The 288,358-nt window shown below is 45.8% G+C and overlaps 2 protein-coding genes across 3 annotated transcripts; one reads left to right on the forward strand and one right to left on the reverse strand.

Moving 5' to 3' along the window:
* Positions 1-7,323: 7,323 nt before the first annotated feature.
* On the forward strand, positions 7,324-70,386 carry LOC144753776 (uncharacterized). 2 transcript variants are annotated; one of them, XR_013594523.1, is made up of 2 exons: positions 7,324-7,478; positions 70,199-70,386. XR_013594523.1 is itself a non-coding variant. In XM_078641352.1 (2 exons), the coding sequence occupies exon 2, from the start codon at positions 43,626-43,628 to the stop codon at positions 44,547-44,549; it is 924 nt and encodes a 307-aa protein (XP_078497478.1). In that variant the 5' UTR covers positions 7,324-7,478; positions 43,519-43,625; the 3' UTR covers positions 44,550-45,326. The 2 variants fall into 2 exon arrangements, 1 of the variants encoding a protein (XP_078497478.1); XM_078641352.1 differs by lacking the exon at positions 70,199-70,386 and adding an exon at positions 43,519-45,326.
* Positions 70,387-104,692: 34,306 nt separating this feature from the next.
* LOC144755725 (myosin-6) lies at positions 104,693-213,811 on the reverse strand. Its single transcript, XM_078644917.1, has 39 exons — positions 213,706-213,811; positions 208,784-208,832; positions 207,642-207,850; positions 207,345-207,488; positions 196,617-196,773; positions 190,537-190,564; positions 176,444-176,546; positions 176,037-176,129; positions 175,496-175,559; positions 174,920-175,018; positions 174,288-174,391; positions 170,658-170,796; positions 168,072-168,190; positions 167,802-167,951; positions 162,284-162,454; positions 159,533-159,842; positions 158,724-158,791; positions 156,051-156,138; positions 153,892-154,009; positions 153,587-153,710; positions 153,191-153,327; positions 152,293-152,548; positions 151,685-151,927; positions 148,414-148,590; positions 145,966-146,111; positions 145,483-145,573; positions 143,714-144,103; positions 143,312-143,557; positions 142,532-142,728; positions 134,667-134,850; positions 134,190-134,355; positions 132,940-133,064; positions 130,717-131,025; positions 125,963-126,166; positions 125,176-125,301; positions 124,759-125,034; positions 120,547-120,642; positions 105,613-105,747; positions 104,693-104,844 (listed from the first exon to the last, which is right to left on the reverse strand). The coding sequence occupies exons 3-39, from the start codon at positions 207,840-207,842 to the stop codon at positions 104,824-104,826; spliced, it is 5,805 nt and encodes a 1,934-aa protein (XP_078501043.1). The 5' UTR covers positions 207,843-207,850; positions 208,784-208,832; positions 213,706-213,811; the 3' UTR covers positions 104,693-104,823.
* Positions 213,812-288,358: the final 74,547 nt, after the last annotated feature.

Here is a 288,358-nt window from a genome sequence, read left to right on the forward strand (position 1 = left end):
CACATGCTACACAGGCATTCAACACAAAAGGTACTCCCAAGGCAAGGGATACTCCCAAGTCCATGGACAGTCACTTGGACAAGGACAGTCAAAAGACAAAGGCACCTCAAAAGAGCAGGGAGAGTCCCAAGGGCAGGCCCACAACAGAGGAAAGGGCCACTCCCAAGGACAGGGACAAGGACAGTCAAAAGACAAAGGCACCTCCTAAGAGCAGGGAGTGTCCCAAGGGCAGGACCACAACAGAGGAAGGGGACACTCCCAAGGACAGGGACAAGGACAGTCAAAAGACAAAGGCACCTCCTAAGAGCAGGGAGTGTCCCAAGGGCAGGCCCACAACAGAGAAAAGGGCCACTCCCAAAGACAGGGACAAGGACAGTCTAAAGACGAAGGCACCTCCTATGAGCAGGGAGAGTCCTAAGGGCAGGCCCACAACAGAGGAAAGGGCCACTCCCAAGGACAGGGACAAGGACAGTCAAAAGACAAAGGCACCTCAAAAGAGCAGGGAGAGTCCCAAGGGCAGGCCCACAACAGAGGAAGGGGCCACTCCCAAGGACAGGGACAAGGACAGTCAAAAGACAAAGGCACCTCAAAAGAGCAGGGAGAGTCCCAAGGGCAGGCCCACAACAGAGGACGGGGCCACTCCCAAGGACAGGGACAAGGACAGTCAAAAGACAAAGGCACCTCCTAAGAGCAGGGAGTGTACCAAGGGCAGGCACACAACCGATAATCACCTCAAACTAAATGCTCTGAAAACTGAGTTCCTTCTCATCTCACCCCGGCGAAAATTTCAACCACCCAAACATGGCTCAACAACCTAACAGCACTCAATGTCCAACCCACCATCGTGGACTCAGCGAAATCCCTAGGCATTACACTGGACGCCAAGCTCAACATGCAGCAGCACGTCAGCAAAGCCACAAAAGCAACTAATTTCCATATCAACACACTGAGGAAAATTAAACCCTTCCTCCCTGCTGAAGACTTCCAAACTGCTGTACAAGCGTTAGTCATCCCTCGAATAGACTACGGAATTGTGGCCCTCAGCGGACTCCCGCTATCCACAACAGCACCCTTAAGAGCCTCCCTGAACGCTGCCGCAAGACTCATTACTGGCTCAAGAAAACATTCACATATTTCCCCAGACTTAAAGTCCCTAAAATGGCTGCCTTTTGAAGCCAGAATACAACTAAAAATTGCAGTTATGACACACGCGGCCGTGCACCACAATGCACCCAACTACCTCGCTCAAAAGTTGTCTATATCAGGAGGTTCGAGATCCAATAGAAGCTCAAAAAATCTACTCCTGAAACCCCGTAGATTCCGGAAAGAGAAAACTTACAAGCGCTCCTTCTCAGGTATGGCACCCAGGATCTGGAATGCGCTCCCTCCTGAAACCAGGCGTATCTCCTCCACTGCACTCTTCAAGAAAGAGGTGAAAACCATCCTTCTGGCCAAGATCTCCTGAACGTTATAGGTGTTGGATCAGAGACTCTGCATTGCCTTGTGTCAATGCTCACCTTGTCCTTTGGCACTATACCTCTACTTGAGGGAGACACTACTACGCTACTTTCTTGGTACCTGAACACCTCTGGAGTGGGATCAATGACTTGTGCCGTTTTATATTACTTGTTTACCTGACAGTATATTGATATGTTTTATGTATGTTATTATTATCCATTCATGTTAGTGACTACTACATTGCTCCCATTACCTCTGTTCATTCCTACTGCCTCTACCCTGTCATTGTGAAGCGCTCTGATATCTGTAAGGATCTTGTTCGCGCTATATAAAACTTTGAATAAATAAATAATAAATAAACAGAGCAAGGGCCATCTCCCAAGGGCAGGGACACACACAGTCAGCAGGTGTCTTCTGGAGACAGGTACACCACAGACGACAAGTCTGCTGGCAGGAACAGGGCACCGTCCAGGGCACAGGCAAAGTCCAGAGACAACACTCCACCTACGGATAAAGCACATCCTAGGGACATGGCTTCTCCCATGGACAATGGCGCACTCAAGGAGAGGCATACGTCACCCCTGGCTGCACTGCGGCTGATGTTTTCGAATGAACGGCAAACAGATGTCTCCGCGGCGGAGTCCCCCCATACCTCCACTCCCATCCAGGCCAGTCAGAAGCAGAGGAGGGAGTCCCCTGTTGTTGCTTCCCCCATTACACATGATTCTGAGCCCAGGCGGCAGGCACACAGCAAACGACAAGCAGGCTCCAGCACATCCCCAGAAAGCCGATCCCTGGCAGCAGATGCTCCACCTATGGTGGGTGATATTTGTTTTGAGTCCCCACCACTTGCCAGTCCTGTCCTGTCCAGGGTGCACTCACATATCCCTAAGAAACGCAGACACACACCATTGACACCTGCCAACCCTGATGTCGCTCAAGTACAGCTATCCCCAGCTCCCAGGGCCACCCTGCCTCCTGGCCCATACAGCCCGGTGGCTCATCATTTAAGTGGTCCCAGTGGCGCAGGTGCAGTTGACTCTCATGTATCAGATAGTGGCACTGTGTCTGTTGTTTGCTGTCATGCATCATGTAGTAGCACAGTCTCAGTTGTGCCCTCTCCTGTTTCAGGTGCTGGCAGTGTATCTGGGTCTATGGCTCATGTGTCAGTGAGTAGATCTGTGGCTGTGTCTCACACTCCTGTTTCTGGTGCTGGCAGTGTGTCTGGGTCTGTGGCTCACGTGTCAGTCACTACATCTGTGGCTGTGTCTCACATTCCTGTTTCTGGTGCTGGCAGTGTGTCTGGGTCTGTGGCCCATGTGTCTGTCACTCGGGCTGTGGCTGTGTCTCACACTCCTGTTTCTGGTGCTGGCAGTGTGTCTGGGTCTGTGGCCCATGTGTGTGTCACTCGGGCTGTGGCTGTGTCTCACATTCCTGTTTCTGGTGCTGGCAGTGTGTCTGGGTCTGTGGCCCATATGTCTGTCACTCGGGCTGTGGCTGTGTCTCACACTCCTGTTTCTGGTGCTGGCAGTGTGTCTGGGTCTGTGGCCCATGTGTGTGTCACTCGGGCTGTGGCTGTGTCTCACACTCCTGTTTCTGGTGCTGGCAGTGTGTCCGAGGCAGGTAGTTCACGCAGTCCACCTGATTCTGTGATGTGAGGTGCTGTTCACTTCACTCACATGTTATTTCACATGGTGTGTCCATTGTCCATTGTGAACAGCCTTGCACTGTTGTGGTCCCTGGGACGGGTTGGTTGGAACACGTACTTGTGCTGCCTTTGATGTACCTGCTCTGTTGTCCACAATGCCCTGTTGATGCTGTGATACTGCACGTGCTGCCTCTGATGGACATGTTCAGTGCTATGGACTGTTGATGCACTTAGCCCCTCTCACGTGCTGCCTCTGATGGACATGTTCAGTGCTATGGACTGTTGATGCACTTAGCCCCTCTCATGTGCTGCCTGTGATGGACATGTTCAGTGCTATGGACTGTTGATGCACTTAGCCCCTCTCACGTGCTGCCTCTGATGGACATGTTCAGTGCTATGGACTGTTGATGCACTTAGCTCCTCTCACGTGCTGCCTCTGATGGACATGTTCAGTGCTATGGACTGTTGATGCACTTAGCCCCTCTCACGTGCTGCCTCTGATGTACCTGCTCTGTTGGGCACAATGCCCTGTTGATGCTGTGATACTGCATTCTGCCTTCCCACGTGCTGCCTCTGATGTACCTGCTCTGTTGGGCACAATGCCCTGTTGATGCTGTGATACTGCATTCTGCCCTCTCAGGTGCTACCTCTGATGTACCTGCTCTGTTGGGCACAATGCCCTGTTGATGCTGTGATACTGCATTCTGCCCTCTCATGTGCTGCCAATGATGTACCTGCTGTGTTGTCCACAATGCCCTGTTGATGCTGTGATACTGCATTCTGCCCTCTCACGTGCTGCCTCTGATGTACCTGCTCTGTTGTCCACAATGCCCTGTTGATGCTGTGATACTGCATTCTGCCCTCTGATGTGCTGCCTCTGATGTACCTGCTCTGTTGGGCACAATGCCCTGTTGATGCTGTGATACTGCATTCTGCCCTCTCACGTGCTGCCTCTGATGTTCATGCTCTGGTGCCCACTTTGCCCATGTTCACGCATACACTGTGATTATACCCCTATTATGTGTAATAAAGGTAGTGAATCATGTCTCGTGGTTTGTCGTTGTCATTCCTGCTTGCGTACTACACATGTGTATTTCAATTTGCTTCTAATCAGTGGTTTCGGTAACATGACACTCCCCCTCCCTACGTCACGACCCTTGCAGGTATTCCCCTCCAGACAGCCAATGGTTTGTGCCTTACCTGCGTCGGCGTCGATGGTGGGCCAAGACTAGGACGTGGTGGATCGCGAAGAGCATCGGGAAAGCGTGTAGCGCTGGGTCCATGGTGGCGAACAGCTTGTGGTGGGTATATCTGCTATGTATCTTATCTTCGCTGTGGGGAATCCGCCGTGTTCAGACAGGTTGTTTTTCCGCAGCGGTTTTATGTGTATTTTCCGCCATCTTGATTTGGGGGACGGTCTTAGACGTCAGTACGTACGGCGGAGTCTCGGGATTCGTTCCGTCCGCCGCGTGGTCGGGTGTAGTTGGGCGGCGGTGCGTGCTTTTCCGTCGCGGATGGAATTTTGACACTATTTCCTATCCTGATATGGCGGACGGAGTGTCCGCGGCTGGCGGACACGGAAAAGGCATTTTCCACGTACTCCAGGGCTGCGGTCGCTCTTCCGTCCGCCATCCTAATGAGCCCCTTAGTGTCAAAGAGGATACCCAATTATGAAAAACTTGTGGCGTCACCGACCCTACGATTGTTGATGCGAAATATAGGGCGCTTCTTTGTTCGACTACCACAGGTCAAAATGAAAGATTTATGCTCATTCAGCTGTAGGTCAAGCTCCTTCATAAAAATGGTATAGTCCTCTATTAGACACTGCAGCTCTCATCCAGTCCTTGCCATGAGCGCAGCATCGTCCACATAGAGGAGTATTGGAAGGGGGCGCGTGCCGATGTAGGGAACATCTCTGGTTCTTCCCACAAGGGCTGCTTCTACACTGTTGATATACAGGGAAAAGAGAAAGGGGTGATAATGCACCCTTGCCACAACCCTATTTAATCTTAAATGGCTTTGTGCGCCCTCCCTCTCGGCCATAGCTCACACAAGCACTCGCCTTCGAGAACAGCTGTCTGATGAAGGTAATAATAGCAACTTCTATACCCATCTAAGGTATGAGAGCCGAAAGCTTGGGGTGCAAACCACAATCAAACGCAGTCCTTAGATCCAAGAACGCCAGGAACATAGAACCATTCTTGGCAATGGCATATTTGCCTAATAACATACTCCGGTTTAGGCTTGATCGACAGTGCCTAGCCCCTTTTTAAACCCATGCTGCGTGTCTACTAAAATGTTGTTGGCCTCAGTCCAGTCCTCAAGTCTGTGTAACAGAACACAACCCATTACCTTGGCGGTGGAATCAAGTTGTGATATGGGTCTGTAGTTCTTTGGGTGTGACTTGTTTCCCTTTTTTGGTCGAGCCTGGGCAGCGCATGCGCTGCTCTGCGGCATGCTGTATTGCAGCATGGAATAGAAGCACCAACCACTCCCCCTCAATATTTGTCATTGGCTTGTGTCATTGTCCTTCGTAAAATACTGGCTTCTGATTTGTTAATAAGTTTGTTAGTCCCTCCTTAGTACCGCCTTGTCTTCATTCGTAACCTCCCACGAGGACTGGCCCTTTTACTTCGGTTGTTACACAGTATGTCTTTTTTAGTCTCTAAGCACTATTTTCTTTAATGAGTTTCTCCTACTGCAGGCACTACGTGCTTTCCTGCTACATTCAGTCTGCCATTTTTAATAGGTCTCGCAATTACAAGAGTTTGAGCTATTGGCATTGTAAATTATAATGCCTTTTATTTATGTGTTAATTAATTATCAAAAGAGTTAAAGAAAAGGCATTGTCATTTAAAATGCCAATAGCTTAAACTCTCGCAAATGAGAGACCAATTGCATTGCAAATGCTTGTTATAAATTGGAACAATGATGTATTTTTTCCACGTCACCAGTGGACCCACCCTTGCGGTGGCGTTAAACACGTTCACAAGCAAAGGCACCTATACAACCTTACAGTCCATGAAAACATCAGCTGGTATCCAGGCCGAGCCGGGAGCCTTACCACTGCTACATTAGCCCAGGGTCCGCTGTACTTCTGCTAAATCAAATAGCAAATGCATGTATGCCTTGGTCATTGGTATCACCGACTTCATTCGACTCATCAGAGCTTGAATATATCATAGAAAAATGTTCTATCCACCTTGATAATCAATGGGTACCGGGTGATCCACCTTGATTCCAGTGTATGTACATCTGTGGATGGGGCAGTAAGGTCGCTGAAATAGTGATCTGGATAAAAAGGCATTAAAGAGCTGAAATTAGATCATACATTCAATAATGCTTTGAATAGGGGCCCTCAAAATAGGTTTGGCCCAGGGCCCCCAAAATCCTTAAGATGTCTCTGTGTGTTACAGAGCATGGGACCATAGAGAAGGTTTGTTTCTGTGCCTTTTCTTTGTGTCCTTTATGCATGTCTATCCTTGCCAGATTAATGCTGTATGTGGTGTGGAGGTGACTGGAAGCAAAGAGTTTGTCTATAAAGAATTCTTGGTGTTTATAGCATTGCATTGCATTGTTTTATTACCTCTGTGCTACAAAGAGGCCGAGTGTCATGTATAACAAGTACAACCAAACCTGGCATTTTACCTCTGGCGTTGCAGTTTCACTTTTCGCATTGTCCCAGCAAGCACGGTGCCATTGTTAAAACAGTCAGAAATGTCGTGTCGTGCATTTCCTTGAGCCTCCTCACAGTATGGAAAACTCCATGCTCCTCATTTTATCAGTATCGGGTAATTAAACGCCGAGCTGGCCATTTGGAGTCAGACTCAGTTAACGATTCCTGCAATAAGGACAGCAGCCTCCTGGACTGTATATGATTGGGAGTGCGACCTCAAGTTATAAACAGATTTCTTCTGCAGGGCCGGACCGGCCGTGTTGGTCAAAAAAGACCTCTAATTAGATTAAGGAAAGCCAATACCGCAATAAATGGAAAAACATCGACACGTTAGAAGCCTAGTCGGACAGCCAAGGTGGTTGTGCGCATGCGCGATGCAGTCCGGATCATCTCGAAATGCAGAGTCTCACGCACCAGAGGATGAAAACATTGTAGCGCGCGCCGTGTCACCGCTTCCAACGAGCCCTAATTCTGTTTGTGACGGCCCCACCACGCCCCTCCCCCAGTAATCTGACAACGTACACAACGTAGTTGCCGTGACAAGAATCATTTTCCCTTTTATCGTTCCTCCTCGTCCTTGAGCAAGGTGCCAGTTAAAGCCGAATAAGAAGCTCTCATTCTAAAATAAGACGAAGGGGGATGGCGCATTTTGGGGAAATGGAAGATGGCTCGCGCTCCTTTCTTTGGGAAAACCAGGTAAGGATTCGTTTCTTCGTCCGCTATCGGAGCCTCCCTCCCCCCCCCCCCCCAACAAAAAATAGGGGAGCAGATGTATATGCATCAGTCTCAGAGGACCAATGAAGCTGAAGCCACTCTGACGCGTCTCACACCGCGGCCCCCACACGGGCAGTAGCCCCGCCCACCCACCTGTCACAGAATTTACCCATACCTACTTCTGCGCATTTGTCCCAAGACGGGGGGGCTTCTCCCGTCCACCACGTACACTACATTCTGCACCCAGACAGGTGTACAATCTAGAAACTGTTCTGATTACTTATTGGTAATCCCTCTCTCCAGTCCTTACTTTTGTGAGCTTCCTCCACAGAATTGTTCTCATAATCTTTCTACTATCTCTTATCTGTAAGAGAAAGCCCCCTATGTGTGTATAGGGCTCCTCCCCCTCTCAGGAAATCTGTAATACCCAAGTTTACTCACCCAGAAACCCATTTAGTAATAACTGGAGCGAGGGAGGACAACTCGCAGTAATGTGATTATTGGTAAGTAATCAGTGCATTACTTCTTTGTCTCCCTCCCTTACTCTCGAGGAATAGCAAAGCTTAGATTTCACAAACACCAATGATTTACAAATAAATTTAATCAACGCACTTCAGGCACCAGATGCAGTTACAACGTCACTGCTGCTAAAAGTTCTTTTGCTCAAAAAACATCTGTAGTGTCTGTGTTACAAAACAATCTGTAGTGATACACAAATGTACAGGCTAAAGCCCATAAAACCGCCCTACAAACTTCTAATGCCGAAGCTCCTGAACCTCTGCCCCTGTGTCCATGAGCTCATAGACGAGATAGTCTCCTTGTCAAAAGCAAGACTTGCCACATGTCTGACGGAGTCCAGGAATGCATTAAGGTAGAACTGTACAGGATTGGACCTGGGAGTGATAAAGTGGTATATTTGTCCTTAGGCCAGCCCAGTGGTGTTGGTGCCCAAACAAAGTATTTTAGACTTGCGTTTTTGTGTGAACTACAGGGTCCTTATTGAAGCCACGAGGACAGATGCACATTCGATCTCCAGAGTCAATGAGCTTGTGGATTGGCTGGGTGTTGCAAAGTACTTGAGCACCTTTGTTCAAGTCAGTTGCTCTAGTTTCAAGAAGACCACATTTCTATACCAGAAGCCCTTCTCCAGTTTACAGTAATGTTGTTTGGATTGAAAAATGCTCCTGACAATTTCCAGATCCTGGTGAACTATATTCTATCAGGGGTAGAGGAGTTCTGCATTGCCTACCTGGATGACATTGCAATGTTGAGCAATTCATGGGAGGGCCATCTGAAGCACATAGACCAGTTGTTGATCAGGATAGCTGTGAAACTAATCATAAAAGCAACCAAGTGCCTGGTGGGGCAGTCCATTGTAGTCTACCTTGGACATCAAGTGGGTAACAGGAAGATTTGTCTATTGGATGCCAAGCATCTCAAGTTGAGTACACTACCCAGACACAAGTGAGAGCTTTTTCAGGACTCACTGGTTACTAAAGGAATTATGTCTCCAACTGTGGTATCATAGTGACAGCGCGGCTATCCAAGAAGGACAGAGGAGTGTTAGAAAGCTTTTGATGGTCCTGAAGGGAGCACAATACAGTGGATCTGGGCTAAAGGCTCCTGATTATGTACATCCCTTCTTAGTGCAGACAGATGCTTCAGTAAAGAGAATTGGAACAGTACTGGCTCAACTTGATGACAAAGAAAGTTAACATCCGATGGCCTTTATTAGTTGAGGTTACTAACGAGGGAACAGAAATGGGCAGTCATTAAGAAGGAGTGCTTTAGTATAGTGTAGGTTTTGATAAAGTTGTGGCCATGTCTGTTTGATACCAAGCTTGTGGTCCAAACAGATCACGTACCACTCGTGTGGTTGATGGCAGTTAATTTGCTGGGATGACCTTGCTCACTGCCAGTACTACGTTTCACAGTAGAGCATAAACCCACAATGAACCACAGAAATGCTCATGGACTTTCCCTGCCCATGTTGCCGATCTGATGACTGGACTTCTCCAATGGTAGAGAAAGCTTCTGGGTAGTCTAATCTATGAGGGGCATCTGTTAAAATAGTAATGTCCCATGCCTTACATACAGTTGTGTTCTCCTGCCATGAGCACTTGATTGCATGTATCTGGTTTCCTGATTTTTAAAATTTATTTTGGCCACATCCTCGAGCTAATCTAGTGTGTGCAAAGGCCCAGGCCTCTCCTTTCACTTGAGTCATTTTTGTGAACAGGAAACCACGCCAAGCATGCCCTCGTTTGACTTGCAGTGGACTACCGCCGCTATCCTGGGTGAGGCATGTAGAGTGGTGGTGGTAGCATGCAGTGTTTTGTGAATGAGTAGTTGTGACTAGAGCTTTTTACCTGTGTTGCTGGAGTGAAGGCCTATGTCTGCTTCCAAGTGCTATTCTAGATCCTGGTGCTAACACTCAAATGTGTGTTATGTATGTGTTTTGCCTTTGTCCTGCATACAGAGCATTTATGAATGAGCCAGAGGGAATGGGAATGAGGCCTCTAGGTTCTATTTTGAAAGGCCCTGGCCTGTTCCAATGGAGGTGAGGTTCTTTTCCAAGACAGTGGTAGGTGTATTACTGACATCACTGTAGCTGAAGGGAGGAGACAAGACTGCTTAAAAAATTCGATTAGGTAATTTTGCTAACTATCTTCTGATTAGTCTTCTTGTAGTATTGCCATCAGTTAGATGGTGCACATGAAGGGTGAGACTGCAGTTTCTGTTGTTCTGGATGAGTTGTGTGTCTCTTTCCGCCTCATCACTGTCAGTGTGGTTGTTGATGAGCTAGTTGCGGAAAGCTCACACCGCTGTGTGCCTCTGTTGTGAGTACTCCAGACTGGACTCTGCTCTGCTGTGAGGACCATCACTCTGCATACAGCCTGCATCTATCTCGAGAACATCCTGGAAAGGGCAAACAATAAGAAAACCAACCTGTCTTGGTTCTGAAAGTGCATACTGAGGCAAATGACACTAGCTTCCCCAGCTGAGACACAGTAGCCCTTTTTTTCCATGTGCTGAAGCTGAGACTCTGACCTTGCAGTTGATTCCCCAGAAGGCTCAGGCAGAAGAAAAGGAGAAGGCTATGGAGTTTGACAGGGGGAATCTGAGGTTAGCTCTCCAAGAGCAAGAGGGAAGGAGGAGAGAGGGATAGGACAAAATGGACCCTTGAGGAGAAAAAGAGGTAACGCAAGAAGGAGATAACAGAAAGGCAGGAAAAGGAGAGAGATTTGGAGTGAGAGAACATAGCTTTAGGGATAGAGAAGCGAAGGATGGTATTTCTGAATCCACTTCCAACTTTCAGGAGTACCTGGGTTCCAAAGGAGCTTGTGCACAATGGTGGCCAGTTGTACTAGGGGAACCACCCACCCGCTGTTAAAAGTCCAGAAGTCTGTATAGACAGTAAGCTGTCTTTTTACCAACAGATTAAGACTGTGATGGCTTGCTGCTTTGGCCTGCTCAGGAAATCAAAAAAATGGTTTCCTTCCTTGTGCCAGTGGACCATCATCCAGACCCTCATCATATCACTCCTAGACTATTGCAATATCCTCTACGTAGGCACGACAAAGGCCTTGAGAAGGAGGCTACAACTCATTCAAAATGCAACCGTTAGACTACTGGAGCATTTACCTAAATTTCATGCAGTCTCCAAGCAGTTGAGGAGCCTTGCACTGGTTAACGGTTGAAAAACAAGTCTCGTTCAAGGCAGTATGTGTGACCCATCGTATCATGAATAATACTGGTCCTCAGTTTCCCAACCACCTCCTTCAGGTGTACACTCCGAACAGATCTTTCAGACCTCCCAGTCCTAACCTGGCCATGATTCTGGACAATAATTGTTCGAGAGAAGGATTCCACTCTTTTTGCCTCCTGGCCCCTTACTCTTTGAAACAGCCTCCTTTTGCATCTTTGCTCTAACTCCAATCTGCAAGGAGTTTTTTTAACAATTTGAAAGCCCTGCTATTTTAATTAGTTTAGGTATTCCGTCTTGATTCTTTTTTTTTAATTCAAATAATTTTTATTGAAAAAATATAAATAAAAGAAAGTACATATATAAATAACGGAAACAATGGAAATGAAATAAAAGGAAATGAAATAAAATGAAAGGAAAGGAAATGAAAAACAATAGAAATGGGTCCGACTCAAATAATACGTACAAGTTAGTTGTTACATACGTGTTGGTGTACTCAAGTACCTATTGATTACACCCAGTGTCTACATAATAATCATAAAATGTGAACACATCATTGAACGATGATAACTATTACAAATGACCATGCAAACAAGCAGTGTGGTTACATTCAGTACACTGAAGTTACAATAAAGTTACGTATATTACTTTAATAGGAAAAGATTCAATGAGGATCAAATGAGAATGAAGAAGCGTCTAGGGACTTCCAGAGTTTCCTGTGAGTTTTACGCCAAGGAGAGGTATGGAGAGCCGGATTGTCCGCCCCTCTTAGGAAGGACAGCCACTCTTGCCAAATTCTAAAGGACACATCTTTAGCATTCTTCCATTTGCATAATATGACTTTGCAAGCTAAGGTGAGCAAGAGATCCATAAGCTGCCGGTCATTATCGCTGACTAGTGTTGGGTCTAGGACATCTAATAGGATGTATAATATTTCTCTATGGGGAATGATATTGAATATGTGTTCTATACACTTATACATTTTATCCTAGTACAATTGTAAGGAGGGGCAGGTGAAGAGCATGTGGGTGAGATCTCCGACAGCAGAGTTACAGTTCCAGCATGTCGGATTATCTTTTAAAAATAGTTTTAAAAGTTTTTTAGGAGTCCAGTATGACCTATTGAGTATCATATACTTGGTTTGAGACAGGATAGGGGATATTTTATTCGAAAAGGCTATGCTATATAATGTATCCCAGTCAAACATGAGATTGGTAAAATTGGGTTCTGATTCCCAATTGGCCTCATTACGTTTGTGTGATTTTCTAGGTATGGGTAGAAGGAGTTTATATATTCTTGATACAATATGGCCTGCTTTCAAGATTCGTGATATTTGAGAGGTGAGCCATGGGGCTTAATGGGGCGTGCTGAAAGGAGAGCTTTCAATTTCAAAAAGTCGTAAGAATCCATGGGAGTTAAATTGTGTTGGCTCTGAAGTGTTGAGAAAGGTAATGGGTGGGGGCCTGCATAGAGGTCTTTTACTAAGTTTATGTCTTTCTGAGACCAGAGCTCCCAGTAAAGCATGTTACTGTAAATCTTTAGCGAGGGATTCCGCCATAGAGAAACTATATTAGACTTATTTAATCTTAATTTTGATTTATGTAGTTGGTCTATTCTCAGGAGTGCTCATCTAGTATTGAGGAGAACATATCTAAAATGAGGCAGATGGGAGAGATCCATGGTGAGGAGGGCAGATAAAGGCATATTGTCGATGATTGACTTCTCTATATCTAGCCAAACTGGTGTGTAGTCCGGTTTTACAGTCAGCCAGTTGGCTCCTTGCTTGCATAGAAATGCTGTCTGATAATTCCTGAAGTTAGGGAGACCCCGACTGCCTTTTTCTTTAGATAGCTGCAGCTTAGTCAGTGATATTCTGGGTTTCTTCCCCTGCCAGAGGAAGGTATTAAAGAGCTTATCTATCTTGTTCAAAAAGTCAGAGGAGAAAGTCATCGGTAACATGCTCGCAAGATAATTCACTAAGGGAGTCACCATCATTTTCAGCGTTTCAGCCCTACCCCACCATGAAAGATATTTAGGAGACCACCCTTCCAGTAGATTGGACATTTTTTTGAACACTAGTTTTTCGTTGGTGTGTAGGGTAGAGATCAAATCCTTGTCAAAATCCAGGCCCAGATACTTAAAGCATTTTGGTTGCCAGGTCAGGTCTGAGTCCCCCATAATCTCTTTGTTACCTCGGTTATTCAGGAGTTTTGCTTCAGTTTTATCTTTGTTTAGTTTGTACCCTGACACACGAGAAAAGTTTTCAATTGAGGACATAAGAGCATGAATGGCCTGCTCAGCCTCTTCCGAGACCACTAAAACGTCATCAGCGTAAGCGGTAATCTTGACCGTACAGTCGTTAAAGTGGATCCCTGAGATACGATCATTGTTCCTAATGTGGTATAAGAGTTGCTCAATTGTGAGTAAAAATAATGAAGGGGAAAGGGGCAACCCTGTCTGGTTCCTTGTTGTAACTGGAAGGATGATGAGATCGAACCTCCCACCCGGACCCTAGCCGTAGGGCTGAAATATAGAGACATTACCATCTTCGTGACATTTTCTCCCAGCCCAAACTTATTCAGCGTTGCTTCTAGGTACGTCCAATCAACTTTATCAAAAGCCTGTTCGGCATCAAGCGTTATTGCTACTGTGTGAGATGTAGTTTAGCCTTCTCCAAAACATGAGCTAAGATCCTGGTGTTGTCGCTGGAAAGCCTGTTCTTTAAAAAACCAACCTGTGAGGGGTGAATGTGTTTGGGCATGAATTTTTGAAGACGGTTAGCTAGGATCATAGCAAAAAGCTTACAATCTATATTGATAAGGGAAATCGATCTGTAATTTTTGGGGAGTGTTGGGTCTTTCCCTTCCTTAGGCAGCACTGCAATGATGGCTTCAGCCCGTGTACCTGTGATTTTACCTGCTTCACTGAATTCGTTGAACAAGTGTAGTAGTGGCGGAGATAAGAGAGAGGGGAAACACTTATAGAATTTTGCGCTAAACCCATCGGGGCCAGGTGCCTTCCCACATTTAAGTGATTTAATTGAATTTTCAGTTTCCAGGGCAGTTATTGGTCTATTAAGTTCCGATTGCTCCATGTCTGAGAGAGTCGGCAGGTCATAGTCGTTAAGGTACTCCTGAATTTTAGCGTTATCTACATCTTTGTTTTTGGAGTATAAGGTGTTATAAAAGTCTTTGAAGATTTCCGCAATCTTTTCTGGGTCAGAATATGTTGCGCCATTGTGATCTTTTATACTATTAATCGTTTTCTTTTGTACTTAAAATTTTAAGTATGCAGCTAAACTCTTACCCGCCTTATTCAATTTGCAGAGCTTGAACCTCTTTTGTCTGTTTACCCAGACCCCTGCTCTATTGCTTATTATTTTATTATATTCGTATTTTTTATTCACCAATGTATTCAGTATTAATTCATATCTAGATGTAATGTGCTTACTTTCTAGGGCTGAGATCTCCTTCTCTATCTCTTCAAGGGCTTTGTTGTATTCCTTATTTACGGCAGATCTGATTTTAATAATTTCACCCCTGATAGTGCCTTTCAGAGCCTCCCAGCGATTTAGGTCAGAAGTGTCATTCCTCTTATTGTGCATCAGGTAAGACTGGATTACATTTTCTATGAGTTTCCTATGTTGTTCCTTTCACAACACTTCATCATTTAGTCTCCAGATGGACTGACGACTGGTCGGTTTTACGTTGGAGATGGAGAGTGAGATGCAGGAATGGTCTGATACTACCCTGGGTTCTATCGACGTCTCCACGACCCTAGAAGTGGCGTTACTTGTGATAAATAGGTAGTCAATACTAGTGTAGGAATCGTGAGGTGGTGAATAAAAGGTGTATTCCCTACCTGTGGGATTTTGTAATCTCCAAGAGTCCAGCAAATTAAAACGAGCGCAGAGGTTAGAAAAGGCTTTATCGGACTTGTTGCTGCAATAAGCGCACCTTGAATCTCTGTCTAAAGCCGGATCTAAAGGCAGATTAAAGTCTCCCGCCAGGATATGCATGGCCGAATTAGGAATAGTGTCAATCTGTTTAGTTAGGTCAACCCAAAAGTCTAGTTCGCTAGTGTTGGGGGCGTAGATATTTGTGATATAGAACTCCGTGTTGTTCTTAATCAATCTAGTTGCGACTCACCTCCCATTAGTGTCAGCCGTGTATGATCCAATCTCAATGTTCGATTTTTTCGCTATCAGGGTCAGAACACCGTTTTTCTTACCGACTGCTTCAGAACCCACCACTTCATTGTACAATCTATTCCTAATTGTATTGAATTGTTTGGCATCGATTTTTGTTTCTTGTAAAAGAACAACATCCCTTTTTGTTTCTGGAGATAATCCAGGGTCTTCTTCCGTTTAACCGGGTGGTTAAGACCTTTAACGTTAAGCGAAAGTATTTTCAGGTTATCCACTATAGAAGTTCCCAGTGGGTTTTTCATCTTGGTGTGTGACATCATGGGTGTAACAAAAGTTTGATCCAAGCTAGATCAGTGGTACTACCGCTGTTGAGGACACTGGCTTCTCGTCTCCTATTGGTTATAAGTGTATACAAGACGTGTGTAGGGGTATAGAGTTGTGGAATATCAAATACACAGTTGTTTTGGGCCTTATTAGAGGACCTTGAGTAGCAACTTAACCATATATGCCACATGTACTGCTTTTACCAAAGCGGCCAGCTCACTTGGCCTAAACAATTATGTCTCGATACACATTGGACCATATTAGAAGACAAATGAGTGCTGGAGCATCCTATCGAAAAGAGACATGTGGCCCTAGTTGTACAGTGGACATCGGTACTTGAGCAGCGAAAATAATAACATACAGACAAAAGTAAGCACAATGTAACAGTAACACAAAAGAAAAACCAAGTTGAAGTCGGACCCATACCCCACCCAACCCTCCACCGAACCCTCCCCCAACCCCACCCACCCCACCCTGAAAGAAACTAGTAGACATGGTGACAAGGGGAAAACAGCTCCCCTCCCATGGCGATGAACAAAAACCATGGTGGATTGTTGAGACTAGGCCAACATTCAGAACAGTGGGTGCTTAATGTGTAACCAACAGTACCAAGAAACTAAAATTACCGAGATGTGAGTCAGACAATAACATGGACTGAAGGCGGTACCCAGTGCATCACTTTCATTTCTCTGTCTGTTAGACAGACCGTCATGGAATATATAGCCCTGACAGTCGTAAAAGTGTAGGTACTATGAGCCTTACAAGGATATACAGAAGACTCGATTGTATCTGAACTCTGAGGGTAAGCAACAGTGTGCTCGCATAAATCTAGCGCTATGATGACGTACACGTATAGGTGAGAGATTGTCTAATTACACCTGAGTAGGAAACCAGTGACTGACAAAGTCTCTAACTAATGTTATTCTTACCTTAAGAACATTATCTGCAAAAATATTACAAGCAGTAGTGAAACAGCTTCGACCAACCATAACCATAACACAGTATTGGGCCTCAGCCCTGTAGCGAAGTAGACTTAGATATAAAGGCACTTAGTATAAAGGCACAGGTAGTAAGACACATCAGGCAAATGTGAAGCAATTCAGGCAGTTGTGAGATAGCCACACTGAACAGAAGTAAGAATACAGTGTGAAGTAGTGAAATACAGTGTGAAGTAGTGAAGTCACATCCATGTAGTCCATGATTAAAGACATTTTAGAAGGATTCTCATGTGTTGGCTGCGGAAGGGCCAGGTGTTGTCGTGTCCATAGAAAGTTTATCCGGGCCATTCAAGGAATCTTTTGAGTTTCTGGGGATCCGTAAAGACCTGGGGAACTCCTTGGATGACCAAACGGAACCGTGCTGGGCCTGCAAAACCAAATTGGTAACTTAATGAGCATAATCTTGGTCGGAGAGCAAGAAAGCCTTTTCTTATGTCAAACGTCTCCTTGCTGTAGTCCTGAGAAGTAAAGATTTTACTGGATTTCCATAGGATATGGTTGTTTTTACGCAAAAAGGACAGGATCTGTTCAACATGCTGGTAACGCAGGGGCTTGCACACGATTGGTCTAGGGCCTTTTTAGTTCGGAGTGATTTTGGCAGGAACCCTGTGAGCCCTGTCAAGTTCAAGTGGTTGGTGGAAGGGTAGATTAGTTGCTTGTGAGAACCAGAATTCTAAGAAGGGGATACATGAGCTAAAGGCATCCTCCGAACCCTCCGGAATTCCAAAAATGCGTAAGTTTCCTTCGATTTCTGTCTTCAAGCTCAGACAGCCTCCTTGTCATGGAGTCTGTAGCAAAAGATAAATGCTTGAGGGATTTGAAAACTTTCGATTCAGAATCTTCTAGGCGGCTTATCCTGGCTTCTGTTTCAGTTACATAAACAAAGAGATTCTATCAATGTGTGAACATATATTTAATTGGGTTTTCAGTGATGAGACTGTAGTGAAAGTACTCTCTCTTAGGGTGGTAAAGATGAGAGCGCTATGTGCTTTTTAAAATACCCCTCACACACTAAAAAAATCCAATAGTGTCATGCTTCATCATTGGGGTCTTCCCGTCCCTCTACGGGGCGGGGCGTGCTACGACCTGACCGACTGCGCGGGAGCACTTATGAGGTGACAGGACTATGTGATAGTGCAAGTGTCAGTGAAAGTGTAGGGACCTAACAAAGTGTGTGAGTACAAAAAGTTAAAAATCCTCTGGCTAGTAGAAAAAAACGATTTATTAGCTTCTCTAGCTGGGGACGTTAAGAAGGGGGTTTTGGGGTTGAGCCGATCGCTGCAACCTGGTCAAAACCATTCTGTTTCAGTTAGCCTGGAATTGGTGTCTCTAATGTCCTGTCTGATCGCTGAAATTTCTTCTTTCGTAGACTTCGCCAGGTCATGCACTTCTGCTAATTTATTCAGTATTGTGTCCATTGTAGCATTAATGTCTTTTTTACCTTTCGTTGGAGAATCAGGGTTTAGTGGATCTGCTTTAAGTCTTTTAAGATTTTTGGCCTCCTTTTCACCCATGATGCTCAAGCTGTGTGGGCCGGATTATGTTGCACGCAGTGTACTGTAGGTAGGAGCTGTTTTACGTCTGAAAGTTGGTCGTTTGAGGGTTCCACGTTGGCACCTGAAAGTATGTTGATGGCACTTGAGAGTTAAGCAGCTACTCCTTGAGATCAGATATTGAAGTTAGTCGCCGGGAAGGAGAACACCACCCAAACGGAAAACAGCACTAACAAGAGCTACACACCCAGGCAGCCATCTTAGGCTCAGGCAAGGTCAGTGATAGAAATAGGCATTTTAGTTGGCAGCCATTGTAGGATCAGGCAGCATGAGAGAAGGTGTAAAAGTGAGTCACTTCACATGCAACTGACAATAGCCGCTGTACACATCAGGAGGGCATCGGTAACTAGCACAGAACAGCCTGAAGCCGAATTACTTTTGACAGATCTACTTGAACAAACCCCAGAAACACAGTCCACATTTACAGTCATGTGTTATTATATTAATGATCCAGCATTAAGTTTGATGCGACCCCAGAAGTAGAACAAAAGGCATAAGTAGCGCTTTAGTGGCTGTGTAACTCAGTTCCAAACTTCCGGCAGAGACCTCCTGTTGCTCAGATTGTTAGACCCCTGTTGTTGACCATCAGCATGAACCTTAGCATCGTTGTGATTGGGTGGCCTTGGGGCGTTGGAGCGCCAAACTCATGGAGCAGGGTACCCGAGGGCGTTTTTTTCTATATCTCTAAAAGAGCGCTATGCAGGAGAATGTTGCAGTCAACATCTCTGAGGCTTGCTGAATGCGTCTGCCATGTTGTGCTTCCCTGCGTGTTCGTGTGGCCCAGATTACCTAATTACCATGGAGTGCCACCACTATGAAAATAGAGCATTTAGGTGCAGCATAGGGTGCTCTATTAACATGCAGACATCAATTATTGCATCAAACATTGCAGAAGTGCCAGTAATTTGTGGATGGTGCCAGTAAGCATTATAGCCGGGACCTCAGTTAAACAAAGGAAGCCCCCCCCCATTTTGTGTACAGCGCGCTGCCCTGGCAGGCCGATCACACCAAAATTCCTCAATGGAGCCGCAGATGTGAAATTAACAGCTTGGGTGCACGCGCCTCTATACAGTGTAATTTGCAGCTGCCAGCGATACCTTACGATGCGCAAGAAAGCCTCAGCCGGGATCTCCGCTGGGCGGCGGCTGAGCCCGCCAGTTTAGGCTCGCGCACAGACTACGGAGCCGTTAGATCAGAGCCGGTAGTTGATGAGCCCACTTACTTTTCTGCTGATAGTCGATGAGCCGGCTTAGTTAGTTGTTTCGAATTGCCTCAGCCACCGCCGTAGCGATTCTCCGTTTTTCCGTTTTTCTCCTAACGGTGGGCGGATTCCAGCTCGGGCGGCAGGGGCTCGGTGAGTAGGCTGAGTCACCCCTTAAGCTTATCGTCGTCTCGATACGTCTTGAGGTACTTCAAAAATCAAATTGACGTAGAGCTCACATTCCCCTCGCGAAATCCAGTGTTGGAAACGATTCTATCTCGGGATTACACATTAAAATGAAAAAGGAAAGTGGCGCCACAGGAGGAGGTAGGAACTTACACCGCCATCTTCTCTGGCATCCAACCCACGCCCCCTTCCGTCTTGATTCTTAACAGGTTCTTTGCATTCGAATTGGGAAGCCTCATGAGGCAGCTATGCACTTTATAAATCCCCTGCATAAATATGTGTGTGTGGAATGACAAGATATCTTGGAATGTTATATTAGTTTTGAGCTTGCTTGTAGAGCTTAGGCTTTAAATGATGTATCTGAAGCAGCAACTCTCATCAAACGTTTTCCCACAGAAGGTTAATCCGTCATTGGAATGATGCATGTAGCTCAGGAACTGAAATATGAGTTGGTTAAGGAAGCTGTAATCAGAAAGTTTAGGCACAAGCCCTCTCAGTACCTCCAAAGGTTAAAGGATAGCAAGAGAATAGATGGTGGTTCATTTGAGACCTGGATTCATGGTGTGTTGCATGATTGGAATGAGTGGGTGAGGGGGATAGAGCCCAAGGCTTCTCATTCCATTAACTAGCTAATGGTGACAGAGAGACTCAAGGAGGCATGCTTATCCCCACTTAAGCAATTTGTGTCAGATCTGACAGCGAAGGATCCAAAGAAATGTATAGCGTTGACTGACAAGTGGTTAGCTAACGGGTAACAAAGGGCTGCAGAAGCAGCCGAGAGAGGTATGGGATCTGCCAACCGTGCAGAGGTGTGACAGACCAGAAGCACCAGAGCAGCTTGACCCCATGTACTATGTGGGTATTCCAGCCAAAGGAAGTCTGAAGAGAGTGATCAACATGCCCTGTGGCCTATTGGCAGCTGTCTCTCTGCGAAAGCGGCTCTACGAGGGAACTGCGATCAGCGGTCGCCGATGCTGCTATCAAGAAGTGTGTGCACAAGGCGGAGCCTGCTGCCACCGAGACGTTTTGTTAAGCCTTAATATATTTGAGGGACACTCATCCCAGGGGGAGACCAATCTAGACCTACCCAAAAGTGTTGGGGACACTAGAGAGAGGGACGAAGTGGGGCAGAATACAAGGCACAGTGGCCCAAGCGAAGTGCTAAAATTGTGACTGTTTTATGTGCTGTGAAGTATGAAGTTTTTGTGCATGGATTATAGTACTGTCCTTTTACAAAAATAATGCGCTGGGCTGGGCATCCTGCTTTTGTGCACCTGAGTGTTTGTTTAGTTGTGAGTTTGGGCACCTCCCTGAGAAGCCTGTGACTACTCTGTCACTCGAAGTTAAGTGCTGAAGAGAATGTACTGCAGAGCCATGTAGGTCCGTGCCAGGGATATCAGTGTCAAAGAACTCTGGTTCCCGTGGTTGAGCCCAGTACCCCTTGCTTGCCACTTGACCTCCCGAATGGGGTCTGACGGTTACAGTCGATGCCATACATCCACATAGTGTGCCCAAACGTGTGTCCCCTGCTCACTGTGCCACAGGACTCAAGCTGTACTTCACTGGCGTGCCCTTAGCAGGTCAAAATCGGTCTGGGGTTACATGTGTTCCCATCTAGATGAGGCCTGACCTAGCATTTTGGTCTGTACTGTTGCTATTGAAGAAGGGTCCAGATTGGTTTCGATGTGGCTAGTCTGTGTCTGAATGGGCCGAGTGGATGAAAACAGATGGATAAGAATACAGTTGGGGCAATCACCAGTGGCTGAGATTAATTCAAGCATTCCTTCCATCACTTTGTTTTTCACAGAACAGCAGATGTGTCTGGTAGTGCTCGCTCATGCCATGTCGGTGCATCTGCTCACCTTCTGGCTGATCCCTTGTCTGCGTTGTTACTTGCTGACTTTGCATCTGGTCCAAGGAGCTAAGAATAGAGTGCTCTGCTGCAGATTTTTCATTGGAATACACAGTCTCAGCACCCTCCCAAGCCATCGGGAACCATAGCTGGCTTGTGTGCTGTGTGTGCTATGGTGCTGCAGCAGAGCTTCCGCTCCTGTTGCTTGGCATTAATGCATGGTGGAATGGGGCTGCAATGTGGTAGTCCAGCACAGAATAATGTGAGCAGTCTGGTTTGGCAACTGTAGCCCACGATGCGGCTTGTGGTTGTGGCCCTAGCAGTCAGTCATCAGTCAGTCAGTCATAGCTTTTATTCGATATGCAAGATATCTTATAAGCACATATACAAAACAATCATTACAAAATACAAAAAGACATAGCTTTAAGAAGTCAGTATAAGAACTCATTTAAAAAGGATAAAAGGACATAAAGCGCCCATAAATAACTTAGCTAAAAAAGAATTAAACCGCTACTGACAATCTCTTACATCGAATAAGCCAAAACTGTTTTAAAAATTTAGCAATTCCGCACACAATGGGGGGGGAAGTGTCCGTGGTTAGGATCCGCAAGGCGACTAGGTGGCTACGTGTACCCAAGATTTGGAAGAGGGGTTTCAACCAATACCTCCGGGGCCTGGCATAGTCCGGACATTCAAATAGTACATGCACAATAGACTCAACCCTGTTCGGGCAACATGCACAATTCGGGGAGGCACGGGCCACTGATGTCCAATTTGATACCACAGCTCCTAGCGGGAGGGATCCAACTCTAAATTTAAAATAAAGGGCTCGGTCAAAAGGGAGTGTGATCAGGTCCAGATAGGGTTCAAAGGCCACAATATCTTTAGTTTGTAAAAAAGAGACCGTGGACTTGCAGTGCTTCGAGTTTGTGATTAAGCGCTCCGCCGTCCATTTCCAAAAGAGCGCTTTAACAACTTCTTTTGGAGGGGCTGTGCGTGAAGTCCAACAATCCCCAAGACCAATCTTCTCCAGGAGCTTCTTGGTTTCACTCAGCCATCTGATCTTGGCCCAACCCCCCAAACTCATTATTTCCCCCAAACCATCGGCGTAAGATTTTAAGTCCTCACCCCTCCAAATTCGCGTCCACAGTAGGAGAGGGCGAAGCTGAGCCTGATCTTGGATGCTCTTACAGCCCGTGTCCAACAGCACTGGTACAGATGGCGTGCTCAGTGGAATGGAAATAATAGATTTTAGAAGTTTGGTCTCCGCTGTCGCTAGGGCATCCAATCGGCAGTGGCCCCACAGCTCAGCCCCATACAAGGCTGATGTCACTACTTTAGCCTTGTAGATGTCAATTACTGGGGAAAGCGATCTCCTAGATGAGGCCCAAAACTCCCTCACAAGTGCTCCTCCTACTCTTCTGTGGTTTAGGACCATTTTCTCAATGTGATTTGCCCAGGACATCCTATCCGTAATCCGAATACCGAGGTAATCGAATTCGGCTACTTTCTCTAAGGCCACCGAATTGAGTGTAGGTGGGCGGCCAAGTTTCCTGGGAGGATTTAGGACTAGGTATTTTGTTTTGTCCACGTTTATAATTAAGCCTTTAGCAGCGCAAAATTCCTGGAAACGCGTTAGCAATTTCTGCAGGCCTTGGGGGGTCTTGGAGATCAGAAGCGTGTCGTCCGCAAAAAGCAATGTGGGGATGCGGACTCCTCCGAGACAGGGGGCGTCGGCTGGTTCTTTTTGCAGATGTTTTACCACCCCATTCACATAAAGTGAGAATAGGGTGGGCGCCAAGACGCATCCCTGTCTAACACCCCTTGACACTGGGATCCTCTCAGTGAGTTCTCCGTCTTTGCCCCAGCGGACCTGCGCAAAGGTATGGTCATGGAGGCTAATGAGAAGGGACAAGATGTAAGGAGGTAGTCCCAACTCATTGAGTACCCTCCAGAGCTCTTCCCGGGGGACTAGGTCAAAGGCAGTCTTCAAGTCTATAAAGGCCAAATAAAGACTGCCCTTGCCCAGATCCACGACCTTCCACCCCAGGAGTGCCAACCTAAACACCTGCTCAATAGTCCCCATACCAGCCCGAAAACCTGCCTGGAAGTCCGATAGGATTTTGTTTTCCTCCACCCAATGTAAGATCCTTCCAAGGACAGCTTTACCAGCTATCTTTTGGGTGGAGTCTATCAGACTTATGGGGCGGTAGTTCCCCGGGGTTTCCCTACACCCTTTTTTGTAAATCGGGACCACCACCGCCCCTTTCCAGGATTCAGGCACTGCCCCTCCCATCATGATGTCATTTAAGAGGGCGGCAATGATCCTACCCCATTTTACTGGGTAAGCCTTCATAAGATCCCCTGGGAGACCATCTGGGCCCGGTGCCTTGCGAGGCGCCACCCATCCTATGACCCCCTCAATCTCTAAGGGAGTGAAGAAATCATATGCATGGGGTTCAATCGCTAATCTAAGTTCCCTCCCAACATTTAGTTCCCCATCTGGGGGGAGGTAAAGGGACCCGAAGTGATTTACCCAATGTTGCGGGGGGATATTGCAGGGTCTCACAGATGCATCTGGTTTGTTCCGTGTGCCTATGAGATTCCAAAAGGCCCTAGAATCCCTACCCTTACTAGCCTGAAGTAGGTCCTCCCAGAATTTGTCTTCCCACTCCTGCCTAGCAATCTTAAGGGATTTATTATAGGCCTTCCTTGTTTCCTGTATCTCACTTCGGGATTTGCGTTTAACTGCCTCAACTAGTTTGGCCTTATGAAAACTACATGTTTTGGTATACCAACCCTCAGCAGGTTTTCTAAATGTTTTTTTGCCCAAGTTAATAGGATGGGATGAAAACACACTAGATAAGGCTTCAACCAAGGAGGGAAAAAGTCCACTCGCTCTACCCACCCCCTCTGAAGAGGTTCTAAGGTCTATTACCGCTTGATTTAAAAGGGTTTGGATTTCCCCTACCTTTCCCTCAGAGAGAATCAATTTTGCCCATTTTATTCGTCTACCACAGTGGGAGACTTCGGACACGTCCGGGGGTACGGCGACCGGGTAAATGTTATCCTTCATTAGGGGGCGCCACCACGGATCCATACTCAGGGAGAGTGAGTTGTGATCACTCTCCGTCGTATGGGCCACCTGCATGTCCTTTACAAAAGACCATAGACACACATCTATTAGGATGTAATCCAACCTAGAAGTGTGTCCTGGCCTATTATACGTGTGAGCACCCCCCCTATCTGAGGTTGTCCTCCCATTTGCTGCCCTTAGATTAAATTCCAGGCTCAGGGAGTATATCTGGAGCGCCACTTCAGTCCACCTTCTGATCGGTGGGATGTCCAAAACCGGAATCCCCAACCTAACATCATCCTCATCCTGTTCGGCGGCAACGTCCGAGCCCAAGGGCTCGAACGTACAGTTCATGTCACCCGCCACCATTATACGCGTCTTATGAGGGGTGTTTTTTAACAAGGACTCGAGGAGAGATATTACAGAAGACTTCCTCCCACCCTTGGTTCCCCGGGCATAAATGTTATAAATATTTAAAACAATTCTTCCCCTTGGATCTATTAGGGTAATGTTTTGAATGTCCGGGCAGCCTGTGGGGAACTCCACTACTCTACAATCTAAAGAGGCTGCAACCCATATGAGAAGGCCGCCCGAGGGTCGCCCTCTCCCTGATGCCGAAGCCTGAGCAGGGGAAAAATAGGAGGAAAAACCCACCCTATGAACCGGGACCAAGCTCCATGTCTCTTGGAAGAGACACAGGGAGTGATCGTCAACACATGCAATGAATTCCGGTATATCCAGTTTTCTTGCGATCCCTGCGACATTCCAACTGCAAACCTTAAAGGCTAGGTCCGTCGCAGCTGAAGCGTCGCTAGGCGCAAGAGTGTCCCTGTCGGTGGTCCTACTCATGTATGTCTGAGGTATGCCGGGTTCTTGGGGAATTGTCAGCGGGTCTGCCATCCCCCCTGCGCAACTTGCATGGGTGGGTGACACTCCCGATGGCTCCACTCTACTCTCGGCTTCCAGTCAGTTAGGCTCTAGTCGCCGCAATTGATTCTCCCTTGGGCCTCCTGTAACCCCAGCCCAATTTTGTGCAGAAGCAGGGGAAGTTAAGCTTCCTCCAGTTAAGACAATACTTTGACTAGGGTAAAAATAAGAGAGATCCACTACTTTAACCCCTGGAGCTCCCATGCATGTATTAGGGGTACAAATCGAGGGCACTACTCTTGGATCTTGGAAGTTTATAATTATACAATCCCCCTCCTGGGTCTTTTTCCCCTGGCCTACCCACCCCACTCTGCGAACACCTAGAATAATACCGTCCACACCTGGCGGGATTGGCCTATTTGCCTTTAACCAGTGGATACACTTGTTCTTGAGTGATTGATGGTTTTCCAACTGGCCCTCTTTTAGAGGGGGCACATTAACCAAGACAACAACAAAAGGTTGACAGTCAGGTGGGAGGTTTACTGGGGGGATCCTCCGTACTAGTTTTCTAGGGACCTGTAACGTAGTGGATGGGGCCATAGATTGAAGTGCAGATCTAGGGGTTTCCCCTAACACCGCCCCATTAAGTTTCTTTCGTGCACCCATTTTTAGGGGACCTTCCATTTGGCCACTGCCTGTCTGTGGCTGTTTTAATGGAAGAGGGATTGGTTTATTTTTAACAGGCTCCTGATGTTTGGGCAAGCCCTTGTCTTTTTGGCCTGCTTTGGGACGGGGGGGAGATTTAGGAGCTGGGATTAGTGGATTGATAGAAACAACTTTATGTGTACCTAATGGGGATTTGGGATCTCTCTGGGATGGCAACTCATTCCCCTTTATGTCCATGTCCTTGTTTTCACTCATTCTAGCTAGCTGTTTAATTGTAGTTTTGAGTGAATGGAACCCATCAAGAGTTGATTGTTCTAGTTTATCTATCCGATTCCCTAGACCCTTAACCTGTGCTACTAGAGGTTTCAAGAGGCTGTATATCTTCTCAAGGATATGATCGGCTGCTGCTGGGTCAGTGAGATTAGAAGCTTTAGCAGTACTATCGCCAGTGTGTAGCCCCTTGGGAGAGGTCAAAAGATCCCTTTCTATGTCAGCTTCATTTGCTACGGGCCTATCCCTTAAGTTTCTCATCCCAGATCCAGGTGACTTTCTTGCTCTTTGATAGAGAGCAGCCTGTCTTACTAGCCTACCCTTTTTACGCTTTCGTGATTTTTTACTTGGGGGCCTGGGTCCCTGGCTAATGTCAGGAGATTGGGAGTTGGTGAGTACCCTAACTGGCTCCCCTACTGGGGTATCTAATGAGGAGGTGAGCGATTTTGATGAGAAAGTATCATTGGTGGCTTCGTGCGGACAGTTTAGGGGTGAAGGTGAAGGAGAAGGCAGCCTGCTAAGACCACCGTCTTCCTCGGTAACCATAGGTATGTGCTCAACCAGGAGGTTTTCCAGCCTATCTATATGTTGTTCTATACCAGCCAGCAGGGGGGGGTCTATGGAGATGCTAGGCCCACTAGATGGGGATACAGGTTGTGACCGGGCATTTGCCGGTGTAAGCGACTGGGCAGCAACCCCCAAGGATGAGCGTCTTGAGGGGAGGTATACCTCTGATAGACGCCGCTCTGACATAGCTATCTCCTTATCAATCACCGCCGCCACCCTGGTGATAAAGCGGTCCATAGTTCCTATAACAGGGCTAGCGACATTTAACCCCCTTTCACCTTCACTCCTGATGGGCTTTCCAGAGCGGGTAGGCATACTGCGGGGAACAGGACGTGGGCTCCACTAGGCAGGTGTGCTTGCTGATGGTAGAGAGAAAAGGGACGTGGCCCAGCCCAGCCTTGACAGCCCCTGACTGCCACAGACTGCCCGCCCTTTGCTCGGGCTTCGCTCGGCGTCCCGCTCGCGTCCCGCTGAGCGACTGGCAGTTGTTTTTATAATGGGCGTCTGCAGGCGGTGGGCGTGTCTCAAGGTGGGCGCGCCCGCTCTCAGGGCTGGGGAAGCAGGGACTCCTGGTCTTCTGAGTCCCTGCAAGCGCCGGCGAGTTTGTTCCTTCCTGGCGCCTCCCCGCAGAAATTGCTGCCTTCACCTCTCCCTCCTCCAAGCCTCCCAGCCGCGAAGCGGCACCCGCGGAGCGGGTGCGGCGAGAGGTAGCGGCAGAACAAGCAGGGCAGGCACAGCCCAGCAACAGGTCAGGGACCGAACACAAAGCCGACAGCAACCTTCCCGCAAAGTCCAGGTGGGTCCCCAGCAGTCACTTGCCCAGCTATCTGCCAAAGGAAGGAGAGAAAAGGGGACATGCAGAGGACTAGAGGTACAGAAGGGAAGGAGGCTGGGCACATGCCATATACAGTCCACTGCCAGATTTCTATTGTTTAATGTTCATCCTATTATCCCTCGTGCCTGATGAGTCTGTGAAAAGTGCCTGCGGTAGATAACAGCTTCTTGTGGATATCTGAGAGATTGCTAGCTGCCATCATTTCACCAAATTCTTGCTAAAGAGACAAGTGTGTTTGGTAGTTATTAGCAGTTATTTAGTTCACAGTGGCTAGTAATCTGCCAGACAGTATTTAGTTTTCCAGTTATTTAGCTATTTAGGTTGGACAAGGCGCATACATGATATGCCCCTTTGATGGTCTTTAAGGCCTACTAAGCACCTGTGAAAATCGCAAATTGCACCGCTTGGACATTCTGAGCAATCGTCCTGTTCCTTTTACATTAGTGCTAATAGGCCGGTTCATGCTTACACTTCAGTGAATTCCTCTCAGCTAGGGCTGTGGTAAGAGCTATTTAGCTTAAGGAAGCTTATCCTTATGTTGTTGAATCCCCAAGTCAGTTAACTGAAAAATGATTTACCTTAGGAGCAAACACAGCGAATGGGCAAAGGTGGCACAGAGGAGCATAAGGCGGCAACTTGCTATTTAGTAGGAAACTCTGACAGTAGAGAGGAGACCTCATTGCCACTCCACACTTCAGCCTGTTCGACTTCTGCAGTCCTCCTCACCAACAAGAACAACCATCAGGAAGGGGAAATTAGAGGAAGGGAGAAGCAGGAGGCCCGGCCAGATGGCAGTAAGCGCAATAGGCTGCAGCACCTTGGGTCGCACGGAAGTGGCCTGGATTAGGACGTTGCAGCTTATGCCTGTTTGAGGAGTTTGCACTCCCTCTGCCGCATCTAGGTGCCCACCCCCCAAGGATCCCTACTCTGTGCTTTGGGATTAGTCCAGTTTAGACACATGCCTCCCCCTTCCGCTGGCTCTCCTGTTAGCTGTGAGGTACAGCCGCCTGTGTTTCCTGCATTTTCTGTCCTCTCTTGATGTGGTGATTCTTGCAGCCCTAGTGTGGTCAGTCTAGGCACCAGCGCTACATTCACGCAGCACCTGGTCCTTTTTGGTGTACTTACTTCCTGGTGGCCCCCGCTCTCCTACGGCTTGGTTCCCGCACCACTGAAATGAAATGAAACCATCAGAGAAATCAGGGCAACGTGGAACCCCACATGTCCACCATGTATTACTGTTGGAGACACGGCTTCACAGCAGGGTTTAGAGCTAGGACCAGTCTCCATTGGAAACCCTCAGAAATTGTTAGTGAAACTTAAGGCCCACTGGATCACTCGATAAGGGGTCGGCAAACAGTCAGGGGGTAAAACCCTCCTGGAAGCAAATCATTCAATCTGCTAACTGCTGGTGCTGGAATACAAAACCATCGAACTCGGAATACTGCAGGAAACAGTCAGGCTCTTTCAATCCTCAGCTTCTTCAGGCCATTTGCCACAATTCGCACCAACATCGTCACAGAAAAGGCAAATAAATCTAATGACACCCTCAAGAAAACCAAAAAAGATAAATACAGGCAATCAATCAGTCACAGGCTGCCCCTCACAAGATTGAGAGCAAAGCAAATGGCACAAGCTGAACATGATGACCCTGCAGATGGACATAACGCTGCCCTCTACCCTTTGGGCACAATGAGCATGACCAACATCTCCCACAAATCCACCAGTTGCACGACCGATGATTGTTGACTGACATGGTTGACTATGCTCCATTCCATGAATAACATTTCACTCGGAATAACTAGAAGTCCAGATAGACCTCTTAAATACCCTGCAGTCTTTGTATCAGGGAAAGACGACAAGCTTGATGCGCTTAACACCCTTATAGTGCGGCCCAGGGTTCGCCCTCAGCAAAATTTAACCCGGAGTAACCAGAGTTTGGAAAGTGACCTTGTTCACCAATTCTTTAAAAACTTTCCACTCTGACGGATGTTTTAGCATCTATTGTTACATATCTAAAAATTACAACAATTACCTCATCCCTGTGCAGTAGTAGACATGGAAGAAAGTCAGTGGAAGGGCCTATAAAATAGAACTATACACCTCTCCCCCACCAGGTGCTATTGCAACCTGTCATGCAAATTCGCAAAGTACCAAGGCTGAAGGGTACCCCAAGGCACTAATCACACCAAATGATTTCTAAAGCTTTGAATCACAGAGAGCGTCTCAATCAATGCTGGGCATCTATACGATGTTCTGTACAGCTGAAATACACGCACAACCAGATCCTGGGTACATAGCCGGTAGTAACAAGAGTACAAACAGCAATTCAAGTTGTGAGCATTGAGCTTGACTTACAATGCAGCCCTTCTGGAGAATTCCTCCTAACACCCGAAAAGGCAAGTGTCGCTCAATGGAGACCACCAACAAAATGAGAGCGTAAAAGAATGCAGAAAGCAAGAAAAAACAGATTAGGCAACCAACTGCAGCTGATCACAGATTATCTAATAACATATGTCCAATCTTTGAAAATCAAGTTTCAGGCAAAACAGTTGAAGCTATTTAACAGATACAAAGCCCCCCTCCTCCCCCCCCCCCCCCCTGGAATTGAAACCCAGCCACTACAGGAGGCCCAGGTCTAGACTAATACAGATTGTCAGTCTAGAATAGCTGCACCCACCTTAACAAACAGTTATCAATCAATTAAATGAGCGGCTGTATATTGCAACTATTCATCCACAGCCAAAGGCGGAGGCCAGTGCTGCCTGAATGGGCGGGGAGGATAATGTCACATTATTTGTTAGGAAAGATAACCCTTTCTGACTAGGAGGCTTTAAAAAGACTCTGAATCAAAAGAAGAACTGGCAGCTTTAACTGAAAATCAGCACTGGTGAAAAATTACAGTATATGGCGAGAACCTTTTGAAAAGCATAGGGAATCTATGGTCTACAGTAAAAAATAATCACTCCAAGCCACCTGCAGAATCCCCATCTGCACAACCCTTCTTACCAGTAAGCCCACAATGTTCAGACAAACGGCCGCAAATATCCAGCCAAGAATTTCCACATCACACGCAGAGGAGTTCAGGTGTGGACGCGCAACTCCTAACTTCAGAGGTACTCCTCAATCCATCCCTGGGTGTTGCTTCATTCCAAAGCCCAAGCATTGGCCACCAATCAGGAAACAAGATTTTAATCTATCCAGAATAGGTATCAGAGGTCCTCACGATATATTAAATAGGGGAAATATTTTGAAGCTTCTCAGAGGCCATGCGGCACTGGCACATTTAACCAGCGCAGACATACAATCCATTGCGTTCCACCCGCCTAGAGGTACACAATCAAAGGAACCAACTCCAATAACATGGTCAACGGCTCAACAGGCAAGACAAATGTGGCAAGAAAAGGATCACTTCAGGAACTGAAGCATAAAACTAACAAGATACTCAACTAAAGTGTACCCAGCTCAGCTCTGTATTATAACCGTGACAGCTATTCACAACAGAAGTCGCTCAAATGAGACCATCTTAATTTTGAGAAACGCAATAGGTAACAATAACCCTTTCAAAAATACAACAGTAAGGCTGGACGGTACATTAAAAAGCAACACAGGCCGAGTCACATCAGCAACATGGAGACAGACTGGTTATGGCTCACAATTTCCTTAGCTAATCAATCAGGAAACTTATTATCTGTCACGTATATACTCAGTTCCTGTATTGATCGGAGTACATGCTCATGGACCGTAAGAGGTTTGAGCAATTTGGTTAATGAACTGGAAGCGGTCACGTACTGGCAGCAACAATGTTGTAAATGATCACGGGAAACAGGAGGGTCGTTTGAGGAGCTAGCTTTATTAGTAAGCTACAACGTAGAAGAAACCCGACCAACAGTGTCAGGACACGAACTGCCTCTAACGGCTATTCACAGACGCTCGAGCCTTGGTCTCGGAGCCTGGCAACCAAGGGCAGGCACGAGCTCAGCGCACAAGATGAATATAACACATCTCCTTTCCTTTGGCAGAGAACAATAAAGTTAACATAAAAAATGCACAAAATAAAGAAATACTTCATCTAATCTTGTGAGTTAACACAGTTAACACAACAAAAAAGAAAACAGAGTAATTGATGTTATACCGTTGTAACAATATATAATAACCCACTCCTTTCCTAAACATTTACACAAAGTCCTTTAGGTAAGCAGGTGAAACTCTCTTACGAACAGGTCTTTGCTCTTTAGGTACAACCACCTTCTTGACACTTGGTTGTGACAAACCCAAACTCTGTTGGCTATCCTTCTTTTGATAAAGAGCAACCCTGCGGAGATTTCAAGTTTGCCCATTTTGTAGCTTAACATAGTTATCGCACACCGATTTCACCTGAAATGGTCCCCTAAATTTGTTGAACATTCTCTGATTACCACCAGGCTTTACTTTAACCAGATCACCTACAGATATGTTGGTCTTATTACATTTACCCCTGACCTGACCCATCTCCTTAGTAGGTTTCTGCAGCCAAGTAGGAACTAACTTGGTACCTGCTGACCTGCCCCTCATAAGTTCAAACGGTGTCTCGTCATATTCTGATGTAAAGCGGTCCGATATGCCCAGAGCATTTCTTTAATTTCCCCTTGTACAGGGCGATTGGAAGCTAATGCAAGTTGCATAGTGCCTTTGACCAACCTGTTCACCCTCTCGCACAAGCCATTGCTTTGCGGGTTGTATAGTGAGGTGCGTAAATGTTTTAACCCCACATGAGCAAAGTATTCTTCCATTTCCTTAGAGGTTAGCTGCGTGCCATTGTCTGACAGAAGCACTGAAGGGATGCCTTCTCGCCTAAAAATCTCACTAAGCACCTTAATGGTAGCCTGTGAACTAATGTTCCTCAAAAAAGCAACTTCTACCCACCTTGAAGCTGAATCCACTAAAACCATGGCAAATCTTTCGCTGTCCTGTAGCTCATAAAAAGGACCAATAAAGTCAATGCAAACCTTTTTCCATACACCATCATCAGACACCACTCTACCTAGTGAAGGACTTCCTGCAGTTCCCACCTGTAATCTTTTTTCTGATTCCCTGCAAAGTTCACATTGCTCCACCCAAGATTTGACTAAAGAGTCTATCCCAGGCCACCAGAATTTTTCTTTAACACGTTTCGCAGTGAGCGTTTGGCCCAAATGGCCTTCATGGGCCAAAGCAACTATGCGGGTTCTGAGTGATTCAGGAGGTATGTAATTTTCACCTCTAACTAAGACAAAATCCCCCTGCATAGAAATCTCATCTTGTAGTTGGACATACGGTCTCAATGAAGATGTTACAGTGCTCACCCTGGACACTCCCTCTTTGCACATCTTAATTAGACCCTGCATGACTTGATCCTTCTTCATGGCTTCCACCCACTCTTCCTTTGATATTGAAGAATGAAGGTCCACAGATAAATCTTCCAGAAATGCTACCACATTTTCCGTTACCAATTCCCTTGATTCTGCCTTGGTGTCAGGTAACCTTGATAAGCAATATGCCACATTGTTGCGCCAGCCCGGTACATACTCTACATTACACAAAAAATCCTGGACACAGACAGCAAGTCTAGCTAACCTTCCCGAACAATTCTTAGTTCCCCCAGGGGCTAGCACTCTCAGGAGTGGTTTATGGTCAGTTCTTAGTACAAAAGTGATTCCCCACAAATAAATCCGAAAATATCTGGTAGCCCATGCAGCCGCCAGTGCCTCCCGCTCGATGACAGAATAATTCCTTTCACTTTCTGTCAACGAACGGGATGCAAACGCAATAGTATTCAACTGCCCACCATTTTTTTGCATTAAAACTGCCCCAATTCCAATTGAACTTGCATCAACAGTAAGTATAGTGGGTAAGGTTTGCACAAAACTTGAAAGGACATTTGCACTCAAAATATCATTCTTAATTAACTCAAATGCATTTTTCTGTTCACTCCCCCAAACAAAGCCCTTCCCCTTCCTCAAGATATTCCTTAAAGGTTCGACTTTCCCTGCAAAATTTTCCACAAATTTCGCATAATATTCTACCATGCCCATGAATGAGCGCAATTTGTCCTTGTCGTCTGGCTCAGATACATTGCATATAGCACTAACCAGATCTTGCTTCGGTTGGATGCCACGCCCACTAACATGGTATCCCAGGTAGTCCACTTCGTTCACTGCAAAGACACATTTTTCTTTTCTTAAAGTTAACCCAGCTTTTGTAATGCATGTCAGCACCTTGTCCAAAATTAAATTATGTTCATTTAAATCCAAGCCATGTATCAAAATGTCATCCTGGAAAAATACAACACGTTCAATTCCTTTTAAGACGTCTGTAATTATTCTTTGAAAAGCACTTGCTGCTGAACATAATCCAAAAGGAAGTCTCTTGAATTGGTAGGTGCCCTCAGGAGTAATGAACGCCGTGTATTCCTTTGAACTAGGATGAAGCTTAATTTGGTGGTATGCACTTCTTAGGTCGAGTTTTGAAAATACCTTACCACCACTCAGAGTTGACACAATTTCATTAATGTTAGGAAGTGGAAAACTGTCCATAATTACAGCTTTATTCACACTTCTCAAGTCCACACAGAAACGCAACGATTTGTCCGGTTTCTGTGTGATAACCACAGGACTTAACCATTGTGTTGCTTCAACCGGTTCAATTATATCATCATCTAGTAATTGTTTGATTATTTTCCTTACTTCCTCCCTAGCTGATAAGGGTATTTTACGTGCCACATGTTTTATAGCTGTAAAACATTTCCTAGTTTTAATGACATGTTGATAACCTATAGCTTCCCCCAGTTTTTCACTGAACACCTTTGAATGACTGCTCAAAATACTCTCCATACCCTCTGCCAAGTTTGGTATTTTATCTGGTATTTTATCATCAGCAACACACAATACCGGCGGGTCAGCTCTAGGGTCCACCCTGATGTGTAAGTCGTATTGGTGTAACCATCCTAGAATTGCTGGTCCATGAGGGGATACATAAATTTTGCCCTGTGTGACTCTCCCTTTGAATGTGATGCATGCCTCAAAGAAACCAAGTACCTCAATGCTCACACCCTGATATCCTTTCAAAATCACATCGGAAGCAATTAACTTAACCTTTGCACAGGATGTTTCAAAAAGCAACTTCGGAATTATAGTATAAAGTGAACCTGTGTCTACCATGAGTGTCAAGATTTCCCCATTTATACCAAATTCTGCTTTTGGTCTCGCTAACACAATGTTCTCAACACTATTGATATCTCCTTCTGACATGATCATCATGACTTCTGCTTCCTCTTCATTCCCCTCACACTCTACCATGGCAACCTTGTTGAAGGTGCCAGTTCTGCACATGCGTGCAAAGTGTCCCCTTTTCCCACATTTCAGGCAATCCCTGGTTAAAGCCCCACAATTCTTCGAATCAGCTAGGTGGAAAGGACTACCACACCTATTACAGGCACGTGTATTTTGTTTGTATTTGTTTTGTGTGACCGGCTTATTGTATGAAGTGGTTGCTTTGCTTCCTTTAGCAACTAACCCATGCTTAACATTTATTGCATTAACAGATCCACTCGTTTCACTTTGCAAGGTGGCAATCTCTTGGTTACCCATCTGTTGAATTGCTTTTAATTCTCTCATACACCTATCGCTTTCTTCCACTACCTTAGCTATAGTGATAGCTTCTGTTAGGGTTGGGTTCCTTGCCGCCCATAACTTCTCTTGTGTTTTTTTACTAAAACATTGCACTATCAACTGATCTCTAATTATCTCTTCCTGTATGTTGCCAAACTGACACTTTATAGATAACTCTCGTAACCTTGAGACAAATTCATCTATAGTTTCATTTTGTTTCTGGGGAGCAGTGTAAAATTTGTGTCTGCGCATAACTACATTCTCCTGTTTTGCAAATCTAGTGTACAATCTGAATAGCGCATCTTTATAAACGTCATCAATGTCAACTGGTGGATTCGGTAAATATTTATAAATTCTCTGCCCCTCTTTTCCTAGTGCCCCTAACAACAATGCCTTCTTTCTAACTGCAGAAAATTTTGTTCCGTCTAAAGCTATGATGTAATTTTCAAATGCTTCACACCAGTCATCCCACTCCATGGAGGGTTCCCCAGGAATGCTTAGAAACGGAGTTGGAGCTTGGATTGAATTGCTCACACTCATTTTTATCATGAAATACTCCCCCTTTACTATTAATTATTACTTTCACAAATACACTTGATTCAGTATGTTCCTATAATAGTGTGAGTGTATCACAGTTGTTGAAGGTATTTCAATATCACAGTGTGTGTGTATCACAGTTGACAATGTGACACACTTCAGCTCTTCACCACAATGTGTGCGTGTCACAGCTGTTAATATTGTCCCCTTTTTCTTTAAATGTCAAAACAGACTTCTCAGTTTTGTAAATCCAAAGGGTTAAATGCTCGTTTTCACTGTTCATGCAGGAGCGGGCCCACAGACTGTGTTTTGCCCTTTTAAGCGGTATTTCCCTTTTAAATGCTTGAGAGATCGCTCTTGCTTCACTAACGAGCATGCGCAGAGTTACTTCAGCAGTTCCCTTAATCACCGGTGTCAACGTTGACTCATGCGGTGAGTTTCTTTCCTTTCTCTTAAGTTAAAATTTCAAATTAAATGTACTGCACGTACCTCCTCCGAGAAAAATGTTCAGTAACAGTGTGGCTTACTGTACTGTTGTCTTGCACTCGAAACAGCTTGTTTTCCGCTTTCCGCTTTTCATCTAAATTCAGTCGGGTTTCCTCCTCGCTTCATTCCCCGTCTTCGAAGTCGCCATAAAATGTTGTAAATGATCACGGGAAACAGGAGGGTCGTTTGAGGAGATAGCTTTATTAGTAAGCTACAACGTAGAAGAAACCCGACCAACAGTGTCAGGACACGAACTGCCTCTAACGGCTATTCACAGACGCTCGAGCATTGGTCTCGGAGCCTGGCAACCAAGGGCAGGCACGAGCTCAGCGCACAAGATGAATATAACAGTTAATGAACTGGAAGCGGTCACGTACTGGCAGCAACGTGATAATGCTGCTGGAAACATGAAGTATAACTTCAACTCCCCTGGTCGGGTACTGGGAGTATCGATTCCTGACCATAAAAACAAAGTCAAAAGGCAGACTCAAAGGTGGCCTAGCTATTTGCATTGCCTCAGATTTGGATGTTAATATTGAGGAAATTGCATTACATGAATCCTGGATCATGGCTGTATTGGTTACAAATTGGGTGTGTGATCTTAAGGCGCCTCTCGTATTACTTAATATTTACCTCCACCCCTGCCTCCAGCTAAAACGTGAGATTATACAGAAATTGGAGTAAAAAATAACTGACCTAAGCCAAAAGTACATCAGGGCATACGTGATCTTAACTGGCGACTTTAACTCAAATCTATTCTCTATGGAGATGAATTTATATTGTTACAAGATGACCTTTGGAACATCCCACATCAAATGATACTATTGATTTAAAGACGTGATCACATTGGAGAGAAGATATTGGGTATATGCTTGCATGCCAGTCTCAGATCAGTGAATGGAAGAGTAAGAGAGAATCAGTCTCCGGCACCATCTCACACTGCTCCGAAATCCTGTTCCATTATAGACTACAACTTTATGAGCCTTCTCTTGTCTGGATACCTGGAGTCCGCAATTTGGGTATATGCTTGCATGCCAGTCTCAGATCAGTGAATGGAAGAGTAAGAGAGAATCAGTCTCCGGCACCATCTCACACTGCTCCGAAATCCTGTTCCATTATAGACTACAACTTTATGAGCCTTCTCTTGTCTGGATACCTGGAGTCCGCAATTTGCAAACCTTGCAGCTAAACTATAAAAGACTGTTACTGGTGAAAGGTCTAGACTCTGACTCATCAATGATGTGCCCCCGGCCTAAATAGATTCAATTGGAAAGGTGCTATAGCAAAGGATTTAAGGAGTGTTGCCAATTGATCATGGAAAATCAACACCCTCTGGAAGGAGCTTGGACCCCCTGCCCCCCACTGACCCAAAGGCCATGCTCACAACTTTGACATCATACTGTGCAACAAACTCACTATGAAACACCTGATAAACACAGTAGCATAGTCATGCTTCCATACGATCTGCCTACTCCACAAGATCTTCAGATGGCTACCCGCAAGCACAAGGAAAACAGTCACTTAAGCTCTCATCACCAGTAGACTTGACTACTGCAATGCACTCTATGCAAGCACCTCCTCCAAGCTCATGCAAATACTCCACACTATCCAAAACACAGCGGCCAGACTCATCCTGGACCTTCCCAAAAGATCACACAGACGTGTATGCCTTAAAATTTCTCCGGGCTATGGTCCTCACATGCCTTGAATTGCAGTTTTCCTTCTGCTTGGCCAATAATATTCAGGCATGCTTCCTGTATTGGACAGTCCTAGATTATTATTTAGCTTCCATTCAGATGTTCCAGGTTATTCATGGGTTTGCAATAAAGCTAAGAGTTGAAAGCGATTTCCATCCCCAATTGTTTTCGATATGTATGCCAGATACTGAGCAGTCAAAATGTCAGGAGTTAGGTGTGTGTGGAGGATATATACAGTTGGTTAGAATTAAATGAGATTATTACGATACCACCAAAGTATTGATGTGGCTCTTTATTCCCAATTGCAAAAGGGTTAAAATACAACTTGGAAACTAATAAGGGGAAATGTTCGTGTGCCCAAAACTGATCTGAGATCACAAAGAATTTGTGGCAACACCCTCCCATACCATGTAATTGAGGCAGGGGCTTAAAATAAACAACATAGGTATAAAGATAAAGTTGAAATAAATTAATTTAGTGTGAGGTTTAAAAAATATATATAAATTGTATTTAATGTAACATTTATATACACGTATAAATAAAAAGTAAATGTAATTTTATGCTACAATATTTGAACAACCTTTTGTAATTTATAAAAAAATATATATTTTAATAAAAATGTCAATTAATTTAAATGAATTCTATACAAAACGTAAATACATAATATACACACATAACTATTTCACTTTAGGTGTTTTTTTCATCAAATCTTCGAATATTTGTAGATTTATTTTAATATTTAAATTAATGAAATATTTAGTTCAAAATTAAGTCAATAGTGTAGCATTTTTTATTACGTTCTATATTTAAAATAAATATATATAAAACTAGTTTACAATAATATTTAACATGAAAACATTTTTACTGATTTATTTTAAAGTTTAATAAACTTTTATATGTCACGATAGGGAGACCTCTGGCCTGGTGGCAGAGAACCAGTACTAGTAGTAACTTTACACTTATACATTTGGCTCCACTTCCAGTTTCAGGGGTGGACATATACATCTACACACTTTGGGGCCTATTCCGACTCAGGTCCGTCCGACATCAGCCAGGAGCCGTAACCGATGGCCTGCTGTCGTCGGTTACGGCCCTGCTAATACGTTGCGACCGAACAGGGTTCGGTCACACTCGTATACTTCATAATGCAGGCATACATTTCGAGCGGAATGCATTCCTGCATTAAGAAAAGCAGAGGTGCAGTTCATCCCTGCACCTTGTGGCTGGCATCCCAAGGTGCCTGCCACCGGATGCAGGGATCCACAGAGGGGCACCACAGGTGCCCCCAGGCCGCCATTCGGCAGCCTTGCACCCATGGGGGCCCTGCTGGAGGCCCCCTGAGACAGTTTCCGACTGCCTTTTCGTGCCGGACACACCGGCATGAAAAGGCAGTGAAAAACTGCCATCGTACTCCCTCGGTCATAAAGAGGCGACCGGGGGAGTACTGAAGGATTTCCGGATGGCAGACGGGCTCTCTGAGCCCGTCGTTAGCCATCCGGAAATCCGAGTCGGATTCCATTCCGACCGAGCCCATCTTAATGGCTCGGTCGGAAAGGAATCCAGCCGGCACTGACCGATTCAGTCGGAAGGGCTCCGAACATGGTTTGGAGCCCTTCCGACCGGAATCAGAATCAGCCCCTTTGTTGTAAATTTACACTCAGAAATGATGAGCAGCCAAGAACAGTACATTTACAGTGAATTTACAAATTTTGATTTACTCTTGTGTAAATTTACATTTGTGAATATTCCTCTATGTTTTTAACCGCATCCGCGCTAAGCGTTTTACCGCTGTGCGCTGAAGATTGCGGAATCCCGCGGTTCATGACGAGCTCAGCTCGTCATGAGCGTACGAGAGGTGTACCTCATGACGAGCTGAGCTCGTCATGAGCGTGGAAGGGGTTAATTTGTATTTTCCACTTTGTATCCTATGCTGACTGCAGTCTTATGGCTGACTATGAAGGGTCTTGTGGATCTGGGAAGGATCTGTGCATATGGAGAGAGGGGGAGAAAAAGAGAGAGACTGCGATCTGTCAAGATAGACTGTTTTGGTGTTATCCATTGTGATAATGAGATGTCTTAGATTAATAAAGGACAATTGCGGCTGACTCCTGCAAAGAGGGCCCATTTTAGAGTCCTCTGAGGTGCAAGCTGCAAGCAGCTAATCTCTTCACCCATAGCTGCTTATCTGAATTCTGGTATTTAATGCTTAAGTAAATTGCTTTGATTGAGAGTTTATTTGCTGTAGCATGCCTTACAGAATTCCTGGACTGCTGTGGATGTTTTATCAGCGTCTGCAGATTGTAAGGGTGTTTAATAGCCCATAATGAGTACAGTTGGATGTGTACCTTCCAGCAGAGACAGCAGAGACAATTCTTTTTGCAGGTTGTGTACTTCGGATTTCTAACCTACTCTGAGTAACAGTTAATAGTTTAGTGATCTGAGGCTTGTGACAACCTGAATTTATGACAGTCAGACACTCGAGGCTTACAACGTGTTTTTCAAAGAAAGGGTCATTCTTGTGAATCACTGACTAAATATCGAGGGACAAAATATAGACTACCCAAAATATAGATTCCAAAATATCGACAGACAAAATATCGAATTCCTATCTACAAACAGGTAAGTACCAAAATATCGACCCCAAAATATCGTTTATATATATATACATTATAAAAATATCGAATTTCTTAAAATTAATGTAAAATTAAAAAAATATTAAAAATAAATAGCTAAAATATACTTAAAAATACTTAAATTACCTTAAAATTATTAAATAACTAATTTAACTTTAAAAAAATAAAAATACAATCATATCTGTTAAAACATATATATATATATTAACATAATATTAATAAAAAATACACAATATTATTACCGTAGGATGGCGGAGGTGTAAAAATTACTATTCCTACTCCTGGAAGTGCAACAGTGGGGAAAGCGTTGGATAGCGTAGGGGTAAAAATTACTACTCCCACTCCAGAGAGTGCAACAGCAGGGAAAGCGTTGGATAGCGTAGGAGTAAAAATTACTATTCCCACTCCAGAGAGTGCAACAGTAGGGAAAGCGTTGGATAGCGTAGGGGTAAAAATTACTATTCCCACTCCAGCGAGTGCAACAGTAGGGAAAACGTTGGATAGCGTAGGGGTAAAAATGACTATTCCCACTCCAGAGAGTGCAACAGTAGGGAAAGCGTTGGATAGCGTAGGGGTAAAAATGACTATTCCCACTCCAGAGTGCAACAGTAGGGAAAACGTTGGATAGCGTAGGGGTAAAAATTACTATTCCTACTCCATAGAGTGCAACAGTAGGGAAAGCACTGGATAGCATAGGGGTACATATTACTATTCCCACTCTAGTGAAAATTAATTAATATAATTCACATAATTATCAATTAATCAATTAATAAAAATTAATTATCAATTAAGAATTAATTAATTATCAATTAAAACTTAATTAACAATTTGTTCAAGATAAATACCAATACATTAATTAACATATTTAATTAATTATAATTAAGTTCCTTCCCACCCTATTCCCCTATAAACCTACAACCCGCTACAGAAAATAAATTAATATTATTCACATAATTATCAATTAATCAATTAATAAAAATAACCATTTAAGAATTAATTAATTACCAATTAAAATTAATTAACAATGTAATCAAAATAAATACCAAATAATTAATTAACATATTTAATTAATTATAATTAAATTACTTCCCACCCTATTCCCCTATAAACCCACAACCCGCTACAGAAAATAAATTAATTTAATTCACATAATTATCAATTAATCAATTAATAAAAAATAATTATCAATTAAGAATTAATTAATTACCAATTAAAAATTAATTAACAATTTATTCTAAATAAATACCAAATAATTAATTAACATATTTAATTAATTATAATTAAATTACTTCCCACCCTATTCCCCTATAACCCCACAACCCGCTACAGAATTAAATGACACAATAATTAAATAACATAAAATTAATTACTTAAAATAAATTACAAAAATATATACACTTTTCACACATATACTAACATAAAAAACACTTTAAAAAATTCGATAATATTAAAAATTCGATATTTTTAATAAACTATATTATGTACTTCGATATTTTGACTGTCTATATTTTTAAAATCGATATTACATTACTTACCTTCAAAACGATATTTTTGATGTCTATATTCTGTCCATTCAATATTTTGTCCATTCTATATTTTGGACTCGATATTTTGGTTTGTCTATATTTTGGAATCGATATTTTGACCATTTACCCATTCTTGTCACTCTTAGGCAGTGTGCTTGTATTTTGAGTTGGTCATGGCTGATGAGATTGGTAAGGGGCATTATCTCGGAAATAGCCAAGTTTTCACATCCTTACTGAATTTAAGGTGATTTTGTATGTTTTGTAACTTGCCACGTAAGGAATTCGAATGTTTCGCTGCTTGCATGGAGAATGTGCTCTTCCAATGGATTTTTAGGTCCCACCTACAGACCGCTTCAGCTCTTTCTTGGAGAGCTATTACCAATACATAGGGTTTACTAAGAGTGGGCTTTGAGTGAGCCCCTTGCTTATGAGTGGATGGCATCTTTGTGTTTCTCTCTTTACTGTTCCCGATTCACTGTCTTTCCTCCCTAATCCTGTGTTTGTCCGACCCAGGAGGATTTTCGCCTCATAATGTTTGGTCGAGGTATCCTTCCTCTGGTGACATCAGACCTTACATTTCAGTGCTGGAGAAGGAATATTTTCGTCTCTCCCTCCATGCTCCCTCACCACCCTGAGCTCTTTCTCTTTTCACACCATTCTCTTTCACATCCCCACCCTGCTACTTTTGGAGTACACAGCCCTACCTCTCCTGGACTTTTATTCACTTATGATGGGGATAGCTTTTATAGAGATGCTTATTTGATTTGAGGGGAACTGTAGTCTGGAAGGAATAGTATATATTTACATTCAAACTGAGATTCTGTTAATTCTCCAGTAGGAACTCTGAACCTTCTCCAGCAAACCAGACTCCTCATCCTCTCATATTATCACCATGGGGACCGCATCCTTGACACCCTCCTCTTTCCCTCTTAGATCAGATGGATGCATTGAAGTGTGTAAAACTCCACTGAAACATGTAAACCTATTCAAGTCTACATCAGTGAGAGTGAATCACTGACAAGTGTTTTTGAGCCATAGTAAATTATAACCTTATTTAATCATATTCATACTTTCTTTTCTCTCTAAGAGTTAGTCTCCAGTTGAAAACAGTGCATACATATATATGATGTACTGAATAAATATATAAATATAAATAAAAGGATTGGGCATCAAGAGCAGGTGGATACTCTAATCAATGTTCTCACCATAATCCCACTGGCTTCTGACTGTATCTCACCAGATGTTCCTTCTATTTTACTATTCTCCACAGATTCCAAGAGTGTGCTAAGGGTCTGATCCCTGTGGAGCGCGGACTGAAAGCCTGTCCGTTTTCAAGCATGAACTGAGGACCTGATCATTCTTGGCTCAGTTGGGGCCATGGAGGAAAAGGAAGAATCCAGCATCTTGAAAGTGACTATAAGGGAGGGACGGCCAAAGGCTAGCTACTCCTGCAAGAGCTGCAGCGCTGACTTCTCTAGACTCTGGGACCTGCGCCACCATATGCGCTCACATCCGGAGGGCCGCGGCTACTCCTGTGCACACTGCAGCAAGGCCTCCTTCCGCTCGTCGGCCCTCTTACGGCATGAAATGACACACAGTGATACCAAGCCTTTCAAGTGTCCAAAATGCGTCAAGAGCTTCGCTCAGTCGGTGCAGCTGGCGAATCATGCTCGTGCACATAGCGGGGAAAGGCCTTTCACCTGCCAGTTGTGTTCCAAGGCCTTTATGTCCTCCTCACACCTGGCACAGCACCGCCGCATCCATTGGGCCCAACGTATGCATTCATGCCCGCTATGTGATAAGCGTTTCTTGCGGCCATGGGACGTAGTGCAGCACCAGCGCTTTCACACTGGCGAGCGCCACTTCCGCTGCAACCACTGCAATAAGAACTTCTTTCGTTCCTCAGACCTGCAGCGGCACCAGCGTACTCACACAGGTGAACGTCCCTTCCGCTGCACCCAGTGCCCCAAGACTTTCTCACGCTCCTCTGTGCTTGCCAAGCATATGCGCACTCACACTGGCGAGCGACCCTATCGATGTGAAGTGTGCGGCAAAGCCTACATCACCTCATCGCAGCTGACCGAGCACCGGCGCGTGCACACTGGTGAAAAGCCCTACCTGTGCTCTGAGTGTGGCAAGACTTTCACTTACTCCTTCCTGCTGAGGCGCCATATCAAGATTCACAGTAGTGATCGGCCCTACTCTTGTGCAGACTGCAGCAAGGCTTTCAAAACCTCTGGCCACCTACACAAGCACCAGCTAACCCACACTAACAAAAAGGGAGACTGCAAGGATGCTTAGCACACAAACACCAGTGTTCAGCAGCCACCACACTACCTCTGGCCCAAGCAGCCACGCAAGATGACCAAGGTGTCAAAGAGAGCAGCAGAGGGGAGCTCAGGGATCTGTGGAGCTGATGGGGCGATTGCGGATCTCTGCTCTTCTCAGTTCAAGTCACAGGATATCACATGCATGTGCTGCTGGTGGATCTTCGTGGCTTCCTAGTGTTTGTAAGAGATCAATGGTGATTCTCAATGGATCCCTTTGGCTCTGAAGCCTTGCTTGCTTTGCTGGATGGTCTGGTTTTGGAGCATTATGTGTTTTTCCCTTTTTTGAGGTCATACTACAGGCAGAAATCATTGTAACAATGCTTAACCATATCCTTAGTGAGGGTTTAGCATTTGACTCTGGCTTATAATTGGAAAGATTTAGTGTATGTCTTAATCGCCTGTTAATAATTCTATTGACTTTATCTCCATATTTATATTTCTTTCACCGATGCAGCATTTAGGTTTCACTCTGCTTTTTGATTGGTTCAGCAGGGATGGGGAATGCTTCTAGCATGAAGGCCAAGATATGTGGTTTGGGGCCAAGGCCAACATGAGTCTGGATGTTTATTATGTGCACTGGATAAGTTGGCTCAAGTCCCAGCAGAACAAACCCTTTCACTGCCACTTTACAGTGTCACAGTATCGTTGTGGGAAAGGGCATGGTCTGCTGTACTGGCAGCACATGTATCCACAAGAATAGGATGTTTATATTGTATATATGATTCATTCTTTCAAGGCCTTCGTGGATAGTGTGTGCACTCTTAGGATGTACAGGGAGCCGAAGGCCCAGCTCGGATTAGTAACAGCAGTTCCAAAATAAAACCATTTATACGTTAGCAAAATGTTGAAATGTGTGGCTATTTATAATCATCGTAGAACGCTTCTTGATTATGTGCAAAATACGTTCGGGAAAATAGAAGCAAGATTATTGGTTATCAGCTTTCAAAATAAAATATATCCAAAAATGATTGCAACTTGAAATAACATGGGTAACATTTGCAGTGTGCTAAATTAACGTGCACTTTGTTTGCTTAAACATATAATATACCAAAAATATTTACAACTTGAGAAAAGTAGACAAAAGTTAGAGACCGTTTCTCTAAATTTTAATGCAATATTTAAGGACAACTTTAAACACAATTTCTCCAAGTTCTGATTAAATGAAACCTGTTTGATTGAGCAGTAGAGTAAAACTATTCCGGCGGGAAATATTAAGGGCCTCCTTCCTTTGTTTTTTTATTTCCGTAATTTTTTATTGTGTATAAAAATATATATTTACATGGAGCATGGAATATACATGAGTGGAGGAAGAGGGAAGAGAAAGAGGAAAAAGAAAGAAAGAAGGCGCCGGGGGAGGTGGGGGTAGGGGGGGGGGGGGGGGGTTTGGCCGCCGGCCTTCCGTGTCTAGCGGTAGTTCGATAGTTCGAATAGTTCGGATGTCAGTTTTCCAAGTCCTGCTTGTCGTTATTTCCTGCTGCCCCCCTTCTCGATGCTTGGTTGGTATCTTGTCCCACGCCCCGGACGATAGAGAGGATAGAGAAGGATAGAAGTCGAAAATGAAAGAGGAGAGGAGCCTTGCAAACTGGTTTCCTTTTGTTAGTGCGCCCATCGCTGGTCGTCTAGATTCTGCGCCTATGGGGGTTTATGCGATGATAGGTAGTGGTCTAGGGGCCCCCACATGTTCGACTGCCTGTGAGTTTTTGGAGAGTGTTTCGCTGTGATGTTGTCTGCCCCCCTTAGGAACGTGACCCAGTTGAGCCATGCCTGGGGCGCGGCTTTCGAAGTGTCCTTCCAATTACTTAGGACTATTTTGACTGCAGCCGTCAGCAATAGGTCAATGAGGTCACGATCTTCTGTCGTTGTGATGGACGGGGATGCAAAACCTAGGACTAGGCTCGGGAAATCTATGTGTATGGCTACTCCTGTGATCTCATTGATAAGTGTTCCAATTCTATCCCAGAATTCCCTGATCTTAGGACAACTGAGCAGAAGGTGTTCTAAGTCTCCCTTCCCTTTGTCACAATTCCAGCATGCATCACTCTCTCGGATCCCCAAGGAGGCCAGGCGGGCCGGTGTCCAGTATGCCTTGTGCACTAGCCAAAATTTGGTCTGGTTTAGCGTTGCCGTTATCTTTTTCCTAGAGGACGATCTCCATAGCTCTGCTTTCTCGGCCTCACTTAGTTCCCTTCCTGCTAAATCCCCCCAGAAATTTGTGACCTTATCGTTGAGTTTGGTTTTTTTGGGTCGGAGGGCTTTGTATAGGTGTGCTACTTGGTGTCCTAGTGTGTTGAGACTGGCTGCAAGTTGTATGAGTGATGGTGTCCGGCTGTTGAGGTTTGCCTTCCTGATTGCTACTTTGATTTTCAGGAAGTTGTAGAGTTCTATGCTTTGTAGGTTGTGAGCTTCCTTTAGGGTGTCAAAGGTTGTGTACGCGCCCTGTTCGATACGCTAAAGGAGGATGGGGGCAAAGAGCTGCTAGGAAACATAACCACACCCACACTATCAGACCGAGAACGTGACATCCTAGAGCTGACCATAACTGAGGATGAGATAGAGAAAGCCACGGCAAGCCTCAAAGACAATAAGGCACCGGGCCAGATGGCTTCACAGCTGGCTTCTACAAGCAGTACCTTCACACTCTCAAACCCACAATGAAACAGGTATTCGAGGAGTGTGTTCACATTGGACGCATGACACCCTCAATGGCTGAGGCAAACATAATTGTCATACCAAAGGAAGGGAAGGATACAACTGAGGCGAAGAATTTTAGACCGATCTCCCTCATAAATGTAGACTGCAAGATCTACGCAAAAATACTTGCTAATAGACTCAACGCATACCTACCCAAACTTATACACAACTCCCAAGTAGGCTACCTCAAAAACCGTATGTCCCACGACAATACGAGACTACTATGCCACATAATTAACCACTCCTCCCGAAGCAGCAATGCAGCAGTCATGATAGCCCTGGACGCTGAGAAAGCCTTCGGCAGGGTTTCATGGCCATTTTTAGATCAATTAAGGACCTACTTTCTAAAGTCACAAAAGTGTACCCTGAGGTCCGAGCCTACATGAGTGCCGGTTTACAACTTTCAGGAATCCATTCGAGTTTACTGAAGTAGACCTGGAAACCTGTAGCAATTGCAGTTTGCAGCCGCAGGCATACTCCTGCGTTTGTGAGACTCATTTTTCGCCTGAGCAAATATACAAGCACGTATTTCCTAATGTAAAAATCTGCGGAGTGCAAATTGACTTGTTAAAACTTTTGTACTTGTTAAAACGTTTGTATTTTTCTCCTTTCCCAACAGCCCCACCTTTTATTGTGAGGGTGATCCTTTCCACCCTGGAAATCGTTTTTCTTCTTTCCTTTTCATAAGTACATTTCTGACATTTTCCAGGGAGATAATGGATTAGAGAAAAGTTGGCGAATACCCTTAATCATGTAAATTTGTGGTTGTACAAAAATTAAGAAGGGCTTTCATCCCCTGTGAATAGATGTGCTCCTATGAAAATCTTCATGTGAGTAAATTCTTTCATGAGTGCAAAACAAACTTTCACACAGGTAATCCAAATTTAGACAGGTCAGTAGCCTTAAAAATCGGGGCCATAACAGTTTGACTCCTACCAATCCTTACAGATTTAATCTACGTATAAAGTGTAAAAGTCTGGTTACTGATATAGCGCTTGGTATATGCTTAGTTATGGCAAACAGGGGAACTCATAGACAGTGAATTCAAGTGAAATGCCCACAAAATAACACAATGTGGTCAAGTGGAGAAGGTCACACTGGGGATGGTCCCTTTGATTCTCATTTGACAAATCAGGCACAGTACAGCAAGTATAATCTTGGTTTACATTCAGTAACATTTTGTGAAATTGATTGAATGCATAAAAGTGTATTCGCCAGAGCAATTCACAAGATACTGCCTCAGAGACCAAAGTAAGAAAGAGAGAAATGGTTCACTGAGGAAAATGATAGATACAGTACTCTGCTGTCATCAGAAGTATAAAATAGTTGAAACAAAAAAGATTTGCCTACCCTTAATATATTTAGTTTTTGCAGTTACTGAAAGCAGAAATGATAAACACGTTTCTTCTGTTTACCATGAAAATTTAATTGTCAATCCATTCATTATTTTCATTTTTTTTGGACATGTGTTCATATGTGAAAAAAGATTACCGTTGGCTTTTCAACTTTTACCCACATACCAACATACTGTGATTAAAAAAACCAAATTATATCAATAACAGACATAAATCGAAATCATAAACAATTTTCATACAAAAATGAAGTGATAATTGTCAAAACACATATGCAAGTTGATAGAAAGTAAATTCAACATTACATGAAAACTTTTTAAAGCATCATTTGTAGCATCAATACATTTTCAACAATAAAGTTTTTTTCAAACAAGGGAAGACCAGTTTGTCGGTTTCATTTATTTATTTATTTATTTATGTAGTTTGTAGAGCGCACAGCTACCCCCGGAGGGGTGTCCCGGCGCTAGAACCTGAACCTCGAGGGGAGAAAAGAGGGGGGATATCAGCAGTGTGAGGATCAGAGTCCGGAAAATAGCCAAGTTTTAAGTCTGGCCCGAAAGATGGATTCAGAAGGGCAGAATCTGAGATCGATTGGTAGACCGTTCCACAGTTTGGCAGAGATAACACTGAACCCTCTGCCGCCCATTCTAGCGAGTCTAAAGCGGGGAGAGATCAGGAGGCGGAGGTTGTTGGATCTCAAGGATCTGATGGAGTGAGATATTGACACTCGCTTTTTAAGGTAATTGGGTCCAAGGTCGTTGATAGCTCGATAGGCAAGGGTGAGGATCTTGAACTGGATGCGGCTGGCAATGGGAAGCCAGTGAAGCTCTTTACGATATGCGGTGACTGACTGACGGTAGGGGATGTTTCCAATCAGTCTGGCAGCCGCGTTCTGGACAATCTGAAGCCGGTCGATCAGGTACTGAGGAGCACCAGCGTATAGGCTGTTGGCGTAGTCCAGGTGAGACGTAATGAGAGCCTGGGTTACTGTTCGGCGGGAGTCTAGGGGGAGATAGGGAAGTACCTTTTTGATCATGCGCAGCTTCAAGAAGCAGGCAGATGTAACTTTGTTAACTTGGGCTTTGCATGAGAGAGAGTCATCGAACTGGAATGCCAGGTTGCGGGCAGAGTGGACGGGGGAGGGAGCGGGATCAAGTGCCGTGGGCCACCACCGTGAGGGGGGGATGGGATTTTTCTGGTTAAAAAACAGCACCTCTGTCTTATCCACATTAAGTCTTAGATGGTTGTTGGTCATCCAGACACTGATGCTGTCAAGACACTGGCGGAAGTTGGCGAACGTGGAGTCCGAGTGGTCTCTGAAGGAAAACATCAGCTGAGTGTCATCAGCATAAGAGACCACTCTGACTCGGCAGGACTCCACAACAGCGGCCAGTGGGGCGAGATAGACGTTGAAAAATAGAGGGCTGAGGGCAGAGCCCTGTGGCACACCACATAACAAGGGTTTATCCTCAGATTTGAACGGCCTCAGCAAGACCCTCTGACTTCTTCCAGTAAGGAAGGACTCGATCCAGCTGATGGCAGTGCCGCCAATGCCTGTCTGTCTGAGTCGGTCAAGGAGGATGGGGTGGGAGACCGTATCAAAAGCAGCGGACAGGTCGAGGAGGACAAGCATGGCCTCCTCGCCCTTATCCACACACTCACGGATAGTCTCCGACACCTCCAACAGAGCCGTCTCAGTGCTGAATCCCGCTCGAAATCCAGATTGTGAGTCGGGCAGCAGAGAGTTGTTCTCCAAGTACTCCGTAAGTTGCAGCTGCACGGCTTTTTCTAGGACTTTAGCGGGTTTGGGGAGAAGGGAGATGGGGCGGTAGTTGGCGAAGATTGTGGGGTCGGCATCGGACGTTTTCAGAATGGGAACCACCACAGCCTCCTTCCAAGTGGTTGGGAAGAAGCCGTGGTGGAGGGAGGCATTCCAGATGGAGAGGAAGGAGCTGGCTAGTGAAGGAGCCAGATCACCCATAAGTTTAGCAGGGACAGGGTCGGAGGGGGCACCAGATTTGCATTGGGTGAGTAGCCTGATAGCAGTGTCAATGGTCAATTTATTGAAGGATAATAGAGACGAGGATACTGGGGGCCTAGTGTGGGGGGGCAGGGGAGATATCCCATTAGGGAATGAGACACAAAGATTGTTTATTTTTTCGAGGAAATAGTCAGAGAGTCCATCGCATAGGGCCTGACTAGCAGAGGTCTGTGTGGCCCTAGCGGGGGGGTTAATGAAGTCTTTGACAATGGTGAAAAGGATTTTTGACGAGTTTTTGGCATTAGCAATTTGGAGAGAGAAGTGGTCTCTCATAGTGGTTTTTTTTTGTTTGAGGAAGTTTTTCAGAGCAGATTTATAAGTAATTTTGGCTTCAGGGTTGTAGTTCTGTCTCCACTTACGTTCGAGTGCCTTGCATCTGCTTTTTTCCTCACGGAGGGAGGTAGAGAACCAAGGGGCGGATGGGCGGGATCTGGCGGAGGAAATGGGTTTTAGGGGGGCGATGGAGTCGATAGCTTGGAGTAGGGCGGTATTGAGCCTAGAGACATTTCCATCAATGTCAGTGGAGAGATGTGCCGCCTGGAAGTGGAATACTGGGTCTAAAGTGGCACAGGTGACCTTCAGTGGCGGCTCGTCCATTGGGGGCGTTGGGGCGTTGCCCCACTAATGCAGGGCCCAAAATTCTTGTTCTACTTCCCCGACGCTATCAGACTCCAGGAATTAGTGTCGGAGAAGTAGAACGAGACGAGAGACGCTGGGGTGGAGGCGGGGCTCTGGCAGCACTCAGGGAGTTGAGTGACAGGCCAGCAGCGCTGCACACTAGAGACAGTTACAGTCCCTGCAATAGTGCGCACAGCGCATGTTCATTTTTGGGCTGATCATTTTCATGGTCAGCCCGAACATGCGCATTCTAGGCTGCACGTAAGGAGACCGAGGGTTTGATGCCGCAGCCCCCGGTCTCCTAATGGGCAGGAAGTATCCCTGCCCTTCTACCAATCCTGGCACGCTGCAGCGTAAGAGAGGGGTTGGCACTGACTGCCGTGACGTCGCCGCTGTTCCTGTTTGCGCCTCCTGGTCCGGTGTCCCACGCTCTTCAAGGGTCCTGCAGTGGAGGCGGCGCGGACCGGTAGGTTTTCTCTTCTTAGTTTATTGTAATCTTCCCCGGCCCCGTGCGATTTGTCGTCGTCCCCCCCCACCCCCACCCCCCTCCGCGCCAGTATATGTTAAATAATAATAGCGCCATAAATTACTGAGGCAGGCGGTACACACCTCAAGCCTCTCCCGTGAAAGCAGCGTAGGTTACTGTGGCATGGCGGTACACAGTGCTCATGGAGGGAACACAACCGGCGAAGTCCTTGCTGACGGAAATTACTGGAACTTATAAAACAGGGCCTCGGACAGGCATCGTGTTTTGTTTCGCAGCCTTGAATAAATGAAACTTGAGATGAGTTTGTGATACGGGGACTTGGAAAGGGTAAAGTTTTCTAGTACCTCATAAATCATTTTGTGAATGAGCATTTCCAAGGCGGACGTTATTTTTACTTTTAAGATGCTTTAAGGGACATTAGAAAAGACCCATTATGTTCAAACTTTATTTTCTCTGAACAAATCAATTTGGGCTATGTCCGTGATACTTTATAAGTGTCTTTGGTTTTCAATTGAAGTACTTATTTTTCGAGGAAGTACGAAATATCTAATCTGGAAAAGAACTGATGAGGATTTCCTCATCACGGCGTGGAGTCCAGTGAAAGACAGCTGCTAAGGTGAAAAACTGATCCCGTCCTTTCGCAGTATAACTTAATTCGGAGTGCCTTTCGCAGTATACGTGCATTCACTCCTAGTTAACTCTCAAAAAGAACGTGGGGGATTCAATGAAAAAGCTGTCTAAATAAGAAATCAACGTTCAGAGTAGTACTTACCGAGACAGCTCGACTTTTAAAGATATGTTAGTCTTTTCCGATCTAATTTGCGCCTGTTATACTAAAATTATACAACTTCCGTGCTTCACATCATGGTATTGTTTTCTTCCAATCACGCTAAAACTAATTGTTTCTTTCATTCTGCATTTCATTTAACAATGTGTTTTATTGGACTTAATGATTAGGGGATTTTTGGGCTACTGAACATTGTGATTTCCAAGCAACATTTTAGAATTTTTGCAGGTTGTTCAACCCAAATTTAAAACCATTCACGACTTACACCTAGACAAACCAGACACACAGATTGTACTGCTGCCTTTTGTACTGGTACCCGGAAGAGGCTTCTTGTGATTTTTATCCGTCACACCAATGGTATTGATTTCTGCAAGCTGGTGTGCTGAGGTCAGAGTCTGTATTTCCACATCTGCCTCGAACATTTTAACCTCACCAGAGCAGTCGTGATTCTTTAACTTAAAAGCAACACTTCATAATAGGCAGTCTGCCTTATGAGGGCATTTAACAAATGTCTTGTTCCAGGGTCTGTGAAATATTTGCTAAAGTATTGACAAGGTTTTTTGCTGTGCTCATACAAAGTAAGTGTGCTATTTGCAATGCTAACAAGTTGTACATCAACACCATCTCAGTTCCCCATTGATGCAAGGTGTGATCCTGATACAATCACATAATGTTTAATATTTGCCATTGTTTGTGGAGTGATTTGGTAGTACCCAGTAGCAGAGAATGGGCAGGAAGTAGGCAGACTTAAGGGGTTGTACCTGTATTGACTGTTTAACAGTGCACCATTTTATAAAACGTGCAGTATGTTGATGGAAAAGTAATGGTAGCATTTATTTAAACATATTTTAATGCCTCATACCCCTAACTACTTCCTGGCTTTTGGAATGCAGCGTGTTGTTTCAGAGGTACAAGCTTGAACATTTGAGAATGAAGGGGGGAGGAGGCTGAGTGTCTGACTATTTGTCTGCATTATAATTCCTATTATAAGATCAGTGTAGGTGTCTCTGCTTTACAGTTTCAAGAATGAGATGTGTCTGCTTGTTAGTTGTGTATTTGGCTGTCTACTTGGCAATCCCCACTAGAGAAGTGTGTGTACACCTGTGAGTAAGCATGGGTCTCTGAAGCTGGGTGAGGGTACAAGAGCAAAGCTGTGTGAAGTGAGGGGATGGGAGGTGCAGTGACCGATCTATGTTTATTAAGCCCAGCACAAATTGCTTTATTAACCTTCTTGCTTCCTCAAATTTGCTTAAAAATGCACTGTTTGTCCACTCTTTTTTCAAAATTTTCGTTGGGGGAGATCCTGTTCCCGAACCCCATAGGTTTTTCGAGCTCGCACGCTACGCTCACTCGCCGCAGTGCAGTATCACAATGTTACGCCCACCACTTTCAAATGTCACCAGCCGCCACTGGTGACCTTATGCCACTTTCTTCCCAGTTCTTTTCTGGGGACCGTAGGGGCAGGTTTCAAGCCCAAGGCAAGGATAAAGGGGATAAGATAGTGGTCAGACCAGGTGAGGGGAAGGGGGGGGGAGGACTGTGATATTCGAGAAGTTGGCGAAGATAAGGTCCAAAGTGTGACCCGCCACGTGAGTGGGGCCAGTGACTTGTTGTATGAGATTCAGACTTTTCATGGTTTCCAACAGGTTGTTGGCTTTCACGCAGAGAGGATTGTCTACGTGGAGGTTGAAATCACCTAGCACTAGAAAGTGTTGGTGTTTCATGTGAATGTAAATCAATGCGCCTCGGTGTACTACGAGGCGCATTGATTTACATTCACATGAAACCAACAAACTGGTCTTTCCTTGGTTGAAAAAAACTTTATTGTTGAAAATGTATTGATGCTACAAATGATGCTTTAAAAAGTTTTCATGTAATGTTGAATTTACTTTCTATCAACTTGCATATGTGTTTTGACAATTATCACTTCATTTTCGTATGAAAATTGTTTATGATTTCGATTTATGTCTGTTATTGATATAATTTGGTTTTTTTAATCACAGTATGTTGGTATGTGGGTAAAAGTTGAAAAGCCAACGGTAATCTTTTTTCACATATGAACACATGTAAAAAAAAAATGAAAATAATGAATGGATTGACAATTAAATTTTCATGGTAAACAGAAGAAACGTGTTTATCATTTCTGCTTTCAGTAACTGCAAAAACTAAATATATTAAGGGTAGGCAAATCTTTTTTGTTTCAACTATAATCGGCCCTGCTTACCCTTGGTCCCTTGGGCCTATCTCCTTCTTTTGCTAGTCATCAGAAGTATGGCTTAATGAAAGTGCTTGCACATGCAGTTCCCTATGTGATCAATAAGCTGGCCTTTACAGAACCCATACATAAACAGAGCCTTTCATATGTAAAGCCTGTGTATATTCAAAGATTTTATTAAAAGATTTCACCAAAATAGAGTACTGGTATCTTCAGAGTTTTATTTAATCAGATAGCTGGTATAATCGGAGCATTGGTTGAATCCAACCCCTTACATTTTACGAGCCCTGGCGTAATCAGAGAAGATATTATAAGATCTGTGTTATATAAGCATGCTAGCAACTGGTCTGGGTAGGAGTATCCTGGTCTGAAGAATGTGCACACTTCTTACAGGGAACGTTATTTGTTCCTTATCAATACTTGAAATTCTTCAAAATAACCATCAAAAATTCTTGATAATAAGTTTAATCTTCTTTATTATCGTAATTGTCATAAATTCTTTATGTGTTCAAATCATTATATACATTTCACGTGAATCATCGCCCAATGCATTTCGGGTCACTGCCTGGACCCTTCTTCAGGGGTCTATATAAATCACAAACAAGAAGCTAATTAATCATCAATCTCAGATTGTGTTATAAAACATAAATCAATATCATACTGTGTTCAACCAATTCCTGAATCATGTCTGATCCTAATGCACAAACACATTAAATCAATGGTACACGAAAAAAACATCAAATCTTTAAGGTAAATGATATAAAAATATGATGCTAGGCATTCTGATTGGACCACTTAATCACCGTCAGTACGTGCGTTATGATGCCTGGAGTTGAACAGACTCTAATGCTAGTGAGTCCTATGCGATCTTTTCTTAACAGATAGTGTATTCACGATGTTACATAAAGAAACAGTATCGTTAAACCTGTATGTAACGTAATGTCGCAAAGAAACCTGCTGGACATGTTCTTAGGTAGTGATCTCATATTTCTACGCGCTAAACGCTGAAACATTCTAAACAAATTAAGAGCGACCTGTTATGTTACTGTCCTCGTGAAGCGGAACTATAGTTATAGCCTATTTAGAACTTACTTGAGATTCATGAGCGGGTTGCTCCGAATCCTCTGGATGCACGCAATTCATTGCGAGGAGTTCCAAACATTCTCTTCCCTGCCACTACGTAAGTCATGCGTCGTGACGTAGTCATGTGACTATCTCCCTCACTGGTTTTAAAGCAACATTGTCCGTGAAATGAATGCGTGCAATAAAGTTTTGCTTGAAATGTGTAAGAAAGTTACTGATACTGTTTTACTGATAACCAAATATAGGAGGCATCAAACTGATTTTCAGGGGAGCGATTAACTGTATGCAATATACGACGTGAACATATTATGCAAAATTAATTAATGTGAATGAGGAAAACATATGAATGAATAGCAATTATAAAAAACATGATAATTCAATACGGTCATTCAACCCTAATGGCTGTAACGTGTTAACAAATAACGTTCCCTGTAAGAAGTGCGCACATTCTTCAGGGCAGTATACTCCTAACCAGACCAGTTGCTATAATGATTTCGAGGCACTTTGACCAACGAATGGATCAGCACTAAATGAAAGTTGTTACATTTGATTGAACTCGATTAAATAAGTGTGCACGGAGCATCGTCAATAATAATTATATAAACATGCTAACATAATGTGGCACATCATTACGTGATACAAGATTAGGCAAGTGGATATTTGTGATTAGCCAAGTACATTTCTGAAGCATTTCATCCATTGAACAACCACTGGGTGAGTGTAATCTTCCACTGTTGATTTCAGCGAATTATTCATCTTTTTTTGCATGTTTCTCTGGAATGTCATCTTTATCACTCGATTTTAGTGCATGCTGTTCCTTCTTATGTCTGTTGCTCTCTTGCCATGTTACACCAAGACACAAGATGGTGGCCATCTTGGAAGTATACAAACAAATGTTCCAAGATAGCCGCCTGCCACTATTAGGCTTTGTCAGTGCTTGTTAGATTGGGTTGCAGCAATTGGTAAGGTCAAAAGGCAGAAGGCAGCCTCCTAGGAATGGACTAACAATATTATTTTGTATATTTATTGTTATACTTTTCCAAGATGACCGCCATATTGCAATGTGATGACTGTTTTGGAGGTATGTAAAATTACAATCCAAGATGAGCATCTGTTGTTATTGGCTTTGCCAATACTTGCACTTCATTTCTACAAGTATTGGTAAAGCCAAAAGCAGCCGAGACAAGCTATTATCAAATGTAGCTTACCAATTCGCCTTACAGCACGACTTGATTTTCACAAATTTGAGGTTTTGGGAGCAAAAACCTAAATATGGATTTGAAAGCTAAGGCGTGTTCTCTCTATCATGTGAATAGTAGTTTTAGGGGACATCTCGTGTGTGACACCAATAATAGGCTTGCGCACAGTATGCTTGCAAATTGCCAGATAGTTGGACTTGGGTGTAGTCTCAAAACGAACAAGGGGCGCTTGATATAGGAAGGTGCAATGCATTAGCGTTAGTGTATTACCCCAAAGTCTCCTTTGTCCTCATCCCATTTGTCACTAACGAGGAGATCCCACCTCGCAAGACAGAAAAAACACAAGAAGAATGCTAAGTATAAGCCATTCCCATAAGGCTAGAGCCTACAAAGCTATACTTACCCAGCATTCCTCTTGCTTTTTTCTGTCTTGTAGGACGGGATGAGGAGAAGGCGGACTCTGCTGGGCTTGGTCCACCAATCAGTGCAGTAGATTTCTTTGCTCCAGGTCAGTTTGGCGGACCTCGAAGGAGTCAAGTGCCTCTCCTGAGCTGCTGAGCTCGGCAGAAGAAGCAAAGACGGTTTTCTGCTGCAATCTGGGGAAGCCAGGCGTCCTTTGGATTGGCTTTTTATGATGCAGTGGCAAGCTTCTTCCAGGTTTCTGCACCGCGCATGCATGGAGGTCAGAGGTTTGCACATGTGCAATGGGGAGTTCGTCTTGGCTCTGAGTTGAGGGAAGGAGTCTTAAGGCAGTGATAACAGGTAAGCCCGCACAGCGGCTTATTTCCTATAGAATTGTGGATTCTGGAAGAATTATCGTTTGGAGTGTCTGTCATGCATTAGCACTCTTATATGTGGAAGCATGATGTATCCTCTTCTTCCTCTCCTGCGAAGCGTCTCTATGGGGTATCTAAGGAGCATTTGAAACGCTTGATTAGAAAGCCTTTGTTGGAGTTGTCTATTGGAGCCCGTTCTCCTGTGTCCTCTGGTCCTTCGGAGGGTATGTTCCTGGGCCGGAGGAACACAAAGGCAAATATATAGGGAAAGAGGTTTTGCCTGAATTATTGGGTCATGTCAAAGACAACATGAGTTTCCAGGAAGAGGTGGTGCCTGAGACCTCATCTTCTGTACCATTGCATCAATTCCAGTGTCTCAGAGTTGGAATTTCCTGTACATCCATTCATTTTAGATGTCCTATAATGCGATTAAAAATATCCAGACAAAATAATTTTGACCCGCTTCATGGCTAAATTGTATCCTCTTAAAGACATGCATATAAATTTGCCTGATTCCTTCACTATTGAATCCTTTGTAGCAAGCGTTGTGGGCAGAACCTCCCTGACAGAGGATGTTATTATCAAAGACATGGCTAATAAAAAAATGGATTATGCCCTCAGAACGTTTTTTCCCGGATCTCACTTGGCTTTGAGGGCAGGGATTTATGGCTCTTATGTTTCTCAGTCCTTGCTGTCTGACATAAAGAAGTTGTTCAATGCACTGGATGACTTCTCTGACTGTTCCTCTTTACTGGATCACATTGAGAAAGAAGTAGAATTTGTGTTGGACATTGTTTTTGATGTGGTACATGCTTCAACTTTGACTATGAGTGCTTGTATATCAGCTAGGTGTAACCTTGTTTTGAAAGACTGGTGCAATGATGCTGCCCAAAACTTCTCTGCTTTGAGACTACCTTGCCAGTGTTCGCAGCCAGGGCCGGACTGGGAACCAAAACCGGCCCTGGCAAAGTGCTCGGCCGCCCCCCCCCCCCCCCCCCTCCCCCCCCCGGGCGGGAGGGGGGCAAGCACTTTGCCAGGGCCGCTTTTCAGCCGATTTTGTTACAGGGCCGTTTTTGCAGCTATGCTGCAAAAACGGCTCTGCAACAAAAACGGCCTCCAGGGCCCAAAACCGGCCCCCATCCTTGCGGCCGACCGGGGGATTGCCCGGTGCCCATAACGGCCAGTCCGGGCCTGTTCGCAGCTGTTTGGATTTAAGTTGGAGGAAAAGATTTATACATTATTCAAAGAGAAAAAGCACTCCTCATTTTTGAAGCAGTTTGGCTCAGACAAGTTGAATATCCAAAAGTGCCCCTTCTTTCATCAACCCTCTCGTCAACAACAGCCACAATGTACCCCTCAAAGAAAGCTCTATCCTAAGAAGAGGGGACAGAAGAAGCCACAGTCTCCCCCCCTCCCCCCCCAAGCGTTCCTGACTATAATAACGTCCCTTGTAGAGGAAGCTCTCCCGCCTAGGGAGAGAACAACCCAACGCACTACTTTCAAAAGACCAGAGGTCTAATTCACTACTTCAATTGTAAAACCACTCGTGATCCAGATGAAAGAATATTCAAATGTATGGTTTATTCATATCCATATCAGGATTTAGATAGTACACATCAGTCTTTTTTGTACTCCACAAGTATATTCATGCTAGTACCCTCATCCGGTACCATCGTGTGCAACGGATCCCCCGTGGCCTACGGGTCCCCCTAAAACCTCTTCTCTGTAAAAACAATACTAAGTTTGTGGAACGTTGGTATTCGATCCTAAATAAATGTTCCCTCGATCTTATTTTATTGATCGTGGAGGAGCTATCCAAGACTTTGGAGGAACTCACACTAGAAATCACAAACGTGAGAAAGGAACTAGACGACACCATGACCGCAGAAGAATTAAAGAAATCCTTGGAGGATATCAACATTCAATTGGACAAACATGTACGTGAGACACAGGAGCGGAAACTCAGGAAATTTAAAAGGGACACTATAGACTACAAACTCGGCGAGGTCTATTCCTGGGCCGAGGCATACGCCCGCCGGCGTCCCAACAAGCCATATAATCCATTCTCGGCCAATGAAACCTCATCCTCAGAGGAGGATCAAAGAACAAGACCTGCACAGACCCGAACAGATACTGATGTCCAAACCCCCAGCACCTCAAACAACGCTGCGGTTCCTTTTTTAGAGCCTGGCACCACCCGACAAAAAGAACCCGGGGGAGAAAAACCCGCCGAGGAACCCGAAAAAACACCTCCTGCGAAAAACAAAAAAGTAAAAGGAAGACGCTGAACATGGAAGAGAATCTAGTGATCAACATTTCCTCAACGATCTTGTCCGACGAAGAAACACGCATCCTTCAGAAAGGACAATCATTTGTTCCTACCACGGGCACGAATACATTGGAACTCGAAGTGAGCGCGTTCAAATTGATACGCAATATGCGTTTGAAACACTACTTTCTCAATATCTGCCCCATTACCACACAGGAGGAAGACATGCTCAGAGGTCTACGACCACACAGCACGTTTTTGGCACCATCAAGCCATAAAATCATCGATGCTTTCGAGAACTTAGTCAGACAAGACATCCTGAAACTTCCATTTATACAGCCAGCGAAGCGGGGGAATCTTACCCGCAAAGAGAGAAACATACTGCAGAAAATCGCGGACAACCCCAACATCACCTGTCAAAATGCAGACAAAGGAGGGGCTCTGGTAGTCATGGACACCAACTTCTATATGGACAAAATCACAGCTCATGTTGGAGATACTGACACATATGACATTCTCCCTGGAGATCCCACTAAGGAATATACCAATGATTTAATGATCATAATCAACAAGGCGTTTGACAATGGCACGATTAACGACAAAACTAAAAGATATCTCACGCCTACCAATCCTAGACCTCCTGTCTTGTACTTACTACCAAAACTACATAAACACCCGTCAAATCCTCCATGTAGACCCATTGTGTCTACGAGAAACAGCATCCACGAAAACGTAGGAAAATTCTTGGATAAATACCTCCAACCATTTGTCATCTCAGCTGATTCTTTTGTTAAAGACACGACGGATTTCATCTTGAAACTGGAACCAGTCATGAATACCCTTAAAGACGACCATCTTATCATGTGCACCGTGGACGTCAGTTCCCTTTATACTTCAATCCCCCACGATGGGGGAATTGATGCCATTGAAAGTACTTTGGCCCAATCTGACATTGACCATGATCTGAAAATATTCCTTATGGAACTGACATTGTTTACGCTATATCATAGCTATTTCACCGTCTCTGACAAATGGTTCTTACAGCTTAACGGTACGGCCATGGGAAATTCGGCTGCTCCTTGCTACGCCAATATCTTCATGCGAAACTTCGAAGAGAATCACATTCTCTCTCAAGACCTTTGGCAAGAAAATGGTCGATTATACCTGAGGTACATCGACGACATTTTTTTACTTTGGGCAGGTTCCAATGAGTCTCTCATTACCTTCCTTAATACTTGGAATCAAGTCACACAGCGAATTCAATTTACTTGGGAACTCAGTACATCCTGCGTCCACTTTTTGGACGTGAAAATACTGAGAGAAGTGGGAGACTGGTCCACCACTGTCTTCCGTAAGCCTACTGACAGAAACTCTACCTTACATTATCACAGCTTCCACCGGATGGGACTTAAAAACAACTTGCCATACGCTCAGATACTGAGGGTGAAAAGAATCGTTTCCAGGCCTGACGAGAGCAGGACACAGATCAAAACGGTCCTTGATCGTTTACGAGCACGAGGATACCCTACTCCTATTTTGGATTTGGCGATCCAGAGAAGTGAGAAACACAGTAGAGCTTCCTTGCTACAACCGAAACGCAAGGCCCCCACCGAACGTTTGGTGGTGGTCTCCAAGTTTTCGAAAGCCTCTTCACAATTTCAAAGGATCATCCGAAAACACTGGTCTATCTTGAAACAGGAGTCTGATTTTAATGGTTTATTTTCAGAACCCCCCATCTTTGCCTTCACCAGGGGCAAAAATTTGAAAGAGATTCTGAACAACACCAGCAGTCCTAAATCCGCAGTAATGTATAGTGGCTTCAAACCATGCTACAACTGCAGCAACTGCCATAACAGCATCCAAGGCAATACTATGAACCACCCGATGAAAGGTTTCCCTATCAAATTGAATGTAAACGCAACATGTAGCAGCAAGAATGTGATCTACGTTCTAAAATGCCCATGTGGCAAATGCTATGTGGGCCACACTGAGAGAATGATTCGCACGAGAATCTTGGAACACAAGAGTAACATTCGCACTGAAAATCAGAAGTCTAGTGTGGCTACCCATTTTCTGGAGAACAGACATACAGTGGCGCAGCCTAAATTCCAAATATTGGAACAAGTTCCCATCACAAGCAATAACAAGAACCTTCTACTGAAGAGAGAGAACTTTTGGATCCGGTATCTTTCCACGATGGCCCCGTTGGGTCTCAATGATCGCATTGAATTTTTGTGCTATTTGTGATTTACCTGTTATCCTGCATGTTCAATAACCTCATATTGGTTCATTTAACCTTCTTTTCATTTTTGTTTTACGGATTTGCACTTTCCAAGATGGCGCTCACACATTATTCACCACTCGGTGTTCTAGTCCTACCTCTATTTTCACCGTTGTGTATATCTTGATTTCCTGTTCTTTCACTGCGCGTTCACCTCGTGGAACTCTCCGGAGTCCCGCTGTTACATCCACACTAGTAAGTACCCACGACCGGGGACTCGTCTTCTTACTGCATGAATGGTGGAGGATATTGGATTATTGAGGATTCATCCGTCCTAGTGCACCCGTTTGATTGAACTAATCTCTTATCATTGAGTTTGACTATTGTTTAGTGTTTGGTTTCTATGGCACCAGGAGTTGCGACTTTTGGGCTAATGGCTGTATTTTTCTTCACAGTGTCACGCACATTCGTTTCCTTGCCGCAGTGCCGGCGCACACTAAGTTGAGCACTTTCATTTTTATTTTTAAACACACATTCACTGGGATTGTACTCAAGTTTGGTTGTTGCTGACATATTTACGTGTATATTACATTTAGTCCTTTCATGTTTTTTTGTAGAGTAATTCCCCTGACGACGGGCCATGCCCGAAATGCATTGGGTTGTGTGATGTGATAACACACCTGAATATACTTGTGGAGTACAAAAAAGACTGATGTGTACTATCTAAATCCTGATATGGATATGAATAAACCATACATTTGAATATTCTTTCATCTGGATCACGAGTGGTTTTACAATTGAAGTAGTGAATTAGACCTCTGGTCTTTTGAAAGTAGTGCGTTGGGTTGTTCTCTCCCTAGGCGGGAGAGCTTCCTCTACAATGTTCATCGATACACTGTAAGGCTAGACAGTGTTTTCCACCCTTCTGCACACGAAAACCCGTCACAATTCTTTACGATTAGGATTACCTCTGCTGTGCGAGAACCACTCTCTTCTACATTTCTATAATAACGTCCCATCAGAATTTGCGGCTGGAGGCAGATCTCCATTTCAGTGCAACATGGGAAGCATCTACTTCCAATGATGAATGGAAGGTTACAGGAGCTAGTTTGTGACCTCTCGGCCAGAGATTCCAGAGTGAGGCCAACTCTGTGGCCCAAGTTAAAGTAGAAACAACGGCATCGGATTCCAGAGGGAGAGTCTCTTCTATAGAAACATGCAATAGTGCAGGTACCTCTTGCCAAAAGTGGTCAATTGTAATAATCGTTTTTCTGGTGGAGAAATCATCGGGAGGACTTTGGGTGATCCTGAACCTGAAATCTCTGAATATATTTTTACAGACATTGACCTTCAAAATGGAGACTTTACAGTAGGTGATTCCTCTACTCGTCAGGGACCTATTCATGCATACTCTTAATCTCCAGGACGCTTATTGCCATGTGCCCATTCATCCCCTCGATCAGAAGTTCTTGTATTTTAGTATACAGCATTTTCAGTTTTGAGTTCTGCCATTCGGATGACTCCCGACTATTCACGAAGGTGGTGACTCCCCTCATTGCCTTGTTCCACCTTCAGGGGATTTGCATCTACCCATATCTGAACTGCATGCTCCATTCCAGTCTCAGTAATTTCAGCATCTCAGGGTAGCTTGTGAGGGTGTCCAAAATCATGGCTTCCGCCTCAGTGTGATAAAATGCAGGATGGTGCCTTCACATGATTTGATCTTCATTGGGGACAGGTTTTGAACCCATCTCAACAAGCCTTTCTTCCAGAGTCCAGGATGATGGTCTTGCAGTCCCTGCCTCTCCAGGTGTTTAACCGTTAGTACCTTCCGGTGTAGTGTTGGTTGAAACTCATGGGTCACATGGCAGCGGCTGTGTTCACGTACCATGAGCCAGGTTCCATCTGCAGCCCTTTTGGACCCATCTGCATGCTTGGTGGTGACCTGCTTCGGGGGACTTCAAGGCGCAGGTCCCAGTGACACAAGACATTCAGCAGGATCTTCTTTGGTGGATGGATTCCTCCTGGCTGGCAAAGGGAGTTTGACTTCAACCAGAATCCCTAAGGTGTTGACAATGGATGCCAGCTCGTTTGTTTTGGGGGGGCTACTTTAGATGGGCTATCTCTTCAAGCCAGGTGAACCTTCCCAGACAGCAGACGGTCCTCCAACTGGAATAAGCTCATGAATGTGTTTCATGCTTTCTTGGGCTTTCTACAGGTTCTGGAAGGTTGCAATCTGGTGGTCCAGACGGACAATACGGTGGAAATTGCATAGCTCAACAACTAGGGGCGAACCAAGTCTTTGAAACAGGTGCAGTCCAGATGTTCCATTTGGTGGAGGGTTACCTGGTTCCCCTTCGTGCAGTAAACATCAAGGGGGTGGAGCATGTAGGGGTAGATTCATTCAGCTGAGCTTTTTCTTCTTCAGAGGAAGTGTCCCTAACCAAGAGAGTTTTTCTCCAGGTTTGTGCCAAATTTGAGAAGTGAAGTCTGGATCTATTTGCCTCCTACCACAGCGCTCAAGTTCCCTGTTTTTGTGCCTGTGTTCCTCAGGAAGGTGCCTGGGGAGTGTATGCTTTCTTAACCCCCTGGCCTCAGTCTCTTCTGTATGCTTTCCCCCCTTCCAATTCTGCTGATTCCCAAACTGCAAGCTAGAATGTTGTGGGAACACAGGGAATTAAGCTTGGTGGTCCACTTTTGGCCTTGTCAGTCATCGTTTCCTTTTCTATAGTCCATGGCTGTTCAGGGTACTTCTTTTTCCCCTCACTGCCCCTCTCCTTTGTGGGTGTCTCCTGTACGCTCACTCCAGAGGCTCCGCCTCTCGGCATAGAAGTTGAAAGGAGAGGGTTACAAATCAAGGGACTTCCCAGACATTTAGATATTGCAATTCAGCAGTCTAGGGTCGACACTGGGGCAGTTTTCAGAGGTGGTGATCGTCCTTCAATCTTTCTCCTTTGGACTACCGTTTGAACTACATTCTTCAGTTATTTTGGGATGGTTTTAAGAAGAAGCTTTCTGTATCCACTCTGAGTGCTCAATTGGTTGCTATTTGGGCTCTCTGAGCTTGAGCTGACTTATTTGCTCGTCTGTTGAAAAAGTTCTCCCATTTCCAAGCCTTTTGTCCATCCTTTGTGCCCTTTGTGGGACTTGCCATTGGTCCTAAAGGCTCTGGTTTCCCTTCCTTTTGAACCCCTAGTGTGGATGTTAAGTTTCTGACAATGAAGGTGGGCTTTCTTGTCGCCATCACTTCCGCTAGACACCTGGGGGAATTAGGTGTATTGTTTGTAAGACAATCCATTTTTCCTTAGATGATGATGGTGTTGTATTACGCCTGGGCCCTTCTTTTTTTGCCAAAGGTTTCCTCTCAATTTCACAGGAGATTATATCACCTGCTGTAGTTGGGGTGAATGATTCTGTGGGAGATTTTCAGTGGCAGCTACTGGATGTGAAGAGGGCTCTTTGGGTGTATGTGAATAGATCCAAATTCTTTTTTTGTTCTGACTCTCTGTTTCCTTTGGTTCCTCTGGTAGAGGGGAAAAGGCTTTCTTGTTGTCCATCAGTCGCTGGATTAAACAGGTGATTTCCTTGGCTTGTGCTTTATCAGGTTCTCCAACTCCCGAAGGGGTTCAGGGGTTTTCCATGATAGGGTTGTTGACATCTTGGGCAGAAATCCATGGGGTTTCCATTTCTGAGATTTATCGTGCAGCCACTTGAGCTACACTAAATAATGTTGTGCATTATTATCGTTTACATATTGTATTGTCTGATGGTACCAATTTTGGTATGCTGTCTGTGTTATCTTGAGTTTTTCTTGTAAACTATTTTGAAATAAATCACTATTAGGCTTTGCAAGCAGAGGTAGTTCATGTAATATTTTACTATTTCTGCTGCGCTTGATAGCCGGCCTGAGGTGGCTTTGGTATGGTATGGATAGGGCCAGAAACTGCTATATTTGAGAAGGTAGTAATGAAACGCTTAGAACAAGCAGTTCGTTTTGTTCCAAAACCTAAATATAACATTACAAGAGAAGAATATATGTCTATAAATGAACTCAAGGACAATGAATCAGTTGTTGTTAAAAGCAGCGATAAAGGTGGTGGTATCGTTCTTCTATATTCTTCAAAGTATGAAACTAAAATGACTGATATGCTGAATGATTCCACTTTCTATAAGAAAATCAGACTGAACCCGACAGAAAGGATTGTGAAAACTATACAGAAAATAACCACAAAAGCCCAGACAGCAGGCATTATAAATGACAAAGAATACGTGTTTCTTAATAAATCTGAGAATAAGGTGTCCTGTATCTATGGATTACCTAAGATTCATAAGAATGAGCAAGATCCCCCCTTTAGACCCATCGTGTCTACAATAGGAACTCCCCTTGAAGCTGTTTCTAAATACCTTGATAAGATTCTCCGTCCTTATATCCCCTCTATACCATCGTATATTAAAGATACAGGAGATATCATTCGAAAAGTAGAAGGCCTTCCTTTTAACATGAACACGGATGTCTTGGTCACCCTCGACATCGAAAGTTTGTATAGTTATTTCCACAAACCGAAGCCATTGAAGCCACAATGTGGTTCATTGATGAACATCATATACCGTGCTCGAAACCTTTCATCAAGGAATGCCTTCTACTTACTTTAAAAGAAAACTTTTTTGAATTTGGAGAAAATCTTTACTTACAGGTGAAGGGAGTGAGCATGGGGGCATCTATGGCCCCTTCAATAGCGAATATATATATGTCTTTATTCGAATCCAGATTTATTCACAATGAAATCGCCCCTTTCTTCGAGTCTGTTTCCCATTGGTACCGTTACATTGATGACATCTTTTTTGTATGGACCGATGGGGAACAGACTCTGAAGGAATTTCTATCATGGCTGAATCTGGCTGACGCCAATTTGCGTTTTACTGCCCATATAGATGGATCACAGGTAGAATTTCTGGACATATGCATTTGAGAGAATAAAGGTTTTTTGGAAACCGATTTGCACACAAAACCAACAGCAAGGAATACTTTATTGCATTTTAAAAGTTACCATCCCAGATGCCAAAGAGACAGTATTCCCTTCTCACAATTTCTCAGGGTGAGACGAAATTGTACAAACATAAAAGATTACGACACCCAATCTGTAATAATAAAACAAAAGTTTCTAGAGCGAGGCTACCCTCATCGGCTGATGAGGGAAGCCTACAAAAGGGCCCGGTTTTATGACCGCGACTTCCTTTTTAACACACAGAAACAGAATCAAGAACAGAAACTAGAATGTATAACCAGACACTCTACTTTGGATGCGGTTGTCAGGCAGGTGATCAATTCCAACTGGCATCTTCTGAATGTGAATCAAACAGGCAGCAAACTCTCAAAACATATGTTTGCTCACCGAAGAAACAAAAATCTTAAAGATCTGATAGTGCGATCACGTTTCTCAAAACCAAAGACCAATCCCCCATTCTTACAGAAATCCATCAATGGCACTAATGGCATTAAGGGCACTTCTCGTTGTGGGTCGTGCCAATCTTGCGATCAGATAATCACGGGCAGCACAGTAACAATAAATGACAGTACTGTGCAAATGAAGGACTTTTACACTTGTAACACGCAGAATGTAATATATCTGATTGTATGCCCTTGCAACGTGGGCTACATGGGTGAAACGTCACGCACAATAAGAACCCGCATGACGGAACACAGATCTGCGATCAAGACAATGAGAACTACAGCACCTTTAGTAAGCCATTTTTTGGAATTTAAGCATTCACCAGCTGATGTGAAATGGTGTGTACTGGAAAAAATTCGCACACCGAATGGGAAAGGAGGAGACAAAATAAGAAAAAAGAGGGAAGTATACTGGATTTGTACTCTTGGCACCTTTGACAAGGGGCTGAACAATGAACTCCCTTGGGAGAACGCTATCATTTAATTGCGCAGAGCTCTCTAGAAAATAGGATTCTATCTCCTTTCCTTTAAAACCCTTGAAAGTTAACAGTTGCAAGTTTTACTTTCTTCGTAGTAGTATTTGAGAGTCTCTCATAGAGAGCTTCATTATTAATATCTCACCGTTTGCGAACCCTAAATAGATTTTCCGAGCACTTGGGTCTGTAAGTAAATACAAACAATCAAGTAGGGAGTAAGTCCGTCCTCTAGGATTAGGTAGGCGTATAGAACAGCCTCTTTAATCTCAGACAGCATCGTGAGCGGGATACTATGTTTCCCTCTCTCTTTAAGAGAGGGAGGGGCCTGATTAAATCACCGGTATATATAACCCTATTGAATTCGCGCTTCTAAACTTTTTGAAACAGACGCAATAACGGAAGCCACTTGTGACACCGGTCTCCAGAGAGAAAGTAAGTTCTATGTGTAGCCGTGTCAAACTGAGGATTCTTGCAAGAGATTAAGAAGTTCCAGTAATTTCAGTAATTTTTTATATATACGGTCTTTCTTGACCCTTTAACAGCTTCGCTAAGGAGACATGCAAGAGGGTATGGCGATAATTTCGAACGTCATCTGATATAAGACCGAAGGCAGTCGTCCCTGTTGTTTGACCCGCCTTAATTTTCAGGTAATCAAACCGTTTGGGGCTTTTTCCAAAACGCCATACTAACCTTTATTGTCAACGCCGCTATATATAAAAAAAACACTTATTTATTTCTTTGGTGAATAGCGGAATCACGCCCCATACAGAGGACACGGTTTGTCGGTTGCGGAAATGAGATATTGAAACTGGAGTTTGATAATCGTTACTTCAGGGAATCATCTGAGACGCTGCTAGTAAAATATCGAGCAAGGTATGTGGTTAGCCATACTAGATTAAAAATTACGTTAAGATAGCAGACCATCATAGCGTTTCTATATCAAGCTGTGTTCTATATTTCATTTGACAGCGCAATTAATGAAGAACGTATGTGGCTGTAACCCCTTTTATCACCGATTAGTTTCTAACGGGAAGTGGAAAGTAGATATCCTCCTTCGATCTGCTCCCCTTATCAGGTAACAGAGTGTGCGGGGCAATGATTAAAACGTCTATCTTTTGCTTTCCGTTATTGGGCTAAAACAAGATATGTTTACGTTATGTATTCTGTCTTAGAACTGCAGATTGAGGATCTTCTTGGCCTGTTTCCTTTCCGTCTGACATACCCTAATTGACGTCTTAGAGAGCCTACTCAATCAAGGTACTTGGTCCTTATATATAACCTGTTCAAATAATGGGTTGATAAAATTAGGATAGAACGTCTTCATTTTGACCCCGAAATAACCTGTGGCCTCTCAGTGTAATACGCAGAATAGCAATAATTTCATCTATAGTGCCGTGTTGCTTTTCTGTTTTCGTAGGTCGTGGCGATCATGAAGCACTTCTAATACTAATATATCGTCGTATAGGTTATCTGTTTCCCCTGAATTCGAGCATAAAAAGCCTTGCCTTCAAGTTCAAAGGTAAGATAAATTGAACTTTTCAAGCTGAGAATATTATAAATAGGGTCCTAGATCCACCTAGACCCACCTGGAATATGACATTTAATGAAGAGAAGAGACCTTATTAAATAAACATCTAGCATTTATATCAGAAACTAAAAGGGTTTCCTAGCACCAGTCCTTGTTTTCATCTATTTTTCTTTCTGAAACTGTCATTGTTATGTATCCTGAATTTTCTCGTGGATGATTATGATGCAGTAGGATTGTAAATATTGTATATATATATGTTTATATGTAAATATTATAGTAGGTAACTTTCTTAAACGGTATCAATAGTCTGAATCAATAACCGTCTGGCATCAAGAATAGAACATGACTATGTTAACCAGCTATCAGATTACGTATTAATTGTACATGAAAGAGAGCACTTTTTAAATTACTGTTTTTTTAAATTTTAGAAATCATTTGAAATTGTCCTGATGAAGACACACTGTATGTGTCGAAACGCGTCGACAGTCTTCTATATCTCCAATTAATCCTGGGAACCATCAAAAATTCTTTATTGCCCAGTATTGTACATTATGATTGAGAAATTTATGTTAGTTGGATAATGTTTTTAAACAATATTTGCTTTTCATGTAATACCGAACATGTCTATATAAAAAATATTTATATGATTACATTTTATACGTTGTTATAATTTTTTGTCTATATTGCTCTTTTTTTGTGTTTCTTATACGTACTAATTAAAAATTGATTTGTTTAAGACTTATTTTGCCAGATTGTTGTTTTTTATTTTGCCTGGGTATTTTACCTTGCTTTCAACTGCTCTACCCTGACCCAGGAAATCTATCCAATTCAGGGGGTCCCTGTTTTAACTCCAAGGGTGGCTTTGGTATTCCCCATTAGTGGCGAATGGGACGAGGTCCTGATGGTAATTTCATATTACTTACCGGTAATCTTCATTACTCCTGGTCCTGTTGTCCTCGTCCCATTCATCACGCCCCTCTCTTCCAGTCAGCCCTGGCCTTTCCAGTCGGTGGAAACTTGGGACTTCAGGAGGGGTAAGTATAGCCTTTATAGGCTTCAGCATTATGGGAGGGGCTTATACTTCCGTTCTCAAGCATTTTTCACACGGGTAGAAGTTAAAAGTTGTGAAATCATTATCACACTGTTGCATTTTTCCCCTGATAAATTCCAGCAGGTCAAACCTGCCAAACTTTATCAGGGAAAAGGGCTGGAAAAAGGTAAACCATGTGTTATTGGTGTGGTGAAAACCAATTCCACGCGTTCTGCCTCATTTTCCTGTCCGGAATAGGAGTATTTGCCGCAAGTGCTAAATACCTCAATCTGGGGTAATGGTATTTATCATAAATGGCAATAAAAACATGTTTAACTGGGATTCGAGATGTAGCCCTTTACTCGTAATGAGGGCCTAAATTGGGTAGATTAGGTGGAAAGTGCACGTATCCACTGCAAGGGGTACCAGTACCAGTTTCAATAAATGTTTTTGTAGCAAAAAACGTACTGTCGTGAAAAAAAGGAAATGCTACATTTTTTCCAGCTTGAGTCATGCATAATGTATATTTTGCATACACACAGCACACGTTGGTTTAGGGAAATAGGTGTGATTTAGTAATTTACTTGAATTTAATGACCAGAAATGCACATTATGGCATGTATAAATTCTGCATGAGTCTCGAGGCGTGCACTTAGATGCCTGGCCCATTCAGCCATTAAATTCAACTGGCTGGTGTGGCATAGGGACCCCCGATTAAGATTAAGGGCCTTGTGCAATACAAAGTGGAATCCTCAAATCAACTCATAGCCACCAAGTAACCTATCAAGTCTATTTTTCATTGAATTGTGTTACTTGTTAATACTAGGCTGAAAAAAAGAATACCATGAAAAGTGACACAGGACAACTGCTCACACCACACACTGAACAACGGGGGATCGACCAGTCTCTGCGTAAAGTAGGTATGCTGCTTATGCGAAACAAATTCCAAAATGCATCTATTTGTGTTTCGACAGTGCTATGTCCTAGTGAAGAATTAGAAGAGTACTAAACCTAGCTATAGGGCTGACGTCGATACTACGTCAGCGGAAGGGGCTGAAGTAGGAATGGTATATGCCCTTTCAAGCACCCTGAAGTTACTAAGAGGACGTGTTAGAGAGAATAAAAGCCAGCGTGGAGAAATGTAAATAAACAAGCATTGGCATAGCCAATAGGTCTCGCTTTTGGGACCTTATAAGTATTTAGTTATGCAGCAGAATATCCTTGGTGCAACAACACCAACTGTTGCATGGCTAAACGCTTATAAGGTCCCAAATGCGAGACCTATTGGCTATGCCAATGCTTGTTTCATTCTGTCTCTCCTCCATGTTCACTGTAAATGCACCTTGACACTCCCAATTTAACAAAAAATGATCGGAGCTGGGACGCAAATCCGGACAGAGATTTACTGCTAGCATGTCAGTCATACATCATGAGTGGGGCTGGGCAGGCTCGATGGTAGCACCCAGCAGATAAGTGGGCGCTGTGTTGATTAAAAAAAATACGGCACAAGCCTGCTGAAGCGGCCAGCATGTTACACGGCATTTCTTCCCCGCAACCTCTTAGGAGGTGCTGTGAAATACAGGCAGCGGGAAGGAGAAATGGAGAATGTGGGTAGAAAACAAGGAGAAAATATTAGCTATGGAGGAAAGCACCATAAGGGAGAATTAGAGGAGGAAGGAAAAGGGGGGAAATGAAAATTTCAAAGTGAGCAGGAAGCAAGAAAAGAAGAGAAACCATGGAAGAACACGAAAAGGAACAGGGAGGGGTGTGGGGGGAGAGGGCAGAAGTTAAGGAGCCAAAGAGGACGTTGGGGGGGGGGGCGGGGAGGGAAGCCTGTGGGAGGCTGATGCCTTTGATGTGAGACCAGTGAAGTGTGAACCAGTGGGCGGGGAGGCAGGAGCAAATGGAACCCTTTGAAGTCACGGCCTGCGGCCGTGATGGCAAATGCTGCTGGCAGGGGAAGCCTGTAGGGGGAGGAGAAATCCAAGTAAGGCTGTGTGCGGGGAGAGGGATGGAGGCTGATGCGCGTGCTTGTTTGTCCACGTGATTCACCTGAACTCAAAGAAAACCGCACGAAAAAAACCCGTGGTTTCACGAGTATTTTGAGCACTTGAATTCTCGCTCTGCTCGGTCGCGGGACCTAACAAAAAGTTAATTCCCTAAAACCTGTGAAATGTTGTTGTTTTGTTAATAGCCTCATGTTAGACCCCCCTCTTCCTTCAAACTCAGAGTCACAAACATATTAGGGAATTGGGACCATAGGAAAGGGCAGCCTCTACGCATTAAAAGCGATGGCGTTACCCATGTACTGCGTTTCGTATGGATGCATTAATTCGGTGTACGTCAGCCCCTGTGTGTATGTTCACGAGCGTTGTGTCCTGGATCCAGTTTTCGTTTGACTCAGGGCGCTGTGTAATTCCCTAGATGCACAAAGAGTGCTCGGAGTACCGTTAGGGCTGCAGGAATCATGTGGCAGCGACAAGAAAATGCCAATAATGGGGGACATTTTGTGATAGTATCAGGTCGCTTTTTTGTCATTTTAACACGTGTTAACACTGTCTGGACAAAGGTTTCAATTTATCAGTCCTAGCTGAGCACTCCAATATAGCAATATGTAACCAAACGGTGAACTGTCAACCTTTTGCGAAGTGCTTTCCGGGGCACAGCAACATGTGCCGCTGCATTTTTAATAACTTTTAATGCATTTGAGCTAGAAACAATTGTTGTTGTTAAAATCTGCAAACTATGCAGCAGATGAAAAATTGTGTGGTAAATGTGCCAAATCGATAATTATGTGAAAAACGCCGCGGCCGCAGAATCACATAACTCCAGTGGCCCTGAGTACAGTGCTGAGAGGCCAGGGGCCGGTGAACGAGTAAACAAGCACAATAGGAACCAGTCCTGTGGTAAGGTCAGTGGCTGGGAAGGCCATCTTTTTGATGACAGTAGAAATACTTAAATTGTATTTTTTACGTGGCGTTTTCTTATCATGGGCAGTAGGATGGTGTTCAGCCAGGGCCCCGCGAGACAGCCCCGTTGAGTTATATGGAGACGCGTTGGTGGCTACCGAAGGGGGGGCCGGGGGTGGGGAGGGGCTCATGATGCAGAATGTGCGACTGACTTCAAGCTTGACTTACAAAATAAGCCATATAAATGCATGGAAGGAGCGCTGCCAGAGGCTAATGGTTTGCAGATGTGTTGTGCGTCGCAGCGGGCCCCGGGCCAGGAGACGGGTTGTGGCGTGTGTCCCCTCGGAGGATGGTAAATACAACACGCTGAGGCACCGCGGTGTGCGTGTCTGTGCCATTAAAAGGGGACCGGGTTACAGCACGCGTTGCATAAACACTTCTGCTGATTTTTACACATGAATACGGAAGAAAAACAGCCAATTTCCTTGCATTTATTTTCAAACACAGAAGCAATGTCTTCTTTCTCCTGGCTGTCTATCAATCATGGCTGTCAGCCGAACAGCTGTGCAGACTGAGACCTGGGGAATTAATACAAAGGGCGGGGGCGACGCGGCCTAATGAACCTTAAAGAGCTGTAGCGCTTGCTTGTGCTAAATTACTGGTGTTTTCAGATTCATCTGTTATTCTATTGCGTGTGGCGAATGATAGCATTACAAGGCAACAGTGATCCGCGTGACATTGTGCATGTGTTACACTACTTCGAAACCAAAATACACGTGGATAGATATAAACGCAATGAAATAAGCACCAGAATACCAATACCTCTTCGTGTTGGAGGTCAGAGGGTAAGGTGTGTTTTTTTTCACGTAAAGTGAGGCTATAAAAATCGTTTACTTGCGGCAAGAATTTCATTCATCTTTTGCCAATTGAGGAAAGTTGATAGGACCAACGGAACCGGCTGTCTTGCGTGTGGCGGGTTCCTTTCTCTAATGGTACAATAAGCAACACAACGATGTTGTAGAATGCTACGCAGAATAAAGTCTGTTGTTATGATTAATTCAAGCATCCCGTACATCAGCACTGCATCGCCCACTTAGGTGTATTACTTGTGCAAGAGCGCCACCTGGTGGTGTACTGGTGTCCGCGCTTGCGTTGGACCATCACCCTTCACACAGACATGATTAGACCTACATACCTATATGTGTGTGTGTGTGTGTGAAAAAAACATAGGTTTCAACAACTTTATAGTTAGGAATTAGCATTTAAAAAACCTTAGAAATTCACTGCAGGAGCCGGCCCTGGGGGGTGGCGGTCCCCAGGGCCACCACAAGGCTCTAGGAGGGGGGCCGCATGTCCCCCCTCCCAACAGTTAAAAGCCCTGGGGGTGGTGGTCCCCGGGGCTGGGGGGTCCGTCATGGACGCCCCTATTTTGAATACTAGAGCCCCGGGGAGGTGGCGGTCACCGGGGCATGTGGGGGGGGCTTGAGCCCCCCCACACAGGTTTAAAAAAGAAGCCCCAGGGGGTGGCAGTCCACGGGGCTGCGGGGGGGCCGTGAGCACCCCGCATCCACTATTTGTAAGCCACGGGGGGTGGCGGTCACCGGGGCTGGGGGGCCCCTCTGGGCCCTCCATTATAATGAACTATATTGCCCCCGGGATTTGGCCCCCGCGGGGCTAATTAAAAAAAATGTAGACTTTTTTTTTTTTTTCGTGGGATAAGCGTATCCCGCAATTTAAAAAAAAAAATGTTGGGGCCTTGGGGGTCCTTGTGGGACTCCCTAAGCAGGCCTAGGGGGTCAGGGTGTTTCTACCCTGCCCCCTTTGTGTGTTTTGCGTGGTTTCTTTCACTGCTTTCTTGTGCCTCGGTTCTACCGAGGCACAAGATGGCTGCCAACACTTCCTGGTTTGGAGTGTTGACAGCCAATTAGCATAAAGCTCGTGCTTGGGTGGGTACGCATACGGTACTTCGTCTATAGATATATCTATGATTTTACTTTTGATTTTCTCAGGAACTACTGAACGGATTTACATTTAACAAAAAGCGTAATCTGCGAACCAAACTCTACCTTTCTGCCAAATTTGGTGTAATTCCATTCAGCAATTCAGGCTGTAGCCGTGTCTAAAGGTCCCTATGGAAAATTGCATGGGGAAAACACGTTTTGGGACCCCCTTTTTTCTCGGCCCCTGCTTGACGAATCACCCCCAAACTTTCAGGGAAGGAGCGGAGCAGGCCATCTTCTTGGAGAATTTCGCGAAGATTCATCGACCGGCGCCAAAGTTATTCCAAATAGAATATTGCGGATATCCGATGGAAACTAGGTCCTAATTATAACTACCTACTGGCAACCGCCAGTAGGTAATATATATATATATATATATATATATAAAGATATATGTTTATGGTTTTTTTTGTCAACTCTTTTTATTGGCATTTTGTAACAAACAATTCCAAAAATCACAATGGGCACTCCTATAGGCCGTGTTTACACTAATAGTTACAAGCATCCCAGTGCTCCATTATCAGTATACTGGCGACATCTAAAGATATATGTTTATGTTAATGAACATATGTATTTAAATCCTGCCTAATGGTGGCGCCGGCCTCTATTGATAAAGGCGGTAGCCGAAACGCGTCTGGAAAGTGTGTGTTAAAGCCCAATAAAGATCTGTTGGGCACGCTCCTGCGAGTGCTGTGTACTTTGTACTTCATGTACTTTGTAAATGGAGCTAAGGTCTGGGAGACCAGCGTGGTGTCCGTCACCCCGCCCACAAGCACCCGGTCGAGAGTGAAGGAAGTTGACGGAAAGTGAGCCTGCAATTTGATTTTCTCTTCACCGCCGAGCGCTGATCAACAGCGACACCGTAAGCTACATTGTTTCATACTATTGTTTCATACCTTTGACGGAGCCGGCATCTGAAGTGGTGCGGTTGCCGATGAACACGAACATCGCTTTTTTCTGAATTGCAGAAAAACGAAGTGCGAAAGGTATTTGAACCACGCCGGGAACGACGTTGGAAGTATTAAAAGCTTGGCAGACCGAAGGGGCGTTACACACGTTTAAGGAGCATCCGCTCAAAGGAAGCAATGTTTGACGAAGAGGCACGGCTTGAGGCGCTTCTCAAATGTTTAAAGGCACAGGTGCACAGGCACGTGGAGATAAAAGCGGCACAAGCAGCAAACGGAACACTGGTGGCGATTCACTTAAAGAGCTTTTTTCAAGATTGGAGAGACTCTGTGAGCGAGAGACCGGGAAGTGGTGGGAGGCGACCTCCCTCCAGAAGTATGTGGAATGTGATCGAATGCCACGGGGTCTCAGGATTTATACAATCCCTGCTTACGAGAACCCCAATCCACAACTATTAAAGGAATGGGCAGAGCACTCGGCTCACTCATCTAAGGGAATGCTGATGCTGCTCATTAAATTTGTGTGGTGTGATAGAGATGAAACACTACGGGAAATAGCGGAACTGGAAGCTGAAATCGCCAAAGATTCTGACAAACAGAGACAAATTGAGCTACGGGAGGCAATGAAAAAACGCCTCCAAGCCTATGAGCAAAAAATTAAACAGCATAAGCAGGATAAATTCGAGAGAGACGAGAGGGATTATTTACAAGGTCGCATCCTAACATTCGCAAAAAAATATGATCAGCCAAGGAAGAGGATCTTAAGCAACAAAAGTATGGAAACTACACAATGTAAAGAGACCTCGGAATCTGAGGTTGCGGAGAATGAATTAAGTGAAGAAGAAAGGGATGGTGGAGCTTCTGGAATGACGAGGAGTGTGGCATCTGTACCTGTACCGGCCCCGTTTTTTAGACGAGTTTCAAGTGATTTTATTTATTTATTTATTTATTTAAAGAGTTTTATATAGCGCTGACTAGACCCGGAGGTATCAGAGCGCTTTACATGAGAATCAACAATGCAACATAAAAAGTTCAACAATTACACAATAAATCCCAAAAAATAGGCAATACAATTAGGAGAGGAGAGAAAGGAGAGAGAAAAAGTAGTGGAGGGGCAGGGGAGGTGAGAAAGGGAGGAAAAGGGAAGAGACAATACAGAGAGACGGAAAGAAGTCTGTCTAAAGACCGACTGGGTAGGTGAAGACCAAGGTGGGAATCCATGGCCCATCTCACCTATATCTAAAGCAGGTAGCTCCATCGGGCATCAGACAAAGAAGTTCGGTCTCAGGTGTCTGGGGAAGAGGTTTGCAGAAAAACAGGATGGGAGGGAGATACGGCAGAAAGACGAAGGAAAGTCTGCCCAAAGACCGGCTGGGTAGGTGACGGTCGAGGGGGAAGTCCCAAAACCCATCTCCTCTATAGCTATCAGGTAGCTCCACCGGGCTTTGGCCAAATAGCTAGGTCTCAATGGGAAACACTCAGAGAAACGAGAGGCACTGGGGGGAGAGGAAAATCGGTAGGGGCAATGCCACAAAGAAAGAAGAAAGTAAACGCAGGACAAGGCGGGGCGGATGGAACAAACGCCAGCAACACCACGCCCAGGATGACAAGAAGCAAGAAGGTTTGGAACCGGCGATAAGCGCCGAAGTCCTAACAGTTGTAAATCTTACCCCAAGAATATTGACCAAAACTGGGGAGGAGGTATTACAACTGGGACTTAGTTTTTGCCCTAACAAGAACTCAGAATATACGCAACTCAGAATCAACCTCTTTAAATTTTGTAGAAAAATAAATTGCTCAAGTTCTTCAAAGGTAAAGCACGCTCGGAGGTAAAAAAATCTATAGGCGAGGGACATGTCAACCTCACTGCTGGTGACATAGAAGCACTGGCTGTCATAACGGATCTGGCAGAAGAGGGCGACCCTATGAAACTGATTCCGCTGTCAGCTCATAATAGAAACTGGGCTGGAGTGGCACAAACAAGACCGGGGAGCCCATTTAAACCGAAATCGCGGTTCTGCCCTATGATGCCTGCCGATGCGATTGACACATTTACGGATGTTATGGTCCAAGACCTTTCAAATTATTGCAAGTCCAGTAGGAAGAAGAAATTTTGGGACAATATTACGACACAACAGAGGAAAGCAATTATGGATTTGAAAAATGACATGAAAATTGTCTGCAAACCGTCGGATAAAGGCGGAAATGTTGTCCTGATGACTAAGGAATTTTATGTAAATGAAGCCCTCACGCAATTGAACAACCAAAAGAATTATATGAAAGTTATGAAAAGAGTATTTGAGGATAGTGTTCTTGCGTATCGTTCTCTGTTGAACAAATGGTACCATAAGGGAATGCTGAGCAAGGAGGAATTTGCCTTTTTGGAATGCAAGCAACCAAAGATACCGACATTTTACCACCTGCCGAAGCTGCACAAACATGCAACTTGTCCACCAGGACGTCCAATTGTTTCGTCCATGGGAAGCCTGACTAAACAGATGTCCAGGTTTGTGGACTATTTTCTCTTTGACTTTGTAAAATTGTTGAAATCGTACGTAAAGGACACCAAAGACTTTCTGCTGAAAATTGATAACCTAAATTGGAATGATGATATGGTAATGATGACACTTGACATTTCAAGCCTCTATACGAGCATAGACCATCTCCAAGGGGTGGAAGCGTTGAGATGGTATCTGGAGACTCGGCCAATAAACTTAGGTGCTCATAATGAAATGATACTAGAATTTGTAACATTTTGTCTTAGCGACAATATATTTCTGTTCCAGGATCAATTATTCAAACAACTATGTGGTACGGCTATGGGCACCTGCTTCGCCCCCAGTTTCGCGAATCTTTTCGTGGGCTGGTGGGAGGAGCAGGTGGCCTGGGCGGAAGGGAATGCGGAATGGACACAGAAAGTGGTATCTTGGAACAGGTACATAGATGATTTATTTAACATCTATCAGGGCACAGAGGAGCCTGCTAGGGCATATGTTGAGGTACTCAATAAGAATGATCTCAATCTCAGGTTTACAGGTGAAGTAAGCACTACGACAGTCAATATTTTGGACCTTAGAGTATTCACTGCTGAGGGAAGAGTGTGCACGGCATTGCATAGGAAACCCACAGCGGGGAATTCTGTGCTACACGCCAGGAGTTGCCATCCGGGGAAAACAATATCTAGTATCCCATATGGCGAATTCTTAAGAATTAAAAGAAACTGCACACGCCAATGTGATTATGAAACAGCAGCTATGGAGAGCATGAAAAGATTTGAAATCAGAGGCTATAGTAAAACAGTGCTCACAGAGGCAAAATTAAAAGCTGACATGAAACCAAGATCAGAATTGGTGTCTGGAGACAGCATAGGGAAATCAAAGAAGAATGAGGTGGAGCAGAACAGTCTGAGAATGATCATTGATTACTCCAGTGATGCCCAAGAAATTCGGAGAAAATGTGTAAAGAACTGGCACATACTTAGATCCAATCCTGTTATTGGAAAGGATCTTCCTAAATCTCCCCTCATCACATATAGGAGAGCCAGATCGTTGAGATCTAGCATAGTTCAAAGTCACTGTGAGAAGGAGGACAAAATGTCGCCTTTTGGAAAATTGGCAAAGCCTGTAAGAATCGCAGAAAAGTGTCAGATTACCAAGTGCCAGGAATGAAGGAACCTAAGAAAATCAAAAGTTTAATGAACTGCAACACAAGCCACACGGTGTACTGTCTTGTATGTCTGTGTGGCCTGCGTTACATTGGGAGCACTACACATCCCACGAAGATCAGGATTCTGGAACATCTCAGGTACTTTGTGTTTGCCCATCCAGGGCGTAATGGGATACGGGGAATCACGAACTGTATTTACCACATACAAATGGTGGCATACCTGACTGATGGTTTATGTCCTTTTTTTATGTTAAAGAACATATGTATTTAAATCCTGCCTAATGGTGGCGCCGGCCTCTATTGATAAAGGCGGTAGCCGAGACGCGTCTGGAAAGTGTGTGTTAAAGCCCAATAAAGATCTATTGGGCACGCTCCTGCGAGTGCTGTGTACTTTGTACTTCATGTACTTTGTAAATTGAGCTAAGGTCTGGGAGACCAGCGTGGTGTCCGTCACCCCGCCCACAAGCACCCGGTCAAGAGTGAAGGAAGTTGACGGAAAGTGAGCCTGCAATATATATAAAGATATATAATATATATATATATATACATTATATATACATATATATATATATATATATGTATATATATATATATATATATATATATATATATATATATACATATATATATTATTTTTTTTTTTGACACAAAGAATGCGGCACAACAAAGTTCCAAGTTGATTTCATGAGGGTTTATTGCTCCAGCTCAGACCAACGCGTTTCAGCCTAGGAACAGGCTTTGTTCACGGTAAGTGAGCACTCAACTATGTTTACTATTTATCCCACTTGGCTGTTATGGTGCATTATGGGATTTGTGGTTCATTTAATAAAAGGTGTTATTTTACATGATTTCGACATTAGCAATTTAAGCACTTAATTATCAACATTAGGTACTTTGACATTGTGTTAGTCATGAATATTCTGTTGTGACACTTTACAACACAGTTATCTAGTTCTTGAGAGTCACAGTTTGGAACTAATAATTTCAATTGTGGTATAGTACCATAATCAACAGTATTCCATTCTATGTTTTTGACATACTTGATATTACAACAAAAATCAATGAAATTGAAGATAAAATTAAACAACACCCTGACAAAGGAGAGACAGCAAAACTAAGGAAAGAAATGGACGACAGACTAGAAAAATACGAAACTGAGATAGAAGAGCGTAAGGAACGCAAATTCAAAAGAGATGAGAACATTTGCCCGCAGGTTTGACCATCTGAAAAAGAACTTCCCAAAGGGAACTACACCACCAAGTACCATTGGATCACAATCAAGTGATGGATTTGAGAGCGAAACAAGTGACACTGGTTACGATTTTTTAGAGGACGTGCGGCTCTGGAATCTGGACAAATCGTTGTCCCGAGGAGGGAGCCGCGGAAGAGGAACATCTCGCGGCAGAGGAAGGGGGTCAAACACCGCTGCCGGAAAACAAGGAAAGCCCGAAGAGCTAAAAGAAAGAAAAACCTACCCTTTGCGAAATCGGAAATAGAGAATTTAATAATAAATCTATCAAAACATGAACTTACTGAAGAAGAAACCTCTCTATTAAATAAAGGACTCTCCTTTTGTCCGGAGAAACATTTCAACCCTGTTGAAACAAGAATTGATTTCTACAAATATGTCCGTAAATTAAAACTAGCAAAGATACATGCACGGCGACCAAAACAATCTGAAAATATTGAAGTTCTAACAATCCCCGAGGATGAATCACCGTGGCAGATCCAAGAGGTCCCGGATCTACAAAATATTTTTGGACTATTATATGAAGAGGACACATCACTAATATCGGGATCTCAACTGATGGAAGACTTAGACATAAGAACCGATCGGAGGATCAACAGTGGATTGAAAAACAAATCAAAATTCTGTCCTACATTATCACCTGGTAACAGAATTGACATGTTTTCTGAAGCGGTAGTGGAAGAAATAGATAAACTTTCAAAGATTCGGAAGAAAAATAACAGAGAGAATCTAACTAACAAAGAAAGAAATGCCATAAAAACATTAAATGATGACCCATGCCTATCAATAAAGCCAGCGGACAAAGGCGGCAATATTGTCTTAATGGAAACCGAAAATTACATTAAAGAGGCAAATAGACAATTAAATAACCCAACCAACTACAGCAAACTGGAAAAAAATCCTATGAATGAGATGGTGTTACATCTAAACGGATTACTAGAGAATTGGCAAAAAGAAGGATTATTGACTGAAGATGAAAAAAAGTTCCTTACAAATGAATTTCCGATAATCCCAACGATCTACTTTTTGCCGAAAGTACATAAGACATTGACCGATCCACCAGGGAGACCTATTGTCTCATCATGCTCTAGTCTATACGAAAATATCTCACAATATGTAGACCTATTCCTAGCTCCAATTGCGAAAAGTCAAAGTTCGTACATTAAAGACACTGGAGACTTTTTGCGAATATTAGAGAATATCTCTTGGAATGAAAACTACTTGATGGTTACAATTGATGCAGTCTCTCTATATACTTTCATAAAACACGAGGGAGGATTAAATGTGTGTCACTACTTTCTGAAACAAAGAAATATCAGCAATCTTAAACACACAGAAATGCTAATGTCAATGATCAAATTATGTCTCACCAATAATGTATTCTTGTTTAATCAACAACGTTTTCAACAAGAATGTGGAACCTCTATGGGCATATCATTTTCACCCAATTATGCTAATACCACAATGGGCTGGTGGGAAAAAACTATAGCATGGGACCCCTCAAACCAAACTGACCTGGAGAAATTGATCTTATGGGTCCGTTACATCGATGATTTGTTTTTAATTTGGAATGGTACTAAAACTGAATTTGACTCTTACTATTCCAAACTTTGTAACAACAGCATTGGGTTAGACTTCACATATAAAACCAGTGAAACAGAAATTGACTTCCTAGACTTGAAAGTATATGTAGAAGATGAGCAGATACATACGACTCTATTCCGCAAAGAAACAGCAACCAATAGTATCCTACATGGGACCAGCTTTCACCCTCAACCATTACTGGCAAGCATCTCATATGGCGAATTCATTCGCATGAAAAGAAATTGTTCAAAAAAGGAAGATGCAGAAATCAAAATTGAGGAAACTGCTGAAAGACTGAGAACACGGGGATACAGTCAACAAACTTTGGAAAAGTGCAAAAAGAAAGCTGCCAAACAAAACAGAACAACAATACTCAATCCAAAATTGAAAACCAATGATCCCAAAGGACCACCACGCTTTGTAACAACCTACAATAAAGAAAGTGGAATCATAAAAAGCAAAATAAAAAATACTGGCACTTGATATCAGGGGATCCTGATATTGGGAAGATAGTAGGAACTGAACCAACGATAACATACAAAAAAACTTCCTCGCTTAAAGATAAATTGGTACATAGCCATTTCAAAGAGAAAAAACCCAAAAAACAAAGTGACTGGCTAACAGACCAAAGAAAAGGATTTAAAAGATGTAACGCTTGCAAGGCATGCAAAATTGGCCTCAACAAAACTACTTTCGAAGAAACTGATGGAAAAAGTTTCCCAATCACTGAGAAAATAAACTGTTCATCCACCCACGTAATCTACATTATACAATGCAAATGTGGATCCAAATATATAGGAAGCACCACCTGTGCTCTAAAAAAACGCATTCTGGAGCACATAAGAGCAGTTAAAAACAAAGACATGTCTTATGCCACTGCCAAACATATGGCAAGCTGTCAGAAAAGTGACTGGAGAGCCATGTCCTATTATGGGATACATATGATTGACATAGATGAACGTGGGGGCAATAGAAAACGCAAACTACGACAAACTGAATCAAAGTTCATTATCAGACTTAAAACGAAAATGCCCAGAGGGATGAACTTTGTCGAGGAACTTTATGTACATTTAGAATAAACATCAGTGACTAACCTAACGTATTGCGATGGTGAACTGTGAAAACATGAATTATCTAAATCGGGTACTATACCGAGTAATGTGTCAAAAACATAGAATGGAATACTGTTGATTATGGTACTATACCACAATTGAAATTATTAGTTCCAAACTGTGACTCTCAAGAACTAGATAACTGTGTTGTAAAGTGTCACAACAGAATATTCATGACTAACACAATGTCAAAGTACCTAATGTTGATAATTAAGTGCTTAAATTGCTAATGTCGAAATCATGTAAAATAACTCCTTTTATTAAATGAACCACAAATCCCATAATGCACCATAACAGCCAAGTGGGATAAATAGTAAACATAGTTGAGTGCTCACTTACCGTGAACAAAGCCTGTTCCTAGGCTGAAACGCGTTGGTCTGAGCTGGAGCAATAAACCCTCATGAAATCAACTTGGAACTTTGTTGTGCCGCATTCTTTGTGTCAAAATTAAATGTCGGGCCAGGATCCGGCCCCCATGCAGAGCACCCACAACAGAGCGCTCGGAGTCGTGTGGATCACTTTGGAGGACTATATATATATATATATGTATATATATATATATATATATACTCCTTTCGTTGCAGGTCTCACCATATTACAGCCAATTGCTTCATGTATTCAGGGCATCTGTGAAATAATTTAATTTGTAATATTTCAGCATGCTTTTGGTATGTAAAATGGCCCCTCTTGCATTGTAGTTCAAGCATTCAACAGCAGACAGAATGCTACACCCAACAACCAAAAGCATGAGCTGAGAGGGGAATTCTCTGAGTACAGCCAAGGGCTGTTCCATGTATATTTTAAACAATGCATACTGCTGTGCTTTCAAGCCAAAACTTAAGGAACAAGTTACTTACCTTCTGTTACGATGTATCTGTAAGATACATATATTAGTTACAGATTCATTGCCTTAGAATTACCTCAAGGCGTCAGGCTGGATCCGGAAAGATTTTTTCTTAGCAGTACCCCTGGGTGTTGGTAGGTGGCGTCGGTCGACTCAGCGTCTGTCGTCTGCGTCATGGTCGACCGGTATGACGTCGTGGTGTTTACATAGACACCCCCATGCGCATTGACTTCAGTTCTGACACGACTTTCCACACCAGAAGTGCAGAGCCATGCAAGACACTGACCACCGGTGCACAAAACTAGGGCCCTGCAAGGGAGTCCCTATCCCTAGAAGTCAGTTCGCAGAATGGGGAGGATGGGTGGGGCAGTAAGGAATGTATAACTAATATATGTCTCTTACAGATACATTGTTACCGAAGGTAAGTAACTTGTTAATATGAAAGAGACTATTAGTTATAGATTCCTTACCTTAGAATAGATACCCCAGCAATACCAACCCCGGGGGTGGAGCTGTGCACTAAGTTCACACCAGGAAGTCCTGGAGAACAGAACTACCAAAAAAGCCATCTCTTTGGACTTGGCTGTCCAGGCTATAATGCTTAGTAAACGTGTGCAGGATGCCTGGCACATGTCAACCAGCGGAACTCCACATCCCAAAGAAGTTTTAGCTGCCATCGCCCTGGTAGAGTGGGTGAGCAGTCCTACTGGAGATTCCTTTTTAGGCAAAGAACAACATATCTTAATGCATAGGACGACCCATCGAGTGATGGCACGTTTGTGCGCTGCCATACCTTTCTTGGCACCTATATTACTCTCAAAGAGTTGATCGTCCATCCAGAAGTCTTTAGTGCGATCAAGGTAGAAAGACAGTGCAAGTTTTGGGTCCAGACGGTGGAGTCTCTCCTCCTCTTTGGAAGGGTGCAGAGGTGGGAAGAAGGTGGGCAATGTGATGGTCTGACCTATGTGGAGAGAGGTAACCACTTTGGGCAGAAAGAGGGCCTAGTACAGAGGACTACTTTGTCCGGATGGACAGCAAGAAAGGGAGGTCTGGAAGATGAGGCTTGAAGCTCACTCATCCTGTGAGCTGAGGTGATGGCAAGCAAGAAAGCTGTCTTCAAAGTAAGGAGGAGAAGAGGACAATTATGTAGTGGCTCAAAGGGAGCACACAAAGATAATTGAGGACAAGATTCAAGTCCCACTGGGGTATTATGAAAGGAGAAGGAGGAAAGAGATGAGTAATGCTCTTCGGAAAACTGTTAACAATAGGGGACTTGAAAAGAGAAGGCTGATCAGGAAGGCAAAGAAAGGCCAACATGGCCGAAAGATAGCCTTTAAGAGTGCCCAGAGCAGAGCCCTGCTGGGCCAAAGAAAGAATGAAGAGGAGAACCTCTGAAAGAGGGCCAGAAAGGGGATCTACAGCCTTTGCTGTGCACCATGCCACAAATTTGTTTAATCTACAGGTGAATACTGTTTTAGTGGAGGGACGCCTGGCTGTCAAGATGACATTAGAGACTTTGGAGGAAGGTCGAAAGCTGTCAACTGTCACCACTCAATCTCTGCGCAAAGAGGTGGAGACTGGACAGGTTCGGGTGGAGGACCGTCCACTGCTGCTGCGAGAGAAGATCCTCCCGAAGAGGCAGTCTGATCGGAGGATCGATGGCCATGCTCAAGAGCTCGGGGTACCAGACTCTTTGTGTCCAGTCCGGAGCCACAAGAATGACTGGGGCCCAGTCGCGCTTGATCTTCTTCAGCACTCTGGGGAAAAGTGGTACAGGCGGAACGGCATGCAGGAGGTCGCACTCCACTCGTGAAGAAAAGCGTCGCCGAGCGACAGCCGCCTTGGAAACTCCGACGCGCAGAACTGCTGACGTTGCGTGTTCTCTTCGGTGGTGAATAGATCTAACCAAGGCTCTCCCCACTGCTGAAAGAGACCTTGCACCTCTTGAGTGAAGACGCCATTCGTGATCCATCATGCTCCGGCGGATGAGTTTGTTCGCCCTGGCGTTACGAGAACCTGCCAGGTGTTGAACCACTAGAGATATACCCTGATGTTCCAGCCATGTCCAATGGCAAATACGCTCTTGACATAGGGTCCACGACCCCACCCTTCCCTGTTTGTTGCAGTACCACATGGCGGTGGTGTTGTCCGTAAACACCTGCATTACTCTTCTTTTGACAGAAGGAAGGAATGCCTTCGGTGCAAGACAAATTGCCCGTAGCTCTAAAAGGTTGATGTGGAGCCCGGACTCCGCCAGAGACCAGAGGCCTCTGATCTCCGCTTCTCTCATATGGCCGCCCCATTCCAGGAGTGACGCATTCGCCACTAATGTGAACTCTGGTTGGGGAAGGGAGATGGATCTGCCGTTGACCTAATCCTGGTTTGTGAGCCACCACTGCAAGTCCCCTCCGAGATCGGAACAACGTCGGAAAGATTCCCCTGGTGCTGCGTCCACTGGAACTTCAGGTCCCACTGCAGAGCACGCATATGCCATCTGGCATGATCCACCAGCAGGTTGCTGGAGGCCATGAGGCACAGCAGCCTCAGGTTCATTCTCACCAAAATCCGGGATAGAAGCTGAAACATCAGTATCTTAGCCCAAATAACCCGGGCCCGCTGCTCGGGAGGATAGACCCAAAACGGCGCTGTGTCCAGAACCGCTACGTTGAAAAGGAGCTTCTGGGAGGGAATCAGGTGCAACTTCGGCACGTTGACTGTGAACCCCAGCGAATGCAGGAGGTCCGCTGTAGTCTGGAGGTGGAAGACGACAGCCTAGGGTGAGCCCGCCTTCAACAGCCAGTCGTCGAGCTAGGGGAAGAGTGGAACCCCTGATCTGCGCAGATGAGCTGCGACCACCGCCATTTCTTTCGTGAACACCCGAGGGTGCCAGAGGGGAGCACGGTAAACTGAAAATACTCGTGGCCTACTGTGACCCATAGGTAACGCCGAAGGGCAGGCAAGACGGGGATGTGAAAGTAAGCGTCCTGCAAGTCCAACACTACCATCCAGTCTCCAGGGTCGAGGGCAGACAAGACCTGAACCAAGGTTAACATATTGACCTTCTCCTTCTGGAGGAAGTGGTTGACGTCCCTGACATCTAAGATAGGATGCAGGCCTTTGTCCTTCTTAGGTACCAAGAAGTAGTGTGAGTGGCAACCATGCCCTACTTCTAGCACAGGGACGCGTTCAATAGCTCCCTTGGCCAAGAGAGCTGTAACTTCCTGGAGGAGAAGGGCCAAATGATCCTCCGATATGCGATGGGAATTTAGGTGGCATGGAGGGAGGTGTAGACTCGAAGGGGAAGGAGTAGCCCCTTGGGACTATCTGCAAAACCCACCTGTATAACGTGATGTTGTGCCAGTGGGGGAGGTGATGGCAGATCCTGCTGCCCACTGGCAACTGGTGGCCCTGAAAGGTCGGACTAGGAAGGTTTGGAGGTTGCCGCAGGGGGGTTTTGGTGGACTGGCCCGCCCGCTGGCCCCCAGACCCACGATGCTGGGTCCCACGTTCCCGCCAACGCAGAGACTGGGTAGCTTGGCAGCCCCGTTGCTCTAGGTGGAACATTGTGGGGCACACCCCTTCCATAGCCACGAAAGGGGTGGAAGGCAGACTGCGTGGGGTGAGAAGTTGCTGCGAGGCCCAAGGATCTGGCCGTAGCCCTAGAGTCCTTGAAACGCTCCAGTGCGTTGTCCGACTTGTCACCAAACAGGCGACGGCCATCAAAGGGCATGTCCAAAAGGCAGACGTCATCAGCCACGCGTAGCGCCTCAGGGCTACCAACGTGGAAACCGTTCCACCCAGTGGGTCGGCGGTATCCAGTCCACACCGGATGGTGAACTTTGCTATGTCTCGACCCTCAGCAACAGTGCGGGTGAGCACGTCCCGGGACCCATCCGGGCACTGCGGCAGCACTTACACAACCGTATCCCACACCGTGTGTGTAACGGCCCGAGACATGCAGTGTTCACCGACTGCAGTCCTAAGCTGACGGAAGAAAACGTCTTCTTCCCAGGATGGTCCAGCTTCTCGGATCCCATATCTGGGGGAGCAGTTGGGAATGCACCCTTTGATGTTGGACCACCAAGCTCTCAGGGGTAGGGTGTTGGGAGAGGAAAAGTTGGTCACCCGGAGCCGGGTGGTGGCCTCGGGCAAGGAACCTGTCCACACGAGCCCTATGTGCTGGGCTTGGACCAAGTGCCCAGAAGGATGTCAGTGAGGGCCTCGTTAAAAGGCAGCAAGGCCTCCCAAGAGGCTGCTGCCGGCTGAAGCACCTCAGTCAGTAGGTTAGTCCTGACAGCCACCGTAGAAAGCTAAAAGCCCTAGGCCTCAGACGCCCTATGCAACAACACAGCGTAGGAGGCTCCCTCCTCCTTAGGCACGGTAGGGGGAGAAAGCATACCAATATCTGGGGAGGTATGAAGACCACTGGCATCTCCAACTCCTCTCGCCAGTCCGGCTCCTCAAGCTGGTCTGCTAGAGGGTCAATAGACCCCGCCCAGTCCTCCTCACCCTCCTCTGGCTGCCACTCAGGACGGTAGGGAACGCCAGGGATGAACAGCGGTACAAAAGTAGCCTCAGGTGCCGGTACTGACGTCGGTCCGGCACGTGTGCACGTCGGGGGTGAGGCTGGGGTTGACGCAGATTGGGAGGTGCCGGGGAAGGTACCGTGAGGTTGACCGCCACCAATCCGGATACAGGACTGAATCCTTGGGCCCCCCCGTGCATCGGGCCAGAGCCGCCGGCATCGAAGGCCAAGGGCCCCCAGCCAAGTCTGTGGGGCCCAAAGGCGAGCCTGCAGAGTCGGGCTGCCCAAAGATGCTGTGCTGCTTCATAAAATTGACGAAGCTGGGAGGGGACACTCCGGCTCCGGGAAAGGAAGGGAAGCGGAGCCATCCCAGCGGGCTCCGAGGAAGGAGCCGAAGAGCGACGACGCTCCAGGTCCCTCGTCTCGTAGGCCGACGGATGGGGAGAAGGCGAAGAGCGGCGATGCTTCTTCGCCTTCTTCTTGTGCTTCGGGACTTACTCGAGGAGTGCGTAGACTTTGATGACGAGTGGTGATGGCTCCGCGACTGGTCCCGCAACCTTCCCCTCGACCGGGACCTTGAGCGGTGCAGGGAGAGTGCCGGGCCTACACAAGCTTTCAGGACCGCTCTGCAAAGACTTCGGGTTCAGGGCCCGGCAGTCGGAGCACGGCTTCGGGTCCTGGTTGCGGTGCAGGCACCAAAGGCACACGAGGTGCAGATCGGTAACCGACATCAACTTGTGACAGGAGTCACAGGGCTTGAAACTGGGCCGACGGCTGGACATCCCTCGTGCACCAGGAGTCAAAGACTCAAAAGACGTTGTCAAAAAACGTTAGTCAAAAAGCGACTAAGGGGTAAGCTCTCTCTGGATCAGTGCTGGCTGGTGCAGAAAAAGGAAGAACAGAACAGAGCGCAGGGGCAGCGTCTAAGTAGACACTGCGTCGTCATCCCCGCAACCACAAAGGCGATGACGGACACGGAGTCGACTCACGCAACCTACCGACGCGCAGGGGTACTGCTAAGAAAACATTTCTCCGTATCCAGTCTGACGCCTGGTGGTAATTCTAAGGTAAGAATCTATAACTAATAGTCTCTTTCATGTAGGCCTGTTTTGTTTAGTAAATGAATAGACGAGATAAAGAAATTAAGGGGCATATTTGCTACTTAAGTGGTGCAGGGCAACGCAGCAAGTCACCTTGCTGCACTTTCCTGCATCACAGAAAAAAGGGCAGGAATGTGCCGTATTTATCCAATATGCTACAGCAACAAATGATGGATGGAATGCTGAGTAAATCAAACATTTACCTCCAACCAAGAGATCTGGGTTAAATCCATCGTTCTTTTGCTCGCTACACCAACCCAGTTTGGACCCAGCCATATGCAAATCAGTCTTGACCCTGCTCCTCATGGGAACAGTCCAGCCCGAACTGCCAAGCCAGGTCCTCACTGGACCAGAAACAAGCATCTTTGGACCAGTTTCGGGGGTTCACCCCTCATCAGCCAGGTTAACTTGAATCTTTTTGCATTTGTGACCGAGTGGGTTGGGTGTGCCCAGACATGGGTCCTGTGCTCTCCATACCACTGGAGTTAAGCTAGCCTGGCTGATAAGGGGTCCCAGGATGCTGGTTTCCGGTCCAAGGAGGATCTGTCCTGGCAGTTTGGACTGGACTGTTCCCATATGTAGCAGGGTCAAGACTGATTTTCATATGCTGGGTTTAAAATGGAATAACATGGGGTGCAAAAAAAACCTATGGATTTAGGCCCATATCTCTATACTGGGGTGAATGTTTGACATTGTTCAACATTCTGTCCAAGGGGCCCCTTCCTGCACAAAACAATCCTGAGAGGCTTTTTCCTCTTTGTGTGCTGCAGAATGCAACACAGATAGAGGAAAAAACGAGGAGAAAAAACATATTACTCCTTGATATGCCTCCAGTGTATCTTTTAGCACATTCCCAGGTTCACAAGTTCTTGTAAATCTGGGAAAGCGTCAAAAACCATGGGAGTTGCATGGGAACACCCACGCAATGCCCATGGAAAACCTATCCAGGGCAAAGTAACGCAATGCAGCGATTTACACTGTTTTGCACTACTCCATATTTTTGGAGCCACGCTAAGTGGCTGTGTGTGGCTCCAAAAATATAACTTATGGTTTAAACCGGCTCATAAATTTGCCCCTAAATGTGAGATGATAGATTGCACTTTTCTGCTGTATAACAGAGGCCCGTGCGTTGAGATGCAGGGGAAAGTGTACTCTACAGCAACCAGTAGGAAGGAGTTGAGACTGAAATACTCTTGCTGGTCCAAGATACGATTTTGAATATGTCAAGCCAGTAGCTGTGTGGTCCAGATTCATAGAAGCCCAGGGCTGAAGGAGAATGACCCCAAGCCCTTTATAGTATGTACAGAATACAGTATTTTCATTATGAATGGCAGAAGCACCATTACACGTCAAACCTAAAAGCTACTCACCTACATGCCCAGGACACCAGATTCAATCATATGAACTACCTCCATTTCTGTCCCACATTCTCTGTACTGCAGCTAAACTGGATAGGAAGTGAAGGCCCATGCCCAGCAACCTACTGGGGAGTGATAGAATGGGCAGCCCAGCCCTAAACTTTGCAAGCCTGTATCCTAGACTTTGGACTTTTGGACAATGATCTGGCCCAAGGTTTCTCTTATTCTGGAAACCTACTCTACCACTGGGTTCTTGACTAGTAGTAAGAGGGGAGGCGATCCTTTCCTGTTGTGATGAGAAGTCAGGAACGTTGCCTAGCTTGTGTGAATATGAGCCACAAGGGCCTGCATGCAATGCACAGATTGTGTGTTTACCGTTTTGAGACAGTATCTTTTCTGGGCTAGTTCAGAGGAACACAGTCTGTAAATATGTAATGCTGCTTATGCACTGCTGCAAAAAGTGATGGTCTGGAGTGGTGTATAAACTCTTGAGTATGCCACCACACTATTTCTATTTGTCATTATGAGTGCCTTTAGCAGGTCAATAGGCATTGAAAAAGGCCTAGGATAGGTTGGACTCTGCAGAACCTCTCCCACTTGCCAATTGAGTGATACACCAGGCGGTAAGACAGAGGTAGAGTCTGTGCCACTAGTAGACATTCCATTCAAGCGGATTGGCATTAAAATTGTTGGCGCATATGACCACCCACCCTCCTCAGCATCAGGTAACAAGCAACAGTTGGGGCACTCCTACGGATTTTTTTTAGGCTGAATTTCGAAAGGCAGTAATTTCAAATTGTGGAAAAAACTATATACTGATCTTTTTCTTGCAACTACTCCCCTGTGCTGATAGGTGGCGCTATTGTATTGTACTTCATTGCAGTCTTGTTCCAGCTCCGGAAAGGATGGGCTGGAATGTGTATAGGCCCCACCCCTGCGTGATGATGTCAGATTAAATGTTAACTCTTTCACGTCCATAGACGCGGAGCATAAAGAACTGTTTCAAAACAGCAACAGCGGGCAAATCCTATCATGGAACCTTATTAGCACCCAGAAGAACCCTCTAAACAATGGGGAGGATGGTGAGGAATACGTATTGACCTGAAAGTGCATTAGTGAAGATAAATTGTTCTTGTGATAGGTACTTTTAACCACAGATTCCTCACCTTTCGAACAGACCTCCCAAAAGGAGGATGGCCTGAGGAGCAGACTTCATACCAGAAAATTCTGCAGTACTGAGCAGGTAAAATGGCTCCACCGGTGGACTTTCGAGAATCAAGGCAGTAATGCCTATCAAGGTGTGGATGGATACTCCAGTAGTGACCTGACAGATGTCCAGTGCCCAAACACCCCTGGCCAAGGCCCTGTAATGGCTTTGCTCTATTTGAACGCGGTAAAAATAATTCTCCCCTTGTGAAAACCGATCAAACATATATGGTTCTTCAGAACCACAGACAACTTTCTTCTCTCGTACCCCAAAAACTTGCAGTCATCATGAATCGGTACTACAAGGCAGCTGCTGGAGTGGGTAGGTGCAGAGGCTCGAGCACCCATCAAAAACCTAACACTGATGCGTGCACAACCAGCGCAGCGTAGCCTGAGGAGCAAGAACTTGAACTTATTGGGCACCACATGAAAAATCTACTTTCAGAGATCGTCTGACTACTCTAGGGACTATTTACTAGGGTACACCACGAGCCTGAAAGGGTTATCATCCTGAAACCCTTTTCCTTACCTCCTCTTCACTGACGTGCACTTTTCATACTCCTTATTTCTTGGTTCTGAAGAAACGCTACTGATCATTAGGACTTACCAAGCGTGAAACATGTCGACCTTGTGATTAGTTACACTGGCACATTGAGCCCCACGTAACTCACTAACCTGTTGGTTTTTTAGCATACCAAGGACACCACGAGAATAAATAATCCTAGAGCGGATGCCCTTAGGTATTTTTAACTTCCCTTGCATGCACCACATCACTATTTCTCACAGAATCCTTTCCCTTACCCGTCCCGCCCCCACACTTGCACGCACCATACGGCGTGTTTTCTCTTTTAAAAGATCTCCGCCAAAGAGACCCTTCGCGGGCCCGTCAGACATTGCAGCGCCGGTCCGACGAGGAGCACTAAAAGCCCGTAGATGAAGCATGACATCCTTCTGGGTGTGTGAGGGTAAATAAGAGGCAAGACTTGCTCTTCCCCATTCGGGATTGGATCCTTGAAACTGGGGATATACATCTGCCTCTTTTCTCTTCTCTCACTACTTCTCTCCTCTTATTTCTCCTCTACTCTACTCTTTCTCTCCCCTTCTAATTTGGGTGACATATATGCGCCCATTACCACGGAACAGTGTCCTCATTGATCTAGCCATTAATAGAGGAGCACGGACACTGGACCTTAACAAGCTCCTGGTCCCCCCTCTCTCCTTTTTGTTGACTCGGTACGACATCGACATAAAGTTTGCACAGAGGTTTAATTATGTAAACGGTAGCACACAGTAATCCGTTATTATAAAATGCTTATATCCATTACTGTACAATGATATTAACACACGTAAAAAACATATGATATTAAAAGGGAGGTTTCACAATCCAAAGTATCATTTATACATAAATCAACCCCTACTCCACAATACGGCGCACAAAATTATTAGTCTAACAAAACTCTTTTTCAAATACACAAATACATTTAAAATGAGAGAGAACACAAGACAGACCACATGCATCTATGCCAATGTTGCTGGCCTGTTATAAAAATGAAAAGTAATATGTCGTGTTTTGCTGGGATACTCATCTACCATATTACAATGTGTAACAGATCCTGCATATACAAAACACGTTGATGCGTTTGAGTAGCTCTGGTGATATATTGCCACCTGCAGGACAAGAAATGAAAAATACAGCATCTCCCTAAAAAATTCACAACAAGACTGAAAACCTGCATAATAACAATTACTCCACTGTGCATTTCTAATAGTATAACATTCTCAGTGCAAACGATATTTCAGTGGTACACAAATCACACTCCCAAAACATCACTCATTCATTCCGCATTACCTGGGAACTACCTCCCTAGAGCCATATCACATCATTCTGAATTATGGAGATGGTACTGTACACCAACTCGATCACAACCATACTCCTGGATCCATGGGTTTTGGGAGTGTGATTTGTGTACCATTGAGACATCGTTTCCACTGATACCTTTATACTATTGGAAATATACAGTGGAATCATTGTTATTACTTTTAATGCAGGTTTTTAATCGTCTTGCTGTCAATTTTTGTGGGAGATTGAGTATTTTTCGTTTCTTGTCCTGAAAAAGGTGGCAATATATCACAAGATCCACCGAAATGCGTCAACGTGTTTTGTAATGGCAGGATCCGCTACACATAGGAATATGCTAAACTCAACATATTACTTTTCGTGTTTATAGCGGGCCAGCAACATTGGCATAGATTCATGTGTACCGTCTTGTGTTCTCTCCCTTCTCAAATTTATTTGTGTTTTTGAAAAATAGTTTTATTGTTAGACTATTTTTTTGCGCCGTATTGTGGGGTGGGGATTGATTCATGTATAACTGATACTCTGGGTTGTGAAACCTCTTTTTTAATATTGTATGTTTTAAGTAATATCGCTGTACAATTATGGACATGAGTATTTTATAATAATGGATTATTGTAGGCCACCCTTTATATAATTAAAGCTCTGTGCAAACTTAATGCGCATGTGGTACTGAGTCATCATTGCACATTTTTGGGGTATGAAAGAAGTGAGCCCACGGGGGTGTCCTGTGTCCAGCGATGATGTTACGAAGCTAGAATCCCTGCTCGTGAGCAGCGACCTCGGAGGCCCCGGGGCTGTGGTTTGTCTGGCTGCCTGGTGAGTGAGGTCCCAACCTGCTGCTTTGGGCCCTTGTTACATTTGCAGAGTGGCTGCACTGTGCACACCTGGGATGCGGGACTCTGGTGCAGCCTCTTGTGGGGGTGTGTAGGAGGGCTGGACTCGTCCCCCCCTCGATCTTCTTCATCGCCTAGAGCACACAACTTAGACTGCTACTCAGAAGTGGCCCCTATGAGCGGTCTTGCTCCATGCATTAATCTGGCCCCTTGTTCTTGCGGATTGAGGTCAGTGATGTTCTATGGATGCTAAAAGTTGATTAGGCCCTGAGAAGCGACGGGCCCTTTGCCTGCTCTCGCTTATATCTTTGCTACAGGTTCTGCAACCAGCGCTTAGTAGGGTAGTAGCCTCGCCCCTCACGCCTACCCAGCCACTACTTCTATTTGGAGGCGTCTTCTGCTCATCCTGGTGGTGTTATTTATTCTTCTTGTGAGTGGCTCGCTTTTGTGCTCTTGGGCACGCAGGGTCTTGGTTGGATTCCTCTACTATAACTCCTCTCTGGGAGCGCTGCTGCCTGGAGGACCATGCCACGCAACAAGGCAAGCAAAGAGGCTATACTGTCCCTAAAAGAGGATCCTGTCACCTCGTTGTGGAGAAAAGCTGGTCCCATTGCCTCTGCATCTATGGCGTCCTCATCAGAAAGCCCTGACGATCCTCTCACCCAACCTATTATGACGCAACTTCTGCAGGAAATTAAAACTGAAATTGGATCTCTTAAATCTGACAGCCAGACTTTTATTAAGGGAATCAGAAATGAGGTAACAGACATTGAGGAGAGGGCAGATGACCTTAAAAAAACAGTGGACACCCATACCGAAGACCAGGAACAGCTCTCGCAGTTGCCCAGCCCAGATCCCCATCCTGAAAGCGGAGTCCGAGCACTATGTCTGTTGCCCGGCTGCTCTGTTCAGCTATTGAGGAGATCGGCCTTGGTTCATCCCCTGACTGTCACCTACCCAGCTGGACATTGGGCACAGTTTTTCTCCCCATCTCCCTGTCGTGCCCACCCCCCCCCATCGTATTTCTATGACTCTGCTTTTTCCTTGTCTCCTATCTATCTGTTCCTATTCAGCATTCTTTCGTTCTTTGTCTACTTCCTTGCTACTATCCCCTCTCACCTGAATCTTTCCCCTTGCCGCTTCACCCCCTAGCCCCCTGTCCTTTTGTGCCCTTTGACTAAGCACTCCTTCTCCCCTTTTTGGGGAAAGATCCAAGATATATACGCTGGAGTCTCAGCATACCGGCTGAGAGAGTCCACAGCGCCAAGGGAGCCACTCACAATTGAGGTATTGTATGGCACCCCTTGCCAAAGCACTCCCTCTCCCCTTTTTGGGGAAGGATCCAGTAAAGTAGGTCTTGGAGTTTCAGAGACCCCTCTGAGAGAGTCCACTGCGCGTAGGGAGCATCTCGCAACAGAGATGGGGAAATGATACCACTCCCCCTGGGTACACAGCTTACTGGACTTTGGGTGCAGCTTTGACTCGCCTACCGGTTTGTGTCCCTGTCACCCTCCCCCTCCTCTTGCCTTGCCGTGTCTCTAACCCTCCCCTCCTCTTTTCCTCCACTCTTTGTCAACGTCCCCTACTTTTACCCCCCCACTCCTCGGAATATCTACCCTTACCAGCTTTTTCCCCTACCTATATGTTCCTTTTTGTTTGTCTCAACCTTACTTGTAACTAAAATTGCCATGCTCTAATAACTGTAACCTTTGTAAAGCTGTAACCTGCAATTTATTGTCTGATACCCATGTAAAGCGCTCTGATACCTCCGGGCCTAGCCAGCGCTATACAAAACCTTTAAAAAAAAAAATACTGTTGATACGGTGCTCTGTCTCCTTGGTCTGTGAAGCCCCTCTCTCTTGTCTAGTAGAATGCGGCCTTTGGGTGGTATCTTCAGTTTGTATAAAAAAAGGGGCCCACACGACCGCGTCTTTAAATGCGTGTGTCCCCTTACATTTGAAACAATGGTTTTATTTACGGCATTTGAAAAGACCTGTGGGCAGTGGGTTTTGAAATGTGTGCTCTCCTCTCTACTAGGGTGACAACTGCATGGGTCCAAATTCAGGACGGTAAGTGTGAAAATTCAGGACAAAGGGTCAAAATTCAGGACACAAATTCAGGACAGAAGGTCAAAATTCAGGACAAAAATTTGCAACAAAAGGTACATTTTACAGACACATCGGAGGAGGTTGCGCAATAGTATATAAGTAAGAAAATAGATAACTGACATAAGTACAATTCAAAATCAGTTTATATTAATTTGAGACAGTCATGCACTTCACGTTTTTTCAGTATGCGCACAGTTTTGAGCAATTGTGCAGGTCTTTTTGTGATATTTCATAGGATTATACTTTATATGGTTACTGAACTGGGTTGTCCAGTCTGATATTTTGTTTACAGTTCATGGTCCTGAGCAGGCATGTTTCGTGACTGACAGGTCAATAGGTCAATCCACCAGGGGCTGCATGTCCTAAAGGTTTTGAGGTTGAGCCTGGCGTACGCAGCGCGAAGCGCTGTCACCAGCGAGGCTTATTGTTGTGTACTTGCCTCGAAAGTGGGACAGGAGAAGGGCAAGAGCCGGGCTTTTGGCGATTTGCACGGGTGTACGCGCTTGTGAAGACGTGCTTGCATGTAATGTATGAGATGTGCACATGTACGCTGGTGCTTGGCGCCGCGATAATTAGGCTCGAGGCGAGCGTTAACTTATACGCGCACACACACACGTAGCAGCCACCCCCAGCCAGTGCACGCGTATGCAATCACTAAAAAACAACCCACAGCCAGTGCACGTGTATGAAATTAATAAAAAACAAACACACGCACCAACCCCCATGGTACAACTAAGCCCCTCTCACCGGGCTCTTTTGTCGCTGCTACAGGCTCCATCAGCCTCAGGACTCCCCTGGTCTCATCTCCTACGCTTTGCATGACCTGGCACATGCAGGGCTTCCCTCACTCATGGGAGCCCCGCACTTGCATCGGCGGCCTCAGCCGCCACTTCTGACCCTCCTTACTTCTGCAGCCACCGTGGGCGCGGGCTTCCCGCAGAAGGTGGAAGTCCCGCCCCACGACAGGGGTGACGCTCCCGAACTTCCGGTTTTCGCGTCGGATCGGGCCGGTGGCGGTGATACCTTCACTGCTCTTGTTTTTAATTAAAGTAGGTTTTAGATAAAGGTTTAAAGAAGCCATCTGTAGTAGAGCGGTGCAGGTGTTACTCCTGATCATCAGAGGCGTATCTCCTTGCGGGGTTCCCAGGGTGGCGCACCCCTTTGATGTTAGTTTCTAGGTAGGTCACCTGCTCCAAAGACGCTCTCTGTGTCCAGCCGTCCTCTGAGATCGGCAGCATTTAGGGTATTGGTGTTCATGGTGCCCACACTCAGTGCAGGAGGCATGACGTGTATTCTGACCTTGCTGCAGGTGTTATCACTCCATGACGTGCTTAGTGGGGGTGTCTTCATCTACACTAAGTGAGCATTCGAGGCTGTTATTACTACAGCTGTCTAAGGCATGGAAGGTTGATAGAAATGCGGCTGGTCTTTAATCCTGTGAGCTCTACATCATTGTATGATTTGTATAACTTTAGATGTTTCCACCCTACAATAACATTTGACTGATTAGCTACCCAGAAGAGACATGTTGGGGGAAAAAGTCGAAGAACAAGGCTGAATACCTTTTGAAAAATTACAGGATTTAGAGGCATTTTTTCTTGGAAGGTAAATTTCCTCTTCGGAACCTCTGGATGTTTAGGTAATTGTGTTGTCAAATATAGCATTGGGACCTATTTTCCCCAAACGTTTGTGGGGAGTACTCCTCTGGCCCCTCTGAGTCCTGAAAGTTGGGCTTGGTTGCTTGTCTAGAGGAAAGCTGAAGCTTCTATTATACGTCCCCACTTTCAAAGTCCCCTGCCTTGCTTATGGCTCGGTAATGACAAAGTCCTACTGCAGAGCAATAGCTGCAGATGTGAGAAGAACCAGAGAGGTTTACAAATGTTTAGTTGTTACACAGAGAAGCCGTCTTAAAATGTCTCTGCCGGGACGGAAGTGATGGAGCAAGAGGACAAACAAGCATTTGCAATGCAAATGGTCTCACATTTACTAGAGTTTGAGCTATTGGCATTGTAAATGACAATGCCTTTTATTTACTTGTTGATTTTTAAAACATAAATAAAAAGCATTGTTATTTACAATGCCAATAGCTTAAACTCTCACAAATGCGAGACCTATTGCATTGCAAATGCTTGTTATTTTAGTTGTTAAGTCTTTGAATCATGCTTCCGATAGCAAAACACCATTTTACAATGCACAGAACCTGTTTTGAGCGTGAGGAAAATGTTTTTGACCTGGCAAAGAGGTTTAGCAACACCTTCCAACTTGTAAATGAGACGGCATGAAAGAGGTATTCGCATCCTTTTAGTGAGTCGCAATGTAATGTAATAGTGGTTGGTGACCTCAGGTGTAGTTTCAAAGCACACTCTAACAATACCGCAGGAAAAGAAGAAATCTTTCACTTCAGGCAGCTTAATGTGAACTCTAGCAATGAACACCTATTTATTTTGCATTCAAGCAGCCTTTACATGTGCAGATTAATCAGTTACCCACGTTTACATTTCTTTGAAGCATCCCAGCAGCCTGGCACCCTGGCTGCCCCTCCCCCTGAATCACTGCACAGAGTTTATCCATTTGTATCTCTTCCTTGAGTGACTTTACAACTTATACATTTGCAATTTTTCTGTTTGTATCTCTTCCTTGTGTGACTTTACAACTTGTACATTTGCAATTGTTCTGTTTGTATCTCTTCCTTGTGTGACTTTACAACTTGTACATTTGCAATTGTTCTATTTGTATCTCTTCCTTGTGTGACTTTACAACTTGTACATTTGCAATTGTTCTGTTTGTATCTTTTATGTAACTCATGTAATCCTAAATCCTTATGTATCGCAACTGGTTCTTATGTAAAGCGCTCTGACACCTTCGGGTAATGTTCGCGCTATATAAAATCGCAATAAATAAATAAAAAGAACCCCTCCCTTCTGCTTTCAGCTGAGCCATTTCAACTGCTGAACATTTGTCCTTTAGCACCACGGCTAAAATGAGGGACAAATGCCGTCCGTGGTAACTTCCTTCACGGACAACGGACATGGCAGTAAATCCACGGAGAGTCTGTGAAAATTACGGATGGTTGGTCACCCTACTCCACATTCTTTTCGTGAAGAGCTGGAATGTGAAGGCCAGGAGGCCATAAGGACGCTGTGCCCTTGCTGTGTCGTATCCCTGGTGATGGCCCAATCAACAAACAACAACAAACAAGCTCTTGGCTTGGTAGTTAAACTACGGTGCCTGTCTGGGGACACAATACGTCCTGTCAGCTACATCCTGGGGCCTCAATAGGTCCTGACAGTGTCATCTGGGGGCAAGGTGTGTAGCTTTCCAGGAGGAGTGGTGATGGAAATAAAATAAGTACAACTTTACGAGAGGAGTGCAACTGCTAATCCTGGCAAGCGTGCAGAGCTCTCACGCTGATGTTCACTGCTTTGACAGCAGCATTTCAAGGGACTTGGTACTTGTCCTTATTTTTTATGCCACTTCATTTTGCTGCACCTACTTGGAATCACAATTCGTTTCTACCTGTGACTGTGAATATGCTGTGAAGTTCCTCCTAGTGTCTTACACTACAAAACATTTTCGGGTGAGAGTTCGCTCATCAGGAACATTTATTGTTATTGCTGGATATAGCTCTGTGCCATCTGGAGATCGTTTTAATGCCTTGTTAGCTTATTTGTTTAGTGCTATTCTTGCTTACTATGCATACTATTATTATCATGCCATGAGTACTGTTTGTGATTTCTGCCTATTTCTCTAAACTGTGCTTAATTTTCTGTCTTTTAATTATACTTATACTTAGGCAGTATATGGTGTGTGTTGCACCATATGCAAATGTTAGATTTGTTGCTTGTTGTGAGGGTTAAGTTATGTACCCATATATTACTTACTTTTACTTGAGCTGGGGCAGGTTTATTGCATCCCAATCAATTCTTAAAGTTCCTGGCGATGGGGCAGAGATTATGCAACCCAAACCTTACTTACATTTACGTTGCTGGTGATGGGCATTTGCATTTTGCCCAAACATCACTTGCTTTTACTTGTACTGGGTTCCACCCAGAAATTACTTACTGTTATTGGTGATGAGGCACCTGCGTTGCGCCCAAACCATACTAATTTTTTGCGTGTCTGGGGGCATAGTAAATGCACCCAGACGCTATTTTCTTTCACTGGTGTAGCACATTTGCGTTTCAGCCCAAACAGTTGTTGCATTTACATATTATGGGGCATATCTCATGCACCCAAATGTTGCTTTGTATTGGGGCTGGTTAGTTTCTACCCCAAAAAATACTTACAACTACTTTTAGTTGTTGGTGATGGGGTATTTACTTTACACTCAAACCTTTTCTTTGAGGCACATGTGTTGCACCAGCAGGGACATACGTTTTGCTTGTGCAGGTGTATAGCATCCATTTATGCACATGTATGGCACCCTTGTGTTATGGTGTGGTGATGGGGCATTTGTTTTGCACTCAAACCTTTTCATTGGGGCATATGTGTTTCACCCACATATGTTTTGCACTTTATTATTGGGCAGGTGTATGGCACTCGGGGCACACGCATTGCACCCTAGTGAAAGGGGCATATGTTTTCCACTTTATTATTGGGTAAGTTTATGGGCACTTGTATTACACTCTTGTACTAGACTTCAGAGTTGGGGACTCTAATATGAAGTGTTACTTTTGTTGCTCCTCCATATTTTATTGTCTGCAGAGAGTGTGCGTGTTTCTCCCGAGTGATGTATGTATGTGTTATTCTTAACCTTGTATCATTATTTCTTCTCTGGTCCTTTCACTTTTATGTATTGCTTGATTGAATATGTATTCCCTTGCTTTGTTCTAATTTTTATGGATGTTACCTATTACTATCTTATTTGGATTTATATTTTCTATTTTTTCCATAAAGAAAGGAGGTGTGTGCTATCTTCCTTTCTATACCATGCATTATCCCAGGCCCGGACTGGCCGTTGCGGGCACCGGGCAATCCCCCGGTGCCCTGCATGGGTGGGGGCCGGTATGGGGCCCCTGGGTGCCGTTTTTGTTACAGGGCCGTAATTGCAGCATAGCTGCAAAATCGACCCTGTAACAAAATCGCAACGAGCTCAGCCAGCACCCCCGAACCTCCCCCCTCCTACGGGAGGGGGAGGGGGGCCGGCCGAGCACTTTGCCAGGGCCGGTTTTGATTCCCAGTCCGGCCCTGCATTATCCCCCCATTGCTATGTCCCCTGCTGCTCAGCCACGGTGACTGTGATATCATTAGAATACTGATGTGTGCCTAGTAGAGTGAATGTCCGTTGGAGTGTGTGGGCTGAGCAGCAACAATGCTGCTCTTAATGGGGCTTCCTTATTACCAACTTTTCCTGTAACCTTGATCCTGTTTCACCTAAACTTCTGGCTACCCTGCATCCTCTTTTACCACACCAGGTCGTCAGGAGTTATTGCGCCGAGGCAGAGCCCCCCAAGAACCCTCCGGTTAAGGTCCATTTCTGCCCATTCCTTCTTAGCACTGATGAACTACATAAATAGTTGATCATACACCCTTAGTCTGATCAATGTAGAAGCTCTCTTGGGATCTAGCCAATTACGCTTCTCCTCCTCCCCGGTAGAGGGGTGTGGCGGAGAGAAGAAAGTGGGAATTTGATGGACTGCCCCACATGGAAAGGTGACATCACTTTCGAGATAAAGGACACCTAAGTCCGAAGGACCAGTTATTCCCGGAAAGAAGGTGGTGGTTGCACTGAGAGCACATACAGTTCACTGACACGGCCCGCAGAGGCAATAGCAATGAGGAAAATGTCTTAAGCGCTAGTAACCTCAAAGAACAACTGTGCACAGGCTGAAAAGACATGCACATCGAGAATGTAAAGCCTCCATTAAGAACCCAGTGGTAAGTATAACAAAAGGTGCAGTAGGAAACACCAATATAAGACTTTAAGACCTTTCATACAACAGATCACAACAGGTGACTCAAATAAAGAGGGATAACGTTTTAATGGTGCCCACGGCATGAACTTGCTGGGTTAAAGACAGAACAAACAGTAGAACACCAGAAAGGTTCACCTGAAGAACATCAATCCAATGGTTCTAGCTCAAGCTACACTATTACTTGTTTTCAGAATTATGGCCTCTAAATTCCGGGCATGATCCTTTCTTTACATCAATAACCTGGCCCCAAAAACCTCCTCCAGTATCCATAATGCTCCACCTGCCTCAAGATGTATGAACTTTTTCTGCAAACTTGAAGACAGAAGAAGCACTTGAAGACCCCCACCAGACCCTCCAGTGAGTGCCGGGACTACAGTCCTCAATCCTCAGCATCCATCTCTACCGGAAGTGACATCATTGCGGTCTCCAGCATGATCCCCCAGCAACAGGAGTGAAGCTGTGTGAAGACTACTGAAAGACTATTGCCCTGTTTCTCGGTCTGTTGCTGTACCTGAGGTGCTGCTTAAGGAGGGGAGGTGTATACTGTTTCCTAGCCACTCGCTGTTGCATCCTGGTTATACCTCAATAAGAACTTCGAGTCCACCCTCAACGCAGTGCAGAAACAGTTCGGTGATAGAATACCTTGGTTGTTACCCTCGCCCTGTAGCTGCACCTCCATCATTCTCAAGAGGTAAGAAAAGAAGGCCAGAACAGCTCACGCATTGTGCTACAGAGATTTTTATTTATCAACATATTTCTACAGGATATACAGGACGAGTCAGGCGAACAGAGAAGCCACCTCCATCGCCGAAGGACCCTCGTGGCTCTTTGCTGCAGTGAGGAAGAGGGTGTCACTCTTCATCTTGGAGTTTCTAGAGCGGCAAGAGAGAGACATGGGAAACAATGAGTGTGACACCAAATTAGCTACAAAGAGAGGATCTGGAATATTATGCAGGGCATGTAAGGCTGTGGTATTGTTGGATAGAGGTGGTTCTGGGCTGGTACCTGGCAGCGAGAGGCAGAACATTTTCGGGGACATTTCCCTTTCTCCCCCAGTTTCTCGGACAGAGTATTTGTTAAGGACTGAGATAGTAGTGGGATGTTTGTTCTAATGGTGCTCAGAGTGGGTTATTGGACACTTGCTACACACGAGCACGGAGAATTCTGGGACATAGATTTTCAGCGCAGGTCAAACCACATTCTGAAGTGATAAGCTGTAGTTAAACTGAGAAAACTGGGTCTAATATGCAGCTGTTGGACAGAGGGGAGTCTAGAATAGAATATGACATCATAGAGTAGTGGGTAGACTCAGGAGTGAGATCATTAGTGTGCCCATTAACACAATGCTTCCCTCCACAACATGTCCCATCATTTAATTAACATTTATTTCAGGGTGGGGCAAAGAGGACTCTGCCCAATGAGGTGCTGGAGCAGATGAGGGCTGTGTAACAGCACACAACAGTGTAGTACAGAGGGGATTCTGGGATATTCCACTACCAGAGTAGGAAAGGGAGATTATGGGAAAGGTCTGTGTGGGAGAGGACAGACCAGTGTAGACTACAAAGGATTCTGGGATAGCAATGCCAATGGACAATACTGAAGTAAATAAATTGGCCTCTTGGTAGGGCCCTAGTACCCACCTTTCCTCCAATGTCCCGGCTCTTGGCGCGCAGCTTGTTGACCTGGGATTCAGCAATGTCTGCCCGCTCCTCTGCCTCATCCAGCTCATGCTGCAGCTTGCGGAATTTGGCCAGGTTGACATTGGCTACTTCCTCCTGGGGAGGGAACATCAACATATGGAATGACGTGGACGGAAGAGATAAAGGACATTGCAGAGGACATTGCAGAGGTGCTGGACAGCTGAAATAGGGAGGCACAAGGGAGGGGAGTAGAGAGCTCTGGAGATGGCGGTGGATGTGCGGGGTGAGGGAGGAGCAAACTCACTGAACCAGTGATATGGAAAAGAAACACGGCCATGTGGAGAAGGGACAAGGTAATCAGAATAAGAGGGACTGGTAGGGGGAGTAATGTGATTGGGCACGAGGAAGCAAGGGCAATGGCTTCCCTGGCGGTTTGTTAGGATAGAAAATAACGACAATAAAAAGGGGTCAATGGGTCGCTCAATCAACTGGGCACGGTGCCACTGCACCTGCCGCACCATTGATAGTTATGTGACTGACTGCCAGTGCAGTTGTGTGTGAGCCATGTTGGTGGAGGGACGGGGGCCTCCTGATGTCAGCATGCCCAGCCCTTCTAGCCACCTGTGCTGTACATTTTCCTAGATGTTTGTGAGGGCCCATTAACAAAGGGGCGGGAATGGACATCTTTACACCATGATCTTTGGTGTAATTAGCAAGACTGCAGGCAGAGGACACGTGTCTTCGCCTGCGGGTACGGAGGCCGCAGGACAGCTCAGAGCCTGGCACATGTCTGGTAAATAAGGGGTGCACCTGCTGTAGCAGGTTAGCGGTCCTGCTGTCCGTGAACCACCCAGATGTGTATGCACCACATCTTCAGGCCAGGCATGGGCAGAGGCTTTAAATAAATGGGAGTGGGGTCTCACTCTGACACATACACCTTGTGCGCCGGAGTAGTGTGTTATGGGGACCCAGGGAGTGGGGTCTGCCAGACATGGGACTCTATTAGGGTAAGTCTTGCACACGTCACCACACTCGCAATGAGGATGGGCCAAGCCTCGCACCCTCAAATACTGCAAACCAGCTGGCGGTATTCAATAACCTTGAAGACCTGACCCGACGGTCTCTCGTCTCCACAAGAGAAGCCGTGGTAGCCAGGGAAACACCGAGGCCTTCATGGGGCAAGAGCAACTTACCTGCGGCTGGCGTCCCCCTCCCTACCGCCCAAGTGGAGGTGGAGCACCATGGCTGCACCGCTCTATGCGCCTACAAGGGCAAACACTGCAGTGAGTAACGGGCCGATCTGCGCCCCTCCCATCTCGCAAGGTCACATGTGCTCTTAAGCTGTTTCTAGGCCTTGGAGAGGCCCATGCAAGGCCCGGCCGATCCCAAGTGACCCACACGCCGGCTCAGTTATCCAACAGTGGACTAACTGCACAAACAAGCAGTGGAACCTACAAGGAGCCAAGTAGAAAGCAAAATATATATATATTAATAATGGGGAGAGGGGTTGGCCTAACGGCTAAGGCGCTCGACCTTGGACCTGGGGATCTGGGTTCGAGTCTCGGTAACGACGCCAAAAACCTCCTGTGATTCTGGGCAAATCACTTAATCTCCCCATGCCTAAAAAAAATGAAAGTGTGTCCTCATGTAACGTAACTGGTGCTCTGATACCTGATTCGGTTCGGGTCTAGTTCGCGCTATATAAAACTCTGCTAAATAAAAAATAAATTGAGAACTAAACTGCTATCACAGAGGGAAGGCAAATAATCCAGAAGGGACCAGAACATTCCCATGGGCGGTGATAACAAAAGCACCAAGGGCCCATTAACTGCACTTTAGACCCCAAGTTGCAGAATCAATACCTGCAAACCCTCCATTTGGCCACAGGACCTGTCTAGAATGGCAGATGACATCGAGCTTCAGCAGCCACACCTCATGCAACATGCGCTCACGGGGGTGCTGCCACCGTTTTGCGAACTGGAGGACCCAGCAACCACATCCCCATGATGGAAAATATGGATCTGGCTACTTGAGAACTACTTCATTGCCACGAGGGAGACAGATGGTGCTGTCAAGAAGTCACTACTTCTCCACCATGCTGGAGTAAAAATGTACAACTATTCAAATACCTGCCAGACACAGGGTTAAACCCAGACTATAATGCAGCAGTAAAAGCACTCAATGCTCACTTTGATCCTCAGTTGAACCCAGACTTTGAAAGGTTCAAATTACACCAGGCCATTCAACGGGAAGGGAAATCCATTGAAACCTTCTATGTGAGACTACGCAAGCTGGCAAGCACCTGCAAAGCAGACGGCCAACTCAAAGAAATCCGGGCTCAACTCTTACAAGGATGGAGAATTTAAACACTGCGAAGCCTAATCCTACACCAACCAAACATCAGCCTCAATGATGTACGGATCCTAGTGCGGTCGCACAACCGGTGGCCCCGAAGAACACCCAATCAGTGAGTGCCCGGAACAAGGCCTCACCTGCTTCAATTGCGGAATCCATTACCATTTTGCATCAGTGTGCAGGAAGAACTCAAAAGCAAGGGCCCTAGAGACATCAGATAACCGTCAAAGATGGTGCACCAGCTATCTCTCACAAACTTGGCATGTCAAAATGACATGAGAGCCCCAGCAAAACAAAGCCACCTACTAGAAGGCTCCTCTCCAGAACAGGACGAGTAAGAAAAAGAAGAAATGTCCCTCACCTCATTCACGAGGGAATTAATATGCTACAGAAGGCAACAACCCAGTGCATAGTTCAAGCAGTCGCGGCTGGTGCGGGTAAGCATGGTAGGCCTGCAGGACGGGTTTGGTGGGGGAGTCGACAGACAACAGAATCCTTTTTTTTTTACCTGCTCCATCGTCTGTCGACTTAAGCACCTCCCATCCTGCCCCGCCCCCACCGTGCTTACTTGCACACCCACCGCTTCGTCCAAGGAGTAGGTTTGGAGGTCAAAGCAATCATTGACACCGGAGCATCAGTTAACGTAATGGGGGTACAACAGTACAACCGATTGTGGCCCAAGCTGCAGTTAGGACCATCTCACACCAACATGTTTACATATGGGAACCAGACACCCCTGCCCCTCCGCATAGGGATGTCGGTGTCAGAGGGCCACGAGGTAACGACGACATTTCACATCATTGACTGGCAGCCACACAGCAGAGGGTCTCGGCCTCGTGTCCTTTGCCAAGAGAGTGAGATCGCACCAAATTGATGATCTGCTAGATCTTTTTCCCAAACTGTTCCACGGCCTCGGTTGCCTTAAGTATCCCCCAGTGAGACTGCATATCGACTCCTCAGTCACAACAGTGGCACCCCAACACAGCTGCATCCCTTTCCACTTACGCTTGTTGGTGGAGAATGACCACAAGAGACTTGAAGAACAAGGCATGATAGAGAAAGTTTTGGGACACACCCCCTGGCTCGCCACAATGGCGATTGGAGAAAAACCCAAGCAACCCGGGAAAATCCGCCTATGTATTGACATGCGACTCCCCAGCCATGCCATCAAAAGGAAGCGACACATCACCCCCACAATGGACGAGACTGTAGCGGACATCAACGTTTTCCACTGGTTTTCAAAGTTGGACCTCAACGCCGGGTACCACCAGCTGCTACTGGCAGAAGAGAGCTAGTACATCACCACCTTCAGCACACACCTGGGCTTACGCTGGTATAAGCACCTGAATTTCTGCAGCTCATCGGTCGCTGGAGTATTTCAGAAGGCAATCCGCAAGACTCTGTTCGGTTTACCCGGCGTCTTGAATATCAATGATGATATACTGATCCACTTGCCGAAGGTTGCCTCACACCACAAACAACTTAAGGCCACCCTCAAATGCCTCAAAGACCACGGTGTGACACCGCATGGGGGTGATGCTTCTTTCAGCCGTCCATTGAGTTCTTTGGATACGTCTTTAACCAAGATGGGATACAAGTCGACCCCTGCAAATCTCAAACAATTAAGCGTGCACCAGCACCCACCTCCGTCCTGGAAATAAGGTGTTTCCTAGGAATGGCCACCTATTGTGGGAGATTTATTCTTGATCTGGTGACCCTTGCTGAACCCCTGAGGCCCCTCACGAAGACAGATGCGAAGTGGAAATGGGGCCATTGAGAAGAAGCGGTTTTCCAGGATATCAGAGATGCCCTTCTTGACAACACCACACATGTATATTTCGACCTTGAGAAATGCAACTTGCTGTTGATCGATGCCTGTCCTGTTGGAGCTAGCATTCCATAGTAAAGGGTTAATGCCAAGCGAGAGGCCTAGCGATCATGTGGATCTGTGGGCACTTCCACCAGTCCTTAAGTGGCCAGCAATTCAAAGTTTTAATGGACCATCGGCCTTTCACCCCACTGTTCCGAGGGTCGGCACCTCACCCACCCTGCGAATTGAGAAGTGGGCCATCCAACTACAACACTACAGGATGGAGGTGGTCTATCGTCCCGGGTCGAAGAGCCCCGCAGACTTTCTTTCTCGCCATCCAGTGGCTTCCAACACCCAAGACGGCCACGGCGAAGTCGAAGACTATGTCAGCCTGGTTTTTGATGCTGCCTGCCCTCTAGTGTTATGGCTAGGGGACATCAAGGAAGCTGCTGAAACAGATCCCATCATCACTCGAGTACGAACAGCCGTTCTAAGTGGCATGTGGTGAGACTTCCTTTGGGACAACAATGACTGGCCAAGCGAAGAGAAAGAGAGTCTGTTGAAGATGTGAAGAGTGTGAGTTCAGCACCACCTAAGACAGAATCCTCCTGCGCGGATCTCGCCTCGTGATCCTAAAGGCATTGAGATACCAGGTCACGATGCTAGTGCATTAAGGACACTTGGGCACCACAAAAATGAAGGCACAAATTGATGAGAACGTATGGTTCCTCAGGCCTGGAGAAATTGCCTTTTTTTTTAAATCCCCTGAATGCCAGCTAACAGGCGTATCGGAGAGGCCAGCACAGGTGAACGCAGAAGAGTCATGCACGAATCTGTGGTCCAAGCTAAGTATGAATTTCGGGAGATTCGCATATGGGCAGGCGTTAGACTTGGCCCTTTTTGCAGGGTCATCCCAGAACTTTTTGCCTTCCTCCTAGTATTTGTTCTTGACCTGGTGTTGTTGGTTTTAGGACTCTGGGCACTTTATCACTGCTGTCCAGTGTTAAAGTGCATGTGCTCTCTGTGGTAAACTTGGTAAGATCGGTCTACCCATCTTTGGCATATTTAATTTACCTATCAGTCCCTTGTAAAGTGGTATCTCATATACCCGGGCCAGTAAATTAAATGCTACTGGTGGACTTGCAGGCCTGCTTGCGCCACCCACCAAAGTAGCCTTTCAAACCTGCCTCAGGCCTCTGCCATTGCACAGCCTGCGCGCGCAGTTTACTGCTGCTGTGACTTGGCACATAAAGTGGTTGCCACGTCTGTGACTCCCCTTTTACTACATATCAGTCTCCCCTAAGGTAGGCCCTAGCTAGCCCTATTGGCAGGGTGCGGTGTAGGTAAAAGGTAGGACATGTGTCTTAACTGTGTGGCATGGCCTGGTAGTGACAAACAGCCTATTTAGTTTCTCACTGCTGTGAGGCTGCCATCTCATAGGGTTGCATTGTGGATTCCCTGGTATGTGTTTCAGTGGTAATTCCTGATATGAGAGGGGTGGCGTGATCAAGTTTGGTATGTTTGAAATAGTGGTACTAAATTATGTGTAATGATTTATTATCACTATTTTAGAAATGCCACTTTTAGAAGTGGGCATTTCTGTGTGCAATGTCTCTGTGCCTGCCTGTAGTGTATTGCATGTCTGACTCTGGATAACGGGCTGGGGAGGTGCAGTGGCTCCAGAGGGGCTGGGTGAGTCAGTGCTGGGCTGATTAGGCCTGATCTGCATTCAGAGTAGTGGGGGGAGTAGCACCTGAACCTGAATAGGACTGTGCCTGCCTTACACAATGCTGGCTCCTCCCCCCTCGGATGTGTCTGGGGCCAGAGCCTACAATAACAATGAAGGTGTTGTGCAAGTGAAAAGATGTATGTAAGTACCCCCAGAACTGGTTTGGACTGGGCACAGAGCCATGTGCCAGGGGGGAGAACAAAGACACTTACGATATAAGTATTGGGGCTGTGACCCCATGAAAGGTGTGCTGGACTGGAGCTTGCTTGGAACTTGAGCCAGAAGGACTGGCATTCTGGCAGAAGGAACCGCCACTTGGACTGGCCTAGTATGCTGATCTGGAGCCTGCTCGGCTCCCAGGAGGACTGCAGCTTTGCTGAAGGTCCCTGATGTGCTGGGCTGCCTGTCCCCTACGCCCTGGGAGCATTCCAAAGTCAGCTCATGGTGAAGTGCTGCTTAATTCAGGGCTGGTCAAGTTGTTCCCTTGGAAGCGCTTCGCTCTAGTTATTGGAACCAGAGGTGAGGGCTCATTCCGCGATGAGTTGCTTTTGGAACGCTTCGGCTACTCCCTGTTGATGAATGTGGTTCGGGCGGTGCGAGCATTGTGGTTTTGCCTGCCATCCCCCGTATAGTGGGTGTGGAGCGCTGGGGATTTAAAAGGCTTTGCCCAGCAACCTGACTGAAGCTGGGAACAGGAGCTGTGGCTCGCTGCAACCCAGCAGGAAGCCCCGGCCGCAGACGGAAGCCACGCAGGACAGTCGGGCCGCCTGGCCAAGCCAGGTTGTGGGCAGGGCCAGCGGGACAGTATATCAGGAGGGCAACTGCAAGAGAACAGAGTTGTCGCTTGGTGCTTACTGGGCAGGAGAGGGCCGAACTGAGAACTTCTTGTGGCTGGCCAACCACTCAGCCCTCGCAGAGGTGAGTCGGGGTGCCACTGCGACTGCGTCACCACTTTTTGTTTTCGTGGGCAGCCGCCGAGTGCGGTTCTAGTCTCTGTGGGGTGAGGGCATTGCCCATTTTGAGCCGGTGCAGCGGTAGGCAAGCAAGGTGCTAGCTTCACCCCCCCAGTTAATGTCCGAGATCAGGGGAGGTCTCCCATTGGTGAACCTGCTGGGGCCCACAGTTGTCCCCACCGATAGGGGACTGACGAAATTGTGTCGACCTCCACACCGCATGTCTGTGGGGCTGCCAGAGGCCATTTGCCAGGTGGAAGGGTACGGAGTGTGGTCTCTCCCCCTTTGCCTTTGGGGGCATTACTTTATTTTCAAGTGTGGGGTACAAGGAGTGCAGAAGCGCGGCCCTAAGTGGATAGTGTGCCTCACCCGCCTTGACTAAGGCTACCATAGGTGTTGTCTTGCCTTATAGTAACAGGGTACCATCCATTAAGTCGGGAATTGGCCTGTAAGTGTAGAGATGGTGTTATGCCTATGGAGGGCATGATGTGATTATAACATGTGCACACTAATAATGTTTGCTATGTGCCCTGCTGATGGTGTCTATACATAATGTTTTTTTACGCTGTCGTGGTAATGTGTGCACCCTATGTGCCAGTATGTTTATGCCTAAGAGGGGCCCGATTTGTTATGGAATGTGCGCTGCTGCAGATGTTTAGGCATGAAGTGTTGTGCTAAGTGCAGTCCTAGCGAGTAGTTACTGATTATCCTTATTGTAATGTGTTTTTAGAGTGGCTCAATAGGCCAATGTGATTTGTGTAATATGTAATGTTATGGCAGGGGCCCAATTGGCCCTGTGGTGTATATACTCCCTGTAAAATCATACCAAGGGCCAGGTGTATATTTGATTACATTCTAATGTGTTTTATGGATAATACAAAGGCTATTCTTTTATATAACCTTGTGTGGAGTTTCTTTTGTGGTGTGCCTAGTTTTTCGCTGATGCCTGAGTGTGTTGTGCAAACTCTTTACATATTGCCTCTGGGATAAGCCTGACTGCTCTGCCAAGCTACCAAGGGGGTGAGCAGGGGTTATCCTTGGTGTGTAACTCTCTTGCCCTGACTAGAGTGGTGGTTTCTGCCTGGCTTAGGCGCATGTCCTTTTCAACCAGAAATCCCATTTCTAACAGAAGGCCACCCTGGTTCAGGTGTACGCCTATGCAAAATATCCTGTTGTGGAGGTAATCGACTCTCCAGCTTTCGTACACGTCGCTCTGTCTTCGAGAAAACATTTGCCATATTTGGCCTACCCACAGAGATCAAGAGTGATAACAGACCGCCATTCCATGTTGCGGAATTTGAGGAATACCTCTACCAACTTGGAATACATCACCATTGCATCACGCCCCAATGGCTACAAGCTAACAGAGAAGTGGAAAGGTTCATGCGTATATTGAACAAATCACTTTGCATAACAATACATTAGCAAACGCACCCTGAACGCCATCTACAATCATTTCTGAGTGGATATCAGAGTACTCCTCACTGCACAACCCAACACGCACCCTGGATCTCGTCAAGACACCATTACCATGTGTCCTGGATGGACGCCACCACCTCACGACATTCCAGGAACTCAAACACGTCACAAGCAATGCAAAGCCCTCGCCAGCCAGAACAGACAGGCAAATGCACGCTCCCTTTTACCCGACCGAAAGCCTGGGTTGAAGTTTAGGACGCCATTGAGCCAGGAGTTTGGACCTTTGTCAGGAGCGATGGGACCATGGTGATGGCCAGAAAGGGACAAGAATTAGTATCAGGAAATATCTCATGGTTCAAAAGGATTGAAACCTCATCCACAACAATCTCCTGAACATCACCATTGAGAAAACGCTGACTGGCCTGAATATGGAGAAGATGACACAGTAGGAAGTGGCCCAAGGATCAGGGCCCAGTGTGTCACCAAGAGAGCCTGCACAAGGACATGCACATAGGCTCTTTTGCCTGTGATCCATCTGCTCGTAGTCAATCCTATCCAAGTAACTTTCGACCCAATTCTCAGCCCAGCCAGCGGCTCAAGGACTTTGAACGCCTAGTAAAATGAACTTTGTTTTTCAAGACCAAGTTGGGGAGGGATGTAGCAGGTAAGCGGTTCTGCTCTCCGTGAACCACCCTGAAGTGTATGCACCACATCCTCTGGCCAGGCGTGGCCAAAGGCTTTAAATAAATAGGAGTGGACTCACTCTGACCTGTACACCTTGTGTGCCGGAGTAGTGTGTTCTGGGGACCCAGAGAGTGGGGCCTGCCAGACATGGTACTTTGCTAGGACAGACCCTGCACACTTCACCACACCTGCCACCCCTCCGGGCCTTCCCCCCAGTACACATTTTGTACAGGGGCTAATGGATGTGTGTTTTCAAACTGTGATCCCTCTGTGCATTTTGCTCAAAGCACGCATTTTGCCCGTGCTCACATGTAGCATGGTGTCCTCATATAGCATATAGGTCAGATCACTCAATCAATAAACGCCAGAGTAGAAAAAACGTGAAAAATACCTGTGCAGAAGAAACAGTAAGACTCTCAAAGGCACCATTAACATATATTTACTGTATAACTGATTGCACGCACCTCTGCATGTGCCAAAAGATTTAAAAATAATATCAGGGTCTCTGTTTCTCCTGCCTTCTGTCTGCACTGGTGCGGTCAAAGGCCGTGGCGTTCCGGGCAGCACTCCATGCAAATCCATGAAGCTAAAATTGGTGTAATTGTCAAACTGTAATATGTTTACTGTAAATATAACTTAGCTACACTCTGTGCAGTGTTACCATAGGACACATGCATGGAACTTGATGTATAAGTGGATTTTCCTGAAATCAAATCAGCACATTTGCAGGTTTTCAGCTATTGAGATAGAAAGTGGCTCAGTAAACCTTTTGGACCATCAGTTGAGACTGTTCTTCATCGCTGTCTCATCTCCCTCAGGGATCACCTGGAGGTTGACTGCGGTGATTCCCAGGAGCTGCTTTACTTTCACAGCTCCTAAAACGTCACTGACAGCAGAGTGCACATTTCTATAGCCAGAGGAGAGGTATACCCCATCCAAACACTCTGACTTTGCTAGCGCCTACGTCCACCTGAACAGCACCCCTCGCACTTCCCAGGCCATTGAAGTGGCACTGTCCCCTCATCTAACGACCAGGGATGCTGTTAGTACAGGGCCCTCGACCACCCTAGCTCAGCACTTTGCTGGTCACTGATAGAAGTCCGGCCTAGTTTGTCTCATGGAAGCCCTATCAGGAGGCTGATCACACTTTAGATGTAATATTTTTATGTAATATTTGACCCTCCTGGGGCTTTTGTGCCTTGGCCTTCCACTGGTGTGCTCAGACCATTATTCTAACATTGCTTTTGATAATGCTTTTTGTAAACTTCCTAGGTGCAAATGCATGAAAGTCAGTCTGGAACCATTTGGCTTTCCAGTTGGGGACTGTTGGGTGTGGTTTTTTTTGCAGGGTCATCCCTGAACTTTTTGCCTTCCTCCTGTATTTTGTCTGACCTGTTATTGTTGGTTTTATAACTCTGGGCAATTTTTCACTGCTGATCAGTGCTAAAGTGCATATGCTCTCCCTATTGTAAATTGATGTATGGATTAGTGATTCCATGATTGGCTGGTTTGGTTTACTTGTCAGACCCTAGTACAGTGCACTGAGAGTGCCCAGGGCTTGTAAATCAAATGCTGCTCGGGGGCTTGTAGCACTGGTTGTGCCACCCACAGACGCAGCCTATAAAATTGTGTCTAAGGTCTGCCATCGCAGAGCCTGTGCGCAGTCTGGTACTGCCATGTTGACTGGGTAGTGCAGCCACTTGCCAGTCCCTAAACCTTCACTTTTCTGCACATTAGTCAGCACTATGGAAGGCCCAAGGGCAGGGTGCATTGTATGTAAAAGGTAGGACATGCCCTGGGGTGTGCGGCATGTCCTAATAGTGAATTACAGCAATTTTCGTTTTTCACTATTGCAAGGCTACCTGTTCTCCATAGGTCAGAATGGGCAGTTTGATTATTACATCTTTTAATCCTAACTGACTCAGGGAACTAGGTAGAAATTCGAGTTTAGTATGCCTGAACTCAGAATGATAAAGTACATCTTTTAGTGAAGTTGATTTTTAACATTCTGTGTTTGAAAATACCTATTTTAGAAAGTAGGTATTTTCTTGTTTAACCATCCAAGCCTGCCTCTGCTAGGCTGTGTATTCCTTGTCTGAGGTTTGAGTGACAGGGGCTGGGGGATTCCAGGAGACGGGGTGAGTCAGCACAGGGCTGAATAGAGCTATCAGCATGTAGATGGGTGGGAGGAGTTGCACCTTGGACCTGAATAGGGCTGTTCCTGCTTTCCACAATGCTGGCTCCAACGTCTGTTGTCCATGGCCCACACTGTCAAAAGAAAGAAGGAGTCTTGTCGACAAGGTGCTCCAGGACAGCACAGAACTGGTTTGGACTAGGCCCAGACACTCTCTGCCTGAAGAGACAAAGGAGTTGCTAGTATAAATATTGGGACCCAGACCCAAGAACTTTAGATCACTTTTGGGAAACAAGAAGAAACCTTTGCTGAGGAGAGGAACCAGAGGAACTGAGGAAGAGGCTATCCCTAAGCTGAGTGCTGTCTGGGGGATTGGCCTGCAGGGGTTGCCGGACTGCCAAAGAAAGGAGAAAGGACTTTGTGCTACTTTCATTCAACTTGTGAAGGATCTCCAAGGGCTTGAGATAGAGCTTGCCTCCTGCTGAAGTCTCAGGGACAACAGACTTCACCCACCAGCTCCTCAAGAGTTCTTTGGTAGTGCCTGCAGTTGTGTTGGGCTTTCTGAGGGACTGCATGTCACAAGGCGCTGGAAGCGTGACTCACAAAGAAGAAGCGTGTCGCCACCGCAGCCGCTGTCTTCGCATCACTGAAGAAGGGTGTCGCCATTGTCGCTTCGCCTCGCAGAAGCGCCTCGCATCCCCGGAGAAGAGTGTTGCCGTCGCATCAGATGCCCTCGCATCACCGGGAAGTGTGTCGCCTCCGCAGCCGCTGTCGTCGCATCACTGAAAAAGGGTGTCGCCACTGCAGCTGTCGCATTGCATCGCCGAAGTGTCTCGCATCACCGGAGAAGAGTGTCACCATCGCATCAGACGCCGTCGCATCACCGGAGAAGCGTGTCGCAGGGTCTTTTGCAGCTCAGAAGAATCGTTGAGTCGCCGCATGGCCGTCGGGCGTGCACTCATTGTGTCGCATCAAGGAGAAGACGCTTGTTTTGTTTTATTGCACTGGATCTTCATCGTATCACGGCGCTGCTGATCGCATCACCACGGAAGCGCAGTAAGAAACCGACACATCACCTCCCCATGCTGAGAAGAACCGACGCATCCCCTACGCATCAGTAGGGCCCCGAAGCATCACCGTTCTGGCGTGTAAGGAACCAACGCATCACCTTCCCTGCAACACTTTCGGTCTATAGCGTTACGCATCCAAAGGTACATTGAACTTAAAGTGTTGCATTTACCATCTAAAGAGAACTAAGCTAATGCTACCATTTTTAAAGTACAGTATTGTGGATTTTTGTTGTTTGTGGTCTTGTGATAAGTCTATATAAATATACCTATTTTTATACTACAACTTGTGTGGTGTTCATCTGTAGTGTTGTCACTATGTTACTGTATGTGTTCACAAATGCTTTACACACTACCTCTAAGATAAGCCTGTCTGCTTGTGCCAAGCTACCAAGGGGGTGGCAGGGGTTATTTTAGGAGTGTACCCCCTTACCCTGACTAGACGCAAGGGTCCCTATTTGGTTAAAGGTACCTAGCTCTGCCAACTAGAGACCCCCAAATCTAACAGGGACCGTCCCAGATTTTGTCAATATCAGCGATCCTTCAAAAGCCTGTCCGGCATTCTGCTTTTTGATATTTTGGGCCGTAGTGCACTTGGCCGTGTTCAAATGAACGCCCAGGAAAGTTTGTGTCAGATCTGTCCCCTGGTTCTACTTTGTTTAGCACTCCATAAACCCTCAGGTAAATGGAGTGAGTGTGAGCGGTGTGCTACTTATACATCACTGTCGTAGCATGTTATCGTTGTTGATTGAAAAGCTATAACTGGACTCTGGGCTCAATCCCCAATACATACTTTTGCAAATACGTTCTCTGTGTTGCTCATCTCATAAACAGGAGTCACTTGAAATCTTCATCAAGCAAAGTAGTCCTTGTTCTCCTGTACAGCGATGACAGGCCTTCACCCTCTCCACCTCTGTCTGTTGGCTCTAGAATGTGACATCCCGTGGCAGTTGCAGGACCCCATACTTCTGTTTCTGCTCCTCTTGGGATCTCACACTCTGCTCTATTGTAGCTCAGGATCAGGGCTAGCGATGGAGTGTATGGCAGCTTCTGTCCACCTAAGCAACGAATAGCAAACACATGGCAATGCTTACACGAGCTCCCTGCGGGATACCACTCATGCTCGCTTCTGCGCTTTCGAGGCCACACGGGGGCTCTTTTCTTGCATTGCGCATCACTCAGTCCCTTCTGCTCATGTACCCGCGTCACTCGGGCACGATGTAGTGAGTATCATTTATCATGCTACAAAAAGCCTTCCGTTGGTCTCTATCAAACTCTGGTACGATATCACTCCCCTCTCACCAGGGCCAGTTCGGCTCTGCGACTCTTTGCAGGTAGCTAGGTGAATGCTCGGAGAGTTTTCTGACCTGATGCGGCCTCTTGAGTTTGGGAGTGTCTTTTCCTGGTGTTGTTTGGATGCCTTCTCACAGCGACGTGCTCACAGCACCGAACGGATTCACAGCACTTGACCTTATCGACCATGCCTTTTGCTAGATTCAGTGTGTAATCCTGGAATGAAGAGACCTTTCCTGGCTGATCGGTTTTAGGCACGGAGTATAAACCACCATTTCATTCTGAGCTGACTTGCGGCCTCCTCCTTGCCTCCTGGTCTCTCTATTATGACCTTGAAGCTCCTGGCTCGCAAAGGTCCAGTCTTTGTCGCAGCCATTTACACGTAAGAGAAAGAGACAACTACTCATGAGTTTGAGGCGATTTAAAAACAACTTTGTCTTATAGCTTAGGGTGCAAGTAGAAATTCCGCACACCCTATGCCTACTGTAGCCTTAAAATAGGACACTACTAAATCAGCTATACAACCATATCTAGTTTTAAGTGCAACCAAATGTGCTAAAAAACTTAGAGCCTGAGGTAAGAAACTGTGCTGTGCATTAGCGCAAGTTTTCTAACTGCGTTTTAAACTGACCTTATGACTTAAAAAACAAGAGGGATGGAACGGGGGTGACATTAGGGTTTAATAAAACACGGATCGAGGGCATAGTCTGTGATCTGCATCCGGGACATTTTGCATTTTACCTCAAAAAGGAAAAATCTGCATAAAAAAAGCCTTTGTGGAGGAAGGGGCTTACTGACTCTGAGATTCCTATGTCAGCTAGGCTGCTAGCTAAGGATTTCCTGTGGCAAAAACTCAACATGAGGCAATGGGACTGCGTGTGTGGTGGATGCGGCACATTTGTTCGTTTTCAGCTGATGTCCCACATGACGAGTCACCTGGGAAGTACCGAGGTGCCCCATATTCCTGCACTCAGGATTATTGTGCGTGCAAACACTGGGCCTGGTTTTATCAAGTGTGGAAACTTGCCCAGTAACCAGCAAGGTTTTCATGAACAGTCGCCACTGGCTCAAAGCAGGTGAAAATTGTCCATGCAAAGGTCCCAAAATTGGGAAAAACCTCTGGTGTTTGACATGGTAATTCAGGGTTCCACGTTATTCTGCAGCCCAGGGCCAGATCTTGGTGTAGAAACGCAGTTTAGGAATCGTTAATTCCAGCTCAGCTCGTAAAGGAGATCCTTGTCTAGTCTTTGTGCTGAAAGAAACATCAGGTCTAGCATTGGAGGCAGGAAAAACAGGAAAGTGAGGGTGGAATAGCTTTGTAAAACAAATGTGAGATAAGACTGAAAAATTGTTCAGAGTGCAGAAAGAGGAAGGAAGAAGGACAAAAGGAGAGGTAGGTTTGCCACCATCTGCATGCCCTCTTTTAATCAGATATGAAAGATGCGTCACTTACCACCTTCTCTGCCTACCCTTGTGGAACAGTCACTTACCGCCTCCTCTGCCTGTCTCTTGTAGGCCTTGACTTTCAGCTGCAGTTTGTCCACAAGGTCCTGCAGGCGGGTCAGGTTCTTGCGGTCTTCCTCTGTCTGAGAAGAACAGGAAAGGCGGGCTGTCACTGCTGCGGCGGGAACATTCAAGAAGCACATGTTCTTGTCCACATTTCATCCCACCCATGTCTGGTCATTCCGCACCCACGTATTTGAGCTGGAGGAGCAGAGAAGTCCAGGCAGTAGCTATGTGCTGCCTTGTTAGAACTGTCGGACAAGCAGATGAGTGGCTGGCTTGGTTCCTATAAGCCATACTTGTGGACTCCCTGACTTCAGCTTCTGCTATGAATGTGTTGTTATTTAAAGGCTTGGAATACTTCCCTGTATGTCAGGCTTCCTTCGAGGCCTTGCTCCATAGCAGCCGCTGCGGTGGACCCACACCCAGCAACTACAAGGCAGCATCAGCTAAGCCCAGGAAGCCACCTTCGAACAGAGTTGAACAAAGCTGAGCCCTCTTATATCTCTCCGTCCTCTAGGACCAAACCCTGCTTAACTCCGTTCTTCAGCCAAGGCTTAAAATCCCAAGTACACTCCAGAAGAAGAGGTGCAGTGGCACCATGGATGAGCAGTCAGCTTCCTGCCAACACCGCTGACCCCACAACCAGGAACTTAGCCCCAGCAAGGGTGCCCCAGTCACACCTATGGGGCTATCTTCGAATGTGGTCAGACAAAACCAGATTGCCTCTGGCTGCAAGCCCTTTTGGGTCGTGGATGATCCCACCCCCTCAAACGAGTCATATCCTAAGCAGTATGAGCAGCCATTTCATGGTGCAGTCATCTCCCCAGCTAACAATGGGGGTCCACTGCTGAGCACACAGGCACCACCAGTGTGCCCCTACCTGGCCTGGGGAGTCATCTTTGAACAGGGTCAGGCAGTGTTGAATGCCCTTCATGGCACCATCTTTCCTTGGGCTCAGGGGATTGTGTCTCCCCCTTAGGTCCTGTAAGGCTTCTCTCTTGCTGCTCAACTGAGGCCAGCAAAGGCCACCAGCCCTGCGGAGGTGCTAAGAAGAGCAGAGTGGATTACTTGCTCCTCTGCTAAAACCTACAACCAGACACAGCACACACGGGTTCCTCAGCTTTGCTATGGGGTCATCATTGGACGGGGTTAACTGGCTTGAATCGGCTTATGCTGCCTTCCTCCTCTGGTCCGCTGATCAAAGGGCTTCCCAATCCTTCCCTCGAGAAAGGGCGTCGAAAGGCCACAGGAGGTGCACAGGCGGTACGGTGTGGTGCACCAGGCATGTCAGTATTTGGCCACCTTGGCCCGTGCCCTTCCCGTGGTTCTCCGCTCTAAGGTGTCACAGTCAGCTCCTTTGTTCCCGAGCCCCGTGCCATTGACTAAACAATGGACACCGCCAGTGTGAGGACACTGCAGCTGATTCATCTCTTAGGGATTGTGCCCCAGGCCAGTGACTGTAAAACCAGCTGAGCTGTGCTCCAGTCTATTGAGTGATGTGTACCCTGTTGAATTGATACCAACAAAGTGCGTGATCAGAACAGAACTCTGCTGCATGCCATCCAGTGAAGTGTGCCCGGCTGAACTGTGACCCCCATATGCCATTTGAACCCTCAGCTCCCCCCTGCCTGGATACTGCCTAACTGCACCCTTTGCATAGCGTCACTTCTCAGCAAATTCCGCCCCCACCGTCATCATCGTCCCTGCCCTCCACTATCCACCTCTTCCCTTGTCCTCACTGACCTTAGTCCTAACATAAAGACATGCAAATCGGAGCACTTTGTTGTCTCGTTGGGTGCATGAAGCGCTACCTAAATAGGGCACTTCAATACAAAACAATCAAGTTATTTTCTCTGCCGCAGACCCCTCTGTCTCCAATGCCTGCTCTAACCCAGAGGTCTTCGAAGTGCCGGGTGTGGCTCCTGGGGACTGAGGCGATGGTCTGTTCGATGCTCTACAATGCAATTCTGATAGGTCCTCCCAGCTAGGCACAAGCTTGCTTTGTTTTTAAAAGCCTTTGTTCAGATCTCGCTTCCACATGGTCCCTTTTTTGGGTGGTTTCGGGATCAGAGAAAGGGGTATATGACAACTACCCCCACTCAGACACCTACAAACCTAGCATCCGGCAGAAGGCCCCGCCACATAACCGAATGTCACAAACTGGCGCAGGTGCAAGCTTCTCGACCCTCCTCTCCCAATTTATCTCAAAGATAGGTGTCTCACAGGCAATAGGCCCTCTTCCCAGGCCTGGTCCTTTCAAACTCCCAGGGCAGGAGGCCCTCAATAGCAGGCCTCTGCCACCAACCTTCCATATTAGACTCGGGGGTCGGATGTATCCCAGGAAGGCCCCTCCCATACAGTAGGGGTCAGGGTGATGGCCTGTAAAGTTGCAGGATTTCTCTAAACCCCATCCTAGGCTCACACTGCCTGAGCCACCACTTGAGTAGAGGCGGGGAAATTGTGTGCAGCCACCTCCCCCACTGCTGTAACATGAACGGGAACAACAGATCACTGGGGATGCCACCAGCCACCTCATGCCCAGGGGAAGGCGACCTCTTGGCACACACTCTGACCCCTGGCCAACCCATGAACAGCCACCACATGGCTGGATGCAGATAGACACTAGGCATGTGGCGTGACCCAGCTATCTCCAAGACCATGGGCATCATGCCTCTGGGGGTGCCGCCCTGCTCCCCAAACCTCACAACAATGGGCAGTTGGTGTCCTGGCATGCTGCCTTCTGCCCGGACATCACCCAACTAACCTGTGACCCAAACAAACAATATTTTGCTAGCTCAGTGCAGCTGAGTTCAGTTATAAGTAGATCACTATTCTACATTATATGCTTCCAAAGAAACCGCAGACCTCATCCTCACATCCACCGAGTGACTCCTTCAGTGACACTCTCCTCCTAACTCTGGACCCGCACAGCCTCCTAAGCACTTTTACGCTCAATAGACCGCACCCCACTTGGACACTACCATTACATGGTACTTCAGGATAAAAAGGCGATGTTACCCCTCCCAGTCTTTCCAAAGCCTTTCATCACTCTTCTCTCTAGTGCCTGTCCTCAGTGCTTTAAGGCACTGGTGGTCATAGTTGTGCTCAGTAAATTTAGTGCTGACGGCTTTTCCGTGTCAATCTATTGCACTGACTCCCAGCTCCCCTTCTCAAGATTTCTTCTTGAATGCCTAGTGTGTGATCCACTTACTCTCTCCCCTCCCTCCCACATCCCACTCGACGTGCTCCCATCAGGTCAGCTCTACTCCACAGACTGCCATCCCGTGAGCGTCCAGCGACGTCACCTCAGTCTGTCGTCTCTACTGCAATCTACTCCTATCTTTAGAAACATTCCAGCAGCCTTGGGCTCAGTCCACTCATCAACTCCACTAGTTACTCCCGGATCTCGAGGCCTCACTGTCCTGCTCTCCTCTGTCTTCTGGGCTCTTCACACTCCTCACCTACACACCGTTCTCAATGGTTGTCTAAGTGGGCACCGCCTTGTGTCCTCTCTTTCTGTCCATCTGCTTCACCTCCCTCTGGGACACTGGTGCCTCTCTTACCACCTGCACGCCAGTGGCACCGAGACCCTTTTCTCATCCTCAGATCCAGTCCAAAATCGGGATCTCTCACGACCATTAGGCACTGGGGGCTGTCCCTCCACCCCCCATGCTTAAGCCACCCTGTACTTCTACTGCTGGGTGAGGCATCTGTCCCTAATCAATTCGGCTTGTTTTTGGTTAGTCCTGCATGCAATTCCCTTAAGTGAGGGACTTTCGTTATAAGCAGAAAAAAGGGCTTTGATGTAAGAAAACGACATCACATTGGCAATATCTTTCACTTCAACATGAGAAAGGACAATACATTAACAGTCAAACATGGCTTCCACATCACCCTGTCTTCTTAGAAGCCCAGCCCTGGTACCTTTAATCTGGATAGCTCTACCTGATGTTCCTAATCGTTCTACCTAGGGGAATAATACACCCCTTCATCTTTCAGTGCGTTCTCAGAATCTTCTTTCCAAGCCTGGTCTCTTTACCAGCCTTCCACAATCCGCCCAGAAGCTCTGTCTTTGTACTGGCCAGGTTCATATGTGTACCTACACTTCCAAAATTTATCTGAAAGCAACCCCCATCTTGTAAGAAAGTAGATCTCTCCCATCTTCGGGGATGTTCTTTGAGGGCCAGCTTACATACCTGGTAGGACAGTTCCTTCACGCGCCGCTCGTACTTTCTCATGCCCTTCACGGTCTCAGTTCCGCGTTTCTGCTCGCCTTCCAGCTCGTTCTCCAGCTCCCGCACCCGGGCCTCCAGCTTCTGGAGCTGCTTCTTGCCGCCCTTCATGGCGATCTGCTCGGCCTCATCCAGCCGCTGCTGTAGGTCCTTGATGGTCTGCTCCATGTTCTTCTTCATGCGTTCCAGGTGGGCACTGGTGTCCTGCTCCTTCTTCAGCTCCTCAGCCATCATGGCCGCCTGTGGGAGAAGACATCACAGAGTCAAACATACCTCGTGAGTGCAGCTGGCCTCTGATGGTAGGGTAGCTAGACCAGTTTGTGATAGTAGGGCAAGTAGACCAGTCTGTAACCTATGCAAAAAAGTGGCGTCAATGCATACATCAGTGATGGCTTTCTTGGCCTTCTCCTCTGCGTTCCGACACTCCTGGATAGATTCCTCCACCTCAGTCTGTAGCTGCGACAGGTCTGCGTCCATCTTCTTCTTCTGGTTTATAAGGCTAGTATTCTGGGAAAGTAAATAGACAGCAGTGAGTTTTTTCGTGGGTGAGATTGAAGGGCTGCTCGAAATTATGTACATATTTCCTCAGTTGGTGTGGGTGCTCGTTGCCCATCATATTCATATGGTAGGCAAGTAGCAATTGGTTGTTGGTGTTGGATGTTCTATTAGCATATTCAGAGTTCTGTTTTAATGTGAACAGTAAACTTGATTTGTTAGATTTGGGATTGGTTGACCTTTTGTGCTGGCGTCACAAATGATTTGCACATGGTTGGATCCTTCTGTAATGGAATAGGTAAGTTAAAGAAAAATGAGCAAAGTGATGCTAGCACTGGGGTAGTTCCAGTGGGAATGAAGTGTTGACTCAAACATTTCAATCCATCTCATCTTTGTGTTCCCTAAGGTATTGCTCCTCTGTAAGTGACAAATGAGACCCCTGGGATGCCTACTTTACACTAAGGGTCCATTGTGATTCCTGACTTGGGAGTGTTGGATGTCTGCTCTTTCTCAGTGGGAGTACAGGATCCTCTCCCTCTCTCTGAGCTCTGTGTGGTCCCTCACATGGGAGTGGACGGTCAGCTCCCTTTCTATGACTCAACTCTCTGTGGTTCTTGACTTGGGAATGCAGGGTCAGCCCCCCTCCACCTCTAAACTCTACATAGTTCCTCACCTGGGAGTGCAGAAGCTGCACCCTCTCACTGGTCTCGATCAGTTCTTGTTCTGCCAGTTTGCGGGCTCTTTCCGTCTGCTCCACCACTGCACGCAGCTCTTCCAGCTCGGCCTGCAGAAGGTTATTCCTCCGCTCCACAATGGCAATGTTTTCCTTAAGGTCATCATTGGCTCGAACCACATCATCTAGCTGCAGCTGGCTGTCCTAGGAAACAAAGAGGAAAGTGGCAGAGATGAGACCAAGGAAGCTGGGTATGAGGTTGCCTCTACCACAAGAGCTCCTTGCAGCTTACATTTTGAGCACCATTCATGCATGTGGAAGAATCCAGCAGTGCTAAAAATAAATACGTAGAAGACACAGGCGATGATAATCTCCAGACAAATAAAGAGGAGAGGCTCATGGCATGTCGACGGTAAACCCATTGAGATAGTCACCACATATGGGTACTTGGGAGTATGGATCGACCATAAAGGAAGGCAGTCCACTCACATCACTTCAATGCAAGGAATGGCACAGTCGCTAGAGGGGCTTTCTGTAGAGCTAGGAAAGCCATGAGCTCACCTGATCTTACTCCCTTAATTCGAGCAATGGGGTCAAAATCTTTACCGTCAGTGGCCCATGCCGCAATAGTTTTTAAAAATGTAATGTTTCCATGTCTGGGCTGAGCTCAGTCAGCCTGCTTCCGTAGAGTATTTTTTCTAAAGACTTCTACCTCCCATGCGCAAATCCGTACAGAATTTAATTTGACATCTCAAAATGGATACTAAAAGCCAGGTTCATAGCCTACTGTCTAGAAGCCAAACACACACGGTGCAACATGCTAAAGAGGTACATCTGGTTAATGATAATCAACCCAGGGTCAACCTGGCATGATTTTTTAACACACAGCATCGAAGCATTGGAAGCTCACGAAATATGGTCTGCCCCCATACCCACACTTGCAGCAGCAAAATTATTAACCAAACAAGCAAAGTTAATGTCGGCTGACAGTGACTTACTTACTCTGAAAAATCCAAGTCATGGAAGCTAGGTGGCAAAACTTTGTAACAGCAGGGGCCTGCCACACTACCTGTCCTCACCCTTAAAGCCCTTAATGAAGCGTCAACTAATGAGACTGCTGTTCGACCTGATTCCATTATTGGCATACAAGTATGACCGAGGGTATAAAGAAATTGTATCCATACAGTGCCGAGCATGTGCGGGAGAAGAGGAAACATTAATTCACATATTGTGCATCTGTGAGAATTGCGCACTCTGAGAATCTACTGCCTTTTCCCTCATCTGGCGCATTCTAAATGTTCGGACATGTCAAGCAGCCCTGGTAGAGTCCATGAAAGGCGACTCCATGCAACTGGCGGCACGCTTCATGAAATTCTTGACTGCTGTTAAAGCCAAGCTGGATTCTGGCAACCACACAGAACTATAACGCACAATGCTGTGTTAATCGTTTTAATCTTCATTTCCTTATAGCTGATAAAGTGGTGCTTACATTTTTAATCTTCAGAACAATAGGATGACAAACAGTCATATCTTTTATAATATCGGAAATTAAGTATTTTATTCAGATTTTTACCCAGCACGACTGCAATGATTTTAATTGATTGTACAATAAAATCTATCTATCTATATATCTATCTATCTATCTATCTATCTATCTATCTATCTATCTATCTATCTATCTATCTATCTATCTATCTATCTATTGATGTGTGTCCATGTGCAATACAGGCTATTTAGATGTACAGGTCAGGTGTGATAAAGCTCACGTGTGCATCATTTCTTCTGCAGCATGGGCAACATGTGATACAGGTCACCTATGGGACATGCTATGTAGTATAGGTCATGTGTGGTATAGTTCATGAGATCTGATTTGTACTTTTTACGTGCGGTATGTAGGGTATGCAAAATTAAACTATGGGTCTTGTTCCCCTGCCATTCCAAACCACTGAAACATGTCATAAGAGGGCCCTATAAGTATCTGTTCTTCAGAAAGAGTTTAAACACTTGACAATTAACATCCAGGTAGTAGCCGTCTTCATATTCCTTGCCTTGATATTCCATCCCTGATGAACAGAACACAAGCTATCAGCCTCGCACCGTACTCCTCAAAAGCCCGCAAACTCCTCTGTGGAGTGCTTCAAGGTTCATCATCTCTCAGCCCTACTCTCTTCAACACATACATATCCCTGCTGGTCAGTGTCACCCACACACATGACATCAATATCTTCTCCTATGCGGGTGACACACAACTCATACGCTCCCTCCCAGACAAGAACCCCCCTCTGACCACATAAGGAACAAGTGCACCGCCTGAATGACCAAAGTCACCGACTGGAGAAGTCCAACTGTCTCAAGGTTAACACGAGCAAGATAGAAGTATTGACCTGCGGCGAGAACACCTCACCATGGGACTCCAGCTGTTGGCCGGATGATCTTGGACCTACACCTACCACAAGCACACACGCCAGGAACCTCTGAAACATCAATGACACCAAACAGGCCATCATTGCACCCTGCTTCCACACCCTGAAGATGTTAAGGAAGCTCCTCAAATGGCTCCCAAGCCACACCAGAAAGACCATTACCTGCACCTTAATACTAGCAAGCTGGACTATGGGAACACCCTCTACAGATGATTCAGAAAACTACTCACTAGAAGGCTACACACCATCCTGAACACAGCAGAACCACCCAGACCGCTATGCTCTGTAGGACACCTACTTGCACACATCCCATGCATACACAGAAACTGATCTGGAGGCCGGGCCTTCTCATATATCGCTCCCAAAGCATGGAACAACCTCCCACAACAGATCAGAGATTCTTCCTCAATTCTTGAGTTAAGGAGCTGAAGATCTGGTTCTTCAAATAATAGGGAACCAGTAGGCAAACACTCCTGCTCAGTGCTAAGATACCCTCCAAGGTGATAACGTGCCTTAACAATACACATATTATAACCTAACATCGTTGACCAGGTGCAAGGAGACTGCTTTATAAACCCAAAATCAATTCAGACTATGTTGTTAAAGTTCATATTTAGTACATGCCAGGACTGGTACATGTCACAAATAGTACCTGCCCTGAAAAATAGGCCAAGTGTAGTACTGCACACGTTTGGTACAGGCCTTGTATGGTACAAATGTCTGCTGGTACAGCTCACATTTTATACAGGACTCGGGATGTCCTGAACGTACGTAGAACAGGCTGTGAGATAGAGGTCATGTGTGGTACTGGCCTTATGTGGTACTCTCTCCTGTCTACAATTTCCCACTTAATTGATGCAGACATATCTGTCTGTATTTTTCTTGTGCAGCATAGGCCTTGTGTGCTGCTGGTCATCTGTGGTACAGGCCTTGTGTGGTACAAGTCAGGTTAAGTGCCGGTCTTAACAAAATAGATCTTATGTATGTTACATACTACCTGCCACAGAGATCATGTTTGTAAAGGGCCTAGTCTAGGACAGATGATGTTTTAAATCAGTGAGTCATATAGCTCATGTATGAAGTTCTGATGTGGTACAGGTGATGTGTTGTATGCCATGTATGGTATATATCAGTACAGATCAAGCTTGGTGCAGGTTATGTTGGTATAGGCCTCACCTGGTACAGATTATGTGAGGCGCAGATGTGATGTAATACATGTCATCTGTAGGTCCTGGTAATACATAGAATAAGCTGTGAATGGTCCTAATTATCTGTGGTGCAGGTTGTGTGCAGACCTGGCCACGTTTTGGACATGCCATGCATGATACCGGTGAAGTGTTGTACCAGTCATGGGGTATAAGATTTCAATGGCTCTGGAACTTCTGTGATATTGCTCATGTGTGGTACAGGTTATTTGTGGTACGAGAGCAATGTGCTATAGGTTAGTTTGTGTGTTCAACAGTTCATGAGTAGAACAGGTCAAGCATAGTGCAGATGTTGCGCAATGCAGGTCATGTGTGCTAACGATCATACATGGTAAAGGACAAAAGTGGTCTGGTCTTGGCTGTGCCGGTAATTTGTGGCATATCTAGTACGCTAAAGGCATGGTCTTTATAGCATTTGGTGGTACAGTTTATGCACAGCACAGTCGATATGTTGTATAGGTCATGTGTGGTGCAGTACTCCTTTGGTACAGGTCATGTGTGGAGCATATCATTTGGTATTGCGCTTGTGTGGTACTGTTTATGTGTGGTATAAGTCTGAAGTATTAAAGGGCATTTGTGCTGCAGATATCTTGTTCATGGTCATGTGTGGTGCAGGACATATATGATACAGGCCATGTTTGGAACAGGCAACATGTGGAATTGGTCACAGCTCATATACATCCAGCTCTATCTAGAGCTTTTGCCTTAATATTCCTCTGGTATGAGTCAACAAGTTGGACTTTCCATCACCCATTTCCTAAGGCAGGGCTTCTGCAGTGGAACAGTGTATAACATCTCATATGGTCAACTAGTTAGAAACAAAAGATATCTTTAATTGTGTCAGGGATGATATCTCACAATTGGTATGGTGACAGTCTGAGAGTGAAGTGTCCTATTGCATTGTTAGACATGATATCTCACATTGTGGGTAGTGTCTCTTATGATGTTTAAGGTACCATTTCGCAATGCCTGTGGCAACAGAGGTCTATCTATAAAAAAAAAGATTTTTATCACTCATTGATATTGAGACAATCAAATCTTGAGTAGGTGAATCCTCTGTTTTGTGTATCAACTTGTTTGTAGGCCTCCGAGGTAGGTACAAATAATTGCTCTGCAGAGGTCCTACCTTCAGGTGGGCCTGAGCGACTTTGAGGTTCTTGAGGGACTCGGCGGCTGAACGGTTGGCCTGGCTGAGCTGGATCTCCATCTCGTTGAGATCACCTTCCATTTTCTTCTTGATGCGGAGGGCCTCATTGCGGCTGCGCGTCTCAGCCTCTAGTGAGGCCTGCAGGGAATCAGTGAGGCGCTGGTGGTTTCTTTTGGCCTGCTCCATCTCTTCATCCTTTTCAGCCAGTTTCCGCTCAATGTCTGCCTTGATCTGGTTGAACTCCAGTTGGGCTCTCAGAATCTTTCCTTCTTCATGCTCTAGAGAGGCCTACGGTGAAAAAAAGAGGGTCATTTCTGGCATCAGTGAATGATGAAAGATTGTACCTCAAGAAATTGGCAGGGAAATTTCACAACTTGATTCTCATTGACAAAACTGTACAACTAACACTCTGGGTCCATTTCTCAAATGTAAACTTAGAGTTGAAGTCTAAGGGCCCAATTCACAAAGATAAACTTAGACCAGAAGTATATCTTTAAACCTGAAGTCTAAGTTTTGACCTGAAGTCTAAGGGCCCAATTTACAAAGGTAAACTTAGACCCGAAGTCTCAGTTTACCTTTGTGAATTGGGCCTTTAGACCTCAGGTCTAAACTTAGACTTCATGTTTAAACTTAGACTTCAGGTCTAAGTTTACCTTTGTGAATCGGGCCCTCTGTGTCATCCAACAGAGGCTGCTAAATAGAACTGTACAACCTGTCAGTCATACCTCCAGTCTTGCTACAAACTCTTGCACATTGCAGCATGTTAAATTAATAATTTCTGCTCGTGTTACCTTGCACATCTACACGCATCACCATAATTTCCCTGATCAGACCAGATACTACCCAAGATTTGAGCTAGGTTGTGGAATTAGAGCACAACTGGTGAGTACTGTCTCGGTAACAGCAGCTTAAACCTTGAAGTGGCACAAGTCTGTGTTCTCGTAACTAAAGTGATTCTTTACATGTTTGCTTTGAATCCCAAGTTTGTTCACGTGTAGACTAGATTCCTTATTCCAAAGAACATCTTTGTAGTTTAAATATCTGGTCATTACTTTGTGAGCAATTTTCCTCTCTGACCATCACCCCGCCGTGATGGTTATTCGGAAAGTGATCACCTTCCATATATGCCGCCAGAGTCTCTCGTATTATAGCTCTAGTATTCACTAGTGTTTCATACTGTTGGGGTGTTTGTTCCTTACATAGATTCCTGCACTTCAGTATCAACGTATTAGTCCTGGCAGCAAGACTGTGACAGTCATTTTATGCCCCTAGCGCTGTTTCACCCGGCAGTTATGTCTCTTACGATCCTAAACTCACTATTTATATGTAGGCCAAGTATATATTCCTGCCCGTGCTTCTAAGGATAGTCTGTCCTTTCTGCTCCTTCCAGGTAAACTGCAGCCCTGACTCATGTGTCCATTCATGGAGATCCCTGCATCACCATTAGGCTTCTGAGGTCGCAGAGGCTACAATGGAAAGCCTTAGAATGAACCAATGAGGAATCATCTTTATTTCCTTCACAATGATGTTTGTTTTAAGAAACTACAGACTAGGCCGATACTGACCAGTCGGCGAGGCTGCACAGCTTTGGATTCAGAATAAGCTTAATTTAAGAGGCCATGAAAGATTTGTTTGAGGATATAGAGTACCCTTATTCTGTCAGGTTCCAGGGAATTCAGTGGGCTACAGGAAGACTAAGGGGTATGTCTCAAAAGGATCTTTGTTTAACTCCAAGAATAAGGAGAAGGAAAAAAGACAGTTTCAACAGAGTATAACCTACAAACTAAGTTGTATCTTGTCACTTATATAATAAGTGTTGTTATCCAGAGTACCCCTCTTCACACTCACTAGAGGGGGAGGCACCTCTTGGGAGCAGTCAGGAGACAGGATGCTGGACCCATGCCTGCACTTACAGGCTGATTTCTGACTTTACAAAAGTGCACCAACTTTTGGAAATCCTGGATTGATCTTTAAAGGTTTCTGGCTTTCGTCTGTCTGGGTCCAGACAAAAGGATCTGAGAAGCGAGACCCAGGAAACCAGGCAAAGGGGCGACATGGGGCATGTATTGAGATACCTCTGGCCCAACTTCACATGATCACATCCTCTAGCGTACAACGTTCTGTCCGAGCATTGACATGACGACCGAAGTCTTCCCTTGGGACAGTCCTGGTATCCCGAGTTGGAAGGATAGGAAAACCCACCTCAGCTTCCTCCAGCGCAGACTGCAGCTCCAGCTTCTCCTGCTCCAGCTGCTTCCTCAGTTTCTCCAGCTCATGAAGGCTTTTTCCACTTCCTCCCAGCTGCTCCGTCAAGTCAGAAATTTCCTCTATAAAAATAAATAAATAGCTTTAGGGTTAGGCAGTACGGTGAAGCTTTAGAAGCTTGTGTTGTGCAACACACATCATGCACACTGATCATGAACAGGATCTGCCCAAAATACGCCATCCATGAAATCGCCGGTAGCTGGGATTCCACTGGATGGGTCATGTCGAATAATGTTATTGGCAGGTAGGGCAAGTGTGCCCTTTTGATATAAGTTACTCATTTCAGTGATATGGGGAGGATTGTAGCAAGGTGAGATACTGCACAACACTGGAGCCATTCGACTGTGCCAGAGAGTATAGCCATGGACCAGACCTAATATGGACTAGCGTGTGGTTGCTGAAAGATCAGCGTACACTGGGCAGCGTTGTCTGCAGAAGTTGCAAAAGCATGGTGCTAACAGAACAGGCACTTTGGGCTTGAATTAAATTATATCCTCCACTTCTGATGACGTACAAGTATTTGCCTTGTTAGGACTAAGGTGTGAAGCATTTATTTTTATTATACATTGAATATGAATGTGGAATATGGCACCTGTGTGCTTTGATGCTAGAGATCTGTTTTAGTAACTTGATACAGACACTCAAGTTCCCTCTTATTGTTTACATTTGGTATTAACTGTTGTTCAGTGATTACAAAACAAATAAACTGTTTTAAACAAGAGGAGAGACATTCCGCATAACCTGGACATGCTCATCCTTTGCACCTGGTATGTTGCTAGAAATCTTGTGATCCTGAAGATGATGTCTTCCATTTCCTAGAAATACCCATTTCCTTCACCTAAAGGTGTTTGGGATGATATGCTTCTATAGTTGCTATTTGTTTACTACAGACATGCCCAGCCTTCTGTGCCAAAACTCCCACAAGGTGGTTTTCTGTTGCAACAGCTGCACTTTACACCACGGATGACCATCATTCGCAACACCAGATGGTGTTGAAGATACTGTGCTTTTGGGGCAATTCGTATTATTACTCCAGACGCGGGTCATCTGCTGCATCCCAGCGTGTTACTCAAGGTGATTTCACTCTTGCCCAGGCCATGCTCCATCACCTGCGGCTCAGCATGGTGTTACTGCGAGATTCCAGTAATATGCTCACAGCCACCCATTGACTAAGGCTAGTTCCTTACCTTGCAGGTTCTTGTTCTCTCTCTTGAAGGTCTCCAGGTGTTCTAGAGATTCCTCGTAGGCATTCTTCAACTTGAAGAGCTCAGTGCTCAGCGACCGCCCCTCCTTCTGGGATGATTCCAGTTCCACCTGGGACTCCTCAAACTTCTGCTTCCACTCAGCCAAGACCTGAAGAAGAGGAAATGGCGTGAGTGCAGGGTTTGAGGTGTGCAAATACCCCCTCCCTGAACCTATTTCCTACGATGCTTATCTGCCATTGACCTCTTTGTCTATATGCATCTGTGTAATGCCTGGCCAACTGGTGAATATTACTCTTTCTCATTCTTTGCTCTCTGATATATCGCTGCCACAAATGCCCTCTGTTACCTTCTAGGACTCCCTATCTCTTGCCCGTCATGCTCCTCCTGTGCTTAAGACTCCCTCTCTCTTGCCCATCATGCCCCTCCTGTGCTTTCAGTTGCCTTCCCTCTTCCCCAAACCTTGTCAAAGTTCTTCTGCTTCTTGTCTAGGGCAGCAGCGGCAGCGTTGGAGCGCTCCAGGTCCACCATGAGGTCTTCAATCTCGCTCTGCAGCCGGTGCTTCGTCTTCTCCAGTGAGGCGCATTTAGCATTCACAGCCTCGACGTCTTCCTCTGCCTCTTGCAGCCGCTGGGCCAGCTTCTTCCTGTCGAGAAAGTCCGAGGGAACAATTACAGAGGCCTCTTTTGGTAGACAGTCTCCTAGAAGAATGGTCTACCAACACTGGGTAAGAGCACTACTATCTGACCAGCTGGTGGGATCAACTCCATCCGGAATTTGGACTGCTTTGGGAAATGCACCAGAGACAGACAGATCCCACCATCTTAGAGAGTGGGATGAGGAAGAAGCTATAGCTGTAACACTCCACTGAAGACCCTACGTAAAGCCATTCTCATTGCTGCTATAGCTAAAGTCTTCCGCATACTCCACTTCTCCCCTGGTGGGGCCTCATGGCTAATGTAATATCCTCTCCTCTAAAAGATGTGAAACCACAAATCCAAACTATACAAACACCCCCAGGACCCTTGTCCAGCCCTTCCCCGGTTCCAAGTCAGGAGACTGACGTGAAGAATCACTGGGGTTTATAGCCAGCCCACAGAAGGCTCACCCAGGAACCCTGGCAGCGCGGGCCTGATGCATTTCAGATCCAATATAAGAGGTCCAGCATCCTCCAATGATAAAATATAAAATAGAGCTCATGTATGATGTACTGATGTGGTAAAGTTGATGTGTTGTTATGTACAGTATATATCAATGAGTACAGATCAAGCTAGGTACAGGTTTGGCAGTTGATTTGCTAAAGAACAATCTGGATTGAAACCCTCCTCTAGCACAAATGAGGGGCAGGCACGCCCCCAAGTGATATCACGAAGCGCGCTGGTGAGTAGGTAAGGGCCAACTGAGGCATATTTTGCCCTTCGGCACCAAACTCTTGGATGTGTGTTGATGCTCCAGGTGAATACTAGTTCTTCTCTGATGGCACAGTGTGGCAACGGAGCAACATCTGGACTCTACTAAAGTTTCTACCAAATCAAGGGACATTAGGGAACCTACAAAGATGTTCTCTGCCAACTGTGTTTTCCTCACAGTTGGTTTTTCAAGAGCCCAAGTCTACAGTCAAGTGACGGAGTACCTACTAATCACTGAGTGTCAGCACACAACAGCACTACCACTACTTCCTAGTATGCCACAGTGGTACTACTGCCTGCGTAGAGTAAAACAGCAGTACCAGCATCTTTCTACTCTATATGCACTACAAATTGATTTAAACCTTGAGGCAGCTTTCCCACCAATGAGCCCTTCTGCTAGTTTCTTACAACAGAACAGCCACTACCTTCCTAATATGGGGCAAATCTACCTCCTCCTTCCTACCATAGTACAGTGCAGAACTCCTTTTTTAGAATGAGTTGCACATTTACTGCCTTCCTACTATGCTGTGGTGCTAGCTACTAGTGTCTTCATAGTATTTGGCAGAGTTATAACCACCATCCCACTATGGGACTGGCAAACATCTGCCTTCTTTACTGGAGTTGCACCTGTCACCACTGTTTTACTATTGGGGAGAGCTATTGCTGCCTTCATACTAGAGGTCAGATTGACAACCAGCCCCATACTGGAAGGCAGCCTAACCACCCATTCCTACATTGAGTCAGTGCTGTCCCAACGTCCTCCACTACAACACACTTCGTATTGCAGTTGCCACCCTCTTACTATGGAGCAGTACTACAGCAGTCTTCATACTACAGGTAATGACTATCACTTTCTATTCTTTAGTTGCAGCACCCCTGCCTACATGATATTCCCTTTTTTGTGCGGGTCAATGGTCACATTTACACCCTGCTCTGCGCCGCTGCTAAACTGAGCTGGGGAACTGGTGCAAGAAGGGGGTGATGTAAGGGGCGTCGGAAGAGTCGGGGAGGGATAAGCAGATGGTCACCTGAGAGGGAGAAGCCTGAGAAGCAATACATGCTTGGCCCACACCAACGCTGATGGTCAGGATGGGGCTGACCCTCAGCCCCGAAACAGCTCTTTCCCTAAAGCATTTTACTAACTGGAATTTACAGCTGGTAAAATTGAGTATGGAGTTCCCACACCTGGTAAATCTGGGTGTGAGAACACAAGGCCATTTGTGATTGGGTGGAGTCGAATTCCATTCGGAAATTTCTATCCATCCCAGTCGTCATTGAGCCCTTAGTGGTAAAGCTACTAACATGTGACTGCTGCAGGCAGACTTTCAACTTCCTGATATGGGAGTTTAGGTATATAATTCCTATTTGTGGGAATTCCTATTTGTGGGATTATCCCAACCTGCCATCTCCATACCATTCATTCTCATCCATCTCCCTTCTCTCACATGCTGTGCACCCCGTCCATTAGTCTTATGTGTTGAAGCCCCCTGTAAGTAAGGGTTAGAGCATTGTGGAAAGGACTGAACCACAAATGTCACCAAATTAACCCGTGCTTAACCCTTTGGTAGCTTGGCACAAAAGCAGTCAGGCTTAGCTTAGAGGCAATGTGTAAAGTAGTTATGCAGCTCACGAACAGTAATACAGTGAAAATACACCACCAGAAAAATCCTACACAATGTAGAAAAATTAGACTATTTTAATACATAACTTGATATCAAAGCAACAAACATTTAATCAGTAGAACCAGAATTATGCATTTTTAAAGTTTCTTGTAAAAACTAGCACCTAAAAGATCGAAGCGGGTTCAGCAAAAAGGGCAACCCATTAATCACTAATGAGCTTGGGTATAAACTACACTGTGACTTACAGGGCTAACAAGGGAATAAATTGCATAGAGGGAATATTTTTTCAACGCTTTACTACATTTATCTGTCCTGGTGGGTGACAGTATAGCATAAATCAAAAAACAATCTTGCAGGTATTTCATAAAAAAGACAGTCCTTAACACCAAGTTCAACTCCTTCTAAGTATAACTACTGGACTTTCACCACTGACTTGTTTTATCTTTTGAGGAACATTGCTCTTAATCAGAGTGCACTTTACAGATATTAACCTCTGACTTCATCAGTTTAATTTGCTTTGCAAGATTAATGTTGTTGCAGAATTTCACGATTTGTCCCTCTAAATCATTCATATTGAATACAATGTGGTTATTTTAACTTTAAAATGAGTGTACACCTCTTTCTTAAAATTGTTTTTATTTTATGAAATACATGTTAGCCCTTTACCTCTCAATAAAAGATCAAAGCATCTACCGCAAACATCTAGTCATGCAAGACCGGGGCAAATTGGAAAGTTATGGCCGACAGCAATGGAGCAAGGTTTGGCTATAGGAGGTGGATTGGGCACAGTCTCAGCTTGCCTTCCATATTAAAAGACATTTTTAGGAAAAATGTCTGAGATGGTAAAGTTTAGTGGGGCAAGGCAGCTGGTGATATACGAGGAGGAAGTGTCATCATCAGAGAGCTGCTTGACAAAGTAGCAGCAAAGATTTCTACGTTCGGACGTTAGCACCTTTTTGGAAACCAAAAATATCCAGCGCGATGAACCTGCAGGCTACAGCCAATGAGGGCTTCACAAGCAGGATACGCCTTCTGTGACGTACACTAAACAGGATTTTCTGCTGAGGCGAAGAACTTAGCGGGAGCTACCGCAAAGTCAGACCGGCCGTAGATGCACCTTGGGCGGATTGGTGAGAAGATAGGTCCCGGTCTCTTGTCAGTTCTCGGAGCACTTTTTGGCTGAACGTTTTCTGTCTCAAGTTTTAGATTTAGGCTGTTTGGGCACCTTTAGCACTACTTCCAAAGGTCGGGCACTGGGTGGTCATCACTTGGAGTGTAGAACTCACTGTAGGCAGGGTGTAGGTGCAGGGTTGAAGTTGCTGGAGCTTTTTCTGTCCCTGTAGATCAGAACAGGAGTCCAGCCAACTAGCCTTTGGAGTCACTCTGGTAGTCCTGGATTCAAGCAGCATGGCAGTTGTCAAGCAGGATCAAAGGGTTCAAAGCAGGTTTCAAGCAGCAGGACAGTCCTCTGGGAGAATCATGGCAGTCCTAGGAAGTACAAAGCAGGCCTCAAGCTGCAGGGCAGTCCTCTGAAGTACAAGGCAGGCCTTCTGAGTGTTTTTTGCAGGTCCAGAACTCAACTAAATAGAAGGTTGAGGGGCCTATTTTTATACCTGGTGCCTGACTTGATGTGGAAGAAACTAAGAGAGTTTACCTCCCACAGATGGTTCTGGAACTTTCTTCCTCCATGCCTAGGCTCCAAGACGACAAGCGTGACAAAAGACTGATGTGGAGTTCTTTGTGAGTGTGCTGAAGCAGCTCCTTTGAAATCTAAGTGGAGCAGGGAACAGCTCTGCCCCTCCCATCCTGGCAGGATGGTCCATCCTTGCAACACCTAGTCCCCATTTGTCTCACTGTCTGGGAGGAATATACAAAGGTCAACTGCCACTCTATCACAGTTGTGTGACCCAGGAGACAGTCTGCGGGGACCGAACACTAAACCAAGACAAAACATGGCAACTTTCTAAAAGTGTTACAAAAGGGGGTGGTGATGGACGGAGCATCTGAACCAATCATACACTCACACCCAGTCAACAGATCTGGGTTTAATCCATCACCGTTCTTTAGCCCACTCTGCCACCCCAGTTCAGACATGGCCATATGCAAATCAGTCTGACCCTGTGCCTCATGGGAACAGTCCAGCCCGAACTTCCAAGCCATGCCTTCCCTGGACCGGAAACAAGCTTCCTAGGACCGGTTTCTGGCATTTCAGCCGTCTTCAGCCAGGCTTGCTTGAATCCAGTGGCAAAGTGAGCAAGGGACTCACGTCTGAGCATACCCTGCCAACTTATGGCGAACAAAGCGGTACAAAGGGGGTGGTGATGGACGGAGCATCTGAAGCAATCAAACACTCACACCCAGTCAACAGATCTGGGTTCTTTATCCCACTCTGCCACCCCAGTTCAGACATGGCCATATGCAAATCAGTCTGACCCTGTGCCTCTGTTGACTGGGTGTGAGTGTTTGATTGGTTCAGATGCTCCATCCATCACCACCCCCTTTTGTACAACTTTCTAAAAGTGGCATTTTCAGAATTGGCACTTAATATCAGACTTTACCATTAAATATAATTTTCAAATTACAATTCTTTAGAGACCAAACATTACATTTATACCTGTTCCAATTTTTTTAAATAAACTATTAAATGTAATAAAGTTACCCGAGTTTACCCTATGTGCGATGTAGGCCTCACAGCAGTGAAAAATGCATTTGGGGGGTTTCTCTACTGGGTCACTTAAAAGTACATGTCCAACTTTTGGAATACACAGAACCCTGTAGTATGGGCTGTTTAGGACCTTCGTTGCGGGTGACATTGTTTAATTAAAAAGGGTGTTTTAAGCATGGCAAAAGGTTTATTTTGCAAGGATGAACTGACAATGTAAAACTGCACACCGGCTGCAATGGCAGGCATAAGACATGTTTAAAGGGCTACTTTACGGGTAGCACAACAAGTGCTGGCGGCCCACTCATAGCATTTAGTGTAAGGGACCAGGAAACATGTCATACCACTTTACTGGGGGCTTATAAGTATACACAATGTGCCAATCGGGTGTAGGCCAATTTTGCCATCTTTTAAGAGTGAATACAAGCACTTTATCACTGGTTAGTAGTGGTAAAGTTCAAAGAGTCCTAAAGCCAACCAAAACGAATTTCAGCAAATAGGAGGAGAGTAGGCAAAAGGTTTGGGGGAAGACCACTCAAGGTCTAACAATGACCTATTAATGGTTGTGGGACAGGGTAGGCTGTCACATGAACAACTCATTGTAGTCTATAGTTTGGTCATGAGTAAGGCTCCAGTGGATTTTAACTGGAACTTATTGAGCTACACTAGGTGCTAGTTTCGTGGAAGCCAAGTTCAGATTCAACCTCTATACTCTAGAGAGCTCACCCTCAAGAAGAACATTAAAAAAAAGATTGGCTATTATCAGCTCTCTCTGCTATAAAAGAAACATTCCCCTCGGAAAGCAACTTTAGAACTGCTGTTCACTTGCTCCTACACGTGCATCTGGATGGTTTGAGTGCTCTGCCCACAGTCTCCCAGACTCCACAGCACATGTACTTTCACCAACCTTATGTAACTCTACTGTCTGGTCTTGCCAATCAGCACCATCTTAAAAAACAGCTGCATCATCTACAAAATCACCACCACAGGCATACCTGCCTATAAGGATGACAACCTCATGATCTCTGGTGGCTCACAGTAAACCTAAGGCCAGGACAAAATTAGACTGAAGACAAAGAAGTGCAAAAAAGAAAAAAATAAGGCAACATGCCGTCTCCATCTATGCATCCAGGCTCTGCAACAGCATCCCTGTAGCCATCAGGAAGGCCTAGCCATGCTCCAATTTCCAAAAGAGCTGGAGACACACCTCTTTATTAAGTCCAAACCAGGATGCTTAGAAACCGTAACTCCTCCATCACGTGCTGTCTGTTTTCCCTGGATCCTGTACAGCACCCCTCTGACTTTTGTCTAGATTGTTGCTATGTGAATACCACACAAATGCATTTATATGTATACACAGACCCCCCTCTGTGTCCAAAGTAGAACCAAACTTTGATACCTACTTGTATTTCCCCCATACCTATCCAAAACATTCATCCCATATCCTTGATTGCCCAGACTTTCCCAGTGTTTCAGCGGTGAACTATCTTCCAACCAACAAGCTTTATGCTCGTCTTATATGACATTTTCAGACATAATCCAAGCAAAAAGCTTATTTGTCAAAAGAATTTCAATAGGAACAGAGGAGCCTGCCAGGTTATGTTCAGCGACAAAAAAAGACATAAACAGGAAATACACTCAGGACATGGATGTTAGCCAAGAGTACTCTCAGGACCATTCAGTGTATGATAGCGAATGAACTCAAGACATGGGTAATACCAGAGAATGTACAGACAATATGAGAGCAATCCAAGATTATACATATTAAATAAATGGCCACAGAGACTAAACTGTGACACAGATTCAAGATACATGTTGCTTAAGAAGTAATTATAAACAAAATCACATTAAACAGGAGAGAACATTTTCAGGAGTTGGGGGAATTCTGGAGTACAGTCAAAATATCTGATTGGAAGACACAATGGGTAAAAAGGAGATCGGGGTAGTCTTCAAGAAACAACTGAGGAAATAGTGTGCGTCTTAGACAAAGTACTGAGGATACATGCAATCCTTTCAGATAATAATGAGGAGAAAGGGTAAGCCTTGAGGAATTACCATAATTCAAGATAAGGCCATGAAAAGTGACAATTGGACAGGGCAGACAAGGTTGGCCTTGGAGAAAGTCCTAAGGAGATTGGGTAGGTCAGGAATAAGGTAATTAGGCAACAGGGAGAACACAGTATAATTGCAGAGGAGATGGGGCAAGCCTCTGAGAAAGGACTGGGAGTTCAGAGGAAATTGACACCATTCCTGGATAAAGAATTAAGGAGAAAAAGCAGATCACCAAGTAATAAATGGGCAGATCAGGAAGGTTCAGACTAAAGTACTCAGATGGTATGACAGGTATAGTGAAATCAGTGAGACAGAGGAGGCCATACCAAAATCACTTGAGTAGTTAAGACTTTGCAAAGCCTACTCAAGAGAAAGCTTAGGCTTTAGAGATAATGATATGGTTTCGAGTGCCATGTTTCTATAGGCCCATTTGTTGGGAGAATACACTTCTTCCTGTTGGATGGTGCACTGCCTTCTGTTGCAAGTATACACTACCTCCTTGCTGGAAGGACAAACACTTTGAAGGATCCTCTAGGATTGTCCAAATTCTAGGATATGCTGGATGTTTGTCAGTGCACTCACTTGGCATCCTCAAGCTCCTCAGTCCTCTGTATGGCATCCGTCTCATACTTGGTCCTCCACTGCGCCACCTCAGAGTTGGCTTTGGACAAGATGCGCTGTAGTTCTGCCTTGGCCTCCTGCTCCTCCTCATACTGCTCACGTAGTAGATCACAGTCATGGCGGGCTGACTGCATTGCGTGGGCCAAGGCATTCTTGGCCTGGGGAAGTAAGGCAAAGGGACAAATCCATGGAGTGAACTACAGTGATTAAATAATGTCCCACGTAACTAATAATGTTTATAATATCTAAATTGTGACTAACTCTAGCATAGCATACCAAGCCTTATAAAGTTAACTGTTTGCCAGTAAAACCATTGATTAACTCTACAATGTCAACTCCTGCACGGGAAAGACCAAGAAGTAATGACTGAACTTTGTCTTGAGATGGCTATGTGTACTCGTAAGAGCTTGGATCTGCAGTGCTCAGAGAATCATCTTTTGGTCCACTAGAGACAGGCTAAAGAGGACAAACTTGGGCTCTGTTGTAGTCTACCACTACTCTGCCTACGTGCGAACAATACAGCCAACCTAATAACAAATCTGTGGCTAAAATTGTCCAGTAGTTTTCGTGCCTTTTCTTAATGCACATAAGAGAATATGGCAATCCACTGGTGAACTGCTTACAGTAGTTGGCCAACTCTACCAACACTCATTGGTTAGCCAATCACTGGCCAATGCTTTCCCTGGGTTCCTTTTCTCATATGTTTTAGAGAATATGACACACCTAGTAGCAAATGCTTACCTTTGTCTCCTCCTCAAGTTGCCTCTTTAGGTCCTCCAGCTGCTGGGAGTAGGTCTGCTTTCCACGGGTCATCTGAGAGACCAGGGCTTCCTTCTCATCTAAGCGCCTGGACAGCTCACCGTTTTCTGCCTGTAGCTTGGCCTTTTGGGTCGTAAAATCACTGAGGGTCCTTTGGGTCTCCTCAAGCTTTGACTTATTCTCATTCATCTGGTCTTCCAGGGTTCGACACATCTTCTCCAGATTAACCTTCATGTGGTAAACAACAGAAAAAGTTCATGCAAGGAAGGGAAAGTGATAGCTGTTAGGATTTTACTGACAGTTTACAGTGAATGCACTAGGATCGGCTCACTAATTCAATAGGTGTTAGAATTAGAAACTGCAAATCTCTAAAGGAGGACACACCTTGGCCTTCACAAGTTGCTCCATGTTGGACCCCATGTCATCTACTTCCAGCTTGAATTCACTCTTCTCTTTCTCCAGCTTCTGCTTAACTCTTTGCAGATTGTCAATCTGCTCACTCAGCTCGGCCACAGAATCTGCATGCTTCTTACGAAGAGTAGCTGCTGTTGCCTCACTGTGCAGTGTGGCCTCCTCTAGGTCCCGCCTCATCTTCAGGAATTCAGCCTCTCTCTTCTTGTTCATCTCCACCTGGACAGAGGTGGCACCACCTGCCTCCTCCAGTCGCTCGCTGATCTCCTCCAGTTCCCGTGACAGATCCAAGCGCAGCTTCTCCACTTTGGCCCGGGCAGCACGTTCTGCTTCCAACTCCTCCTCTAGCTCCTCAATGCGGGCCTGAGAGGGAGGAAGAAAAAATAACTGAGTATGAGTGACTCTTGAAGAAGATTATGTTTGCAGGATCTCAGGGCTTTTAGCTTTCGGATTTAGTAGTACCAGGAGGATGAATGGCATCAGAATCTATGGGCTTCCACTAGGCCGCTTAACCTAAACCAACTCAAATAATGCCTAAGATGCAAAGAACGTTCTCCTGGAAGGGCCTGACAAGAAAGGACAGAGAAAGAAGGATTTATCCAGGATAAGACAGAGAGTAAAGGTGACAGAGAGCACTAGAGTTCCAGTGGAAGCATAATCTTAGATATTTACTAATTCAACCAAGCAAAAGCCTCTAATTTAGTATGTTGGGTTGTATGCTGGAGAGTTACTAGTAGTTCACGAGCTACTTGTTGGAGATGCCTTATCTAAATAGCCATTTTCTTTGGGGAGGGCAGTTGGGGGAGCGGTGAACATCTGGCTAGGGAAAGAAGAAAGAAAAATGAGACGGCTATTTCTGATGTGATGTGCTGACTAACACAGAACATCTCCGTTTAGACCTCTGAATGTACTGAATTCAAAGCAGAGTAATCATAAAAGAGGACAGGAAATAAAATAATTGATGTAGAGATGCAGCCAACAGTATTTGAAGACATTTTGTTTGAATGACTGGAAACAATGAATGATTTGGGGAAGGATATGAAATCAGTGTATATGAGGATGGCAGAAAAATCAAGTGAAAGTATGGGGTTGATGCAGGAATTCAGAGGAGTGCATGAGACCTCGCAAATTAATCATGGGAAGGCATTGGGGCGGAACGGAAAATCAAGGGATTTCGTAGGTACAGCAGCGGAACCCCATACAATGGAGTTCCCTCTATAATTTTCCCACAGTCGGATGAGCATATGTAGAGGTGAATTGCAAGTGCTCTGGATTTTAGAGTGTAATTCAACCAGCAGAGTTATTAATACTGAAGGTTACAGTAACTTTGGGAGTGTACTATTACCTGGATTACAAGAGACACCCTGATATTCCCTGAGATATGAGAAATTACCAGGCAAGTGGAATGATGTTCACAATAGTTCCTCATTTTTTATCACTCCTTGAGCTTCCTTCAGATATTTTAGCTGGTTTCAGCAGACTAATTCTCTGGGTGAAAGTTTTCACAGATCTCTTAATTCCAATAGGGCCGGTAACTGATGCTACCAGTCCCACTGGAATTAAGTAGAGACTCAAAATGAGGGTCTTAGATCGGTGGGTTTAAAATTGCTGTGATGGTTAATGCATACAGAGCTATCTGTGACGACTTCACTTGGACCCAGCAGCCTTTCCCTGCGCTGTAGCGTTCCAATTTTAGTGTTGAAACAAGGCGGGGGATTGTAAGGGAGGCAACCCGGACATACCTGGAGCTCTTTCATCTTCTTTTGCAGCTGTAAAGCAATAACCTGTTCGTCTTCAATCTTGCTGTTCTGTTGGTTGATTTCATATTCCTTTCTGCAGAAAAAAGAGGATCCGCCATCAGTTGCTACACTTTTTTTTCACTTTGGCTTCTCCAACATTCTTTATTGGCAGACCTCCCACACATTCTCTAATATCCCTTCTTCTGTTCCCCTTGTTTCCAGCTTCTGAGACACTCGACTTATGTGCTTCAGTTGCTTTCATTTGAACTTACTTTTCTGTCTTTTCCCACTTACACTCTTCTCCAGCCCATAGGTCCCAGTCTACCTACACTTGTTTTCACATTTCTTACCTCCTTCACAGTACTCCTGCTGTGTCGAACCAGTTATCTTGGTCTTCTTTTCTTGTCATCCTACCTTCAACAACTTGTTCTCCTGCCCCATCCACCACAACCCTTTCCACCACTTGTTTGTTCCAGGGCCACTCACTTCTTCAGTTTCTCTTCTAGCTGCTGCTTGTCATTCTCGAGATCCATGACACTTTCCTGGGTGAGCTTTAAGTCTCCCTCCAGCTTTCTTTTGGCCCGTTCCAAGTCCATGCGGACCTTCTTCTCCTGCTCCAGTGATCCTTCAAGCTAAACAAAATCAAATTGACATTTACCGATATTCTATCTTGCTAGAGAGAACAAAGTATGTCCTACCTTCCAACCACCTTGCAAGCATCAACACTGGAGCGACACAGAGGCATACTACATCCCCAAGTACCTGGGCGCCCTCAACCCATGAAAGGCTTAGAGACATTTGCATTGCATCATCTCATGTTCGGGTATTATTCCAATGCAGAGGAACTAAAAGACACTCTTGCAAATGCTTCCATCAGCAGAGAACATTCCAAATTTGTAAGCCCGAGATATTGAACGATATATCCATTATAACCCCGCTAGGACGCTACGATCCTCAGATGGGAACCTGATACATTTGCCCAAATTTAATTATAAAACCAAGGGGGGTAAGACCCTAGCCTTTCTGTCCTCTAAAGCCTGGAATGCAATGCCCAAGAACCTCAGACACTTACATCAGGAAAGCTTGTTCCGGAAGCAATTGAAGACCTGGATCTTTAATTTGCCAGCTGATTATGCAATGGCCGCCATCTAGCCTCCCAATTGTATTGCACACTGTTTCTGTCAGCACCAGGATGCTCCTTTCGGAGCGATAGTTGCGCTTTATAAATACACAATACAAATACAAATACAAACTAGCCCTTTTCAAAACCTAAGAACCCTCCAATTACGGAGATCCAAGACAGGCACTAAAACTGTGCAACCCAAGAGAATGTAGGCCACATATAGATATTCAGACACATCCTAAGAACCATTCCAACATCAAAACACCTTCATACCATTTTTATTTTAATCTTATTTTATTATATCACATTGTATTTCATTGCAGCATTGTGAAGCACAGACCTAGCCTCAAATGGAAGCAAAGCAAAGAAACAGAATAGCAACCTAGAAAGACAGAAGACATGTTTGTTACAGAACCTTTATAACAGCATACATTTTCAACTCCAGGGAACTCTCAAACCTAATCAGAAACCATCTTACTCACTATTTGCAGCACCAGAACCCTCAAACGTATGGAAGTCCAAATTATTTTTCACTTGAACGTCCCATTGCTTTGATCCTCAAGGAAGAGAAGCCCATTGCCACCATAGTTAATCTCTCCAGCACCAGACAGCCTAAACCTTGAAAGCCCCTACAGCATCTTAACCACGGAAATTACCCAAACCTAATGAGCCATAGAGACATTTTCACATCACAGGCTAAACATGTGAGTATCATTCATGGAAATGCAGCTCTGTTCAACACAGGACCTCAGTGAAAACCCCTGGAGAGATCACTATTCTGAATTAAACGAGATCCGTCCAAATTGTAGGTTCTTCTTCGGGGGCACTTCTTTGATACAATACTAGTCCTTGGTCTTTAATGGAATGGAGCACTCCACACTACTCCACTGTCTTACTGTGAGATGCATCTACAGTATCCCAAATCAATGCAACCAACTTCTACAATGTTTATCTGGTAATCAGTTATGTATGTATTATTGCTTATTTGTTGTGACAGTTGACCTCAACCCACAACAATTTGCTGTGGAAATGTGCTTTGGTTGTGATCTGACTGCTATATAAAATTCGAAAAATAGATCATACCAAAACATTCAACCCAATGATCTGCTGCCCATCAGGTAAAACTCTTTTAGAGCAGCTTGATGGATCCCTCTAAGTGCCTATGTGACTAAAATATCTTTTACCAACACTAAAGCTTAAAAAAGTCATAAATGGTTTGCTAAACCCTTGGGCACAACATCATCAGACTGACAGTCTGCATGCAGCTGAACATGCATTCCAGTGGATGCCGGGCTTTGTTCAGATGCTAATGACTGATCCATAAATTCCAACGTGAAACTATCAGCAGGAAACCCCTAGATCCCTGAATGTATCTAATAATGACCTTTTGACCCAAACTCCTTCTCATTTAGGAAACTCTGATGTTGCCAGATTACTTCTTGATCAATCCACACCAGAAACAGGAAACCCATCTCTTTAGGTCTTAGGGGTGAGCTGAGTTAGCATGCCTTATGCAGGCAATTGGCAGCACATGGTCTAAAAACTGTCAGCATGTAGTGCACTATGTGATTGTCATCATTCACTCACTCACTCACTCACTCTCTCACTCACTCACTCATCCATGGAATTATTTTAAGACATGGCTAACACACAAAAGCTCCCCAAAACCCCCACAGTACCAAGTGGTGCCCATCACGGCATTGCACTCTGCCCAATATAAAATTTAAGATGAGTCAGAGAGCAGGAACTTTCTCAAGGAGCTTCCTCTAGTCAACACAAACATCCTTGAGACACCCTGAGAGATTACGTACATCATCCACTTGCTGCTCCAGCTTAGACTTTGCCTTGCTGAGGGTGTTGACCTTGTCCTCCTCCACTTGAAGGTCATCTAGGGTCTGCTGGTGAGCCTCTTGTAGCGCTTTCTTCTCCTTGGTCAGTTTGGCAATTATCTCGTCCAGGCCGGCCATCTCCTCTGTCAGGTTTTTCACCTGAATGGGGGAGAAAGTGCCCCGAGTTAAGCATAAGCATCGTTCACAAGGCTGTGTGAAGTTTAGACTTCCCTTCTCAGACTTCATTACGTTTTTGAAAATAAAATGTATCAAGTATATACATTTTTACTTTTAAGGAACAAATCCAGCGAGACTCGATTTTAATAAACACTTCCTTGAAAATATCCACTTTTAGCAATAGAATTCCCTCTCAAAATAATTTTTGTCAAACAATTTTTAATATGAAATCCTCAGGTGCATAGTTTCTCAGTGCAAAACCCAAACACAAAATATACATTTCTCACACAATCAGAGAAGAAGGGCAATAATTAATAAGAACAAATAAAAGGAGACAGCAACATATATGGGATATCAAATCGAAGGTGATCACAAATTATGATTCTCTAATTGCGATTGCCACTGTAGTAATCGCTATTTTCTTACATACCGTTTTGCATTCCCTAAATATCGTTTACCTAAAATTTGCTGTTTAGGGAATGCAAAATCGAACTTTGATACATGTGACCTGATTCACACAGGTAAAGTGAAACAAAAATCTCACTTTACGACTTTGAGTATTCACACAGGTCATTTACTACTGGTAAATGCCTTTTGTGAATATTGAAAGTTGTAAAGTTAGACTTTGGGTATTCACAAAGGGCATTTACGAGTAGTAAGTGCCCTTTGTGAATATTGAAAGTTGTAAAGTTAGATTTTATTTATTTATAAAGTTTTATATAGCGCGAACATGATCCAGAAGGATATCAGAGCGCTTTACAATTTGAGAGAGAGAAAGGTAATCGTTGCAGTACAGTCATCAAAAGGAATACCAACCCAAACAAATCAAATATGCATATCAAACAAAAGGTTACAAACAAAAGGGACAACAAAGGGAAATATAATAATTGGACCAACTTTGGTCTCACTTTACCTTTGTGAATCAGGCCCCATATGTACAAAAGCATTTTTGCAGTGGAAACGGCCCAATTGGCAGAATCGGGCCGTTTCTGACTGCAAAAATGTTTTTTCAAATGTACCAAATACAAATTGCAATTCGGTAACATGTTACTGAATTACAATATCTGTTTAGGGATTCTCTAGTTGGAAATGGAGTGTTTAGGGCTTCTCTTCCAAATACTAAATTACAGTGCTCTGTATGAATGTTTTGCGGCCGAAGTACGGTTGCAAAACATTCAATTTTTAACAACACTTCAAGGGTGGTGGTAACCATTCGCAAATGGGAAGGGGTCCCTGCTGGCCCCCTTTCCTTTTGTAAATGTTGAAAGAGCTATTTTTTAGGAGCAGGCAGTGATCCAACTTAAACAATTTCTTTTATTTTTTGAAACATCACATTTTCCTTTAGAGAAATCGGGCTACATTTAAAAAAAAAAACAACTGCTTTATTAAAAAGCAATCACTGACGCGCTGGTCTGCTGAACCCAGCAGGCCACTATCCCTGTGACGGCTGCAATTTCTAACGGGTCGCAAATTGCAACCTACCTCACTAATATTTATGAGGCAGATCTATTTGCGACCCCATTCGGAATCGCTAAATTAAACTCAATGTGTTTCATACATTAGGATTGGCAATTTCCGAATTGTGATTAACAGGAAATCACAATTAGGTAATCACGATTCCTAAAATTTGTACATATGGCCCTTGGAAACATGCACAGATAGGTACAATTGAAGAATGAAATGCTGAGAAAATAGAGCATCAAAGGAAAAAAGATAAGGAAAACTTGTACACAGATGAACAGAGGATGCTAAAGAGAAAGACACATGGAAAGAGTAAAAGAAGTTGAAAGAGTGCAAAAGATAATCCAAAACAGAATAAAACTAGATAGAAGGGGGCGGTGAAACAGCAATAGAGAAGAAGAAGAGTGAAAAGAGATAAAAAAAATACTAAAAGAAAAATAAACCAAGATACCATGAGAAAAGACATTCAGAACAGGCCATCAGCTCAAATACAAAGAAAGATCAAAGGAGGGGCAAAGTAAGATAAATCAAAGAGAACAATACATAGAGAGTGCAAGAGACAGCAAAAAACGGGTACATATAGGATGGAAAGTAGAAACAAATCTAAAAACAGAATGAAACAGAGGCATACAGGAAATTCAAATGGAAGATAAAAAAAGAAGGAAAAGGAACATGAAAGTAATATGCAAGCATAGGAGGACATTGAGGGAAAGCAAAAAAGACTGAGAGAAAGAAGATAAGCACAAAAGCATACAATTGAAGAGAAAAGGTGGGTGTCTCAACAGAAAAATGGAGTCACAGGTACACAAAAAGCATGAGAAAGAAAGGAGAAAAGCAGAAAGACAAAAGAATCAATAGAGAAGGAGAGTAAAATTAAGAAATAAAGAGAAAGAGAGAAAAATTGAAAAAAAATAACATAGGGGGTAGAGATGAAAAGAGATACAGATCAAAAACATAATCGAGACGGGAAGAAAAAGGCCACTATTCCAGGAGGAACCTTCCCTTATCGTCAAAAGAAGATAGGCGAGTTATGGTTTAATTTTTTTCCTTGTTCAAGGAAGGAGAAACATAACATCAACATAGAAGTCCAAGCTTGTTTACAGTGAGGAGAAGAGGCAGTGGATATTGGATCCATGACAGCAGGAGGCTTCACTGAAGAGACTCCCTGAACCTAAGAAGCCTCATTATGTTCTTGCTGAGAGGAACGTGATAGAGACTCAGTGACATTAAGAGGCATCACATTCTTTTGATAAAGGGTCAAATTAAAGGGCAAGAGACAACATGAACATAGGAAGACTTATATTATTTTGGTACGAAGAAATGCGAGACAGATGCAGTTATCCTTGGTGGCATGACCTTACACTGTGCAGCTAGGTATTCTGCGGTCATAACGTATCCTCAGTGGAGAAAAATGAAATGGCAAGAAACATCATGAATGAAATGTCCTTATTTTCTAGCTGCTAGGAAAAGAAAGATATGAGAGATGTCATGACTCTACAAGGTATCATTGTGTGCTTGGAGAGAGGCAGAGGAAAGATAGACAGACACCATGAATGAAGGGTGCTACAACTTGTTTTTTAAGAGAATGTAAGAGACATAGCTAGTACAGCCTCACCTTGTTCTCTGTGGCATGTTTCTCCTTCTCCACCTTGGCCAAGGTGAGCTCCAGGTCGTCAATGTCCTTCTTGAGTTCCGAGCACTCATCCTCCAGTTTCCTCTTCTTGGCTGTCAGCTCGGCGTTCATCTCCTCCTCGTCCTCTAGGCGCTCTGTCTGCTCCTTCACCTTGGCCTCCAGCTGGATCTTGTTCTTGATGAGCTGGTCACAGCGCTCTTCTGCATCATTGAGGTTGTCTTGCTCCTGTTGAGTGGTTCGTGGAAAGGAAGTGGATATATTTCCTCATTATTACTGACCCTCTATTAGGTTTGCCATAGAAAGTCTGTTCCAAAGATGAAATTACAGCCATGGGTCACTGCTGTTTAATTAAGCATGGGGAATGTTTGTTTGCTAAACCCTGAGATGTTTCAGAACATATGGAAGACATCGAGGCTTCCCCCAAAGAAGCTTTAAAATGTATCACACACAGAACAAAATAACCAACTTAGAACTTTGGTTCCCTAATGTCACCCATAGTAATACCTCTGTCCCACTATAGATAGGTCCAATAAGTGTCTGAGGTTTTAAGCAGAAAGGCCCCCTCGAAGAAGTGTTTGACTGTAACTCACCGATTGCACTTGGAGCTGAAGGTCATTCTTCTCCTGGAGCAGGGACACCATCTTCTCTTCCAGCTCCTTGCGCCGAGCCTCTGACTTTTCCATGGCGTCTTTGAGCCTATGGAACTCCTCCTTCATGGTCTGCATCTCCTTCTCAGTCTCAGCACTCTTTAGCAGTGGCTTGATCTTGAAGTAGAGCTTCATCCAGGGCCAGTTCTTCACTGACATAAAGGCACGGATATTCCACTGAATGACCAGTAGGGCGTCTCTACAGACAGGGATAAGGATGCAGCTATTAAGATAGTGGCATTCCAGCATCTACCTCTAAATCCCAACCAAATTCCATGTGAGCAAAAAGGAAACATAGAAAGGCTGGACTCAAGTGCATTCATCTTACTCTCAACAATATCCTTTTTAAGGGGAAGGAAACACTGGTATGTTGACCATGTGGTACATGTTTCTCTAGGCAACTGGCATCCCATGAGCAACTAAAATAGTTCTCAGCTGGTAGTGCAACCACAAATGCCTGTGAGTTCGAGATGAAATAGTGTATTGAACTTTGCTTGAGAAACAAAAAGGAGATTGTGGATATCTTACAAAGGAGGATGTAACAAGTAGCAACAATGAGAAGACACAGAATGAAAAGTTAGGCCATTGATTTGAAATACTAGTGGAGATTCCTAGCCTTTTTACATGTTTTTCAGGAGTTGCCAATTTTGTATATACCCCCTACGATGTGGTAAGGTGGATCAATTTCAGCTGTCTTGCACCCCAATGGTTAGTGTGTTGCACCGGACGGTCACTGTACTATTAGGAGGTTTCCATGCATACATGTCCCATCGCAACAGCTTGTCAAGACATTTTTACAGAACTAAAACTCTGGCCAGAGTGGTTTGAGGTTTTCGCTCACCTCCGTTCCAGAATCTTCTTGAACTCACGCCTCATCAGTTGTCCGCGAGACTGGGCCTGGATACGTGTTATAATGCGGGACAGGCGTTCGTCTCTCATCTCCTCCAACTGACCCAAGAGACCTGCCTTGAAGAACACCTATGGAGTACGAGAACATTAAGAAATAATGATGCTAACCAAGGGAATTGCACCCTGCACCTCCAAAGACCATGCTGCGGAGAAAGTGATGGATATTGGTCAGGGTTTGTGGAAGGGAAGCAGCACAGGAGCATGTACCCTTGGCCACAATGCCATGAGACAGGTGTTAGCACGCTTTCAGGGTATGACCAGCGACACTGCACATAATACAGACAACATGCAAAAGATAAAAATCCAGAGGTGAAGAGAGTTGACTAACCTTGGTGTGCCCAAACTTGTACTGCGTGTTGTCAATATCAAGAGACCCTAGGAGCTTCTCTGCCCCCTTCTTGCTGTCAATGAATTGCCCCTCTGGGATAGCAGCCGGGTTTAAAATACGGTATCTGGAAAAGGAGCAAACTATGTGTCAGTCTCATGCTAATGAATGGACCACCTGCACTGACATCACATGAGACACAATGACCTCTGAGCTGCAGGAGCTCAGCAATGCGGTTTGCAAGTTAGACGCTTACAGGACATCTGCCCCTCTCCAAAGTCAAATCAGGAGCTTTGAAGGTCGCTCACCTCTGGCGGAAATCACCATATAGGATCCTGTTGGGAAAGCCCTTCCGGCAGATCCTGATGCCCTCCAGAACACCGTTACAGCGGAGTTGGTGCATGACCAAAGGGTTGTCCATCACACCTGCAGAGATAATGTAAAGTATGATGAGAAAGTTGAAGAGAAAGAAGTGACAGAGGATGAGGGAGCCGATGTAACTGCTTGCAGCCACCTACAGGTATTCTGCCATTCCTCACCTGCTTGCTGCCCTGTCGTCGTCTTTGCTTAAGATGCAGTGAATGTTAAAAGTGTTCATTACTCTTATGTTGAGGTTGACGTCATTGTATACATGGATCTTGAGTGGTAAAATAATCCCAGTGTGTCTGTTATGCAGCTTGCTTAAGTCTCCATGAAGGAACCTGCATTTCAATTTGCACAATCGATGCAGAATGCTGACCTGAATATGTGCAGCACCTCTGCCACAACTGATTGTGGAAGCCACACAGAAAAGAATGCATAGATGTCTGCATGGATATATACTCTGGTTGTTTCCTGTTGCCTATGTCAATCTTTTCATTCCCATATTTATCTCTTTTCCACGGAGGGAACGTATCCTTAATGCAATGAATATCTGGGGTTCTACTCTAGTAGCCACAGAGTTGCATACGGCCCGCACTAAACAGTCTTCGCTTTTTATGTTCTGGTCTGTTGGGTAATGGATGATGATGTAAGCAGGCAACCCGTTGATATAGGATAACGTCATTGGTGAAATCCAGGGACAATGATCCAAGTTTCTTTCTTCAAGTGATTTTGGACTCTAAAAAAGTAATCTATGACGCATACCGCCTTCCTTGAAGGTTGGATGCATCATGGACTCCTTTGATTGTCCAATCCATGCACACCGATATAAACAGAGCTGGCCCCCGTAGCCTCTTTGTAGGTGCAATGGGGGAGAGGCCACAGACTTCACAGCAGTAATCTGGGCAAAGGTACTTGCATCATAATGTTCCTGGACCATAATAAAACCTAGGAATATCGCAATACCCGGAGAACAAAACTCCCATTCGCTCGTTCAAGAGCAGCTGTGCTCACCCTGCAACTCAGGAAAAATGTTACATTCTGATGTAGTCTTCCTGCTAAATCCAAATCAGTTGTATATACTTTCATACATTTGGCTATGGCAACCAGGACTTATACATTGAACTTGGATGATAGTCTGTAACATCCCTATTTTGAGACTTGGCAGAAAACATACATCTATTTTTTCAAACTAAACAAATATGATTTTACTAGTAGCAGTGGTAGGTCATTCACACAACCAAAGCACCCACACTTTGGGTCAAGTATAATCCCAGTTTATAGTCAACAATAGTGGTGCTCGTGTGGTAACTCGCACCCTGCTACCGCTGGGATGCGTTGTTATCAACCACAAGGTGAACTATCCCGAAATAAAGAACAGATGATATGAAGCGTACAGTCCAAAATATAAAAAGTCGTACAGATTCAGTTCATGGTTTCCACAATGTTTAATGGAACAATACTTCTGGAAACTTTGAACTGAATCTCAACAACTTTTTATATTTTGGACTTTATGCTTCAGTATCATCTGCTCTTGTTTTTTTCAAAATAACTTTTATACAGTGTATATTTGACTTGAGATTTATAAAATGGTCTGAAACAAAGCTAACTTGTCATAATCCCTGATTATGTATGTGGGACTTCCATAAAATCCCCTCTCTGTGAGCAAGGACCCAATCAAAGACTTTACTGGCTAAGAAGCAGTCGGCAGCTATTAGGTGGCAAAACGACTCACCGCAGTAGAAAGGGAAGAGAGGTGGAAAGCGAATACCCACTCAACTTATACCAGAGTAGAAGCTCAAATCTGTTTTCTAGACCAGGCATCCACTGCCATTCTAGATCAGACATTCACTGCCATATCACAGTCATTGCCATGATCTACAACAGACACCCATTATAAGGTTCTACAGCAGACTCCTTCAGTATGCTTCTACAGTTGACAGTAAAGGTGGGATTTTGAAAAAGACATTCACTGCTTATCTAAGACGGCTTTGTTTGGACTTGGGCCTTCTGACTCTGGTTGAAAGATCAGTGATCTCTAGAACCTACCCTGGTTCTCCTCCCAGCTCTTCTTCTCTCACCACAAGAGAGCTTCTGGTCCCCTTACCTGGTGCCTTCTTCTCGTTGGGAATCAAACACCGCACAAAGTGAGGATGGGTCGACCTCAGGTTGGTCATGAGCTTGTTAAGGTTCTCCTACAGTTAAGATAGAAGCAGAGACATAAAGAATTGTTCTCCCGCACTGCACTGGTTATGATTTCAAATAGTAACTCTCAGTAGACACAGTAATTCCACTCAAAACACCCACAGCCCTTTCCTTGGGCGTCCTATTATACGTGCTCCACCGGCCTCAGTAAAGAAGCTTTTCTTGAACTCCTCCCATGACAAGCTACTAGGGACTCAAAAGTGTATTGTTGGCCTCACCTAAGAAACTTTACTTGTCATACATGGGACACATCTGTGCTCCACATAGCAACTCGAAATTCAGTGATGAAGCATTTTTTTGTGAAGAAATTGTGCACATTAGGTAGCAATAAACAAGCATGACTGAGATACAGGGTATGCAAGATAAGGGAAGTTAGTCCTACGGCCGCCTGACCCGACCATGGTTTCAAGCAGTCCGCTCTTCGTCAGAGGCTTGGACAGAACTCAAATGTGGCGGCTTAAGAAGTCTGGGTCTCATTTAAGACATTACCCAGGACAAAGGAGACACTGTACTCAGCTTCACTGAATGAACCTATGTTAGGTCTCACCTAAGACACAATCCTCAAGCCTTGACCATGACACGTTCCTCTTATATAACAGACCATTGTCACTGTCCTTTTCCGTGTGTTCACAACTCTTATAGCCTTCCACCAGAGGACCAATGAACACACCAAATCTTATTTTGCTCCTATGTTGGCAGATTGTGCGCTTGAATATGTGGGTAGTTTTCCCTACATACAACATAGGACAGCGACATTTAATGATATAAGTTACATTCGTTTTGCAGTTATAAAAGGTATGTCGGGGCTTCCCAGTTAAAAAACTCTTGTATTCAGCTTACCACCAGCCTTCGAAAGGTGGTAAACACCAATGAGTAATAATGCAGTCATCTGTTTTGCATTCTCTCTGAGCTCTTACCACAAAGTCTTTGGTTCTCTTATTGTACTTAAAGAAAGACAGTGGGCGCTCAATGATCATATAGTAAAGAGTACGCCAATTTTGTTTGATTATTTTCTGCAACTTATTGGCGACCACGGGGAATATACTAACACATATCAGGCGGTGAGTGGGCTGTGTCCTATCCCTTGGTGGCAGTAAATGATTGTGTGGGTTCTAGCTGTCTGCCAGTAAAGTATTGTAAAGACTTCTTCATTTCTCTTCTAACTAAATATCTAGGTGAGCCTCTGTCAATTAATTTCTTCAACCCCGATGGCTTCATTGAAGGAAACAGTTCTACTCTTAGAGTTACCTCTAACCCTCAAGAATTGCCCAAACAGGAGATTATGTCATATGGGGCCACAGGTGACGACACATATACAACTGTAGAGGATTTATCTTTGTTTTTTTGCGGAAAAGTGTGATGTATATTCTGTTGTCAGCATGGCAGACCATGAAATCTAAGTACCTCATCTTTGTTTATCTATAACTTGAGGTGAAAATCAAATCAGAGTCAGAGTTCTGTTTATTCAGCCAGATAGTAAACTCATTATAGCTTCTATTGTGCCACGCTACACAATAAAAAAAACATTTTACATATCATCACCGAATGCGGATATTGTGAAAGTAGGGTTTCTTGTCCGACCAGCCAGTTTACCCCTGGAAATCAGCAACAAGCAAATTGGCAACGGCTACCTCTTTCTAGTGTAAACTGAATTCTGTTTTAAATATAAAGTGCAATGCCGGTTAATTCTATAATGAATACTACTGACACAAACTCAGTGTTGTTGCTTGTTTGTAGTACATGTCTAACCACAGGACTGTCTGTTGGGGAATGTTTGTACAGAGGGACTCAATATTCAATGTTATCAGGATGTCTTCTTCACTGTTGAAGGAAGGTCTGAACTGTCTAATACATAAAACAGAATAGAGGTACCAGTTGTTTACTTAAGATGTTTTGTATTGGCAGAAACTCTTCCAGAACTGGTCTGTAACCAGAGACTAAGGGCCGATTTAACAGAGAGGGAACTTAGTCGCAACTCTAGGTCTGCCCGCCCAATTTAGGACCAAGAGTATGTCGCTGATAGAGCCTACTCCGGCGCCGTCACCAACATACCTCTACGAAGGCCTAACAAACTACAGGCTGTCGGTGGGAAGCCACCGGACCATCTGCATAATTTAGAGTGGGCGGTTTGATGTTTTTTTTTTTGGCTGTCTGTTTACAATTAATGGTATTCTTTTGATCAAATGAATCATTAGGATCCACTCTTACGTTTTGTCATGCACTGTCCAGGTTCCTTTGTACAAGGGTTTGACCTGGGTCACGATTACTGGGCATTACAGATGACAAAATGATCAAGCATCACTTTATTGAGACTTAACCCAAGGTATTATTCTCAGGCCCCATCCAAGACACCGTTCGTCAGACACTGAAGAAGCTGTTTTTGGATCATCGGGTTGCCCAAAACCCCCTGAAGATGTGCATGGCAAGCAGGAAGGATATTGGGTTAGTAGTGTGGACGAGTGCCCTTGACAAGAGGAGGGATACAGTCAACAGCAGATATATGTTTAAAAAGCAGCAGTTAGGGTGATCTCAGTCCCCTTTGAAAAGCAAGTCATCTTAAGGGAAGGGAACTTACCCGGTGAAGAGCAGACACCGTCTGGAAGGAAGAGCCCTTCTTCTTACTACCTTTCCCTTTCGAAGAGTCTTGATAGCAGGAAGAGGATCAAAAACAACAAAGAAAAATGGAATAGAGACAGGTGGATAAAGAAGGTAAAAATATAAAGGAAGAATAAAAGAAGGCGGAGGAAGAAGAAAAGATAAGAAGAAAAAGAAAGGAAAGGTAATGCACAAAGAAGGTTACAGGATGTAAGAGAAAGGCAATCACGTGTCCTTCTCCTGAAACTCTGTTCTGAGGTCCCAGAGAGTTGAGTAAGGTTGCTGCAGGGCTTGAACAAGCGACTTGTGCCCCTACATCTTAACCAGAGAACCTCTGCAATCTGTGGTGCTATCTCGCAACTCAGATGCATCACCAAGAAGCTGAGAAACACCCAACAATTGTGCTGCAGGTGAGCTAGACGGCTGTCACCTTTCCTACCAGGGTAAACCTTTTTCGAAGTTTGACTTGAGAGCAGCCTAATATGTGGACAGCCCCCCCCCATTTTCGTGATGGCACAATGTTCATTAGTCGGTTATACTTGAAAATGACTGTGCCCTGACATGCTATTCACCCCATCGGTATGGTCCACTTTTAAGCAGATAGCACTGGCAAATGACCCCACTTTTGACACCAGGGCACCCCACTAACCACCCCAATGTTAAAGACCTCATTGTCGACAGGTCAGTGCTTCATTATTGCTTTCAACCCATTGGACAAGCCCTGTATACATTTGCCCTGTGCATGAGGCCACAACCAAATCCACCCAGCAAATGTGCTGTGAAGTTCACCTGCTTCAGATCCGGCGTACGCGGCGAAGAGGGTAGCCAAAAGCTTAAGGTTGGATTTCTGGTACAGCCCCACCACAGTCTCGTTCAAGGGGTCCTTATTTTTCTCAAGCCACCCGTTGATGTTGTAGTCCACTGTGCCTGCGTAGTGTACAAGAGCGAAGTGTGCCTCTGGCTTGCCCTTGAGGTTGCGTGGCTTCTGGAAGTTGTTGGACTTGCCCAAATGGTTGTCGTAGAGCTTGGCTTTGAAGGTCATGTCAGAAGCCTTGGGGAACATGCACTCTTCCTCCAAAATGGACATGATGCCGAGAGGCTGTGGAAGGGAAAAGTAGAGTGAAGAAACAGGAGAAGTTACTACATCATTCCTCACTTGGCCAAATGGTCATCTCTTCAGGTAGAGCGGCCATTTTTGAACATGAAGACCATGTAGCGAGGGAGCAATTAAAAGATGAATGAAAGTAAAAGGGAAGATTTCACCCGACGTCCGTACCTTCAGAAGGGTGTTAGGGTTGGGGCAGCACAAAAAACCTTTTAAGCATCACAATGTACATCTGGTCCAGCATTTAACTAGAGTGCACTAAAGCTACTGATGGTGTGGCATAAGAGGGGCATGTGGTCCTTTATGCAGGGAAGCTCAAGGCAAGGTCCCTCTTCTGGTTTAAAGAATATGTATTACTAAGAAATTATAAACATTTTACTTATTTCAATGCAGCAAATATAATTTTAACATACTTTCTATTTTTGCCATGAATGCACTGCGCAAGCAGGCTAAAATCTTTCAGTAGCGTACAAAAAAATTCCACGAGCAGAATCTTTTTCAAGTCAAATCAAAAAGATTGTTTATTTCGACCTTAGGTCCTGAAAAATGTATAAACGTACAAACATAGTGATCTTCGTTTTAAAAACCAACTCGGGTTAAAAACTATATAATACCCCTATAAAACCCCTAATCCATTAAAAAATCTTCTTAAAGTAGAATATTCTATAACAATTATTTAGATTCCAAGAATCATTAATAAAGCCTGGAGTACATTTCATCAAATCAATGCTGGTAATAAAACACCCCTCTACACATTTTTAAACACTATTTTAACTTCAAGCATACATTTTCCTGTTGCACATGCTACATCTAATGAGTGCATAGCAGTTAACAAGTCCACTGCCTGTGCACGACTTGACTTGACTTGGCATTGGCTGAGGTGCTTTAAGTTGATTTACGGGGGTAGATATCTCGGCAGAGAAGGGCTTCACCTCATTTATATGATTCTTCATTCCATGGTGTATTTGTCAATCTCAAGCATTTACTGAAAACACAACACTGACTGCTCACTCAGTGGGCAACCAAGTCGCTCCCACTAAATGTTTTCAGAAAGAAATGCAACACAAAACCTAATATACATCCACATATATACATACCACACATGTGCCGTATAGGAGCAATAACTTTGCACCCAACGGCACAAGTCATCTATAGCCACCACATAAAACTGATTAAGCACAGGTCACGTCCATGCATCCCGGCACAGGTATGCACGCAGTCTCAAGCACTTCCCACCCAGAAGCGACACACACATAAGGCAGAACTTATTACACATAATCTCTGAAATATCAATCAATCAGGATTCATAAAGCATGGCTAATCGCCTGATAGGGTATCCAGGCACTTGCAGGTGCCGGGGGCTTCTTCGAACAGACAGGTCTTGAGGGCCATTTGGAATTCCGAAATACATCCAAGAAAGCACTGATATGCTGTATTTTTTTGCTTCAGCGTGGTTCGAAACACACCTAGCAAGGAAATGCTCAATGGATAATCACCAGAGAACACAGTAAATATCTAATTAATATGCCTCTGGGGAGCACCGTATAAAGAACATTTCATATACAACACACATGGTGCAGGCAAGTCATTTATTCCTTCAGTACACGTGGCTCGCAATTCCCTATGCGCCCTGTAATAGAAAATATGCCTCAAGTAGGCCCTCCATTCAGAAATCAGGCTATCACCCCTGTAGGCCTACCATACTGTATGTGTTCCCACAATTCTTTTTGTCAAACCACTGCTAAACCTACAGTGAAGCCCAGGTGAGTCCTCAGATCCATGGTGGATATCGAGTTCCCACCCTTGGAAGCCACTGACCCTCTTTACTCCCAAGTTCTCAATGAGGGGGATGCAGCAGGCCTTCAGTGGAGGTGTCTATTGCTCAGTTTTACCCCCGTTCTTCAGTGAAGATTTTCTGTTCTGCTCAGATCCCCTCAATTTTTACCTTTTCAGTGAGATTTAAGGGGGCCTGCCCAGGAGCTTACCATTGCTCAATATCACTCTCTATTTCCCTAACCAACCTCTTACCCTTATATGGTCCATTACCTTGGAAACCCTCATTGCCGTGATGCCACCCAGAAACCTGGTTGCCGCCATTTTGTTTGTGGCCCCATTCACTTGATGGCCTCCCATTCACCTCATGGACCCCACCATGGCTACCTTTTGAATGACTCCATTATGCCTAATGTCTGAATGATTACTCAATCATTCCACTGATATCCTCTGGTCCCATATCAGCCCCTTCCACCCCCGGACACCCCACAGTAGCTCAATCGTCTCCACTGCCCACCTTCTCGATAAGGTTGATGCAGGTCTGCAATGGAGCCCATCATTCCTCAATAGTTTCCCGGGTTTCACTGATAACCTCCATTTCCATCTCAGCCCCTTCAATCCCTGGACACCCCACGAGTTGCTCAACGGTCCCCATTGCCCACCTTCTCGATGAGGTCGATGCAGGCCTGCAGGTCCATGCCGAAGTCGATGAACTCCCACTCAATGCCTTCCTTCTTGTACTCCTCCTGCTCCAGCACGAACATGTGATGGTTGAAGAACTGCTGCAGCTTCTCGTTGGTGAAGTTAATGCAGAGCTGCTCAAAGCTGTTGAACTGTTTAGGGGCAAAAGAGAGGTGGTCAGGCCAACTGTTGGTCATTTACTGCAAATGATGATGACGTTTAGGAAATGATCACATCCTATCAGATGCGACATATTTAGGTTGCAGCTCTTGTGCTTGACCCTGAAGACAAACTTCACCGAGTTCTCTGGGCTTCACGGAAAGAGTAATCAAACACTTTTTGACCATGAAAAGAGCCACCAAACCCTCCATGGCTGCCAAACCCTCACTGACGGCTGCAGACACAATATTTATGTCAGACAATATTCTCATAACCTTATTCCAGTACTACTGATATTACACCTTGCCCAACAGCTCCTTCACAGCTGGTGCTCCTATACTGCTCTCTACAGCTCCCTCACAGTGGCACAACTACACTGCTTGCTGAGTCTTTCTCACAGTCAGCGCTCCAACAATGGGAAACAGCCTTTGCGACAATTGTTTTACCATGCAGTACCACTCTAACGCATTTTTTACCACACAATTTCTTACATCGCATATACTTTTACAACACATGACTTTACCGGTCATTTAAGGTAAGTATAAAGATTTTTGTGTGTGTGTATATAGATATATATGTGTGTGTGTGTGTATATATATATATATATCCACATTCTCACTTTTTACCCATTTAGAAGAGCCATCATGCAGGTAGGTAAAGGAATCTTCGTTTTATTTTGCAAGAAAACAGCGCAGTGGAAGAAAACAAAGTCCAAATTCATTCATAAGCCTGACGTGTTTCATGCAGCATTAGCATTTCTTCAGAGGCTTCAGATTCAAACACTGTGTGAAGCACCGGCATCTTTTGTAATCCTTCACACCTGCCTCAGTGGGCGTTGGCTCTCCCAGAGCCTGCTGGTATTAGTAGTGCCGTAAATCTTGCTCCAGTGAGCTGCCCTTTCACAATGTACCAATTCGAAAAATAGTGAGAATGTGGATATATATATATATATATATATATATATATATATATATATATATATATATACATACATATATGTGTGTGTGTGTGTGTATATATATATGCATATGTATATATATATACACACATATCATATATATATATATGACTTATTTTGGTTTGATGTTGGGTCGGGGTTTAAGGTTTAGGGTTAGTTAGGGGTTTTAGGGATGGATAGGGATAAAGGGTCGTAAAGGTAATCTAGGGTTTAGAGATTCGTAGGGATATAGGGGGGTAAAGGTATGTTATGGTTTTTAGGGTTTAGGGGTGAGTAAAGGTATTGAGTAGTAAGGGTATTTTTAGGGTTTTAGGGTGGGTATGGGTATTGAGTTGGAGGGGTAAATAAAAAGAGGGGGATTTGGGGGGTACTCCCTCCCTAAAATCAAAATTATATATATGTATATATATGGCGAAGCTTGTCACACCGAACCAAGAAAGTCCAATAATAGTAACAAAGAGCCGACCCACGAGGTGCTGGTGAACGGTGATTTATTTCATAAGAGCCAGCGCTGCCGCCATGACGCGTTTCGCCTCCAAGGAGGCTTGATCACATGACAAACAGCGAGCATCGAACTAGACTTTTTAAAGTGGCAGTGCATTACAATGCGTCATGGAAATGAAGGAAATACTTCATAACGTAATTGCTGCGAATACATATACAACGGAAAGGTGGATAAAGCCCTAGTGGGCTACCAAGATTCAAGATTAAGTAATGTACATATTTACAACCAATTGTTTGTTTTTGAATTGGTAAAAAACAAGCTAAAAAAACATGTACAAATTACAAAGCTTGATCAATAGAAAACACTATCGTAAGTATGTACGTGATAAGTAAATTCATCTATGTACATTCTGAAGTGTTGAAAACCCAAATATTCCGATATGTATAAGAAAATATATAGTATTTACAAATAGTACAAATAATGAAAAATTCAATAGCAGCAAATGGATGACACAAAGAAAATATGCTTTCAAAATTGAGCCCAAGTGGGCAAGTCACCTTGGTAGTCATAGGCATATATAGTGCATAATATAAAGTGCAAGATTTAGTAAAGTGCAAAGTATTTGTCATTTGGTGATTCCAAGATTAAAATCAGAAACAATTATATACTGAAGATAAAAAAGAGAAGAATTCATCATATGTACATCAGGAAATAAGTTTTACAGGGAACAGTTCAGTGATCATTAAAATGTCCGGACAGGCATAAGCAGGCATATAAAGAGAGGTTCTAAAGGCAAGTATAGAGGTCTTCCCTGTCATTGAGGCCATTTGGATTTTTGGTGTTCAATTCCAAAATATATCGAGTCTCAAGGAGACGGAGTTTAGCCTCGCGGTCACCTCCTCTCCTCGAGGCCTCAACGCAATCAATTAAAAAGAATAGAAGTGAATCAGGGACACCTAGGTGTTTGTCCTGGAAATGCCTGGCAACCGGATAATTTTGGTCATGTCATGTCCAGAAATTGCCGTATGTGTTGGAACATCCTCTTGTGGGCGGGCAGCTTAGTGCTGCCCACATACTGAAGCCCACAAGGGCACTCCAACACATAGACGACATATTCTGTTTTACAAGTAAGCCATTTAGAAATGGCAGTAGGATGCTCACAAAAAGGACTTTTGAAATGTGTCCTATTGCTGCCAAAGCGACAGGCTTTGCATTGGGGGCAGGTCTTGAAACCCTTCCTCAATGCTGACCAGGTTGTAGAGATCTTAGGTTCTAAGGTGTTGTTAACTAAAGCCTTAGACATTGAGGGAGATCTTCTAAAAGTAAGAATCGGTTTGGTGTCCACCATGTGACCAATCACAGGGTCACTGCGAACTAGATTCCAATTTTTAGTGATTATTTTTCGAAGAGCCCAATGTTGTCTGTTGAATGTTAGAATAGCTCTGGAAGAACAACTTTGGACATCCTTAATTGCATCATTATTCAGTTGAACACCTCTCCTTTTAGGTATAAGTGCTTCCTGCCTGCTTACTGAGTTGGAACGTGTGATGGCCTTGGTCAGGGTTTCAGTAGAATAGCCTCTAGCCAAGAAGCGTAATCTGCATGCCTCCTGCGCAGCCGCGCATTCGGCATCTGTACTGCAGATTCTTCTAATTCGGAGCATTTCCCCAAAGGGAATGCTCCGAATTAGGTGTGCTGGATGGTGGCTATTGGAATGTAAGATGGTATTTCCTGCACTCGGCTTCCTGTACAATCTGGTGTTGAGGCTGGTACCCTCCACAATTACCTCAATGTCTAAGAAACAGATAGACTCAGAGCTGAAGTTCGCCGTAAAATCAAGATTAACGGTGTTTAAATTAATCAAATCAACGATATATATATATATATGTATATATAGATATATGTATATATATATATATATATATATATATATATATACAGGTTCACAGCGTATAGCCGCGACAGCTACGCAATGCACTCTCCTTGACAACAGCAGCAGCCAAAGTTACTCACTCCCAATCTCGTGCGTGCATCACAGAAAAGTATTTTATTCTTTCAGTTGCAGCATCAAGAAAATTAAACATGGGGTTTTTCCATGTTTAATTTTCTTGATGCTGCAACTGAAAGAATAAAATACTTTTCTGTGATGCACGCACGAGATTGGGAGTGAGTAACTTTGGCTGCTGCTGTTGTCAAGGAGAGTGCATTGCGTAGCTGTCGCGGCTATACGCTGTGAACCTGTATTTACACAGGGGAACTTTCGCCCCTGACTTGCACCGTTGTTTGAAGGGTCCCGGCATTTCGGAAGGAAGTGGAACTGCATATATATATATATATATATATATATATATATATATATATATATATATATATATATATATATATATATATATATGACTACCACAGTGCATGTGCGGTGTGCAGCCAAAGTGCAGCGGTGCTCGTTAGCATCTGCACCCGGACGATGAATCTTCAATCAGCTCCAATCCACTCAACCAGAGACGGCACTCAACATAGTGCGACAATAAAGTTTTATTCAAAATCTATCAAATCGCAGACAAGACGTGCTTGTCTGAGATTTGAGAGATTTTGAATAAAACGTTATTGCCACACTACGTAGAGTGACGTCTCTGGTTCAGTGGATTGGAGCTGACAATTTTGTGGTAAAGACATGCAATGTAAATGTATATGCGTGGTACAAATATTTGCTGCAAAAATTGTGTGGTAAAGTGCTGATTTGTATTTCCACGCGTTGTAATGTCATACAACCTTCAACAAGACTTTCTGCAGCTCTGTCACAGCTAACACTCCAACACCACTATGTACTGCTGTTATAGCCAATCACATCTGCTACATCTCACAATCAGCACTTTCGCACAATGTTCTATAGTTAATGTTGCTCAGGCTCCACGTCCTGCAGCAGCCCTACAACTAGCATACCTACAGCCCTCACAATAGTTCCTTGGCAGATAGCGCTTCCACGCCGTCTGCTACGGGTGAAAGTCAGCGCTCCTGACAATTCCTAAAGCTCCTTTGCAGCAATGCACTTCTTACTGACAGTTCTTAGTACTTGAGGAGGATCCATACCAAACAGTCCATCTGAGACACATGTATGGTCAGTATGCCTTAGACAGGTATGGATAGTCTGGCTCAGACAGCAGAGCCCGGTGTATCTTTGCATCTTAGGCTTTCTTTTTTCAGACATCTAAGGCTGGTTTGTGTCAACCATGTGTGGCTGGTTTGGTACAGGCATGTGTGGTTTGTTTGGTTGACATGTATGTCGGTTGGCTCAGACATGTATGGCCAGTTTGGTTTACTGGTATATGGCCTTCGTGGCTATGATATATATGGCCAGTTTGGGTCAGACATGTAGGGCTAGTTTAGCTCAGGCACGTATGGCTAGTTTGGCTCAGGCATGTATGACCAATGTGGCTTGGACATGTATCACTGATTTGGTGCAGACATGTATGGCCATTTTGACTCAGATGTTTATGGCCTTCATGGATCAGACTGGCATGGCCGTTTGGAACTGGCATGTATGGTGGGTTGGCTCAAATACGTATGGGTGGTGTGGCTCAGACATGTATGGCTTGTGTGGCTCAGACATGTATGACCAGTTTGGTGCTGGCATGTATGGACACTGTGGCTCAGATATGTATGTCCGGATTGGCTTGGATATGTATGGCTGGTGTCGCTCACATGTGTTGAGGATTTGATTCAAACATGCATAATTGATGTGGCTCAGACATGTGTAGATGGTTCAGTCTAGACACGTATGGCTGGTTTAGTTCATGTATGGTAAGGAGGCTCAGACATATGTTGATGTTTTGGCTCAATCATATAAAGCCGGGTTAGCTCAGACACATGTGGACAGTTTGATTCCCCACGTACTGTCAGTGTGACTGTGTTAAGCAGGACAAGGGTGGACTTTACTCACATCAAAGATCTCAAAGCCAGCGATGTCCAGGACGCCAATGAAGTACTGCCGGGGCTGCTTGGTCTCCAGCGTGGCATTGATCCGCACCACCATCCACAGGAACATCTTCTCGTACACGGACTTGGCCAGGGCACCTATAGAGTACTGCACCTAGAGAGAAGGAGACAGAAACATCCAGTAATAGGTAAGGGTGACAGCCAGAGAAATCTGGAACAAAGGGAGAGACGGATGGAGATAAGGAGAGAAATGTAAGTCTTCACTGTCTCTCACCTGCTGGACATTCTGCCCCTTGGTCACGTACTCGTTGCCAACCTTCACCCGGGGGTGGCACAGGCCCTTCAGCAGATCAGCTGAGTTCAGGCCCATCAGATAGGATGACTTATCAGCATCTGCAACAGAGAATAGGAGTGTCTGTGGCCCGGATGCACTTTAGAGACCCCTGAAAGGGAGCATTTGTGATTTTTCTTTCTTACCCTGCTAAACAGTATGGGTTACTGAGACCTGTGTGATGAGTGACTAAAGGGGATGGGCACATCCCACTCAGGTGGGTACTGTGGGGTCAGGTGTCCGTGGACGCCTGCATTCTGCAGTCTAACACAGTCTCATACAGCTATGTAAAGTTTGTCTGGTTAAGGGTGGTGCAGACCTGCTCGTTCGACTATGAGAGTTTTCTGCATTGAATTTACATTTGAGTTGATAAGGAATTTGTGCTACATCCGGTACAGCTCACAGATGAGGCACGACTGCCACTCTGGGAGATTAAACCGTACTGACAGACCAACTGGCCTTGGAAATGAAGATACTTTAGAGAAAATAGACTCTGGTGAGCAAAGGGCTTCTTTGGATAATGCAACTATGAGGGACAAAGTGGTAAGGGGAACAAGTGGCTTTCAAGACAAAGAATCTCTGTGAGATTAAGTGGAGTGGGGCTGAAATGACTATGAAGATATAACCTTCTGTGTCGTAAAGGGACTCCTGGGGGAAAAGAGGCTCTTGGAGCCAATCTAGTGATGGATGACCCAGTGACGCTGGAGACAAAGCAAATCTGCGAGACCAATCAAGTGAGAGACCAAGTGAACCTGAGGAACCAATTGTATCTGGGGAAGAACATGACCCTGATAAACCAAGCAACTCGAAGGGCTGAGGGACAAAGTGAAACTCAGAGATCAAGAAATTCTGAAGGCACAGCTACTCTGATGGACCCGCTGAACCCATTGGACTAAGCAACTATGACACTCTCCATGTATGCAGCCAGGATCTGGGACAACATGCCCAGAACCATCATGGTCGCCTCTACCCTAATCCAGTTTAGCACTCCAATGCCTTCCAGGTAGATTTATGCTATACATATACCACATACATACAACGCTTTTTTGGAGGATAAATTGGCTCTCTGGAAGCAAGCATTTATAAGAACAAAGCTGTTCTCGATTACTATGCAACTCTGAGTGACCAGTTAAACCTGTGGGACATATGCACTCTGCGGAACCAAGCAGCTATGGGGGAACAATAGGCTGTGAGCACTCATCAACTCTGGGATACAATATATCTGCTGGTGTCTGGCTAGAGGTGCTCAAATCTAGATTGGCTTTGTGAGTGTGGGAATCCAAACGGCCCTATATCATCAATAGTGTTATTTAATCTGGATGTGGAACTGCTCCACAAGCTACCTCTAGCAACGTTCGGTTGACTCAGAGCTTAACGAGTGATGTTGGGATGGGAATGTCGAGTAAGGTACTGTTATCTAGATAAGCACGACAAGCATGCCCATGTTTCGCTAACAGCAGACTACTGTCCGTATCACACGTTTAGCACATAGAGTGGTGGCAGCAGCATACTGTGTTTATAAATTATTATTTGTTTCCAAGTCTTTTTATCTGTGACACTGGAGTAGAGGCCTACTGGGACTCTGTTGTAAAGGTCAGCTTCTTCACGCGAATCCAGATCCTTACGCTAACATTCTAAGTGCATATTATGCATGTGCACTTATGTGCCCTGCGTGGTGTATACAGTGTGTGTATGAGTGGGCCTGAACAATGGATCCTGTGGTTTTATGCCTGGTCTGTCCCATATGCTTGTCATCCATGTGATGGTTCAATCATGGATGAGGTACAACCCGCAGAGCTTCAACATGGCCAAGAAAGATCTTCAGCTGTGTTTCACCGTTAACAAAGTGACCTTTACGAAGAACATTATCCTGCCTTCTCTATTGAAGTGTTGCACGTTTACACAGGAAGCTGAATTAAAGATCCTATGGATACACTTTAGCTCAACTATATGGATGTAAACAGGGATAGATGCAGAGGTCAGGGTCTCCTCGTATTATCTGAGACCGCATCCTTTCCTGGTTCACAACCACTTGTGTTTATTTGGGCTAAGTTTGAGTACGATAGGACCCTATATTAAGTAATGCCTGATTTGTTAACTTATTACCAACAGTTCATTTAAATTCTAGTAGCCAGGATTGTGATAGTATTTCTTAAAGGATGCATATAGCTCCTGTTCTTTGTCACTTTGTGTGTCTTTAACACAATATATATGCACTTGCATTTGAAAATGGCTCTGAGAAACAAAGAAACTGTGATGGGCCTTGGGAGATCAGGTTGATATTCAGGGATACAGCAGTTATGAAAGAAAAAGCATCTCTAGAGGAGCAAACAACTGTGGGCCAAGCATCTCTGAGGGACTCACTAGAAGACACAACAGCACCTGGGCACTAAGTGATGCTGTGGCACTAAGCTACTCTAGGGGTCAGAGCAACTGTGACCAAGTGGGCCCAGGGAACAAAGTGCCTGACAAAAGAGCTCAGGGGGTGCAAAGTAGCTCTATGGATGGAGTCTCTTGGGAGGGATGTACCTTCAGTGCCGTCAGGCTCGGCCTGCTCCTCGCGCTGCTTCTGCTTGAAGCGCATGTTCCCATAGTGCATTATGGCTCCTGTCAACTTGTATATCCCACTCTTCTCCTCCGCTGTGAAACCCAGGACATCGAAGGCGCTCTGTGAGCAGATAATCAGAAAAAGATGAGAAAGACGCAGAGGGAGACAGGGATGGGAAAAAGACAAAGAGGAAAGGGGTAGAGAGGAGAGAAAAGGGCAGAGACAGAAGAATATGCCAAGGAAAGCATCAGGACAAGATAAAAAGGACTGGAAAAGCTTTGAAGAGAGAATTGAAGGGGAAAGACACAGATATAAGACAAAGGGGTGGAGGGAGAAGGAGAAAGCGTTAGGCTAAGAGGAAAAGGATGGAGGGGTCAGGACCAAGACATGGGTGAAACCAAGATACAAATGAAGGAGGGAAAAAAAGCATAATGAAAGAAGTGTTTAATAGCTGTCAATTCATCCATGGGCAAGGGAACTTTTTTTTATATCTAGCCTAAAAATAACATATGCTGTCACTTACAGGCCTATTGTATCTAATAGTATAGTACAGGTAGACTGGGCTTTGGGTCAGCCCATTGGCTTTTTGTGTTCTTCCTCTAGCAGCCATTGGCTTGAAACATTGTTAATTGCATTTTAGGTGAGCCCACAGGCCATTGGCTCTCTCTCACCCCCTTCGGTCGGCTGTTTCTGTGCCCCTCGGCTTCCTATTGCTACTCTCAGCCTACGACAATAAACTCCCTTTTTGGAATGATGCTGACTCTGCTTATGCAGACATGACTCAGCGGGGAGAAGTCACAAGATCGACCTATGGCAGGCCCAGAAGAGAGACAGTGGCTTCCACAGTTTAATCGTGAAGGCAGGCATTTAACCTTGTAAATTCACCTAATGTTTAAACGGTCAGGCTTTGGAGTCCTATATGTTCCCCTCCGCCTGAAACTTTTTTTCATGTCAATCTGTCCCAGTACCTCGACGTTAGACGGAGCTATGGGATTTTTCTGTGTTCTGTGGATCGCTTGTCAAGAGTTTTCATGCGACTTCTTAAACGGAAACGAGCGAGACCCAGATCATGCATACAGCGAGAGACATATTGGCGGGTTGGTCGACAGCAGCAGGGGAGGGGGGCGGCGGGCAGGATAGTAGAAGGGGAACTGTTGGAATGTTATCATTGATGAGAATCAATTACAGCTAGAACTGCATAGTGCGACAGGCAGTCACATGGTGAGAGGAGATGTGAACAAGAGACCAAATGCCCAGATGGGTAGGACAGTCTGCAGGGTCATTAAGACGTTAAATGACCGGGTAACAAATTGTGTGTACAATGCTGATTAATAAATGCCAATAAAATATGTTTTTTTAAAAAAAAGAGTTTTCATGCGACTTCTTGAATTATGCACAGTGCATTTAGTTGGAGTTATTTATCTAATTTGAAGTTTTCAGTGTTTCCTGACTTTTACTTTCTTTTGAACTTTTTCAACCTCCACTACTTTTCTGGAGCTGTTTTTGGAACATGGATAATTTAAAAGTTTTTAGTATTGGACGTTAACTAGACAGAAAACAATCAAGTGTAAAACTACAAATACATTTCTTTACCCTAAAGGACTCTTTAGAGGTCCAGGAATGTAACTAGGCTGTACTGGCTCAGAGAAAATGTTGTTTACATTTTTGCCAGAAGAACTGTTCGGTCTCGGGAGAGCCAATCCTTAGCTTTCCTGTATGCTCATTCACATACATTAGTGATTGGATATTCTGGTATCTATAAATGACCTTTCAGCTTAGTAATTACTTTTTATTTCTATACAGATATCAATTTTTTATTCTGGTTGGAGGCCCAAAGCTGACGCTTGAAGAAGGCAGCCAGATAACTTCTAACACCTCTGGTAGTTCTGCATTCCAGCGCCTACGGGACTGTTTGCTTTCCGGTCTCACCCTTCTTACCTCTGCTCGCCTGTCCCTCCCTGATTCTCTCTTCCCGCTACTCCAGCAATTGTCTGCTCTGATGCCTGCTGCTCTGATGCCTACTACTCTGTCTGCTCCGCTAATTCATTTATTTATGGGTGTAAGGGCCAGCAGATGCACACTGTGTGCCTTGCTTTCTGTATGCAGCACCCAGCACAACTTTATTAGTGATTTATTGTTCAAAAATGGCTGTCAGACATCTTGAAACATTACATTAATAATAAAGTATAACAAAAAGATGACTGCCTGTAAATGCATGCGTATGCACGGAGGTGTCCATTTAATATGTTGTGCTATACTTTGTCACAAAATCCACTCCAAGATGGCCACTATGCATTGGGATGCATAAGCACCGCAGTGAGTCATCTGAGTGGTTTTGTGGTGAAGTATAACAAAAACTACTGAAAGATAACTGCTGCGTGTGGGCACACGTGTACACACAGAGGAAGCTAGGTTTTCATGTTTTTTGCACTAAACAACTGCAAAAAGAAAACAAGCATTTACAAAGTCAATAGCTCTGCGACCTACTGTCCCAGGTAAGGCCTAATGGCTTTCCCAGTGCTTTATACTGGTTGATGGGGATCCCATTGACCTGGTCGCACACTTTTTTTCTTGCTATCTCATTCAATGCCCCCCAGAAACCCGTATTAGGGGCATATTAGCAAGGGCTGGCAATATAATTATCGCTGCTTTAGAGTCCGTTTCCGGGGCGATAAGCGGCGATAATTATATCGCAATATCATCAAGGACACTCTAGCGCGTTTCTTCGATGTAGAGACCGTTTTTTCACAGCCTCGCCTCGCATCGCTAATGAGATGCAAAGAAGGCTTGGCTGTGAAAACAACACATGAAAATATTGCGAAGGCAGCTTCGCGATATTAACAAGGAGGTGCAGCGATAAAGAAAATCACGCTACCTCGGCCTTAACGCTGGAATTTAACGTCTGTTAAATTCCAGACTAAGGCATACTAATTTTGATAGGTGGATTATGCTGATACGACCACAGGGTCGTATCAGCAATCTTGTCACTGTTTTCCATGGAACATCGCTGGAAAACCAGCGATGTTCCATGGTAAACAGCGCTAATGCTGAAATATTATCGCCATAGTGCTATGTATTGTTAATATAGAGTTATCATGGCAATCATTTTCAGCGATAGCCGGCGTTAATATTCCTACCGCTATGTGGGGCCAGCGACAATTATCGCTGGCCCTTGTTAATATGCCCCTAAGCAAGTCTGCCACAGGTAAAGGAGAAGAACTTACCCTGTAAGCCTTTCAAGTGGAGCACCCTAAGAGGGAAGATCTCTCTCTCTGTCTCTCTCTCTCTCTCTCTATCTCCCTCTCAATCTCTTTCGCTCCCCCTGACCCCCCACCCTCAAGGCAAGAGAAAAACAGAGAGAAGAGACCCAGGGTGTCCTATATGATGTTCCAGGGTATAATGAGTGTGTGACTGTCATAGGAATTGTTGTGCCTGGTTCTGTCCTTCTGGACAGTTCTCTTCCTTCCCTAGTTACATGAGTGGGATGCGCCCGTGCAGCAGCCATCGTTGTGTGGAAGTAGTGCTAGGGGTAGGGATGTGAGAGGCAGCAAGTGGTTGGCAAGCATGGCCTATTACTAAAGGCTGGATCAGTAACGGCAAAGTGTCCTTACATCAGTGGCCATGAGTTCCTCTGCGTCATCAATGGAGGCGACAGTCACTTCTCCTTGGGAGATGTAGGAATAGTCGTACGGGTTATTTGTGATAAGCAGCATGTCTGCACCGAAGGAGATAGAAAGACATTTTTATTCAGACACCAACCAACAAACGTTGAGGTTGTCAATCATGCTGTAGTGCATTAATGTATTTGATATTCCAGAGCCTGTTCATGGCAGCTTAAGTGATATGTGTCATGAAGCACAAGTGCTGCAGTTGATGTGACAATCTTTCCCACTTTACTCAACAAACGAAGGTCACTGGAACAGCTCGGGCTCATTTGCTCACAACCAAGGGCTCCCCAGTCACTAAACCTCAGCCTCTCTGTGTGGCATTCTCCAAAACAAAAGCAATGGCCCTCGCCGCCAAACAGTATTGGCATGCTGATGTGGCATACTTGTCGATTGACCTGGAAACATTCTTTCATCTCAGCTACTCACTTGCCCACATTGTTAGATCTTTGCCAAATCACTTTATCCCTCTGTGTCTCGCTACCCATATCTGACAATGCTGGAGTCCACTCTATAAGCTGATATACACCACTAAATTCATAATGTCGCATAACCAGTTCAGAGGATGAAACACACACCCAGCAGCTCGGGCTTCTTGTTGGACAAGATCTGGTAGAAGATGTGATAATCCCTCTCAGATTTTAACTGAAAAACCACCCGAGACTTTTCCAGGAGATCTGGCGAAATGAGACAAAGAAAACAGAGAAAATCAAAGGACTACGAGGCATTGGAAACACAAGGAAGTTCAAAAAAGGCAAGAAAACAAAAGCAGTGCACAAACTACTGTTTCTAGATGTTTGGTGGTTGAAGAAACAACTTGTTGGTAATTGTTTTACTCTGACATTTTCAACATTATATGTCACGTTCAATAAAGAAAGTAGCTGGTAAATAATCTGATAATGTGCCTACGGGGGATATATGTGTGTGACCAGAGGTGCAGGGTAGAATGAACGTTTAGTATCCTTACAATAGCAGCATTTGCATTTACATTGACTAGAAACCTAAGAATGTGCAGCATAATACCTGTACCAGAGACCCTTTATGAGAGTTCAATCAAACCATAATGTGCGAAATAAATGGACAAATGCTACTGCAAAAGCAACCATGGCCTGATCTACTTCGATAAAGTGCATGATCTAACCAGTATCACTCACAGGTTTCGATGTCTGCCGATGCCAGCTTCCCGGTGGCCCCAAAGTGGATTCGGATGAATTTACCCTGGAGAGTGAGAAGAAAGGGTAATGGTCAAGGTTGTGAGAGTGGGTGAGGGTAGAGAGCAGGAGTACAAGATGGAAATAGAGAGGCAAGAGAGAAATTCCGTGAAGCGCCAGCCCGAGGTGTTATCTACCCGGGAAACATCCTTTACAACGCAACTTTTACCACGCAGTGCCTTTACGACGCAACTTTTACAACGCAAACCATTACAACGCATTGCGCTGGGGGGCGCTCTAGGATAGGGAATAGATTTAATTTACTATCCAACACCTTCCCTAGTGTCCACGGGGACTGGAGTTGGAATAGTAAATTAAACTATTCACTATCCAGCACCCCAAAGCGCTATGCGTTGTAATGGTATGCGATGTAAAAACCGAGTTGTAAAAGCATGCGTGGTAAAAGCATGCGTTGTAACGTCATACATCCTATCTACCCTCATGCAGGCACAGAATACTTCGGTAGACATAGGTCAATACTCACAAACCGGGAAGAGTTGTCATTCCGGAGCGTCTTGGCATTCCCAAAGGCCTCCAGAGCTGGGTTGGCCTGGATGATTTGATCCTCCAGTGTGCCCTAAGGGTAAATAAAAAGGGCATCAGATAATCCTGGATTTATGATTTAGAGGTACAGGATCTATCTGTGAAATATAATGTGGCAAAATGAGTGACTGGTCCAGCCTGGAGGGGCTTGTGATGGCTGAAGCTGCAGTGTAAACAAAGACCCAGAGCTCGGAGTCTGTTGAGCTTCATTTGCTAGCTCTCAGCCGGGGTTGATTTGGGGAATCAGATTTCGCTAGTTTGTGTTTTTGGGACCCAATTCTCACTCCACCTGGGTTTCAGGGATTGGTTCAGCCTTTCTTGATTTCGGGGAGAAGGCTCAACACTCACTTTATTAGCGGTTTCCTTCTTGCGGTCGCTGGTGGCTGCGATGCTGGCGAAATACTGGATAACTCGCTTGGTGTTCACCGTCTTCCCAGCCCCGGATTCTCCGCTGCAAGAGAGGTGACAAGTGAGAGAAGCAAGAAAAAGGAGACGCAAGGGGACAGATGCTGAGTAGACAAAAAAGAATGAGAAGGAAACCGAGAAAGAGAGATGTAGAGGGAAGGAATGGTTCCTGATGACAGTGAAAGAACAGACCGTGAGACAGATAAGGAGAGAGATGTGGAAACTGAAGCAGAGAAAAAGAACAGGATGAGTGATAAAAAGGGCAGAGAGATGAGTGGAGGAAGGAAGGGGATAGAAAAGTGTTACATAGGAGAATATAACATTGAAAAAGACCGGGAAAAGATTGCAGCAAAGGGGTGAGAAGGAATGTGACAAACACGGCAAGAAATATGACAGGAAAGGAGTGTAGAAAATTCAATCTACAATTGTTTTTATTGAGACTGCTAACAAGGAATTACATAGCATGTTCTGATGTCTGTGTGGGCATTGATATGGTGCGACGTACAGATGTTCATGTCCAGATGCTGGAGTCTGAAGGACCCAGAGGACGTACTGATAACTCTCCACTCACTGGGTCTGCTGTAATGCGGGTCCACCAATGACCAGACGTCTCACCAGCCTTACAGTCACCAATGCTATTGCATTCAATTATCTTCAAAGTTCCTGGTTTTCGATTGCTGACTTCCTAGGTGCAATTGCGGCAGTCTTTGAGGGCAGTCAACCCGAGTTCAATGTCTGCCTGACCCAGAGTAGGAAGGGCAATTTAACCAACCCGGGTGCGAAGTGTTTCTAAAGACAGAAATAGTTACTACTGTATTGCTTCATTCTTCCCAGTGGGTCACGTGGCTTACCCATGGGGTTTTCAAAATCTGATCTCTAGACCACAAAGGGGTTGTCTATAAATCATTATGGGGTCTTCAGGTACGTTGAGCTTATTGCAGAAGTATGCAGGAGGGTAAACATCGTTTACAACGATGTTTTCACAACGCGGTACCTTTACACCGCGGCTGTGACAACGCAAGTCGTTACCACGACTTGCGCTGGAGGGCGCTCAAGGTCTAAAAATAGTTAATTTACTATCCTAACACCTTCCCTAGGGTCAACGGGGACTGGTGTTAGAATAGTAAATTAAACTATTCGAAATCCGCGCCCCCCCAACGCAAGTCGTGGTAACGACTTGCGTTGTCACGGCCGCGTTGTAAAGGTATGCGTTGTGACGGTACGCGTTGTACCGTCATATATCCATGCAGGAGAGTTGCATTGTGATGGAAATACTTAAATTAATCTGTCACTATTTACCATCAATTTTAACTCGTCTGAGCCATTAGAGAAATGGGTGAACCTTATGCAAATCAGTCCAGTCTTGTCCCCTAAAGGAGCATGTGTCTTTGTAGTGGGTGCAGCACTGTCCACCGAATATTCCTAAAAAAAAAGGTTTTCGTTTTCATAAAAATTGAAAAAAAACAGAGCAGAGGAAAGAAGCTAGACAAATATCCTGCCTGAATAAGAGTGGGGTGGTAAGATGAAGGAGACCCCTAGTGGCAACCAGGAGGTGAGACATGAAGCCTTACTGGCAGTTGCATCAACGTAGCCTTTTGCAATTCCTAAATAGCGATTTTTAAGGAATCGCTATTTAGGAATAGCAAAAGCCTATGGGGCACATGCATCATTGGTTTTTGCATTCGCAAACGGTGCGAATCAGAAAAATCGGCCGTTTGCGAATGCAAAAACCATTTTTGGTATGCATCAAACTTTTTTTCTTAATTCGCATTTTTTTGCATTTCTAAAAAATGCGAGTGCATTTAAGGAATCACATTTGTGCGATTCCTTAAATGCAATGCATCAATTTAAAAAAAAATGCGAATTAAGGAATAGGAAGTGCAAATTAACACGAGGTTGACCCTCGTGTTAATTTGCGAAAATCTTTCAAAAAGGAAAAAAATGCATTTTTTAAACTGTCATGTTACAGACACACATGTCCTTAGGACATGTGTGTGTGAAACATGCACTTTCAAATACATTTCAGGGGTGCAGGGGGGGTCCTTTGGACCCCCCCTGCACCCATGGAATGCATCAACAAATTGCGAATTCTTAAATGCCTTCCCATTGACTCCTATGGGCCTTTTGGCCCATAGGAATCAATGGGAATTGCGAAAATGCACTTTGGAATTCGCTATTTATTTGAGATTCGGTAAAAATTGCGAATTTTACCGAATCGCAAATAAATAGTGAAAAAAATGATGCATACCATTTTGCAATTCTTAATTTGCGATTCGGTAATTTTCGCAAATTAAGAATCGCAAAATCGTACAATGATGCATGTGCCCCTATGCATGTAGGAATCGCTATTAAAATAGTGATTCCTAAACATTCCTTAATTGCTACTCGCAAATTGCTAGTCGCAATTAAGGAATGCTGTACCATTCATTCCTATGGGCCTACAGGCCCATAGGAATGAATTGGAGATTGCATGAGCAATTTGCGAATACCAGAAGGTACTCGCAAATTGCTCATGCAATTTCAAGTGTGCAAGGGTGTCAAAATGACACCCTGTTGCACCCCTGAAATTGATCTCTGCACATATGTTGCACACACACTGCCCTAAGGGCATGTGTGTGCGCAACATGAAACTTTGAAAAATGCACAAAAGTGCTTTTTTCAAAGTTTTAGCAAATTACCATGAAGTTCAACTTCATGGTAATTTGCTACTCCTATTAGCGAATTCGCTATTTTTTTTACTTTCATGCATTGCATTTAAGGAATCTCAATTTGGGATTCCTTAAATGCAATCGCAATTTAAGGACTCTCAATTTAGAGATTCCTTAAATTGCGATTTTTGCATTTGGGATGATGCATCCCAAATGCAAAAATACCGGTCGCAAAGGGGCAGATTCTGAGAATCTGCCCATTTGCGTCCGGAATTTACTTTGATGCATATGTTGCTAGGCAACGGGGAAACTTTTCAGGGTCTTATAAGGATGTTGTCTGAGAGATATGCTTTGCACCTTGACTGCTTGTCTATGCAAAATGCTTTCTGAGATTGCCGAGCACATAATAGGATTGGCTACCACAAATAACCATTAGAATATCTTTCTAGAGTCACATATTAGAACCCCATTCATGCTAACCTAAACAGGCACATGTACTAATACTACTATTAGACACACTGTGAGACCTACCAGCAGCTTTTGGTCAATATTGAGCGTCATTGAGTATGTTTTAATCTTTTGCAATGCTTGTTATTTGGGTAGGGGCCTTTACTCATACGATATCTTTGCAAAGCCAGAGTACCTGCTGTGTCTCAATAAGTCAGAGTAGGAACAAGTCCTATAGAGTGTTTTATGCACTTAGGTCAACACCTGGGGCACTACGAGTCCGGTTACTTACCAGCATTTTTCATTACTCTGAGTCCTGGTCTGCCTCATCAGTTCTTACACAGTGAGCATTCGTCCCTGCCGACAGAAGTTTAGCCAACTGATTTTAAATTCCCATCCCGTCAATAGGTTTCCCCTTTATGCCACACATCTCATTATTCTCTCAAAAAGGAAGCCAACGCCCTCCCCACTTCCTGAAGCTTCTAAGCTACCCATCAACATTTAAAGCCAAATTTTGCCTCCAAAGGAGTGGGTGGGATGGGAAACCTGGACTGTTACAATGAAGTCAAGGACACAAAGTAATGAAGCTTACTGGTAAATATGCATGCCATTACCTCCATGTCCATCTTCCTCGTCCCAGTCCTTACATACTGACCTGATACCTAAGCCAAAGTATTTGGCCTCAATTCAAACATTGATAGAAAATCCCAACATGGATTGTTTTCCAGTTTGAAGTTTTATTCACTCCATTAAATGTTTTAAAACGGAATCCAACGCAGAAAAATCAAATGCAGACGATATACTCCCCCCATTTGTAGCCTGTAAAGTCTCAATAATGTATGAGTGATGAGATGTAAATGTAAATGTAGGTGTACTTATATAGCGCAAACCTGTCACCCAAAGGGCATCCTGGCGCTTGCTTAGGGAACCCGTCCTGGTATTCCCCTGTGAGAAACCCCGGCAGGGTGTCCACAAGGTGAAAGCCAGGCATCCCGCCGCGAGGGGCCGTAGTGGAGATTAAGCAAGCTATTGCCCAGAGTTGCAGAGTGTGACCCCGTGATTCGAGTAGGCACCGGAGCGAGAATTGTCGAGTCCGTGGAATTTTTGAGCCCGAGACCCGCCGAGGCGGGGAATCGAACCCTGGTCCACGGTCGATCTCAGCTTCCGGGTCTGCCGCCTCTAACCACTGAGCCACGCTTCTCCACTGTTCTCCACTTCTTCTCTGTGTGGCAGCATTACAAATATCAGTCATTAAGACTCCCCTCAACGCCACCCAAGAAGTAGAGCCGCCCCCCTAATTTACCTTCCTTGCAGATGAGTTGAGAGTGACTCTCCTTGATTCCTATATGGAACTAGTATGACTTGCTTAAGACATTTACTGAGAGTTGTTGATGATGGCCGCAGGCCCTGACTTGAGGTACCAAATGTATCAAATAAATAAAACAACCTTCATAAAAGCTTCTGTCCTGGCTAGAATAATCTCCAAGGCACTTAGGACATCCACGCAATAATTCCTCTTCAGGCGAGGAAGGAGTGGGCATAGAAATTGGTAAAACCAAAACATTTGAACAATAAAGAGAAAATGTAATGTTTGGCATAACACCAGGATCTGATCGCAAGACCACCTTGTGTGGGTAAAATCTCAAAAATGGTTCTGAACTTGTGTTCTCAACTCCCTGATCCTTCTACCTGAAGAGATTGCAACTAAAAATAAGACTTTGTACAAAAACATAAGATCCACTGTATTCAGAGACCTGAACAAAACTTTCTGTAGTGGCAGTAGCACTAGAGAAAGACCCCAGGAGGGTACTGGACAGTGAATTATTGGTCTCTTCAAAAAGAAACTCCTCAACAATGTCACCACTAAGGGACTCCTAAAGGCACTAGTAGCTGCCCACTGAGATCGCAGAGTGGATACTGTGAGCATGAATTAAAAGTCATGCCTCAAAATATCAAGCACAAGGAATCCTCGGATATAGGGCTCACATTCCAAGACACACACTACTTTTCAAACTTCTGCCAGTGTCAGGAATAGGATTTTAACGGCACTGGAGGTCGGAATGGCCAAAGGAATGGTGCCAATTCAGGAGAACAGCTCATGGCCTGCAGATTTACCCTCTCAAGTGCAATATCCCAGCTGGAGACGGACTAAAGATTCATATGAAATGAAATGAATTCGTACTTGTATAGCGCACTTATACCCTGAGGTGTCTTGGCGCTGTACGCATACCGCTGTGGAACCCTTCCTGGCTTTTCCCTGTGAAATGCCCACTCCTGGGCACCCCCAAGGTGAAGCCAGGCATCCCAGAGCTGTTGGGCCGTTGTGGAGATTAAGCAAGCTATTGCCCAGAGTTTCAGAGTGGGACCCATGATTAGAAGAGGCACCGAGGCGAGAATTTTCAGGTCCGAGGAAATTGAGCCCAAGACCTGCCGAAACGGGAACTGAACCCTGGTCCCGGGCCAGACCTCTGCATCAGGGTCTGCCGCTCTAACCATTGAGCCAAGCTTCTCCACCTATGGAAGAACACCGCCACCAGGCGGGCCAGAAAACAATGACAACAATGTGTGCCTACACTGCCAGTTTAAGAAGAGGGTTCCATGGATGACAACTCTAGTACCGAACCTTTAGAAGAACTCCTGCTCAGTCCTACTGAATTTTCTGTAACACCCTCAGGATCAATTAAATGGGCGAGAATGCATACAGAAAGCTTTTTAACCACCATAGGAAAGGTGCGTCCACTCTCCATGCCTCTGAAGACAGAGATCATGTGCAAAAATGGGGAAGAAACGCTGCAAACAGTCAGAGGAAATTGTTCTCTGCCCATACACAAATTTCTTGAGCAGTGTCAGTATTATGATCCCCTTTTGTGGTTAATGTGTGCAAGTACCACAGACTGTCCATTGTGACATACTCATTGTGATTCCTCAGCAACTGAGCAAAATTGCAGAAGAACCAACTGAATTGCTTTCAGTCGCTTCCAGCTGAAGTAGAATACCCTTTGTTTCCAAGCCCATTAACCTTATGTCCAGTCATCCCCTAGGTTAGCCACCCAACCCATCCCACTTGCATCTGTTGTCAGAGTCTTGGGTGGGAGAAAGTCCAGAGGGTATCCCCTGGCTAGATTGTCCTGATTCAGTCCCCATTACAATGACTGAGAAACCTCCGGAGTTACAGGTACTTCTTGTTCATACTGCAGTGATTTAAGAAGCCAACATCTCAGCAGGTGGTTCATTAGAGGGTATAAAGGCAACCTGCCCAAAGAATGATCACTAATATTGAGGTCGAGAACCCCTGAATGTTCACTCTCATACTGTTATTTCACTTATGGCCAGAAGAGAAAAGACACAGGAGACCACTGTCTCCGTCCTCGCCTCAAGCAGAAGTACTTTTCCCAGATGTGTCCTCAAATGTGCTGTTATGAATTGTGGATTCTAGGCTGGCACCAAGCGTGATTATTTTATGTGAATTAGTAATAATCTGTGTTCTAACAGGAGGATGCAACCTTCCTCCAAATGTTGGCCAGCCTTAAAAATCAAAGCAAATCAACCAGTCATGCAAGTACAGAAAGACCCCTTGAATGAATTACAGCTACCAATGGTGCCAAATGTTTGTAAAGCCTTTAGAAGATGAGGTCAGCCCAAACGGAATGCCCTGAATCTGATATTGTGTGTCTTGCACACAAACCTTCATGTACTTTTGGAATGCTTAGTGAATTGCCATGCATATGTACATATCTTGGAGGTCCAAAGATGCCAGAAGGTATCCAATCTTTACGTACAGAGGATTTCCGAGCAAAACATAATTTTGACACTCCCTCTACCTGTTGGTCATGCTCATGCTCTACTTTTGTACCGCTTTGGCCGCGATAAGTGTGGCAGGGTATGCTCAGACGGGAGTCCCTTGCTCACTTTGCCACTGGATTCAAGCAAGCCGGGCTGAAGACGGCTGGAATGCCAGAAACCGGTCCTCGGAAGCTTGTTTCCGGTCCAGGGAAGACATGGCTTGGCAGTTCGGGCTGGACGGTTCCCATGAGGCACAGGGTCAGATTGATTTGCATATAGCCATGTCTGAACTGGGGTGGCAGAGTGGGCTAAAGAACGTTGATGGATTAAACCCAGATCTTTTGACTGGGTGTGAGTGTTTGACTGATTCAGATGCTCCGTCCATCACCACCCCCTTTTGTACCGCTTTTGGCCGCCATAAGTGTGGCAGGGTATGCTCAGACGTGAGTCCCTTGCTCACTTTGCCACTGGATTTAAGCAAGCCGGGCTGAAGACGGCTGGAATGCCAGAAACCGGTCCTCGGAAGCTTGTTTCCGGTCCAGGGAAGACATGGCTTGGCAGTTCGGGCTGGACTGTTCCCATGAGGCACAGGGTAAGAGTGATTTGCATATAGCCATGTCTGAACTGGGGTGGCAGAGTGGGCTAAAGAACGGTGATGGATTAAACCCAGATCTTTTGACTGGGTGTGAGTGTTTGATTGATTCAGATGCTCCGTCCATCACCACCCCCTTTTGTACCGCTTTTGGCCGCCATAAGTGTGGCAGGGTATGCTCAGACATGAGTCCCTTGCTCACTTTGCCACTGGATTCAAGCAAGCCGGGCTGGAGACGGCTGGAATGCCAGAAACCGGTCCTCGGAAGCTTGTTTCCGGTCCAGGGAAGACATGGCTTGGCAGTTCGGGCTGGACTGTTCCCATGAGGCACAGGGTCAGACTGATTTGCATATAGCCATGTCTGAACTGGGGTGGCAGAGTGGGCTAAAGAACAGTGATGGATTAAACCCAGATCTTTTGACTGGGTGTGAGTGTTTGATTGATTCAGATGCTCCGTCCATCACCACCCCCTTTTCCACCCCCTTTTGTACCGCTGCTGCTGATTTAAAGCATATGCTATTGAATGTCCTCCTATACTCCAGCTTTGGAAACTTGTTTGGTCCCAAATTCAAAAAATGTTCATATCCAAATTCCTTTCTCCGTTACTCACATTTTCCTGGGTACTCCTTCCCCTCTTTGGCACCAGTCTGCACAACAATGTAAGCTCCTTGACCTTTTGCTCGCTATTGCCTTTCATCTCATCACCTCATACTGGAAACAGGCGAATAATGTCACCTTTCGCTCTTGGTGGAACGCGGTTTGTTTCCATCATCGCGTGGATACTAATTATGTTTCTCCCATTTCCCTGGCAATCAAAAGAGATCTCCTCTGGCTCCCCCTGGTCAATTACTATCTTTAGTTGCTTCCCCGTCCACTACTTCTCAGTCTATCTCAGTTGAAGTACGGAAACCACCTTGAATTTTCCCACTGCCTTTTTTTACCACTTTTTTTAGTTGATTACCAATTATCTTTTGATTGATGTCTTTGCTTAATCTCATTATTTAGATATTGTTATGCTTACGGTGATATTTATATTTGCAAATTTTGACTGATTTTCTTCTTTGAACTTATATATTTTGTATTACTTTTCCCAGTTTGTATTTTCTTTTTTCATATAACTTGTATGGTTGCATAATTTGACCTGTTTTTCTTCATTTTGTTTCTGTTTCTTTTTCAATAAATTCAAATTATAAAACATAATTTTGAAAGCTAATTGGGTAATGTAATTGTTCAGACCCTCCAAGTTCAAAACAAGTCTTAAATCCACCAACATCTTGTGGACTAGAAACATACTGAATGGAATCCAAACGCTCTTCGTGATGGGTAAAACGTCCCCTCGTCCCGCTGGTGTCATCAGTTTCCTGTCTTTGACAGACTTCTTAACTGACTTTCCAGCTGTGTACCAAACATCTTTCACCCCGTGAACGGGAAATGCATTAGCAAAGTCTACTATATTGCACCTGCCTTGTAGGAGCTCTTCCAGATTTGCCTCTTGGCCACAATTGCCCCTACTAGAGCCCCCAATGAATCGAACAAAATATCGCCAAACACTGGATTTTTTTCATTTATTGATTGTGTAGCTGCGTAGTCCAAACACGGGTTGATCTGTTCTGCCAGCTTCTGAAAATCCTTTAACAAACACTGAATAGCGTAATTTGCATAAACTGAAACTCAGCAGCAAAATATGAGGCAGCATATGACCTCTTCACAGCTAACTCCACCCGCTTATTAACTGGATCTGGTGGTGATGAGATTATTGCAACCTAGGAGAACAAGTCTACCATCAGGGGCTCCAACTTCAGAACCAAAGAAAACTCATCCAGAAAACCTTGAAGTGGATATTTTATGTCTAGGAAGCAAGGGGTGTGTGCTTGTCTCTCTCCATCCACTCAGTCGTTAGGACCTTACTAACAGCTCCATGAATTGAGCTCTTTGCTCTGTTAATGGAGAAAAAAAGTCTTCTCCCTCATCTTGTCCTGGTGTAGCTAGGAATGCCAGATTCTCCCTGTGGAGTTGCAGTGCATTTTATAATTGACAGCCTTAAACAAATCTGACTTTAACCTTTTCCTCCTCCACATTTTGATCTGGATCAGGAGAATTTAACGGTAGACACTTGGGAGAGGGAAACTCCCTTACCCTAAAAGCACCAAAAACTGCTTACTCAATGATTCTTTGTATGTCCCCTTATGAAGAAGTTGTGAGAAAAATGCCCCTTTGCCTCTTTGACAAATGAACCCTCCTCTTCCAATAGTTGCCTCTTGCCAATACTCTTTTCGTGCTTCGCCATTGTATCAGAGAAACAGGACTTCAGCCACAGACGCCTATCAAATCTGAGCCAGAAGCGAAGCAAAGCCATAGTGACAACAGTCAAGCTGGAGGTAGATACAAAGTATACCCTAAAGATATTGTCTTTCCAAGCCAGGAAACAGATATACCTGCACTTGAAAGATCTTTTACATGTGCTACTCATGCTTCTTGCAAGACCACCGCTATTTTGAAGTCCGAAAGCAGTCGTGCTGAACAAGAGATACATTTTCAACCCCTCACCTGTCTAAATGGGGCTGAAACATTGTGCCCAGAGGCACAGCTTAGTCACTGAGATCCAGGGAGCGTGAATTTCAAATTTCCCTACAAAAAAAACAGTGGGCCGCAGACTGCATGGGTGAAATGGCCAAGATTCAGTATGGACTGTTCCCATGAGGAGCAGGGTCAGTACTTGTTTACAGTAGATGGGTTTCAGGTGATGATTTAGAGTTTGGCAGACAGGGTACTCTGTCGCAACGGCAACAGATTAACCTGTCCCCTAAACTCAACAAACGTACATCAGTCCTTACTTTGAGCCTGTCGTTTCCAGTGTTCTGCGCCAGTACTTAATTGTCAACACTGGCACGTATTATGACTGTCTGTCACATGGTGGCGCTGTTTGTCTCGTTTAGAGACAAGCACAACTGTTGTTTATTAATTAAATATACTTTAAAATTACTAATACCTGGCACCATCCCCATTCCTATAGCTTTGGGGGTCTTGAATAGTGATAATTGTCACACTTGTAGGGATGTGAGTTGTGTTGTTAATGTAATTGGCACCGCTGACACAGGCAATGAGTGGTACAAGCGGAAGTAGCCTCCTGACGAGAGCCCTGGCACTTATTTTCACAAATTAAACACTGTCGCCCCCTTGATTTTGAGTCAGGCAGACCAACAGAGTACAGAAAGATATCCGATTGTCTGCCCTAATTAGAGCGGATAGTAGAATGGCTTTTTTAAATCTTTTTAACTGTCTTCCAACCACCACGTATACACTGGCGGTGAGGGACAGAAAAAAACATATAATAATGACCTCCACACCACAGAAGATAATTCCCATGGTGTGGTGAGGGGGTCATTAGTTTTTAATTTCTCGAATAAACTCAAGCAGTTTGCTTTTGGAAAAAAAAAACGTTCCCAAAAAATAATGACCGGCATCATAGTTGACAGAGCTGTCCGTCAAACTTTTTCTTCATTTACAGGAACAGCTATGACAGAGGATATTTCAAAATTTTGATGGGTGGAGTAAAGGCAGGGTGGCTGACGTAAAGTCCTACGCCATCCTGCCTGCCTTTATTTCATCCACCAAACCTTAAATCAGGCCCTCTGGCCAGAGTGGCACATCAGGCGATAAACGATGATTTGGAATTCTACCGCAAGCGACTGTCTTTTGTTCGACTATTCGCAAACATTTGTCCCATCGCCTTTTCTGTGTTTGACTGCCAGTAGTATGCCTGAAAACCTGAGACTGGCGGAGCTTTCCAATCCTAATATTACCAATGTTTGTGAATTCCAAAAAGTAGTAGATTTGCATCCATTCAAGGACTTCTTATATGGGTTCAGATATACTTCTTTTTCATGAAAGAGTCACTATTATATAATAGTGACCTTTTTGCAAATATATATATGTGATCCCAAAAATATGAACAAGACAAAACTTCTTGGTGAACTCTGAACAATGAAAAAAACACGCTAGACATAGCAGACCCGACTAAGGGCCCTGGGTCCCTACTGATACCGCGGGCCCACCAGCCTCGCTGGAGGCTTTGGCAGGGGTGGATACTGCGGCGCTGCTCTCCGGGATTTTCTGAGCCTGTCTGTTTCCATCCCTGCCAGTGAGACGCCCCCTCTGTCTCGGACTCTGCGGCGTCCCGTTCTCTAGACTGCTGCACTGGAGCCTGTATCGATCTCCCTCCAACCTGGGGGAATGGATTGGACACTGTTGCTACCTCTGCCCGGGACCTGTGCACATGGACGGCACGGCTGTGCTTCGGAGACCGCCTGCCCCCCTTTTGTCTGTCTGGCTCCTTTCCCCTTCTTGTTCTTCCTCCGTTGGTTCGACTCCCTGGTTTTCTTTGGACTTGGCCCTCGTAACTTTTGGACTGGAAACACGTGTGCACCCCGCCATTATGGGACCGTCTCCTGTTGTTGCTCTTGTCCTTGGTCCACCATCTTGCGAAACAGCAGACATTCTACTGCCCTCCCTTGGTGCTGTGACTGTGTCCCCCCTCCGACCCCACTTAATGGAACTCTGCTCTCCTGCTTTTTTGGGTCTTGACCTTAGAAAATCTACTATTTGTATATATATATATATATATATATATATATATATATATATATATATATATATATATATATATATATATATATACATGTAAAAAAAAAACACCAGTCCCAGAAAGCATTGCTTCAGGTGGTACACCTGAGCACAATTATTGTGGGGATTCACTGGTGTTTGCCGCATGCCGTCATGCCACATGGTCTGCCACTGAAGAGGGCGTTGGCCCGAAAAGCGTCTGGCAGGAAAACTGAAAAGGACTTTGTTTCACGGCTCGTGCTCTTGCTTTGGCATAATTTCCTACCTGTAAGTGCATCCCACCTAGGGGCAACTCTTTCTTCTTTTTGATAGCGGCCAGCCTGGTCGCGGGATTGCACTACCGTGAAAAAATTGCGGGCCCACAGCTACCTTATTTGGGCAGTTAACTGTGGAACAGGAGGTGCCCTTTATTTGCGGGGTGCTTGCGGGAACATCGGCAATCCTTTTCAAAACTTTTTTTAATGTGAGTGGCGGCGGCGACCCACTTGGGTTTTACTAAACCACCAATCCCAGAAAGCATTGCTTCAGGTGGTACACCTGAGCACAATTACTGTGGGGATTTACTGGTGTTTGCCGCAGGCCGTCATGTCACATGGTCTGCCACGGAAGAGGGCGTTGGCCTGAAACGCGTCTGGCAGGAAAACCGAAAAGGACTTTGTTTCACGGCTCGTGCCCTTGCTTTGGCATAATTTCCTACCTGTTAGTGCATCCCATCTAGGGGCAACTCTTTCTTCTTTTTTATATATATATATGTAAATAGAGATAACTCTAACCACTAGTATATGTAAAAGACCTTTGTACCCTCTACCATTCCTATGTGACTCTTAGAGTTTATACATTTGTATCTCTTCCTTGAGTGACTTTACAACTTGTACATTTGCAATTTCTTTTTCTTTTTTCTGTTTGTATCTCTTCCTTGTGTGACTCTACAACTTGTACATTTGCAATTTTTTTCTGTTTCCATCTCTTCCTTGTGTGACTTTACAACTTGTACATTTGCAATTTTTTATGTGTGTATCTTTTATGTAACTCATGTAATCCTAAGTCCTTATGTATCAAAGCGCTCTGACACCTTCGGGTAATGTGCGCGCTATATAAAATCGCATTAAATAAAATAAAATGTCCTATCCCAAACACTGCAGCAAATGCTAGGCCCCAATTAATGTAAACTTATAATTTTGCAAGCGCATTCTGACGGGCCTGCTGTAGTAGGACCTCAACGGGATCCGCACTGCACACAAAGACATGAAGGGAGTCGCCAAAGCAGAATCCCTTGTAAGACAACACACATACAAACAATAAAAAGAATACTCTTACCTTCACACTTCTTACTACGAAGTGAAAAAGCAGAAAGTGTGGATGTTGGGCTTTTTTTTATGGAATGGTGGGAGCTGTGGCATAAACGGGAAGCCATATTGGTAGCATGGGAATTTTAAATCAACTTGGGTAAACTGTCGACTGAGAGTGTATGTAAGTCAGTTGGCAATGTCCAAGAGGCCGGTGTCCGAATTCCAGCTGTGGGCTGCTTTTTTGAGCAGCCTGGGGGGGCGATTTGGCAGTTTCTGCGTTGTGTGATGCTGAGTGGCCTTTCTGGAGGCAGATGGGCATCCATTACCTCCTTTTTAACAACAGCTGAGGTGTCACTCCCTTTCTCTCGCTGGGCCAGCCCAGCAGGGGGCCTGAGAAAAAATTGGCCTCACTTGTTTTCAGGTGTGTTTCACCAGTGTAAACTAATCAGTGCATTTTATTTACCCCCCCCCCCCCCACCCCTCGCGCCCCCTTTTTTATAAAATTTTACCTAAGCTGTGTTTTGCGGAAAGGCAAATGAAAATGTGGGCCACTTTTATTTTAGCGTGCCTGGGATGATTTTTAATCCTAATCCAACCCTGATGTAAGTGTGTAAGGACTGGGACGAGGGAGATGGTCATAAGGCATTTACTCACGTGATCAGAACAGACTGGTTCTCTCGGTCTGGGAAAGATAAATAAATAAAAAGACACTGTAAATATACGCACACGGAACCTGAGATGTAGCACAGCGACTGGAGACATAAAGCTAAAACGTTCATCCTGTCCACAGGACGGAGCATACCCCCAGATTCATCATTGTCCTCTTTTGCGAGTCCTTAATAGCGATTATTAAGGAATCGCTATTAAAGACTCGCAAAACGGGATGCATGTAGAAATCGCAATTTATTTTGCGATTTCTACTGCTTCCTTATTTGCGATTCGCTAATTGCTAATCGCAAATAAGGAATGGCTTTCCCATTCATTCCTATGGGCCTCAAGGCCCATAGGAATGAATGGGGAGTCATACCTTATTTGCGATTAGCAATTAGCGAATCGCAAATAAGGAAGCAATTTCAACCCTGTAGCACCCCTGAAATGCAAATGTACACTGGTGTTGCGCACACACATGTCCAAAGGACATGTGTGTGTGTAACATACAACTTAGAAAAATGCACTAAAGTGCATTTTTCTAAGTTTTCGCTATTTACCACGAAGTTACACTTCGCGGTAAATATCGGCCCCGAATTCGCAATTTTAAAAAGGTTCATGAATAGCATTTAAAGAATCTCTAATTGAGATTCCTTAAATGCGATTTTTCGCAATATAGCGATTTCTAGTATAGCGATTTTTGCATTTACGATGATGAATCCCAAATGCAAAAATAGCGCTCGCAAAGGGCCAGATTCTCAGAATCTGGCCCTTTGCGAGCCGATTTTAGTATGATGAATCTGGCCGATAGTGCTTACATTTAGCGAGTTAACATTCGCCCTAGACATAGAGAAAGCGTGCAACATAAACAGAGATATAATCTTAACGTTACTGCCACCCAGGGAGAGCACAAGAGTGTTCCATAGAGTCTTTCCAGACTCAACTAACTAGTGTGCAAAGAGCGTTGTCTAGAAACAGAGCGTTAATATTCACCCGACTCAGAGAGAGAAGCTGCAATATACACAGAGATATAAACATCACTTCCAACCAGAGAGAGCTCACAAGTGTACCACATAGTGCTTTCACTTACATTTAATTTAGAGACAGGGCACAGTCTAGAAACATTGTGTTAAAATTCGCACTACTTCGAGAGAAAGTCGGCTATACAAACAGAGAAATAATGCTAACACAATAAGAAAGGGGGGGGGCTCCTCATTGGCAAAGACAACAGGTCTCACTTCGCCAATGCTTTGTGGCATGATGCAACACGGCGCCATCTTAAGAGTGGAAAAAGTATAAAAAAACATTATTTTCGAGACTTTTCAGATGGTCATTGTATTGCATCGTCATATTGTGTCATGCAACATGGCAGCCATCTTGAAAGTATAGACAACAATGTTTTCTAATTGCTTCCCTACTTTTAGCATGGCTGGTTGCTGCAACAGACGTTACCAGAGCTGGTATCTCTTAATAGCATCCAGCATTGACTAAACCAATCATAGCAGCCACCTCTGAGTGCAAGAGAATCAGTGGCAAACGAAAAAATGTCAAAGGGGTGCCAAGTGGGGAGGGACTAGAGAGCAATGCTGGGGGACTTTAGATCAAAAGCCGAGCACAACAAGGAGGGGAAGGGGAACAACCAAAGAGAGGGATGGGGACAGCAACTAAAAGCTACTGACATGTGGCAATAGTGACTAAAGAGGGACTGGGAGTAACAATAGGCCAGGGGAACACCAGAATTAGAACGGGGGATCCAACAGATTAGCTGGGTGTGGAAGAGCAGAACGGAGAGTGTGAGTTTGGGGGTTTGAGTGGACACAGGAAATCGAGTGAGAGAGCAAGAAAACACATGCATTCCCATGGTGTGCTAAAAGAAAAGAAAAAAGTATCTCCCTGAATGCAAGCAGTGGAAGGATAAAAGTCATCCAGTCAAAAGGATGGAAAAGAAGTAAAACATACTTATCTTCGGTAACGCTTCATCTGGTAGAAACTCTATCTAGCCAAAGATTCCTTGCCTTAGAATATTCCCGGGTGTCAGACTGCATATGAAAATATTTGCGCATTCCTCTTTCACACTGGTAGGTGGCATTGTTCAGCTTCATGTGACAATGTTCGCGCGGGCGTGGTGCCTCTATAGGTGCCACACCAGCGCGCTGACCTCAGTTCTTGACTGTTTTTCCACAACAGAAGCACGAAGCCAGGATGAGGAGGAATGACTAGTGTGCCAATGTGAGGTCCTAAAAGATCTCCTAATGTGAGAAGACAGTTTGCAGAACAAGGAGGATGGGGAAGGGGTGGTATGGAATCTGAGGCTGCTGAGTCTCCACTAGACAAAGCATTACTAAAGGTAAGGTCCATCTGATATAGACTTCTAACCGCAGATTTCTTACCTTACAATAAATACCAAAGCATTTTCTCCCCAAAGGTAGGTCTACGGACCATCTTAGACTAAGGAGTCCTGGAGGACAGAATGGGCAAAGTGTAAATCTCGCCAGACATGACTGTTAAGGCAGTTAAATGTTAAGTCATTAACTGTTAAGTCAGACTGTTAAGTCAGTTAACTGTTAAGTCAGTTAACTGTTAAGTCAGACTGTTAAGTCATTCGCTTGCGTCATCTGAAAATTGGGTGCGACACAGAAAGGTCAAAGAGCGCTTCGACTCCTCATGGGACTTAACAGAAGAATAACCTGGAGTGCGAGATGGACCGAGGTGAACGACTCCGGGAGCGGTACCAAGACCTGTCATGTGAAAGGGACCTAGAGCGACATGGAGTCGCATGGCGAGTGGCCAATAGCTCTCTGGCCTGTTCGTGGATGGCCTTGGAGTTCATTGTCTTACACTCTGCACACGGCGCAGAGTTGCAGTCCCACTACAGGCACCACAGACATACCAAGTGGGGGTCCGCCACTGACATCTGTCGATGAAAGGTACCACAAGGTTTGAACAAGTTGGGTTTGTTTGGAGATATCTAAAAAAAGATGGAAAAAAGCACACAAGACTTCCAAAAAATGTCGAAAGAAGTCAGACAAAAAGCAACTGAAGGGAGCTCAATCCGGATTCGCATTGATCGAGCGAAAACAAGGAACTGAGATCAGTGCACTGCAATGGAGTCTATAAGCACTGCGCACATCACTTCGGGCGCAGATGACGCCACACAGAGCCAAACTACGCCACCTACCAGTTTGCAAGGAGTTTGCTAAAAAATGTCCAGATCCAGTCTCACACTTGGGAATATTCTATGATAATGAATCTGTGGCTAGATACTTTAACATATATGATGCTCCAGGGGAGGGAACAACTCAAGAAGATGAAGGAATGTCTTCAAATTAGAAGGAAGCAAATTACAACGATAAGAAAGACAATAAAACATATGGAGTGGCTGATCCATAGCCCTTTGTAGAGTATACATACGGGATGTTTGTGGCAGTCTTAAACAGAGTATAAACATATAGTGTAAACATTACTCCTTTTTATAATGTCCCTTTCAAGGGCTCAGTCCATAGTTCAATGGTGGCAGTATATCATGTCTTGTAAATCCATAGTTGTGACCAGACCTTGTTTATCTGTGCCACTAAAGTGGAGGCCTGCTGGACCATTGTTGTAATGTTCATCTTCTATGCGGTAACCCGGATCCTAGCACTAATATCGCAAATATATGTTGAGCATGGTTGAGTATGTGGCCTCTGTGGTACATGCACTGTCTGTATGAGTGAACCAGCATAAAGACAGCCTGTAGGATCCATTTTGGAAGCTCCATATCTGGCCTTTTGCACACAATGGAGGTGGTGGGGTTGTTTTCCCACACTGTGCTAGTGCATTACAGCAACTGGAAGCAGGAGACCTAGACACTGAAGAGAGAGGATAGAAGACCAGACTCCTTTATAAATTCTATTAGACCTTTTGTTGAGAGGAGCTGCGGATTAGTCTTCCTGTAGTATTGCCATTTGGTAGATGGTGGGGGCGAAGAGTTGTATTGCTTACTCTGTTGTGCGAGGCAAAATGGACTCTGAAGTGAGGCCAACCTTTTGTCATTCCTTGAACACTGTTTCAGTGTGGATCATGATAGTTACAGAAAGCTTCCATCTCTGTGTTTCTGTTGTGGTTGCTCCAGGCTGGAGACTACCCTGCTATGAGGACCACCAGTCTACCAAAGACTGTCTGGAGAGCAGCCTGAAGAGAACACCTACAAGGACAACCAACCCAAACCAGTTCTAGATCTCCCTTCTTGGACTGTATAAACGTGGGACCCACTTGTTCCAGTTTCAAGTTCTCGTTGACCAAGGAAGGGAGTTCACCACAGAGTACTCAAAGGATCACTGTAGAACCAGAGCTAGTGTCTACCTTCCACCCAGACTCCCCGAGGGGATCTCATCACCTGTCTGGAAGCACCTAGAAGGCAGCCCGCCTGCTGAGAGAGGGAAAGAGCCTGCCATCTTTGCAGGAGGAGTGACTATCCAGGAGGAGCAAGGTGCAGTGGTCTGTAGGAGTGGAGGGCTAAGGAGAGTGATCTGTGAGCCCTGGTGTCAGCAGGCACCAGGTTCTCCTGTGCTATTCCTGTCACAAAAAGTGAAGACACCGCGTAACGGGAGCTGTTACACCGAAAGTAACCAACAGCAGCGTGACCTGAACCGCTGTCCCCACGTGGTAACAACGTGGCGGGACATGAGCCACTGTGCCTGAAATACCCTACCTAAGACCGTGGTGTGACTTGAGCAGTGGGCTCTCATCCACTGGGTGAGGCCCACCTGATGCCTCACCTGCCGGGAAGAATCCATCCTGCACCTGGCTGCACTGATCCAGAGGCACAACCATGGAAGAGGCCAAGAAGGACTGCTGGCTCACGCTCAGCCCCAGAAGTGGAGGAGTGCTCGAGTCGTATGAAAAGCATGGTGGTTGATGAGAGGCTGGCCTGATCCACAGACTTGTGGACTTCTTGGGTGAAAATCATTGACTAAGATTACAAGCTACTACAAGAATGTTGGGCATCAACTACTCCTGAGCCAATTCTCGCTATGCATTGCCCAAGGGAAGGATGCACCTGACCAAGAGGGAAGTAACCAGGAGCTGTAGCATGGATAGGCAACAGGCAAGCTCTAGCACAAGGACACTATTGCATTGTGTATATATCTGCGTTTAGTATTTAGTTCTTCTAGAGTAATTTAAAAAACGTTTATTCTTGAAAGACAATCGCTGGATTGAACACTCCTTTATTATACTGATGTGCGTTTGTTGAGTGCTGAACTCGAGCACCCCCACACTATCTCCCTAAGAAGCTGCCACTGAGAGTCAAGTGCTGAAGGGACTGTACGTGGCCCAGTTTGCAGAGCCATGGTTGGACAGACCCCGGGACATCAGATGCCTCAATCCCTAAGGTGGAGGCCCAGTAGCCCCTGCTTATCCCATGCCCTCTAAACAGGGTCTGTCAGAGTTAAAGGAGACAAGCAGGGGATGGAGACATACTAAAAGAAAAGGTGTTAGGAAGCGGCTTAGAGAACTGAGTGCTGCTTAATGGTGGTTGGCTGGGTGGTTTATGCGAAGGAGGTTGTGTAAGGGTGATATGACTGGCAGTTGTTTTGTTGTAATATTAGTTAGATTCTAGAGTGTAAGCTTTCAAGCATCATCTAAGAGACTGCAATGGTGTACACCGAGAGAAAACTGAAACAATAATATCATATAAACTAGAGTAACAGACTGAGGGGCTTATTTACAAGCCCCTGGCGCCACTTTTGCGTCACTTTTAACATGGGAAAAGTGACGCAAAAGTGGCGCATGGGGCTTGTACATAAGCCCCTGAGTTTCAACAGCAACCCTACACAGAGTGTAAGCATGCTGTGTGTAAATGTAAGTACCGTCCTGTATTACGATACAACACACATATTGTAGACACAAGTGCTATATAAATGCCGTACAATACAATACACAGCATGGAAACGTACCAAGTTCAAGTACACATTGTGAAAACAAAGCGAAGGTAAGTATTTGCCTAACTCAATATGAGGTCTAGTTGTAAACAAAGAGATGTAAATCATCCATCCAGGAAACAAACAGAGCAATGAGGCACTGGAGCGCACAGGAGCTGGACTCACCTGTCAGCATGTACTGATAGGCGTTGTCAGAGATGGAGAAGATGTGGGGCGGGGCCTCCGAGCGCTTCTTGCCCCTGTAGGCAGAAACCACGTCTGAATCATACACCGGGAGCCACTTGTAGGGGTTCACAGTGACACAGAAGAGCCCGGAGTAGGTCTGTGTGTTCATACAGAAAGAGAAAGGAAAGTGGAATGGGGAAGACAGTTAGTGGAGGAGAAAAAGAGGATTGAAGAGTGACTTCCTCCGCCCCCAGTGAGGGTAAGAATGATGTTAGGGTCTATTATACAGCTTTAAAATGTAAAAATACATCCCACACAGCTGATAACAATGCACTAGAGGGTCATGACATCTTTAATATATGAAGATGCAGCATTAGAGTGTAATAACAACACTGCGGTTGAATAACACAGCACCACATAATAACAACTCTGCATTAGTTTGCAATAACACTATTATAGTGTTTTCAGACAGTTCAAGAACACAACAACATTTCCCTCGATGCTAATAACCTTACTAGAGTAAAGTAAAACATCACAAGTGCATATAGAGTGTAATAACAACACTAGGGTAAAAAACACACATCACCTAAGGCAAATGCCACTGAAGAGTGTGATAATGGCTCTAGAGTGTAACAGCAGCATTACAGTGTAATAATATCACTAATGTGTAAAGTGGACACAAGACTGTAATAAAATGGCTGCTAAAAATCCCTCGGCCGGCGAAGGATGGGAGGAATGAGAGGGATTGCACCTCCCAACCATGATATACATTAAACAAGAATCAATTCTCTCTAAATGGCAAGAGTATTGAAGGGCATTATCCATTTTAATTATTACACTTTACCTATCCTGTGTGTGTGAGTGTTCATGGAAAAAACAAAACATATTTTAAAAAAATATAGGTAAGCCCTGACACACCTATCCAGGTGTCTTGCTTCATCATAAGGCTTCCTCATTTATCAAAAATTATTATAATGATGAATGGGCGTTTTACTTTGTAGGAAGTGCTTATGCTGGATCTTCTGGTAAAGTGGGTTTCCGAATCTGCAACAAAAAATCTCTGAGGACGTCTCAAGTACTCTTTTAATGAATTACGACCAAGGAGATGATTAAAACAAATTTAAATCAGGGTGCCTGGGAGGGTTATTACTCCTGCATTGATGGGTGTAGGTCGTTTCTGCCAAACGGCCCCAAGTGGGGTCCAGGGCATTCTTCAGGACGAGGATCCCTGCAATGTGTGTCAATTAATCGATAACCCTGTGCTGCATTGTAATATACTGCATGGCCCAATTTATGCTCCAAACCAATTCCTGGTATCTAGTGGGTAGATCCCTGCTTGGGGGGGGGGGGTCACCTACTTGCAGCCATTCCCAATCAGTGATCTACTTTGGAGAAGTACCGCTGGAAAGGGGACATTGACCTACTTTGTCTGGTGCTCAAGAGGGTGAATGATGCCCCCATGGACTGACCAGACTGAAAGCACCGAGCATTGAATACCTTTATTTGTGTGAGGTTAGCACGCTCTACGAGCAGATCGATACACAAACAAAAAGAACTTCAATGAGTGATGGAATTTCTTCGCTTGCGTCCTGAAGTGGTTTTGTAAAAAGAAAATCCTTCTGGTGAAAGTGCCAATGGATTTCCAGCCACAGAGCAGAGGAAGAGACGTTGGCATCCTCTGCCCTTTGTAGGTACTGCAGTGGACGTGAACGTTTCATCCACCTCACATAAGCGGCATTGACATTTTTAGCTTTACAATTTAGCACATAAAATGGTTCATGAAAGGCCACCTACCGCAGAGCAGGACCAATGGACATTTTGTTTGACGAGCTCTAGATATTTCATGAATTAATATCCTACAGGCTTCATCTGTAATGCCAGTTCAGGGAGGCAGCTGGTATCAGATTTAATCAATCGCATGCCCAGGTCTATTGTGAAATGCTGCACCAACCCCCGGCACCCTTTTCACCGCTCTAAAGTGACCCCTCCCCTCAATGTTCAGAGTAGTTCCCGTCCATAAGTCGAGGTGGCACAATTTGGTACTGGTACAGGTTTCACTAAGAGATTGTCCCTGGACCACTGATGGATCAATTCATATATTTCCTTAGCCCAAAACAAGGATAAATCCTTGTTGTGGTTTGGTTTTGCTCATGTTTGTAGTTTGTCAGTCTCTCACTCTCTGTAGGCATGCCTTTCTGTTAACTGCCCAGCAAAGGCCCCTCCTGTTGGGTGCTGGCTTGCGTGTGCATCAATGAACACCGATCGGTGTCTTTGGTGGCATCTCTTTGTCCGCAGCAATGGTCCTGTATCTCTCTCTCTCTCTCTCTCTCTCTCTCTCTCTCTCTGCCTACTTCAGGTTTGGTTTGGCAGACAGGATTGGTGAGGGTTTGCCTCTGGGGTAGGTTTTGTGGCATTTGCGGCCTCCAGGCCACGTGTCCTTGAAACGTGCAGCCTCTGCACTTCCTGCATCAGAAGCAACTGGCTGAGACCACACACTGACTGAGTTGCACCACACACTGCCAGTGGCAGCACCAGTCCTCTGACTATGCAAGTGTGCTTTGCATAAAATTATGCAGTTATGCTTCTTCTGTTCTACTGCCCTCAAGGAGAGTGGTGTCACACACACTGGGAGCACATCTATGCTTCTCCTCCTGAACAGACACTACTCTTGCAGGGCCAGGCACTCTCCTTCACTGTCTGAGCGGGCAGGCATGCTTTTAGGCAGACTCACAGCTTCTCCAGCAAATTGCAATCATCAGGTGATGTCCCTTCATCTCTGGCAGATTAGCTAGGATGCAGACACCAGCCAGGGCCACAGAGCAGCTCTGAGTACACTATTGAGCACTCCATTCCTTGGTCAAGAGGGAATAGGAACTGGGCAAAGTGGGGTTGCGTGTTCCCACTTTTATACTCACTTTCCAGATAGCGGATGTGGATCCACTGCCTAAGGCATTGAGGCCAGTCTGAGTTGGTTCTCTTTCAAATCTCATTTTCTGGCCATTTATCAGACTTAGCCTTTGTGCAGGGTAATTGCTCTGACAGCAGGCAGCAATGATGCAAGCTCCAAGCAGGGCTATCCAAAACAAGGTTATAATGTAGTGTGAAGAATCTGGACCTGACTGTCATTAGCCTTCCTAAACTAGCAATTCCTGACAGGCAAAAGTGGGCAGCCCCTTTAAAAACAAAATGTGCTCACTCAACCCCTTTCCCTCACCATTCACCAAGTGAGAGTGCTCAGGAAAATCTAATCAGCAATCCTTTTCTAGAAGACCGTCACAGAAGTTTTAAGGGTAGCCCTGTCTCCACCCTCCATCACTTTAATATCTGGGTCTCCACCCTTTGGCTTGAGGAATGCAGGTGGTATACTTTTGCTTTCTGAGGAAAGCTGTTTCCATCCTCTACCCTGTGCCATGCTAAACCAGAAAAAACGCAGAAAGGTGAATGGATGAATGCTTTCAATAGTCTAACCACTGGCAATCGCTAAGGGAAGCCTTGCAACCTGCCCACCATGCCACTTCAGTCAGGACCCAGCTGTATGCAAATTAGTCTTAACCAGGGGAGTAGCCAGAAAATTAAAACACCCCTACTTTAAACCACACCTCTAATTATTCCAAGTGAGCAAAGAAAGTAAGCCCGGCCCTTCCTATAATAGTTCTCTATGGATGTATGACATTACAACGCATGCTTTTACATCGCATGCCTTTACAACGTGGTTTTTACAACGCAAACCTTTACAACGCATAGCGCTTTGGGGTGATGGATAGTGAATAGTTTAATTTACTATTCCAACTCCAGTCCCTGTGGACACTAGGGAAGGTGTTGGACAGTAAATTAAACGTGTTCCCTATCCTAGAGCGCCCCCAGCGCAATGCGTTGTAATGGTTTGCGTTGTAAAAGTTGCATCGTAAAGGCACTGCGTGGTAAAAGTTGCGTTGTAAAGGATGTTTCCCGTTCTCTATACACTTACAGCCCCTCATCTGTCCATCCATCCTGCCACTGTTCCACCCATTCATCATCCTTTCACGTCTCCACCCTTACGTTCATCATTTCATTATTCTAACCAGCCACAAAAATTCTAGCCATCCATCTGTTCATATAATCATCAATCTTTTTACCCATGCATTCACCTTTTCACCTTTTTTCAATCCATCTATCCATCCAATGACCATTCACTTAACAACAGATCTACCATCCTTTATCTGTTACGGCCATTCATCTTTTCACTCTGCTATCCACCTTTCCATCCACTTATCCATTCTTCCATCAATAATCTTCCCCTTTGTTCCATCCTCTCACCAACTGATCCTTTCACTCTTATATCTATCCTTTCAACCATCCAGCCTTGCATTCTCTTCATTTTTCTTTTCACCCACCATTCCTTTCACTTTGCCTTTAATCCTTCCTTTCATATTTCCTTCTTTGCACCTTTTATTACTAACACCCTTTCTTCCTCTCCCTCCGGTCCAATTTCTAACTACATCAGTTCTTTCTTTACGCATATTTTTCCTACTTGCCTTTCTCTCTCCTATACTATTTTCTGCTCTCTTTGTACTTTTTTCTTTGCATAATTTTTTTCACTCTCACCCCTTCACTGAACGTGGCTCACATAGCAGAGTGGATCTCCACCTCTTAGCACTGCTATTCATTTTAAGTGGTTTATGAGGTTTTGTCTGCAGCTCTACATAGACTAATATAAAACAAATCGCCTTTTAGTGGCTATCCCCATTTAACCTGCTAAAGCAAGGGATTCACAACACCACTCGTCTTGGCCCTCCACCAAAGAAACATTCCAGCCCGAACAGCCAGGCTAGGATCTTCCTGAAGTGAAACAGAAGCAAGCCAAGACCGGTTCGCCCTAAACTGAAGTGGCATGGTGGAAAGAAGAATGATGGGTTAAAATGCTAACCCGAGCATTTGCCAGTGGTTTGATTTACTACAAGCCTTTCTACCCTCACATCTTGTATGTTTGATGTACCACCCTAAATATCTAGGATAGGCCCAGATGTGAGTGGCCTAGCTAGGCCTTTTGCCACCTGTGGCGGACCCAGCCATTCCCTTCCACAGCGGCCTTATGAGTAGGGGGGTACTGGAGAGCGATTTCTGTGTGTGCCACCCTGCGCAGCTGCAGATAAGAGCAGGTGGACTCTGCCCTCAAAACTGTCCACCCCCACCCCCCTTGCTTTGCCACTGCCAGACGTGGATCCCATTTACTCAACCCTGCCACCGAAACCAAGCCAAACCTGGCTTATGAGCCCTAAAAAGGGTGACACCAGTCTTGACTTGCTTGTGTTTATGTTCAGGGAGGACCTGGCCTGTAGTTCAGGCCATACTGTTCCTTTTGCAGCAGGGTCCAGACTGGCTTGCATATGCCTCTGTCCAAACTGAGGTGGCATGATGAGCAAAATAACAATAGATTGGGATTCTGCCCTGAGTAAATACCAGTTGCTGAGATTAATTTAAGCATTCCATGCATCAATTTTTTGTGTACTTCAATGCTAAACCAGAAGCCATCCCGAATGAATCCCAGGGGGGCAGCAAACTTTTCTGCACACATACACATGTACACAGCAAGCACACTGGATGCCAGTGCAAGGTCTGGGTGGGTGCTAGACTGAAACTGAACTTTTAATCTGTACACTCCCACCTCAGCTTCATAGCAACAACCCAGGACAGAGAAAGTAATCCCGTATCATTAAAAGGAAGGTATGCTTGCCGCCCCTCCCGCTCACAGCCCTCTTTCTGGGATCCACTATCATCTCTATGCGGACGACACTCAAATCTACCTCAAGGTTGCCTCCACTCACGATCTCTCCGTCCTAAGCTCTACTCTCTACTCCATTCAAAACTGGATGTTAACTCATCAACTGATTCTGAATCCCTCAAAAACGGAATTCCTCCTCCTCTCCTCCTCACTTTCTCCTCCCCCGGTGCAATCATGGATGGATCAGATGAATCTACTTAACAATAAACCCATCATTGTCGACAGCGCAAAATCCCTTGGTGTCATACTCGACACAAAACTCAATCTACTATCCCACATTAATTCCATTGCAAAGTCTGCTAGATACCATCTGCGCCTTCTTTGGGGGATTTATCGCTTCTTCCCGGAGCATGACCTTAAAACCCTGGTCCAATCGCTGGTACTCTCCAGACTTGACTACTGCAACTCTCTTTTTACTGGCCTCCCCAAATCCCACCTGTCCCCCCTTAAATCTGTTCTCCATTCAGCAGCTCGTTTAATATATGGGGCCAAAGGAAGCGACCACATCACACCCATTTTATCCACCCTCCGTTGGCTTCCCATCGAGGCAAGATCTATCTACAAGACTGCCTGTATCACCCACAAAGCCTTGCACTCCTCCTCTCCTCGCTACCTGGCGAATAAACTTAAACTCTCTGGAGGCTCTAGACCATCACGTAATGCGGAAAACCTATTGCTTGAACCTCCCACTTTCAAGAAGGAAAGGTCGATGGCCCAATCCTTTTCAGGCAACGCGGTGAGAATCTGGAACTCACTTCCGCCTCAGCTCCGGACCACCACCTCTTCCCAGGCCTTCAAAACTGACCTCAAAGCTCTCCTCCTTCAAAGACACTTCCAAACTTAATTCACGCCCTCTCTATTATCCGAAGGAAGCCCCTCCTTTATAGGAAATTTTGTTCTACATGACTAGAAGTGCTTTCCCAATGTGTTCTTGTGGTTTGAGAGTCTGCCATTTATTGCAGTATTATACCTCTACTTGTATTGTGTACTCCTTTGTAACATGCACATGTCACTTTCCCTCTTGAAATGTATTGTTTGCTACCTCTTGTATTTTGTTTGCTTTTGATACATGCACAATTGCCACCATTGCCTCATGTAACGTAACGTTTGTTCTTGTGTTTTGAGTATCTGCCATTTAGTGCAGTATGGCGGCTGGTCCATAGGGGCAGCTGGGCAGCGCCCCACTAAGCAATCACAAAGAGAAACTGCTCACTGAATCGGGCAAGAATGCAAGCAGACTATCGTCTGTTTACATTTCCGACCTGTGCGGCAGCAGCTTCACAGGTGAAAGTGCGCATGAGTCAGACGCACAGCGCACGCAGGTGAGAGCAGCAGGAGTCCAGAACTGGACTCCGACTGCGCATCTGCGAGAAGGGCGCTTTCGTTTTTCAGCTCCCCACTCCATTGACATTACATTAGGTATGCTGCGCATGCCTAGTGTAGTGGTGGAGTCTGAGGATAGGATCCTGCTCGGGCGGTGACGTGGGGTCGCCCTATGCCCTGTCCCATGCCAGGATACAGCCGAGTAGCCGCCCCCAGTCTTCTGATTTGCCAGTCCACTTCAAAGAAAAGAGCGGGGAGAAGTGAATTCCACTGACGTCTTGTGGGTGATGTATAAGCGGGACCGGAGCGGGAGATGCCCGGTAACTTTATTTATTTGTTTTTATGTCATCATTAAATGAAACGCCTTCCCTATCCCCCCTCCTCCCCCCCCACCCCCACCCCCACCACCTTCCCCAACCGCCTAGGTCACCCAGTTAGACGTCGCTTTGAAATCTGGTACTTGTAGTTTAAGTTTTGTGGCAAGACCTCCCTCCTGCACCACAGAGCAGCTGAACGCCCGGCACTGCCTTCCAAGAAACCCTCTAATGTGGCAGCGGCACGTCGGCTCTGAGTCTGAAGGGCAGATAGTAAGGGATGCCGAGGTGAGGGCGTGTGAGAGGCAGGAGCAAGAGTGAGAAAGAAAGAGAGGCAGAGAGAGTGAGAGCAAAGAGAGAGAGTGTGTGTACGAGTAAAGCGAGAGTTAAAGGGAGAGAGCGAATGCAGGCTTCAGAAAATGAAGGGAGCTGAACACAGGAGCACGAGAAGGTTGAGAAAGAGACATCATATTAGATCGCACTAAGGGTGTGGAGGAGAGACATGTCTCTGGACATGTTACATTCCTACCTTAGTCACGTTCGAAAACAATGGAAGTAAAATATTCGCCGTTTTTTGGCATTTACTTGACAAGTTAGAATGTGCTCTTCCACTTTATTCAGTTCCTCCACATACAAATGTTTCCATTTTTACGCCACAGTTGTTTTGCTGATTAAATCGTGCCAGTCGAAGGAACGCCGCTTTTTCACATCAGATTGAAGCCATTATGACTGGCGTCTGAGTTGGCTGAGACAGATGTATTATCTGAATTAACCCGTAACCTTCTCAGAGATTTTGCGGCTACATTGTCTGTTCAGACTCTGATTATATTTGCCATCTCTGTGTTTCTTCTATTTTACCTGCAATAACATGTGATCGTCAGTAGAAGGTATAAATGCAAAGAGCTGCTGACATGAGAGATAATAATTGAACATAAACTGTACTATAGCCGACAGTAATACCAATGCTCCATCGAGCTGTGTAGTTTATAGTTGACAGCATAACTTATAGTGCAGATTTTAAAAACGTGGTGAGAAATCATTCATGATGTGCTTCGTTGTGCTATAAGATCAGCTATAATGTATGCATTCTGACGTGGCGCATTGATGTCCTCTTATGTATGGCTATATTAATTGTGTCACTTCACATAGACAAATGCGCAGATTCAGAAACCGGAGCAAACTTGGCTAGAAAAATTCCAATGCATTTTACATTCATTGTTTCAGTATTATAGCGTATGTGTTTTATTTCCATGCCTAACAATGGCGGAATTGTCTAACTATTTTTTCATTTCCAAATCTCCCAAAAATGTTGCTTCTTTCTAAAAGCAACATGGCATGTAGACGGCGTGTTAGTCTGCATGGATATAGCTGTTACACTTCGTGGAATAGTGCATTTTGGTTTAAACTGATTTTTGCTGGACGCAGGTTGTCTTTGGCGGTAATGTCTTTTGTTGAGGAGTGGGCACAGGGAGCCAGTGTCCTGGGCACTTTGCCTATTAAATGTGTTTCTTTACTGACTTCAGCTTCGCCATGTCACTTCTTAACCCAGCCGGGACATACATTACAAAAGGAACGCGCTGCACAAGGGGCCTGGGAGGGTTGTCCTTGAGGTGTGGGTGGTCTGTCTTACTGGCAGCTCGTTCAGCTCCCCGAGGCTCACAGGTAGGATGGAAGCACATCCAATTTAGGCGAAGAAACTCACACAATTTAATATTGTGAGGCAATAAGGGTATGTCCTGTGCACTTTGTGTATTAGAGTCAGCCTCCCTCGTTTTATGGTGCAGTGCTTGGTGATTAGCGGTGAAATTTGAACAGTGTATATGTAGCAACATTCAAAATGTTCTTGTGCTGAGAAACAGTATATTGGGTTGCAGTATTAGATTGTTGCAGTAATCTAGTTTACAAGCAGTGTGTTAATCAGAACATTGGCACTGTGGACGGGTAATGCTCTTGGGGTTATTTCTTCTGTTAAGTAGCTATAATCAACTCATGGTAGCTGTGAATGCTCTGAAGAACTGTGGACACAAACTAGGAATAAATAGGGTCCTCAAGTTCCAGGCAGAGGAGGAAGAAAGAAGTACATCATTGGGATCACCATCATGTAAAAGGTAAAAAAACAACGGGTCCAGGACAGAACCATGGGGCTCACTAACAGGTAGGAGGGCTGCCGGTAGCAAGTGGAGGAGCAGCAGAAGGCCAAAAAAGATCAATTGGTGAGATAGGAGATATACTCTTTGGCTTTACCATCAAACAAGATGAGATCTACAAGTAAGGTTGGGTGGCCAGCCTATCAGTGTCTAAGATGTGCTGAGATGAGGAACTTGTAGCCAAGCCTGTGAGGGCAGTTTAGGCCCAGCACTAATTGCTTTATTAACCTTCCGTCTTCCTCAAATTTGCTTAAAAATGCACCATTTTTCCACTCTTTTTTCAAAATTTTCTTGGGGTGAGAACCCCCTAACCCCCCGTAGGTTGTGCGAGCTTTCTCGCTCGCCGCAGTGCAGTACGACAATGTTACGCCCTACCACTTTCAAATGTCACCAGCCGCCACTGGTATTATACCTCTATTTGTACTTTGTACACTTCTGTAACATACACACGGCACTTTTTTTTCCTTTTGTAACGTATCATTTGCTACCTCGTGTATTTTGCTTGCTCTTGATACATGCACAATTGTCACTATTTCCTTATTTAACATAACGTTTGCTCATGTAACATGCTGACTTGTAATTTTTCCTCATGTTCCTCTACTGTTCCTATTGTGATGCGCTCTGACACCTTCGGGTAAAGTCCGCGCTATATAAAAACGCGTTAAATAAATAAATAACCATGGACAGGCTCTGACTCCGCACACACAAACAGGTTTAGCGTGATAGCTGGGCCGGTAAAAATCGCAATACCAGATTCACGTGGGAATTCGGTCCCTCGGGGCAGGATTCACACAGGGAGCTTTCTCGTCCCAACACAGACACAATAGTGTTCTGTTACCCACTCCTCTTCACAAGTACAGCGAAGACGTGAAGACCACCCGTGAACACTTCTCAGTAGGCCAACAGCATCCCATCAATACTCAGATAATGTGAGGCGCGTATGGCCTCTATCATTCACTTCCACACACTTTAGTGCAGCAACCTCTGTCAGGAAAAGAGCAAGCTCAGGTCACTGCGCACACCAAACGCTTTTCCACACAGACCACACTGCAATTCAACATAGTTCCAAACAAGCACGTCTTAGCAGGGTGCCACGCTCTACCCCTCCACAGCACCATGGTGTTTAGGTGCACCTGCAGCGCTAGCAGTCACGGCGAGCGCGCGCGCGCAGGGCTCCACTCACGTAAATCATCCATGCTGCGTAGCGCTCTTTGAGGTTATACAGCACGGCGGGCTCGTGCAGGAAGGTCAGCATGGCCATGTCCTCGATCTTGTCGAACTTGGGGGGGTTCTGCTGGTGCACGTTGACGTCCTTCACCGTCACGGTCTGTAAATAAAAAACAGACAAAAGTGAGAACTGACAATTCGTTTCGTCAACGGGGCCCCCTCTGCTTCGGGCAGTAGAGCGCGTTCTGCTGGTCGGATCTGGGACTGTTGATGACGTTACACAAGCCCCATGGGCGGTGGGGCTGGTACTGACCTTGCCATTTTCGGTCTCGACCGTGGCTTTGTCCCCCTCCCTGCTGATAATCTTGCCTTTCACGAACTCCTCCTTGTCATCGGGCACGAAGCACTGGGTTTTGATATCGAAGATTCGGGTTTGGGCTTCCAGGCGCTCCTTGTCCGACTTCCTCAGGAAGGGGGCCGCTGGCCCAAATTCAGCCATTAGTGCATCAGACATGGTGAAACCTGTGGAGGGCACGACAGTTGGTCCAGTGTCTCGAGGCTGAGAGGTGCTTTAAGCGTGCTAGTGACTGCGCCTCTGCTGACATGGTTCACACTCAAGTGACAGCAACCCTGCTGTCAGTGTTCCCACCCCGTAGAGAGCACCCCTGCTGCCAGTGTTGAGCTCTAGTGACAGCACCCCCTGCTGTTAGTGGTCCCACTCTGTTGAGAGCACCCTTGCTGCCTGTGTTCACACTCTAGTGACAGCACCCCTGCTACCAGTGTTCACACTCTAGTGACATCACCCATGCTGACAGCGTTCACACTCTAGTGACAGCACCCTTGCTGCCAGTGTTCACACTCTAGTGACATCACCCCTGCTGCCAGTGTACAGCTCTAGTGACAGCACCCCCTGCTGTTAGTGGTCCCACCCTGTTGAGCGCACCCCTGCTACCAGTGTTAAGCTCTAGTGACAGCACCCCCTGCTGTTAGTGGTCCCACTCTGTTGAGAGCACCCTTGCTGCCTGTGTTCACACTCTAGTGACAGCACCCCTGCTACCAGTGTTCACACTCTAGTGACATCACCCATGCTGACAGCGTTCACACTCTAGTGATAGCACCCTTGCTGCCAGTGTTCACACTCTAGTGACATCACCCCTGCTGCCAGTGTACAGCTCTAGTGACAGCACCTCCTGCTGTCAGTGTTCCCACCCTGTTGAGCGCACCCCTGCTACCAGCGTTCACACTCTAGTGATAGCACCCTTGCTGCCTGTGTTCACACTCTAGTGACAGCACCCTTGCTGCCTGTGTTCACACTCTAGTGACAGCACCCCTTCTGCCAGTGTTCATACTCTAGTGACAGCACCCCTGCTGGCATCAGTTTCCACCTCTCGGAACCCCCTTACATTAATTCGATTGCTTTAACCCATTTTTCCCAATTACACGTGTTGCTCTTACCGGGCTTTTGTTTCTTCTCAAAGGATCAGATCGCTCCAGGCCTGCAGCTCTAGAACAGAAACAGAGACATGGAGGGTGTGAGAGGGGTGGTATGGTATTACATAAAGTGCGAGCTGGACAGAACCGTCATTGCTGGACACAGCGCCACTACAGCTTCTGGGGCGTCCCTGTGGACTGCGGCCTCAGGAAGCAGCGAGCACCCTCAATATTGCGACAGTTCACACTGTAAGACAACCCGCCCTCTGACACCAACTATTCTCGCCCAGGACCCCCAAAAGACCACGCCTGTGTGTGGAGAGGGCGAGAGGGGCAGGTGGCCCTGGGCGCAACTGGCCTTGTGCCTGCGGGCTCGTGTCCAAGTTGGCATGCGTACGTCCCTGCGCCGTGGAGTCATGATATAGAAAACCATTCATCTCACCCAAAAATCTCAAGTAAAGTCAGCACCCCTCAGTAAACCCAACTCAACGGCTAGCGTTAGTACTGGCTCCCCATCGACGCGCAGAGTGACGCATCCGTGAGTGCTGTCCATTCTTGTAGCAAGCAACAAGCCAAGCTTCTCGCGCGCACCTCAGATAAAGCAAGGGCAGCGGTCCTGCAAGCTTCTCTTATATACAACAACATATAGCATATAGCAGTGCACGACCCCCTTGTGCACAAACGAAGTATGTAGATGCAGCAGCACAAAAAGAGTCCCTTACCCACAAACCACGTACAACAAATACATCATGGCTATAAGCTTCCCTTACACACTCCACGCCAGGCACATGCATCAGCAGTAAAAGCTTCATTTACACACCAGCTTCCCTTACATGCCACAGCATAAGGAGCAGCAGTGCATGTACCCCTTACACAGCCGTCTGTTACAACACAGAGCCGACATGGCCAGACACCAGCAGTGTACTCTATCTTCACACACAGAACAGGTATAGTGCCAGCAGTAGAGCTGTACACTTCCCATACACACATACACACAAACCATATACACACATGGAGCAGCAGTGCAAGCTTCCCTCACACACCTCTCAGGTATAATAGAGGCATCAGCAGGGCAAACCTCTTTCAGAAATAATAGATGTGTGTGTGTGTGTCCTAGCAACAGAAATACAAGCTTTACACACACAACAGTACAGTATTATAGAGGCATCAGCAGGGCATGCCTCTTTCAGAAACAACCGGTGTGTGTTTGTCCAAGCAGCAGCAATGCAAGCTTCCCACACACAACAGTGGAGGTATGGTAGAGGCGTCGGCAGGGCATGCTTCTCTTAGAAATAACAGGTGTGTGTGTCAAAGCTGCAGCGGTGCAAGCTTCCCACACACAACAGAACTGTTGTAGGGCAGGCAGCCGCTATGTATACTTCAGTTACAAACAACTCAGGTACAGCACAAGTAGCAGCAGTGCAAGCTTCCCACACACAACAGAACTGCTATAGGGCAGGCAGCTGCTATGTATACTTCAGTTACAAACAACCCAGGTACAGCACACGCAGCAGCAGTGCAAGCCTCCCACACACAACAGAGCTGCTATAGGGCAGGCAGCCGCTTTGTACACTTCAGAAACAAACAACTCAGGTACAGCACAAGTAGCAGCAGTGCAAGCTTCCCAGTCACAACAGAACAGGAATAGTACAGGCAACTGATATGCACGCTTCTGGTATAATTTTAGTACATGCAGCCGCAGTGCAAGCTTCCATCACATACCAAGCTGATATAATACTTCAACCCGCAGTGCATGTATCGCCACGACAGAGTAGAAATACAGCCAGGCAGCAGCAGCAGTGTCACCTTCCCTCACACAGAAAACGTATAGTTACACACCAGCAGAGTGTGTTTCTAACAGACAGAGAAGAGGTATGGCCAGGCAGAAACAATGCAAGCTTCCCTCACACACAAAACTGGCCTAGTACAGGCACCAGCAGAGCAAGCATCCTTCACCCAGAAAACCCTGAAATGGCAACTTCAAATGCTGTCAGCAGAGTCACAGGAAAGAGGCTGCTTTGCTGGATTCCAGGGACTGCTGTAGCTCTGCTGGACGATTGGCTCTTGGATGAATAAGACCTCCGAGCTGGCCACGGCCGACACGCCGCCTACGCCCTGCAAATGTATTTTATAGTAATGTCAGGTGATAAAGTGGAGAGATCCCTTATGGATGCCTTCCTGGCTCTGGGCTGTGAGTGATACATGTGATGTGTACTTCACTGCCATTTCTATATGTTCGTAAAGGGAAAAGTCAATCACATGGTACAACTGCTGCCATGATCCAGAGAGCCAGTACCCTCTTCCGCATGGAAGGCTGCTCTACCAGGGAAGGTTCTGGGGCAGCGCAGTTACTGGACCAGGACTGATGACACCGGGCAGAGAGATCTGGGGGTACCTCCAAGGATCCACTGAACACCACTCCATCTTCACAGGAAGTGGGAGTTACTGACCAGTGTCTGACTTGGATACAGATGTGGCATCAGCATCTGGTAGACCCTCTAGAAGAACATCAGAGTATTCACAGCCCTACCACAGGAGCAGCTGGGAAGCTTGTGAGGCACCAACTGGCCCATGTGTACCACAGGTGTGGGACATCAGAAATGCTGAAGGTGTATGTGCAAGTTTACTGGGGGTCTACACCGAACACGAACATGGGTGCAGACCCCCGTGAACACACCCTGCGATGTCTGCCAGGACTCCTGAGGGATGGTTGCTTGGGTAAGTACCAAGTGGTCTGACATTCAAGGGCTGTTTGATGCCCCAGAAGGAAGGTTCCTGTGTCACTGACAGGGAGTCAGATGCCCACATCCATGGGGGTCCCAATACATCAAGCTAGGCTCCCATCCAACGGGAACCACAGAGGACGATAAGGTGCCTTGGTGGGTCAGCCTCTTGGAGCCTCCACAAAGAAAGCAGAAACTACTCTGAGTTGTTAATATTGTGATGGAGCAGTGGTTTAGGGAGAGATAGTAGTAGAAGACCCCGACCTACCCTCACTGGACCTCCAGGTTTCCTACTTCAGTCGCCACCCCCCTGGGTGGGAAAAGTGCCTCTTCGCTTCTTGATGGAGAGGACACCCTGAATGTTGAGGTGGTTGTTTCCCTGAGCCAGCGGCAGAGAACCGCAGCAACAAGGGACCAGTGGTGGACGTTAGCCCAAGGCCATTACTGAAGTCAAGCGAACCCTGAACGCCTCGCCGAAAAAAGGGGGGTGGGGGGTGGACTTATGATTTGAGCCTATTGTCTCCTCTGGCCATAAGGGTGAAGAAAGGGATTGACCACATCCACAGCATCTTGGCAGTCAAGATCACATCAGATTCCGGTGGGAAACATCCTTTACATCGCGGTGATTACACCGCGATTCATTTAGAACGCAGCCATTACAACACAAGCGTTACATTTTTATTTTGTTCTATATTTAAAATGTATATAAAACAATAATACATATATACAAAGATAATAATAATTTACATTAATAGTTATAACCATAAATTGTACTCTTCTCCAGACAGTGAGCTAACACTTGTGTTGTTCAGTCTCTTACCTCAGGCAACGAGAGGGACAGAGTTAACCCCTTAACCCCCCCATGCAGTGAGGAAGCACTTGGGGTGTCCAAGCAGTGTCCTCCTACACAGATAGGGCCAGCATTAACCCGTTGTCCCCCTCCCCTAGGCAGTGAAGTAATATTTGGGATGACCAAGCAGTGGCCTCAGGCAAAGAGAGGACCAGCGCTCGCCTGCCTGCACAGTCAGAATACCAGATACCCACGCCATTGGGCACTTGGTTTGGGGGGGGCACCCCGCATACAAGTAAGGAGCCAATCCCATTCCTGCAGGAACCAATCCTAGAGTCAGAAAGAACTTTCGCCTGATTATAGTGCCTATCTCAATACTTACGAAGGCACTACCTCACATGAAAAGCATGTTGTTTTCTTTCCACAGTTCTATATCCCCTAATTGCATGCTACCCCAAAACGCCTCTTCCTCTTTATTCGGAAATCCTGCATGAAATCTGACCTTGTCTCACAACTTTTAATTGCTACCTTCTCTTTCTTTTAAATGGCTTCTCCTTATCTCCGCCCCCGGTATGCCTCCACACTTTGAACATATCCTACTCTAAGTCCCCTGCCTGTCTCCCTCAATCTCATTTATTGTATTTCTACAGATTATCTACATTTCATTTCATAGACCACAACTTCTTCTTTGAAACCATACCCGTCAAACCTGATCTCCTCTCTAGCCTACCTATTCACCCCACCAACCATCTGTAAGAATTCACATAGCCCCCCACTAATGACCACACCTAACTACAAATAATCCAATCTGCATAAAGAAACTGAAGCAGATGCATGGAATGGTTTAATTGGAAGCAAAAGACTAATAGAAAACTAACCTTGGGTTGGAGTAGCGTGCTACCTACCAGAAGCACTTCAACACCACATCAGGGGTAGTAAGCACTATATAAACTCAATTACAATATAGTGAAGGAATACTTGGGGTGTCCAGGATGAGACTGCTGACTCAGAAGGCTATAGGTCTGCTTCCAACCAATGAGACAAGACTTGTGTTCGCCATTCTGTGGCTTGTGACACAGAAGGCGATAGGTCTGCTTCTAACCAATGAGACAAGAGTTGCGGGAGCTATTCTGTGGCCTGTGACAAAGAAGGCGATAGGTCTGCATCCAACCAGCAATAACGCGATACTTGCGGGAGCCATTCTGTGGCCTGTGACACAGAAGGTGATAGGCCTGCGCCAACCACTAAGGCAAGACTTGCGGAAGCCATTCTGTGGCCTGTGATAGAGAAGGGGCCAGGGCAGGGCTACAACCCTCAGACAGAGAGGACACCTGTGCGCTCGCCTGGGGAGGTCAAGTACAAGCGTTGACCCACTCTCCAACAATCACCCTGCCATCCTCTACCCTCCCACAACACTGGCCTCTAGAACTTACCCCTCACAGTAGCGTCTGGACCCCTCAGCCGAGCTGTCTTTCCAGGGGCCCAGGCCTCTGCTCCAGCTCTTATAACCCTACAGCTCTCTCTGCGGCCGCCCCTCCCCACCCTACACCCGCCGCCTCCTGGGCATTGTCACTGGTGAGGGTGAGGAAGAGGCGGAGCCGCCCATGGCAGACAATGGCAGAGGTGGCCGTGCAGACGGAGGAAGGCATTGGCCTTTTAAGGAGAGGATCCGGGACTCCTTGAGCCCCCCCGCCCTTGTACCTCTTCCGTCAGCTCCCTCCCGGCCCACTTCACCCCAGTCCCCAAAGTGGAGCCGGTGCTGTTTATAGGATGGGCGCATTCCAGGGCTAATCTGAGCCCTTGTTCCAGAGGACAATGGGCCCCCTCCTCCCTCCCCCCGCCAAGAGAGAGGGATATTGATAGCAGGGGCACGGCCAGGCGGGAGTCGGTGATGTGGGTTGGGTGGCGGGTGTTCCTTGATCCATCAACACCTGCCAAGTGACGGGAGAAAGACACTCACTCGCCACGCTCACCCTCCCCGCCCCCACCCGCTGGAGGGTCACCGACACCGAAGCAGTGCGTCTGTCCTGGAAGAGAATGTATTCCCTGAAAAGCGCAGGTGAGCAGCACGCCATCAACCGCACAAAAAACAACTAAGAATAAACCATAGCAGAGGCCAATGCACAGCAACCATTGTCATCGCACACACCGGACAACTCGCACCCCCGACAAAACGGAGAGCAGAGACCAACATGCACCTTACTGAGCCCGGTGACCAACGAGCTGAGCTCCCTGAGACGACAGACCGCCAAACACACCACTGTCACGTGACTGCATCCAGGTCATGTCACCGAGAAACCACACCAAAAAACATGTACTACTGAGAGAAGCCAGGAGAGCAAAACGGACATATGCGATGCCGAAGACCGCCACAATCATACCATTGACAGATAAAAAACATTTCACCGAGGGAACAGAGGCCAGCACACTTTTAACCTGTCACTTCCACTGGCAGTGGCCTGCTGGCCAGTTTAAAGGGGCCGCCAAGTCCTGCATCACAACCCCCCCGGATGTATGACATTACAACGCATGCTTTTACAATGCGGTTTTTACAACGCATACCATTACAACGCATAGTGCTTTTAGGCGCTGGATAGTGAATTGTTTAATTTACTATTCCAACTCCAGTCCCCGTGGATAGTAGGCAAGGTGTTGGATAGTACATTAAACCCATTTCTTATCCTAGAGCGCCCCCCAGCGCAATGCGTTGTAATGGTTTGCGTTGTAAAAGTTGCGTTGTAAAGGCACTGCGTGGTAAAAGTTGCGTTGTAAAGGTTGTTTACCCAACCCCCCTCCACTTCAGAATGTTTCTTTATGTGCTAATGTTTGCTTGGGCTTAGCGATTCAATATGACACGACTCACAAGATGGTCCTTTGAAGTTGGTCTGTCAGTTAGTTACCTGCAACCAGGCGGGTTCTGTATAATGTACATGTGCCGCAGAGAAGCATGGAGCATGCGCGCTGTGTTTTACTACAGCAACCAGGAATCCATTCTGAAGCGCCCACGCAAGAGTTGCAAACAAGATGGAGGCTTGAGAAAGCCCCTAGACAGCAGCGTAGACTGCAGGGCTCTTGAAAAGCCTCCCCCAGGCCCTTCGTAATGGACCGGACTGTAGAGCATGAAGTATTGTGGGTAGAGGGCCCCTTAGTAGTGCAGGGTCTGTCCTTGATCCTTTCCCTTTCCAATCTTCCCTGAGATGTTTCATCCCACCATGACAGGTTGAGTGGTAGTTCCATGGGAAGCTTCACACTCTTTTGTGCCTTTGTTTTGAGTTCCCCTTGACAGGGAACTTTCAGTTCACCCCTCCTTCCTGCTGGCTCTATGACGCAGTGGCTGTAATCTTAACTGACTGGAAGTAATGCGCAGAAACCTGCCTCTGCCTGACACCGGTCCCAGAGTTGGACGTTTGGAATTCACAAACTCTGTGAACTGGTGTAAAGATGGGGATGAAAACTCCAGTCATTGGGCCAGGATTTATCATCAACCAAGCATAGGGTCTCACAACGGTAGAGTCCAGGAATGGCCTTTGACTGACAGCATTGTTAAGGTGTCCTTCTGTCAACCCCCCTTGCTAGGTTCGACCAGACACCTGGGAAAATGTCTGCAACTTGCTGGGAACAGCGGTCAACCATCTCAAGGGAAGGAGCCCACTGACTGCTGAAGGTCCCTCTGAACGAAACAAAAGCTGCCTAAAAGGGATGGGGCCTCGAGAAGCTGAGCAAGAAACACAATCTACTCGTTGTGATCCAGGCAAGACCGGCATCTCTAGGGCCTGTAGAGAGGCCTTGTGTCATGGTCCCTCTAAGGCGTGTCTGGAGCTGAGTGTCTTGCTCCTCAAGAAACTTGTCCCATTGTGATGACGGAGCCCTAGAAGCACCATAACCACCAACATTGGTTTCATCAAGACATTCCCAAAGCACCTAAATGACTTGGTGCCATAGACGCTTCGCTACCACGATCAGCAGTGCAGCAAGACACCTCAAAAGTATCTTTACAATCAGGCATGAAAGAAGGCCTGTGACCGTGGTCAGCGGCCATCACAAAAATCCAGCACCTCCTCCAATGGGCTTGGCGGTGTGTGAGGCATGCATGCGCAATCGGTGGATCCTTTGACCTCTACCTAAATCAGCACTGCGACCGGGGTGGGCTGTCAGCATCAAGGTTGCCTCAACACTGAATAGGCAATATGCGCATAATATGGGGAGGGTGTTGGAAGGACTTTCCAGTTCTATACATTTCTGGAACGCACTCCCACTCTCTATCATGGGGCAGGTAACAGTCCCTAAGATGGTTCTTCTGCCATGCTGCTTGTACCATTTGTAAAATACCCAGTCCTCCCCTGGGGCAAGACACTTTCAAACAGTTGAATAGCCCATTGGTGTTTTTAGTGTGGGCCGGGAGGCAAAGCCGGGTCTCTCTGGATATGCTATGTCTGGACCAGGAGCAGGGAGGTCTCGGCCTCCTCAACTACAGTTGAACGACTACGCAGCCCAGATGCAGCATGCTGCTAGGTGGCTTGCTGCTGAGGACAATTGGGAAACACAGCTACTACACAGGATGTGGGGCTTTGACCCATTGCCAAATCCCTGGATAATGTTTACCCACACATCTTATGACAAACCATGGGAATATGGGAAAGGATTGTGGTTCGGGTAATCAAAAGGTCACCGTTTGAGAGTTAGCTCAATTTCAAGGACTTACAACCCTTCCATTGTATTAACAGAGATATGACAATTCTAGGTGGAGGGAGGGGCTGGCAGTTGCTGGTGACTTATATACCGGGTATACCCTCACCTTCTTACAGGAGGTGCAAGACGCGTTTGGGGTGTGCCGTGGGGAGTGTCTACAATACGCTAAACTGGACGAACCTTGCTCATAGCCCCGCCTACAGTACATTGGACAGAGTTTTGCTGATGGGTTCAGGGAGGCACTTGGTTATGCTGATGTACATAGCCCAGAAGTCGGACAGGCTCAGCTCCTTTTCTTAGCTCAACATTCCTGGGAAACGGACATAGGTTCCCTACTGATCGATAAGGGAAGGGATTTGCATGTAAATTGGTTAGGAGGACCTCGGGAACTGCCCACTTTAAGTTGATTTATTTCAATTTCCTGCACCGCATTTATCTCATGCCAACAATACTAAGCAGGACACCCCTACCCAGATTCTCCGACTATCCATGGTGCTAAGCGATACAAAAGGGGATGATGGACGGAGCATTTGAGCAAATCAAACACTCACCCCCAACTGATCTGGGTTTAATCCATCAGCATTCTTTAGCTCACTACGCCACCCCAGTTCAGACATGGCCATATGCAAATCAGTCTGACCCTGTGCCTCATGGGAACAGTCCAGCCCGAACTGCCAAGCCATGTCTTCCCTGGACCGGAAATAAGCATCCTGGGACCGGTTTCGGATTTATAATACTCATCAGCCAGGCTATCTTTAATCCAGTTGCAAAGTGAGCAAGGGACTCACGTCTGAGCATAACCTGCCAACTTAGGGCGAACAGAGTGATACAAAAAGGGATGATAGACGGAGCGTTTGAGCAAATCGAACACTCACCCCTAGTCAACTGATCTGGGTTTAATCCATCACCATTCTTTAGCTCACTCCGCCACCCCAGTTCAGGCATGGCCATCTGCAAATCAGTCTGAACCTGTGCCTCATGGGAACAGTCCAACCCGAACTGCCAAGCCATGTCTTCCCTGGACCGGAAACAAGCATCCTGGGACCGGTTTCGGATTCATAATCCTCATCAGCCAGGCTATCTTGAATCCAGTGGCAAAGTGAGCAAGGGACTCCATGATGCTAGGCGGATGGAGCAACATTCTTACATATGGCATGCACCTGACCAGGAGTAGCAGAATTCTGGTCTTCAGTCGTTGAGGCAATTAGCTATATCACAGGGATAGTGATTTCCCTGCTGCTGTAGCAGTGTCTGCTGGGGATTATAAAGCAACCACAATACAAAAGAATTATCAATTAGTTCTTATCAATCAATCAATCAATCAATCAATCAGGTCATTTGTAGAGCGCACTACTCACCCGTAGGGTCTCAAGGCGCTGGGAGGGGGGGGGGGGTGCCGCTACTGCTCGAACAGCCAGGTCTTGAGCTTCTTCCTGAAGGAGAGGTGGTCTTGGGTCAGGCGCAGATTGGTCGGAAGTGAGTTCCAGGTCTTGGCGGCCAGGTAGGAGAAGGATCTTCCTCCTGTTGTCGCTCTTCGGATGCGGGGGACGGCGGCGAGGGCGTGGTTGGTTGATCTGAGGAGGCGCTTGGGAGTGTAGAAGTTGATCCGGTTGTTGAGGTAGCTCGGGCCTTGGTCGTGTAGGGCTTTGTGCGCGTGGGTGAGGAGCCGGAAGGTGATTCTCTTGTTGACCGGGAGCCAGTGCAGATCTCTCAGGTGTCCGGAGATGTGGCTGCGACGGGGGATGTCGAGGATGAGTCTCGCCGAGGCGTTCTGGATCCGCTGGAGTCTCTTCTGGAGTTTGGCGGTGGTTCCGGCGTAGAGGGCGTTGCCGTAGTCCAGTCGGCTGGTGACGAGGGCCTGGGTGACCGTCTTCCTCGTCTCGGTGGGGATCCACCGGAAGATCTTACGTAGCATGCGCAGGATGTTGAAGCATGACGAGGAGACGGCGTTGACTTGTCTGGTCATGGAGAGGGAGGAGTCCAGTATGAAGCCCAGGTTGCGTGCGTGGTCCGTCGGTTTGGGTGCGGTGCCCAGGGCGGGGGGCCACCAGGAGTCGTCCCAGGCGGAGGGCGTGGAGCCCAGGATGAGGACCTCCGTCTTGTCTGAGTTCAGTTTCAGGCGGCTGGTCGTCATCCATTCGGCTACGTCTCTCATCCCTTCGTGCAGGTTGGCTCTGGCGGTGTCGGGGTCGTTGGTCAGGGAGAGGATCAGCTGGGTGTCGTCGGCGTAGGAGATGATGTTCAGGTTGTGTTTGCGTACGATGGCCGCGAGGGGGCTCATGTAGACGTTGAAGAGGGTGGGGCTCAGTGAGGATCCTTGAGGGACGCCGCAGATGACTTTGGTGGCCTCTGACTTGTACGGTGGTAGGCGGACTCTTTGTGTTCTTCCGTCGAGGAAGGAGGTGATCCATTCCAGTGCCTTCTCCTGGATTCCGATGTTGCTGAGGCGCTGTACTAGGGTGCGGTGGCTTACAGCTGGCCCTGCTATTGGCAAAAAGACGTGTTGCCATTGGATGGTTAAGTAGGTGCTTATAATGTCGCTGGATCACTGCGGCTGCCTATAAACAGAGACAACACCATGCATGTACTTTGGTGGATTTCTTACTAACCACGCTTGTTTCCACACAAGCTTTTTATTTATGACCCGACACAAGCACCAGACCAAACCAACACACTTTCGCCCTCGGGGTAATGATCTCACTCCCCGTTCCCGTGGCATCCCGCATGGTGTTGCCTAATACATCATAAAACTACATTACTACTTTACCATAGTTTTGGAAACTGTAACAAGACAATGAAAACAATGTAACAAACTACATTGGACACAGGATGCCCGGCTGGGCTACTAAGACTGTTCCCTGGGCACAGATTCTGTGGCAGTTGACCAGGTTTTCCGGTTTTGCGCGGTCTATTGGAAGTCAGTATTAATCACCAAGGGCAGCCTTTACTTGGCTTTCATAGACCTGAAAACTGCATTTGATGTTATTCCACGCGCCAAATTATGGGAGGTTTTACTGGCCATGGGGTTTCCTAGTTATTTGCTGCAATTTGTCATCAAGCTCCATGAGAATAACTTTGCAAGGATACGGTGGGGGAGCCAGGGCCAATTGACAGGGAGGGTACCAGTTAATAGAGGGGTGCGGCAGGGATGTGTGATGGCCCCGACACTGTTCTCCCTCTTTATAAATGGGGTGGTGGACCATTTGAGGGAGGACCCTGCGGATGCCCCCGTCCTTGCCGGGGAGAAAAACCCCACACTCCTCTTTGCGGACGATACCCTCTTGATGTCCAAGACCCCCAGGGGTCTCCAAAAACTGCTTGACCATTTTTCCCTCTGCTGTAAAGATCGTGGGCTAACAGTAAATACCTCGAAAACAAAGTTAATGGTTTTGTCCACACATAAGAAGGTTAAGAAGGCTCATTTTACATTGTACGGGTTCCCTTTAGAGGTTGTGAGTGATTTTGACTACCTTGGGCTAAGGTTGTCCAACATTATGAGCTGGGATTCCCATATATCAAAGATGGTATTAAATCTCAAAAGGGTCTCTGGAGCTATATTAAAGAACCAGCGTCTTTCTATTAGCAGACCGGTGGCCCCTGTGTTGGCAGTCTACGAAGGGAAGGCTTTAGCTTCGGCAGTCTACGGCTCCGAACTATGGGGTGGCGAAAACATCAAGGCCTTAGCTACTGCGGAGAACAAGTTCATTAGGGACTTAGTCTCACTCCCAGTTTCAACCCCTTTGAGACCACTATTTATTGATATGGGTAAAAAACCAATCTCAGATAAAGTCCAACTAAGGCCGCTGTTATATTGGGTGCGCCTTAGAAGGACACAAGAACTAGCACAGTATGCTCGAGTGTTGGACGAGTTAATCTCCCTAAATGTCACAAACAAAATAAAGTGGTTATATAACATCAAAACACTGGCGATATCTATAGGTTTGGGAGAGTTCTGGGTCTCACAATGCCCCCCCGCCAAACAAGTTGTCAAAAAACTTTATTGGGATTGGGTTGAGGCTAAGGTTAACTCCAACTCAAACCAGGGAACCCTGACGTCCAACTTTTTGGATCATAAACCTTCAAGGAAGCTAGAACCTTTCTTGGGCTTTATCCAATTACCTAGAGATAGAACTTTGCTTTTGAAATTACGATATGGTACCCTGCCCCTTAAAAAATTCATGGAAGGGTGGAAGACCAAGGGAGGGCATGACTTGAATTGCCCTGGCTGCCCATGTCCAGAGGAAACCCTCGGCCACTTTTTGTTTGCATGTACAGCCTACAAGCATGTTAGAGCTAAATGGTTGAAACCAGTATGCAGGGAATTAGGAGTGAAGGATCACAGATCAGCCCTGCGCATCATTTCTACCAATACTGTTTCCATGTTTATTATTTGTGGGGTTGCCAAATATCTAGCAGGTTCCTGGCTAATTCGATCAAGGTTGTTGGGCAATGTATAACTCTTCTTGTAGAAAGAAAGTATTATTTTAAACTTGTTTTTACCCCTGTTGTTCTGGATGAAATTGTAGTACTTTGGATGGATTGTTTTATGTATTTTTCCTTTTTTTTTTTTTTATTTTTTTGCACTTTTATGATATATATCTATCGAATAAAGTATTACAACAACATACATGACTACTTTACCATAGTTTTGGAAACTGTAACAAGACAATGAAAACAATGTAACAAACTACATTGGACACAGGATGCCCGGCTGGGCTACTAAGACTGTTCCCTGGGCACAGATTCTGAGTGCATGGCAGTTCAATCAGAAACTCGTCATAGTGTTAGAATGGCTCTGAATTGGGTCTCAGATGGTACCGTCCATTGTCGGTCCTGGCGGAGCTTGCAAGGGATGACCTATTTGTGCCAGAGGAGCTTGCTACGTCCTGGCGTGCCTGACGAGGCACAGGAACTTGACATGGTGGAGGTGTGTTCAGCCAAGGTGAGGGTGAACTGGGCAGATAGTAGCCCCAACATCATCTTGGGGGTCACATGCCACTGACTCCTGACCAGGAGTCAGAGGGGCCATCTTAGTAATGCTCTTACGGCAGTCACCATGGTGCCTGTGACCTCGGTGATCATCCAAGGGTCAATCTCAAAAGGCAAATGGGATTTGCCCTCAGGGTGATGATCTCTCACCAGGACTTTATCTCGGAACTTCAAGGTGATCTGCTTGGCAAGCCATCTCCTCAAGGCGTAGTCATTGTTTTGGGCTTGCCAGAACTCAGAGCGATTCAGTGGTTCGGTCAATCCACCCATGCAGGATGATGGGTGATGGTGTCTGTAGGAGTTTGTCTATAACACAACTTGCTTGGGGCTATGCCAGTTGTAGAATGAGGCATGAGCAGGTACTCTAGTAGGAAGTTGTAGATGGCATATTCAACGTTGCTGTTCCGCCCCCGCCACTCTCCTGAGAAGGTGGTTATTTCAGTCATGGACCAACTCAGGGAGGGACTCGATACCAACACCCCTCAGGCCCTGGTACTCCTGGATCTGTCCGCCGCTTTTGACACGGTGGACCACTCATCCTCTTGTCCCGTGTCAAGGCGGCGGGCATAGGGGAACAGGGTCTGACCTGGATAGGCTCCTTCCTGGATGACCGTACTCAGGCGGTCCACCTTGCTGAATTCTCGGCCCCGCCCGCAGGTTAAAATGTGGTGTCCCTCAGGGCTCTTCTCTCTCTCCCCTTTTATTTAACCTTTACATTTTTCCTCTTATTTTTGCACTGCAACAAATGGAGGTCACAGTCTATAACTATGCTGATGACCTCCAACTTATCTTTAATTTTTCTTCCCCTTCACCAGGCATCACTAGCTTCCAGGCCGTCATGCTGTTTATCCGGGACTGGATGAATGCAAACCACCTCAAACTCAACCCCGATAAAACAGAGCTGATTTTGACTGGAGGCAGCGGCAACCCCTGGTCGCCCTCATTCTGGCCCCCCTCTCTTGGCCCTCCTCCCATCCCCTCTCATTCAGTTAAGACCCTCGGCATCACACTCAATCATCATTTGACACTTCACACCCACATCAGTTCTGTTGTTTCTTCTTGTTTATTTACCCTGTGCATTATTAGGAAAGTATCCCGGTTTTTCTCTCCCTCTGCACTCAAACTGATTGTAATGGCCATGGTCTTATCCAAGATCGATTATGGGAACATTATCTATAATGGTGCCCCCGCCTATGCACTTCAACGCCTTCAGCTGGTGCAGAACCAGGCAGCCCGCCTGGTGCATGGCCTATCTAAATATCATCACTCCTCACCCCTTCTCACGGCCCTTCACTGGCTCCCCATCAAACAACGAGCCCTTTTCAAACTCGGCTGCCTCACTTTTCAAGCCCGGGCGGGCACTGCTCCTGCTTTCATCAACTCTGCCATCACCAACTACAGCCCTTCTAGAGACCTACGTTCCTCCACTAAATCCTTATTAGTCATCCCCCGCTTCAAGAAAAAACGATCGGGAGGCCAGAAATTTTCGGTCCTTGCGCCCACCTTCTGGAACACTCTTCCGCCCCCCGTCAGATCCTCCCCCTCCTACATTGAGTTCTGCAAAGCCCTTAAGACTTTTTTGTTTCAGCAAGCTTTTAGCTTATAGTCCCCGGTGTCCTCCCCAGCTCAGGAATCCTCTAGCGCCAAGAAACTGCATAGTGAATGTGCGCTCTATAAATTGTTAAAAATTCAAAAAATTCAAATTCAGCCACTGCGATGCAGATCACTTTGGTCAAGTTCCTGACCAGGCTCTCTACCTCCCCGTTGGCTTGGGGCCAGGGGGGCTTGACGCCATTGTGCTTGGCGGCTCCGAAGCGGAAGTACTTGGCCCTTTCTTGACCTTTGAAGGGAGAGCCATTATCGGTGAAGATCTCTCCAAAGAGGCCGCGTGTAGCCATCAGCTTCTCCATTTTCGAGATAACCTCTGATGCTGCTGTGGTTGAGAAGATCTCCACCACAGGATAACAGGAGTAGTCGTCTACGACAAGGAGCATATGGGAACCATCAGGAAGACTCCTGAAGTCTGAGCAAACCTACTGCCAGGGAGTGGTTGGACCTTCCTCTGCAATAACAGGTGCTGGGGGTCGGGTGGGCCAGTGGCCTGGCAGGCAGGGCAACCTCGTACTACTTCCTCCACTCCCTGGCACAGGTCTGGAAACCAGACTTTGCTCGGCAATCTGTTTTTCAACTTGACAACAGCTTGGTGCACTCCATGGGCTAGGAGAATGGCCTTGTGATGCAAACTGTCCGAGAGTATCATGCGTGGGCCTCTCAATAAGCAACCTTTGTCGGTCTCAGACAGCAGCGGTCCATGCAGGTAACAGTGGTGAGGCAGTAGGGCCGGGATGGGGGATACCGAGAGACGGTGCAGAGGAGAAATTAATTATTTATTTAATTTTCCATCTGCAGCATCCCACGAATACCGCCCTCACCCGGCCCCAAAGCTGATACCGGCATGGACTGCGGCTGGTCTAAGACAGTTCCTGGCAGACATTGTGGAGGGACAGGAGTGTTGATTTGCTTCTGCAGTGTTGTACGGAGCTGGACAGCGGAGAGGTTGCCAGTCCCCTGACATGGTTGCTTGGATGGCAACTTGTAGACACTCATCCTGTTTGATGTCTTCTACTATGTCAGCCAGAAATATGTGAATCTGGTGGACCAGTCTACCACTAGGCAAACGTATTCCTCGGTCTCGTGGGCATCAGCCAAGGGGTGGGTGGATGGTCATGCCGAGATAGAAAGTCTGCTGGATTATAAGTGCCAGGTCAGTATTCCATGGGGAAGTTGAATTCCTGCAGCTGCAGTATCCATTTCTCAACCATTGGGGGGGCTTAGATGAGGACTGCTGAAATAATCTACTAAAGGTTTGCGGTCCATGACCACCATGAAAGTATGCCCAGGAAGATAACAGTCTACACCCCCAAAGAATGGCAATTGCCTCCCATTCAATCTGGGATTAGCACTGCTCAATAGGTGTCGGTGTCTGGCTAGCCTAAACAATGGGGGCCCATTCACCACACTGCTGACGTTGGGCTGGCACAGAGCGAGCCCCATAGGGCTAGCTCCCATGTCCTGTTGGTCTTTTTTGGGGATCGAAATATACCAAAGTGGTGTCAGCGGACAGCGCAGCCTTGGTACGTTTGAAGGCTTTCTCTTGTTCTTCCCCCCGGACCCAGGGGTGGGTGGATGAAGTGAGTTCTCTAATGGGCATGGTGAGATCTGAGAGGTTTTGTATGAAGCGCCCGTAATATGTAACCATTCCAAGAAAGCTGTAGACACCAATAAACATCCTTTACCCCACAGGCAGAACCATAATATGCCTTTACCCAGATGTTACCAAGCATTCCTTTACCATGCAAGTCGTTACAATGATTTGCTTTAGGGGGCGTGTTGTTGGACTGGTGTTGGATTTTAAGTCCAACACCTTCCCTACTGATGCACTGTCTGGAGTTGGAACAGTAATTTACACTATTCCAAAGTCCAGCGCTCCCTAAGGCAAGTTGTTCTAATGACTTGCGTGGTAAAGGAATGGGTGGTAACGGTGCAGTTGTGGTAGTGACTGCAGAGTTAAGGGATGCGCGGGAAATGCATGCGGGGTACCATCATACATCCGCATAATCCTGATACCAAGGAAGGGGCCGGTGCACTCTGAGTGTCACTCACTTTGTCAGGATCAGAGCCAATATCTCGGTCACAGAACCGGTACTTAAAGAAGCTGATTTAATTCCTCAGGAAATCACATTGTCTCTGTGGGGGGTAAGGCTGTGCTCTTTGAGTCTGGTAAAGACAGCTCTGAAGCAAGTGAGGTGCTCCCCAAGGGTCGGGCATGCACCAGGATGTCATCACTCACTTTTAGCACGTCTGGGAGACGTTGCAGAACTTATTTGATGATATGCTGAAAAACGTCAGCTGTGCTGGAGATAGCAAAGTTCAAAGAAGTATACCTCCAGAGGTTGGTATGTGTGGAAAACGTAGTAATTGGTCTGGAGTCTGGATGTAGTGGTATCTGGTGGTAACAATACCAAAGGTCCATCTTGGAGAACCATTTTGACCCTGAAGGCTTGACAATAATGTCATCTATGGTGGGGGTGGGATGGTGCTTTTGTTTAGTGGCTAGATTGGGCAACTCATGTCCACACATATGCGTATGGCATCTGGCTGTGTTTGGGTTTCTTCGCCACTACGATGAGGGGGCCCATAATGTGGCGGGCCTCTCACCCTTCTCATAATGCCAGCTTATTCAAGGAGTTTCAGTTCCTTCTCTACCTAGGGTGGAGATGAAAGGCGATTCTGCGGTGTCAATGCGCCACTGGGGCCATGTTGTCATCTATGTGGAGGTGGACCGCCAAGCCCACCAGGCAGCTGATGCCATTAAAAAGAGGAGCAAAGTCTTGAAGGAGCAGGTCCAGTTCGTTGACGTGGACACTGAAAGCAAATTTGACCTAGTAGAGCTCTTAAGCGGTGTGATGGCTGACGAGAAACCCTGTGCCTTCTCGGGACACATACACCTTGGCACTTCGGTTAGTGGAGTCACGGGTGAGATTCGCCTGGAAGACGCCTTCCAGCTGCATTGGTGATCAGTTGCGGACAACATAGATTTGGACTCTAATGTGGGTCAGGGACAATGGGTTTGAAAGGCCATCAGGATTATGGAGGCACCAGTCTCTCGCAAAGGGCTGAGAACGGATGCCCTTGGATGTCCACTTTGCACCTAGGAGTCGACTGGTAACACTCTGCTGAGAGGGCCAGTGGCTCTGACCACATGGAAGGCTTCAGCGCCCTCGTTATCATCCAAGTCACTGTCAGCTAGTACAGCAGGGTGAGATCCACAGTGCTGACTGGTTTTTTCGAGGTCGACGTACTTTGCATCAAGGGAGAGGAATGGCACACTTAAGAGAAGTGGTTGAGTGGACACTCACCCGAGTAGGGTATGAGTAAAGACAAAGACACCACCCAGAGGTGCGACCAGATGCTTTTTATTTGGCAGGGTCTGGCTTCAACTTGTGTGTGATCTTGCGACGTGCATTGACAGGCTCTACTTTAATGGACACAAGTTGACTCTGGTACTTATGGGCAGCGCAGGCTTTTAAGAGCTCTTTGGAGCGCCCCATTGATAGGTTGTCATGCATGGACATTCTGGGTTCTTGCAAAACCGTTTCACTGAGCTTGGAAGAGGCGTACTCTTGAATGAACTGTGCTCTCAGTTCGTCTGCCTCATCTTGGAGCGTGCATGTGCTTGCAAGTTCTTTCAGGCGGTTGAAGAATTTGTTGACACACTCATCTTCTGCCGTGCTTTGCGAAGAGAAATCGTTCATAGTCGGGGTTTGCATACGGCTCAAAGTGCATTTTGATAGCATTTTTCAGGGTGTTGTAGTTGCGTGGGGCCCGGCTTCAACTACTGCTTTTGAGATCTTGTGGATTTCAAAACCGCCCGGGTGAAGATGCATGGCTTGTTTTCTGTCTGTAGCCATCTCTAAGCCCTCAAAACAGTTCTACAGGCGTTCCACCCACGCCATCCAGCGGGCATCTTGTGATGGCAGCGGCCCTCTGAAGGTGAGGAGCTCCGAGGCTCGGGTGGAAAACATCCTGCAACAAGCCAGGCATGAGGGCGATGGGGCACACAGATGAGCAGCCACCTGGCGTGTGGGGCTGATGGGGGTGGGGGGGGCAGCAGACAGCAATGGCCAGTTGGTCATGCTCAGTGGTGGCACAGCAGAGGTCCCCTGGACAGGCACTGCCAGAGCCAAGTGTCACAGGCGGAAGCTGATGGCCAGGGCACAGCAGGGAAGAGGCCCCACACAGGTGGCAGTATCCAGGGTGCTGGCAGAGGGTCCTCAGTCTCCACTGGGCAAGGAACAGCTCCACATGCATGTGCTACAATGGGTGGGGCCAGGCAGCAGGCAGGCAGGAGCATGGGCATGAGGGGGGTCCCTTAAAGCGCTCACCACATCTGGCTCAGTTGGCCGGAGGTCACCCACCTCGAGGCAACACTGGCAGGCTGGGGGCCGAAGGCAGTGGCCGGCGTCAGCAGTGTTGTCTCTCCAGGGTGAGCCAGCAGGCAAAACAAGGCAGCCAGGGACTCCGAGCAGGTGGGTGGGATGGCCGAGGAGGGCCCAGTAGCAGCAAGCTGCAAAAAAGGAGAATGACGGTGCGGGCGCACATGTGGGCAGTGTGGGCTCCTCGTCACCAGTGTAATGTCGCTTGATTGCAGCGGCTGCAAATAAATAGAGACAACACCATGCACGTACTTTGGTGGTCTACTTACTAACCACGCCGTTTCCACATGGGCTTTTTATTTACGGTTGGATTCAAGCCTGAGACCAAACAAACACACTTATACCCTCAGGGTAACCATCTCACTCTCCCATCCCGTGGGCCTCCCCCATGGTGTTGCCTGACATATCGCAACAATATACCACTGTCTGGCGACCGACCTGTGGGTCAAGAACCCTACAGAGTGGACGTTGACTGAAGTGACGCATATTAGAATGACCAAGCAAGATGATAAGGTGGCAGATGACCTGCAGACCTGGGCAGAGCTTCTAAAGGACCCTACTGAGGTTCTGCAGACTGTGACAATGTACATACAATTACAGCGGCATGGTAGGAAGGTAGGGCCTCGACTGGAGTATGTGGAATTCCATTTGTATGTGCTTACATTATTACTGACGGGTGGGGGGAGGAACGGGCAACTGTGATATGGCTTTCTGGTCGAATACTCATAAGCATGCAATATATGTTTTTGTTGGATGTAATGTAAACTACACAAATAAAGAAGTTTGAAAAATGGAACAAACTGTGATTGTTCACCATCTAAGCTAGGCTGCCCCTCTTCCCCATTCGGAGAGCATGCTCATGCACACTAGCGACTGGAGCCGGAGGAAAGGAGGAACATTAACTGACAAGGGCAAAGAAAAAAGTGCCTCTCCCTGCAGCCTGACTCTGGCAGTGGCAGGGAGAAGCAGCGTAACCTCTGCCTCAGACAGCAAATGAACTTGAAGCAGGTGTTGTTCACTTATTGTGAAAAAGGGAAAGGTCAACTAGTGTACTATCGGAACATCCTGGACCCAGAACATTACATCTAACAAAAGGATATGAAGCATTACCTGAGAAAGAAGAGAACATTCTGTATTGTCCAGTCCCCTACAGAACACTTACCTGGTACAAATAGTCTCATCCCTATAGGGACCGCCTAGGCCTCACTGACTGTTTCCCCAATAAGGTGCCTACTTTGCAGCTATAACTGCCTCTAGTCTGGTTACTGGTACCATCTGTGTGTAGAATATTGTTATATTTCTTGAATAAATTGACTACGCTTAGCTTTACTGAATTCCGAGTATCTACCCCACACCACCTTCCAGAGTAAGTCTTGAATTGCTTGACTTCACAACTCTGAGTGCTAAAGTTGAGTTCTTGGTGCTAAGTTTTGGGCTCAATATAGCCACAAGCCACCAGTGTTAAAAGGCTCTAATGGTTACCGTTTGGGCCTAGTTACCCCTGACTGCCCTGTGATTCCTGAAAAAGTTGCCTCAAAACTAAACTCAAATCAAAAAGACCAGAAGTCACCAAACTACGATCATGGAATGATCTGTGACCTCAAAACATTTTACTGAAATTAAAGATTCCAAACTCTTATTACTGCATCCTAGGAACAACGACCCATAACACTATGACTAGTGACCACCAGACTCGTATCTGGTGAGTTTGGTACCCCCTAGTACCAAACTCATACTACATGAGGACCTAAGACTGCCAAACCCATGTAACTGAGAAATTAGAACAACCAATGCATATCACAGAGAGACTGCAGATGACAAAACACATATCACTAAACACTAATCGCAGAGGCCACCAATCTGACATCACTGAAAGATGACTCGAACAGAATCATATCGCTTAACCAGGATACAGGCCAATTTGAATGAAATCAGCAATCTCATACCATTACACCCAGAAGCCACAGATCTCTTCTCTAGTCTAAAAGGCACCTAGCTTTTATTTCTGTAACGAGAGAAGAGTTCACCATATGCATGTCACAGAGACAGGAGACTCTAACCCCTGCCACCTGAGGGACAATACTAATAAATCACATACCAAGATTTGAGCCAAATGTTGAACTCATCAAGCCTTTGTCTTGTCTCCCTCGATTTGACATTTTCTCTGTCTATTGTGAAATATTATTTGCAATTCTATGGTTATTTCGTACCGTTTCTTTAAAGAAGTAAGTGCAACAAGCATTTGCAATGCAATAGGTCTCGCATTATGAAAGTTTGAGCTATTGGTCTTGTAAATGACAATTTTTTTATTTATGTGTTGGTTTTGAAAATAGCTAAATTAATAGCTTTGTCATTTACAATGCCAATAGTTATAACTTTCGCAAATGTGACACCTATATCATTTGTAATGCAACATGTTTTGTATTTACGTGACTTAGATGTATTGATATTACAAATAACGGCTTTTAATTTTTTAAATAATTAATACTTAAATAAAAGTGATTGTAATTTATAATGGCAATAGCTTAAACTTTTGTAAATAACTTTTGTGAAGATTATGTTCAGTGTATTTTATTGTGATGAAAATCCAAGAACAGAAGTGAAATATTAACATCTTTTTGTGACATTTGTAATAAAGCTTGAAACATTGAGAGAACATAATTGAACCAGTTGTTGTTGAATGGCAAGACGCTTACAGGTAACGCCACTTTATGGCTTCTTGCCGGCGAGATTCATGCCCTACCGAGCATATCTTACCAATTATGATAACTCGAAAGGTGTCCTAATCTGCCTGTCCGGATTGTTTGTCTTTCAGACACCAAGTCCGGAACAGGCTTCAAAAACAAAAAAAAAAAAAAAAAAAAAAAAAACAATAACCACGACTCCCCGTCTTTTCCAGGTATGCCGTTTGAATCAGAGTTCGTATCGATGGTCGAGTAACAGGCTTGATGCACAATCACCGTTAAGTTAGTTTAATACCCTGCATGTGTATTACTTTTCAGACCCAAATCGATTGAATAGACACATCTTTCCCGGGCAACCCAGAATAAGCGCACTTCGCTTACGAGGTAATCTATAGATGCTGCATGCAATTTGATCGTCCTCACAATTTCAACAGGAAATGATAAACACAGAATCTTTAGCAAGTGAGAATTTACTACGTGAAGGCACAGTAGAAGTATTTAGGTTTGTCAACAGCATCAACTTACGATGCTCAGGGCACTGACATAGTAACACGCTAGGAGACGTCACAATGTTGTTTAGCAGAAATAATATTGGTATGATTTTTTTCATCTTTTTAGATGGCAGCCAGACAAATATAGTAACTAATTAGTCATTAAGCGAGAATAAATAAACATCTTCTTCAATTCCTCTCTCTTATTAAGAGGACATATCAAACCCCATATTTTTTAACTTTATTGCAGTAACTATACCACAATCTGCAACTACATTTGGATGGTCTTGGGCCCTTCCGGGTCGGAAATATCACCGGAAGGGCGGTGAGCTTTCCGTTTTTCTTAGTTCAATAATAATTTTTATGTTGTCGTTACCAAATGCACATCCTGAAATTGGATAAACGCGGACATAACGTAATGAAAAATAAGGGGTGCTACTAGAATTATTTTCAATAAATGCTTATTTGAGTGAGTAGTCTCCAACGATAGATATGTCCATAGATCTAACTTTTCGACCTCTCTTTCTTTCTATTTCTCTCTTTCCCATTGTCTTCCCTCTCTTGTTTCTTAAAATCCGCACATATTTATTTATCACGATAGACCGTTTGGTCTAATTCACAACCAATGGAGGTATGTGTTGCAATTTTATTTATATTTATGTCACCAAGCACATAATACACGCATGATCCCCCACACCCGATATAGACAATAGTGGAGCACGGCACCTTGCACAATCTTGGTTAACAAAATAGAGGATATTTATGTGAATTCACTTCATCGATCAAGGAGCCGCAGTGCACAAAGTCTTACCCCAATTGCACGGCATGCGTGAGCATATTAGGAGCACAATAGCGCACTTATGGATGCTTTCCAACAACCATCTCAGGGGCAGAAACCTATGCATGAGAAAATCCCAATGACGCTTGTCTCACGGGCTGACCTGAAATGGAATTCAGGATCACATATAAATGTACATATCCCCAAGTATAGCTCCTTGTTTTCTGTATTATTTCCAGCCCTGAAGATTCGCAAGATGCGATGAAACACGTGTCGGCTGGTTGTTCATATGCTGAGTTGGAATAAACAAGGAGACCAAGAATTTTGGACTGACATCAAATTCTTTACATATTAAGTTGCATATTACTGTTGTTTCTCTGCGGTTTGAATTTCTCACATAAGGACATTGTATCCGCTTTTCACTTGTTAAGTGTGTGCATAGGGTTCGCCATTTTATGTTGTTGAATGGTTGCACAGATTGATGCTGTGATGGCGCGGAGTGATGTTGTGGTGGCGCTGAGTGATGCTGTGGTGGTGCTGAGTGATGCTGGGGTTGCGCTGAGTGGTGCTGTGGTGGTGCTGAGTGGTGCTGTGGTGGTGCTGAGTGATGCTGTGGTAGTACTGAGTGGTGCTAAGGTGGTGCTGAGTGGTGCTGTGGTGATGCCGAGTGATGCTGTGGTGGTGCTGAGTGATGCTGTGGTGGTGCTGAGTGATGCTGTGGTGGTGCTGAGTGGTGCTGTGGTGGTGCTGAGTGGTGCTGTGGTGGTGCTAAGTGGTGCTGTGGTGGTGCTGAGTGATGCTGTGGTGGTGCTGAGTGGTGCTGTGGTGGTGCTGAGTGATAATGTGGTGGTGCTGATTGATAATGTGGTGATGCTGAGTGATGCTGGGGTAGCGCTGAGTGATGATGTGGTGATGCTAAGTGGTGCTGGGGTGGCGCTGAGTGATGCTTTAGTGGTGCTGAGTGATGCTGTGGTGGTGCTGAGTGGTGCTGTGGTGGTGCTGAGTGGTGCTGTGGTGGTGCTGAGTGGTGCTGTGGTGGTGCTGAGTGGTGCTGTGGTGGTGCTGAGTGGTGCTGTGGTGGTGCTGAGTGGTGCTGTGGTGGTGCTGAGTGGTGCTGTGGTGGCGCTGAGTGGTGCTGTGGTGGCACTGAGTGATGCTGTAGTGGCTCTGAGTGGTGCTGAGGGATGCTGTGGTCGTGCTGAGTGATGCTGTGGTGGTACGGAGTGGTGCGGTGGTGCTGAGTGGTGCTGTGGTGGTGCTGAGTGATAATGTGGTGTTGCTGAGTGATAATGTGGTGCTGCTGAGTGGTGCTGTGGTGGTGCTGAGTGATTCTGTGGTGGTGCTGAGTGGTGCTGTGGTGGTGCTGAGTGGTGCTGTGGTGGTCCTGAGTGATAATGTGGTGTTGCTGAGTGATAATGTGGTGGTGCTGTGGTGGTGCTGAGTGATGCTGTGGTGGTGCTGATTGATGCTGTGGTGGTGCTGTGGTGGTGCTGAGTGATGCTGTGGTGGTGCTGAGTGGTGCTGTGGTGGTGCTGAGTGATAATGTGGTGGTGCTGAGTGATAATGTGGTGGTGCTGTGGTGGTGCTGAGTGGTGCCGTGGTGGTGCTGAGTGATACTGGGGTGGTGCTGAGTGATGCTGGGGTGGTGCTGAGTGGTGCTGTGGTGGTGCTGAGTGATGCTGTGGTGGTGCTGAGTGGTGCTATGATGGTGCTGAGTGATAATGTGGTGGTGCTGAGTGATAATGTGGTGGTGCTGAGTGATAATGGGGTGGTGCTTTTGTGGTGGTGCTGAGTGGTGCTGTGGTGGTGCTGAGTGATAATGTGGTAGTGTTGAGTGATAATGTGGTGGTGCTGAGTGATAATGTGGTAGTGCTGAGTGATGCTGGGGTAGCGCTGAGTGATCATGTGGTGATGCAGAGGGCAGAAAGGCACAAAAAACGAGTCTAACAGAGGGCAGAAGGGCAGAAAAACAAGGGAAAGACGAGTCTAACAGAGGGCAGAAGGGCACAAAAAACGAGTCTAACAGGGGGCAGAAAGGCACAAAAAACGAGTCTAACAGAGGGCAGAAAGGCACAAAAACCGAGTCTAACAGAGGGCACAAAAGGCACAAAAAACGAGCCTAACAGAGGGCATAAGGGCAGAAAAACAAGGGAAAAACGAGTCTAACGGAGGGCAGAAAGGCATAACAAGAAAAGGAGGAGAAATTATGATTCCTCCAGCTTTTTATAAACTTGCAAATTACTCCACTGTGGCATTAGCCTTTCCACAAACTGCTTTGCACTTAGATGCTTAGTTAGCAAAAGTTTTAGGATGTAAGCATGACGCTGCACTGAGCTGCATGCACAAAACGTAGGTACAGAAGACGTGCGGTATTTGAAGGCCAAGAGCAAAAGTCTCAGTTGTAAACTTTTAACATAAACAAACATAAAAAGAAAATATCCCAAAAGTTAATTAAAATTTTCACCCTCGATCTCTCATCAATACTGTCGCATGGGGGGGAGGAGCCAAGCTCGCGAGCGTAATGGTCGCCTTTTAGCTCGGCTCCCGCAGCCCTCCGGCCTGATCGTATATCCTGTATCATATCCTGTCCGAAGACGACACATTATCGGAGAATTGGAGACAGTGCACCTCGCTTGTACTCACCGTTTGGCCCGGAGGTTTCGACGTGCAGCGGTTCCGAAGTTGTGCCCTCCGCAAGACCGGGGCCTCCGTGGAACCTGGACCGGGACCTAGCCTGTGGGATCCGACGACTGTCGGCCCCGGTCGAGAGAGTGAACCAATGATGAGAGCCGTTGTGCGAACATCCCGGCGATCCTGATCCGGGCCTGCCCTGGTGGCCGCGAGGCTGAGATGGGTGAGATGCGCCGGGGACTGATTCTGTGAAGGGGTTCCCCCCCGCCGCTGCTGTGTCCGGCGGCCCTGGACCTCTGTGCCCGGACTCTGCTTGTTGGGGGCGCCGGTGCTGGCGTAGGCGGAGACCCGCATTGGGCGGACATCCTTTCTGCACCAAGGCTGCCATTGCTGGGAACCCCCGGAGCTCTGTAAAATCCTACATTTTTTAACTGTTTTTTGAGAGTCGCGGAAGGTGGCGACTGGGCCGACTTCGCGAAATGGCGGACGACCCTCTGAAACTTGTATCGCCTCGTGGCGGCGGGCTTGGGTTGCCTGATTGCGCGGGGGTCCGGTCTGGTGAGCGTGAGCTTACAGTCGGAGATATCCTGGAAGCTCTGAGATCCCTGCACGCATCCCTGGCCCCCGATGTCCCTGTGAGCCCGCCGCGATCTGCCGCCATTTTGAGCAACCGTTTCTTCTTGCCCCCCTCTTGTTTCAGAGACTCCATTGCCTCGCCCCCCTCGACTGCTGCAAGTGTTGCTGCCGCTGCTCGACGATCATTTTGTGTGCCAGTGACTTTGGAGCTCCCCGCTTTTCGAGGTTCGGACCCCGGAGACTTGGACATTGTGCCGCGGCCCTGTTCGGCTCGGATGCATAGAAATATTGATGGACTGCCGCCTGCACCTGCATCGCTGGCTACGCATTTGTCTATTACAGAGAACCCTTCGCTCTCCCAAACGGCGAAACTGAACTCCTGTTCTTCATCACCCGTGCTGCGATTGCTGATGCATTTAAACTCTCTACTCGGACGTTTGCTCACTTGCGGACCGATTGACCCCCCTTGTCTACGTGGTAGTCATAATTTTTTTCGATGGTGTGCTGGTCTTGTATTGAGTAGCTCATTTCACATTGTCATGTGGTGGGTGGGATTGGTGGTTCGGAAGGGATGGGGGTGATATGTACGACTCCTGGTGGATTATTGGTGTTCGACTTCGTGGCGCAGTTGTTTGTACCCATAGCGCGGTGGGAGGTCCCCTTCTCTGTAAGTTTTTTGGGCTTTAAATGGTGTCGTCCTGGTCTGTTTTTTGCTGCGATTGTCTGGTTGGGCGGAGGGCTGCGGCCGACTGTATTGATTTCTGTTCTCATGCTCCTCCCTCATGTTTTGTTTATTTCTGTTTCTGTTTCTTTTTGTCTCGTACTTCTTTCTTTCTTTCTTGCTATATTTCGGGTTCTGGTTTAGGGCGACAGGCACGCTGTCTGAAGGGTAGGCCATAGCCTTCTACAGGGGTGCAGGGTGGGATGGGTGGGTTGGGTTCTATTTGTTGTTTGTTTTATAGTTCTATGGCCCTTTTGTATCTCTTTATAGTAATGCCGCATCTGTCCTTGCCTCCCGTGGTATGTTCGGGGTGGGGTGTGTGGCGTCGTTGATCCTCCTCTTATGGGTCGGTTGCTTTTAATCTCGATTGCTGTACCCTCCTTGTTGCTGATACTCCTGTTTTCTCCTGTACTCTCGCCACGGGACGTCTGTTTCGGCGTGGTCTTCTTTCTTTCGTTTTTGTATATCATTTCCTTTCATCATTTTTCCGCCTTGTCCTTCTCCCCTTCCCCTCTTTCCCCCCCTTTCCCCCCTTTTTCCTCGCCCCCCCCCTTTTCCTAGCGGTCACTATGACGGGTTAGTTTTTGATGTAATGTATATCCGATCCCTCTGTTCTGGCTCGGCTGTGATGTTGGGTGGTGGGCATGTAAAGATTATAATGATCACGTGTCGATTGTGTTTGAATTATCCCTATCTCCCTGTGTGTATTGTGTTGCCTCTCCTGTATTACGGCCCCGTACCCCCTTATTGTCGCTGAGGATGGTTTTGGGACTTCGGACTCCTCTATATCGAAAGTGAGCCTCTCGTACCCCTTATCCCCATATTATAAAATTAACCTTCTTTGCTCCTGTTTCTTGGCCGTCTGGTTCCTATGTGTTTTCTCCCTTTTTACGATGGTATTGCCTCTGATTCTTGCTGATTGTATCTGTAATGTTTGCCTTAGAATCTCTGACCGCTTTGCATATTGAGGCCGGCCGATTTGGTTGTAGGCCTAGACTTGTATATCCTTTTGACGCTAATAAAGGTTTTACAAAAAAATAAAAAAAATAAAAATAAAAAATACTGTCGCATGGGCAGAATTATTAACTGTAATATGCACGTCAGATTTTACACGGCGTTCCAATCCATGCAAACAGAAGCTCTGTAACACAAAGATTATCATTACTCAAGTTAATGTTCCTCGTTGTATCGACAGTGTGAAAGGCTTAGGTGGCCCTGCCGGATTTGAACCATGTTATTCCAACCTTGTCTGCAGATGTATTAGCCCGCTGAGCTACCGCTTCAACGTGCACACGCCATACATCGTTTAATAATACCGTTCGATCTCCTGATGGTGAACTACTGGTTTGGTGTATATTTGTGCGAGATGTGCTCACAGGAAGGAACATGAATGCACACACTGCATGGATTAAACTAACTGCTACTGAAATGAGAGGGGCATACTAGGACTCTAGTGATGGTATTTAAAAAGAAAACATAAATGTACAAACCTTTCGATTAAAAAAAATGTCCAGCTAGGTCAAAGTCCGAATATAAATACAGTATCAGGAAATACATCTGGTGACTATAAATTGACCATTGACGCAGTGACGAGAGTTAGGACTTCCTCAAACGATAAAACGGTGTGATCTGGGGTATATCTGTCCGTCACTGGGTACAGGTAGTTAGGAACATTAGGTCTGATTATTGATTCCTAAGTATGCAAGTTTAATATCGCCAAATTGTTTCCTATAAGAAGTTTCCGAAGGTGGCATGAGAGCGTGGATGAGTGCTTTGTAGGGGATCTTAACCTGGGATAAAACCGAACTTTATAGCCCCAGGCAAAGGAGAGGGAGTATTTATGTTATATTTAATATAAAAGTCAAGGCGCTTTGACTGCGTGCGGCAAAGTACCTTCGCACAATTGGAAACCAGCACATGGGAGAAGCACAGTATGCAAGCGAGCCATAGCTCCATTTTCAATAATAGCAGCGTCGCCCGGGAGGCAGCAGAGCTCGGGTGGGAAGGGGGAGGAGGAGGGGCAGGCGATGATGTTTCTCAGAAAAAACGACCGCATTAACAGAATAGAAATAAAGACACGAACGGCTGAATTTAACAACGCAGGTAAACACATAAATGTTTATTCAAGTTGAAAAGCAAGCACTATACAAAGATCTTCTTTAACAAAAGGCAATACATGTATATGTTTTGTAGGACGCAAAACAAACAACTCATCGCGCTAAGAAGCAAACCGTTTAAGGAAGATAAATAAAGGTAGGAACCAAACTAAAGATTTAAAAGCTGCTTTAACCACAGTTAAAAACTCGATATTCCTGACAGGCCTTCTGTGTTTTACAAAAGAAACAAATATTCCCTAACCAAAATCAAAGTGCATAGTGCAGAAACTAAACTTCAAATGAGAAGACGACCAACGCTTCTGAGGTATAAACGATAAAACAAGCTCTTGGCATTGCTGTGGGGAGGCCGTGGGCAGCAACAGCAGGGGTGAATAATTAGGGGGGGGGGGAGAAATGCGAGACAAGGCCTGGCGGCCGTGAAAAGTGTGAAGCAGGGGGCGGGGGACTGGATGCCTTTGAAGTGAAGCTCTCAGAGGCAGGCGGCTCCGGGAGCAAATGGTAACTAGTGATTACAGAAAGCTTCTGGGTCAGCTATTTTAACTTCACATAACTGTCTATGGGTTGGGGGAAGAGGGTGTTTTGCGCAATTCAGTACAGTTTCTACAATGTTTCACTGTGGAAATCATTCAAGTCAAAATAATTAAACGATAGTGCCTAGAGGAAGAGTATTTGCGATTACATTTTACATTATACTGAATAGTGGAGGTTATTGGTGCACACTTTATAATCATCAAGATTAGTTTCTGTGTTCTTTTACAAACTGAACAGGTTGTGACCAGACATATTAATGCAGCAATGTGAGTTTTGTGTGTTATTATTCCATACTGTGCACACGTCAATGTTTTCTCTGCTGCCCCGTGTTAAAGCTTTGCACATCCGAGCTTTTAAATTCCATAACCCTAGACAGATTAGATAATTTGACGCAATGGTGCTGTACACTGAATACAGGATTTCTGCACCCTAGCAAGTATGTGCACATAATAAACAACATCGTTTTCCTGAATCGGATTCTCTGCACGATTAAGGAAGCGATCAATTACACATGCTCGTTTATTTGTTGAACTGCCCAACCCTGCTGACACTCAAATGCACTCTTCACATGAGTTCGTGCTACAGATAAAGGGGCACAATGATCTTACTACCGCAGAAAAGCCGTCAGCGTGTGCAGCATGGGTGAGGGATGTTGGTAATGTACTTCATGCAACTTTGTGATATAAGGTGTCAACAACCTATGACGGCCGCCAGGGTGGTGAGAGCAGTGAATCGCTTCCAAAGTACACAATAGTAATTGGACGACTGTCATTCCAGTGAAATCCTCTTAACAAGAAACATTCGCACATCCAAATAATTTCCTTCTGAAAACTAAACCGGACTCCTGCGACACAGCTACCCATTTAAATGCATGCGCATTGTTGTTCTGTTTCTTTAAACTTGCCAGGCAATGTCCCTACTGCCACGTAGAACCAAACATTAGCAGCACTTTCACCCCTGCTCTACCTCAGTGTGATGCAAACCGCAGCAGTGGCTGGAGCGGAAATGCCCCAAACCACCGTAGTCGCTGATTTATTGCCTCCTCCCCTCGGGAAAACGAGTCAAACAAGCATTGCCGGCCGCAAAAAAAAAAAAAAACGGCCGCGAAATGAAAATAAAACAAAAAACACGAGTGATTACGCGCATAGCTGTGTATGTGAAGTAGTGTGCATATAGGGCGTGCGTGTGTGTGTAGTATATGTGGATGCACGGATGGTTTGTGAGATTGGTGTGTGTGTGTGTGTATGTGCGCATTTCTCTATTGTTTACTGTTGTCAGTGGCCGCAGGCTGTCTTGGCATTGCTGAAGTCAGAGTGGGGCGGGGGAGAGCTCTTTGAAATGTGAAGCTCTCGGCGAGCGGGGAGGACAAGTGAGCGGATCCCTTTGAAGCACGCACGGCCTCGCGGCCGTGAAAGAAGTGTGAACAAGCAACAAATGGCTTTCATGTGGTGATGCGAGGCAGACGGATAGAAGCGCGTTCACGAGACCACATGCACTTCTGGAAATCCGCATTTTTCAGAGCTTAGTTTAGCTCTTAGTTTAGCCCCAATAGTCTCGTCCTATTCATTCCTTGCGGAATGGAATAGGACGAGACCTAAAAAGGAACATGGTCTTCCGTTACAGAGGATTGCTAGTAATAAGAATGTAAAATTGTGGGTAGTAGGGAGTTTGGGCAGAGAATATAGACACATGTGATGGAGGCAAGTACTTTATCTCCAAGAAGGTACAGCTGGGTATTACAGAGAAAAGTAGTGATAAACCAATATAAAACTCTGTTTTTCTTTCTTTTCTTTCATTGCCTCTGACACAAATTCGAGTGTGACTATAAAAACGTTGACCCTCCCTCGTCGATAGAAATGGAGTGAAGAGCTAGATATATCAATAAGGAGTGTGTCTGTAGACCGTGTATGGGGTGCAGAACCACCTTACTAATTATATGGATACAGCGAGACACAGAGGTGACCTATCACTAACTAGAAAAGTGGGCCATTATCAGGACTCAGAAAGGATTAGGCAATCCATAGGGATCCTTCAAATAATGGACCTGATGAAAGCCTCAGTATCTTCTAGGATGGCTGAAACTACACCAAGAGGAAGGATACTTGTAGTAGACCCACATGGTGTACACATTTGCTTTTAACACTGCCAAGGCAATATTCTGATAATACATTTTGTTTGCAGGAATGCCTCAGGTAACCTTTTAACCATTTACTGCTGGGATCCCTTAAAATATCTATAAGTGCTCTCTGAAAGAGATCAGATTGAAGCCTGCGATGGAAGTATAAGACTCCATCGTGAAAACTCTATGATGAATCATGCCTTCAGGGGTTTCTGAAGGGTGAGAGTTTTATAGCAAAAATTAGAAATGCGTTACTTACCTGTAACTGCAGTTATTCAGTATTGGTGTCTTTCATAGATTCACATGCCTGAATCATTCCCCGTCGTCGAGACGGGAGTCTCCGGTACATAGAAAAGTAATGTCCTATAGACATACATAGAGAATAGTAGGCCTAAAGGCCTCACCTTAGTAACATATCCATGTCCTTTTGTAAAAAGGACCAAACTCTAAACAAGAGCCAATCAGCTATCACCTCCCTCTAGAACCTTCCTGGCAGAAGCCTCAGTCCCTCAGATTTTCGTACGCACTAAGCTAAGTAGGCGTGACACTGAGAGAGTTAGGTGAGTCCTTCCAGGGGAGGCGGGAGGGTTGCATGTGAATCTATGAAAGACACCAATACTGGATAACTGCAGTTACAGGTAAGTAACGCATTTCTTATCCAGTATTATGGGTGTCTTTCATAGATTCACAAGCCTGAATCAGAGTAGCAAGCAATGCAGAGTGCACATTTCTGATGGAACAGCATATACTATTCCTTAGATAATACACATCATGCGAGCATGAACCATCATTAGACATCCACAATAAGTATTAGTATAGAAATGTGCATACCAGAGTAAGATGGAGGGACGGAGGAAGGCTCACCTTACTGAAATATATATAGCTGAACACTGCTTGTCCCACTACTGCATCCTTCCTCAGCTCCGTATCCAGGAAGTAGTGCCTAGTGAACGTATGCAGCGACTTCCATGTTGCCGCCCTGTAAATGCCAATGACTGGCGCCCCTGCAAAGAGGGCCATAGAAGTGGACATAGCTCTCGTGGAGTGCGCTCTCACTTTGGAATGCAATGGCTGTCCAGCTTGCTCATGACAGAAAGCAATGGCTGCAGAAATCCATCTGGAGATGCTCTGCTTGGTAAGTGGTAGACCATTCCTAGGTCTGCTGTAAGCTACGAAGAGCTGGTTAGATTTCCTGGATGTTTTCGTTTTGCCAATGTAAAACTTCAAGCATTGTTGAGATCCTTAGAATGCAGCAATCTTTCAGTTGCCATGCTTGGGTTTGGAAAGAAGGAACGCAGAACCACAGGTTCATTTAGGTGGAAGTCCGACGGGACTTTTGGGATAAACCTAGGATTGGTTCTCAGGATTACTCTGTCGTTTTTAAAACTGTAGAAAAAGGATCCTGGATTGAAAACGCCTGTAGCTCACTGACCCTCCTTGCAGATGTGAGCTCCAGGAGGAGCGCTGTTTTCCACGAGACATACTTCAGGACAGCTCTGTGTACTGGTTCAAACGGATGTTTCATGAGCTGGTTAAGAACCGCATTGAGATGCCAGGCAGGTGGCAACACACTTACTGGCGGGAAAGATCTGTATAATCCTTTTAGAAATTGCTTAATCGACCTGCTTGACCAGAGAGATTGACTCGTTGAAGTTCTTTTATAACGAGATATTGCTGCTAAGTGTACTTTAATGGAGGAGTGGGCTAGGCCCTACTGTGCCAGATGTAATAGATAAGGTAAGATTTGCTCCGGTGAGGAGGAGAAAAGCCGAATGTTTTGATCTGCACACCAAACACAAAAGCGCTTCTATTTCAGGGAATACGTTTTGGTCGTTCTATCTGCCCTTGCTCTGGCAAGAATGTCCCTACAGTCTTGTGGAATATTCAGATTGTGGAACTCTCGGAACTCAGGAGCCTGGTAGCTAACCTGAGAGACTTCAGATCCGGATGTTGTTCATTGTGAGCAGAGATGGATACTGCCGCAGGTGGATCGGCGGCTCCAGGGATAGACGGTGGCGCTCTGAACTAATGTTGCCTCGGCCAAGTTGAGGCTATTAAAATTAGAGTACAAGGCTCCATCGAAATTTTTCTGAGGACTCTAGGAAGCCTCTGGAATTGCGGAAAGGCGTACGCAAAGACGCTTGCGCCATGCGATGGACAATGCATTCCCTAGAGACCCTGACTGGGGATGCCAACCTGCGAAGTGTGGGCATTTGGCGTCCATTCTCGTCGCAAATAGATCGATGTCCCATCTGGAGAAGATCTGGTCAATAATTTGTTGATCTAGCTCCCACTTGTGTGACAAAGTTTTCTGCATGCTCAACGAGTGTCAGCGAGCGTGTCCCTCCCTGTTTGTTGAGGTAGTGCATAGTCGTGGTGTTGTCAGTCCGGACGAGCACCAGGGAATATTTGATTCTTGGCAGGAAAACATGAAGGGCCAGGAAGACCGCCCGCAATTCGAGCAGATTGATATGTAGTTTCTTCTCCATAGGAGACCACTATCCGCTTATCTGTAGCTCTTGCAGAAAAGCTCCCCAGCCTTCCAAGGAGGCGCCTGTTGTGGCAATATGAGGAGTAGCCGGAAGCAGGAATGACAAGCCTTGAGACAGGTTTTGAGATGACATCCACCATTGAAGGGCTCCGACCATCTGAGGATTCACTTTTATGTGGCCTTGGAATGACCCTGTGCATTGGACCCACTGCTTTGAGAGCGCCTCCTGAAGATTCCTCATTCGTAGTCGACAGTGAGGAATCAGGAGGATACATGCTGACATCATCCCCAGGAGGGATTTGAAGAGGCGGACTGTCAAGACTTTCTTCGAGGCTACTATAGCAGCAAGTGCAAGGGGCTTGTTCATCCTCTCTCTGGATGGGAAAGCTTTTGCCGACCGTGTGTCCAGGGTTGCACCTAGGAAACTGATGCACTGAGAAGGTTGTAGGACCGATTTTTCCTGATTGAGGGTGGGACCCAAGCAATCGAAAAGCTTTAAACAGGCATTGGATGACCTGTACGCGTCTTTTAAGGATGAAGCCTTGACCAGCCAGTCATTTAGATACGGAAAGACTTGGTGATGGCACTGTCTGAGATATGCCGCCACCGTGGTACGACATTTCGTGAATATGAGCGGTGCAGGCTTGAGCCCGAAGGGCAAAACGCAAAACTGCAAGTGTCTCCCCGCTACTGCAAATCTCAAGTACCGTTTTGTGATTCCTTTGAATTGGGATATGGAAGTAAGCGTCCTGTATGTCTACGGACGCTCTAAAATCCTGCTCTTACAGTAGTCGCAAGACCTCCTGGATCGATACCATGCGAAACGACTGCTTCTTAGGAATTTGTTGAGGGCCCTGAGGTGCAAGATTGGTCTCCACTTCTTTTTTTTTTTTTTTTTTTTTTTTGAAGACCTTTATTTATAACGGTGGTACACAAAGCCCAACAAAAAGCCCGAAGGCTTAGTAGTACAGTACACAGCAATACATCAGTGTATAGAGGATTAGTTACAGATTTACAGAGGTCAAATTTTAAATTTCAGTTCGTAAGGAGAAGTAGTATCAGGACAATTTAAATCAGAACATTGATTTCAGCCGCTAAGATCAGGAGAAATAAGTACACGTTTCGCTTGTTATACAAATACTGCAACTATCCTCATAGGAGGAAGCATATGAATGATCAGTAGTACACACCATTTAAACTTCAATAATCGGGAAGTCAGTCCACTATATAGCTCATAAGAAAAAAGAAAAAAGAATAGAAGGCCCATAGAACAAAAAGAAATAAACGAAAAACCCTCCTTCCCACCCCCCACCCCGCACCCCTGTAGCTGGCTACGGCCTACCCCCCCTAGCAGTGTGCCTGTCGCCCCAAAAAAGGAGTCCCGAAGTATAGAAAGTAAGAAAAAGGTCCTAACCTATAACTACAATAAGAGTAGTGGGAAGCGGGGAGGAGCCTTCCACCAGTCCCTCGGCATCTCCCTCCCGTAAGTCAATAACAGCACAGAGTGTAAAGTCCGGTAACAAGAACCATCACTAGCAAACAAGTTTCATAGCACAAATTCGGCATATGGCGCAATCAGGGAAATCAGCACGTCGCACATCTATCACGGTCAGCAACGAAGAAACTGCAGGATTGTAGTGGGCAGTGTTCATCCCTGTCCCGTCTTATCTTTTCTGCCATTGCTTACCAAAGTGTCCCAAGCGAGCGTGAACAGCAGCCCAAAAGCGTCAATTTGATTCAACCATACCACGGCCATACCCTTCTCACGCTGATCCAGTGATCCCGGCCAGGGCCAAAAGTACACCTTCCACATGATACGCAGCGGAGCTGGGCCAGGGAGGAAAGTCTCAGTGTCAAACAAAAGCTGGAGTGGCCCCCGGGTGACCGGGAGCACGACTTGGGGCGAGCACTCACGTCGCGATTCCAATCCGAAGACCACATGTCGTCCCGGGCAAGCAATATCTTCAGCAAGGGACGTTTCGGGGCTAGGGGTCTCAAATCTGTCAGTGCCGCATAGTGCCGCCATCTTGCCCTGTTCCCATGATGCACTGGGCCAGGGACAGACTAATTTGCATACAGCCGGGTTCTGAAACTGGGATGGTGCAATGAGCTAAAAAACGGTGTTGGATCTAGCCCTGATCTCTTGACTGGGTGAGAGTATTCTGCTTAATTCAGAGACTCTGTCCATCACCACCCCTTGTTGTAAATATTTTTGTCCACCCTAAGCGTGGAAGGGTATACTCAGATGTGAGTCCCTTGCTCATTGCACCATCAGGATTCAAGCAAGCCGGGCCGAAGACGGCTGAAATGCCAGAAACCGGTCCCCGGAAGCTTGTTTCCTTCCCAGTGTAAGAATTGGCTTTTGTAGTCTGGTCTGCCCTGTTCCCATGATGCACTGGGCCAGGGACAGACTAATTTGCATACAGCCGGGTTCTGAAACTGGGATGGTGCAATGAGCTAAAAAACGGTGTTGGATCTAGCCCTGATCTCTTGACTGGGTGAGAGTATTCTGCTTAATTCAGAGACTCTGTCCATCACCACCCCTTGTTGTAAATATGCCATCTTGTTGTAGACGGGCATAGAGTGAGGCATGTTGCTATGTACCCGTTGAGCAGCCATTCTCGATCGCCCCAGTGCACACACGATATCATCCACCTTGCTGGTCAGGGTTCGGATATAGTGCATCAGGTCGTGGCGAAAGGCGACAATAGCTGCCATAAGACCGCCATAGTACCCGTCTCTTCCGTGCCCCCTCTCCATCATGTCTCTCTGCTCCATACGTCCACGTTCCCCTCGTGACTCAGTCTCCTCGAGGCTGCACTCCATAGTGCACGTTGCGTTCATTGGCAGAGACCCACTGATTCGGGTCAGGCAACACACAAAGGGGCACCAGATATCTGCGTAGCGCAATAGTGACCGACAAAACCAATATGGTGCGATAAGCCACTATCTATAAAAGGGGGGGGGCAGCCCCGCTCGATGTTAAGTAAGCAGAAATTCGGGAGCCTCCCGCCGACAGCGGGACAATGCACCAGCAGTTTTCTCGGCAGCAGATGATCAAAGTTCCTGCGATCGTGCGATTCACCCCAAACAAATCGTCAGGCACGCCTAGGAGTCGTACCTTCAGTCCAGCAGGATATGTGTTTCGAAAGTCGGCCGTTTCTCGCCAGAAATGATCCGACCGGCTCCTCTCAGTCGCAGACGCCCGTTGTTGTTCACTTGGTGGCCAGCCCCGATATCTACTCGAGGCCCCGGTCACAGGGCTGCTACGGGCCGCAAACTCTAGCTGAGTGTTTCTCCCGTTTGCGAGTGGGCTCGAGCCTCAGGATTTCTCCGCGGGTCGTAGAAAGTTGGCATTTTCCTCAATATGCCGTTTCAGTGCAGGATCGCCGGCAGGATATGCGCACAGGAGGAGACGGTCTTCGGAGCCGAGGGACTAGGCGCCCGTCCCGGACGCCATCTTGGCTCCTCTGGTCTCCACTTCTTGTCTTTTTTCTGGATCAAAAGAAGCAGGAATAAAACCCTTTTCCCTTCCGAGATGGAGGTACTCTCCCTATTGCTCCTATCTGCAGCATAATCGAGATCTGTCATAGAAGCAGCCGTAGATTTTTGTCATTTCCGCTGTCCTTTACCTTGAAAGGAAGACCTCCCAAAAGAGGATTTCTTGTTTTGCTGTTGTTGGCGCTGCTGGTATTGCGGTCTACTCTGGCCTGAAGAGTAGGAAGACTTGTATTGATAATTTCTTCTGTAGGAAGACTGTCCTCTTCCTCTATTTCTACTAAAGGACTGGTTCTTATACTGGAGAGTGCCCAAAGCTCTCGCAGTGTCTGCTTCGTCAATTTTTTGTGCCAAATAGTAACTGGCTATCATATGGCATGTCCAAAATATTTGTTTGCATCTCAGGAGAAAGAGGTTGCCTTTAGCCATCCTTGGAGCCGCAAGACTGCTGCTCCAGCCAACTGGCGGAACCCTGTCATAGCGATATCCATCGCGCAGACTATAGTTTCTGACGCCAATGCTTCACCATCTAGCAGAATCCTTTTTACTTCCTCTTTGGATGAATTTGGCAATTCCAACAGGTATGGGGCTATGTGTGCCCACAATTGTCCATGATAGCGTCCCAAGAGCGCTAGAGCGTTCACGGCCTTTACTGTCATTGCCGACATTGAGGAAAACCTGTTCCCAATGTTGTCCACTCTTTTTCCTTATCATCAGGAGGAAGCGACAAAGGTGTCAAAGGATTCCTGGAGTTCTTCTGGACCGCCTGTGTCACTACGGAGTCCGGCTTAGGATGTCCTGTTAAACACGCTGGTGCTGTATCTGGCGCCCTATACTTCTTATCCAACTGAGGTATCACTGGTGATACAGAGGAGGGGTTCTGCATGACCCATACCCCTTCTGACTATAGGTAATTGATAATCGGTATTGACCTTACTGCCTTCTTGAGAGGTTCTTTGAAGTCATACAAGAAGCAGACCTGTTCTTGAGAGGTCATTGAGATCTTAAAACGTTGAGCAGCCCTCTCTACCACATTATAAGAAATTCCAGAATTGGCGGATTTTCCCTCGTAGATCGCCGTCATAGACTATGCCGTCGTAGACGAGCAGTCATAGATGAGGCCGTCATAGACTACGCCATAGACGATCCGTCGTAGACAAGGCCGCCGACGCCGTCGTAGACTAGCCTTTGTAGATGAGGCCGTCGTAGATGAGGCCTTCATAGACGAGGCCATCATAGACGAGGCCATCATATACGAGGCCATCGTAGACGAGGCCATCATAGACCAGGCCATTCTATACTAGGCCCTTGTCGACGCCGTAGACAGGCCATCATAGACGAGCAGTCATAGACAAGGCCGTCGATGACTATGCCGTCGTAGACGAGGCCATCGTAGATGAGGCCATCGTAGATGAGGCCATTGTCGACGCCGTAGACAGGCTGTCGTAGACGAGTAGTCATAGATAAGGCCGTCGTCGACAACGTCGTCGTAGACGAGCCGTCGTAGATGAGCCATCGTAGATGAGGCCATCGTAGAGGTAGTGCATAGTCGTGGTGTTGTCTGTCCGGACGAGCACCAGGGAATATTTGATTCTTGGCAGGAAAACATGAAGGGCCAGGAAGACCGCCCGCAATTCGAGCAGATTGATATGTAGTTTCTTCTCCATAGGAGACCACTATCCGCTTATCTGTAGCTCTTGCAGAAAAGCTCCCCAGCCTTCCAAGGAGGCGCCTGTTGTGGCAATATGAGGAGTAGCCGGAAGCAGGAATGACAAGCCTTGAGACAGGTTTTGAGATGACATCCACCATTGAAGGGCTCCGACCATCTGAGCATTCACTTTTATGTGGCCTTCGAATGCCCCTGTGCATTGGACCCACTGCTTTGAGAGCGCCTCCTGAAGATTCCTCATTCGTAGTCGACAGTGAGGAATCAGGAGGATACATGCTGACATCATCCCCAGGAGGGATTTGAAGAGGCGGACTGTCAAGACTTTCTTCGAGGCTACTATAGCAGCAAGTGCAAGGGGCTTGTTCATCCTCTCTCTGGATGGGAAAGCTTTTGCCGACCGTGTGTCCTGGGTTGCACCTAGGAAACTGATGCACTGAGAAGGTTGTAGGACCGATTTTTCCTGATTGAGGGTGAGACCCAAGCAATCGAAAAGCTTTAAACAGGAATTGGATGACCTGTACGCGTCTTTTAAGGATGAAGCCTTGACCAGCCAGTCATTTAGATACGGAAAGACTTGGTGATGGCACTGTCTGAGATATGCCGCCACCGTGGTACGACATTTCCTGAATATGCGCGGTGCAGACTTGAGCCCGAAGGGCAAAACGCAAAACTGCAAGTGTCTCGCCGCTACTGCAAATCTCAAGTACCGTTTTGTGATTCCTTTGAATTGGGATATGGAAGTAAGCGTCCTGTATGTCTACGGACGCTCTAAAATCCTGCTCTTACAGTAGTCGCAAGACCTCCTGGATCGTTACCATGCGAAACGACTGCTTCTTAGGAATTTGTTGAGGGCCCTGAGGTGCAAGATTGGTCTCCACTTCTTGTCTTTTTTCTGGATCAAAAGAAGCGGGAATAAAACCCTTTTCCCTTCCGAGATGGAGGTACTCTCCCTATTGCTCCTATCTGCAGCATAATCGAGATCTGTCATAGAAGCAGCCGTAGATTTTTGTCATTTCCGCTGTCCTTTACCTTGAAAGGAAGACCTCCCAAAAGAGGATTGCTTGTTTTGCTGTTGTTGGCGCTGCTGGTATTGCGGTCTACTCTGGCCTGAAGAGTAGGAAGACTTGTATTGATAATTTCTTCTGTAGGAAGACTGTCCTCTTCCTCTATTTCTACTAAAGGACTGGTTCTTATACTGGAGAGTGCCCAAAGCTCTCGCAGTGTCTGCTTCGTCAATTTTTTGTGCCAAATAGTAACTGGCTATCATATGGCATGTCCAAAATCTTTGTTTGCACCTCAGGAGAAAGAGGTTGCCTTTAGCCATCCTTGGAGCCGCAAGACTGCTGCTCCAGCCAACTGGCGGAACCCTGTCATAGCGATATCCATCGCGCAGACTATAGCTTCTGACGCCGATGCTTCACCATCTAGCAGAATCCTTTTTACTTCCTCTTTGGATGAATTTGGCAATTCCAACAGGTATGGGGCTATGTGTGCCCACAATTGTCCATGATAGCGTCCCAAGAGCGCTAGAGCGTTCACGGCCTTTACCGTCATTGCCGACATTGAGGAAAACCTGTTCCCAATGTTGTCCACTCTTTTTCCTTATCATCAGGAGGAAGCGACAAAGGTGCCAAAGGATTCCTGGAGTTCTTCTGGACCGCCTGTGTCACTACGGAGTCCGGCTTAGGATGTCCTGTTAAACACACTGGTGCTGTATCTGGCGCCCTATACTTCTTATCCAACTGAGGTATCACTGGTGATACAGAGGAGGGGTTCTGCATGACCCTTACCCCTTCTGACTATAGGTAATTGATAATCGGTATTGACCTTACTGCCTTCTTGAGAGGTTCTTTGAAGTCATACAAGAAGCAGACCTGTTCTTGAGAGGTCATTGAGATCTTAAAACGTTGAGCAGCCCTCTCTACCACATTATAAGAAATTCCAGAATTGGCGGATTTTCCCTCGTAGATCGCCGTCATAGACTAGGCCGTCGTAGACGAGCAGTCATAGATGAGGCCGTCATAGACTACGCCATAGACGATCCGTCGTAGACAAGGCCGCCGACGCCGTCGTAGACTAGCCTTTGTAGATGAGGCCATCGTAGATGAGGCCTTCTTAGACGAGGCCATCATAGACGAGGCCATCATATACGAGGCCATCGTAGACGAGGCCATCGTAGATGAGGCCATCGTAGACCAGGCCATTCTATACTAGGCCCTTGTCGACGCCGTAGACAGGCCTTCATAGACGAGCAGTCATAGACAAGGCCATCGATGTCTATGCCGTCGTAGACGAGCCATCGAAGATGAGCCTTCGTAGATGAGGCCATCGTAGACGAGGCCCTCGTCGTAGACGAGCAGTCATAGACCAGCAGTCATAGACCAGCAGACATAGACGAGGCCGTCGTCGACGCTCTCGTCGACGCTGCCGTCGGCGACGCTCTCATCGTCGATGCTGTCGTCGGCGCTCTCGTCGTCGTCGACGCTCTCGTTGTCTTCGACGCTCTCGTCGTCGACGACGCTCTCGTCGTCGACGCTCATGTTCTCATCGACGCTCTCGTCGTCGACGCTCACGTCGTCGTCGACGCTCTCGTCGTCGTCGACGCTCTCATCGTCGTCGACGCTCTACTCGTCGTCGACGCTCTCGTCGTCGTCGACGCTCTCGTTGTTGTCGACGAGCCGTCGTAGACGAGGCCATCGTAGACGAGGCCATCGTAGACGAGGCCATCGTAGATGCGGTCATCGTAGACGAGGCCATCGTAGATGAGGCCATCGTAGATGAGGCCATTGTCGACGCCGTAGACAGGCTGTCGTAGACGAGTAGTCATAGATAAGGCCGTCGTCGACAACGTCGTCGTAGACGAGCCGTCGTAGATGAGCCATCGTAGATGAGGCCATCACCAGCTTCATGCAAATTGGCATGAACTCACCATAGCCGAATATAGGCCGTACACCACCATATAAGTCGGCAACTTGTGGTATAACCGTATACTATACTAATATGACTCTACCCTGCACGTCTTGTCTTTGTCCTATGTGTTTTCTGTAGTCAAGCTTGAGGGAATCCCCCTCTAACAGTTATAGCGCCTTAGCGTGCGCTTCACATAGCCAAAGAATTACACAACCACTTAAATTTAAGTTTATTATTTAATCTGCACCTTTTCACATACCCAATGGTCCTGAGGAAAGCCAGCTTAAAATCTACAAGGCACTGGCTGAAACATGTAGACCACACTAGACGTTGGAGGTCATAATCAGCACTCCAGTCCACGTCTCCTTGCCTTTTTATCCGCTAACAGAGGCCCAGTTTATTAAAGATAAGTAACCCTCGGGTGCTGGGACCTACTGTATAGCTTTTAAAACTTCACTTCTCTCACCCTTTTTCACAGCACACTCAGCAATATACCAGCTCCGCAGTCACCTGGCGTTGTAGCACACCGGGGCACATTCGGTGCCACTGTGGTGGGCCCGATGATGAAGCATGCCACCGACTAGGTCGGTGGGTGAGGGCTTTATAAGGAAAACAATGTTTTTTCCTTATCTCTTGACGTACCTATCTGAGTCTCCTAAATTCTCTCTAAAGTAGCTAGTCCTTATTGATACATACATATAATCCAGGGGATATGGGCTAGCCTATCTAGTCCTCTCTCTCTCATTGATTTAAACATCGTAGACGAGCCATCGTAGACGAAGAGGCTGTAATTGGCAATGATGATGTTTTTTTCCGTCGACGATCCTGTTGACGATGTTGGCTGCTTAGTCTTTACCTCAGGAGGTAAAGAAGACGCCCTTTCTGAAGGGTCCCATGGTCAGAGGAGGTGATTTTGACGGCTCAGAAGTCGTCTTTTTTATATGATTTTTCTCCAAAAGCAAGTCCTTTACTCTCCTTTTCCACAGAGTGAGGAGATTTTAAAGGACTGCGCCCAGAAGACCCATGAGTTGTCTTTTTGAGGGCCTTCTCAGGACGTCCCCCTGAGGAATCAGTCTGAGGAGATTCTCTTCTCTTTTGAGGTCTCCTAGACGTTGAGGGCAACGCCTCATCACAGTAACTGGAGAAAATAAAAAACCTGCTTTCTGGTCTTAACCATAATAAAAGTCGCCCTTCACGACCTCTCAAAAACGTACTTGAGAAAGTGCGACATACCTTGCAGTCTTTGGCCTGCGGTATAGACAGAAAATGCGGTCAGTGTGAGAAACAGAGCAGAGCAACTTCTTGGAACAAGAAGCACAGGCTCTAAAATAAAATTCTTTCTTCTCCTTACCAGACCTTCTTTAAAGAATGTATTTGAAGATAATCCATAGTAGAAAAGCAAAGTTATTTAATGAAGTGAAAATAAACACAGAATCTGAGCAGAGCTTAGAGGAGACTCCCTTAGCACAACGTGCGGTAGAAAATCTGAGGGACTGAGGCTCCTGCCAGGAAGGTTCTAGAGGGAGGTGAAAGCTGATTGCTCTTGTTTAGAGTTTGGTCCTTTTTACAAAAGGACATGGATATGTTACTAAGGTGAGGCCTTTAGGCCTACTATTCTCTATGTATGTCTGTAGGACATTACTTTTCTATGTACCGGAGACTCCCGTCTCGACGACGGGGAATGATTCAAGCATGTGAATCTATGAAAGACACCCATAATACTGGATAACTCACATGCCGGTACCGCCCAGAAAGACTGGACTTGCAGTGGTCCCTGTATTGATTTATATTTTGTACCTATGGCAGGGGCACTGGTGACTCATTCTCTATTCACCTGGATAACCATGAGAGAGGGAGTTTACAATCTGGAGGTGATTGTAGGTCCAGTAGTTGTGCAGCCACCTCACCCTCTCCTTATACATGTTTGGCAGCTGTGAGAGGAAAGGTTCAGGGAACAGACTGAAACCAATCTAATTGTGTGAGAAAGGGAAGGGCCCTCTTTCTGCATGGTTACCCCTACGTTTTGCTGAACTGCTGATGTACTTTGACTGAGTGTGCCCTGGGCTCTGCCAATCAGGTACCCAGGGCCTATGTTATTTCCCTAAAACTACATTGAAGACAAAACCCAATTGGCACTCTCTGGCCACAGGTCAGCCCCTGGTAAATGGTACCACAGGTTTCCAGGGCACTGTGACCGGGGAAGGCCTCTAAGGGCTGCAGCACGTATTGTGCCACCCTTAGAGGCCCTGTGCCTTTACACTCACACACTGCCTTTGCAGGCTGCGTGTTTTAGTGCAGAACAAAGTGAAGAGTCGACATGGCACACACCACTGTGTGCCATGCCTACAACGCACTGCCCTGGCATAGATCAGCCACCCCTCTAGCTGGGTGCACTATACCAGTGATGAGGGTACAGGTACCCCTACAGCGTCTAAGTCAATTCTTAGACATGGTAAGTGCAGTAATGCCATTAAGAGTATATGGTGCTGGGAGTTTGTCATTATGAACTCCACAGTATCATAATGGCTTTACTGAAAACTGAGAAGTTTGGTATCAAAAGTCTCAGCACATTAAACCCACACTGATGCCAGTGTGGGATTTAATAAAAAATGCACACAGAGTGCATCTTAGAGATGTCCCCTGAAAAATAACCTAACACGAGTGTCCAGGCTGAGTGGCTTCCTCCCGAGCTCCCACCACCAGACATGTTTCTGGACCAATGGGTCGAGACCCTGCTGCTCTCGGGGATCTGAAAGAATGCACTTCCTGGGACGAGGTGCCAAGCCTCCTCCCCCAGGATGGGCAGGGTCCATGAAGGGGAAGCTTCAATGGCTTGCCGCCTTCGTGAGCTTCCCCAGGCCTTTTTTTGCTCCCAGCACCTGGTCCCCATTTGGTTCGGGCCCCCACTTTGGGCAGGAGAACTGGCGGGAAAACCAAGAGAGGAAGAGAGGTGTGCCCACCTTTGCCAACCCCACCCCTCAGGTGGGGGAGGAGAGGTGAAGCACAACACTCAGTCCCCGCCATCTTGCAGATGGGGGGACCCAGGCAACGAGAGTGAGGCATATGCCCCCCTCCCACCAGAGGGTGGCATAATAGGGGGTGTACCCACCCCAAGGAAGGGACCCATTGGTCCCAACCTTTTACTTACCTGTAATTCCCCTAAATCTAGTATTTAGGGACACCCCCGAACATTGCCTCCTCAGACAAGCAACGACCAAGAAGAAAAGAAGAAGGACCGAACAGCTGTGCCAAAGCTAAGAAGAGGAGGACGCCCACTGACTTGGCCTCAGCCCTACCGGCCTGTCCCCACCTCGAACCTGCAGAAGCGAAACTCCAGTGTGTCCTGCAGCCAGTAACCTCATGAACCCCCAGGACCTGCCCTGCCTTCCTAGGAAAATACCTTGTCTCCCTTGAACACTGGATTTGTTCAACCACAGTCTCCAGCTCCGACAAAATCTGCGAGTCTGCACTACTTAGCACCCGTCGCCCACGGCCTGAGTTCGAGTGGTCCAACACCACAAGGAGGTCTCTCCGGCGGTCCTGACCCGAGAACCAGTGATACTTGACCTGCCTCAAGCCCCCAGCCGACGCCTGCAGCCTCAATACGGAGGGTCCCCCCAACCGCGACCAGAAACTGGTAAGAAGATCCGACCTTAAAAGACACCCCTGCATCTAATGCCCCGCAGCATTGGGTGGCCCACCGACGGTGTGTAGCCAACCCCTAGCATGCCAACTTACCTCTCCAAGTGGTGGTTGTTCCCAGAAGACCTTCATCCCAGAGCCTGCAGTGTGATTGCAAACTGGAGAATCCCTATTGAAAGTAACAGGGTACTCAACACCAAAACAGCACCCTACATCCGGCGCCCTAGTGCCGCTGAGGGTGTACCTTTGGTGCAAACTTGAACCCCCCATTTGCTCTGAGCTAAAGTCCAGGAGCTTTGCTCCCACAACCTTGTGGCCTGCTCTTGAGCAGCCACCAACTGGAGGTCCCCTATCCCCCATGGATAACATTGGGCCTCAGCACGCTACACCCGGCTGTCCTAGTGCCGCTGAGGGTGCTTTGAGAGTACATCCTCGACCCTAGGAGACGCCTTAGTCTAACCCCAGAAATACCAACTCCCACAACAAAGTACTTACCTGTTAACCGATAACTCTATTTCCTCCCATAGGATAACATTGACTGTTTTCTATGAAAAAGTTTCTAAGTGTGGAGTTGGAAAATCTATCAAAGTCTATATAACTGTGTACAAATAACCAAAATGCATTTACTTACCTGTTTACAGAAAATGTCCTAGTGCAGTATCCAGGTATACTACACTGTGTAGGAAAAGTAATCTGCAAAGTAATTTACATGACATCCTATTGAAAAGTCATTATAAAGTATATGTACAGTATTTCAAGGTATTGCAATGCCAGTAATTCTATGTAACCAAACCAAAGTATATACACAACTGCAATTCCAACTGTATTGTTACTGCAAAGTATAAATCACTTACCTGTGCCAGGCTTGCTTGGTTCTAAGAAATAAATATAACTAAATAATAGTTTTATAGACAGCAAATTGGTCTGAGTTCAGTCTTTGAGTGTATGAAATCATTTGCTGATTGAATGTGTACAACAAATGCTCAACACTACCCTCTGATAAAGCCTTACTGCTCACTCACACTACCACAAATAGAGAGTAAGATGCCATCTACTTTTACCAGCGCCTACCTTTAGGGTTCCACTAGGCTCTGTGCACACTATACCTCCCTTTGGTATAGTATGTACAGAGCCAGCTTCCTACAAATTGCATGGAGCTACTTGGCAGGGTTCTTTACCCTCCGTCTTCGGGAGAGACTCAGAAGTACTCCACTCCATAAAGTTGCAAACCTTTGTCAGGAAAAGATTGTTAAGAGTGAGGTGTTGAGGTAAGAATGTAAGGAAGAATCTATTTACACTGGGTAAGCTCCTGGACATAAAGTTTTTCAAAATTGATTTGTTTATGAATATGTGTGGGAAAAAAATGCGGCTTAAAACATACTTAGAATCAATTAGAAGTCATCTAAGATATTTAGATAATTAAATTTCAACTGAGTTGCTAATGGATTCTTGGCAGGACCAAAGGGACTACCCTTACCTTGAAGTTTTGCCAAGTTTGAAAATTAGATTTTCACTTTTAAAATTCTGAATTAGTTGTAATCCCTTTTTCTTGCATCCAGAGATGGTAACTTTAATTTGTGAAAATGAAGTGAAATATACTTGTGGAATATCTTCTAAATGTAATATTTCACATGTCCTGTTTATTTTTTAAATGGTTACGTGAATAAGGTTTTTGAAACCAAATGTATTGAAATATGGAATAAGAAGCCATTATGAAACAAGTAAATTACTTTTTAGGATGCATTTTTTGGATGTAACTTGTGCTGTGAGTAGGTATTTTGTTGTTATTAATGAAAATCATTTAGACTTTTTAGAGGGGTTTTTGTAAATATTTTTACATGAATTATAGTCTTAATTTTAAATAAGTAGAATGTATACATATTTATTGCATTTTTGGCCCTATTAGACCAAGATCTAAATAAGCTAATTTTGGACAGACTTTCATACTTCCTTGCGCTCATGCATCCATTCATCCACCCTCTGGATCAATATTGCATTCACCCAGTTACCATCCACAATAATTTAGGCATACACACAAACTCGGCAAGCAGATGAAGTATTGGAAGAAATACAACATGCCACTGCTTAAATGTGGCAGTTGCATGATTGCAATAGAAATACTTGTTGTGGTATGGTACATGTTGTACCACGGTTGTAAAGTTCCATTTGACCACTATGTATAGGAGCAATGTGTTGTCCATCTTGGTATGGTAAAAAGAGAATACAGTATTAATTATACCATTCAAAGATGCCCATCCAATTTATAAGTAACTGTTCAGTGGGATACAGTGCACTGCAGATGAAAGGAGCAGCCCAGTTGAATTTTCTGGGAAGCAGCAATCATCTCTAAAAAAATGCATCCACTAAATAAAAAAATCAGAAGGACAGAAATAAAAGGGAACCTATAAATGAAGAAAATGAGAAGCGTAAAGAAAGGCCCACCAGCCTTTTGCAATAGAGGCATTGGCTGAAGAGGGCTGACCAATTGCCCCTTACTGTTTGTTGTCATGAACGAAAGTAGAGTTTGAATGACAGTGACATTGGCATCAAAGGGTTGACTCTGAGATCCTTTATGTATGATTATGTCTTGATGTATGTGTATTTTTTCATGAACCTTTTTGATTACAAGGCCCTGGCTGGAAAATAAACTTCCATGGTATAACAGTGGCTTTCCAGTGTTTCTCCAAAGTGGTAATGAACACTAAAAACCCTCATCCTTCCTACTAAAATGATCTGTGAGATTCCATGCAACAAAATACATTTTCAAAGGCTTTAACATAAAGTAATAATAATAAACCATTAACAGCTTATTGGCTTTAACGTTTACTTTTTATAATAAATCAGGCCTACTGTCTTTGTCATACCGTTTCACAATAAAAAGATCAAGCCTATCCCATCAGATAGAACTTTTCCAAATGAATCATTCAGACCTATATGTTTTAAGGAAGGCATGTCACTATTACCAGCTCACGTCTGCTATATTGAGCATAAGCTTTCCCACAAGGTAGTCATCTAGTAAACAGTCATAAAATGAATAATATATACAAAATTACAGTTTGCAAAACAATACATAGACTCTCCTACAAGGGCCTAACAAGGATTATAACAGTGAAAATCTTCTACCTTAGGCTTTGTCAGAGGGAGTAAACAATATCAATTCTCTTACCTATTACAGTAATATGTGAAGTTACAGGTAATAAAATAATTGTGTGCAGTCTTTAACAAAATCCCCTTAAGGAGCAATTGGCTTTATGATATGCTTTTTACAATGAATATGTCAGGCCGGCTGCCTTTAAAAAAAAAACTTTTCGCAATAAAAAAATAAGCCACCTATGGCATAACCTTTCCCAACGAGCCACTCGGGTTTATAGCCTTTAAAATTGTCTTGTCACTTTAACCAACTCTGTCCAGTTGCATTGAGGATAAACTTCCCCACAAGGCAACCACAAGCCAAACAGTAATACATTTATAATTGTATAGAAATTACACACATCAACATAATATACAACCCCTCTTGGGAAACTACAAAGATTATACCAGTCAACATCTTCTCTCCAGGTTTTGTCAGTGGGGGTACACAACACCAAATCACTTGCCTATTATGGTAATCTGCAAGATTCCATGCAACACAATATCTATGAACAACCTTTAACACTGTGTGATAACACCCCCTTTAAACACCTATTACATTTAACACATGCTTTTCACAATTAACATCGCTGACCTACTGCTTTTGTTATAACTTTACATAATAAACCGACTAAACGTAGGGCATCTGACATAATTTTTACAGATGAGCCAGTCGGATCAGGAGCCTTTATCACTGGTTTGTTACCATTACCAACCCAGGCGTACTGCATTGAGTATGAGCTTTTCCACAAAGCAGTCCTCAAGTACCCAGTAATGAAATTACAAATGTACAAAATTGCAAATGGCACAACAAAAATCTACCTTTCCCAAGAGGGACTCAAAGGATTATCACAATGCTAAATTTCTACTAACAGTATTTGTCAAAAAGGGTAAGGAACCCTAGAACATTTGCCAAATTTGATGATCTGTGAGATTCTATGTAACAAAATACCTCTCCACACACTAGAATAACAATCTACCCTTAAAGGTTGATTGGCTTTAACATATGTTTTTCACAATAAATATGTCAAGAGTGCTCCCTTGCTCACACCTTTCCATAATAAGCAAATCAGCCCTACAGTCTTGGTTATTCGCTTGCCACCATAACCAAATCAGAGCCTGATTCAAAGTTTGGGGATGGAGTAGTGTCCACCGACAGACATTACCTCTGCCATCCTGAGGGGGCTCAGCTTGCCAAATTTAGAAAAGACCGCCAGCCCTGCAGTCATTTCATGACATTGAATTGAACCGCCATTGTCCGATTTGATGTTTGTCCACCAAAAACGTTGTAATTATTTTTATTTAGTTTTTACCCCTTTTGTACTCATGACGAGACCAGGCCGGTCACAGTTGAGCTGTGCTCATGACGGCCTGGTCTCGTCATAACACAGCCGCTCTGCCCACACGCGGTTAATTCCTCGCCTGTCAGTAGGCGGGGTCGTGACGAGACCAGGCAGTCATGAGTACAGCTCCACCGTGACTCATGACGGCCTGGTCTCGTCACGAGCACCGGGGCGCCGCGCTCACCTCCTCTGCCCCCCCCCCCCGCACAGTGGGGGAATTAGCCCCACAGGGAAGGGGATAAAAATAAACTCCCACAGAGGAGTTTGTTTTGGAATAACAAAAACAAGAATCACCCAAACATCCTGGAACTATTCTTGCAGGGTGTGGGCATAACAATTGTTTTTTTTCCTCCTTTACTGACAGGTTTTTACTGGTGGCGACGTACAGAAAAAAAAGACATACCCTCCACCCTAAAAAAGGGCAGATGGTGTAAGGCCCTCCTCCTATGGCCCCTACTTCATACAGCTGTCACAGGAAGTTTTCTTAAGGCCTGCCTGTCTCTTAATAAGGTGGGCACTCCAACTCACCACCTCCTTGTGATCGTACCTTACCCCCATAGATGAAAAAAAGGAAGCTAGAATCCACAGGTTTGCCCACGGTTTACTTTCCAGGGATCTTCAAGACATTTTTCCCAATGCCATGTGCAGCATCCTCCGTATCTGAATTTGTTATTCCTAATTGGAAATAGAATTGTTGAAAGGATGGGACATATTTGGTGAGTCCTGCATGGATAGTCTCTTATTTTTCAATCAATTGATCAACTCTGATTTGTGTAGCATGGCTAATCGCCTTCTAGGGTATGCAGGTGCTCGGTTCTTGCTGGGATCAGTCGAATAGACAGGTCTTGAGTCTCTTTCTGAACTCCAGGAGCGAGGATACTCTTCAGAGGTGGAGGGGAAAGACATTCCAGGATTTGGCAGTGAGGTTGGAAAAAGGAACGTCCTCTACTGTGGCTTCGGAGGATGCAAGGAGTGTATGCCAAGGCGAGGGAGGCAGAGCATAGGTGTCTGGGAAGTATGTGAAAGTTCAGGTGGTGGTTGATGTATGCTGGTCCTTGGTCATAGAGGGCTTTGTAGGCATGTGTCACCATATTGAATTGGCATATTTTCTGATCGGAAGCCGGTGAAGGTTCCTTAGGTGGGGGTGATGTTGGTTGTTCAGGAGAGGTCAAGGATGAGTATGGCAGTTGAGTTCTGTATCGTCTGGAATCTCTTCAGGAGTTTGGTGGTGATCCTGAGTAGAGTGCTTTGCCGTAGTCCAGCCGGCTGGTGACTAGGGCTTGAGTGGTGGTTTTCCTGGTTGCTTCATTAACTTTTCTTTATATTTTAACTTAATTGTCTTGACTGACCATTTTGGCTTGAGTTACATACTTAATGGGATCTGTGCTGCACCTTTTATTTGGCAGTACAAAAGGGGGTGGTGATGGTCGGAGCATCTGAATCAATCAAACACTCACACCCAGTCAAAAGATCTGGGTTTAATCCATCACCGTTCTTTAGCCCACTCTGCCACCCCAGTTCAGACATGGCTATATGCAAATCAGTCTGACCCTGTGCCTCATGGGAACAGTCCAGCCCGAACTGCCAAGCCATGTCTTCCCTGGACCGGAAACAAGCTTCCGAGGACCGGTTTCTGGCATTCCAGCCGTCTTCAGCCCGGCTTGCTTGAATCCAGTGGCAAAGTGAGCAAGGGACTCACGTCTGAGCATACCCTGCCACACTTATGGCGGCCAAAAGCAGTACAAAAGGGGGTGGTACAAAAGGGGGTGGTGATGGACGGAGCATCTGAATCAATCAAGCACTCACACCCAGTCAAAAGATCTGGGTTTAATCCATCACCGTTCTTTAGCCCACTCTGCCACCCCAGTTCAGACATGGCTATATGCAAATCAGTCTGACCCTGTGCCTCATGGGAACAGTCCAGCCCGAACTGCCAAGCCATGTCTTCCCTGGACCGGAAACAAGCTTACGAGGACCGGTTTCTGGCATTCCAGCCGTCTTCAGCCCGGCTTGCTTGAATCCAGTGGCAAAGTGAGCAAGGGACTCACGTCTGAGCATACCCTGCCACACTTATGGCGGCCAAAAGCAGTACAAAAGGGGGTGGTGATGGACGGAGCATATGAATCAATCAAACACTCACACCCAGTCAAAAGATCTGGGTTTAATCCATCACCGTTCTTTAGATCACTCTGCCACCCCAGGTCAGACATGGCTATATGCAAATCAGTCTGACCCTGTGCCTCATGGGAACAGTCCAGCCCGAACTGCCAAGCCATGTCTTCCCTGGACCGGAAACAAGCTTCCGAGGACCGGTTTCTGGCATTCCAGCCGTCTTCAGCCCGGCTTGCTTGAATCCAGTGGCAAAGTGAGCAAGTGACTCACGTCTGAGCATACCCTGCCACACTTATGGCGGCCAAAAGCGGTACAAAAGGGGGTGGTGATGGACGGAGCATCTGAATCAATCAAACACTCACACCCAGTCAAAAGATCTGGGTTTAATCCATCACCGTTCTTTAGCCCACTCTGCCACCCCAGTTCAGACATGGCTATATGCAAATCAGTCTGACCCTGTGCCTCATGGGAACAGTCCAGCCCGAACTGCCAAGCCATGTCTTCCCTGGACCGGAAACAAGCTTCCCAGGACCGGTTTCTGGCATTCCAGCCGTCTTCAGCCCGGCTTGCTTGAATCCAGTGGCAAAGTGAGCAAGGGACTCACGTCTGAGCATACCCTGCCACACTTATGGCGGCCAAAAGCAGTACAAAAGGGGGTGGTGATGGACGGAGCATCTGAATTAATCAAACACTCACACCCAGTCAAAAGATCTGGGTTTAATCCATCACCGTTCTTTAGCCCACTCTGCCACCCCAGTTCAGACATGGCTATATGCAAATCAGTCTGACCCTGTGCCTCATGGGAACAGTCCAGCCCGAACTGCCAAGCCATGTCTTCCCTGGACCGGAAACAAGCTTCCGAGGACCGGTTTCTGGCATTCCAGCCGTCTTCAGCCCGGCTTGCTTGAATCCAGTGGCAAAGTGAGCAAGGGACTCACGTCTGAGCATACCCTGCCACACTTATGGCGGCCAAAAGCAGTACAAAAGGGGGTGGTACAAAAGGGGGTGGTGATGGACGGAGCATCTGAATCAATCAAGCACTCACACCCAGTCAAAAGATCTGGGTTTAATCCATCACCGTTCTTTAGCCCACTCTGCCACCCCAGTTCAGACATGGCTATATGCAAATCAGTCTGACCCTGTGCCTCATGGGAACAGTCCAGCCCGAACTGCCAAGCCATGTCTTCCCTGGACCGGAAACAAGCTTACGAGGACCGGTTTCTGGCATTCTAGCCGTCTTCAGCCCGGCTTGCTTGAATCCAGTGGCAAAGTGAGCAAGGGACTCACGTCTGAGCATACCCTGCCACACTTATGGTGGCCAAAAGCAGTACAAAAGGGGGTGTTGATGGACGGAGCATATGAATCAATCAAACACTCACACCCAGTCAAAAGATCTGGGTTTAATCCATCACCGTTCTTTAGCCCACTCTGCCACCCCAGGTCAGACATGGCTATATGCAAATCAGTCTGACCCTGTGCCTCATGGGAACAGTCCAGCCCGAACTGCCAAGCCATGTCTTCCCTGGACCGGAAACAAGCTTCCGAGGACCGGTTTCTGGCATTCCAGCCGTCTTCAGCCCGGCTTGCTTGAATCCAGTGGCAAAGTGAGCAAGGGACTCACGTCTGAGCATACCCTGCCACACTTATGGCGGCCAAAAGTGGTACAAAAGGGGGTGGTGATGGACGGAGCATCTGAATCAATCAAACACTCACACCCAGTCAAAAGATCTGGGTTTAATCCATCACCGTTCTTTAGCCCACTCTGCCACCCCAGTTCAGACATGGCTATATGCAAATCAGTCTGACCCTGTGCCTCATGGGAACAGTCCAGCCCGAACTGCCAAGCCATGTCTTCCCTGGACCGGAAACAAGCTTCCCAGGACCGGTTTCTGGCATTCCAGCCGTCTTCAGCCCGGCTTGCGTGAAACCAGTGGCAAAGTGAGCAAGGGACTCACGTCTGAGCATACCCTGCCACACTTATGGCGGCCAAAAGCAGTACAAAAGGGGGTGGTGATGGACGGAGCATCTGAATCAATCAAACACTCACACCCAGTCAAAAGATCTGGGTTTAATCCATCACCGTTCTTTAGCCCACTCTGCCACCCCAGTTCAGACATGGCTATATGCAAATCAGTCTGACCCTGTGCCTCATGGGAACAGTCCAGCCTGAACTGCCAAGCCATGTCTTCCCTGGACTGGAAACAAGCTTCCGAGGACCGGTTTCTGGCATTCCAGCCGTCTTCAGCCCGGCTTGCTTGAATCCAGTGGCAAAGTGAGCATGGGGCTTCTTTCTGGGGCTATTGGTCCCTCTTTCTTCTGTACTTGCTCAGCCAATTGTACTGGGGAAGTTACCCTTTCTTGGCACTTTCTTGTGATTAGAAAAATACCCACACTTTTGGAGGGCTGGCCAAGAACTTTACAGACCTCCAGCCTCATGTCAATGAGAGAACATAGACCAATATAATAATATAATACAGTATAATGCAATATATGCAATACTAATTACTGAGAGACAGGAGGCTTCCAAACTCCATTCATTGGGATCAGAGAGTGCTGATACCACCAAACACTTAGCACTGACACCAGAAGCTACTAACGTCATATGACTGAGATAACAGAGTCCACCATATTAATATCACTGCAACCGGAGACCACAAAACTGTTATCACTGACATACCAGGGAACTTCAATGTATATGATTGGGAGACCAGAGAGTTCTAAGCTCACATGACTGTGAGACCACAATCTAATATCCCTGAGATATCAGAAGACAACAAAACAAGAAACTCATGTTGAAGCAAGACCAAGGACCATAAAACTCATATTGCAGGAATCCAAGAACAACAAACTCATATCACAAAGAGACCAAAATCATCATACTTATATTACTGAGACTTCCAAACGCAGACCAATGACAGATAAGAGACCACCAAACTCACATGAATGAAATGAGAGACTACCAGTTGGTATTATTGATCCCCAAGAATCAAAAACACATACCACTAAAGCCTCTAAGGTCACAAACCAATTACAACTCCCATGCCATTGAGGCCAGAGACCACCACATTCATATCACTGACAGACCAGGCTGCCCCGCATCACTTAGCCCTCTAAACTCACAGGAATGAGAACAAAGACCACCTAAAATCACAGAAACTACCTGAGAACCAAATACGGTACGGCAAACCTGATCTGCGCCAACCAGCAGGGCAACTCATCAACTTTGAAGTAATGAACTACCAGCAACTCATCATTTGAGTACTGGGAGGAGATGTGGTCTAGCAGCTAGAGCTGTGTTGTCAGAAGCTGGGCAGTGCTTGACGGAACATTGTATGATTCTGGGCAAATCACTTAATCTCCCTGTGCTTACAAACATGAAACATAATGTGTGTAAAATCAATTTGTCTATGCCCACTTGATGTACAGGATCGTGTGGATCGTTTCCTATCCCCTGACGTAATGTACAGCACTCCGTTGCTTCATAGCTAGTTTGGCACTATATAAATGCCAATACAAACATACATATGGCTCAGGACATACACTTGTCCCAATATTCGCCTCACCAGCTCTTGGCCAAGGAAATACAACCTATAACCTAGAGCATTCACCATCTTGTGTACATTACTGTGAACCTACCAGTGGCGCTGCAACTATCAACTACACCTGATGACGACTCACTCAAAGGGCTGTGGAACAGCAGAAAATAGTGGTGGTGAGTTTAGACCAGTAATGGAGACAATTGCCACAAGAGAAGGTAAGATTTAGACCATATCACAAACAGTTTCAAGGTTTTATCACATGATTACATTTGCATCAAGAACACAAGCAGATGCATTGATGAGCTCATGTGAGAGTTGGTAGATGTTACAATACAACAAAATGGTAAAGGAGGGTCCGAGGGAAAGTTTAGCGACCTCACAGGTAAATACCCCCAGTGCAACAACCTAAAGAACAAAAGTACCTGTCAGTCGAGTAACGCCGAGGTGCTCAGAAATCGCGCTGGAGACAAGAATGCACAGAAAGAAACATACAACAACCAGATAAATCAAAGAATGCATTGACTATCAACAATTGCTGATTTGAGTCCTATCAGACCACCCAAACGGCGGAGCCTCATCATGTAGGACACTCAGGCCATGGTCAGTCATGGCCTGAGTGTCCTACATGATGAGGCTCCGCCGTTTGGGTGGTCTGATAGGACTCAAATCAGCAATTGTTGATAGTCAATGCATTCTTTGATTTATCTGGTTGTTGTATGTTTCTTTCTGTGCATTCTTGTCTCCAGCGCGATTTCTGAGCACCTCGGCGTTACTCGACTGACAGGTACTTTTGTTCTTTAGAGTTGGTAGATGACCATCAGAATTAACAACCACGTAAATGATTTCGGCTGTGCAAACAATTTAAAAAAATGTACATCTCTGGTGCTACGTCACATCTCGCCTTGAAGATCAGCACACCCAAAGAGCAGGGTTAACATGAGCATAAAGCGTTGCAGTGATGAGCTACAGAGGTCACGCATCAGTACTTAAATTTCACAATCACCACCAGCTCAACTAAAGAGCTAATAAAATAATAACTACTGAATTGCGTACTCTAGATTACACGCTCAGCCACACCAATCATTCCCAAGAATGATGTGACTTATTCGCAGAACGTCTCATCAAAAATTCAAAATGAAAGGACTTTGAAACCCATTTGTACACAATAGAACTTAGTTAATTTGCTCTTCGGCTCATAATATGACCAGAACAACAAACCAACCAAAACGATGCTCATTTTACATCGAGTACTCCAAGAAACAAATGAGCTAATAAAGGCACTCAGTATTGCAAAGCCTTTTGCATCGCTCACGAGCAATTCACAGCTCTGGGCAGCGTTTATTCCAAACCAAATTCTATACAGACTTGCAAACTCTAGAATAACCTATCAAAGAAAATAATGATGTTCAGCAACCACTTGGAATTCAGAAAAGCAGTAAAATCTTAACAATACATTACTCAAGTGCTAAAAAACCATACATCTTCCCATACCAATCTGTACAATGGATCAAATATCAGAACGAAGCCCTTAGCACTGCCAGATATAACAGAAAATCACTGGAGGACCACTGATATTGACATACAACTGTGTGTCGACAAATAGAACGATCTGGGAACATATATGCAGCAATCTTTCAACGCATACAACAGACTCTGTACATATGGTAAGTACATGCATGCACCAGTGAGACTATATCTCATAATTGTCCACCTACAGAACACCTCTAACCTCCTTCAACCTCATGCACAACACCCACGTGTCCCTTACATATGACATCAATGCACAAAAAACCCTGTCTCGTTTGGCGACCAACGTATTTTTCTTCTGTTACTGCGCGAAGAATGTCTTACATCAAATTCTTCCGCTACACCACCCTTCTTATTACTAAGTTTAAGGGTATGAACCAGTATTGCCCTTTATTAAAAAAGATCCAAACAAGGAAAACCTTTTTCAATTCTCAATTGACAGAAAAAAAGAGAGAAAAAACTTACCGTCTGAGCACCAAATCACCAGTACATTAAAACATGTGTAAAGGACAAAATGACCCCTCACGGGCGCACCACCTTCGGGGTAACTGGCAGGTACTCACCAGATTAGGCCCCCTTTCTCATCACAGGCAGTCATTTTGTCCCGGAAAAGAAAAGAATGTGTCCAAACAAGAAAAAGGTTAAGAGTGTGTAAGTACAGAGGAGTGAACAACAGCCTCACTCCACTAGTGACAAAAGGTGATTAAAACATATGACAACCTGCATCCAACATCCTTTCAACCATGGACCCTAAGGGCGACCAGGAAGCCTACGAGGGATACCACGCAGCGGTGCTGGAACAATTTTCAGAACAAGGGTTCTTCCATCAGTGTTACATCAGAGAAGTTACACAAAGAAAAAGCATAGCATATGAGCCATTTCCATTCAGCAGGAGAAAGGTAAGGGTGTGGTATGTTGCCCAAGGTGCATTTTGGAGCACGCTGTCGCAAATATATTAATATAAAATGGCATGGAAGGGCACTGTCATTTACAGGCAGCATATTTTTATTGAAACATCCATTACATTTTCACAGACATGCAGTTTTACTAATAACGCTATATAGCACACAAACGACAATTTGTGGAAATCAGGTTTCAGGGACTAATTAGCATTTACACATCACTGAGGGGCCTATTACGAGTTTTTGGCGGAGCGGTGGCACAGCGGTACAAACAGCTGCACCACTGCTCCACCAAAGCTCGCGCCTCCTGACCACCAGATTACAACTTTTTAATAGTCTGGCAGGCGGGCGGCATGGCAGTCCATTGGAGGTGCTTCTTTTAAGGGTGGCGGTGCCATTAAAAGATGCTCTACAATGGGACTGCGCTACAAGGTTCCTGCACGATATGGACTCAAAAGTCCATGCCGTGCAGGAACCTATGTGCATGCACCCAGCGGGCACATGTTATGCCCCCCTGTGTGCATGCACATATGTTTGAGGCACATGAGGGCCCATAGGTCCCCCTTTGTTTCCTCTCCACCAGAGTTTTCATGTCGGTGGAACTGCCATGAAAACCCTGGTGGGGAGGAAACTCATAATATGCTTGCTGGGACCATGGTGGTCCCTCCAAGCATATTGCGGTCTCTGACCGTCACTTTTATGTCAGGGAACAGCGGTTGCCTGGCGGAGCCAGCAGTCCCTGGGCGGCCCTGCTGCCTGAGTCATAATCGGGCAGTTGGACCGCCGATGTGTGGTGGCTGGATCCGCCACCATCATGCCACCACGAGTCTGGCGGTCCCCAAACCACCAGACTCTTAATAGGTCGCTAAGTGTCTTGATTTGTTTTGATCCTATTAAAAATCTTTGCTTCTATCACACTTCAGAATTAGAAAACCAGTGCTTCAATTGCGCTTTCTTAACATTTAGTGTATTTTGAAATATTTGTACAATATATATATATACTTTTCTTTAGGAAAAGTCTTAAGACATGGGTCTTTCAACGGTGAGTCTTTAGCAATGATCGGTCGTGCTTTATGTGACGTGACATCTGGATCTTTCAGCGCCGGGACACTCCTGGGAGTAGCCGCGCGCTCTATAAATAAACTTTAACATAACATAACATACTTAAAGGTTATAGTGTTGGGAAAAAATGACATCCTGCAGCCTTTCTTTTCACACTCCTTGTACTCCATTACGATTGCCACATACTTCACTTCAAAAAATCCTCTCACTTTGCAGTCATAAAAGGAAAATTAAACACCAGTCTCCATGATAAACGGATAAGCAGCAAGTTATCAGAAAACATAGCCGGGCAGCTGGCCTCTGGCTTTGAACGCTCAGCGAATGTAACAAAAAAAGACAAGAGTTAAAGGTCTCGCTATTTCTCATTCACCTTCTGAACTGCCGGATGGTTATTTCTAGTGGTGCTGCAACGCCCCCCGCCCCCCCCCCCGCCCCACTCCAACTCCAACTTCCAGCGCCTATGCTACCGGTTCTGCCAGAGCTAAGTAGCGCTATATAAATACCATGTACTGAGTCGTCTTTAATCAACAATCGAGAAAGCGCTTTAGGTTTTGCATGGAGTATGGCAAGCAAAATATTGATAAAAACACACAACTTTGTCAATTACCCCTACTGTGTAATACTCAGGAACTCAAATCCCATGCCACTGAGTATAGAGGCCACCAAACTCACACCCCTGAAAGATCACAAACCACCAAACACATCACTGGGACATGAAAACAGTAAACGTAAATCGCTGAGACCTCCACAACTATCACTTGGATGCCAGAGACCAACAATCATCAATCAGTGACAGAGGTGAGACACATAACGCATGGCACAGAGTGACAGAGACCCCCAGGATTTTCCATGGGTGCTGTCTGCGGTGCCCGAAGGCGGGAACACTTAAGCCGGCGTAGGCGCTGCCCACATCAAATTTGGCAGGACGCAGGCGGGGATTACTGGCACATGCCACCCGTGCAAGACCAAGGGTTTAAACGCATTACACGTATAACTTGAGGGCTTATTTAATTTCCGCAGCAATTTCTATGATCTGTGAGGATCACAGGGTGTTTAATCATGGCTGCTTCATCTACGGAGACCAAACGACAGGGACCCCTCCCCTGCTACCGTCACCTGCTGCATCAATGGGGGCCCTCCCTGGCCTCGGCTCCCCCTGGGTGGAGGTTAATTCAATCTCCGGGCTCTTTCATTCCAGGGCTTTACACGTGCGTGCACGCACAAACGCACTCTCTCCTCTCTCTCTCATACACACGCATACTGCCTTTCTCTCCTTCTACACTCGCACACACAGACTCTCTATTCTTTCTCTGTTTTTCTCTATTTCTTGCTCATTCTCTTTCTCTTCCTGACCCATTCTCGTGCGCTCTTGGGTCACTTCTTTTGGTGTCTTCAAGTGTGTTTCCCTGGGGTCTCCCTTTCAGGGGGGTCACTTCCTCTCTCTAGGCAGCTCTACAGACTCCCCCACTCTCTCTTAGAACACCCATTACTTTCGGAGTACTCTATCCAGGCCCGGCTCCAGGAAATTTTATTTGGGTGAGCCAAGGCTGCTTTCGGGTGGGCCGCTACCGGCCCAATTTTTCGCTTCTGGACGTAGTCTCCAAGCCATAGATTACATCATATCTACTTGCAAACAGTCACCTACATACAAGGATTGCTTCTGTGTGTATACAGAGCATGTGGAGAGTTATTTATTGGCGCCCCACCACTAACCTCTTTCTCTGTAGATACCTTTACTACCATCCTCCAACAGTGCACTCCATCTCTCTGTAGCCCCTCCCCCTCATGACCTCCTACTCAGACTCCATCACTACCACCCTCCACCAGTGCCCCTCATCTCTCAGTATCTCCCACCCTCCCCCAAGGACCTCCTCCTCGGATTCCCTCACTGCTACCCTTCAACAGTGCCCTTCATCTCTCCAAAGCCCCTCCCCCCTCTTGACTTCATCCTCAAATCCCCTCAGGACCACCCTCCAACTGCACCATCCTCTCTCCAAAGGCCATCCTCCTTATGACCTCCTCCTTGGATTCCCTCATTGCCACCCTCCACTAGTGCCCCTTGTCACCCCATAGCCTCTCCCCTATTGACCTCTTCTGCGGATTCCCTCATTGCCACCCTCCAACAGTGCCCCTCATCCCTCCGTAGCCCCTCCCCCAATGACCTCCTTCTCGGATTCCCTCACTTCAACCCTCCAACAGTGACCCTCATCGCCCCAAAGCCCCTCCCCCTCATGACCTCCTCCTCGCATGCCCTCACTGCCACCCTCCAACAGTGCCCCTCACAATCTCTCCATAGCCCCTCCCCCTCATGACCGCCTCCTCAGTCTCCCTCACTACTACCCTCCACCAGTGCCCCTCATCTCTCCGTATCTCCCACCCTCCCCCATGACCTCCTCCTTGGATTCACTAATTGCCACCCTCCGCCAGTGCCCTTCATCGCTCCATAGCCTCTCCCCCTCATCACCTCCTCCTCAGACTCCCTCACTACCACCCTCCAACAGTTCACTTCATCTCTCCGTAGCACCCATTACATATTCCTTGGATTCCCTCACTGCCACCCTCCACCAGTGCCTCTCATAGCTCCATTGTCTCTCCCCCTATTGACCTCCTCTTCGGATGCCCTAATTGCCACCCTCCACCAGTGCCCCTCATTGCTCCATAGCCTCTCCCCTTTTTGACCTCCTCCTCGGATTCCCTAATTGCCACCCTCCACCAGTGCTCCTCATCGCTCCATAGCCTCTCCCCCTCATCACCTCCTCCTCAGACACCCTCACTACCACTCTCCAACAGTTCACTTCATATCTCCATAGCCCCGCAATGACATACTCCTTTGATTCCCTCACTACTACCCTCCAACAGTTCACTTCATCTCTCCATAGTCCCCCAATGACATACTCCTTGGATTCCCTCACGGCCACCCTCCACCAGTACCCCTCATCGCTCCATAGCCTCTCCCCCATGACCTCCTCCTCGGATTCCCTAATTGCCACCCTCCACCAGTGTCCCCCGTCCCTCCACAGCCTCTTCCTTTTTTGACCTCCTCCTCGGATTCCCTAATTGCCACCCTCCACAGGTGCCCCTCATCGCTCCATAGCCTCTCCACCTCATCACCTCCTCCTCAGACTCCCTCACTACCTGACTCCAACAGTTTACTTCATCTCTCCGTAGCCCCACCATGACATACTCCTTGGATTCCCCCACTGCCATCCTCGACCAGTGCCCCTCATCGCTCCATAGCCTCTCCCCCTCATCAGCTCCTCCTCAGACTTCCTCAGTACCACCCTCCAACAGTTCACTTCATCTCTCCGTAGCCCCACCATGACATACTCCTTGGATTCCCTAATTGTCACCCTCCAACAGTGTCCTTCATCTCTCTGTAGCCCCTCTCTCATATTCGATTTCATTTGTTGTATAGCGCTACTCATAGTGTAGGGTGTCACGGTACTTACATCATGCAGAGACAATAAATCATACAAGTATGTAAATCAGTCTACAGGGAATGTCACATAAGCCAATGTCATCCATACTGGTGGGCAGCATGTTTTAAGAGGGTTTGGTCTGGAGAAGCACAAACACGGGATTTAAAGCATACTCCAGTGGTTGCGGAGTTGGCTTTACTGATTAAAATGTATATCTGCCAAAACAAACTCTTTATAGCAACATTAGAGTAATGAAAACCAGGGTAAATTCTAACTATATTGCAACACCAAAAAAAACTGCCTCCACCTCCAATCTCTCTGACAATGCCTGGATCTCTGACGCCCGTCCCAGAATTTCTCTCCCGCATCACTTGGGCACTAGTTCCACTTCTCGTCCACAGATCTCCTCGAATAGGAACATTACAACATCGACTCCCCGCGTTCAACCCCTCCCCTCGCCTAATCCCAGGGACTCCACCCAATCCCGGTCCCCGGCTCAATCTCCCGTCATTGACCCAAGTCATCCTCGACCCCTGCCTAAAACCTCAAACTTTCTCAGCTCAATAGCACAGCAACTCAACAGAATGGAGCAGACAATTAACTCCCTTGCTGCTGATTTCCTTTTCTTACAACAAGACCTTCTCAACAGGGCCAACCCACCGTGCTCCCTCCCCCTGAGGTGTTGTGCTCCTACTCCTCTCAATACATCTCACATCCCTGTTATTATCGGCACTAACAGAATCGCGAATACTGTCCACTCGCCGAGACCCCCTGCTCAATACACCTCCATCCACCTAACTCCCCCATCATCGAGGCTCCCCGTCCTCTCTCTTGCATGCTCCTAAACTGCAGATCAGCAGTACAACACGCTACTGACATTGCTGAAGTTCTTCTCGCTGAAGAAATTGACATCGCTTTCCTCACAGAATCCTGGCTCAATGTCCACTCCACCCTCATTCTTGACATTCTCACCCCTCCAGGATACAACATCATCAGACAAGACAGGCCGATCAAAACTGGGGGGGGGGGACTAGCCTTGACTCATAGAGCTGAAATTCAGATGACCAAACTCAAACCGGCAGAATACCTATCGTTTGAATACCTTGGTGTCGAACTCACTACAAAAGGCACCCCTCCCATCAAATTCCACACCATCTACCATCCTCCTGGAGAGCGTACCCCTTTCCCAGAAGAACTAACAGACCTAATAACACAATACTCCTTGACAGACACCAAAGACGTATTCTTGGGTGACCTCAATATCCACTGGAACGACCCAGAAGACTCCACTGTCTTGAACCTATCCAACCTTCTGGAAATACATAACCTCAAGCAACTCTGCAATAAACCAACTCACATCAAAGGTGCAACACTAGATGCGATTATAACCAACAACGAACTGATCTCCCTGAGAGAGATTTCTCCCATTGACTGGTCCGACCACCATCTCATTCTATTTAGGATTGACACACCTGCCAGCCTCCAACCTATCTGTGTTGTCAAACCTAAACTCTTGACCAGAAACATCAAAGGAGTACATTTATCCGAACTTGAAGCCAAGATTCATCCCCATCTTCAACTACATCCCTCATCATGGACGGCTGACGACCTCACCTCACACTTTAACTAAAAAATGACAGACGTTTTAGACCAAGTAGCTCCACTCAAACTCAAGCAACTGAGGAAAACCAAATCAAAACCCTGGTTTAACGTGGAGCTGAATGATGAACGACGTCAGCTCAGACAAACGGAAAGGTCTTGGAGACAAAACCCCTCGACCTTGCACCTAACACAACTTAGATCTGCTCGGCGGTCGCACAAAAATCACATCTTCAGTGAAAAGGCATCTTTTTTCCGCAGCCAACTAGAGCGGGAAAAAAACAGACCAAGAGAACTCTTCAACATTGTTAAAAGCCAAACTAACTGCACTCCCTCTCAAGAAATCGAAGCCACCAATGAGCGTTGTGAAGAAATTGCCACCTTCTTCACTAATAAAGTCTCTAAAATTGACCAATCCTTCCTACAATCTGCTAACCCTCCTTCCCCCTTAACCTGTCCCCCTTCAACCACCCTCGACCACTCAGAAAGAGTTCTGAACAAGGACAAACAGACCTACCTCCAGCTAAAAAACAATGCGCATTGGTCCGACATTGAGCTAATGTCGGTAAGCGAGGTCGTCAATATAATTTCTAAGCTAAAACCTTCCTCCCACACCATGGACCCCCTCCCATCCACAATTATAAAAGAACTCAACCACACCATTTCCCTTTTCTGGACAAAAATCATCAATGCCTCTCTGACCTCAGGCTGTGTCCCAGACTCCCTTCAACTAGGACAAATTACACCCATTCTCAAGAAACCTGGGGCGGACGCTAATGATCTTAACAACCTCAGACCTATCTCTAACCTCCCATTCCTTGCTAAAACATTAGAGAAATGTGTTCTCCACCAACTCAATAAACACATTGATGAGTTCAACCTCCTCGACGCCTTTCAATCTGGATTCAGAAAAGGCTGTAGCATGGAAACAGCTATGCTCAACGTCTCCGACGACATTCACAAGGCCCCAGACGAAGGTGATGCCTGCCTACTCATCCTTATTGACCTATCTGCGGCATTCGACACAGTAAACCATCCAGCCCTTCTGGAGACCCTGTCGAAGCGTTCCGGTATCAATGGCACAGTACTTAAATGGGCCACCTCCTTCCTTCAACACCGCTCGCAACAAATTAAAATCAACTCCTGTCTCTCAAAGCCAACAAAAGTCACACTTGGGGTCCCACAAGGCTCGATCCTCTCCCCGTCCCTCTTCAGTCTCTTCATGGAGCCCCTCACAATCATATTGAAAAAAGCTGGAGAGAATTACCACCTCTACGCGGACGACACCCAAATCTATTTCAGGATCAAGTCTCCCAGCGACATCCAACTCCTCAATACCACCCTAACTGAGATCCAAACTTGGTTCTATGTTAACCACTTAAAACTCAACCCAGACAAAACGGAACTAATCCTATTCTCTCCTAAAAGTAAACATCGTCCAATCCAAGAGTGGCCAAAGAATCTGACTGCCCTAAACTGCCCCTTACCCTATCTGACTCAGTTAAGTCTCTAGGCATCACCCTTGACAAGAACTTATCAATGGAGGCCCACATCAAACACTCTGCAAAAAGTGCTCTTTTCTCTCTAAAGCACCTCAAGAAATTGAAATCTTTTCTACCCCACGATGACCTCAAGACAGTAGTCCAATCCCTAGTTCTCTCTTAAATCGACTATGGGAACGCCATCCTTACAGGGACTCCAAAAGCTCACCTAGCCCCTCTAAGGGCAGTGCTGAACATGTCCGCTCGTCTCGTATCTGGAGTTAAAAGATTTGAACACATCACTCCAGCCCTCAACTGCCTCAATTGGCTACCCATGGAAGGGAGGTGTATCTATAAGCTGGCCTGCATCACACATAAAACCCTTCACTCTCCTGCCCCCACCTACCTAAATAACAAACTGGTAAGAGCAGGTCAAACCAGATCGCTGAGAAGCTCCAACTCACTCCTTCTTATTCCTCCGAAACTGAAAAAAAAAACACCCAATACCGATCGTTTTCTGGCAATGCTCCCAGGATATGGAACGCTCACCCGGGAATCCTCCGATGCAACCCCTCCTTCTCCTGTTTCAAAAGGGACCTGAAACTCCATCTCCTTAACAAATACTTTCCTGACCAACGTTAACTTACCTAGCCATCTATATCTGAGTTGTCTCCTCTCTCTCTGGACATGCAAGGTCAGTGGGTGACCGGACAATGTCATTCCCTCCTTTCTCTTTTTATTGTTCTCTCCCCCTCCGCTGCACTGCATATGTATTTCCCATGCTGTATTTTTTCTCTGTGGTTTGCTTCCTTACTGCCGGCCTACTATGTAATATAATTGTCTTTCTGTTTTTTATTGTCTGTATGTAAAGCGCTCTGATACCTACGAGTCAAGCTAACGCTATATAAAACTTAAAAAAAAAAATAAAAAAAACGCTCGCTGAAATATCCTCGCAGTAGGACAGTGCGCACACATTACCCGGTGCCAACTAGGATTTTTCCCCTTCGCCATGCCCCTGTACCTGCGCAAGTGGGCAGGGACACAACCCACCTTCCTAAAAGGAGATGCATGATTGGGGGTGCCTATGAGAAAAAGCCCAGACCCAATCACGTAACTCCTACAAAAATAACGTTCAGATGAACGTTTTAATTGCAGTGGCCATTTGCTGCTGCCCCCCTGACGTCAGGGCCACGGTTCATGTTTGGGTGGGCCAGGCTCATGTTTGGGTGGGCCTGACCTACTCGGCCCACCCGCTAGAACCAGGCCAGACTCTATCTCTCAGCGAGACCCCTATGCTGCTCTTGCGATCACCCCCTATATGAGCCTCTCCCTCTCATCAGCATTTACCGGTGTCTGTCTCTCTGTGAGCTTCCTACAAAGGTCTGTCTTTTGCTACCGGTCACTTACTGTTTCTTTTCTCTGGGTCACCATCTCTCTGCGCTCTGCCTCATAATAAGAAAGCCCCCCACTCTTGTGATATGGGATGTTTCATATCTCTGAATAGAGCGCGCGTATACCACGCCTCGTTTTATTTACGTCTGCAGGATAACAACAAGTAAAAGGGCCATAAGGATTGCATAACAATGCTCTCCTGTGGGAGCACAGGGTACAGTGACTGGCGAAGAAAACCTCAAGTGCCCATCGATGCCATTTTAGAGGAAAGCGCTACATTGAAATATCACTTAAGAAAGTGAAACAGTTGCTTCCAGAAAGCAACTTCAGAACAGCTGTTGAAGCACTGGTAGTCTCACATCTGGATGGACTAACACTCTGCTAGATCACCTCACTGACTCCAAATCCACCTCCCTGACCCCGCCTAACCCCATATGGGCATCATACAGTCCCTGCATGCTTCTTCCAGGGCTGGAAGGATTATGATCACATCACCCCCATCCTAATGGAGTGCCCTTGGCTCTCCTTGCTGACCTGCACCATCTTCAAAACCAGCGGCATTATTTACGAAGCCATCACGATCAGCACTCCTGCATAGCTTGCAAACAAATTCACCATCTCCTGTGGTTCTCGGCACACCCACAGGCAGAACCTGCCAAGACGCCATCGAACAGAAGGTAAAGAGGTGTAGAAAAGCACGGCTGCAGGCTTTTTCCATCTATGCACCCAGGATCTGGAACAAGATCCGTAAATAAATCAGGACTACTCCATTACTGCTTCAATTTAGGAAAGAGTTGAAGACACATCTTTTCAAAAAACATGCATCACAAAGCAGTCACTGTACACTTCTCTCGAACCCAACTATTTTCCCTATCATTTGTTTGTTTGTTTGCTCCTGACTCTGTACAGCATTTTACTGCTTTTTTGCAAGGTACACACTACATAAATACCACATACCTACACACATGCATTGATAAATAAGAGACTCCAAACAAAAAGAAAAACCTAGCATAATGCATAATGTACTAGAAAATATATTTTCACAATTATACGGTTCCCCCATGTGGCTTGGTGATCAGTATAGCTGTAACAAGTAATAGGGAACGGGTAAGGTGAGTTGCCTCCATTATAGTTGGACCTAATTTCATTTTGAATGCAACTTTAATTCGTGTAATGGCTGCTTGCAAGTTAGTTGTAAGGGGACAAACAGGATGCGAAGAAAAGTAGGAACAAGTATAAATTGTTGAGATATCACAGTGTGTACACTGTTTTGTAGGAAGGACTAGGTGGTGCACATAATGTAAAAAATCCAAACATGGATTGAAGTATAGAGGAAATAATCAAGGAGGTTGAAGAGACAGTATTTATTTATCCAGGTTACATCACAGTGATCTATCACTGCTTAGGAAGGGGCTCATTGATTATTTGGGCATCAGTCCGCCAGGTAGCTGGATGCTCTGGCCTCTGCTCCCCTGGTCAAGGACCACCTTCCAGATATGGAGCTCCCTGCCACACTGGTGGGGATCTCTGTGCCTTCAGCACAGCGACTTGATTGACGGTTGCACTGAAGGTGCAGACTAATGTCAAGCGTGTTAGGCCTGATCTTCATTCAGTTTTTGTTTTTCTGAAACAAAATCAGGAAACTTTGGTATCTTGCAAGGCGGGGTGGGAAAGGGTAGTCATGCTGACAATATGGAGGAGATTCCGTCACTCTGACTAGGCAGCTTGGTGGTGAACAGGCCACTTGAACACATTTGTTTGAAGGTGGAGAAAGCTGGGGCTCTCATGTAGTAACCCCAATGCTTGCATAGTCTCTAAATGAGGTGTAGGAGCAGCAAGCTTGCCAGAACAAGACCTGCACCAAAATATAGTGGAGCAATTTTTCCAACAAAGTTTAAATAAAGCCTAAAGTCTTTGTTTCTCATGATGATATGGTCACATTTATGACAAATTTAACCCACAAGTTTAAATATGATAAAATGATGGAGTACTACTATCACCAAATTTGCTGCTTTACACTGCATAATTTTCCTTTTAATGCCACATAATTTAGTCAAACCAGAAGCATAATTTGACCCTCCCATGCTACATAATTCCAGTTGTAGCAAGCATCAGTTATATGCGCCAAAATATTCTAGGTAGAAAAATTCAACAGTAGTAACCACATGTTATGTTTCACAAATAGGCCAAGGCTGTCATTTAGTTATAAAAATATATTTGTGATTTTAATGATAGTTATAACTCATTTTTTTAATATATATTCATATATTTCGTTATCTTTTCAGTCATTTCATTTTTTTTTTAAATTGAAAACAGTACAGTGTTAATAAATATGAACAGAAAAAAGGAATATTATATCACATATATCCTTAGCCATCGTAACAAAACACATTATCAAGTTCATCAAAAAAGATGCTGACAATATGGTCGATGTATCGTTGACGGAAGCAATGCGGTAGATGGAAGCTAAGCGCGTTTCGGCAAAACTGCCTTCATCCAGGGGACCGTCTATTGCAATAAAGTTTTATATGAGCGACTGTGATGGAAATGGTTTAAAATAGCAAAAGATTGTATGAGTTGAAGATCAGTGGAAAAAGTCTCAATTATGAGTACTTATCCAGTATAGATAATATGAGAGGTACAACATCAGCTCTCAACCTTTTGTACGAATGTAATCACATAATTTAAGGAGTCCTCTTTGATAATATACGGGCACGATTATGGAAATATCTCCCTCAATATATTCTTAATGGTACCTTCAATGTTCCTTGAGCTATAGCTCACCGCGGCTTCTTGAAAATACGCTGTTTACTTCAAATCTTCTCTTATCTTGTTTCTAGAAAAAGGTGCCTTAATGTTTTTAATGAGATTGTACCGCGTTTGACGCCGACAGAGGTTTCGTTGAGGCCCCCTCCATCGATAATTAAGAAATAAAGGACCGCTTTGATGCACCTTTTTCTAAAAACAAGATAACAGAAGATTTGAAGTAAACAACGTATTTTCAAGAAGCCGCAGTGAGCTATGTAGGAGAGTAGGGTCTGCTATCCTATGGTCACCCCATTTTTTTGCTTTTTGCTTCACTGGTTTTCGACTTAATGTGGCTGTGGGCCTGCTAATCAGACCCACAGCCCTGCTGTTCTCTCTCTAAATTCACAACCATGTACTTTAGGTACATCACCAATTGGGATTGGGTCACCTTATGAGCCCCTGTACAGAGTACTATAGGTACCCAGGGCATAGGTGCATCCAAGGCCTACCAGGGGCTGCAGCATATCTTTTGCCACCCCTGGCTGGCCATCCAAACTGGCACAACTGGCTGATCACTCAGCTGGGGCAAGGTCGTGTAATCACGCCTTGCTTAGATATAGTATACCTATGTCTAACCTTATATCTGGACACATATACACCTATAAGTCACTCCTATGGCAGGCCTTAACAATCCTGAAGGCAGAGTGCTTGCTTTTATGTGAGATGGTGCTCTAGCATGAGCTGAGCCTGTCTGCAGCTTTTGGAACCATGTCCTTATAGCTGTTCTGGGATATTGCCATACCATATACTCTTAAGTGCATTATGTACCTCGCGGTCAGATGCTATCTTTGGTTTGGCTTTATCAAAAAATGTCGTGTACGGTGTCATATGCTTTGGAATGCTACCCCCTCGCCAATTCTGGCGACGGGGGTAGCATTCCACCCTTCTAGAGTGAAAAGACATGTTACTTCCATTAATCCCGGTTAAAGTTAACCAGAGCCTCAGCATCACAAAATGGATGCTGCTGCCACAGACACAAGTCTGGCCTCCTACTGCTAGACGAAACTCCGGCAGGGGAAGCCTGGACAATAGGTTTCCTGTCACAGGGAGGTGCTAGCACCACCCCAGACAGGATATAGTGGATTGGGACAGGGAGGGCTGAATGAAACTAGACACTGCCTGGGGCACACAAGGTGTCCCATGCATAGGCCAGTTCAAACCGGTGCTGGGGAACTCCAGCCCCAGCTCTGGTACGAAACTGGACAAAAGGAAAGGGGTGTAACCACCCCCTTCCTGGGTCCCACCTATAGGAGGGACCTAGCAGGTAATCCAGCCCCTAGATTTGGTATATAGGTAGGAGCTGAGTCCCAAGACTTTAGATAATCCTGACTGAAACTCTGATATGAAACTCTGGACCCTTCGACATCCTACTCGACGTAGAAGACTGAAGAATCTCCCTTGTGGTCAAGGAGTGACCACCCTGTGCAAGCAGGCACCATCAAGCGCTCAACTGTTTGCTTTGTTGTTGCTCCGCCGGAGCTCGAATGACAGAGCCTGAGAAGAACCAGACTCCCAGACATCCAACAGCCCGATCCACAGCCACAGCAAAGCTGAGACCCGTGGAGGCGACGAGAGACGTGGGACCAGCCATCTTGGAAAGCCAGTGAAGTGCTTTCCGTGCAGCTCCTGAGGCACCCTCGAAGCTGTGCATTGGGGAGTGAGAAGCCTCAGCCCCGAGCATCCTTTGCACCAAAGATCGCCTCTCCACACTCACTGAGTGCTGCGTGGGGTCCTTTTGCATTTTCCTGCTTGACGCGTCTGTCCGGTCACTTGCCCGTTGGCTAGTGGCCTCTGTGACAATGAACCTTTGATTTTCCAATGCCGGTCTGGTTGCTCCAGAATGGCCCTTGCTCCCCTGAAAAGGAGCAGCCCATCAGACCTTGCTGGTCTGATCCAGAAGCCATCTTCTATTCCTGCGTGGGTTGCATTTGCCAAGGCCTGTTGACTCCGAATCGAGAACCAACACTGCCGACAGCGAGAACCTTTGTGGGACAGTCCATGTCCAGCACGTGGTTGTTGTCGACGCCTCCTTGTCCACGTGGCAGCGGAGACAAACTTCACGACAGCACCTGATTGCAGCCCGACATCGCCTGGTTCCTTCCTGGTTCCATCCTGGTCACGGGCTAGTGACCCAGACTCTGTCCCCTCTGCTTTCAGGTACTCTTCATCCTCGATCCACCCTTGGATCCAACCGGACTCTTCTCTCCTGGTCGCCTGCAGCATCTTTTCTCCAAGGCTCCATAGAACTCCACGACGAAACCCGACACACTTTGACACCTATGCACCCGCTTCCTGTGGGTGAGGTAACGCGAGTACTGCGGTGCGCCTGTAGAGGTTTACACCCCTAGTGTCCTAGTTTCAAGTGGTTAAGTTCTAGTCCAGTCGGAAGACTCCTAAATCTCTAAACTTTCTATCTTTACGCATCCATTGACTTCTATGTGTGCACGCGTGTGCATTTCGACACTGTACCCGCATCCTGTTGCCCTCCTGCTCCCTAACTGCTGTTAGTCCAGTGTAGCCCCAGCGATTCCCAAGGCCCTAGGCCTTACCATTGTTCGTGACGTGGTTCTTATACCACTATTTTAGTATATGGTTTTTCGGGCCACCAGGGCCTATCCATATTTGTGCAACTTTTGTATGTTATATTAAGTTACTTGTTATGCGCTTGTGCTCCTGTGCTCATAAAGAGTTCAGGGGGTTGTTTAGAAATAAATACATATATATTTTGAATATATAACCTGTGTGGTGTCCTTTCATTTGGTATTAAAAGGATTGCTGGCTTCACATGCCCTCTTGATTTTAGCCTAAGACTGCTTTGTCCATGCTACCACTAGGATAGCTGGTCTATAAGGTTGACTTTACAACCATCACCATAAGGGTTGTTTGGACTGGTGCAAGGTGCTCACTAGAATAGTGAACATCATATACCAGGCCAACTTCTCACAAGCTATAAATAAAGGACCGCTTTGAGGCACCTTTTTCTAAAAACAAGATAACAGAAGATTTGAAGTAAACAACGCATTTTCAAGAAGCCACTGTGAGCTACAGCGCAAGGAACATCGAAGGTACCATTAAGAATATATTGAGGGATATTTCCATAATCGTGGCTGTATATTATCAAAGAGGACACCTTAAATTATGTGATTACATTCGTACAAAAGGTTGAGACCTGATGTCGTACCGCTCATATTATCTATACTGGATAAGAACTCATAATTAAGACTTTTTCCACTGATCTTCAACTCATACAATCTTTCGCTATTTTCAACCATTTCCATCACAGTCGCATATATAAAACTTTATTGCAATAGACGGTCCCCTGATGAAGGCAGTTTTTCCGAAACGTGCGTAGCTTCCATCTACCGCATTGCTTCCGTCAACGATACATCGACCATATTGTCAACATCTTTTTTGATGAACTTGATAATGTGTTTTGTTATGATGGCTAAGGATATATGTGATTTAATATTCCTTTTTTCTGTTTATATTTATTGACACTGTACTATTTTACAATTTAAAAAAAAATGAAATGACTTAAAAGATAAAGAAGTATATGAATATGTATTAAAAAAATGAGTTATAACCATCATTAAAATCACAAATATATTTTTATAACTAAATGACAGCCTTGGCCTATTTGTGAAACATAACATGTGGTTACTACTGTTGAATTTTTCTACCTAGAATATTTTGGCGCATATAACTGATGCTTGCTATAAACTCTTTACCTACTGATGTTTAAGCCCTACGTGTAGCGAGTCTATAAGTTATGTAGGGGTCCCCTTTTTTCAAAACTGCATAATTGCAGTTGCCCTGTATATAGACCAACCAATATGGATGACAAGTGACTACTACACTTTGCAGCCCTTGTTGTCTTATGTAGCATTTCCACATTGATTTACACACTTACATGAGTCATTGTCTCTTAATAATATGTGTCTGAGGTAAAGAGCTCTTGACATCTGACTTTGGGGTGAGTAGCACTATAAAAGAAATTAAATACACATGAGAAAGGGTATATATAGAGATGAGGGGAATCAATGATGGTTGATAGTGAGGGTATCTGTGTAGAAGGAGGTCTTTGGTGCAGGGATGTAATGAAGGCCCCTGCAGTGCGGAGCAGAAAACCACCTTTAGCTATGTTTCATTGCCCAGGGATGTCGTACAGGTCTAAGAGTTAATCTTCCGGGTATAAACTGGTTTTATTCCAATAGATCCTATATCCCCTGTGTGCCCCGCAGGGACGGCTCTTCTGCCAATGGCAGAGGAGCGTTGCCACACTGCCAGCAGATGATAAATAAAACAATAATAACACTTATTATCATTTTATTTATCTCAGGTCTGGGCTGCTTAGGTCTGACAGGAGGGGGAGGGCCATAGCAGGGAGGAGTACTGTGCACTTATAAGTGCGCATGGCAGTTTGGCCAACCTCCTAAGGCCGGTTAAACAAACATGTGTACTTATGTTTCTCCAACCCAGCTGTGTTCCACATCTGGGTTGGAGCAACCCCACAGTCTCCCAGGAACCGTCTGAGCGGCCAGAGAGGCCACTCAGACCAATCCAGGCGCTCCTCTCATGCTATGAGAGCAGCGTCTGGATTGGGTAGGGAGTCTGTGCCTCCAGGCCCATGCACACACTTCCGGAGGAGGAGCAGGAGCAACGAGGCATCTTTTTTTTTATTTCCCAACCCCAGGAAAGAGAGGAGGAGCATTAATGACCTGCAGTTCAGCAGTAGCCTCGGGGACTGCAGCTGAAGAGAAGCTTCAGAAACCTTAGAGTGAGGTGTGTTATAGAACTTGAGGTTAAGCAGGGTAAGCAGGTGCTTTTTAGAACAAAGGATTAGCAGGAGCGTCTGGGAACTAAGACTGAGGATGCAGCCTTTGGGGCTTGAGTGTAAACTGGAGCCTTGAGGATCTACATTGAGCATGGCATATGCTGGGAACCTAAGAGTGAGCCTGTTGGGCCTGTGGGTCAAAGGGAGCTTTGGAAATCTAGTGGCGAGTAGGAACCCCCGGGTATTTTTGTGTGGAGAGCACCAGGAGAGTTGGGATTAAACAGAAGCGTCAGGGAATCTCATGGTGAACATGATCTTCACTGATCTGAGGGTAAGCAGGAGCTTCCAGATAAGAATGAGAAAGAGATACAGGGCCTAACGGCGAACAGGGATCTTAGCAGAACTAATGTTGAGCAGGATTCCAAGACACCAGGGAGTGAACAGAATTGCAAGGACACCTAAAAGTGAGCAGAAGCCTCTTGGGTACTCTGTGTGAGTAGGATCATCAGGGGTGTCTCTGAGCGGGAGTCTCAGAGGAAACTTTATAAATAAATAAATAAACCCGAGAGAGGAAATAAGTTAAACGGTCCTGAGGATCAGTGGGTAGTTTTATGACCAACTGATGAATAGCAGGAGTTTCACTGTGGTAGGTCCTTCAGAGTGATTAGAAGTCAGACCTAAGCGTGAACATAACTCGCTGAGGACATGTAGGTCACTGGACGGTGGGGACAAGAGAGAGAAGAGCACGGATCATGGGGGGGAGAAGCAAACAGGAAAGCGAGAAGCACCCAAAAATGACAGCATCAAAAGCAGGGGCAGAGATGTATATGAGGGCGCGAACAACACTGAATGTGAGGAGGTGTGTGAGAAGTACACAAGAGAGAAACACAACACAGTGGTGGGCATTTAGAGTGAGTACACAGAAGCGAGAAGGAAAGAGCTAAAATAACACATGCACTCTCATGGAGAGCTTAACCCAAAAGGAAAAGGTTTGCTAAAAGTGATCAGCGGAAGGCTAGAAGCCAGTCAATAAGAGAGACGGTAAGCAGACTACGCTCTAAGGGAGGGACAGATAAAAGATGGACAAGCTGGGAAAATGAAAGCCATTGAAATAGAAGCAAGCAAAAAAGACTGACAAAGGCAACCAAACGTAAGTAATGACAAGCTGTAAGCCCCTGTAAGTTCTTGAACTGTCTGGAAAGCTCGACCTACAAGTACACTTCACCCATTATAAGACAGGCTTCCCAGCAGCTTCTAGACTTGCTGATTTACAAAATGCATACATTTACATTTTTTTCAGGTAACAGGTACAATGGAGAGAAAGCGTGTTTCTTCCTTAGCTGTTTGTCCCTTCTCTCGCTTCATATCACAGGAGACCCTATATTTCCTTGTCAGCCGGAGGCTAGTGGAGATCGTAGTTAACTGTTCAGGAGTGGCTGTTTTGAACAAAAATGATAGGATCTGTTTCCGTAAAAGTAAGAAAGCTTGTAAATGTGGTTCCCAGTACATACTGTCCACTTTGACCTCTGTGTAGTACCTTCAAGCAGAGTTCAAGCAGATATCAGCAACAATTTCTTTGCTGACTCCCTGTTCATCATCTTTTATTTTCGTTGTTCTTTTCTCTGTCTGTTCCCTCCTCTCCCCTATTTTGCTGTTCCTCTCTGCCTCTCTCATTCCCCCACATGCTTTCTCTCTGTTCCCTCCACCTCGTCTTTTATATGCCCCTCTACCTTTTTTTCTCCTTTCAAACTTCTCTCTGTCCCCCTCAGCAACTTTCTGTATCAATTTTCCGCTCCTTAATCTGCCTTATCTTCTTCTGGGATCCTCTTTTCATTCATCGTCTGTTCTTCTTTGTCTCAGCTGAGCGACCCTTGCTTATTTTCTTCTCTCACTGGTCACTCTCACTGTTCCAACCTTCTGCCTTTCCTTCTCTGTAGATATCCTTCTCTCCTCCTTTCTCACCATCCTTTTTTTTCACATTTTCACACTCTCTAGTAGTACTACTGCCTGTGAACTCTTAAGTCTACGTTCAGTAGCACAGCGCTTCTTCTGGCACTATCACTCATGGTCGCCTGTCAAATCCTGCAAGGAATGTATATATTTGCTACGTTTTTCATCTTTAAATACGTCCCATTACGTGAAAGTTTCCTCAATACTCCAATGTGTAATACAACTAAAGAACCTATTTTGGCTTGTACTTCTGTCAACCAACTATTTTATAATCCTGCAACCCCCTCAGATGTGTCAGTAAAAATTACCATTTGTCCTGAATTTTGACCCTTTGTCTTGAATTCCTACTGCCACAGTCCAGAATTCACCTTCTTGCCAGGTGGTTCCCCTAGGCTAGACTTGTACCGGGCTCCCCGGTTCCAAGGTCGGCCGCATCCTCTCCCTAGCTCCCTGTCTGCAGGGGTATCTCCGGGATCTCCCTCCCTGGTGACCCTCGGGCGGCTTTCCTTCTCTTTCAGTAACATCATCCCCTCCGTCTCCCTTCCCTGGCAGAGGTCCCCGTCTCTTGTCGCTCCGTGTTGAACACCGTGTCCCTCTCGTGCCGCCCTTGAAGCTCTCCAGGCCGCCCTGTCATGGAGGCGAGGGGGACGCGCCCTGTCAGCGCGAGGCCCTGACAAGACACCGCCCGCGCAGTCTTACTGTATAAGGAAACGGACCGGCTCATCTCCCCTCGACGGGTGGGGAACTGGAGCGGGTGCGTATGCTCCCTCACCTCCTTGGGGTGGGTGGCGGCCATGGGATGGGCTTCAAGTGACAGGAGGAGGACAGGGAATGTCTGGTACAACTTCCCCGAGCCGGGGCAGTGGCTTTAGGGCCTCATTACGAAGACTGAGTAATGAATTCTCTGAAGTACCCCCATTTTAGCTTGCAACACCTCAAGCCTGGCCAGTTGCACGCCAATACTGCCTTGCACGGCTGGCTGGCTCATCTTGACAACCACAGTCCTGCTCCTTGATGTAGGTGGCTGCCTCGCTGCAGGTTACAGCAGCAAGGCAGCTTCACAGTGGATTCTCAGACTTAGATCCAAACAGGAGGGAGACAGACAGCTCAGCAGTAGTTCAGCTTCCGGTAATATATCTACCCTTCACTGGTGTGTAGGGTCTCGTCGGGGTCCAGCTGAACTCTCAATTACTGGCTCAAAGGTGACACTATGCATCCTCCTCTGGTATCCAAAGTGACAAGTCTGGCCAGCTGCACGTCTGCCTTTTTCAAATTTCCCAGCATTCTCTGTTGCTTTTCATGTTTTTCTGGGTTTAGAAGACAAAAGTCACAGGTAAGACCAACCTGGACGGGTCAAGCTGGTTTGTAGATTCCAGGCCACAAAGGTTTTGGACGTCTCCTCAAAGAACATCAAGAACAGAGGAAGTGGGGTGAGTGGGTTTCACTCAAAGGGGTGGGCGGCAGTCTGAAAAAGTAGATGTACAAGATAGAACACAGTGTGACCTGGGAAGGACAACAGCCAGGCTTGGATGTATGTCCAGCCTGGCCAAATCCAGGCCTCCAAAAGGAAAGCCACCATCTTGAGTAGCACTCATACACACACTCTCGCTCTATCCCTCTCTCTCTGTACATGTTCCACACATGACGAAGGCACTGGACGGACCTTTCCTTGGGCATCCCAGTGCAATGGTAAAGGTAACAAGCATTGGCATAGCCAATAGATCTCGCTTTTGGAACCTTATAAATGTTTAGCCAGAGTCTGTGTTTAGTCTGTGCGTCAGTTGTCCCGAGACTCTATTGGCGTTTTATCCAGAATTAGAGGCATGTTACTACATGGACTTTTGGCAGGATGTACTAATGCAGCAAACACAATTTGAAGGACGGCTTCACTGTTGCTCACGTGTCCAAAGCAAAAGGCATAACAGGTAAGAAAGACTACCAGGGCAGATACCTGTTGTAACTTGTGTTTCCCTGCTGCTCAGCTTGTATGTATGATGTGTGGAATGTTAGATGATTGGAATGTTGGTGTGCTGTGAATGTCAGTTGAGTGAGGGCTGAGCAGCAGGACAGCTGCTCCTGATGGGGTTTTCCTTTATATCTTAACTAACTAACTTAAATAAAGTAACCTGATCTATATTACATGAAGTATCCATCTTCTCTTTGAGTACAACATTTTGGCGACATTTGGGGACTTTTCTGAAAAGAATCAACGCGTGCAAAGGAAAAAGACTATATGAAAACTTCATTCTTGCCAAGGAAAGAAAAGATAAAGTACCGGTGAAGAGGGAGAAAGAAGACTAAAGGTAAAAAAAGAAAATTTAAGTTTTGATGAAAAGTGCGTGTGTGACTGGCAAACAAACCCCATCAGTGACCCTGACATCGGTCGCCCTGAAACTAAGGTTTGCCAGATTGGATTTGTTAAATTTACCAGCAGAAGTGTGGAGTATCACTGTACTCTACCTGAAGATCAGAATTTGTCATCTTGATAAGGCAAATGACATTACCTCTGTGACTGTT

Source organism: Lissotriton helveticus, chromosome 5_1 (assembly GCF_964261635.1).
Source record: "Lissotriton helveticus chromosome 5_1, aLisHel1.1, whole genome shotgun sequence".
In the NCBI taxonomy this organism is placed as follows: Eukaryota; Metazoa; Chordata; class Amphibia; order Caudata; family Salamandridae; genus Lissotriton; species Lissotriton helveticus.

What these genes read in the sequence shown, in the direction of transcription:
- LOC144753776 (XM_078641352.1), top strand. Translation starts at nt 43,626, where the DNA reads ATGGAGGAAAAGGAAGAATCCAGCATCTTGAAAGTGACTATAAGGGAG.
- LOC144755725 (XM_078644917.1), bottom strand. Translation starts at nt 207,842, where the DNA reads ATGTCTGATGCACTAATGGCTGAATTTGGGCCAGCGGCCCCCTTCCTG. An exon ending in CGGTGTCTGCTCTTCACCGG is followed by an intron (nt 156,139 to 158,723) that starts GTAAGTTCCCTT and finishes TCTTAACTGTAG; the next exon opens with GAGAACCTTAACAAGCTCAT. An exon ending in TGCAGCTTCTGCACTCCCAG is followed by an intron (nt 125,302 to 125,962) that starts GTGAGGAACTAT and finishes TTACTTTCCCAG; the next exon opens with AATACTAGCCTTATAAACCA.